Below are 288,358 nucleotides of genomic sequence, written 5' to 3'. Positions count from 1 at the left end.
GCATCTCAAGAGGCCCTGATTTAACAGAAAAAGTAATCAGTATAACATGTCGGCCATAGGGGACTTAAAATATTGATATGCTCCTTGGATGATAAATATAAACCTATTGTTTACATCTTTTGCCGGGGTTTATCTCTCCTTTATTTAAAAAGAGCATAATTAAAAGTAATATCATGAAAATGTTTCCAATTACTGCATTTATTTATTGTTATTGCTGAGAGAATTTATTATGTGAAATTTGTTGTCGGATCGGTGCAAACATTTGCCACTGCTTTAATTTTTTTACTTATAAAATGGCATGAAATTTATAGAGCGTATTGAAAGTTTTAGTTTTTTAATACCTGAATGATTTGGTGCAATAAACTAAGGAGCTTAAAATGTTACGCTTCGAACGAAAACTTATCCCGAACTTATGAAATTTCTCCGTTTCCAGCTGAGCATTTCAATTTATACCCTCTTACAATTTAATTCCATTGTTCCTTTTTCGTTTGAGGATAAGCAGATTTGATGTCGGTGAATGTCCGAAGCCTCTATAGTATTTAACCGAATTTGGATATCAGTTCAGTGTGAATCATCCATTGATGACGTAAATGGGTTAAAATGGCACGGAAAGCAAAGAGAGGGTAGCGTACGATTATCTCACGACACCTAAATTGTCTTAAGACTCAGCTTAAATAAAGAGGTCCCTTTAAGTAAACGACGCTACACAGCCCGGCGTGTAAGAGAGAAACAAACAAATTCTCGTCGGTAGAGTTTCATTCCCCCCTTAAATCTCAGTGCGACCTTCCCCACTCCACCCGCCTGACTGGAATAAATTCCCAGCCAACACCTTGACACCCACTGCCATCCACCCCCCAGGGGCTATTGGAGAGGTAAATAAGGGTTGGGTAGCAAAGGCGGAGATGTATGGGCAGGAAACGAAAGGAGGAGGGTAGGTTTAGGGGGGAGGGGCAGGAAGGGAAGCAAGAAAATTGCCTTTAGCAAGAAATACGCCTGAACAAAGCACAGGTGGGGCCTGGTGGAATTTTTGCCTGGGATATCCATGGCCGGGGGAGGTTTTGGCAAAAGGAGCTGCTGAGAGGAAGGGCAATAGATTTGCTGGGGTCGAATGGAAAAAAGGGTCCTGAGGTCGCCAAACTGCCCTCTTTTCCCTGCATTTACCATGTACTATATTTCTACACAACTCTTTTTATTGCAGTACGCCCAGCAGATTTGGTCCATTGGTGTGACAAAATTCTATCTGGCGTTTCAGCCATGGATGGTGTCACGCGTTCAACCGCAATCTTTTTTTTACCTATGTGGCTAGTAATTTTTTTTCACTCTGTAAAAAATATTTATACTAGTGATGTATCAATGCAAGACTAGACCTAGTGTTACAGTGCATGCCATAAGAGCTGGTAATATTTTTTCGAAGTGAATGTGGCAGCATTTATAGCCATTTTAAATGTAATTTTTCTGCTATGCTTCCACAGAAAATTACAACAGCTATTAAACTATTAAGTGATTTATTTATTTCCCATGTTTCATTCATTTATTTATCCCACCTCAATTTTTATTCACGTCAGCTATGACACCAGACTGGTCACATTTTTCAGAAGTATATTCCTTTATGTCATTCATTCAACTTAAATTGAATAATGGTTCATCATATATTTTTCCTCTAGTAATTAAAAATATGAAAATAATTGCCTCTAAGAAGCTTTATTTAGGGACAGTTAGCCGTAAAGATGACAATAATGAGATTTAAATCTATATCGTAATATATATTTAACGCGTTCTTAGATCATTACAAGTTTACTTTCTCCAATAGCAATATTTCTAAGTGGTTAAATATAGGAACATTAAGAATTCCATAGTTCTGAATACCTTTAAATGATAGGAATTCATTGTCCCTGAATTCAGCCATTCCAGACTAAGTAGTACTGAACAGAAATAATCTTGGAAGAATAATAATTTTTAAAAAATGATGAAATTTTAAACTTGGATGTATTTAGACAACATAAATTAATTTCAGCTCTTACAATGTACTAGTTAACACGTATAGCTTGAGTAGAAAGGTTTCATCCCTGATAGACCGATCATTATGCTGTACCTACATCCGGCAATAGTTTATTCATGTTTATAACACCTGTGAGTTAGTCCTGGATGAGTTATGCCATCAGCAAACCAATCCATCCTTTATCCTCATCTCTTCGAAGTATTTTCTAGGTATACACGCCCAGTTTGAGTTAGAAGTGAAATGAATCCTTGCAGAATGTTATTGTCTTTGAATCTTTTTATGAATCTTTTTATTCTATAACTTTTTTTAAGATGCAATCAAACTGCTGGTATATGTTACTAGGCCATTTTATTGTCTCATAGAGATCATCAAGCTGAAGTACCAACTGCTGATAATATGTGAAGATGTGTTAAGGAAAAACACTAATTGGTTGCACTTGACTATGTATCTCTTCATACTAAAATATTTGTCCATATTATGTGGGACGTTTGCAAGTAAATTCCACCCTTACCATATTCCTGAACACAAGAATGATCTGGTGCGAGCACTCCATGTCAACTGATACAATGCGCTCAAGTCTGCCAAAGGATGAGTTGCTTGATTACTGTCGACGTTTCGACTAGCAACTCGTTCACAGTAACTAAGCATAAAGCAACAGTAATCGAATAACTTACTCGGTGGAAAAACCGAAAGCATTTCATTCAATTGCAGTATTCCTGATTACAAACGACGCACGGTGCTCCAAAATCGGAACGCCGCGCCGAACAGAAGTCTAAATTGACTTTTCTTGATAAAGAGACTTAAAGCTTAATTCTTCGCTAAAACTTTCGCGGGTACTCGTCATGTTGGATAAAAACTTTTGGGCTATGTTGCCGCGTCAATTCTTGGGTGGCCCAAACGTTTCCCGGCCGATGCTGGTCGCTTTCTCAAGGGATTCTGAAGAGTTGGGAGTTTAAATTCTTATACATAGGTATCTTGTCAGGTGGTGGGGGAAGGGGAGCGGGAGGTTGGAGGAGTGGGTTGTTGATTGTTTTTTCTCCCAACAAGACTTAAAACTTATAATTTGATACTTATAAATGATAATTAATTATGGGTTTCTATGCCACTTTATATAAATTAGACTCAAGTGGTCGAAAAAACTATCTCATCCCCTTGTTCACAAACTTTTTTCCAAGACTTCTTCCTAGTATTCTTGAGAAATCTCTACTCTACACTGTGATGTAAATTTCCCATTTTGCGAAAGATAATGTCTACTTTATGCCAAATTTCACGTGGATAACGGATTCGCCATTTTGCGTTGCAAACCAGGCAGATGTGTGTGTTTTCTGATTTCGGACCACTGTGCGAGATGTCGCTGGTCGAAACGTCGACAGCAATGGACCCATTCACCCGGTGGAAGATCCAAAGAATATCATTCACCTCCTTACCACTAGCATTAGTGTAAGCAGCTTGGAGCCAACAGGCTATGCATGCTCACTATGATACACAGAGCGATGGCTCGCTCACACGCATGCCACCTGTAGTATCGCGAGATTCGGCCCGGGCAGCAGGTCACGCTCCCACGGGGTGAGGTGCAGGTGACCTTAAGGGAACTGGGGAAGGAGGCGAAGGGGGAAATGGAAGTGCGAGACCTTGTACCCTCAATCGCCGCGGCAGCAAACAGAATATCCAACGGCGGAAATTAAAGATAAATGTTGCACGGACCACTCCGTGTGTCCAAGATTGATGACGTCCTCCGAGCTTTGCCCTTTCGGAGAGTGCGGCAGATGCCGCTTCATCATTCTGACAAGCCAATACGTGATCGATGACAACTGCCGGACTCATATGCTCCCACGCCCTTGTTTGGTTTCGGCCTTGTCCTTCCCGTTCTCCGTCGGCAAAGTGCCCTTCCTGAGTTGGACGGATTTGAAGGCTTGTTGTCCAGCTGATGGCTTATTTGGGAGGAAAGTGCTTGTTTGTATTCACTATTCCCCACGTCTACATCTATCTAAAAGAAACAAGATGGTGCATTAATTTTATCGGTCTTTATTGCAACGGTTTTTCTGGTTAAAAAATTGGACAATTGTATTGATGTCTTCAGACGGTATAGCGTACACACTCAGGTTGGTACAAAAATTTATTCATGTTTGAAGTACTGATGTGAGAGTTAATGGTTTGGGAAAAGTTGGAGCTCATGTTTTAGATCTAGTATCATTAGAAAACAAACCACCGGAAAATATACTTTTGACCCTAACAAATCTTATTAAAAAAATTCGGGTGTAGTTAATTTAAAATTGCCTGATTCACAGTGGCAACCATCGGGTTTGTGTTATTTGTACGACAGACATTGTGGCTAACCGTTGCAAAAATAACTTTTCCTGATATATTTTACAGTTTTCAGTGACATGATTAAATTTGAATAGGTTGGAAATAAAATCGACTGATTTCGGCGTTACTTGGTGGAACGATGAAATGTTCATGGTGAAACAAGACACAGTACTATTCCACAAACTTTTATTGCCTGTCAACTAGTTTCGACGTTTATACCGTCATTATCAAGATTAACTGATATGCTGAACTGAAAAGATATGCTATCTGTTAGTTTTGATAATGACGGTATAAGCGTTGAAACTAGTTGACAGATAATAAAAGTTTGTGGAATAGTACTGTGTTTTGTTTCATCATGAACAGGTTGAAAATAGGTTTATAGTAATTTTAGCCACGATGCCTTTATACTTTTATGGAAATTTACCGGTACCTCTGATTAAAATTATTTTCTCACTAATTCTGTAAGATAAATATCAGATAAAATTTATGTACTTTAGGGTTAGACAAATGGTGATAAAGGTTTACTCGTTACAACGTCGGTATTTGAAAGAGGATAGGTAATTATAACCCTCGAGCAGTGGCGCCTGATATTTTTACACGACCGGGCGCGTGGCGTACTTAGTCAACAATTTATGCATTCATATTGTAGTATCCAGCAGCCATTGCTACGCGTGAGCAGGCACGTAGGCATGCTAGTCCAAAGTGCAAGTCTATGAGATGACCCGCTCGTGATCGGCGGATGTCGGTCCAGGGGTAGATAAGGGGGTTTTTTGGACCTTCCCGTGGGGAAGATTAAAAGGGTATGCCTAGCTTGGCTCGTGGCTGAGTTGTGCCGTGGCGACTGGCTGAGCTGGATCGGCCCAGAGGCTGGGGACATATTTGTTCATTCGTAAAGGGAATAAAGTCACTGTTTTTTTTTATTCAGAGTGACTCCTTTTATTTCCGGCACCTGATCCTTCCATTCGAGAGACGTTCGTACAGTCGCTAATATCTCGTTCGAAGACGAGCGGGATACGACAATATGATAATACTCGGTTCTTGTTAAAATGTATCTTTATTTGTAGAAATTAGTTCAAGCTTGTACATTTATAGGTGATACAGTTATAAAGGTTTCACGGGGTTACACGGCCGGTTGCGCGGCGTACTTTTACGCCACGGGTGTGGGTTCCTCTTCCCGATCTAAAAATAAATTAGTTACACTACTTCGAGCTTTGAAAACTCGTACTATAGACAGTCAAAGTACATTGTTCGAATACACGAGGACATTCTAGACCAGAGTGTACGTACAATATTGTAATCCTTGGTTTTTCGAAAATTGGCGTCCTATTTACGTCAGCGCGCCCGCTCGAGGGTAATACGCCGACAGCTGTGCTGTGTTTCTCTAAACGGCATATGTACGTTAGTAATTGTATACGTTTTTGCTTTTACCTAAATCGTCGTACTAACGTGTTTTAAAATACCGTTTTAATAAAAAACGAACGATTTTTAAAATAACATTTCAAGAGAGTAAAGGAGAGAAAGCAAATTTTTGTTGATCATGAGTCGGTGAGGTACCATTAAGGAGATGAAAGTCTTTAACATTATATGAATGACGTGCATCGTTCCTTGGAGCTAATGGCCATGTAAGGTTGGATTACCATGCCATGAAGCAATGAATTACCTTGGTTGTTTTTCTTTACACTCTACTCAATTTAAAGTGTCCGAAAAACCACTAGTTGGTCATTCCTCTTGAAGTCCACACACACTTATCCAGGTCAGATTTGATGACAAATATATTGGTTTTACCTCAAAATAATTCACCCAAGACCATGTCGAGGAAATAAATGCGCATCTTATTTTTTTGCATGTCTTCCTAAAAATGTGCCTTGAGTCGTGTAATTCCTTCTAACTTTCTACTAATTTGTGGCAGAGCAATGATTTATGGCTTACTTTAATAACAATTCCGCAGAAAAATGTCTAAGAAATTAACGAAATGCCTTTTCCTATTATAACTACATTTATATGTTTGAGAAGTTGTTCATTAACTTTTCTCAGCTACTTACTTCATTTTACAATTGTCCAAACATTTTATTTTATTAAGTATTTTTTACGTTACTTTTACAATATTGAAATTTAGAACTTACTTGCGAGGTAATATCATTACATATGTAAGCCTTTCCATTTCTATCCTAGACGGCGTTTCCCTCTATTAGAAATTATTTCGATAGATTTATAACACAAATATATCAATGTGATAATTGCTCCAGAATATAGGGATATGACCTAGAGTTCAATGGTAACGTATCAACGTCGCCCATATTTGTTATGCGTATTATTATCCTTTTAGCGAGCCTTAAGCGAAAGCAGAAGTAAAGATTTGTATTAGACAACCAACTGAAAGGAAATTAATTTTCATGGTCGCTCAAGGCAAGATATATAGTGGCATACAAAGATGACCTTACGTTGCGTATTATGCTCGAGATCACGTTCCCTCACACTTGCACGGAGTAACGAAAATCGTATGAAATTATGTAAAAAGATCGAGTTTATTATCGGTAAATGTTAATTTATTCGTGGCAATCATTAATAATAGTTTTCGAAAAGCACTTTCCAAAATTCTTTCTTCTGGCTCTTCTTTATTATTATAATTTATTTCCTTATGGTGAATATGGGCTAGAATTCAGAGCATAATCGCTTCTTTGCTATTTATTTGATTTCCTTTTGAATTTAACATTGAAAAAAAATAAGTACTATGTAAAAGGTTCGATGTATGAAAGGTATTGTTTGGAGTATTGGTATTTAGTCTTTCTTTCAAGGCTAGTTTTATTTATAAGTTACGCAGTCCTTGATAATTAATGTGACAGTAACTCCTTACACGATACTGCGGTATAATATTTTAAACATGGCACAATTCCAGTCGTACGTATTGATAGCAATTTAAAAAAATTCATACATGGTTAGTGTTTGATGAAAAGTAAACATGAAACTGAATTAAGTACTTAGATATTTTCAGCATAAAGAATATTTATGTCAGTGACGTTCGAATGCTTTGTAATGATTTCTAGAGGATAAAATTCCATCTGCAATGAGTATAAGCTTCATTGCTTCGTCAAAAAAATCCTCCGAGTAGTTTTTACGTTGTTTTTCACCATTTGAGGGACCCTAATTTCGACCTTTCCGTGACTCCGTGGCGTAGTTGATGAAGCCATCGAAACTTGGTAGGTTAAATCTCGCCTGACCCCCGAGAGAAGCCGATGAAAATTTTATTCACACTTCGGAACGATTATTCTCGCAAAGAAGCTTAGGGAAACATGCTTTTAGGGGATATGAATGACTTGTTACGGGGCTGAGAGGGATGACGGACGGCGAGAAGAGATAAAGCCGTGCGTGTACCGGCTGTTTATTGGTCTCGTTCGGAAAACGTGCGGAGGATGAGAGGGTAAAGTGAAAGGCGTTGGGGGGAGGGGAGGAAAGGGAGGGGGAGGTTGGGGCACGGTCGCCACCGCAACGGGCGAAGCGTTTAGCGGGAGTAATTTATCTGGCGTCGTCCACGAGAATCCGTGGTGAACCAAAAGAGAGACCTTTCATTTAATCCATAGCCTCTCTCTCCACTAAACGTCGGATGCCATTTCTTCGCCTCGGGCCGCTATTCAGAAGGCTAGGAATGCACTCCATTCCAGGGATTTTAATTGTGGTGCGGATTTCCTCATGGATTAATAAATTGATAAACCCTCAGAAAGAATGAAAGATTTTAAATTTATGAAATTGTGAATACTGTCTTATATTGCTTATATACATGCATATTAATCTGTATTTTTAACCAATTTTGAAATATCAGCACACACGCATTTATTTGCTTATTTTATTGAATTTATTTAAATGATTTACGTAAAACTTTATGGATAATTATGAAATTTGGGCTTTCACGATAAATGACACGAGGCATAAAAATTATAGTTTGGTATATTGGTATTAAGTCTTTCATTCATGGCTACTTTCAGTTTTAAGTTACGGAGGGTATGCCTCCTTACATGTCTTTACGCGGTTACTGCGCTTGAAATATTAAGAATGAATAGAGATAAATATGTATTATGAAAATTTTGCCATCGAAATATCGGCATTTTATCCTAGCTTATGCGATTACTTTAAAGTCATTCAGAGCTGTGATGTATTACGAGCATTTTTTCTTATCCAAGTTTTTAAATTCCGCATCCAAAAGCAATTCCACTATTTTACACATTCTTATTTCTTGTACTATTACACATAAAATCAAAGCTATGCATACAAGTGAGGAATGAATGAAATTTTTTTGCACTTGCGCCTACGTTGAGAATTTCCAAAAATTTAATTCCCCCTTTGAATATCGTGTACATTGTAATTAATAGAGAACAAAGATAATGAAAGAAGGATAAATAAAACATCTGTCCTTGGGAATATCTAACATATTATTGCCGTGTTCAACCATTATTTTAAAACCCATTTTTAGGGATTGGAAGAATAATTTAGGTATTTATCACTGTACCATATTTCTCTTTGGCTGGATAATATCTTCAAGTATAATTTATATTTAGCAATAAACTGGTTATTCTCGAGAAAATATATCTTTATATAAAATTTAAGCCGTCGCAGGTTATTCTGATTTATAATCTGAATCATATCCTGCTTATTCAGTCCAATACTTATCGGGGCGAAAATATGATCCCAAGGATTGAGAGGGCAAAGGTCGAATAAACGTTTTCCTTATTAGATACTGTATGCTTGCCACCCCGCTGGATTTTGACGCTATGATTTATGTTAACCCTCTAAAACGCTTTTTTATTTTGTAAAAGATGGTTCACGTGTGCCGTAACAACGGTATTTAAATCCCTTAAATGATTTCCATATTGAATTTTAGGAGAGGAATATTTATTGAATACCGCACCCTCTACTTTCTCAAAATAATAATTTATGTTTGGCAATGTAATATTTTACGAGCATGATTTTGTTATATAATTTTCAGCTCCCATAACTTGGTTGGACGAGAGATACACCTTTTAAACACCGTTAGCATTTAAGTATTAATCTTAGAGCTGACAAAAGCACCATACCTATAAAAAGAGGTTATTTATTGCGCATGACATACTCATATCCCTCTATATGTGCCTAACATATATATGCCTGGGTTAATATATAAGTGATGCTGTATATTAACCTGGGATCCTTCCCTTTTTCTTCATCAATTGCATAAATGTATTCCTACTCTCTCGGACATAATAATGCGAAAGGGTATATTATCCCTACTATTGTGTGGCGTGTATAAATGGGGAGAAAAATGCTGCATTTTTGTTTCATTCGAAATGCTAATAATCCCAAATTTTTACTGTTTACACTTTGTAAATTCTAGCGAAATTGAAACTAGGCATGTTTGAATGAAAACTAGGCATGAATATGGATGGCGTGAAGTCATTTATAGAAAAGATGTCTTTTGATTCCGTAATTAATGATGTTGGTCGTATTTATTCCGGTGACTGCTGTGATTTACACAGTCTTGCTTTACGATGTCAGTTGTGTTGTGATGAACTGCTTTATTCGCTACGAGTTGATTAAAGGGGGAAAAAATAGTAAAATATTATGTGTAAAAATGCTACCGATGGAAAACGTCTGATTGATGTCGATGACTTATAGTTGTGCTAAGTTATTCCGAAAATGTGGTTAATCGCTAATACTAATCCCTTTTGTAGAACTTTAATATTAATAGACGTACTTTTGATCCTTCAAAAATAGCTTAACTATGGATCTTCTGTTTTCCGGTTTTATTGAGAGAGTATTTTGTTTTACTACGGACTTTTTCGATGCCAAAGTCGCATTTTTAGCATTCTGTGTCCTTCTATAAATCTCATTTCTATTTATATTTATGTCTAATTGTTGAAACTATACCCTGATCCGGTAGGGTTGTAGCTAAGAAATACAAACTTTAAAGTTCCTTAATTCTCAGTTACCTCTTGCGTGTACTGCATCTGTTGTCATTTGATCCGATTTGTACCTTGGAAAGCAATGGAAAGCTGAGGGAATGGTAGATTAATTAGAAGATTTTTGGGACAGCGAAGAGAGGTTTAAATGTTGGCATAAACACTTAGAAGGCATTGGGGTTTGCGGAGAAGACATGGAAATGATTCTGGAAATAAAACCCGGAGGTCATCTGGACAGCAAATAACTTTTCTATGAGTCTTTCTTGCGTGTGAAACTTCTAATATTAGGTTTTGAATTAATGATTTCTATTATTTTTATCGTCAATTAAATAATAATAATAATTTGCAAATTAAATTAAAACAATATAATCAGGGAAAAGGCCAATTCTTGTAATTTAAAAAGTGAATTAAAATTAAAAATTAAAAAATAAATTCTTCAAAGGTCAATACATAAAAATATTAATCTGCAATTTTATACGGGCAATTTATTACATTGAAATATTTTTCACTCAAGTGTCAAATTATTAGATATTAGTTTCATTTTTTACACAAACAATGGTTTAATTCACCGACGCAAACATATGTGCCAAATATTTGATTGCAAACGCGGATCATTATGGGACTAGAAGAAATTAATGCGTCAGCTCAAATCGAAGAAAACATTGAGTTCGAAGATAACTCTGAAAAGGGATGTTTAGAGGAAAGGAGACTTCTTGATGGAAAAGCAGTGTCCCGCGGACAGACTGGAGTGGCATGGCATGTGAATGGTTTAAGAGGCCAAGACGCTCGCAGGAGATACAAGGCAATGAGGTGCTTGATCTTCGGACACCCAGCGACGAATATTTTTATCATTTTGCCCCGTACGTCAAGCCAAGCAGCTCATGTTCAGCTCACGAAGTGTGGAAGTGGCAACGCTTCAGGAATTGAGGGAGTGACAGAAATGAGTGGCGGTAGAGCTACGTCATCCCGGATTTCAAGGATCTTAGGTTTGTAATAAGTTTTGCTTACGGAAGTTGAATTGCCTTAGAAATAGCGTTGCGTTATTTTCCAAACTTCATAACCGGCTATAACCATTCACGTAGTAAGATCTTTAGATGCATGAATAAACCGTTTTAAATGTGCCATTTTATAACTATTTGTATCTTCCACATGAAATGATATGACAAATTATTTGAGTTTGCTACTGTGCTAATATTTTAATTCATTCAGCTCATTTATAATACCGATGAAGAAAAATAAATTGTTTCACGGTAATCGCCCACAATCCTTTTATGTATTTAACCTTAACGCTCTTAGTGGAAAAGAGTCAAGGAAGACACAAGCAAGAAGAAAATCAGGTACCTAATTTTCTTCTTGCTTGTGTCCTTCTCTATCCGTCATAATTACTTTCACTAAGTAAACTTTACTCCTCAGGGATATCCACAATTTTTTATAAAAATTATTTGTTCCCTTCATGATATTAAATAATCTGGGTACTTAGGTGTGCTTAAGTAATCTCAATTGAGATGTTTGTTACGAAAAATGTTCGGTTTTAATGATTCATTTCATAGCAAGACTGAGAAATGAATATTATAATCGATTACCCTGTATTTGCTACTCTTGGTTGATTTGAATGAAACAATTATCCTATTCTAAACTCGAACCTCACCCTCCTTCCTCTCTTTGGCTCGGCTTATCTAGTTAAAAATGTATCTTACCGATTTTCCTCGCTGTTATGAGATTTGACAGCAAGTTGATCGATAAAACCCCTGATCTCTCCCTACTTCCTTTCAACCTTTGCCTATTTACCCTGCTCTGTTCACTTTCCGGGAATCATCAGGGGCGGCAGGAGGAAGGAAGAGTCAGGGGTGGCAGAGTTCAGGACGAGGGCGCATCCAAACACTCTTCTCTCGAGTACCAGAGGAAAAAAGCAGTTTGTATCCCAACTCATGTTTTGTCCCTTTCCTCAACTGCCTTCTGCCAACATCCCCTCAAACATGGGGCCACCCTTATTTATTTAGCCGCTTTGGAGGGCGACGAGTTTCCTTCGTTGCACGGAGGAAGAGGTTTGTTGATGCGAGCTCGTGCCTTAACTGTTTTCCTCCCCGTATTTTTCTCTTCCTATTTGGACTAAATCCGTCTCCATCGTTAAATAGTTCCAATCTCGAAAAAAAACACCCGCCCTTTTCTCGAGAAATTCATTGCGAAACCTGTCTTCTTCCCTCGGGCCGTCAGCTCAATCCAACAAGGTTGCACTACTAGTCAGACCGAAATCTGCTATGAGTGAGTAAGGATACAGAGTTACTCTCAGGGATGGTGGAAATTCGTACGCCACTCGGAGTGTATAGTCCCCTGAGAATGGTAAAGCCTATGCAATGTGTTTTAGGACTCTAAAAAATGTCCTCTGTTGTGTACCCTTCGGGGAAACGTAAGTTATGATACGCATTATTCTTTTTGCCTCTTTGAAATGTCTCAATTTGAAGTTATAATTTCTATTTAAGGGTGATGAAAAATACTATCGATTGTTTTTTTGCGTGCTGATATTCACCAAAAATTGCGTTTTCAATAACGTAATCAACATGTTTTTTGGTAGCCATCAAATGAATGCGGTTGTAAGTTCCTCATAGACAACCTGCTGACTAAAGTGCTTCAAAGTCTATAATAAACCTAGCCTGTGAAAAATTATATACAAATAGAGGCGTTTTTAAGACTAATGAGTGAATTGATGGTTTGAGGCGTAACTTTGTGAGTGCTTGTTGGACTCAGTAGTACAATTGAAAATATGGAGCATAGTGCATAGAACCTTTGATTGCATGTTACCACTCAAAGAATGGTACGAATGTTTATTTTGTTGGTGATCAAGAATCATTGCTTGTTGTAATGCTTTCATGTGCGAAGCAAAGTTATTTCGTTCTTGTTTAAGAATGGACATTTTTTTCGGGTCATTGGCTCAAGTAGTTTTTCGATATGCGCATACCACATATGTATAGCTTCGATTACTTTATTCAAAATGACATTCATTGGAATGTTTCACTTAGTGTGCTCGTAAAAGTATGCTATGTAGTAATTCATATATGGTATGACTAACTATTTACTTTTATAATTAACGTAAAATATGATTTCATCAAAACTTCGATGCCTTCATTCTCCAGATTTGAAAAAAATCTTGTGTCCTATAATTCCTGAATGCTATTGGCAGTTTCATCTTTTGGAAAAATCCACTTTAAGAAATCCCAAATCTTCTGTCTTTGCTCTTTCTTTTCTTCGTCTTCGAGGTAAATACCTTAGTATTAACTCAACAGCCATTTTAAAGCTTGCTCAAAGGATGTATTCGTTATTTCATTAACCGTATAGACATAAAAATTTCAAGTCTCATGTGTAAGTACCCACTGTTTCAATCAGTATTATTAGAGTTCCTTAGAGCTAATAATGATACATTTTTTACTTTTTTGGATATTGATTTCAAAGTTTTGCGGAAGGTTTATAAAAAATACAGCAGGAATTGAAATCCATTTGGTCCTTAGAGGCAACAGTTAGAAATTTTATTTCTAACTGTTTGTATCTAATTATTTATGGTTTAGAAATTATTAGATACATTTAGATTGATTAGATCCATGACTATCTTTGTGATTTTCATTCTCTTAGAAATTTCGCAAATTACCAATGCTTGAACTTACCCCCTCCTCGAATACTTATTCGGAAATCTGAATCAAAGATAAAGTAATATACTGGTCTTGTGTCAAGTCTCTCGACATTGCAAAATATCATTAATGCTATGTTTTTATTAATAAATATCATATATTAGATTCGTTCATATTTCAATGCCATTTCTTGCCACAAAATAGTGCGTTCCGCTTCGTATCTTCTGGCTATTTATTTCGTTTGGAGGTATTTGTTTACCCTTTTCGTGAGTTTTTCCTTATTTTAAATTTCCAATGAGAATGTATTTTTCATCGTTTCCAAACAGTTTATGCATGAAATAGATGTAGCAAAGACTTAATTTGGAATATTTTAGACTTGGGACTTGTTTAAGTGACGTAACATTCCCAGAATGTTTCCTTCGTTCAATTTTCCCTAGGAATAATTCTACCAAGTCCTAACGAACAGGAAAATAGAATCCTGGTGTTAGGTTCCAACGGAAATAGGTCACAAATAAGCCATTTAAATTCGTTCCGGAAGATTCTGACGTACAATAAGTCTGCTATGAGAAATGAACCGTAGACGGGGTGATGCATCATTTCCTTTGTCGGATGAATGACGCCGTCTTTTCATCTTGAAAATGTTATTTCCTAGAAAAGTGTTTGCCCGCCTTTGTCAGTGAAAATAAGAATTTTGTATTTTTTTGGTTGGAGACGAATTTATGAGATACCGAAAAGGATAAATTTAGTAGTAGGAGACTTTTTTATTTTTGTACTTGTTTCAAGTTGCATGATGTATACCTACCTGGCATCTTTTTTATGGTAAACTATCTGAATCGGCGAACTTCGTACCGCCTAACAATCAATGAACTTACAGTTTAGTTGCACCATTTGTAAATCAAGAGCGGCTGCATAGTTTTTAATCACATTTTATTTGTTATAATCAAATGAGGATTCAAATTCAATAAAACTACTTAAATGAGTATCCAAATTGTTTGTCAGAAAGACATTTTATTCATTGAATCTACGTAGGGTGGATCAGAGCACGTTTACGCGGATTTTTTTCAATGAATTTTCTTAAGATTAAGCTTAAGAAATTTTGGGCATTGTGGTTTTATAAAGTAGTCAATGAAATAAAAATTATACGCATTCAGTTGTTGGCTATTTGTGTGATTAACCGCAAAAAAATGTTTTAAGGTCCAAGTCTGTTGCGTAAACTTGGCCCGTTCACGGTGCAGGTTAACACAACGCTAGACCAACGCTTGCCTGATGCTAAAAATCGTGTGACAAAAGCCCCTATGAAGCATCATTCGTATCAAATGACTTTATGCGCGCTAGTTATAGTATCTCTGTTTGGAAAAAATGCACTGCGTAAACGTGCTGTATGCGTAAACGCACCACGGTGTGCCCTACACATTAGGGTTTAATGTCTCGCGTCAAGCACCTTCTGATAAACAACAGTTTTGTTTTGTTATCAGGCGCAAGATAAAGATGATGAAGCTAAATAAATATAGCGAAGCGAAGCAGTGACTCAGCGAGGGGTGTTTTGGGGGATAAAACCTCCCCAAGAGCTCAGAGAATTTTTTATAAAATATTTTGTCACTAATACTAGAGGGACGGATGAGTAACAAACAAAACGTATTTAACTATTCACACAGCCGCAAAACCCACTATTCTGAACCATTTATCTTAAAAAATGTCTGGGGGAGGGCCCTCACGCCTCTTGCTTGCCAAAGCGAGTTTTCTATACCCTACAGACCCGTAGTATTAGCTGCGCCTAAAGAAATTTTTAGAAATTTTAGAAATTATCAATTTTTTTAATGTCCTAAATGTTGTCCGGGGCTGATATGAATCCAAATAACCTAATATCATTTAAAACGGGTGCAGCCGTTTTCGAGTTATAAGTGTTCTAACTAACACGGTTTTCGACTTTCTTTTATATATAAAGATTATGTATCTTTGTGCATAATTTTGTAATTTTTGGCTTCTTGAATCGTGATTCCCTCTGGGCCCGCGCTTGACCGCTTCTTAAGGCGATGGACGGCCATGGACAAAGGGGGCCAGCACTATGCAGGTGAAGGACTACCTAGCCAGTGGGGCAGTAAGGGGGGATTTTGGGGGATTAACCCCTCCCCAGAGCTCAGAGAAAGTTTAATGCATTTCAAATAATTAGATTTATATTACTAATAGAATAGTGTAAGTATTAATAAAATATCCCTCAAAAAGCCGTAAAACTCACCATTTTGAACCATTTATCTTAAAATTCCGCAATTTATTAATCTCGCACGTATCGCTTATCCTGATGGGTATACCATACCCCCACACACCCCTGTAGTAGTAGTTGCACCTAATCCCCCCCATCTCCCCCCCAGCCTTAATTCCTAGCTGCGCCCCTGTACCAAGGGTTCTGGGGATGATAAATAAATTTTGAAATTTTAATCCTTACGCTCATGCGATGGAATAGGGTGGTTTCCTATTTATTTTTTATTGCCTAAATCGAAAGATTATTACTCCTGGAGTACTTATTTCACGCTCTTAGAATTTCGAATTACAGTATCTATTTTTCGCGATTAAACGAAAAGTGAAAATTTTCAAGCGCGCGAAAACGCGACGGCTAAGTAGGAATGATGGGAAAAAGTCCGTGTGACGTATTTCTGTTTCCCGCTGCCGCATTGTGAGGTGACCTTGAGGCGAGGCTTGAGCACTGATACGACGCAGGCTGCTAGCAGGTAGCTGAGAACCCTTCTAGCAGGTAGCGCTTGGCTTAAATATGGATTATTATTACCTTATCAAACGAAGGAAACTTTCCGACCTAAGACAATTTTAATAAGTGATTATTAAGAGATGTTTCCCTGAGCTCTGTGACTCACGCAGGCATTGGTAATCTCAGGCGATGTAAAACTCCTATCCTCTCGTGTAGAAACTAGGTCCCTGTGACGTCACGTGGAGTGGAATCGCATGGGTGCCAATCTGGCCTTTTCAAATGAGGCTAAAATTGACTATTTCCATTCGTTTAAACTGGTATTTCTAAAACCAAATAATTTGTATATTGTGAAAACCCTAATGGAGGGTAACGAATATCAATCCTTGCATTTCGTTTTCTTTGATGAAGGAAACTACCCTATTGAATCTTACCAGATTGAATTATACTTATTTAAATTATTATTTTGTTTCCTCAAGACGGTGTTTCTTATATTGTGAAATGATACATCATTGAAATCAAATTAACTGCTCAATGTTGGTATTCTGACAGTAACGTTTTTCGTTTCCGGAACAGGAGGGCACCAAAGATATCCTTGTGCTGGAGGGCGCACCGGGATATGTACCGGTGTCCCGGGGGCCCTCCACGGGCCTGATTCCCTCTGACTTATGTATTTTTGATTAAATATTGTGGGTGAACGTATGGATAAGATATGAAGTGAAACACTTTGCACTTTCTATATACAAATTTATTAAACTAGAGTCGACATGTTTCGCTGCACTGCAGCATCATCAAGACTAAACCAAGAAATTAACCATATCAATATATATACACAAATTGAACACTCGCAAACAATTGAGAAATTGGGGGTGGAAGGTGGGGTGGAAAGGAGGGTTGGGAATTTTAGACTGACCGTTGGTCTGGGGGAGGTAGGGGAGGGGGGCTGGCTTAAATAGTCAAATAACACTTTTATCAATTTTGTTGCCTCAGAATTTCTAATATATACTTTCGTAGCCATAACAAAAAATTATTAATAAATGTAAATAACAACTTAAAATAAAAGAACATAAAGAGTAATATTTCACTTGGAAAAAATTACAGGGAAGTGCGTTCCGACACTGCTACTTTTGCCATGATGTCACTGATACATACCACTGAAAAAAAGAAACCTTTCAGGAAAATACGAGATAAATGAAATAATGTAGTCGTCAACAATGTAATATTGTAGAAAACGTTAAAATAACTCATTTTTACAATCCTTATAGGGTGAAATGGAAGTAGTATGAGCCGTATCTTATGAAGATACCGCACAAAGGAAATATATAGCGAAGTTCGGCCTTGACAAATGTAAAGAAATAAATTTAAATACTTGATTATAAATAAATATATAGCACTCCAGGTTTGAAGAATTATATTTCTATTTAAGCAAAAGTATAACCAAATGTTTGGAAAAAGGTTTCAAAATGATGATTGAGTCCAATTCTATGAAATAAAATCCAAACGACGAAGTGAAATACGTTGATTTTTTTATTATTTCATTGTCCATGCTTTATTTTCAAAGTTTGGTGCTAAAACCTGCGTTAGAGATGTATCTAGTGATAAATAAAACACTTAATGGCTTGAAATAATAGTTTTTAAACGATAATTAATGACTGATTGTGTTTAAATGTAATAAGTAAATTCATAAGTGAATAAATTTCCCACCGTAAAAACAATTCGTGGTAACGGAACCGCAGAGATTGGTGTGGATATGAACTATATCATCCTGATAACATTTTTGCTTCAGAAATTATTTTTTAAATGGCATTAGCGCATATTTCCAAGTCCTCGATATTCATTGCTGGCAGGTAGCTCCAAATATCCATCGACCTCATCGACTTGAAGAAGCAGTTGCAATGCCAGCTAAACTGTTGTCCACTAAGTTGAACACTCGTGATGAATATCCCGTAAACCTCTTCTCCGAATCTCCATCAAACTGTGAAAGCCGATACTGGGATTTGTTTGCCAGATTTTGGATGGTGAAAAAGTTCGCGAATCCATTTAAATTATGATAATCTCTCCCTGATTGGCTAGGGCTCTCTCCGTGAGCCCTTGGAAAAGCCTCGGATGGGGTTTGCTGGGGACTTTTACTCTGTCTGCCCCTCCCGGGAAGAAAGAGACATTCTCATTGGAAAATTTGCCCGTACAGAGAGGAAGCCTTACGATCTAGCTGAAGGATTAGTATGAGTGAGAACGCCTCGCGGTTTAGAGTGGTATGAAATGGAAATGGGCTGAATAATGGAAGACGGATACGCGCGGAGAATATCCTGTCTCACGCATTGCAACGAACACAGGATAGTTGGTCAGCTTTTTGTGAATGGCTGTGCTCACGAAGACTTCATGAGGTAACAATGCTAGCTAGGGGAGTCCCGCACTCAGGGATGGCAATAGAAGGTAAACGAAGGTCAAAACCATTCTTTTCTTCAGGTGGTTCCTTCGATTTATTTCAATCTGGATTATGTGTACCTTTTATTTCAATGTGAAATACATAGATTTTTTATGAAAAAAATTGTTTTCGGCATGAGAATAAATGAGAAAGAATTTTTTACAAAATTTTTAAAATTTGTTTTTTCGTAGAATATTGTTTGGAAGGTGAAAAAAGCGGTTTTTTCTCATTTATTTATTAAAGCTTAAGTTGGTTACCGCGATAATAGCTTTCGAAGTGATAACAAAGAGCGTTTTAATTGGAATTTTGGTCACACAAATGAGAATTGCAGAAATTGAAGCCATGAAATTCGTAACTTTTGCGTTAAATTTCACGGATAAATAATCAAAACAGGGATGTAAATTTTTCAGGCTGTGAAATGTGTTGGGGGTTTCCAAAAATAGCATCTTAAAAGTTTAGTGTCGGAAATAAACATGGGTCTGAGGTTACGAGAAAATGAAAAACTCTTTATAACCGGTTTCAAGAAATAGTAATGTGGTAGGCACTTGCGGATGCCCTAATGGTTGAAGCTTGTTACCAAGGTGGTAATCAAGTAGTAATCATTAATATGAATCTTTCATGATAGCTTTAGAAGGTGGTAATCATGTGGTAATAATTAATATGATTCTTTAATCTGAGTTTTAAGTGTAAGAGTTGTGCAGGTAAATATTAACTATGTTTTTGCAGTTACATAATGTCCCAAGCTCCTTTTTACCTAATGAATAATACGAACAAGTGTTCACATTATTACCCCCGGCATCATTAGTTTTTGGGTTTCACGAATACCTTTTTTATTTATTTTTTTTGAGTTCGAATAAGTTTTTCACCTTTACCTTTAAAAATGAACTTCCGCTGACAAATAAATAACGTTGCCGTTGGCAGTATGAAACTCCTAGGTAGCTGGAAAACAAAGTGTAGGCTCAATAACAACTTATTAATTACATAATGCGTGGAAGCAACGCTATTTCTTTCATATTTCAAATCAACCTTTAGTGACGTGCATAAAATTTTATGGATGAACTAAGATGCCATTATATACTGACTATATCGTCTTGAAACTATTTTTTTAAATATTTTAAATTGAATGAAATCTAATACGTCCGATGAAAGAAAGCAAAACACGTATCAATACTGTCATGATATGCCGAGACCGCTGATCATCTCTTTAAATTTGTTCCGCGAATGAGTAATATTTAGCTGACATTTCAATAGGATTTGAAACGTATGACCCCGATATGAAATATTTGTTACTTTGTTCTGCATAAAATGTGCATAAAATTCTATTTATCACTGGTACAGCACAAAATTAGCGGAGATATGACGAGGAAATGATATTATTTTCGTATTTTGTTTTATTACCCGAATTAATATTATAAATACATTTTGCGAGGATGTGATTTCTGTGGTGACTAGAGTTATAGCTTCCCATCCCATGTGCCTGGTTTATGATCCCTGCTTTGGTCCATCATATGATGGTTGGAATCCACCACTATTAAGTAGAAGAAGTCCAATAGCTTTATTGAACGATCGAGTGAAATCCTTTTTGAATATCATACGTTTCCAATTATTTTTCTCATGGATAGAGAAAAAAACTCACAGGGACATCATGAAATAACAAAATAAATATTATGCTATGATAAATAACACAAATTATCTTAGCTTAGTCTTCTTTAAATACCATCAGCATCAACTGCATTTTGTAAGTCATTCAAGTAACTCGTTAACTACCAAGTTTTCCTGTGCAGCCTCGTAATTTTTGCCTGAGGTGGTGACCTTGCTGTTAAGCCCTTCATAAATAAAACGCGACTTCATTCCCCTGGGGAAGACCGCTGGAAAAATATACGCCCGAAGCCTCGGCAAACATGCTTTCTTGCTCTCTGTGTGACGCACAAATGACAGTCGTTAAGGCCCAACGTGGAGCCACTACGCAAGGTGCCGCCTGGCAACCACGCAAGATGTCGCTCGTAATGCGTTGCGACCCTAATGTTTTTCCTCGCCTTGTGATAAATCGCAGCGAGATGAATAAAAAAGCATTATTCGCATGCGCAATTCATGACGGGAATGTTTTTTTTTTTTGGAAAGTTAGATATGGACCGTATGGAGAACTCCTTGAGGTTCACTTTCAATTTGAAATTAATTCATCTTACGTCTAATTAGATTATAAGTTGGTACTTAACAATTTAAATTAATATTTATGAAATTAATGAAAATAACATGTCATTTTATTGATGTACTATCGTTTTTATTTTTTTTTTTAACCACATCAACATGTGCGGATAACTTTTACAAAAGCACTTTTCTAACGAAAAAAATTGGAAACAAAAGTTATAATTGTATAGGCGAAAAATTAATTGCCCTATAAATGTAAATTATTATTAAATATAATTCAGTTTTTCAATTGCCATAAATCTGAAATAACCAACTAACCATTAAAAGATACTATACAATCATTGACTTCTCGTAACGATAATAGAATTCATGCACATTGGTTAAGTGTTTATTTGGAAAAAACAGTTCTGCCTTGTTCGCGAGCCGTATGTTATCTATTCCCCAAAATTTTCATTGATCCAGGCGTTTGAAGAGCACTGTTAAGTTCTCAGTTTTTTTCTTAATTTCTCGGCTAGAGAAAGTAGGTATATATAACTCCTTCATGCTTCAATGAAGTTTCTTGCAGTGCATCTTTTCATCGTCCAATAGTAGCAATGGGCTTGTTCACAATTACTTTTTATTATTGTCGGTCGCGATAGAGTTTGAAAACAGAGACCCATACTTTTTCGTTTTTCAATTGGTCACCTACTTCTTGACCTATTCTTGGCAAAATAATGACGGGCTGATCCTTTCGCTGAAAATTTCATGACGTCACTGACTCTTGATGAGTGGCCCATGCTTGCGTCGTGACCGCTTCTCTGCTACTTCTCGACCTCACCCATCCGTTACACGTGATTCGCTATCATTAAGGCTCCAAGGAGTGATTCTTCCGGTCAAATATTGAGTCTCTTCGAACGACTTAATGAAGTAGAAAGTTCATGACGTTACTAACTCATGATAACAAAGGTGGCAATTTTTGCATTTTTTTTTCATTTTAAAGTTATGAGACAATCGCTTGATGAGGAAGACGTATTTTACGTCATAACTTATTTTTCCTATTCATGCACCGAATTTGCTTAATAAATAGCAGGCCTTAGTGAACGATCTCATTTTCATATTTATCAGCATAAGGCCTACACGGGTTTTTTTAAGCATCATCGTGCATTGCATTTGAAAAGCAAAAGCATTGATACCTTTCAAACCCTTTCTCCGAATAAGACAATTTAATTTACTTCCCAAAGGGCCACTTTGGAAAAATATTTCAAAATGCATAAAAACTATTAAAAAGGTAAATCAAATAGGGGCACAGAGCTTTAAACAATTCCTAGGATGATAACACCCTGAAATGTGTGAGGGTACCAGTTTTCACATAAGTCTGAAAATTAAAATACGCCCCAGTTATTGATATTTGTAGAATAATGTAGCATAAAAAGGGACGATCGTAAAAAAGTGCTCTTTCAAATTTATTCTTCCGCGACGCTATAACTCCGTTATCTACATCTACATAATACCCTACGAGCCACCTCTAGGGTGTTTGGCAAGGGGTGATCAATCAACAGCATGCAGCATGAAATTGGACTCCCACGTGCACACCACACGGTCCAAAAAACGTCACGTACACTAACAAATTATACAACCACATGCTGTTAGAAATAATAATAAAATTCATAAACATGCATTAAGTTATACATAAGTTAGTAGGCTATACTGCAAGTCATCTAATCTATTTGTCAGTTCTAACTCTGCCGTTATAATCTCTAATTGATCGTAGAAAAAAAGACATGCTGAATTTGTCTGTTTTACAGTCCATCTCTCTTATTTTATTTATATATAGTGATCTTCCGAAGTATGTTGGCATTTGTTATCAATGCTTTTAGATGGAAACCGTCAAGGTAAGTATTAATATTGAATTGGAAATATGGTCATGGTTCAATTCTTGTGCTCCTAAGCCTGTTAAAGGAGTAGTGAGAGAAAAGTGTTTAATATTCTATAAGGCTTTGTAATCCAACTCATAATGGATTCACACCCGATAGCATCGGAGATATTTTGACGTGAGTAGTGAGGACGGTGAAGCATTGGCCATTTTGCCGTGTTTGCGCGGATGCCGTAATGGGCTCAGCTTGGATGGTGTTCACGAAAAAAAAACGAATAAGTTGGGCCACAACGGGAGGCGATGATGTGGAGCGCCTGCTCATAGCCAACGGCCGAGCGAGCAACATGTCGAGAAGCGAGAGTCAGTATCACGCGTTTACAAGCCGCGTGACAGCTGTGCATAAGAGCGTGTTATTCATGGACGAAAAACGCGGACAGTTTTAGTCAACGAGGCTTGTTCGTGAAAAGCACGTCTTCTTTTTTTTTCAGTTTAACTCGACCCGTCATTGCACAGTTTGTTAATGTCGACGGTTTAATCGGTGGTAACAGAAAACACAAAAATATATAAAAAAAACAGTGTACGTAATTTAAAATAGAAAAAAAGCCCTCACAATTCAATTTTAGCCTCATATAAATAAACTAGTATTGGGTAAGGGCCCAATACTCCCTATCCGTCGTTTAGGAAAGGTTCCAATCACCTATCCCTGATGTAGGAAGGAAAATAATGGCTTATTTGAGAGCTGTATCTAAGGCTCTTTCATATATAAGTGACCGTTCCTCGCCATATAACTAGTTCCTGTTAGCCTATAGATACCATTAATCCATATTAATCCAGTTACATCCCACCGCAAAATATCATCGAGGTACACTTTATAGGCACACTTATGTTGCTATGTTTCTCATTGAGTCCAATGATTCCCAGCCCATGTTCAATATCTCCGTTACACTTGTCTCGCATTTAAAATTTCGTATTAGAAACCTTGGAGCTAAATTCTAAGCTGTTGTAAGTTTTTTAATCTTCCCTGTCAGAGGAAGATCCCAAACTGGTAATTAGATAGGCTGAAAAAGCGTTTTTTTTTTTTTTAGTCTTTAATACTGGTGCACTCTCATAAAGAAATATGCAGCCCAAAATTTTTTGTTGAAGTCCTTTTGACCTGTGGTACCTATTGGAAATACTGGCTTAAAATCGCTCAAAGATCAATCATATATATTACCACTATTTAATTCATCAGTAACTTACCCTTGGTGTAGTAACCAATCAATATTGAACTCCTACGTTCCACAATCTAATAAGTTATGTTTTTCTTGCATTAGTGATTATTTTTTCGTTAGCCCATAAAGATACATAGAAAATTTATTTTGAAATAGCGGCGTAAACCAATAATTCCCTTTCGCCAATGTATTTAGGTTAATTAATGAAATCTTCTCGGGTTCTCCGCCAAGTTAATTATTTCATATGAGCCGACGTTTCGAGAGACGACTTGTCTCCCATCTTCAAGGACGGGTTACTCCATGGAAGTCCAATTTCACACTCAACCGATACGACCGTTAATAAGGGCAACAATACGGCTCAGGTGTCGTCCGATTGGCTGTAAGTTTTTTGAAATTCTTCACGTTCTTCCTTAATGTTTTTTATACAGTAGATTATAGGTTTCCATGTATTGCTAAGATGAAAGCCGATATCCCGATAGAAATTTTAGAGATTTAGGCGAATCTCTATTGCTTCCATAATTATTCGGTCCCAGTAACGTTGTACGTGGCAAAGGATTTTAGTATCTCCCCATCTAATAGCATGGTCTTTATTAACGCTTCATTAATGCCACGGCCGACTTTCCTTGATGCACTAATCTGAAAATCTTCGGTTTTCTTTTAGCCTCGTTCGGCCTGTCTCCACCACGTATATTTCACCGCATTCACAAGGAATTCCACAAACCTCTCGTGTCTTCAGGCCGATTGGATCTTTCGCCCTCACCAAGTGGTACTTTAATTTAGGTGGCGGCAGATGGATGGTTTTGATATTATACCGTCGTAGAATACGTTAAGGTTAGTTTATTCGATATCTTTTTTCATGCTTCTTCCCAGAAGTATCCCCTATTGGAGACGAGTATTATTTCAATAAAGCATTTTCAACTAAGAAAAAACTTCAAACGTCCAGGGGGGGTCTGTGAACAATATAAGAACGATATTTTACTCACCCTTTATTGTATGATTGCATGACCTTTGATATCGGAAAAAAATATTCTTAAAAATTAATTGAGAGAAGAACGCAAAATGCAAGTATATAATTGGATCCATTATTTAGTAATAAAATGCCGTAAAGTTGAAAATTTCTTTGCTTAACTTTTTTATGACAAAAATCAATTTAAATTCATGGGAAATATATTAGTGGGACTGTATTTGACAGTGAAATTTCATTTGTAGCCTCAGAAATGAATCACAATAAAAACATGTGAGCAAAGTAGATCTATAATTATCGTTTATATCTTTCCTGAGACCCATTTAATGAGCATATAGTCGATAGGAGTCATTTATTTCACGCATATTCGTGAGGGGTGCATTACGTGTCGTTTCTTTGCTTGTATTTTTTTTCACATCTTCTTCTGATATGGAAGCAGTGGAGGATTCTTTCTCCTTTAGGTATATTATGTTTGCATTGGTATTTTAACTATAGGCAATATTTATCCCACATATTATTCTTTTTATTCCAACTATTAACTGTATTTATTCCATTAAAAGCACGTTAGAAAAGAGTGAGGCAGAATGTTATAATAAAATATGGACAGCTTTTTTTATGTAACTTGGTTTATTGGTGCTATATGAAGATGGTATTGGGTAAGGAACCCTAATACATTAACTATCGTATACATAGGAAAATAGTTTTTTGAAAATATTTTTTCATTCCTGTCTTGAGGCGGTAGCAGGGCTTGAATATTTCATATAATAGACTCAAAAGTTGCTATGCACTCTATGGTAAGATTAGGTGCGCGACTAATTTTGTAAGTCATTTAACTCCAACGAGTTCTCGCGCATGTATATATAAAACAATGAACTTAATGCAGTGGGTTCTTAAGAAAATTATTAGTGTTACATGAAAAATTCCTTGATATTTAGGTACAATAACTGCTCCTCATAAAAATTTTTTGAAACTCTTCGAAGTCAATTTTAAAAATTTCTCAGGAAACAGGGGTTTTCCCTGCAGCCGTGTAGGAATTCCTGCATCCATCTACTAACGGCTACATGATACCATGAATCTTCTTCTTTGTTTGTTAAAACCTACCATTCACTGTCCTGAACGCTCTGTTGAATTCGAGTAATAACCGTCCCTCAGTGCTCATTCATTAATTTCAGAGAATGGACGTTCCCACTCGCCCTTGATCTTAGGATGCGCTGCAAAGAACCGGAGCAAAGTTTGGTGGGGTTAAGGCAGATTGAAGCCGAACGGATGGGGAAGTCAACGTAGTTTGGCACAAAGGGCAAAGATTCAAGGCTCGACGACGATGAACTTTGGTGTGATCTCTCTTACTTCCGGGTTTCCACAGTAGCCATTAAAGTTACTCATTTGTACTATGGTGAATGCAAGTAAGGCCCTAAAACTCAAGAAAAACATCACAGGATGCAGGATTTTTCCCCTACAACTGCGTAGGAAATCCTGCATCCACGTATCAATTTCTTGCGAAGCGTATTTCTATACAGGGAGGAACAGTGAATCATTTGGGCTCAAGTGGAGCATAAAAAGGATGAGTTGAAACTTTTTCCACCCTTTCACATATGTTGCGTCGTTTAGTTTGAGGAAAGAATAATAATAATGAAGGAAACTGTACTTTATTTTACTCTGATTTGTCTTGTTTAGTCTAAAAGCACCTGCATTTTTGAGGTAAGTCGATAATTGATTGTCAAGAAAAACATTAATGAAATAGTTTTTAATTTTTCGATTACAAGCTATGAACTTTTTTCATATTTTATTAAATTGCTACTGTAATTTATTGACATTTCTGCTGTCGTTGTATAGCATTTGCATATTTGTGTAGTTACACGTTTAGATTGCGTGAATTTCGCCCATAGTACGTGATTAAGGTATTGATTTCGAAAAAATAAGAAGTTATTATTCTACCCAAGGTTGGAGTACAATTTATTTTATAGAGTTGGTTTGCTTCAATTATTATACGCATTGAAGAAGCCTTGCTGGCAGGAGTGATAAACAACCATCACTAGTATGATACTTTGAGTATTTTCTATCCGGTTCTAATGCCCTTTTCCTGGTTATGAGTACAAGGAAGAATTCTGAAATCATTATCTTTGAGGTTTTCTAGTTTATTGGGTTTGAGTTAGGTCGAATACTCAATGAGTGGAATTTTGTTGCAAAATATCTGGCATAGGCTTTTTAAACACCGAAAAAGTTATGCATGGTCTTCATATGTTTACTAGAAATTTTTTTATAATTCTTTTCAGTTCGTGGTATTTCCTGTTCGGCAATGACCGTATTGTAGAGACAACCCCCATTGAAATGAAATTTCTTGACCTGTGGGCATAATGCCCCATTAAGGGCAACGTAATGCCTTTCCAGTTTCCTGGAAATGCTCAAATTTGGTATCCACGGAGGGTGATTTATTTATGCACCAAAGCTCCGAAATTGGGGGCTTTCTGCGTGGAATAGGCAAAGGAAAAGGTGGCGCAGTGCCTAAGTCGCTGTGCTCGTTGGAGCTTCAATAGCCAGGGAATAATGTATGGACGGGCGTTTGGTCTCGCTCTGCCAATAGCCGCTCGGCCGTCTCCGCGTAATGTTCCGAGGACAAAAGCGTCCCTTCATGCCTATTTCACTAATGACACGACCGCTGGAGCCGATAAGAACGACCTTCCGCCAATAACACGAGCCACCAATTTTCGTAGAAATTCGGTTAATTGTACATGAGCCATTCCCGCGAAACAAAGTATATTGTGAAATATTATATTTGCTCAAATTTGCATGCGTTTACTTGATAAATACACGTGACAGGTACATAATACCTTGTAAATACAGGACAGCTTTCAAATACGAATAGGTAATCATAGTGTGATGCTTTTAAATGAGTCCAATTTGTTATGATCCCCTTAAAACGAAATTAAATTTAAGTGTTTATAGCAAACAGCATGGCGAACCGGATTTGGAAACAGTAAAGTATTGGTTGTTGTAAGTTCTTCATTTTTTTATAATTTTTTACCTGGCATTTTTATCATTTTGTACCACCAAATATTACAGTTCTACAGTTATTCTCACCTTAGATGAGCTGTAGTCACATATCAATGCAATTCAATATAGATACTCACCTGCAACGGATAACCTAAGTTACCTTTAGTTTTTATTATATTCGCTATCATCCTTTTCACTTATTTTCATTTCAATTTTTATCGTAAAATACGAAGTAATATCCGGATGCTTGAGATTGGAGAAGGATTCTTTATTTTGACTTACAAACTATATATATATCATGGTTTATCAACTATTGGCTGTAGGAGCAAGCGAGTTTGCAATGACCTCATTAACAGAAATGAATGAATCAATTTACGATAAAAGAGTCATAATGACTGAGAATAATGTCAAAAATCTTGATTTTTTCATCTATTTATGGAACATGATAATGGTTTTAGCTAACATTTTGTCTATGGCAGAAAATTATCGTATTGATGAATCTTTTTACCTTACAGGGAAAAACTTACACTTTATTTATGTGGTGTACTGAGAAAAGGCTGCAACGAAGCGATTGAGAAGTTGGTGGGATATATCATCGTAAAATGAGCAGTTTACTTAATAAGCCCAGACCCACACTATGGACGTATCCCTTAAGGCAGAGCTGAGGTAAGATCTAGCATAAAATGTAAATTATATTATTCAGTGGTAGAATATTGTTATTTTATTCAGTTTTTAAGACTGTATTCAATTTTCTGGCCAATGAATTTTGTTTAGGAACTCTACCGCTTCACTGAACAAAGTTTATAATTTATTTTGAAAGCATTTGCTGTTTATGGTTCGCCGTATGTAATAAATTGATTGCGGTTGATTTTTGCCATTTAGTCTTGGCATAAGTTCGTATTCTATGCAATCAGCAGTATTTATTGGTTTTATTTCGCCGTTTAATTTTGATATAACTTCTTAGTATTTTTATTTTAACTGTAACTCCATCTTTAAGTTTCACTTTTGTATTTGGTAATTTTTGTTAACATCAAAGATGTTTTAGTTATCTTCGAGCAGCGATCGCTGCAGCTTTTTTTTAGATCTAGTACACCCAGTATTTTTAACTACCATCAAATGCGGTTAACTATTCAAACCAATTAATATATCCATTTTCAGCAATGAGAGTATACGTAACTGTCGTTTGGAATTAATTCATGCTTTAACTTTAATTAATTGAGATTTCATATGCTTATTTTTGAAAGTAGGAATGAAGGCATGATTTAAACAAATCTTAGATTCCTTAGCTATACTTTCCACTACTGCTTTCATTCTTTGCATTTTAGAAATGAAATTGAAAATCTAATTTATTTTCGTTTAAAATTTGGAATTAATCAACTGTCCCTATTGAGACAAATTTATAGAGCATCCCGATGGAGGATAGAATGGTCGCGTGGTGACTAAAATAGGAGCATGCTGGGAGCACTTAGTATGTGTCCTCGAATTGCATCCCCCTGCCCTTTCCACCCAATATATTATTTATATGTTATAATATTTCCTGGAGTTTAGGTTAACGTATTTTATGAAAACAAGTTATAGCCAACGTTTCCATTTATTTTAAATCATCATCAGGGCTATTAAAGAAAAAACATAACAACAACATAAAATACAAAGATAACAACGATATACAATATTTTTACATAAAAATGTTACATAATGTTGATGTTATGTTTTTTTTTCTTTCATAGCCCTGATGATGATTTAAAATAAATCGAAACGTTGGCTATAACTTGTTATCATAAAATACGGTGACCTAAACTCCAGAAAATATTGTAACATGTATTAAACGAGGCCAAGATAAGAAGAGAAGAATTATATTTTTTTTACATGATTTATTTTTCATTGGGGTCATTTTAGAGTAAATAGTATCTACATCCTCATGCTACCCCATAAGCCGCCTCATTAGGCGTGTTGCAGTAGATGTTAGGACATCAGCCATTATATTAAAACAGAAATAGCTCTAACGAAGTTCCTCCTAACATTCATGTCACTCTTTTATTGTTTCGGAGGATAAATAAATTCCAATATCTATGAGTTCGGAAAAATGTCTTTTAGAATAAATCCTTTCTATTCTACTTAGTAACTTTATTCTACGATATTCTCCCTTTCCCTCAGAAAGCTATTTATTCTCAATTTCTTAATCAATCGGAAGCACAAATAAGCACAGAAAGTGGTCTCCACGAGAGGCAGTATTTCGAAACCTTGAGATACTGAATAACTGCGGGATTCTCTTTGTCATAACTTCCACCCTTCATAAAATATTTTTTTGCTTTGGAGCACCCATTACAAGTGTAGGCATTTTGTTAGGAAACTTAGCTAGGAATTAAGGAAAATATATTTGGAAATTAAGTATTGTAAATTTTTGTAAATTATTGGCTAGAGTAAGCACTAAGAATGATGACGTCCTTAAAAATTGATGAGGATTGTGGAAAATTTTGACACGCATGTGCAGGAATGCTAACTTGCTGGAGTAAGTATGAAAACCTATTATGATAAAAATTGATTAGTTTCCCTAATTCGATAATTTACTACCAGCATTTCTTTCACTAATGGGAGTTTTCGTTACTTTCAATCACTTCGTTTTACAATCCTTAGATTTTGTTTATTCCCCTTTGTTAACCACAATTTGAAAGAGATTTGATTTGCATGTGACCATGAAATTGGGATATATTACACGATGATTCAAATATCATTGTATTTTATGTTAGTATTTTGTATTTTTCATTAAGGTAACTTTCATAAAATTTAATATATTTTGGTGCGAAATTGTTATAATTCTTAAAACTGTGAAGGTCAATCATTAAAAATGTTGGGCTGTTTGCAGATGCCTATTCAGTGAAACCAAGTGGGGAAATGTATGGTGCAGCCATGTACGATCATTAAGTTTGCTAAATGCAAAAATTTCGTTCACGGGACTGTGAGAGAGCTATGCTGAAAGTCACTATGTGGGACAGGTGGAACGAAACCCATAGGACGGGCTCGCGGGGTACACTCCTGGGGCAGGGACTGTAAGCGTTAGCTTTTCTCCCCTACCACCAGAAGGGGAAGGACGTGAAGGAGCAAGGAAAGGAGGCGCCGCACAGTGGGCTGAAATCGAAAAAAGCTGGACAAAACCTCGAAAATGGTTTTTTTGAGTATGGAAGTTGAAACTTTGCACAGTTGTTGCCAACACATTAGTGCATTTTTTGACGCAAAATATTTTTCATAGGCTAATTTTTTATATAAAATACATAGCCTCAAAGTTGAACAAATTTGGCGCAAATTGCCCGCTTTGAATTTTTTTCGAAATTCAGCATGTTTAAACTAATGTCACGCCTTTAGTAGTGATTCAATAGCAACAAAAATTTATAAAATTGTTAAACGGTTTGTTATCATCGATTACCATCAACTTTCACGACTTAGTTGTTGTAATTGTGACCAGTGCGTTACAAAATGGCGGACCCTGTTTTTCGTCGAATTTTTGTGTTTATGTAGGATTTTAAAAAAAGGATCATCGAGTTACCTCGAGATATTTACACCACATATACAACAAAGTATATAGATTATGATAATCGGAAGTACAGCTGCGACCACCTGCGACGCCGAAATTAAGGTCGATTTTTCGAACGTGCGGCACCGCCCGGAGCTGGCTGCTGGCCACGGGAATTGCCGTACACGACGGATGTTGGATAGTGAATCATTTTAAGCAAATTTATTGTATAAAAGCTATGATATATCATTACTACATTTATTTTCCTTTTGTTGTAACCTGATTTCTTTACTGTCTTGTAATATTTATCGTCGATGCAGTACAAAATGGCGGACGCTAATTTCAGTAACATTTTTGCCCGTGTGTGGCTGTATAAAAAGGAGGACACCGAGTTGCTCTCAGATATTTACATCGTAACTGCATCAAGCCTTTTAGAGTCTTCATCCACAGAAATAATCTGCGACCGTTCGCAAAAAACAAAATAAAATCGACGTTTTTACCGTGCCGCGCAGTCCGCGGCTGCTCCCTGGGCTCATGGAATGCCGTGACACAGCGTACATTATATAGCGCTATGAATGCAAAGCCTTTGCTGAGGATGTATTTAATGTTATTATTAACTGTATAGGCTTTTAGGCTTCTTTCTCAGTCCTTCCATTTAGATAAAAGGTTATCAATGAATATCTAAATAACTGTTGAACTTACCCTATGTACATGTGATAGCATCACTCCGAGTCGGTTGAAGAATTGTCGCTTTCACTTCCTGGCTGCAGGATTTCTGGGTCATCGTCATTTAGTAACAGTAAATTCCTCACTTCTATTGGCATTATTCGGGATTTCTTCGTAATTAGGGGTGCGGCGTTGGATATTACTGGATCCGAGGTCAGGAGGAGCCGGCGAAATAAGTCATCGTTGGTAGATATTCTTGAGTGCTTCCTGCTAAAGCTAACTCGATATTTTCTGCTATCTTTATTGCGTGCTTCAATTCCTTCTTCAGATAATTGCCCTAGAGGAATAATCATCTCTGAAGCTATACCTGCTCCGTGTATTAGGACCATATGAACGGTCGGGGGCACCATAGAACTCATAAACAAATATTCCTCCGACCTAGGCTCTTGTTGACAAACTTGCTTATACTGTGAATGCCCAGAACTGCCGTCGAAACCATATTTACAAATCAGAGTGCACTTCAATTCACTTCTGGCATCAGGAACAGTTGCCACGCAAGCTAGAATCCGTGAGGCAGTATGCGAGAGGAGACTTAGTAGATTGACTTCGCACGATATTTCTATAATCTCTATGCCATCCGGGTACGCAGCATTTTTAGCAAACCTCACTCTTTCATAGTTCGGGTATAATTTATGACCATGGCTTTCAGCTATTTTCTGAAGACCCTTGTCTTGGTTTTTTGTTAGTTGCATCGATATCATAACAGAAAGAGCCTCGTCTTCTGACATCATGGAGGAACCTGAGACGGGTGTCTTCCATTTAGCTAAGACTCTCCTTGCTCTGGTTGGAGTGGTCGTTGTAATTTCCTTCACTAATTTGAAGGCCACCTCATCTCCTTCCTCTCTTAATGTCATCGATGCTGCGAATGATAAAGTTGCCGCCGAGTGAGAAGATCTAAGACTTTCAGTCTTCCTCCTCTTAGTTCTTTCGCTAACTTTGTCAATTTTTTTCCGGGCGTCCACCAGATTATAATGGGATCAAAATGAGTAAAAAATCGCCCTTAAATCCATTGAGATAATGCAACAACTCAGGTCACTTATTTATACTTACCCGAAGAATTAGAAGCTCTTGTCAATTCTAGAACGTTTTCTGGTACATATATAGGTGCTTTCAGCCACTTAATATTTCTCCTCAAAAATCTTTCATTGTTTCTACTGCAGGCTTCCCGTTTCTTTTGGTAGCGAATCAAAAAATATCGTTTAAGAGAGTCACTAAGGCCCTTTATAGCTTCAATATTACCTTGCGCGTAAAAAAAACGAGTTACCAATAACAAGCAACATACATGAATATTAAAGAAAGGGTCAATTCTAGAGGCGTTAAGGGTAAATAAAAAAGGGAAATTGCTTATAGCACGAGGAAAATATAAAGAACTACAAATGAAAATCTCTTACCAGTATGGATGATAGATGCCTGGTGAATGAGTGAGTGACACCGCCAATGCAGTTAAAGCAGAAAACCGATGAGATTCCCCGATTCTCAATATCCAAAGAGCGTAGATCCGAGTGCTTCCAAAATCACCACAGCAAAACTAACCTCTTTCACTGTATACTCACAACTAATTATGCAAATAATATATGCATTTCTTTCTGGAAACGGAATTTCCGAAAAAGGCAAAAGGGACCGCACACGAGCAACGTGGGGTCATAAAAAGACGTTTTCGCGACTACCGCATGGGGTGGACGGGCAAATAACAACCAGCTGCGGGCTGGTCGGCTGGTTGTAAAATCTATTTTGTCTTTGAGGTTAGAAGCAGACTAATAGAGCCGTTTTACCCATTCAAGTGGTAAAATGCACGAGCGGAATTGTCAGAGTTTCAAAACCAGCTAGTTTGTATTCGGGAATTTGGTAAATAGTCACTAGTCGGTAAAAATGGATAGAAGAATAAATTCATTTACCTGAAGTGACAACAAACCAACTTGAAATGAAATAGTAATAATTATGTTGGAATGAAACATATCCACAGCAAAGACTTCATAGCCCTTTATGATGTACGCTGTGTCACGGCATTCCATGAGCCCAGGGAGCAGCCGCGGACTGCGCGGCACGGTAAAAACGTCGATTTTATTTTGTTTTTTGCGAACGGTCGCAGATTATTTCTGTGGATGAAGACTCTAAAAGGCTTGATGCAGTTACGATGTAAATATCTGAGAGCAACTCGGTGTCCTCCTTTTTATACAGCCACACACGGGCAAAAATGTTACTGAAATTAGCGTCCGCCATTTTGTACTGCATCGACGATAAATATTACAAGACAGTAAAGAAATCAGGTTACAACAAAAGGAAAATAAATGTAGTAATGATATATCATAGCTTTTATACAATAAATTTGCTTAAAATGATTCACTATCCAACATCCGTCGTGTACGGCAATTCCCGTGGCCAGCAGCCAGCTCCGGGCGGTGCCGCACGTTCGAAAAATCGACCTTAATTTCGGCGTCGCAGGTGGTCGCAGCTGTACTTCCGATTATCATAATCTATATACTTTGTTGTATATGTGGTGTAAATATCTCGAGGTAACTCGATGATCCTTTTTTTAAAATCCTACATAAACACAAAAATTCGACGAAAAACAGGGTCCGCCATTTTGTAACGCACTGGTCACAATTACAACAACTAAGTCGTGAAAGTTGATGGTAATCGATGATAACAAACCGTTTAACAATTTTATAAATTTTTGTTGCTATTGAATCACTACTAAAGGCGTGACATTAGTTTAAACATGCTGAATTTCGAAAAAAATTCAAAGCGGGCAATTTGCGCCAAATTTGTTCAACTTTGAGGCTATGTATTTTATATAAAAAATTAGCCTATGAAAAATATTTTGCGTCAAAAAATGCACTAATGTGTTGGCAACAACTGTGCAAAGTTTCAACTTCCATACTCAAAAAAACCATTTTCGAGGTTTTGTCCAGCTTTTTTCGATTTCAGCCCACTGTGCGCCGCCGCGATGAGAGCCCGACGACGCCTCCAGGAGAAGGACGGGGAAGGAAGGGAAAGGACGAGGAATCCTGCACCGTCACAAGGCGGGCAGGTCCTACTATTAGCGAAACAAAGCTTACGCAATTAATATGCTACCAATTTTAGTAGATTTTCCTATGAGGAAGAAAAATCTATCGATCAAATGCTATGCGGGACATTGATGACGGTGTGAACTGGTATTTTTTGAGGCGAGAAGTTTGTGGAGCTGTGGCTAGAAACCATTGAACAGGTTTGGAAACTTTCCCAACCTCACCTATTTTAGGGTATCTATCGTCTGATTTTCTGCAATTTCTGATTCTTTTAATTGTATTTACCCTCAAAAAGCAGCCAAAAATGTTGGATGTGGAGGAAAAACTTTTTGAACTCAACCAAGTGAGGAAAGAATTTTCCAGTCAGTTTTCATCGTATATTCTTCCTAATGACCATCGATTTAACTTACTTTTTAGTACTCACGAATCATTACAGCTACAATATAGGTTAAAATATTAGTTGTTTTCATTTCTTCATGGCAATTTAATGCCTTATTTTAGGAAGTCATATGCCATGTATAGCAGCAGCTTGCTTACTTTTATTAACCATCCAAAAAACGTTATGAAACTATTATCTTTCTTGAGTTGTCGTCAGCTTGAATAAAAAAATAATTATTTACTTCAGAACTACACCGAAGTTTCAGTGATTTTTCAGTGGAAAGAGATGTTAATTTCTTTTTGAACGAAGATATGTATGAAGTGTCTCCGTATCTATTAACTATATATTCAGTTTTTGATGCTTGATATCGACCGGGGATATAAGGTAGAATCTCGGTGTTGAGTGATATGAAGAGGTCAACGTCCATTCGAGTGTGGAACGAAAGGGAAGAAAATCAGGGGAGGCAGCCGAAAAAATTAAATTTTACTCTTTTGCGGAAGCAAAATGCTCAAGAAGTCTTTCGTAAAAGACCACTTAAATACTTGGTAAGACCCTTTACGGCGTTTCCCTCTTCTTCTTAATCTTTTTAGGTCAAGCTTGTCATTCATTCGTAACTTATTCCCTAAAGACTCTCTTTTTGAGCTCTCTTTAGTGCGTTTTGCTGGCATAATGTATCGCCATAATTTGACGCGTATTCTGTATTAAAGTAAATAATTTTATTTAAGTTTACGAATTATATTTATTTATCTTAACCATAACTATTGTTCAATGGCTACTTCTGTTTATTTTTTATATAGAGTGCTATTATAGCTATTCTTAAAATACATTTGGACCTTAAAGACTCATTCAATGCTTTGGATCAGGCATTCGTATTTTGCTTAACTGTATTTGTGTTTGGTTAACTTATTATTGTGCATGTTCTTATGCTGAATTATTGGTTCGTGTTAGATTTGTGATAAAATGAAATTTACTAACTTAATTCTAAATGGAATGAGTAAATGCAATAAAATGGTAAATTAATAACAAATAATGACGACGAGAAAGAGTTCACGCGTCAAACAAAAGTTGGATAAGGACCGATGAAGGTTATGAGTGATATTAAAATTAAATATTAAAATCATTTTAATTCATCATTTCCTTTATTACTTGGAATTGATTGTTGGGATTGGGAATATTAAATACTAAAATACTCGTGCAGAACTGACCGGGAATTTTTATTTTATTATTATGATGTATTTCATTAATATTAGTTCAGTATTGTGTAATAGCCTTATTTATGCCATGGTAATAACCGTTAGGAACAAAAAATGGTATATTCTTGTTTCGATTTTTTTCAAAACTAAGCATTCTGATTAAATTTCCAATATTGCCATGCCACTAAAATACATTTTAATTTTTAATCTTTCAACCGATTGATATCCCAAGAGTAATGAAAACACAAAAATTTATTCACCGAGCAAACGCCGTTGTGGTATTTATTCGTCGCTGATTGGTCGTTGCTCTCCCCTGAAATGCAATTTTCTCCTGTATTATTGACAACAATTTCATGATCAGAAATAGCATTCATTGCGTATGTCTCTTTTGCATGCATTATTCATTTCATCTGCATACCTAAATTTCAGTCGTAACATTCACCACCACGTCGTGAGAACTTTAATAAAAATGAATGGTGAGTATTGAAAGCTAAATTATGGTTGCTTAATTCTCTTTTTGCGTTCTAGCATAAAATTTTCGTATGTTGTGTTAAAATTACTTTCCGAACAATGATTTTCCGATTAAAACTATATTTCGTATAAACTAACTCATTCTATTGATAATATGTCAAAATAATAAAGCTGTCTATGGCGGTTTTTTCAATTAATATAGCGTTTTCAATATCCTGGAGGTTAATGAAATATCCATTTTCCAGCAGACGTTTGCCTTTGGGTATTTTATATGACGATTTTTTATTTATGTTTTACTGCGTGATCTCTAGAGCCGAACGACTTATTAGCACTAGTAATGGAGTTATTTTTAAGCATAATTGAAATAAATTGACTCCTGTTGTCCATTTATTGGTTAAAACATTAAACATTTTAATCCAGACATTAATTAAAATTCTGTAATGAAATGATTTTAAGTTTACTGATGTTGCCTGTTTCATAAAATTATATCCTTTTTTTCGCTACTGGCTATCCTCTACAATCGTCATAACAGTCACTCTTTTATTGGCAAAAACTGATTATTAGGCAATACTTGCTCCTCAAGTATTGCTGATGTGACACCTGCCCTTATACAATTATCTTGGTCAGATCACCAAGTCATATGTTTTGTCAGATTAATTTGTCGTGTTTTCTTCTTTAGGTTTTCAATACACATATGCCAAAGTTTTCATGGATTTCGCTTTGCTCACGGGTTCTGTTACCTTTATCTCATAGTTATCAATTTACAGAAAATTTTCTGTGCTTTTAGCTTTTCTGCAGCGTCGTCCATAAAAAAATCCTACAAATTAGTTCCAGCATATTGCCGCCTAAGGAGCGTTATAATTTCTGAATAAAATAGAATCCTGCAGATGTTTTTCCTCATAGTATTTTTCGTCGTGTGCACAGTTTAGATCTCTTTTGGTAAACTTAACGGTGTGCTGCATTTCTTCTTAGAAGTGTAAGCAATGTAATTGCACATCCAATTTTTATATTTTCATACATTTGTATCCTTCTTATTGGTAAAGGATAGAATGAGAGGCCCTAATGAACTTTCCGAACGTTGCACCGGCTCTAGCCCAGATTTCACCTCGGTGCTTACATGCATGCGGTGAGCCCAGATTCGCATATGAGGTGATTATCCGAGCAAGTTCTCAGTGAGATTGCGGCCGAGAGATATTTGAGGTCCCCTATGCTCACGGGTGTGAATGCATTTAAGCCATACTCTGCATTGTAACAAGAATACAATACTTACGCTTGCGTATATTCATGCTGCATGGCAATTTTTACGGGCCTCTCACAAATAAGACTAACCTTTGTTCAGTATTCACAGAAATTTACCTAACTCTCGTATGAACTTGGACGTAAAAAATGAATTTATGTGACACATTTGCTAAGTTTAACATTCATTCTGACAGTGAACTCTTACAAAGTTGAGCCTGACACCTTAAAGTTTATCAACTATCATATAATGGTACATCCGTTCGAACTCCTCGGGCTAAAAAATAAACTAGTTCGTACCCAGCATGAGGATGATGAATGATGTTACAGAATTCATAGCTGCATGATGACTAGCCTAGCCTAAGACAGGCACTAGGATTATTCAACGCGTCAGCTTTGGGCATGGTTTTACGAGTTCAATTTGAATCAAGAAATAAAACTTTAATCTCGATAAAATTTTATGCCAGAATGCTTCAATGAAACTTTTACATGAGCGTGGACGATGCTTAAAATTTCTAATGTTGCAAAGTAGCATTGACATTATTTCCGTTTACGCTCACCAGATCCGTTTTCAGCTAATTTTATTGCTATATGTGCCACTTCTTGCAATTGATTTGTAATGAGAATTATTGGCGTAGAGCTGAATAAATCCATCTAACGAATACTGCTAATATGTTTTATGCTTATGTCCAGCTTCAATTAGGAATTACATACCTCCTCTAGTATACATTTCTAGCAGTTTCTGTTTTAAAATGTTTCGTTGATGCATCTATTGATGGCATAATTCTTATGAAGATACAGTACAAAGTCATATAGCTGTGAGCCAATCGGAAGCCTGCTATTAATAATTAATGGAATGAACCTTATGAATGTTTCAGGTGCATGTAGAATCATGAATTTGCGCGGTGTTCTTATTAGTCGCAGGTAATACGACCGTAAGCAGATTACAAACGGGTGATGTTCCGAAACAAATGACGTTCCAATTAGTCTCGCGTCGCTCGCCTTGCCCGAGGATCGGGTGGGATCTCCCGTCATTCAAAGCCAGGTATTCCATCTCCCACTGAGCTCACAACAGGGATTTCGACTCATTCGTCGGTGGTTATGAATTTGGTTCTTGCGTGTCACCCATTCATGTCCCGCTTTGAACTCAGCGATACCTCATAGGCATCAGTTTGGTAGGGGTGTTATTGGAGCATTGGAGCCCGTATCGGCTACTGAGAACGTTCCATGATTCTACCGTGCTCAAACTATTAGATATTTAATAAAGGAGAGACGTAACTATGGGGCGGGGAAGAAATTCTATGGAGAATAAAAATCCCTCCCCATAATTCTCTCAGAAAGTTTCATATTGCCTATCTATAATGGTATCATTTTAGTGAAAAACTAATCACTTTTAATTTTCTGTTACAAATGTTAAATTCAGACAAACGTTTCTAATATGCATATATGTTATGATGAAAACTTTTTCTTGGATTATTTCCCGATGTAGTGCGCTGTTTAATCTGATCCTTTCCTCCACAAAGCCCAGAACTAGTCATACCACTAATATTCTGAAGTTATTGCTTATAATTTGCTATCGAAAGCAATGTGAATGCAAGTAGCCACGAATATTGCTCCTTAATTAGTAAGCTATTGAGATATATATATTTGATACTGAAAAATACTGGTAGAGTTTACTGCCTCCATAAAAATTTTCTCGATGCGGAGGTTAAAGCTACTGAGAGCGTCCACCGTTTTGCGAATAGCTGATCAACATCTATATAGAGGTTTAATGCGATATTAGCGTTTACTCGTCGAAATAGTAGCCGTGGAAAAGAAGCGACATCATTTCGTGGTGGTATTGGTCGGTCCCTGGGAAATATATGCCATCTAAAGAATTCTTAAAGCCCATGACATGATGAGAAAAGGCCTTCAAGAATATGATTCTCATCACCCGAAAGAGAGTTTACCAGTTTTAATGATATGTAATTAAGGATGTAGATCACAGTACTTAGTACAGAGACTGTCACTTCACTGCCTCGGTGATAGTGTTTACTTTAACGGCTGCAGTATTGCCATATAGGAGGCAAGGGGAAACGATCACATTATTACCCTGAGGGGTCGTACCTACTCCACCAATTATTTTAAAGACAACGGTGAAAAAATACGGGAGACAGGACATGGAATGTAAAATTGCCGAGGACCTGCGGAAGGCTACAGATATTGATGGTTGAAACGCGAAGGATTAACCTCAACCGGCAAGGAATAAGCGAAATGAAGTGGCCAGAAATGGGAGACTTTTGAAGTGGAAGCGTGTGAATAACTTCATGCAATACATTTCTCTGACTTACAATTTGTTTGAATTCAGTTAGTTTTTCTTGAAGATGGATAATTTTTTCGAAACATAGTTATTTTTACATCTTGCAATTCAGATTATAATCTATGAAAAAGAGTTTAAAATTTTTAACAGCTAATTGATTTCAATTCACTGTCAAATATTCCCTTGGGGTGTATTTGGAATAAAATTATTACAGTTCATACATTAAAAAGTATTATGTGTACGACATTGCATATAACTTTTATTTACATATTCTAATCCACTGGGCCATATGTTAATGGTTGATTGAAATGTACACTTTCCTGCAATGAAGAGAATGATTAGCAAAATACATTAATTGTCAGAAATAAGTTGTAGAACAGAAACAAAATAACAAAATTCGTGGTAATAAAAATGGCAACTTCCATATTTCACATGATTTGGCAATAATACACTCAAAACACGTAAAATCCTCGAGAAAGACATTGTGAATTGTGCCCACATTTTATAATTATCATGAAAATATATTTAAAATATTATAATTGTTTTATTTACGATTGCATTTCCTAAACAGGTATATAAATATCAATTCTATAAGGGAAGACTTAAATTCGTGAGGAAGGCCAGAAGACATATATGTGATAGTGGAAGGCCGCCTGGCAGCATAACCAATATTTGGAGGCCATTACCCTGCCTTAACCAAAGGATTTATTGATATGGCTTTGAATTTACCTCTGTTAGTGTTTATCACTTCCATGATTATCCATATATGTACCAAACTCTATGAAATCACGTTATCATTCATGAAATTTTGAAATCCATGCATACCCATATCCTAACATATATACAATTTCAAAATCAAATGCATATTGGTGTGCTGCATAGTGTCAAGGATACCAAGTAAACACTTTCCCAGAGGTGGAGGAGCACCCATATCGGAATAGTGTGAGAAATGGAAAAATCATGTAAGTTATCTCTTTATAAATTAACCGCTTATTTTTCATCAAAATTTTATGCGGGTATAAAATGGAAATATTATAGTTCGGTGTGATTAGAATGACCGGGACAACATTTTACTTGGGGACTCATGTTTTGCTTTTCGTTAAAATGCAGATGAAGGTTAATGGGAAGAATACTTGAAATATTTGCGGAGACGCCTCTTTCATGAAATCCAAATTCAATTATTTCTCGGAAAGAGCGACTGGGATTTAATAATTCATGGCAAAAATGTATATTCCGAAGGGTGGCGCAGAATACACAGAAGGAAGAAATTGCCAGTGCAAATCTCCGTGCGAAATTTAATTTAGAGGCGGCGGTTCAGCAGGACTGCACAAGTTGCGAGGAAATTTCGGCTTTGTGATCACCATTAGGGAAAATATCGAAGGGGCCCTGGGAAGTAATTCCGAAACCAAAATTTGGGTCCGCTGCTGATGCACGCTCCCATTTGGCTAGTCATTGCATTTCCACTGCGGGAATTTTAATTTTCCCCGAGGCTGAATATTCGTTTCACATCAATATTTTTTTAAGGACGTTGTATGTCTTCCTCTTCTTAATTTTTATCTTTTCTAGATCCATTAGAACATGTCTTTTTCAGAAATATTACGTTTCATCTCTAGAATATTTGGTATTTTTTTAATGCCGAATAATTCTTTAGTGATAATTAATACTTTGCGTGAATTTCGAAAATTAGTTGTGTTTACAAACTAAATGCCGTCACATTTGTATGCCTGGTGGTTTAGATTATTCAGATGCCGCTAAGGCCTCATGTACATCAATGTTTAGTATTTTGTATCCGGTATGCTATATTTCACTTTATGAATGCAGGATAAGCAGGAAAAAATAGCAAGTTAATTGTTGCAATGATGATATTTTCCTCAAAGCAACGTTAACGTATTAAAAATTCTCCCCCAATAAATTAATTAATTGCATCACTCATGTTGTACTTAAGTTACAAATATTTTTGCTTTTTATTTTTGTCATAAGGGCTATTATTTCTGTAAATATTGTTAAAATTTGTACAAATGTATTTATCCTAATTCCTGTAATTAGCTATCATTTTGAGTGTTCTAATTGCAATATTTCATAGTATTGATAATTATTTTTGTAAAATTGTTATCTTGAATTCGAAATAAATCAGTTCCTATATTGGAGATTAGCTTTACCCTATGATTAAACGGCTCAGCTTCCCAAACCCACTTTATGCTAAATTTTTTATTTGGTTCATTTTTGATTGTCATCCGCATGCATTATCGGCCTAAGGCCAAAGGTTATACTCCATTAAGCAGAGTGCTGAGTAAAAGCCCATAACATGATAGGTGAATCTGAAAATGGATTAGAGGAGATGTTTTAGTGACCGGTGTTATTAGCTCGTTCATAAAATATGCCGTTCTAATTTTCACAAAGTGGCTTGCTCTATAACGTGAGCACTATTTATTCGAATCCATTAGTATGTTTCATATGACTCCTGTACTATTTGTCAATCCTTGCTTTTTGTAGATAGTTGTAATGGAGGATGCTTGTATAAAATGATTGATTTAGAGTATGCCATTTAAACTTGTGCGAGATCGTGGAAGATATCCTATTTTTATCGATCATAAGCACTGGATTGAGTTCCTAATTATTGATTGTCTTCATTCAGAAATATTCACCATTTTCATACTTAAATAGTTTTTCCTGCAAAGAACATTTTAATTTTAGTAGCAATTATATTAATTACACTGATGATGTTAATAATAATTCATTTATCTCGAGTTAAGGTCTTAGAAGAGGAGACTATACATCAATCTTAATTTTTTTAATACCTACGCTCGAGCTAGCTGAACTGGGTCTTTAATTATCTCATGCCTTGAACCCTGTCTTTTGCAAAATGGAGCATGTTTTATAAAATTTAATCCTTTCGAGACAAGAGGACATTTCTCACTTATGATAGCGTCTTTTCTGGTAGGCATTATTGTATTTATTATTGTTGCAGTTTAATTGCAGTGTGATTCAGTCACTTTATTGACCTCATTGATTTATTAACAATATAAGGCTTTTATTTAAATTTCAACGTGATTGAGAATAATGGAAAAGGGATTAAAAAATACAATTTGTATCTTAACTCTTCAGTTCTATTCGCTACATAGATTTATACGACAGATGCTTAACTTTCTTATAGTATACTAAATCGTTATTTGAAAGATTGCCAATTACAATTCTGTTCTCCCGTATCCATAAGTCTTGTAACTAGGTTGAGCAACTGATGCTTATTTCTGCTATTTTTAAATTAATTTACTTTTGGTAGTAGTAAACTAATTTAAATTGAAGTTCAAACTTCTTCATATACCGTCATCAGGGAAATAATGACCACAGACGAATCGCATTTGTATTTACTATTTTTTTTTGAGATAATGTGTGAACTGTTGAAACCTGAGAAGTATATCATCAAAGGAATGGAAAAAAGCATATGTTTTTTAGGCTCTTTATACTGAAGATCCACTGTTTTTCGCGTGAAAATTCGGAATTATTTCTTTTCAGACTCAACATATGCGATGCGTGATGTACAATGCATGTATCTAAAATTAACTGATGAATTTTATTATGTGAGGGAAGTGCTGAAACAAGAAATAAAAAACCGTGGGAGGATACCACGTCTACGATCCATCTGGGCACAGCGTCATCAATTCATTCGTGAGTCCATGAATTTTGTAGCGTGACACCGGAAATGCTGTTTGAATGTGCTTCCTAGGTATTGCAGTGAAACACTCCTAAATTATGGTCACCTTAATGCTCCTGTCTTGTGTTCACCACTGTTGACTGGCATTTTATTCTTATGCGGTTTGCGTTGCCTCGTAAACCGATCGCGTCTAAACAGGACTTGAGGTTTACGTTCGGATCATAACTTATTCTGCGTTCATCGCCGAAACATACCATTACACCACACACAGGTACACGCAAAGTCATTGACGCCTACACCTATATATTACCCTGTCAGCCTCAATTGGTGTTTGACGGGGGGTGTTAGGACAATAGCCATCGAAAAGGAATGGGAAATGCACATTCTGAGTTCTTACTAGCATTTATCTAAGTCTTTTATTGTTCGAGGGAAAAACAAAAGTCTCTACCTACCTCTTCCCAAATTATCTCTCTTAATTTATCTTTCCTCTAGGACCTATAAATATAGTGAGGTTCTAAGATGATTTATTCCGTACGGCTGTGAAAGATGTATTTTTATTTCTCAAGGAAGACATATCTATACGCCATGTTATGCTATTCCTATGATTAATTGGCGATAAAGCACCGTACAAAATATTTCGTCTATTTTCTGCACGATTGGCCCTAAAAATGAGGCAGTTTGATGTCAGTCATGTTTCAAATAACTCACCTTACACATCTAGAAGTGTGCCAAACGTTTTCAAGAAAAGATACTTCTGTTGTCATGTGTCACTTAATGTTTCTCTTCTTCTGTGGTTGTTTTGCTGCAGAGGATTTTTTTTTCGAAAGGTTAATGTCAATAAAAATTATGACGTGTTTTATTTAACAAATAATTTCGGGAATTATATTTATTTTTTGTGTTACATAAATAAATATTCACTGCTGTATGTTCGTTTTTTTGTATCATTATATTCTGCAATGCGATAAATATTTTATACCCTTGATTGTATTTAAAAAAATAATGTGTAACTTATATTGACTGGGTAAATATTTGTACATATTTAACATTAGTTCAATGATGAAAGGTTGGATTGATAAAGAGAATGCAAGATTTCATAGTCTTAAAACCATCCTAATAAAGAAGTTTTTTTATTACTGACCAGATCGGTTATCGTGTTCCCAGACATATGATTACCATATGATTTTCCTCGTGGTTATGTGATGACCCTCGAGTGCACATACGATTTTCATCGTGGTTAAGTACTCAGAAAATAAGCTCTTATAAAAAATTTTTTTTTTAAACCAGCCTTTATATTTAGATTACAGGGGATGAGCAACGTTTATATATGACACAAAGCAAAAAAACTCAGTGACCCCGAAAAACCAAAAGTGACGTATTAAAAAAGTCACTATATTTATTAAATTTTCAGTGAATGGTAAGCCCCCTATGTTTCAAAATGCCACCCCTATGCTTTTAAATGCCTACTATGTGGATATGCCTAAAGTGGATAACTTTTACTGTGGTCGCAAAACACGAAAATCGACCATTTGGAACTTCTTAGATCAAAAACATGTTTTGGGGGGCTATAGGTTGACTGGGGGGTGGTTAAAGGGGGGTTGGAGAGAAAAAGTTATATTTTCATGTATTGTCATCGGAAATGAAGAAATGTGCAAAATTTCAGCGTTTTTGCTTCACAGGAAGTGAGTCAAATTTGAGTTACAAGATTTGTACCAGACAAACAGACACACAAACAGACAGGTTGGTGAGTTGATATAAAGGCTGGAAAAAGGAGCGATATTCATTCGGGCATTCGGGTTCTATTGTTTGAGTTGATTGAGTGCCTATGGAGGCAATGAAATATCCATCTCAGGTGATATGAGTAGTCGCGTATCCTCACATCTACTCGATTACCCTGACGAATAAATTCCTATCCGAGGATTTGTGGATCTGAGTGGGTGTGTTAATACCCTTCCAGGTACTCGAGTTAATATGCATGAGTGAATTTTCCTACTCAAAGGACCAGTCTTATATCATACCATAAATGTTCATAATTTTGGAGCCTCGCTCAGTGATTTAACCCGACGGTTGATTTGGATGGGTGTAGATAGAGCTCACCCCATACTCCCTGAATGTGTGCACAGAATTCATTAACGGCATGGGGGGGTCATTTTATTTCCTTGGTCCACCTTGCACTTCTATAATTTCATTTGGCGGTAAACAAAGGGTTCTTTGAGGATTTGAACCAATCAAGGACTCAGCAGCCGAGGATTCTACCCACTAGGCTACCCCATCCTTTTTATACTCACTTGTGAAATCAAATCAAGTATGGGTAAAATTTGAATGTTTCACATGCAAAATATCTCATAGTTACCTATCACAGAGTGATTAAACTCTAAGACGCTTAAGTTTAAAGTTAGAATTTAAAGTTAAATGAAGTATTGTACTGAAAATGAATGAAAGCGTATGTCCTATTAATAGGCTTTGGCTATTTTCTAATAAAAAGTCGCATGCGTATTTTGGCTCTGGTGTAAACAATGTATTGTAATTATTTCTGGGAGACCAAAATATGTCACCCTGTTTGCTTATATTCGGTAAATTACTCAAAATCCGCTATTGTAATTGCATAACCAAGTCAAAGTGATGTGCAATTAATCTCGTCTTTCAAATGGACTATAATTGTTATAATTTTGCCTACCTTGGTGTTCAATATCTGGCTTAATCTATTAGTCGGAGTAAGAAACAATATTAAATTCCCATTTACTCCGAGATACGTCATATTAATTGTGTATTCACAATAAATTATTTAAAGTCCGCCATTCCAAATCCATAGACAAGCCAAATTGATGCTCCCAAACATTTTATCTCTTATTATTTCGCTGCTAATTATCAAATAAATCGACCATCATTGTTTTTTTTGCCTTCACTTGTGACAAATTCGTTTAAATTGATGAATAAACAATATCAAATGTTTAATCACTCCGAGATACTTCATTGTGCTGGCTTATTCACTATACTTTACGTAAAACCCGGTATTATATATGCATAACAAAGTTAAATTCATGCTCACAAATATCACCAATTAATCTCTTTCCACTTCACTACTAACTATAAAATAAATGGACCATCATTGGTTTTTATTTTTGCATGAATTTGTACCACATTAATTTAACTTGTTGTTTAATGCCTGACCTTGTTCACACATTGGGGGTAGGAAACAGTATTAATTGTTCAGTGAGCGAATAAAGCTTTCCTTTTCGTGGTGGGTGGCGCCATTGTGAGCACCTTAGTCGGATGCAGACCCTTTTCCACATGAAAGGGCGAAGGAGGAGCGAGTACTTTGTGGAAGGGAGATTTTCCCAGAGGACTAGCGGAGAGCATGAACACATAAACACTCATCCCCTCTTGGTAAACGCGGCCAACTGACAGTGACAAACGAGGTTTTGCGTCGGATGAAGGAAGATTTTGGCGGGTGGATGGAGGAAGGGTCGTTTTAAGCCGTGGGCTGAGTGGTAGTCGGAGGGAGCCGAGGTCATGTTGTGTCGGTCGTCGAGTGATGTGGAGAAAGGCTTTCCAGTCAAAGTGGGACGAAGATGATCCGCATGGGAATCGTGCTAACGACATTGCTACGCACAAACCCGCTGCTGGCCTCCCCCAAGAATGGAACGAGTCCTTTGGGATCGCGCGGGCTGTTGGGTCGGCCGGTGAGCGCGTCGTTTGTTTCGCGGGGAAGGCTTTGGAGACCAGCCGGGGTCATTTGGGAATCTCGAGGGATATCTAGTGTGCTTTGTCTCTGCTGGGGGATTCAGCATTAGTGTCGCCGCGAGGGAGATATTTCAGTTTCCTGAGGTACCCTTATTTATGTGCGTGCGTGTGGAAAGATACATTAGCCTATTAACAAGTGATACCGATTTCCGAGACTTATTCTCGGGCTCTTTTTATATATAATTGCCGGACTCTCTTCTACGACAAAGAAAGTCAAGAAGATCCTACCTATATTAGCTTTAAATATTACAAATATTCAGTACCGGTGTGCTGTGTAACAATTCATTTCCTGTTTTAAAATACTAAAATTGCTCGGTAGGCCAAAGACCTGCGGTTAAATTCCCGGTCCAGGGAAATTTTTTCTCATGGCAATTCATGTATATTTCACCGTCGTTCACGCGGCGGGCTTCGAAATATTACGAAAAAAGGAGAATTCATAAATTTAATTTGTAACTGAAATTATTTTATCTCAAAAATCTTCCATTATCGAGTATCTGATCGCTTATGTAATCTCCCTTAATCAATTGACATCCGCGATTGTTTAAGATAAATTCGACAGTTCCTTGTAATGTAGTCAGAACTGATGGTACAGCTTTGGTGATCATGTATTAATTAAAAAATGACAAAAAAAGGAAATAAAATTGCTCATAGTTAAAACACCCACCGTTTTCATGAGGCATTCAAGTCAAATATAAAACGGATCAAATTTACCCCCCTTGCCTTTCTTGTGTTAAGTAACTGTAGAAAGTTGTGATGCCAATGAAGGCTTATCGTAATTTCCGCCCAAGTATTTACCGAGTTATAACCTTTCTACAGACGACTTATCCATCGTCTTCATTGCAATTGAATTAGTGTGATATAATGAAAGACATTGAGATGTATCTGAAAGTTGTAACAATCAGGTAACTTTTATTACTCCTTGTTGGCAAAATCTTCGAAATTTAGATAACTAGGAGGCCTTCTATTGTTTTTTATATTTTATAAAAAATGGTAATCCATACATTGCCAATGTAATAACTCGGTTCTCGAAAATTAATTTTGCTCAGTCAGATCTCAATGACCTTTTGAGTAAGCCTGTCTAAGAACTAGTTGTAGCGGCTGATTAACTATCCACTATCGCAATTTATCTTGTGATTTTTCTTTGGGTGAGCAGCAGGTAACAGAAAAAAGAAGAGTCATAACGAGTCATCAGGCTCTAGGCTATGTTAAATCAGTAATGAGCCTGAGAAGAACAACTTAGTATTTACTATACGTTTTTAATCCGTGAATCAAACGATCATTTCCACATAGGTATTATTTTACTGATGAATAGTTTTTAGAGTATCACCCTGCATGCTCAAGTGTGACACATTCATCACACGTCATGCTAAATTAACATTCCTTCTTTCTCAGAAATTTTCGAAGTTTTCATAGGCATCTAGGCATCCATATTGAATTTTTGTTTCGCACCCGTAATTATCCGTGAGTGTGCTTATTTCGACCGGGTTCAAGAATAAACTAATTAGTTGATTATGTTTTTTCAAGCTTCAACAACACATTTGAGATAATTGGACAGCAAAAAGGAACTCAGGTTTTCTTCAACAGCCTCACATGCTATGAAAGGTATTATATGGCTCCGGTGGGCGGAAATCGGTCAAATGGAGTCTAGGATAAAAAATTAATTGCATATAATGAATTAATGAAACAGAGAATAGCGGTCATGTAAAAGATATATACAGGAGCAGCACCTTATCGCACTTGATGTAAAGGTAGCCATGCGTTGAAAACTAAGGGTATTTATTGACTTTATGGAAAATACAATAATGGTGGTGTGATAAACGTGCAGAAACTTACACAATTTGGCATTCACTACCTAGTGATTTATGCTGCAATAGGGGTGACGAAACACAAACGCGAAGTGATCAATCGATCCCTCACGATTTCACACAACAAGCCGGATACCCAATATATACTCTTACAATCACATACACTCAATCAGCGGAATGACGACGGCTATCACATTCAGGGTTCAGCGGATCCCTGCTTGTATTTCCCATCAAACTGACTGATCAACGCCTCGAAAACACTCCAATCAGGCCATTGCATGAGAGGTGGGGGAGGCCTTGAAAACAAATGGTAACGGGCGAACACAAACATTCATGCCCTAGTTACTGGCTCCCGTCGAAGACGGGACTCGAACCCGCGACCATTGGCATTAAATGACTAAACTCCGCTCCGGTGGCAAATAGTTTGTACTCCGCATTCGTGAATCACAATTTTCCCTCTTGTTACCTGTACTACCATTTCCAGTGGATTACCTGTACGAAAGTTTTATATGGAAGAAGGCCGGCGGACCATGCATGGATAAACAGAACGAGGAAGTAGAAGCATCAAGGAGCATCCCTCTTGAGTGGGCTTGAAGAAAGCTTTTATCTTGTGAAAGCCTTGACCCAAAGTTATTTTGGTAAGGGAAGCGATAAAAAAGTATTGTTGCGTTGTTACAGTGTTGCACAGTTTACATAGTCCAGCAGTGGAGGCTTACGCAAGAGCAAATTGGAACAAGGTTGGTATTTAATACATATGCATACCAAATCAATACATATTTATGTACGAGACATATGAGCGTTTCTTCGTGAACGCATTTTGCGATCATGTTAATAATCTTTTACTCTTCATCATTGCGTATAAGCAGAATTGCAGTTTAGGAGTGCATCGGCCCATATTTGTGTTAAATCAGCTGAGGAGAGTGAAATATTTCCCTACTGCTTCTTAAACATGATTAATTAACCAGATAAAACGTAAGGAGATGTATCCAGTTTTTAATAATTTTATTGGGGTGTTTGCATGTGAAACATTTAAATGAGGCTTTTGTACTGAGCTAAAACCCGGTAATATATGCGATTCCAGGGTTAAATTACACTCAAGTAATCGTCCAATTTTCTGTAAACGTTGTATGTGTTGCAACAATGAATGTGAAGGATATATTTTTTCACTTTGCGTCAACAAAATGAAATTGAATCAAAACCTTTACGGAAGTAGAAACTTTAAGGACTGGAATTAGCATGTATACTGTGGTTTGCAAAAATGTTGACGAAATTGCATGAAAAAATTAAAAATGAAATTTATTTCTTTCCAATAATATTATTTAGTAAACGTTTGCGAGATAAAATTTAATGCAGATTTCATCCTGGAATATCATTTATAGCATTTGGAAAAAATTACTTTGCTCTAGAAAGGATTCTAGGCGAATGATTGGGAGGAAGTTGCAATCCATAGCTGAACTTAAAGGATATCAAGCTGCCTCGTACGCTTTATCAGACCCTGTGAAGTGTGAGAACCCTTGAGTATAAATGTTCAAAAATGCGTCACTGTATTACTCTGCTCATTCAATTTAATTTCATTCACTCTCTCTTACTTATTTCAACCACATATTAGACTTTACTGAGTGATTGCCATGCCCATTAGATCTCTCGAAAATATTAATTTACTGTCTAGTTATAGGAATTTCTAGATGCCCAAGTTCAGTGCGGTATCTTGCTCGTTTAACCATTTTTTCCAAAGACTAAAGTATAATATACATACTTAATTGGAGTTTGAGCGTTTAACTTTGAAACTACAGTAAGTTAATATAGCTCGTGTAAGATTAGTGCATGCATGATGAACGTACTTCCACTAACCTTACGATAAAAAAGTGCATGAGAATCATTAGGGTAAAAATAAGGCCGAGAATTGCGGTAACTACATATATTAATGGTAAACGTCTGGTAGAAATTTTTTGAAGACATGTTTTCGTAGGTAAATAACTCTTCTTTTGGGGCTGTCAATTTAAAATACTCCAGGATAAACACTCTCCACACATAATTTTCTTAGGTAATGCAGCGTAATACGGCTCAGGAAAATGAATTAAGACGCTATTTTGAACGCTCAGTTGACCTAGTCACTAACAAAAGAAAGTTTTTCTTGCAAATGTGACAGGCACTAGGGAACTTCTTCGCTATACAACATTATGGGATCATTGGAATGGAGGTCGACTTCACGTCCCACTAACGTTTATTCAATTACATTGAGTATGACATTTTCATAGATACCAGTCTGCTGACGTCCTATTTGATGCATTTACGTAACGTTTCGTTATAACGTCGCAAAAGGCTAAGAAATTAGGTAATATGATTAATGCTAAAAAGAAGAAAATGAACCACATTAATTTGGCAAAAGGTATCAGGGCTAAATTTTACCTAAGAATATTAAATGTTCAAAACCAAAAATGTAGCGCTTATCAATGTCAGCATCTTAAATCACGGTTATTCCCTGTAAATGTTTATTAAAATGCTGCATTGCAGTGGCGAAAGGGGATATTGAGATCCTTGAAACGATCTTATACTGTCGTCCAGTCAAGAGGTTTATCTAATAGCTTCATTACTGGACGATGTCATTTCATGAGCAATTTTTATCGAGATTTATTAGTAAAAGAAATAAACCACTTTATTCTTCCCTAGGAAATATAGAACATATTGAAAATTCAGTATTGCGTAGTCTTCCCTTTTTAAATTTTTGTCTCGGCCCATAATTTTTTATAGTGTTGTTTCCTCACAAATATTTTAAGTGCGTCACTGGAGACACCTTTTTTCTACGAGCTCTATTTTTAAATAATTGTATGCTAACAATTATTATCCTAGGAAGGCATTTCCTTCTGCAAGACCTTTTTTTAACTTGGGTACTCATAGTCAACATCAGTTCCGCACGATCGCTTCGTGGGAACACGTCAGCTTAGTCTTTTCTGGGAAAGAGCAATATTCAAAGCCAAATGAGTTCCATATCGTTTGCATGTCCATTGAGCCAAGTGATGGCCAAGTATTGCATTTGCCTCACTAATATCATTCAATCTAAAACAATGTCCAGCTAATATATTGAATTTAGGTGAAAAATACCCTCACAGGCGAGGCGATTTAATTTGAATTTTTCAAAACAGGTTTTTGGGACATATTTATACCGTGCACGTCGTTAATTACTCAATAAATTTTGTAATTTGTCTAAATTTTTCCCATTTTTTGTTTGGTATATTTACGATGCAGAAATACTAAATGATTGGCTATTGCTATCTTTTAAAAATTTATATCGATATAGTTCAATATATTTGTCGTATATTGCGGTGGCGTGATTCACTCTTTCACAATTTATACAATTGAATGCCGTTCAATACTCAACTATGACTATGGAAAATCAACTGAATGGGTTCTAGATTCTCAACTATCTACACTTTGAAGATGCCCATTAAAATAAAAGATTAAAAATTTAAAAAATTAAAAATTGAAGACGTTTTCCGGGTCGTTCACCGGGTCCGGACATCCATTTGAGCCGACTTTTCTTTCTTCAACTCGAGGATCTTTTACAAGGCGAGAGGAATACCAGCCTGGAATTCGTCCGTATACATGTGTCCCCCCGTGTCGAGTCACTCATGATGGATCAGATGATAGACGTATGTCAAGGAAGCCGAAACGCCCGACCCAAGTGATACTCCTGAAATACTCATCATTAATTTAAGTAAGCTTGAACACCTTACGTTAGAAGGTGTAACTCCGAATTTAATTCTATTATTCTGGAAGCTGAAAACGCTATCTGAAAACCAGAACCTGAAATATTTCAAGTATCTTTTTAGCGCTCTTTACTTTCTTCATGAATGGCTGCGTGAAAGCATTGTAGCCAAAGGATATACTCGGGATGAACGAGCAAAGTTTTTCCCTCATTAAGATCAGAAACTTTCGTAATCGATCATTTTCGGTCCTTTTTCTTCCTAATGGGAAGTTATGAAGCACACGCAATAAAAGAAAGTCCATCCTGAGACTTACAAGTGGATAATGATTGCCTTAGGTTCATAAATCAAAATTAAGCTCGCGTCAGGTCGTATATTACCCTTATAAAAGCCCTAAAGGTGTGCGTTTGTGTGTGAATTCCGGAAAGATGGAAAAATATTAATCTAACTCCCTCCAATGGGTGCGAAAAGAGACCCATTCCATATCGCTACGGGATGTTTAGTTGAGACGAGGTGCTTTAAAATGGCCGGGGTGATTTTTTTCCTACCTAGCTGTTTCCGTAAAAGTTGACGCGCATATTTTTATTTTGGCGATATTTATGCCCGTTATTTATGAGGTGATATCATGTTCATGTTTAATTCATTTTAAACTAACCTTAATTAACCATGCTCGAGATATTACAGTTGCACACTATTATTTGCTGATTCACGTTCGGAGAATTTTCCAGCAGGAAATGCCTAAAAGGGAGAATATTTTCGTGAAATATCATATTTAAAAAATGATTTATAGAGCTTGTCCTAACTATTACCTCTTTCCTTACGCATACCTTTCAAATGGTTCTCTTCGCATTTAATCATGATTTCAGCCAGTAGTGCTCGTCATTCCATCATTTTTTTAGTTTATTTTGTGAAGACATGTAGTGTTACATATTTCATTAAATAACAAATTATTTTATTAATTTATTTTATCTAATGTTTCATCCTTTAATTTAGCGTCTCGGATTTTAATACCGTCGCAGATTCCACAGATAAAAAAATAGACCAAGTGAATGGACCACTCTTGAAGTAGATTAGCTAAAAAACCATTTGTCGTTTGGACATCGAGACTAATGCTCAATAACGAAGGTACATGTTTTTTAACTTGGCAAAATATTTCAGTGTCTACTTTTTCCGTTAAAAATTTATGCATCCTTCTACCTCGATCCTTATAAATCCTTCGTTTCAATTGAGCTGCATTCCTTTTACAAACTTCTTTCGCAACTGCTTTTCTTTCACCTCCTCTTGAATTTCCCTCTAAGGAGCCATCAATTATATTTTCCCCGAGGGAGAGATGGGCTGGGTGGAGAAATGTGATACGACGCCGAAGTTAAGGGGGGAGGATATAAGTCTGTGGAGAGTTGTCGATGGAGGGATGTATACCGATAAGGTGCGTGATGTGTGGTGTCGTTTGTCTTCCTTCCTCTACTTTCAAGCACCCACCTGCCTACCATATTCTGGCCATACATCGGCCATTATCCTTCCTAGCGCGTGCTTATAGACCTCAGCCATGGCGTGAAAGGAAAATTATCGATGAGAGGTAGGAGTAAAGAAAATTTATGAGTGAAGATAGCGGAAGGGTGAGTAGTCAAGACTGAGATTAAAAGGAGATTTCGGAAAGACCTAGACGCCGAAGGTTCCATGCGCTGGCTGCAGACAAGGGTAGCCTCTTTGAGCAACCAGATGCTTAAGGAAGATTTCCGGGTTCAAGAGTGGTACTGGAACTATTTATTTAAAGAACGAATAATATTTATTTCAACTAAAGTTAACTTATTTAAATGGAGATCAATTTTCTAAACTCTACAAATTCATAGACCTCACATGCTGGAAATGAAAAAATTAAGAATTGAGGATAAAATTAAATAAGTCGGACGACTTCTTATTGCTTCAGGTTAAGCCTTGTTGTTTCACTTAACTCGATTTTTTTCGGCAAGTGTCATATTCCATGGAATGAATATGTGTTTTTCATCAAATTCCCACTTGTGTGGTACAGTCAACCTTTTTTCACACTTAGGCTCCAAATAGGATGTTTTCTATTTTGTTCTCACGATTTTGCCGTCGAATCTTGAATTCATGATAAAAGTATGGTGGACAGATGAGAAAATAATGAATGCGATATATTAGTTAGTTTCAAGTTTTCTGAAAACATAAGCCTCATTTCCAGACCTAATTCCTACACTGGGTCTTTACGATTCATTCGCCCTCCACCATTTCTTTGTCATTATCACACTGTTATTTGGCATAGTAGGCTTATTGAGGAAGCGGAAACAGCTACAGGCTATGAATACTAGCTTATTGCTACGGTAGAAAGGATAGACTTATGCGGCTGTTACACAAATTAGGTTGGGAAAGAGGCTACGCTTTAGAGAAAAGAAACATTATATTTGACCATCACCATATTTCCAGGGCTGACAGAAACTATAATTTATGTGAAAAATTTTGCTTCACTCATCGGAATAGGAATCCGTTGTTCTCCCGATTTTCATGAAAGCTAGACGAAATCAGAACGCGGATCTCTTTGGTTTCACTTTTTTGTAATTTTTACTTTGTTGACGGCTGGTGTCCTAACACCCCTCCATTGAAGTGACTTACGAGGTAGTTTTTGATGTAAATTATCACTCTCACACCATATTCTTCACGACTTTAGGATTCTGTACGCAATGGATTTGATAGAATTGTGTAAAAATTTATTTCCTCCAGAGGGGTCACCATTCATTCTTCCCAGAAAATTACTCTATCTTGGCCATTGAATTATTTTTATACATATATTTAGGTTGCGGTCATAATCAGCACCATTACTGGGCTCAATTTTTCAAAAATTACTCTTGTTTTTTTTTAAGAATGTGATCAATGGGAGGATTCGATAGGACTAAAAACATTGTAGTAACCTAGACCTGATTCACCTCACTCTAACAAACTTTTTAAATACATGGAAATCTTCAGCTAATTAACGTTTACGTTAAAAAATAAAGAGAATACTTTGAAGTTTCAAATGTAATTCTATTTTTTCAAAGCATTTTATGTGGAATAGAAAAGTTTTCGATCCCATTAATTTAAAATGTAAAAAAAACAATTTTAAAACCCAAACATTTTTCCTGCAATAATCAATAAGTTTAGATTGGAGTTAAAAATAATATATAAAATGAAACTAGGCGGTCTTGTGGGAAAATTTTACTTATAAAAGACTCATAAAGATATTATAGATTTATAATATCTTTATTATTTATAAAAGACTTAAGATAAAGAGATTATATAAGGAATTAATATTTTTATTTTATTGAAAATTTACTCATTCATATGGAGATTAATTTTCTTTAATTTAAAAATCGGAACGCATTCTCCATCGAACATCTTTGAAATGACAAAAGAAATTGTGCACGATTAAATATATATCTACACGCTTGTTGAGTGGGACCGGAATTCCGGCTAAGGAAAATGATTTTTCGTCGGAAATGTCATCGTTGGTGGAGATTAATACCGGCCACAATAATAATCTCTATCGGTGACGGTGATGAGGTCTTATTATAAATTCCCATAGGACCCGTTTTCAGCCAGAGAGCTATTTATTCCTTATTCGCTACTAACGTTCCTATGTGTCAAAAATCTTCCTCTTTAGGAATGATTTCCGCCTTGTAAATCTCTCTGCCGTGACCTGATATCCTAAAATAATGAGTAGTTGTGTTATGATTTCTGTGCCATAATTCCTCATCCTCGCAGCAAAAAGACGCGAAAGAATACAGTCTAAAGCCCTTTGGTGGTGATAGGCTATGATTTTATTTTCCTCCATTTATAGAGCCCTTGGAGCGCATTTCCTATTTTTACGCTTTACATATATACAGGTGCGTTCTGGATGAAAGAACGATGTATATGGACATTTTCCTCTATCCTATTTTCTTCACTCCTCTCTTACGCTTTTGTATTCTATCGCGATAGTTATGTTAAACGATTCGCTCTTTCATTTTGAATGATATCGGATCCAACCGCCATTACCTTTATCTTTCGGAGATAAAAAAGCGTCACCGTTTCCCATCTCTCTCTCCTAGGAGTTCTTTGATGGTCTATTGAAGTTTAAATAGAGATGGTATGTGTAAAATGAATGGTTTGCAGTGATTTTTATCTAACTTTTCTCTTTATATCCCAAATTTAAAATTTTTAGAATAATTTTGCTGTTTTTTTATTCAGTCATTTTCGGCATTGTACGAAATGAGGTATTCTTAAAATTATATTTAAAAAGAGGTGCACAGCACATTTAATGCTACTTAACTAGATAAAGCTTACTCCTTACTCTGTCGTTTTAACGAGCGTTGGGTATCGGTCTTCTTGGTGAACATCATTGGGATAGAGTCGAGTGGAGCCAGAGTTCCGGGTTAGGCAAATGTTTGTCGGAAATTTCATCGTTGGTGTTAATCACTTTTAATTAGTAAGTGCGTACAAAGTTACATGTTTCATGAAGCAATATTAATTTTTTATTATATAAATAGTCATGAAATTGAAGGAAAAATCAAACTGATAGGATATGAAAGGTGGGAAAGGGTAAAACAGTCACGGCGTCCTATAAGTCTTAAGATTGGTCCAACGACCCCAGATTTACTGTTTCTTTCGATATGCAGCTGAGCCTATGAGGAAGAAATAGGTACTGATAATTGACTCCTCCATATTATAGTAAGAAAATAGTTCTTTTCCGCCTCTCCATGAACGATACAGCGATACCGGATGGAAAGGCATGATAAATTATCTGCCTTCTTTCACCTTTATCTTGGCGTCGTCAAACTTAATGTCATGTCCCGGGGTCCAGGCGTGCCTCGATATGGCAGACAGCTGGAATTGCCTGTTCTTCGTTACCCTTCGGTGCTCTTGCATCCTTATCTTGAGTGAACGGCAAGTCTCACCGATGTACGCTTTTCCTTTGGTGGAGTGAGAGGTACCTTTGGTGACTTGCTGCCCACAGCCAAAGACAGACTACAGCAAGACCTTCATGAAGGTATTTACAAGGTCCCTTGCTCGTGTGGAAAAGCGTACATCGGTGAGACTTGCCGTTCACTCAAAATAAGGATGCAAGAGCACCGAAGGGCAACGAACAACAGGCAATTCCAGCTGTCTGCCATATCGGAGCACGCCTGGAACCCGAGACATGACATTAAGTTTGACGACGCCAAGATAATAGTGAAAGAAGGCAGATATTTTCCCAGACTCATCCGCGAATCCATTGAGATAGCCCGGACGGACAATTTTAACAGAGACGACGGCTACCATCTGGATGCCCATTGGAGGAGGCTCATTAGGCGGACCAATAAGAGAGCGGCAGCCACAACTGGCGGGACTGACCCCCTATATAAGGAGGACAAAAATCGTGGACCGGCATCATCTTCGACCTGAAGACGCTGGCAGCAGTGCCAGCGAAACTGTTGTCATCACCAACAAACCGACGCGGTTGCACCGGAAACATGGAGAAATTGGAACCTGAACACCGCGGAAACCTACGTAGTCACATGATAAATTATGTCGACTTTTTTTTTAGTAAGTACACAATATTGGAAGGCATTCTGATCCCACGAAATAAATGTTTTTTTCTTTCGTTACGAGTTGTGATTAAATTTTCATGATATTTTCTCTTCATTTCCTTAGGACCTAATGGCAGGTGATACTATATTTGATGAAGTATACAAAATTATATCCCGCATCATGTAAATTAGAAGCTCCACAAATGCAGAAAATGTGCTTTAAAAATAAATAAATAGGGAAATATAAGGCGGCCAAAACCCTTTCCTTAGAACATATATTTTCACCTTAGAAGGTCCTTTTTCTTAAATTTACGAATTAAATCCTCTAACACTAACAACACTCACTGAATCATTTTAGACATTAGGAAAACATTTTGTAAGGCTCGTTAACCAGAAAAAAATGTCACCCATGTTCTTAATATATCTAATTCGAATAAGACGAAATATACCTACATTATCATTACTTCGAATGGGTAAGTTTTTTCTCTTGGTGCAATATAATGATTGCGCCCCACTTCTTACTAAGGATTATTTATTCTTTTTCCTGCAATAATTTACGTAGCTAATTCCTTGCACCAGGGTATATTTTATCACCCTTCTACGTTTCCAAACTTTTCTTAAATACAAAGGAAAACCATCGAATCTAAGGACTCACCTAGCAGTAAGCGTGGAGGCACTAAAACAAAGTTTATAATGCCCATTTGAGCAGAAAAAAGAACCATCACATTCTTAAAATATCTTCGCCGGAAAAGAAGGAATACATTTACTTTAGAGTTCATGAATAAGCGATACATTTTCTTTTTTGATCTAGTTACTGATTTCACAATTTTTATGTTTTTTCTTGAGAAGTATTAGTTATTTATGCTCGTAGTAACTTATGTAACCCAATCCGTGAAGGACACCCTTATTTATCTCAGACGAAATTTTCCCACCTTTGCAGGATCTTTTTTTCTTAAAATATACAAAGGCAAACCTCTGAAGCTAACAACGCTGCTGACGCTAAACATGGAGGCATTAAGCAGAACACGGAAGCACAACCCTCCGCTCGTTGAATAAATAACAATTTGCCTCGTGGAGGAGGTTAAAATAAACGTGCTCTGGCAGAAATCTCTCGCACTTGTACATCTTCCCTTCTGAGCTCATTTTTCCTCTACCAAAAGAATCCCTTAGACTTCAACTCATAAGTGAAATGCATGGGCCACGCAGCATATTCTTTTATTCTGAGCCATCCCTGACGCTGTACTTGCTCTTCACCTCAAAGGTATTGTTTGAGACGAAAAATAAAGTCCAATGCAAATCGTTTGTTCGGCTTATAACAAGCCATTGCAGTTCAGAGCTGGAACTACAAACGTGCGATACAATCTGGATATTTTTTATCAAAAGAAACGGGTATTTTTTTTTAAATTTAGTATTCTAATAATAGCCCAGAATTCTAGCGTGCTAATTTTATAGTTTTCTCACTTCCCCAGACATCTGTTCTATTTGAAATTAATTCCTCCCAAACCCCTAAATTCACTAATGTAACCCCTCCAAAATTACGTTTCTTCAACCACTCACCGCAACATAAGGAGAATCGTTTGTAGGTGTAGAGAATCTACGAATGATTCGTTTTATTGCAAATTACTTTCCAGTGCATCAAACGTTACTTGCTCAATAAAGTAAAACGTGCAAAAAAATCAAGGCAATTACAAAATATATCAATTAGCCCGTATAATTTGCAATTGCAAGGCTTAATCAGAAAAGTAAATTTTACCAATCCATTTATATTAGTAATAACGTATTATTGAATGATGGGCATTTATTTCAGGTCACTCGTGTGAGATTCTTGAAATTTCTTGAAATAATCTTTGGATGCTCTGTGTTGTCTTTTCTCTATGAAAGAGGGGGAAGAATATTTGATAGCATTTTATTTCTGTGATACGGCCTTGACTGTTCCTTGATTGGATCTTGAAGGCCCTCACTACAAGTTATCGAGAAACAGGCACAAAATAGGGTCATGTATAAATAGATCTTGTACAATAATGCTTGTACAAAACTCTCCTATTGAATGATTGCTTTCCCGTAAAATTCACTTTGTTTCCCGTACTTTGGCAGTAGACGGATTAAATATAGAAAAGAACTTTCCTTTTTGTAATTCCCTTGTGTTCATTCACCCCTGCCCTCTCTTTATTTCCCTTCCTTCCAAACATTTAACGAGTCAGTGTATACTCATTTTGTTTTGATTCCAGATGGTAATAGCCTGTTCATAAATCCGGTAGCCATTCCTTTCCATTCCGTTTTACATGAAGTCAAAACAGCTGTTATTCCAGGAAATTTATTTTCATTGCTCAAAAATGACTCTGTTCAAGGTGATTAAAAAACTCTCCTATTTAGAACATGCAGATGCTTTGTAATGTGTCGCATCATTTGTAATGACCTGCGACTCCCTTTGTAGATGTGTCGCGAGACGTCCTAATTTATTATATCAAATAATATCAGCCAAAAGGCTTAGGATTATTCTTTTTTGATGCTTACCTCCTTGCAGATGATCTGTTGGGTTGATATTGCGTATTTCTTCCCGTGTTATTACACAATGGAAAATCTTAAATAGATTTTCTGTATTGCAGGGATTACTTTTTAACACTGTTTAAAAATGTCCTCTTTATCATTAGAGTGACATTGCGTCTTCAAACTGACAAAAGTATGACCGGATACTGACACATAGAGACTGAAGATAAAGTCAAACTACTCTTTTCACACTTATCCTAACTCCCATATATGCCAGTAATATTGAAAACGAAAAACAAAAATTAAGTTTCTGTGGCTAAAAGAGACGTTACATTACAGTTTATGAGTTAATGATGACTTATCACAATATATTTTTTTATTTTCTAAATTTGTATAATAAGAACGAGGAATAAATAGATGCTCCTGAACACCATTTAAGAATTAACTCTTGGCCGTTTCATCTTTGGAGGTTATTACCTGCCGATGTAACTTGTGAGTTCTTCTTTAGTAGGAAGAAAACGTATATTGTACGTTCAAAATCTTTAGAGGCTTAAGTGTGCAATACATTTTGCTATCATGGCTAACAGAATTCCATTTTCGTTGCTCCGAATGGAAACGGCCGTTATTTTTATTATATTTCGTGACCTTTCGAGATCTGTACTTGGGTAAAGTTTCGTGATTTTATAAATTCACCGTGATGCTCTTACACTCTCCGAAGTATATACTTACGCTTTCCTCCAATTTCATTCCTCATAATCATCAACAGTTATCCATTTTAAGATTGGATTGACGTAGCTTTCCGCATAATTCTCCGATGAACTAATATTTTAACAGCTACATGATTTTTCTGCAGTACATTCTTCATGAGCTGCCCCAGATATCTCATGCTTGGCCTACCTATATTGTTATTTCCTTCCACCTATCCTTCAACGATAGTTTTAATTAGATCATCGCCTCTCATGATTTGGCCGATTAAATTTTCCCGTCTTCTACTCAAGGTTTTAAAAGGCTCCTCATCTCTTCAACTTCTTAGAACTTCCGAATTTCTCAACAGAACCATCCATTAAATCTTCATGAAAACGCTAAATTTCAAAAACGTCTAACCTTGATTTCATACGTGTTGTCTTCGTCTATGCCACACAAAATAAAAAAGCATGCTCAAAATGGAAATCCTAATAGGTCTATGACTTAAAGTTATACGCTATTCGTGTTCCTACGAACATTTTTCATTCCTTTCGATCGATATATTACCCTCATATATTATCTATAATTTTTAACAGAAATGGATGGATCGAGCTGGGGAGTAACCAATGAAAAATTACTGGGACGCATCTCTCCCGGTGAAAGTGGAGGATAGATGGCGTAACTGCGTGAGAGATTGAGGCGGCAGCGAGCGATTATTCATCAGCAAACTACTCTCTTGATCTAACTCCATTGTTATGACTGAAGGGTCCTTGAGCAAAGATTGTTCTGGGAACAGTGTCAGCTATACTTCCTATCGTAGTATTTTATATTTCTTCTGCTGGAGCAGAAATACAGTCTCTTAAAATTAATATGGCTTCGAAAATTTCATTCTCACACAATCTAAAATTTGAATGAAAGTGCGAAAATCCCATGAAAACGTCTAACTCAAAGGAAAGCGCAAAGCCTGGAAATATAAATATTTTTAATGGTTCTGAAAGATAATTATTATCCAAACTATGTGCTCACTGGCATCTGCCAGATTACCAGCGAATGTTCTGTCAAATCTCCTTGAAAGAGACTGGTAGGACGATAGGTACCCGTCTTAAGTAGCATCGCAGGCATTTTAGACTTGGACAGACCGATAAGTTTGCTGTTACTGAACATAGCATCACTAGGTACCACAAAATAAAATGGGATAGCGCCAAATTGATCTGCAGAAGGTTCTATGATAGGCTTGCAAAGGAGATCAGGATTAGTAAAGAAACGGATTATACAATTAAATATAAATTGAATCCCGTGTTAAGGGAAATAATAGAACTATTATATTTTATCCGATGCGTTACGTGCGTTAAGTTTATGCGATGGTTACTTAAAAATTTTCAGTCGATGAGGAACGACCTGACTGTTGTGATTGTTGTTGAGATGGCTGCATCTCAACGGTTTTTTGTTCATTCGAACTTATTCATTCACCCTTAAGACGATAGACGAGCCATCGTTGAAACGTTTAAATCGAGTTGAAACGTTGGTGACACGTTGAAACGTTGTTATATACAATGATTTAAACCACAAGAAATCCTGGGAATAATTCACACAAATAATTAGCTGGGGAATAATTGCATCATAATCTACCTTCGGAATACTTCGATTGCCTCGAATTAAAGCTAAACTGACGGTTTACTTGTCACGCACGTTTTCGGGAAATATAGCAAACACTCTAGATCACTATAAGGATCGGTAAGCAGGCTTCCTTTGGCTTCATGAACTAACGCCCTCATCAGAAACCTCTGTTATCTTTAGAGCAGTGTTATGAGAAAGGACTTCAGGTTTGCTATTTACCGTTGTTGCTTTGGTATTTCCCTTGAAATCTGTATGCTGCCCCGTGAGAAGGCCTCGCAAGCAAATGGATTGCAGTGCCAATAGGAAATTGCTAGTAGTTTTGATAAATCTCACTCATTAGTTGAAATAACACTGTCACCACACGTAAGGCTAATTTGGGTGAATGAGTGTAGAGCTTACCCCGCTTTAAGTCAGTAGCGTGTTTCAATTTCCCTGCGCCAACTCTCTCATTTTTTAGCTATGAGCCGTTAGGTGTCACGCCTGATGAGAATCAGTCATATTTCCATCAGCCACCATCCAATTTTTTTATGAATGATATTTGAAAAGAATAAATGAATGAATATAGCTGTTGTAGATGTAGATAGATGTGTAAGAGTTTGTTTTGCAGTCAATTAAACTAATAATTCTTTTATTGGGTATGTAATTAGTCCCCCACTGGGACTACCTTTAGGTTTGAGCATGAATCTCCTGCCTTTTCAGACAAGTAATCTCCCAGTTTAACCACGAAGTCAATATTATGCACAGCTAACTTCGCAGTAATTCAAATCCCGGTCTGGTCAAATGATTTTTTGTTATGCAAATGTCTTTGCTCACATGTTTACATTATTGAAAAAATGATGTGGCTATGTGCCAAGTTACTCGTTTACTCAAGGTATAATATCTATTGCTAGTGTTTTTTCTACGGTTACAGGTGGTGTGTGGTTTTGCCAAAAAATTGCACTTTCTAACAAGTCAAATTACTTTAGGTTACTTCTTTGACATAATCTTATTTAAAATCTTGTATAAAATCAGTTTCAGGCAGACTTAAGCGATAAAACTTATGTGAAGTAGGATAAACGACATAGCTATCACAGTGAAATCAAGGAAGAGAACCGGAAACCCCTCCAATTGCTAACATACACGGAGCTTCTTCTTCTTCGTCAGAACCTTAACCAGTTTTATTCTCTGATTGTTAGGATTTCTAGGTCGGCGCTTTTATGGATTTCGTTTTCTCCCGAGACATTCTAAATTGAAACTTCAAGCAGCCAATGACGGTATCTACCTGCTATCACGATGGTGCTTAATTTGGCTCACAAATTTCATTTTCCCCTAGATTTTTTTCAACTCTGGGCATTATTCAATGCTTTTTAATTAAACAAATTTATGTGTGGCACATAGGGCACATTTTTAATAGTATACATATATGTAGCGTAGATATAAGCTAGCTCTTACCTAGTAGTTTTCAATCATTCCGTACAGAATTACCTAAACCAACGCTAGCCCATGAGAAGCGTAAGCACACAACAAAGGATTAAAAATAAGTCACATACGGGTGTATGCCGCGTGTCGTGATGGAGATAGCCCCGACGTTTCGCGACCGACTGCTGGTCACTTTTTCAAGGGAATAATGTTAGGATTGGGTTTTTGCTGCCTTTCTATATTTCAGGTGGGAGGGGTGAGTACACCCGTATGTGACTTATTTTTAATCATCATGAGCCGCGAAAGCTTCAATCAAGAAACACAACAAAGGAATTAGGCAGAGTGAAAATAATCTGTTAATTCGTTCGATATGCTCCCATTTAGTTGCTTTCAATAGTGACACTGGGAAATTTATTTTTTTTGTTCAGAATGTGACCAGTTCTTTATTTAACATAAGTTATCTTCGTGGTTAATTTTCTGTGTGGAGTGTAATGAAAAAATGAAAAGATGACAATATTCAATAGAACAGGATATTTCGGTCCATTTTCTACTACATAGAATTGCATATCAATGAACCACACCTAGGGGTAATTGACTTATTGAGAAACTATGAATGTTCATTTGCGCTTTCGTGCTGTAAAGGGTGAAAAATCGTTGCAAGAGTGAGGCAAAAATTTTCATTGACTTAGACTAATTTCTTTATTACATGATAACTTATTTCTGGTTCAATAACAACTTCCAGAATATTTCCTACCTCATTTTAATATTAAGTTTATCTAACTCATATAAATACAATGGAAGAGAGTTTGCAGTTTGTCTTTTAAACATTTATTCACTATTTTTAACGACGTTTTTTTACGCTTTTGCAGAATTGTCAAGCATTTTAATTTCAGACTAGGTGTTAAAGCTTCAAAACACATCGCGTAGTATGGTGAATAAAGTTGGTAAGTGAATTTTTCAAAATTTCTCCCATTTATGATGAAACGCTTTCAGCATATCCTAATGAAGATTGATCAGCTGGATTTCTAACTCTATTGGGGCTAATAACTACTGAAGAAAATTACCTTGTTTGCAGCAGAACGAGTAGCCAAAAGTTTAATTGCTTTTCGCCCACAACTGAATTTATTCGAATATTTGACCTCCTGAACTAAATAAAAGTTTATGCCCGAGATCTGCATCTTTCAAATCTGTGTGTTCCAGGTTGGTGGCCTATGGAAAGGGGATCGGTGATTTTAGACCAGGAACTGAAGTCAAGATGGGGGTGAGTTTTGCTGAGTGGGACACACTGAGGGCAGAAGTTGCAATTTACTGGGACGGAAGGCCCTCAGCGAAATGTAGCAGCTCCATCTCTCCAACTTCACGAGAAGTTGTGGAGAATTCAGGCTCTTGATTGCTTGCGGCTGGCGTGATTCAGGCGAACAAACTGTTTTTCATCGAACCTCTTCTTCATTACTTATAGGTTTAGCTCTTGGCTATGCATTCCTTCCCCAGAATTAAGTTAGATAGGTTTTAAAAATATATATTCATAATATTTTTTTATATAATTTTTAAAATATTTATTATTTGTTTTATTTGGACGTTGGCTGCTTATTTTTTTTTTTTTTTGGGTAAGTAAATCTTAATATTGCAGCTCCCCGAAAATACGTTCTAAAGCGATATGCTAAGACCTAAAATGTGTGCTTCACGCAAGTATTCCTATAAATGCTAAAAGTTAACTAATCATAAATTTCTTCAGCTAAATGAAGATCATTAATACTGTTATTGAAGAGCAAATGAAGCTTTATGTATTGCACTCATCAAATTAAAAGATTTTTAGGCCTTCCTATCTAACTAAATTTACGTATGATCTTGATGAATTCTTATTAAACTTTGGCAATCAATTAAGATGAGGTCATAAAAGGTCATAGTCATCGTCGAAAAAATGGCTGAGAATTTTAATAAGAAAATAGATCACTTTCACTGGATTATGTACTCATTAATTTAAATGCATGAAATTAATCAATATTATGATGGCTGCTTATGTAGGTAAATCACCTTGGTGTTTCTCATTATTTACGGCTGTATTTATCGGTATAAAAGTGGCCGGTCGTGGGCGTCCTGTATTCCATAGGTACATAAGCAATGGTAATTACGGTAAAGTAGGTCAGAAATGCTATTGATCAATTACAGTAATGGAATAGTACGGTAAGGCTAAGATACGATCGAGAGAATTCATCTAATTACCCCGATAATCGAAATAAAATTGGGAACAAGCCTTCGAAACTTAATTAAGACCATGATTATGGTTTTTTGTAACGCCTATGTTTTATTGGTGCTCATGAGATATTCTCATAATTATTATAGATTAATGAGTATGACCTGGAGGTAGTTATGACAACCAATTAACGGATACCCCTTATGGGGCATGGGAGGATTATAATATTATTAATAATTATAGACTTCGGAAGACTAGAGACTTCGTAAATTATCAGGATACGAAAAATTATATTTAACTACAAACCGAACTCATTAGTGTCCTCTTTTTTCTTAATTTCAGCCAGTAAATCGTATAGCATACTTCACCCTTGTTCCTAAATCGCACCGAAAATGTCATCATACTATTCGAAACTCGTCCTTTAGCTCGTAAGCAGGGGTGCTGCGTGAGGATTTAAGGCAATACCTTTATGATAAATTCCACGAATGTAAACTATAATATGCAGCGTTTTCTCCCATTATCTGAAGGAAATAGGCTGAGTATTCCGCTCATAATTCAAGTGGATCAGTGTTTATCAATATCGACAATTACCGTGTAGTAAATAGGATTAGGTACATGGAGAATATACTATTTTATCTGGTATATTAGTTATAATTTCTCTAGAAAATGCAAGTAACTTATAATGTATCATAGCACCTTTGAATATATCTGTTAGTGACTTTTGTAATGTCATTCTATCACTCTGGTGAAAAATCTCCATGTTACTCTCTTCATAGCAACATATACCACAACTCTAGGAGCAGTAAAATAGCTTCCACTGTAGGCAGCTGGCGCTGCGCCGCCCAGTGGGGCTAAACTCCACTTTAGACGACCAAAAGTTATAAACTTTTACTAACAACCTTAAAATATTCATATATATGTTTTAGAGACCACTTTAATGAAATCCAATATTAAGTTTTCAATATTTTTGATTTTTTTAAATTTTAATACTTTTAGAATTTGAAAAGTAACTTGATTAGTTTTAACTTTCAAAAATAAAATACAATAGAATATGTTTTATTGCGCGTAGAAAGTGAAAAAGTACTAAATTGGCATTTCGGAATCGAACCTCAGTTGAACGGAAATAACCTTTTCGAGCACTTCATTCACGACAGGGTGGGAGCCTCGGGAATGGCCTCTCTACATTTCAAAATCTCAGCTCTTGTGTAGAAAACTTCACCGCTTGTATCTATGAGTAGACATAATATATAATGCATGCAAATTTCATTTATTACAAAATAATAATATCTTAATGGACACTGTTTATATTATAGTTTATCCGTTGCTATGCGGCCATTACGGCCGGATGGATTCCCTTTCAGCCTGTCATGCATAGCTAATCTTTTATCATAAAACTCTTCTTGCAACTCGATGGCAGTTGATTTCTTTTACATTATTTAGCTCATTCTTTAATTAATTAAAGATCTAAAAATCACGTTACGATTCCGTCCGATTATATAACTTTTCTCTAATTATATAAAACTTTTCATCGTGAAAAATCAACTACGTTCCATTCATGATAATTAATTTCTCTAGGGCTATTTTCTCCAAAATGTAAATAGTAAAAGCAAATTTATATTTTCAATACTTATTCCAATTGATGGAAAGTTAAAAAAATAAAACCAAAGGTACCAGTGTACTGTAATCAGAGTTTAAAATCGACCGTCAATTTAAGCGTCTGTGACTCTGGGACCAGTGCTTCGCTTTTCTCTCACTTTGACACTTATTTCTACGCGAAGGGGCACACGTACCAACCCGTGAAATACACTGTTATGTAGTTCAAACATCCTATTACCCAACGTAATATTTTAAAAATCCCATTTCACACTTTCATTTTTGGAATTTTGTCCACTTAAAGTGGGGTTTGGCCCCACTGTGCGCCGCATTGAAAACAAAACTCTTTAACTTAAAATCCTGGCTTCAGGAATGTTGGGCCCACCCAAGGTTTCATTTTCAATCTATATATAGTGATCGAGTTTACGAAATTATCTTAAAAAGAACTTCAAACTGCCCAAATGTTTCGTGATTCAAATTCCATTATCATCATCAAAAGCCAATTATTCTAAGATAGGTTTGATGTAGCTCTCCATTGCCCTCTCCTCACCGTTAGCTTTTCCGTAGCGACGTATTCCTTCTCTTTTACATTCATTACTACGTGTTATATGTAACTCATTCGGGGACGTCCCTTGCCCTTCTTCCCGTCCACCTATCTTTCTACAGTTGTATTCATCAGTTCATCCCGCCTCGTGATGTGGCCAGCTAAATAGTTCCGTCTTCTCCTTTATGTTTTCAGAAGACTTATTTTTCCCCCACTCTTCATAGAATATTCTTCACTTCCTCATTACTTACACGGTCGATCCATTTTATATTCATCATTCTTCGATAGCACCACACTTCAAATGCTTCCACTATTGACTCCTCTTCACCTGTCAACGTCCAAGCCGAGTTCCCATGGAAGTTTCGATATGCAGCATCTGATTAATTGTTTCCTTTCGTATCTCCAACCAGGATATTTTGGGATAAAGTTGGAGTCAATTAGGGTGAAAATAGCGCTCATCGCACTTCACTGATTCCAGTCTTTTCTGCACTTTCCGTCATGCCCTCATGTCGTGTGTCGCGCATGTTATGTGGGCAGTAATTGATAGAGAGGGACCGATGAATAGTAAGACCTCCACTGCGAATGGTGTCGTGGTGCATACCAACAATTAAGCGCCCGGACGCGGTTGTGCTGATGTGAATTTTCATCAAAATAATATCATTATTTTCATTGGTGATTTTATCATTCAATTGTATGCAGATTTCTTTTCTGTTTTTTGGACAAAAATCTTCTAATCCCTGACTGTGTTTTGATGTTTTAATGCAGAATCCTTCAATATAATAAGAGCAGTATAATAATCATTGTAGAAAACATTTGAGCGCCCGATTTGGCTTATTTCTCCCCACTATAACTCATTGTGAGTGCGTTCTTGAAAACGGAGAGAATGAAACTTTCGTTTACAATAGGCAAAAAATAAGAACTATTACCAACCTAATTTAATAATCGGAGAGAATATCTCTAGCAGGATCATCTAATATTCCTTTTGCCTGGGTTTTATTATCCTGGCGAGTCATAATAGGAACTTATTGAAATTAACTTCTATGAATATCCCAAATATAATAATCATTTTTCAGCCGGCTTAAAGTCAATTAGTCGTCCTTTGCTAAAACCGGATGCATTTGTGACCCATTTGTATGAAAATTACCATAGAATTGATCAGTAAAGAGTAAAATTGCAAAATCCTCTAAACTTCTGCACTATCTGTTATCCTATAATAAAAATTATAATTTTAATTCATATATAATAAAACTTTTTCATTCATATTCATTATTAACCGTATAAAATATCCATAAGCTATAATAGAATGAAGTAACACACCCCATATGAGCACTCTGTCAGTGGGGTTACCAGCACATACATACGGCAACATGGACAAAAAGCATTAAGGCAAATTGATGCACAAAATAATTTCCATTATTAAAATAAACATTAATATCAGTGCAGAGTAACGGAAAAATAGAATTCATTATGGCGAAATATCCCATATAATAAAAAAAAGGAAAAAAGGCTTATCAAATCAATCTCTAGCCAAAAGCCAACACTTTTAATATAAAAGTAATGATAATATTGAAGAACATTTTATCAAGGCAACAAAAATGCAAGTATAAATCATATTTGGTGCGAACACCCCATGGCGTTGCATCTCAACCCTTTCTAACCCAGAGCTTATTCTGTAAGAAATCAATTTCCAAGATTTTTCATTTTGAAAACTTGAAAATTTTACTCTCAATTATAATTATCGTGACAGCTAAGTATTTCGCCATTACTATTGACACAACAAAATAATGGGCAGTTAAGATATTTCCTAAATGGAGCTGAAATTTTGAACATCTTTGATGTTGCTCAGAAGCAACATTGGGTTATAAAGGGTTAAAGGTTTATCCATTGCTAGTTATATCAGTGATTCCTGCACTGTTGACAAACGAGTGCACTGCTCCGTGCGTTTGCTTTTTGGGAGAAGGAAGTTGGAGGTTGAGTGCCTGAGGGACGGACGTTGAGGAGGGAAGTTGATGGTGGACGAGGAAGAGGGCGTCGAAGTTAGGCGCAGATAATCTCATTTCAGTGGAAAGCCGAGAAGGCAGAATGTCCGCTCGTCCTCTGCCTGTTTTATCCGTACCCTCGGGCCCTGCTGCTTTTCTTACCCCTCTTAAGGACTAACTCCTCAGCATTTTACGCAACCAAATCATGTACTTACCCACGCACTACAAGGCAACCTCAGCTACAGTCCGCCACCCTAAATTCCCCTTTGAAACTTTCACTCCCACACTAGCTCACCAAGTAACACGCTTGTTGATGTTCTGAGTCATTTAATCCTCTCCCGAAAATTCTATCGTTTACCCTAAAGTATAGGAAAAGTGAGCAACCATAACTTCACGTTATGGGCCAAAGGTGATTTTTAGCCAAAGTCAATGGAAATAGAGTAGTGAGAAGCCAAGGGTTAAAAAGTGATTTCTTTTTTCTAAAAAGAGTTAGGTACAGAAATTAGGCAGGGAAAACTGACGAGATCAATTAGATATTTAGTAGTGCACTTGATTTCCCCCTCGATGTCAGCGCAGAATAAAGTCTCATTCGTTTCCTTTGGCAACCAAGTTTTTGTATATTTCTTCTAACAGTAACCTGTACCTAACTCTCTTGAAAAAAAATCACTCGTAATTATCATGTTACCCTCTCAATTGAATGTTTTAGCAAATGTAGGTAACCCGGAAATCTTTAGGAAATCTTTGAGGGTTAACAGCGGATTATTCCATAGATTAGATTTACAGAATCACCCGCAAGTGCATATGAAATACGAAAGTTTCGCGTTTGAAATATCATTTGCAAAGGTCTGCATTAAAACCTAAATTTCTGCAATTCACCAGTCGTTTTCCTGAACTTCAGAGGAATCTTATTTCCCAACATTTCCATTTCATTTCAGCTTTAGAGAATGATATTGTCTCAAAGCCATTCCTTATCCTGGCATGGTAAATGATTTTTCTTCTGTGGAATTTTCGAAGCCGAAAATTAAAATGAGCTCCGATTAATTACGTCGAAATTATATCAGTATTTGTAAGTGAAATCAATAGGCTTTCATAAATATTAAAAATGTTCACTCAACTCTTCATTTTCTTATCTTCGGATAATAAATTTTCAATCTGATGGGATATATTTTGATTCAAGTTCAACTGAACGAGCTATCAATATAAAATGCCTTCAAAAGCATTTTATTCCCCCTGTAGTAAAAATAATTTGTTAGGTTATTAGAAAAATCCATACTGTGAAAAATATGTTTGCATTTAATGTCCAAATTAAACATCTTGATATGATTTCGATGAAAGGAAAACTGTAGAAAATTAAAAATAAGTAGTATTCAGTCTTTTGTTGATATCTCCATCATTATTATGTATAAATTTCTTGCCCATAAGTGAAATTCAGTATCCGATGAATGATTTATAGTGGTTAAAACAGCTATATCTACTTTCATGAACTTTGTGTAAACATTCAAAAATGGAGTCTGTGAGGCGCCGCGTGACAAATTGCGTTCCAAAATGTGACGCGACTGACGAAGGGTTAAGGACTTTTTCTACTGTCCCGTACTGTAAAAATAATAATGGAAATGTTGAAGTTTTCCCTAATGTTTTTCTTGCAATTGAAACCAAATGGAAAATTGTAATGCTCAATAGCAATGCCTTTTTTTAGCTGTATTAAGTAAATGGAAATGTGACACAATCAGCGTAGTATAAGGATTTGGAATAATAAACGAACGTGCTATACTTTTTATTTGCTTCTGCATATTATGTCACTTTTTATCGCTGAAATTCACGATGCTTGGTTTAAAATATTTACTTTAAAAATAGTTGTAAATATTCAGCACAGAAACGCGAGGCGCAGAGGGAAAAGGCTCATTAAGCACCGCACCGCACGGGGCTAAAAGTAGTTCTGCTTCGCTCAGAAACTTGGGCTAAAATTAGAAAAATTCCATTCTGCAACCTAAATGGCCATCATGAAGGCTAAATGTCGCTCCTCTTACACTAAATTATTTGGATCTATTATATAGTTTAGTGTAGTTAATTAACCTTACTACGGAAGGAAAGCAGACTTCTGCCATGCTATCAATAACGGCTTTTAATTTGTAACTGTAATTTAAACGACCTTGCATATTGGGCCGATTAGAGCTGCATTAAGTAGGCTTGTGATTGCGAGGTGATTTTGAATTGATTGAAACGGTATTTTTTAAAAGAGCTAATCTCTTTTTTATCCTAAATATCATCTTTTGGGCAAAACTATATCCTTACTTGTAGAGTCAGATTAATAAGTGCATCGAAGCTTCCACGAAGCGTACAACTTGGTTTTGATTACAATGTGTTCTGACGCCAATTTAAAAGTGGTGAATAAAAATTCTCGATTTTTGATCAAACTAGCACTTTTATACAAGTAATTTTTTTGCATTTCTGATTTTGCACTTTTATATCAATGTAAGGTTCCTTTGGCTGTCACTATGTTGCAATATCTCTATGATTAGCCACACTGAAAAGTCTTTATCGCCTAAAGATTCAATTTTAATATAATTTTCTCATTAATCATTCCTTAAAATGAATATGTAGATACTGTTATAGTGTAAGTATTTCCTTAGTATTGCATTATGCAAAGCTGTTTAAACTAAATGAAGTTCTTATTTTCTCATTGGCATCCACTTTTAGCTAGTTCATGTAGAGACTATGACACTCCAACTAATGATATGCCATAATGATAATGTCAAAATTAGTGAAAAATAACAGGAAAATAAAAGTAGATAGAACAAAAAGTTTATTGATACTTAATTTGCTCATCTAATCATTCCCTAGGCATGAGCTTTAAAATCGCTTTTAATATTCAATATCGCCACGTATTGAACCAATTGTAAAGTTATATTTATCACCACAAGTCCCTCGGCTATGATTTCTTGACGCCGTGAAGGCATGTGCATAGTGAGGGATGAATCAGTATTCCGAGCACGAATGCCTAAGGAAAGATGAGAGGCAAAATATTCTTCCGTGAGGCGATTCTGGAAGGCTTGAGGTGGTGGAGAATTTGAAGGAGCGGTGAACGGGAGGTAAGATTAAAGGCGGTGACGTCGGCGGAGGAAGTCCTTGAGAAGAACGCCTTCACAGTAATGAGGCCGAGTGGGACGGGCAAAAAATATTCTGTTTGTCTGAAGAGAGTGCGTTGACCTTTTTATTTGCTGTCTGCCTGGCTGTGGCGCCGAGACGCAGTGTCCTTTGTGAGTGTCCCTTCTACATTCCCAATCTTCCGTCTCCTACGACTCACTCCCAAATATTGCCCTCTCCTTTCCATTCTCCATAACGACTTTGTCGGCCTCAGAGGCAGTGGGGTGAGGTCATCTCCTACCAAATCGAAGGTAGCGGGTTTGAGTCCTCCTCGATAAGCAGTCCGACAGCCTGTAAATTGTAAAAATGTATATCGCCTTTGAATTGCATTTCATACATGAACATTGTATTGCCCTTATTAATCAATCCTTAACGTGAAGAGATCAATATTGCAGTAGTATTAGTATTTATTTAATATTGTATGAATAGCAGTGCCAAACTGCCTGTTCCACATCCAAGTTTACAATCACGTAAATTGTGGGAATGGAAGGTTTAGGTGTGTAACAATATGCTGTAACCCTTCCCAATCGTGGTCCAATCATGGGCCTATGGGCCTATTGCGAGAGATGGTCATAGTGGATTTGAGGGACATGAAATTAATTGCGATTCACCCCTATATTGGGTATGAATGCCCATAAGCGGACCTAGGGGGGGCACGGAGGGGTTAGTGCTGAAAGTGTTCTAGAAAGAAATCCTGGATCCGCCCCTGTGAATGTCTGTATTGTGTGCTGTTTATATGCTCTAACCTGCATGATAAATATAAACCAAGAAAGATAATTTGCCTTTTTTGGGTTATTGAAATAAATAAATAAAAAGTCAATCTGCTCTTGTTGGTGGAGAGAAGACGATTGTTGTCAAGGGTGCCACGTTTTGTCACTTCTTTAACTAAGCGAATTGTTGGTACTTGCTAAAAGTGACCCATTTGAATCGATATTGCTGATTGAATGTTTTTATTTTTTTAATAAATCATTTAAAGGTGCAACAAAACAACATTTAAAGAAAGACGAATCCTGAATACGATTATTTGTCAGTTAAAAGCTTGCACAGTCATAGGTATACCAAGTTATCCATAGCTTTAATTCCTTTTCTTCGTACGAAATGATGAAAATCGCCAAATAGCCTAATTTTAATATGCTTTTGTCGCTCACTAATTGAAATATGTGTAAATTAGCGTTGATCTTGATTAAAGGAGACACAACAGAATCTGACGCTTCGTAAGTTTTATTCAGACCTTATTCTTTTAGTTTTATAATAATTCCTAGCACCATATTATTAATTCAAAATGCTCGATATATCAAACTTTCCTCCCGTGCTGCAATCCAAAATTTAATGAGCAACATGCTGACGTAAAACACGTTTTTTATATTCTTGCTTATTGTGGCATTGGTTTTGACTGCTCAATTATTTTTTCGACTTAACTTATTCATTCCAATAAGGAATGGCTGATTACAGATTCATCTTTGGACACAATGAAACAAAAAAAAATCATGTTAGCGAATACTTCGTTCAATTGTATTAGGCTCAACTATGTGGAAGTTAATACTCGAAAATGAAAAGGAGACGTCGTTGATTTCCACTGATTTATTTCGTCCGTTTCGAACCATAGAGGTCATTATCAAGTACTTGATAATTAGCAAAATAATTAGCAGATGCGAAGATGATCCTATCGCAAAAAAAAACATTCTTATGCACTTTTGACCCGTAGCAATTGATACGAGTACGATTTGGATACTTCGTCCTAATTTAAGTATGAATGCTAATAATGAGTCATACTCACGAGCGATTAGCTTCCTTGGCATATCCCTTCAATTCCTCTCAACTCCCCTTTGGGATCTTTGTAATCGTTTTCCCGTCAAAACTCGCCGTTGCTGTACTCTTTATTGGTCCACATTGGTGGTTTAGGTATCCCTTCGCCCGGGCGGAGCCGAAGGAGCTATCTAGATTGCCGGGTAAACTTGCTCGGTGGAATCAATCTGAACACCACCTTAGCTGGTTAGAGCGGTCGCAGTGGGCGGCGTGAGATTAGTGGAAGCTGAAGGTAGTGCAGGGAGATTGGGAGGAGATTTAATGGCTTCTGAGAGACGATTGGAAGCGTTTTAGTGGCGAAATGGATAGACCTGGTCTCAGAGGCCAATTGGTGGCTGACGAAGAATTGTAGGGTTACACAGAGGTTTGACGCAAGGGTTATTCGTTTCGCTTTTTTCTTGAATCGTATTATAATAATAATTTATAATAGTGTACGTAATTTATTATGTAATGATTTATAATTTAAAAGAAGATACCAAACACAAAGCATATAGCTCGCTCGGAGTATTAGAAAACAGAATATAAACTGCACTGGGTCCAGATAATTTATGCATATAAAAAAAATAGCTGGTAACCGACCAAACTCATTTTATTTAGAGAAGAATTGAGATAAATAGCAAACGAAGTGACGTATAAGTTTTCTCCGACAAAAAGGGTAGTCTCAAATATGCCGAAAAAAGAAACAGAGAAACATCCAAAACTAGCAGCTGTGGGTTATAAACAGGATTCTTCACTAAATGAAACAGAATTGTGGAGATTCTGTGTCGAAGCATTGGAAAATAAACTTATTTTTCGCCCCGGCTTATATATTAGCGTTGCTACCCTATGTAATGGCTAACCGCAGTGTATTTAATGCTTCTATTCCGGCTACCCATGGCATAGTAATTTAATATTGTGTAAAATATACATACGTCATCGGTGGTCAACAGACAATTTAGTCTCTTTAATTTCAGCAAATGAATTTCTCTTCGACATTTTGCGGGAATGGTTCCAATGTTTGCGTTTACTTTTAGCCAAAATATCTATAGGTCATCTATTGAGATGCCATCGTAATACTAGTTGTGCACTTAATATCATTTAAATAAATGAATCTGTCATAAAGCTGAAAAAATGAACGGCATACAGTACCTGAAGTGATTAACATGTAATCAGTACTAAAAGTTAAAAAAGAAAACAATAAACTAATCTCACTAGTTTCAATTTATATAAATTTGTACTACAAAATGCCATCGAAACATAGATTTCTACCCAGGAATTGGAGGAAATCGTAACAAAAACATCCATTAAATTCCCAAGGCTATTAAAAAATATTAAGTGCGTATACCACCGGTATACGCACTTAATATTTTTCCTGGCAAATGAAATAATACATCTATAGTTTAAAGAATTCGCAAATATTTTTACTTCAGTTAATTGGATGCCACAGGTAAGTTTTGTCCCGTGGTCAGCAGTATTCAGCGAACACATTGAATTAAATAAATCATAGGTCTGAGAATTAAATTCAATAGCAGGTGCCTAATAAATGCCTCGTGCAAAATAGTGATTTAAACTCACATGAAAATGCATAGCCTAATTAAATTTAGTGTGTAATTGAAATCGATAAAATTTTTTTACGAATATAGGTATTTATTTTATGCGTATATTAAAAATATCCTGGTAGATGGCCAATTTCACTAGCAAAAAGTCAATAAAATTAATTTTTTTTGCCAGCTTTTTGGAATTCATTGAATTCCTTCCATGAAAAGAAAAGCTTCGTTGAAAGAAACATATGAGGGAATCATATACCCCTGCGTCATAGTTCATTGAAGTTCAATTTTGATATATACTCCACTAAAAGTGTTGGTGGATACATGCAGGTATGAAGTTGCAATAATAATGTACCTATGTAAAAATTGTACGATGATTATCTCTATTGAAATTGCATCAATTTAGTTAAATAAGCGATCAGATAAAGGTTTTGCACCCTCACATGGTTCTCTCTATGGATCATTGAAGACTAAATTTATTAAATTTCGAAAAGTTGATAGTAATTTTTTTTTTAATCACCGAAACCGGCGATGCACACTCGATATTTTAATTGATACCTGAACTAAAGTTCGATACGGAAGATACTCTTTCTAGGCTAAAATATTTTTTTTTTTCGTCGTATTCCAAATTTTATGACTATTTATCCGAGTAAATTTATCATATTATTGTCCCTTCAATGGCAACAAATTATTATTTGCCTCTTTATTCCAAATTACAATTGCAACTATCGTAATCAAGATTTACCTAACTCGATGTTTAGCATTGATATATGAATTAAAAAGCCGAGAGGGAATATACTGCATTTATTTTACATTAAATATTTATTTTTTTTATTGAATTCCAGATGTGATACTGCTTTTCCGAATAAATTTGGTACACTATTGTTCCTTGTCTGGCCACTGAAATTATTGTTCGCCTTGTTAAATCCATATTGAATTAACCAAGATTTGTCCAAATCATTATTTAATTTTTCGTACAATAATTCCGTCATTTGCTAGTGAGATAATTATTCGCCTCGTTCAATCCATATTGTATTTTTCATTGTCGTAATGAAGATTTGCCCAACGTTTCCCATACCCCAGTCCTCCTACCGCAGCGTTTCGGATTTGATTCCTCCTCGCCCTGTTCCGAATGCGGCGAGGCGTAATAGCGTGGGATGGTCTTCGGATGATGCAAGGAGGAGTTTACCTCGGCTCTGACCACGGGGCGTGATGAACCAAACGACGTCCGGTGGCCAACGCGGATCTCCTCGCCAAGTGGTCTCGAGTATCGCGAACCTCGCAACGCGGATAATTGAGGCACCCGCCTGGGACGACGGTGCGCCCTAAATTGTTAAGTTAATTCCCCTAATGCATGCACTGAGGCTCAGCTATCCCAATCGGTAGTGAAGTTGTGTTTACGTAGAAGAGCGTGCAGTACTCACTGGCTTGTTAATTTCATTAGTAACATCTAAAATATGGCTATAATGCATTGCCTCGAAAGAACAGAAATATAAGATTAAAAAATACTATTCCATTGAAGAGTTTTATTCGAATGTATAAAAGTTTTCGACCGCTTTCAATTTGAATATAAAGTCACTTTCCTTCTACTTTTTATGCCCACCTTGAACATCAGCATCAGGCATGGTCATATTATTAGTTACTGTTATCAATTAATAATTAGGTAAATTTAATATTGCTTAGTATTGAATTTCATAATATTTCATTGGAACTTACTGGAAGTATGGGATTAAGAGTTGTGAGATTGTTTTTAATGATTATGCTTCTATTATCTGGACAATTAGCTGGATCAATAGCATTTTGTATTCATATGACAGGGAAATTTTAATAACGGTATAATTTCTACGCAAAATCGCGGACTAAAATTTTGAAACGGTTCACATTACTTAACTAACCGGGGCAATATCCGATCAAAATTGAGTAATTTGTTTTTAGACTAGAAAAAATTTACATAACTCTTATGAATAACTAAATCTCCAAGTGAGGCAGCAGTTAACAGGTTAATAGTCTTGCATCTATTCTGACTTTGGTTTATGTACGAGATTAGGTAACAATTTTTTTGTCATTGAATATAATTTTTTTTAAATTTGCTGGATAAATTGTTGGAAAGATCTTGTCTTCAGCTATTTTTCGACGTATTCACCTTGGTGCTAAATGATTTCTCTTCCGCACGATGAACTTTTGAATACCGTCGTCAAACCAGCCTCCGTCCGCGTTGCGAAGGCCTCTTACACCTCGCCGTTCGTCGCCTAGGTTTTTCTTTAGGGCGAGCAACATGTGGAAATCACTGGATGAGTCCAAGAAATCATCTCATTCCTCTTCAAAATGGCAAAAAACATCTTCCGCACCTTACATGCGCTGCCTCTGGTAGTCTTCAATGAGCTGTTTGGGCATCAAACTGGAAGTGAACGTTTGCGCCGCTGGAAAGGAACTTGTGGCACAATTTACAAACGTTTTTAACAACCATACACTTTTCATCGTAAAATTCAACCAATTGGCTATTAATGTCGATAGTTGCCACCTTTTTCCCGATCAAAAATCGTATGATAGACCGAATTGCACATCTGGACGTAGACGTGAGGGGAAGCTCCATGGATACGGCTGCTGTGCCAATAATGAGCGGTCGACAACTTCTTCGCGGGCGGCGGTCAAGAGTGGTAGTGGTGAGGCTAATGAACACGGTGGTGTTGATGGATTGCTCCTAGAGCTTAATGCGGCGACGCAACGACTTTGGAGAGCTTATTTTTAAGTTTACCTCGTAAATTGTTTTCGTGTTTATAACAGTTACCTCTTCCTTTGTATGTCTTGAACTCTTTAAATTTATACTTTCCACATTTATTGGAATAGTTAACCAATTATAATCCAATGTTGCTTCGAAGCCAAATCAAATGTGTACAAATTTTCTGCTTTAATCAGGAAATATCTAATGTACGCATTATTTTTAGCGTAAATTGTAATAACGAAATATGTATTTGTTTGCCACGATAACTATGATTGAGTGCGAAATTGCTAAGTTTTCAAAATGAAAAATCGTGAAATTTGACTTCTCCCAGAAGCATCTTCGGGCTAGAAAGAGTTAAAAGATACATCAGCAGAGATTTGATTATGTACATATTGGTGATGAATCGTAAAAACGTGATGGTTTATACGTAAAATAGAACCAACTACCCGATACCTCCACAGCCATTTTATTCGATATGAATAACTTTACTACTACGAATTTTCAGATATAGCTGTAATTTTTTTCATACCAATCACAAAAAATAGGACTTTGCATTTCAATTGAAAGGTTAAATATTAGTCTTTTCAAATGTGGTACACAAAGCTAAAATAAATCTAATTTCATCAAAAAATTAAATTACTGCCACTCCAAATGAGAACAAATCTAGGCACGACTATGAATGCTAGCGTTCCAGCGGATAAATTTTAGATAAATACCGTTTTTACCTCTAAGCTTTTTATACATATCACACAATAGATATCAGACGATAAATAAATACTCATTTATCTACATCCTACCTTTAATACAGGCATCAAAATTCTTAATGCGCGCACCGATGAATAGCAAAACGTCGAAGTTAAAAAATAGAGTCTAGATGGTTAACGACCGGATATATCACATTTTCTGTACCATAGAATTCTCTACCACTACTATTGCAACTCTCTTTTTTCTTGTGTGGGCGTTTTCCTTGCAGTGAGTTTTTTCGCTGAAGGATACCACATCCTTATCCTCATGTTTTTTCCCACAAACAGAAATCTTTTTTTACACAAAAGTTTCATATATACTTGTTTATCTTTTTTGACATTTCACAAATATTATATAACATTGCATATCTTTTGTATTGTAAACGTTTATCTACCGTTTTTTTCATTGTGTTTCATTGTGTCATGTTTGCATTGACGCCTTCGAGGGGTTAGGTAGAAGAGGGGAGTTCTTGGTCTCAACCTCGCCCGAATAAAGGCATCTTATTATTAGTACCATATTTAATATTATTTATTGAATAGCAGAAAATATTTATAGATAGCTGGGATGACATACAGAATGTAATAAATGAGAAAAAATCATGCGTTATTACCACAATATAAGGTATTAATGTAGCTCCAGAGTTCCCCTTTCTACTCCTGCTAATTTAAAGACATATTGGTACCAATCTTCCCCAACTAAAAATGAACTCTCTCTGGATCTCAGGGATGTCAGAATCTGAGAATCTCAGGCGAAAAATGAATTAATAGAGGCTCCTTACTGGGAACAAAATCTAGGAATTTGGGGAGTTATAAAGCTTCAAGACTGCGTGAAAATCGTATAATTATAATAGGAATTTAACTGCTTGCTACGAACCGTTTGCGTAGGATGCTTTGAATTCTTCAAACCGATGAGACGAGAAGAAAATAGTGCTTGAGGAAATTAGCTGGAACAATGACCTTTGACCTGTATTTATTCACATGAATCAAAACTCAGTATCTACACCTGCCTTTTGATCTTCCGGTAATAGTCAACACGGTTGATTTACTGGATTTTTATTATTTTTGATTGTACGTTCACCTTTCTGTAGTTAACCCGGGAAATTTTCACCTCTAATTTGTTGTAACATTTTTAGCAGATGAGTCACGAAATTTTGAACACAAAAATACTCACTGGATAGAAATAATGAGAGCTCGCCTAAAACATTGAAGAGCTGGAGACAGTATGTTATTATTTGGCCACTGGAGTGAATTGATGAGAAAAACTACACAAATTTTTCGTTCCTCCCTGCCCTAGTTTTATTCCAAAATTAGTGTAGTCATCCTGAACGGTCTGCTTTACTCTTTTCAGAGCGCCAAAATATAACCTAGCAGCAATGAGGTGTTCACTAAATGATACCAAAAGAATACGAGGAGGAGCGAAGTGGAGTGAATAGTGAGAAAACGGTAATTCAGATAATCTACACGGCTTCATATCAGAAAGCTCAGCATGCTCCCTGAGGGTGATTAATCCATTCACTAACTCCTCCTAAGTGCTCTATTGTGAGACTTACCTTTGGGATTACTGAAAATTAATGCATAAAAATAAATTCTATTCCTTTTTTCTTTTCCTCCTTCTCAGGCATTCTCCATTGGTCTTTTTTTTTTATGCTAAAGCATCTCTACTACAGCATAAATGTTCCATTCATGCCTTTAGAATAGAATCATGCATGCCCCAACGGAGATAAAAAATGAAATTTGCAAATTTAATGAAATACTGCAGATAGTTAAAAAAATTATTCAGGTTCTCATGTAATCCTCTTTTCGTTGCTCGTGTTAATACTGTCTAAATTTTCGTTTTTATATACACATTTCTCTTTTTTCCCCAAGAGCTTGATGGAAAATAGGTATTTTCTATACCTTATGTGCCCTGACAGTGATAAAAGCACAGAGAAAGCAGTTTAAGGATATCATTTGAGTCATAGAACACAATAATGGAACCCATAAAGAAACTATTATTTGTATTCCAGTCGAGTAAAAAAAAAAAACTGAAATATCCAGAAGCTTCATTTTTCTTTCCTTTCTTTATGTTGCTTCAACAGTGGCGATAGATGGGTGATAGCTTATTCTCATCAATATCACAATGTTTCCTTTCACTCACGATTTCGGCAATCAAATTTTGAGAACATAATCCATCATAGAATTGGAGCAAACAAGGGAAAAAGTTATAAATAGGATATACGCGAGAGTTTCATGCTTTCTAAAATAACATAACCTAACTTCCAATCGCTCTTTCCTCCCGAAACCCGCTTCATCTTTCACCATTTATCCACCATTATTACACCTTTATTCTGCGTCGTGGAGCTTATTGAGGAAGCGGAAACATACAAAGCTGCTACAAGCTTTGAAAGTTAGTTTACCGCTACGAGCAAACATAAAGCCTTACACAGCTTTTGCGTAAATTACGCTGGGAGCCACTAAAGACTCAGAGGTCACATGCAAGGCTTAGGTATATGGCTTGAGTGACTTATAAAAGAAACCTTTGAGAGCGGCACAGAGAAATACATCGAGAGAAATGAAAACAGACACTATGAATTTAGTGAGTTATTTTTCCCAGCGCTTAAGTATAAGAAATTGTTTTCCTCCCGAACAATAAAGAACTTGAATAAATGGAATGTGGCACTCAAAACGATTATATCCTTTTCTAGAAAAGTTCTGGTTTCCTACTGCTCACTGCCACACGCACTTTGAAGTGTTTTGAGGGTATTTTGTAGATGCAATAATCTACAAATACAGCTGCTGCAATAATTTTTCTCATGATCCTTACTATGAGGTTTCCTCCTCCATAATCTTTAACACCTCAAATCATCTGGAGAACGGGAATTTCCAATGTCAAGATCGAAATTTTCGTTCACTTTCGTACGCATAGATAAGCTGCCGTAGTTGGTTCGGATAAATTTAATGCAGTATCTGCATCATCTTCATCGTCACCTTCCGACGCTGAAAAAGTATTTTCAATGTCATTCCTAGAAAATTTATTTGCTCGGTCGGAGACGGCTGTAAATAGCATGCTAAAATTATGATTTATTCCGATTAATTTAGCGCACTCGGAAATGAAACAAAATTTCTACTGAATAAAAACCTTCACTATTGCAAATTTATTTCTAATTTTCTATTTAGATTTTATGCTAGAAAAAAACAAAAGATTTTTCAAAGTTAGAACTCTCCATTATCAACCATAATCGGGAAACTACAAGTGGGAACCTTATTTTATCCACCATTAACAAATCTTTACAAGCTGCTGCAAGCGTTACATATTAGTTTACTGCTATATGCGAGCAAAAGCCTAATTTTATAATGAGAAATTATGTTAAAAAAGAACCAATAATATCCGAAGAAGAAACTCTTCATCATCAGCCATACCTTCTACAAGCGGAAACTGTTTTTTTAGAAACGGATGTATCACCATATCGCTTTAAGCAAAATGAGGCAACATGCAACGGTTGCCGTAGCGGTTGAAACGAAATGAGACAATTTTTATGCCCAGACGCCGGTTTTCAATGGGTAATCGTGGGGTCGTAATAGGTATTGCCACAGTGCAGTGTCGTTGTTTATCCTTACTTACTCCGCTTATGGCTACGGCCTTCTTTTATGCCCCATCTTTTCTTTTCATGCAACAAAATAACCATAATTCAACGCACGTTTCTCATTTCCTATTCCCTGGACATAAAACCAATTCCTGATTATATTACACTTCGCACACAAGGCTAGCTGGTTATCACCTCGAGAAGAGGAAACCTTTATGGGGCTATGATACTGCAATGGCGATGATGTAACAATGCAATAAAAATGAGCTTGTCTCTCGAAAAGGAATAAGAAATTTCAAGGTATAAGCCAGGTAACGCAGTTGAAAGATACCTTTTCCTTCGCTTCATTATAAAGTGGATCTCTTCTTCTCAGCAGGCATTCAGATATCCAGGTCATATTTTCATTCATAATTCGTCCGTTCGAAATTTTTTTATGCTAATACCTTCTATGTGACGTGCCATTTATATTTAACCCTGAGATGTCATTAGTCGTTTCTACAAATCATTGAAATAAACGTCCATCCCTATTAATAAAGTAAATTTAAATCTCATCCCTAACGTGTACAACCCAATCTGCTGAACAAAATACAATGTGAGAGCTGAATGTGTTGGTGCTCGGTAAACTCATTTCCGTCTGACGCCACGGTATGTCAAGATGGCACGGCCAAAAAATTAATCTGCCAAAACATGCCAAGATTTAAGCATTAAAGCAAAGCAAAATAATATTAAGAATAAATGTTTATGAGACTTGATAATTGTATATACTTCATGCTTTTTTTCGAATTAATCTTTTTCGTGGAAATAGTAAATTCTATAGAAGAGAAATAAGGGGAAAAGATGTTGTTATTTCATCCATTGGCAGTAGATACAAATAAATGTAAAAAAAAATATGACTTTTCACAGATAGAAAATTGAACTACAATTATTTATAAAAAATCTCTATTATAGTAATTTACACGTCTTAACCACTAATTACCACAGAGCGAATAACAATACTTGCAGTAAGAATGCAATTTTAGATTATTCCAATGCAACAAGGGATTATAAATCACCACCGAGGAGGAGCATATGAGTTCTGCAATTGTATTTCATTTACCTAAGTACTCTTGTGACAAGCCAAGTCTAACCAGCTGCCGCGTTATATCGTTGTCACATCAAACTATTGTATTAAAAAATAATATAGTGCAGTTATTATGGCTGCAATTTTGGACCCACCAAAATATTGTGGAAGAGATTTATCTAGCAACTGGAGGAGAATCATATTAATATTTAGAAGTATTTTCACTAATTTTTTAAATTCATAAGTGCATAAATGTATCATATATTTAAATTCATCACCACTCCTAATTAAACAATCCTAATTCGAAACCTAAGAATGGTTTGATATATGAGATATATGGTCTGGTCTTATCACCTTCTGTAAGTATTCCTATTCTTTCACATACTCTATTACCGATTACATGAATTTATCCTGGCACTTCTCTCTGCCGCAAAACATGGCGAATTAAGTTACTCCTCTTTTTCATTTTTTTTATAATCGAGCATTACGTACATAAAAAAATTACTCGTTGAATTTATAGCTTCTAATTGTACACACAATTTACATCCCATCAATGCAATAATAAGCTGTCACCCAAACCGTCTTCCAATCTCGCCAATAAAATTTTCCTATCAGCTGCACCCCAATTCCATCACCTAGCAACACGAGTTGACAGCATCTCCGGGACAACGGGTTTCTTTCTTTGATTCATTCCGCCTCCATTCCTTTCACTTCCCACCCCTGTTATCTTCACTCCATGGGGATGCCGCACCATAAAACGGCCTTCCATTCCATCTATCTTATCTCTGCCGACCTATTCCTCCTCCCGGACCAAGATGACCATGTTATGACCTTCTGCCGTCCTCTGAGATTAGAGGGAGGAGAGATTCAATTCCGCTCTCTTTCCCCTTTTTCGCTTCTCTCTCCCTTCTTCATCGCTCCTCTCATTGTCCTCACAGGATCCCCAGACCTCGTAGAACTCTCCCCACTGTCCCATATCTCTCTTTCAATTTCATTCCCCGGCTCAGGACCTCGTCGTCTTCGTCAAAGGCCTTTCCAGTCAGTCGTTTCTGGGAACGTTGCCTATCCCAACTTTTACGATCAGTGGCGTGGCAGGAATGTTTCATGCCCGGACAAAAGGCTCCGTCACAAAACTCACTGTGAAATTTACGAGCAAAGATTCTGGAAGTAATTAAACGAGGGGAAAATATTTCCTTCCTCGGCTAATTACTTTTAAAATTTTCCAGGCCCTTGAGCATCAAAAACTGGCCAACTAATAAAGTTGGGTTCAATAATTTCAGTGTTCAGATTTTATTGCAGTTTCCAAGTTATATTTTCAGCACCATCAGTTTTTGTAATCGCTTCCCATTAAAATGAAAATGCCCAAACAAAATTGATGGAACATTATCGTAATACGGTTATTACAGTATGCTTAATTCATAAATATGTTAGTCAGCGATGTTATTTTTTCAGTTTTCTATGCATGTATTTCTTCCAAGCAATGTGAAACTGTGAATCCAGAATGCCGATGGAGAAAATCTAATACAGAGAAAACATAACTAATGGCTGAACTACTCTACAATGGAATAACTACAGGCCTTCGTTGCGGGCAAAGGATTATAACGACAGCTTTAGAATCCTTCAAGGCTTTCTAAATTAGCTATTATGTGCCAGCGACGGTTACAAGGTTGCCTAATACCGATACTTTTAAATATTAATACAAAATATAATAAAAATTAATAATTAAACGCGAGGTGAAAAGGTCTTAGATTAAAAGTTTTTCCCCCGAAAGAGTAAAAGTACAACTGAGAGTAAAGAATCGTAAATCGTTCATACTAATTATACACATGAAAAAACCCTTGCCAATGCACCATGTTACAGGATAAACATGTAAGAAATTGGAAATGGGTGTATAAGAGACTAAACATACGTGCTAAAATATTTGTAACATATATAAAACTGGATGATAAATGCATTTTCTTACCAAAGATTGCCTCATGAACCCTGTGCCAATAGAACAGGTTTCTAGTTTTATTTACTTATCAGGGAATAACTCTTGAGGAGAGCTTAAATAATCTAAGTATCACCAGTATGTATTTATATTTTAGTCCTGTTTTCTTCAGTACTCTTAACATCTCCTTCCTGATAACACTGACTTCCTTTCCTTGGCCAATGAAGGCATTATAATTAGTTTTATATATCTGCGTTTTGGTTTCAACGAGAAGCCCCAATGCCAGAATCGCCTCTCTTGTTCCCAAGCCTCCTCTACATCTTAACTCATCTTCAACCATCATTTCCTCTACCTTTTCTTCTGTCGCGTCACGGGGCCATTCTGTCCTGCCCGAAATGCAAGTAATGCAGGGCCAGAACTAAGCCTTACGTTTACAACGGAAAAAAATAATAAAGAAAAGAAAGAATGAGGCATAGGAAACGAAATCTTGATATATTGAAAAAAGGAAGAAATGAATGGGGAGGAAAAGAAAATAAGGAAGGGAATCCCCGCCTTACCTTGGCTTCCGCCAAACTCTGCACCCCGTGTGTTGTCCGCCTTGCCGTCGTCTTGTAGTTCCTTGCCCGAGCTTCGGCGAGATGAAAAAAAACTTCCTCTTTGCCTTGACACAGGCGAACGAATGGCCTGGTTCAAGGCATGTACGATCTCTTCCAGGGCTTCTAGAGCCCTCTATAGGTGAAGAGGAACAGAAGAAACCAAAACCAAGGCAGGCGGGAAAAAGGAAGAAATGAGGGAAACTCAGCTTAAAAGAATAGAAAAACATAAGGCTGTTCCGGCCCGAGCATCTTTGTGGCCACCGCCTCTTTTTGTTTCGGAACCATGATGCACTTCTGGAAGTCGTTTGGTATCTCTCCCGTGTTGTACCTGGACCTAATCATTTTGAGAAGCATCATTTTCATATTTTCACTGGCGTTCTTGATTGCTTCTGATGGAGGTTCATCAATAACTCATCTGATGATTTGTTTTCATGCAAGTCGTTAAGGGCTGTGTCAAATTCTTATCATCTTAGTGAAAAAATAGTCTCGGGAACAAAAGAAGACAGGGGGAAAAAGATGCGGAGACGAGGTGGAAAGTGTACACTAAGGAATTTAAAAACGGGACTCCTCAATCAAAGGGTGTAATAAAAAAGGAATTGGAATTTCACCATTTATTCTCGTCAAGTATAAGTATTATTCAAGGTAACTTGTGATGGAAAGGATGGCAAAGAATTGCACCAATTAATCAGTTATTTTTCCAACAGTACTACAAACCTTTATAATACTCTCATTTTTATACTTCATCTTGAACTTCGAAGTTTCATTGTGATATTGGGTAACTCATAGGATATTTTTTGCTTAAAACTGTAGAAAGTTTACGGCGAGACCGCGGAATCAGTCAACAGAGATAACAAGCATCCTTTTGTCTTTTAAGCTGATTTCAGTGTATAAAACAGAATGTCATCATGGATTTTTAAAAATTACTCAAAATTATAGCTGAATCTGTAAGTATTCTGTGTTCAGAAATGTTTTGGGAACAAAATTGTAGAATATTTGAAGAGAGGCATGATATTGTTTCCCTTCTTTAATGAGTGGATCACTGAATGGAAATTTCGGCAGGGCAATTGAAATTTTTGCTAAATTATCTCACGAATGTGTACACTTTATGTAATGCTCGAATACCTTCAGTCGTGGAATTCCGTTGACACGGAAATTTTTTTCCTTTCGCCGGGAATCTGTTCACACATTTGCAAATTATCACCTCACCGCGTTCCGGAATTCCATTTCAAAATTAAAATCCTTCTAATTGCTTGTGTTTTTAGCGTTGGAACGCGAATTCCAAACGGTAAAAGTTCGCACAATTATCAACGTGTTTACGCTACACATCATCGCATACTCTCTGGTTTGGTGATGGATACTTTTGTGACTGAACACTTTTAGTGATTACTTTAATAACTCTACGTCGTACATCCCATTAATTAATTTAGTGCGATCTAAAATATCGTAGATATCTTTTTTTCAGATGAGAACAAAATTATCAGAGACTATGTAAAGCAAATTGGAATGCCCAATTTATCCAAGCACCCAATATCTTCTACGCTCTTTTAGCAATCCTTTCTAGTATGATGGCATTAGAAAATAATGTATGAACTTGCCATGGCGGGCCATTAATTTGGACGTACGAGTGAACATATCTCCACTCACGGCTGCTTGAAATCGTACTAACTAACTAAACTTGGTAATAAAACGTAAGGATAGCTAGTAGTTCTTCAGCTCATTATATTATGCTCTTGGGAGTCTAGGAATAAGTCCCATATAACTCTTAAGAAGAATTAAATCAATGTTAACCCCATACTGTGAATTTCTACTCTTCGGCATGAGCATCTTCCCTAAATTCATACGCTAAGCGTAGATTTCTAGGAAATTAATGAATCTAAGCTACTAAGTCTAAGCTTACTTGAATGGCGATACACTTTATGCAATGCTCGAATACCTTCAGTCGTGGAATTCCGTTGACACTGAAATTTTTTTCCTTTCGCCGGGAATCTGTTCACACTTACTCTTCTCTTTAAGTTCGCATGATTCTACATTTGTAGTGAAGGACATCGGTTAAGTCCTAATGTTAGGAGAATTTACGCTAAACCTAATTGGGAAATGTGGGGAGAGTGAAATTGTAATGCCGTTGTAAGGCTACGCAAGGCTTTGCCACTGGAATAATGGACCGTTACCTGATAGTAATGGCTGGGTAAAATATTGATCTATTCAAATAGACCGTAACAGCTTAGCGAAATGCAATATTTTCTGCTCAGAGTCTATTTCCTTACGGCTTCATTGAATGTTCTAATCCTTATAGTGTCACAAGGAGATATGTTCACTAATAGATCAATATGTTTAAATATTAAAGTCCAATTCATGAATTAGAACAAGGTTTATTTATTTTTACTGGCTAGTCCATAGGCTAAAAATGAAAGCACACATATTTAATTTAAATATTAGATTATTGGATGCATTAATAAATAAATCCACCGATATAACAACGCCTGTTGTTAATATTGCCCATGTATCAATAGGAAATTAGTTCTTTTTACACACATTTGCATTTGTCGTTAAAGCAAAACTAATACCGATGGAATTGTTTGAGAAGGAAAATCGGTGGAAGGATGAACAATATCTGTAGCAGCTAACCCTATGGTTTCTTTTTGAGATATTTTTTTGGAGGCCCGCGGCCCTGATTACGATGATTTTGCTTCCTTTGTTCTGTTTTATGCGGTGGCAGGGAACCGTATTGGGACTTTCACTAGGAGCCGTGATTCAAAAGAACGAAGCGGAATTGAGAGTCAACGAAAATACGTGAGGCATAAGGAAGAAAAAAATGACTGCAGTCAGTTCTTTGGCATATTAAATGAGGTATACGAAAAATATGTGCCGCAAAATCTGTTTAATTTTTTCTTATTCGGTTTTGAAGACCTTTTTTTAAATCTTTACAGGCGAGTAAAAAAATTAAACTCAGCTCTCTGTCTCTTAATAATTAATGCCTTTTTAAAGGTTACGTTCTATCGTAATGTGCATAACCATGTATTTTTTCAGTGTGATAATACATTTGGATTAATATTTTTTCTATAGTGCTTACTATCTGTTGTCCTTGTGTAGGCTTTCGCGGTGTGGCGAAGATTCAGGGTGGAGGTTTTCGGGGTTAGCACCGCGTAGATTGGTCTCTGCAGACAGCAGTTTCGCCGACATTGCAGCAGGCTTCTTCAGGTCAATGAAGTGGAGATCCGAGGTATCGCCCGCCTCCGACGGGGTGTATAAGAGACGGGCGATACCTCGGAAACTGTTGTCTACAGAGACCAATATACGCGGTGCTAACCCCGAAAACCTCCACCCTGAATCTTACTATCTGTTGCTTTATTCCACTGACCATTGCAACTACCGCTACAGAAACTTTCAATCATGTAATTATTTGATTGTAAGTCAGGTAAATGATTACATTATTTTAAGCGGCATCTGCGGATGAAATCAGACGTGTGTAAATCACTAACTTAAATAATTTAGTTTGAATAATGAACGGTGGCCAATGTTATATCGGTTGTTACATTAATTTATGTCTAAACAAATTTTATGTTGAAATTAAATACGCGTGTTCAAATTTCCAGCTCATAATCGAGTCAGTATAAAGTCAGTGAAAATAGTTTTGACTAATCTTTTGGTTTTAATGTTAGACTATTTTCAAAAAATAAGTAATACTATCTCCTTATGGCATATTATTGATTAAAAATATGTGAGAAAGCTTAAAAGGCAGGGAAATTTGCTGTAAATGGAGCAAAAAACGGATTCCCCTATTATTTTCAACCTAGGTAATTTTCTTTCGACAGTTTTTAATTACGTGTGAATTATTTTATTTTGTTATTTCTCAAAGTTTAATAACGGATAAATATATATAATTATATCTCCTAATGGCACATTTTGGATTTTAAAAAATGTCAGAGAGCTTAATGGTGGTGAAATTTGTTGCAAACAGAACAAATTACTTTTTTCTCTATTATTTTCCACCTACTTTTCTATCGACATTTTTTATTTACGTGTCAACTATTTCTTTGTTATTTCTCACGGACTAAATTTGGATCAATATATATATTAGCCCTTAGCCCTTACTTTTAGGCGACGGTAATTTCCTGGGTGCGTTTGCAAGGGACCCTCCTTAGTACGTGAGGGGATGGAACACCAGGAAGTGGGAGTATCCCCATGGGCTAAACTTATAACATGTAAACACTCCGCCAAGGGCGAATGCAATCAACCGGCTCAGAGGAGGAGGGTTGTACCTGTGGTGGGTCAAAGGGGTAGAGTAGGGAGGGTGTAGTGGGAAACGGGAGGAAGTTCGAGGGAGACCTGGGCATAGGGTCACGGCGTGTTGTGGGCTACGGAATTGCGGAGGGAGAGTGTGTGTTTTCAGGATGATCCGCCTGGCATTCGCGCTAACGGCGTAGCGCCCCATCAGGTTCCCACAGGAATAAAACGCTGGAACCCTTATGCGTACAAAAAAAGTCTATTCGGGCATCCGCCCGGGTTATCTTTCTTTTTGGTACTCGGCGTTTTGGAACTCGAGTCGCGTTCAACCATCAGACATCTTCAACCGTGACGCCGGGTATTCACTCAGCAATGCGTGGAAAACATTAGGAGAGTTCCGTTGGCCGACCCCCGACCAATCACGTGACACCTGACACCCGATGAACCGGACCATTAGGGGAATTAGTTTGGTGGACTCCCGGCTAACAACGTGACACCTGATACGCGATAAACAGTATATGAGTATGGCTACTTCAACCACTCATCATCATTCCCTACCGTGAACCAGTTTATCACTAAACTAGTGAACAATTGTAAGTCCAGGCTCGGGGCAACAAATAATACACTATTAAAAGACATTTGCTATAAGACCCAACGATTCCAACTACATATACTGCCTCTGTCTGCTCTATGTCTTTTCTTCTCCTAGTTTTAAGAAGTTTCAAATTTTTATTATTTTGTTGTAAAATGTCCACAAAAAATCAATGTATTCGCGTCGAGCTACAAAAAGTCGGCCAAATGGAGTGAGGTAACCCCTATAGAGGCCTCAATACCCATTTTTTTGCCGGAAAAGCAACAGATTCTACTTCCTTACGCGAGCAGTTTGTTTGAGAAAAGTTAATAGTTTACGCTGGGGTCGTTTATTCAGAACCAACATTGCAATCCTTGAAAATAATTCGGGAGATGGTCAGGGAAGATAAGTGACGATAAAAAAATCTTTGTTCATCAAGGATAACATAATTTCAGCGATAATTAATGAGGGCGGCGAAAACAGAGTTGAAGAGAAAAGAAGCCTGGTGTAAAACTTGCTATGAAGTGATATCACTCGAATCAGTTAGGTATACCTTGAGACTTAACGGGGCTTAAGGCCGGATGAAGACATTGCTATAGGTATAAGTGGTTGGTAATAATTGGAAGGAAGACCGCAAATAATATATATGGAACAAAGTCAACTTCTTTTGGAGAGGTATTGTGGAACAGCATATCAAATGATACAAAAAGATATCGTATTGTCCACATAATTTTAATGTCAGAAACTAAATAACACGCGTTTATATAGGCTTGCAATCATCAGGTACTACATGAAAACGTGTAGTTTAAATAAAATTGTGTGAATTAAAATGAATTGGACAGTACGATATGTGTATGGAACAGGTAACGAAGGCATGAGAATTAACACGTTGATGTGAAAAAATTGGCTGACAGCAGAATTGTGATGAATGACTGATTAGGGTATGTATTGCAATGATCTACGAGAGTAGGATGAGGGAAGCCGAGGAATAGCGGATAAGCGGTGAGCCGCGCGGCAGAAGTTAGTGACGTTATTAACCCACATATGGCATACCGGGAAGGCTTCAGTGACGAGGAATTTAAGTAAGAGAATATTTTATAGAACCTCGCTTTGATTCTATATAAGTTAACATGTAAATGAGAGCCAGACCATAAGCTAAAAATCCTTTGACACTAATGGGTGTAATCATAGGGTATCCGGGGCAGATGTTCTATTCCCGCTAATATTCGGGCTACAAAATATTTTCTGATGGTAAAATCACCCCTTTACTTGGCCTCTAGACATCATTTCGTGACTTCTATCGTTCGTAGGGATACCTCTGCAACGGAGAAGATTCCTGGTTTCATATATTCTTCATCTATAAGTATATAAAACTCGTTAATTTCTGTCATTAATTTACCCATTCAGAGTATTTCCAGTCATTTTCTTACGATAATCTCATTACAGTTAACTTCTTTTTTTCGGCTCTCACAATCAGTGCTGTCAGTGTTGCCAGTGTTGAGCTTTAATTGTTTAATGTGAATATTTCAGTTGAGTATAGCAGCTTACTGAGTGCTTTCACTTACCTTCTCAATGCCAATATTCTGTCCACCAACCAAGAATAAATTTACTCAGAACATGTAAATGGGCATAGCATACTCTGGTATAATGATTTAGAACTAAAAGTACCATTAATAATACTCCAAAGAAAAATATTGATGTGAGAAATGTTTTATTGGCACTATTTAATGCTCACTTATATTTATTTACAGGAAGAAAACAATCATTTTCGGCCCAATATCCTTCAATTACGACACCTTTTACACTAATACACTGTGGATTTCATTCAATTGAGTCGAAAAAAATATTTATTAGTAATTTTAGCTTCTTTGCATTTATTGTATTTTCAATGCTGTCATAGGTTGCAGTATTGGTTAATCACTTTCAATTGTATTAATGAATGAATGATACTTTTGCTTTGCTTTCTCCTAACGTCAATCAATTTTAAGTTAACAACTAAAAAAAGGTGTGAGTTTTCAGGCATGACTCATTTTATTATTTACAAAGATTTTATTGATGAACAATTTATTCAATTGGAAATACTCTTGAGAAAATACATTTGTTATAACAATGTCGAATACTGGCATTCGGTGGGCATATAAAAAGTGCCGTCTTTAGAAACTCATTGAGCCATTTTACCGTTGCTAAAGCTATTAGGTCAACTATAACTATTGCGTTTTCCTGTTTGTATGGCAACGTCATATAAATCTTACTTACTTTTTCTTTATTTCACGTATCCTCGAAAAGAGGATCTCACGATATTTTCGAGATGTTTCCCCTGCAATTGGGAGCATAAAAAAAGGCTCGTTCGAGAGATTTCAGCCAGGTTTTTCCCAATATTATCAGAAATAATTTTATTCATCTTTCATGATTTGTCATCGTTTTTAATGGTGAAGACCTTTATTATTCTACTAGTAAAATGGAAATGGTTGCGAAGGGGAAGATGATTGTACAATATGATCATTGTATAATACCTATATGTGTCACTTTTAATAAAGGAATCACTGAACGAGCATAACAAAATAGAATCACATGCTTACTTTCTTCATATTGTCAAGTTAAGATTTGTCAAGGAAATATTTTATTTACTAATTTAATGAAATTATGGAGATGAATCATAACTCCTAATACACATCCATCAGTTGCCGTTAGAAAGGTGTAAGGTGTCATTAAATTTCCGGTGCAAGCGATTTACACTGAAAAGTTTACGAAAGGTAATTTACCTTAAATAATTTGTGAAATCTGGATCCTCAAAAGTTATATATAGCTACTCGATTCACGTCAGAGGTGTCGTTTAAAAAAATGCAATTTCCAAGAAAATTGAAACTCCATTAATTATCCTCATAGATGAAATGCTTCCATAATCACAAAATAATCTTTAAAATAAATTTTTTTAAACATTTAAAAGAAATTCAGAGTTGAATTTTTCACCTTGTAATTGTCATAAATTTTGCAACCATTTTTCATGTTCCACTCTACATCATCTATCTCCATATCTAAAGAAAATGATACAATCACAATTTCACTTCAACTTTTTAAGAATATCATAACACATGGTCAGGAAGTTAAGAAGTATGTTTTTCGGCATGAATGATTAAACGTCCACGTACAAAACGCAACACTCTCCGTTCTTTCCTTCGAAGTTCATTTTTCTCCGTTAACGCATGTTTTTTTTTATCATGGAGCGATCTTCATCATCGCCTTGGCCGCACATGGTTTACACTACACGCTTTGCTAGGAAGCACTGTCGACTGTGGCATGTTAGCGTTGTGTCCCGTGGATAGGAGAAGTGTTGTGGTCGCCTTCTTCGCCTGCAGCGGCGCCGCGGCTTGAATGGTGGCGGCCAGGAGAACCATCGATGCGATCAGGGGGAGGAAGAGCATCCATGGCCGAGGTGGCACGTGCGTCGAGTGGGAAGCTGAACTGAATCTAGCAGTCGTCTCCTCCGACAGGATTACGTCAGCTGGAATAATAGGGAAAGAGTTTTAGGAGGACAAAATCAAAATATAGGTACCTTTTCCGTAACTTTAACTTTACTGGTTTAAACATATATAATCATCTTGAAATATCTGGGACCATGAGAACTTTGTCCACATTCATTTACGTCTCAAATTTGCTGAAACCACCTCCGGTTTTTGAGGAAGCTGTGGGAATATCATATATACCCATATTATACAAGCAATAATGAACCATAAAGCTTGCTAAAGTCACGTCTTAGATATTCGGACTGCGTAAACTGTGAATGAGTAGTTAATAACTTATTATTTACATAAAGACTATCAGTAGAAAGAGTTTTACATGCCATAACTCATGAACGAATTGCTTACGCTACCCTTTCCTTTTTTCTATTACTAGATAGAATTTTTACATGCATGGTAGTATTTTCGTGTCCTTAGCACTCTCCCAGTTTCTAGACTGAGCAAGTGTCGTTGCCATTGCCACGCACTTTAGTGGTGGTTCATTTACCTGCGAGGCGGCGTTCAAACCACCGTCTACCTCGTACTGACCTGCAACAGTCGTCCGCCTCTCGTCAGCGTATTTTCCGTCGACGGTATCCGGGATGATTGCAGAGCAGGTGAGGATGAGACGAACCTTAGGGACAGACGGGTCGACGTTTACATTCCCAGACTCGTCGAAATCTTTCTTTAGGTACTTCACTACCTCGTTCGTGAGCTGAAAACAATTAGAAAAAGAGTAATACTATTCAAAAAATGAAATAGAAATGAGATTTAGCGCCACGATGGATGAGTAAATTATCTTTTCAAAATGATAGGACTAGATGGTTATATTGTTTATTTTTATTCAAGGGTAAAATACGCAAAATTCAAAACACCAAAAGTCACTTTATGAAAGCTCTAACACCTTACCATTATTATCTGCTTCCTAATAGGTATCACTTAATTTTTCTTCACTTATTGGACGCATAAGTATTTATGAAAAATTGAATAAGGAAACAGGCCTGTCTCAAAAACATACACCGAACGGATCATCCCTAATTCTTACTAAGCGGACTTGCGCCCGTGTAGCATTAATAACTTCGATTTTCTTTTCTTTCATAAAAACTGAGATTTAAAACTTGTTTTAAATGGCTCAAAGCTTTAAATTAATTAAAATCATGCAAATTTTTTTATTGTGCCTAATAATTAAGGTGATTTAAAAAAATTCTCCATTAATCTTCAAATATGACATAAGTAAAATAATATAAATCCAGGTGAACCCCACGGCTTCAGCATCATTCCCTGAAGGTTAGGAAAGTGATTCACCTCCAAAAGTAAGATACAATCGAATTTCTCACTCAATTAGAAGTCCGGTAGACTTATATCCAATGGAGTAACTCCCATTAGCGCCGGTGGGATATTGTGCTGAAAGCATGGGAGAACAAAATAAAAATATTTCCCTCACCACAAATGATAGCTGAACGGTAGTGGTAGAGAGCGTGGCCGTAAGAACCTCCGTCACTTCGGGATGATCGAAGGCGTCAATTAATGTAGACCAATAGCCCGAAGGACTTGATTCGTCGGCATCTTCATCGCCGTCTCCTGGCTGCGTCCCGGCGGTTGTGGCTACGTTCGCCGCAGGTGTTGTAAGAGCCGAACCCCGCTCCCCCCCTGGGGGTTGCGACGAAGACGATGTTGCCCTGGTAGTGGGCGTGGCGACAATTGCACCCCCTTGACCGCCCCTCGGGGGCCTCGCCGTTGTAGTCCCTGGGGAGTTGAGCAGGTTGCCGAGGGCGGCGGAGGCGAGGAAGTCACTCTTGCCGCTCGGTCGAGCCTTCTCGCCCGGGAGACCTTTGGTCGTCCCGAGGGCGTTGGCACTCCAGCTGCCGGGCGGAGCCTCGGGGGATCCGTCGCTGTACACATCCTCTAGGTGGTCGTCTGAGCTGGTCCTAAATGGCCGGTTGTGGTGCTTGGTGAGCTTGTAGTGACGAGACGAACCATCCGGGAAGCGTGTTAGCAGCTGGTCGCTTACCTTTTGGATGAGAGACGAGATGGAGAATCGATTAAATATAAACATGCAATCATTTGGTACAAATTTATGGCTTATTAGATTACCCGGCGAACCTCATATCTCCGCCATCTATCTATCTACGCATACAAAAATCAATTTCAAATCTTGCCCACTTAATTAAATACCTATACAATATCCTTACTTGGAATTAACAATGGAAAAATAAAAACATGCAAGAGTCGTCCTGGTGAGTACGCCTTCAAATTTATTATTCGAGATAATACACCTTTACTATCCTTAGTAATGGGAGGAAAGACTGAAAATTTGAATTTATCTGTTTTGCAGAAGGTATATTTTCTTTTCGTGATAGAGGATTTTTTAAAAACATATCAAAGACAATAACTTTAGTCAAAGGTCACAAATTACAGCTATTTATATCAGCGGCCAATGTACTTCCCAAATGCTTGTGCAAAAACTAAAAGAAAATAGGAATTATCTGTCTACATTTGTGACTGCACCGCACCCCTTACCATACGTATGAACAACCGCTGACATACTAAAAATATCCCACCTTTCTATTAACCCATGCCACTCCATACTTCCTCCCAAAACCCATACTTCGAAAAATGCTCTTCTCTTCCTATCCTCGAAGTAACTCCAGCATTTTTCACTAGTCTTGAAGGAAATAATCTTAAATGAGCCAATATTTGGTGAGAGAAGTCACCCCAAGCTCTCGATCTAAATATTTTACGCTAAATGCCTCCACAACCACCTCCACAATCCACCGTTTACCTCTCCTCCTCCTGCAAAGAGAAAGATGGGGTAAGCGCAGTCTTGTTTCTTCTGCCGACAATGGCGGATGATAAAAACTCCCGAAACCTTCGGCATTTTCATGGGAGTGTCTCTTATTATTTGTCTGTGTCACAATAGTATTCTTAATTTGTGATTTATGTTTTTATCGCATCGCCACTATGTGGATTTTCTAGCACTGTATATAATTTAATGGAGATAAATAACAAAGCAATTATAAATACCTACTCTAAAGTGAGAAGATTGTTAAATGAGCATCAAATAAAAAAGTAGATGAGTCTAATACTTCTGGTACTTTTTTGCCAGGGTGGGTGAATATCTTTTATCTTTCGTTCTTAATAGTGTAAAATTCATCCTACCGTTAAATATGTCAATGTCAATGTATATAACCGCTTAGCTTCAAGGAAAACTTCGTCCACTATTTCACACTGAAATTTATCAAATAATCTAGACACTAATGATCATGAATATACGTATTAATCATCACTTTAACGCAATAGTTTTAATATTGCAAATAAAAAGCAATGGCTTCGTAATTCCGGGTAAATTTATTTACCCTTAACCTTAAAACTATTTTTTTAACGGAATCTACTACGAACACCTTTGAGGCCTGGGGATGGGTAAACATCTGCCTGCGAAGTCTTGTTTCAAAATCTCTGTATTCAAGAAAGATTTCTTTATCTAAATATTTTGTCTTTTTATGCTTCATTGACATCAAAGTATTTTAAATTTGAAGCATGTACCCATTTCTTGTATATTTAACTCATAAAGCTCATTGAGTTTGAGGACCGCTCATAGTTAATCGGTGCCATTAGGTTATTTAAATCTCATATTGATTATAAAACTAGGGGAACATTTCTAGTAAAATACCCTATATTCACTTAAGAGCAGACTTTGTATAAATGGTAACTAATAAAATTCTAAAATCGGTTTAGTTTTTAAAATATCGCAGTACTTGAAGTAGCTTTTAGTAAAAAATAAACCTAGATAAATTAAAAATATTAAACCTCATTTTTTCAACCGAAAAAGTTTCTTTAAGTAATGGAAAAAAGGTTTAATTTTCTTGCTGTGGAACATCTATTTGATTTCAACATACCAGTTTTCCATTCCAAAACCTTTATAATTGGATTAATTATCAGATGTTTTGAATATTTTGGTCCTAATAACCGGAAATAACTCACGTCCGAGTCACATCCGAAGCATGCTGATAAATACAGAGTTTATCGGAGAATGCATCATCACCTCACCGTGCAATGTACACTTAATATTGCAAATTAATTTATGGAGAGAATGAAAAAAAAATATTTGGGAAAAAATTCTCAAATTAACTTATCGATATCAAACTATACGCAGGATGTTTGTATTAAGAGCTAATTAACAAATTTTTTAACAAAGTTCTTCCTTATTAAAGCTGAATGATTTTATTTATGATTTCCTTACAAGGACATGCCTGGAGATATTTCTGAGATACATTATTTGGAACAACCATACCAAAGCACAACCTTGGGTATAAAATTTTGGTTGAATACAGATATAATTACAGTAATTGCATAAGTACCTGGTTTATTTCAAAATCGGTTTGAAATAGATGACTCAGCTGTAACAGTTAAATGAGAGGGCATGTTAATAGTAATTCAAAGAAAAAGGGATGTGCGAGTTTTTTTTTTGTAACCGACAGTAAAATTAAATTCTGTAAATGATTGAAGCCTTCTCGTACGATTGATTTCATAATATCTTATTTATTCTGCGTATTCTACGCATATTTATCATTTCTACAGCTCAAGAGAGGAATATTCAGCAAAAGTGATAAAAAAGACGTGGAGCACTCTAAAAAAATAATCGTATTTATAAACTTATTTTATTCTGCGAAAAAATTAATGAAACAAATTATTTTCAATTATTTTATTTATTAAATTATAACGCGATAATGCATGGTATGAGAAGTATATGCAACTAAAAATGAAAACTTTATATCAAATTTCGTAATTTCGTATTTTAAGTGATGTTTTCTCGTTCACCCATCGTAAGTATCTTCCGAGAAGTGTTATTTCTAAGCAATTGCGTACACTATTTTTTCTCCTTTTTAGTTTTTCTTGCATTCCTTGCTGCAGATGCATCTGAGCACTGTAGCTTACAATGCTGTTACTTATTACTGGGCGCTGTGCTATGCACACTCGTTCCAGAAGCTCTCGGCCTGGAAACTCACAGAGCCGCGGTTAGTGTCCCTTAGAAACCATAAACGATCACGCTCATAATGCTTACGCCCGCATTTCCTCTGCATTAATGTGCGTCTTCAGTGGCCCGCTGCACATTACCGAACTGTATGATAGTTTTACGGCCTCGGCAAACATGTAAGACGATCAGAAACACTCGCCAACAACTACCGTTCCCATCTCTCTCTATGTCCCGCACTGCCACTTTAGCTTCTATTGGATGTCTTCTCCGTTTAATTTAATCGGACTTCTCGCCATTAGTGTTCATACTCATCGCTTGTGCTGTCCTACTTGGATACTTACGCGCATTTAGCCTCGCTATGGCTTTGCACCCGCTCCCGCGCTTGCTTTGATGCCCGCTCTGCGGCGTTCTCTCAAAATTTCCATTATTTCACAAGCATTATTTTGTAATTCTTCAATTTATTTCGCTCGGACATTTCTCGTCATACAATTTAATATTTTTCTTAGTTAGCAACACCAGTTCTTACAATACTAGTGGTGAAAGAAGCGTCCCCTATGATTTTGGAACGATTATCCTCAATATAGTCAACGCCATGAACCTTTGCGTGAGAAGGAAGGGTATCATCGTAGAAATGTACCATTTCTCTACCTCTATTTCCGACAGAGATGAGAATATAAAGAATATTTTCCCCGATAGTTTTTATGATAGGAATTCATTTTTCCCTTGACTGATAAAGGACTTAAATTAATGGAATCTCGCTCAGTTGGTGTATTAACTTCTCCCTCCTTACACCTAACAAGGTAATTTTTGCGGTAGTAAGTTAAGTAGAAATTGGAGTTTTAAAAAAGTAAAAAAAATCATGTTACAAGGAGTAGTTCCTGTTCTATTGCATAATTACCATAGATATGCTGTCCATCAAGCATGTAGAGTGGAAATTGGTGTACATAGGAGTGCAAAAAGTTGTAATAAAAGTAGGAGTTCCCTTCGCGTTACCAAGTTTGCAATTGAAAATTCTGTCCACCAAGAGCCGTAGAATAAGCCAAGAGTGTAAATTGCCAAAAATATATTTTAGCTGAAATTGTTTTTCGAGAGAAACTCATACGAAAACGTCATTTGATCGATCGATTGGGGAAAAATCTATGGCATTATTACATGGCATCGTAAAAAAACGTGTAAATGATTTTCTGAATCATTCATTATTTCATCATCATTAGGTATAATTCACCCTTATTTCGATGATCGCGATAGTAGAACTTAATAAAGCCTCCCCATCCCACATAGCACAAAAAATCTTTTAGATGTCTGGAAAATATCAAGAACGTCTTCAGCTAATGTCTAAAAAATATCTTGTAATATCTTCTAGATATTATATAGATGTCTAAATGTCCACTTCTCTGATATCTACAAGATATCTTTGAGAAGATATTTTCTAGACATTCATATTCAAATTCAATCTATTGGAAAAAATCAGGATAAATGAGTAAAATACAATATTTTCCGGTATGACAACAGTTTATTTTCAACTGACTGCCTACTGGGGGGCAGGAGGTGATGATAGAGTACCTTCTGCGGATTCTTCCTGAATATTGAAAACTCTTTGGCATTCACTTCTTTCTAATGGGGGCTACCTCCTCATAGTCCAAATTTGAAGTTAGCAACACAGCTTACAATTTCCTTTTAGATTTCTCAAAGGAATCTGCAACATTATCAATGAATTCAGTGTCTTGCAGTTTAGGTCTTGAAGAATGTTTAATGCAAGTTTTTGCCAACGTATTTAAACACCTTCATCAGGGCTATGAATGAATAAATGATATTTATATGAATGAGGACATAGCTGTGATACGTAAAAGGTTATGGCAATATTTGCTACAATAGTAAAGAATTAGCTGTGGATTAATTATAAGGAGCAGAGACTAGAATTTTGACATACCTTTTATTCCATTGAATTGGATTTGTTTATTGATGGTAACTAAGCTGAGACAGTTCATAGTTACCTATCAATTTTGATTTCACTGGACATATACAAAAAGAGTCCCCGCTCAAAAAGACGTATGCTAGGCATCTAGTAGATTTTTATAATATCCACTAAATTGAAGACTTTTTCTAGACTTCTAGTAGATTTTTAAAATATCCGAGACATTGAAGATATTTTCTAGACATCTAGTAGATATTTAAAATATCCAAGACATTGAAGATATTTCCTAGACATCTAGAAGATATTTAAGATATCCAAGACATTGAAGATATTTTCTAGATATCTAGAAGATATTTTGTGCTATGTGGGATTATGCCTGTTATCTGAGAGTCCTATCCTGGCTGCGATACCGGTTGGTGGTGTCATGAGACGGGGTGAAGAGTGAAGGTGGAAGAGAGGTATCAAAGGGCACTCTCGATCCCCAAGCAGATTCCCACTTAATTTCTTTTCAAGCGAGACGCTGGAAACCAAACCACTCGGTAGGATGCGCATCTAGGATGCTGATTAAAGGATTGCTCGTTGCTCCCCGTGATTGCCACACGAGGGTGAAAAGGAGCAGATGAGGCCAAGGACGTCGTCAAAGGAGGAGGCTTCAGAACGAGAATCGCGTTTTGCACGACATCAATGGCGGCTCTAAGTGAGGGATGATTTACGAGAAAAACGAACCTTGTGATTACGAGTACCCACTACTAATGTAGAGGACGATTACTGCCGCGGCGTAGAGATAATTACGGAATTAAAAAAAAGGAGCTATTTCTGGTGACAAGGGTGGTGGGGTGATGAAACCGGTTTATGCAAACTTTTCTTGACTATTTTTTACAGTTTGTGTTGATGATCCACCGTCATCGCGTAGCATTTGCGGGAAAATCATATTTAGCGTGAATCCAGGTCGTGGTTAGTACTAACTAGTGGGATGCAAGAAATGGTAGAGGTGATTGAAATTTTTTCCTCTCGGAATTAGGTTAGCACTCTCCAATAAAAGTACTAGTTATGTTATGGAGGGAAATTGCGATTAACGGATGACCTAGTTTTCAACTACATCTGTCACGTACACAATATGATCAGGAATACTATTTGGCAGATGATAGCTGGTTTTTTTACAACGTCTACCTCGAATTCTCGTGTTTTCCTCCAATTTTATCTTAAAAAACGTATCCAAAATAGATGAACACCGAAAATGCTATTATCCACATTGCAGATAACTATCGCAAACACTTTTTTTTCTTTTGAGATTCATATCGCACCATCTAATAAAACTTTAACTATAGTTTCTCTGAACAAGAAAAGTGTTTAGGCATATCCCATGATGCAAGAGTAACAAATATCTGAAACTTTCACATTCGTTTGGTGATTCAGTGATTGTTAAAAATGTTTATATTGTAGTTCAAAAGAAACTTGAATCGTGGATCTCTGTTCAATAAAACAGTTTATCAAAAAGTATTTTTTACTTTGTTCGTTCGTCCGTAGCAATCGGAGCTTCATCAATTCTACGGGCATGTTATTGAGGATAAAAATAAATAATAACAGATATGAGTATTATTATTTGCTTAAATTTCATTTCACATTGCTAAGTACAAACTGTTTTGGTGATTGAATAGCATTTGGCTTGTACGTGGAGTATTCATTATTTGTAGGTAAAACCATGCAGAATTCTCTTGTGATTAAATTTGTTTGATTGGGTATGAACTATTGATTGATATTTATTTACCATATTTATGACAATGCCACCTGCAATTCTCCTGGTAAAGAGTATTTCAGTGAGGTTAAAAATCAAGGCAATGGTCCTCAGCATAAGGTGAGATAAAGTTATTTATATTCTCAGTTGTACATGGTACAGTTGTACATAAAGGCATGGACTGTTGCTCAGAGATTAATTGCTGACTAGCCCATTAATTCTTAGTTGTCTCTCATCTCAGAGCAATAGATTCATACGAATTTTGAGTGTGAAATTTGATTGGCTATTGGGTATTGGGCCTCCTTTCTACTATTTTGATAGAATAAGAATATATTTTTTTCTATTCTTGCATATTTCCACGCCAAAGTGCTAGAGAGTCAATACTTTCATGACCCATGAGATTAGTGAGTTCTTTTCCTAGGAACTGAGACCATGCAGCTATAGATAAAATATAACTCGGCTAGTGATTGCCCTTTTAAACTCAACTCTTTTGCAATTTACCCTTTCACCCCTGCCAATTCTGCTGTATTTCGTTGCGTCATTTATTAAACATGCAATTGTAGAGGTGCTGCTTTGTGCCTAATATGTCTCTGTAACGAATTATTACATTACTGTTTTTTATCCTATCTCATTATATGCTAAGGGTCATATTTTCAATCACTGTACTATGTTGCTCATACTATAATGCAAATAAACTTGTTTAGATATTTCAATTTTACGATCTATAAATACAATTACTGTCGAGAGTAAAATTCACAATAATTTTACTACCAACAATTTAGCTAATAAACGAATATATTTACCAGTTACGGTCCCTTTGAGCCACATGACTGTATGATTCTCCCTACATAAAATGTGAAGTGACCAAGTTCATACCTAAATGGGATAAATTTCCATTGCAATGAGATAGTGAATGGTTGTTCAACGCGGAATTTGGCTTAATTTATGAAGAAAATGTCATATTTAATTGTACTGGATAAATCTAGCACCTTCTGCGTAGTTTTAGATTTTAAATTTCACGTTTCTTTTCCCCCAAGATTAATTGCACAATTAGTATTAAAAATCATAGCTTCTTACAGCTGATGACTCACTAGCCTTTTGAACCTGATTGTTCGAAAAACTGGTCGGCCGCTCATTGTCCTTAGATGGGATAGACAACGAATGGCGAATTCATTTCAACTATCGATAATAACCACGTTGAGACGAAAGTGAATTCCTCCAATCCTATCTCATTAGATTGGCCTAAAAATCTCGTTTTAGAAGTTTGAGTGATGTTAAGGTATTTCAGATTAAATGAGCACTTTATAAAAACAAGACATGAATATATATTCATATCCATCGCCTTATCAGAATACCGTCACTTTTTTCACTCTTTTTTCGAGGGTGTTTGTCTTATCTCTCATCATTTATTTATAAGCTTACGCACCCGCAAGATCTCAGGCCGGAAGGATGTATTTTTACAGGGGGGAAAATAAATAAGAAAACTTTAATGTATTAATAAAAACCTCTTAAGGCGCCCGCATTAAAATTCAGGACCACGTCCGCTTTTCTCGGAAGCTACGTCTCCCTCCGTCCCCACTCTCCCGCTAGATGCCCTTCTTTACCTGACTTCTTGGACTCGGCTGTCCTACCGAACCCACACCACTCGGCTTTCTATGTTTATTCCTTCCAGTCTGCTAGCTTTAAAGCCAAAAAAAAAATTCAACTGATGGCGGCGGGTTTTAGACGCGAATGGGTGCAAAAGAGAATTTTTGTCACTGAGTACGAAAAAACTAGAAATTCATTTGAAGGGGCCAGGCACATCAGCTTCTGATTTTCGACCCCTTACGCATCATGAAAAACAAGTATTTAGCGTTTTCCCGGCTACTCATAGATTTCGCGCGGGTTTCAACCATTTATTCGCACTAGTTAAGTGATTTTCCGAAATATCGGATGTGTACGAAAGAGAATTTTTTGCCACCGTGTTTGAAAAAACTGGAACTTTTTTGGCGGAGGTCGTGAATATGAGATTCTGATCCCAACCCTACATGCATCATAAAAGAAAATGTAACCAGCGTTCTTTCGGAGACCTCTGGCAATCTCGCGTTTTTCGACCATACCTTTTTGCAATAGTAACATTTTTCTGGTTGGAAGGAATAAATAAAAACAACTCATCACCGATAAGAAATAACACGTATGAATAAATTTTCAGGTAATGACTTTCATAATCGTTTCATCACTTACAGCTAGATTTTCAACCTATGGTTAGCATTTCACGGAACATGTTGCGGCCGTGGCCTTAACTAGAGAGTGCTTGAAAGTTTGTGCTAAGCTGAGTAGTTCTGAATAGCATTCATTTCAACTGTCGACCATAAATGGAAGCACTCTGTCACTATGGTAGCCGCACTATTAAAGATATAAACTTTTCATTGTAAAACAGGCCCTTAGTGATTCAGCCCAGAGACTTGTTTAAGATAAGAGAAGAAGATAGATCTAACCCGCGAATAAGCTAGAGGCTGGCAAAATTCACGTAATATAGGTGGGGGAAAGGTTTTTTTCTCAGTGCCAACTCACACTGTAAGGAAAATAGTCTTGGGGTGTCCGATAACTGGGGTTTTAACTATGATTTTATTGGGAAATATTAATACTCTCAGCCTTCGCTTTTTATTACCTAGTGGTGCTCGAATCGTCACCATCGAATTGTCAGCTTTCCTTCCAAGATCCACGTGATGCAAGTGAGCTGATGTCAGTGTGGGCAATTTCAAAGTTCGGCTGGCTGCGGAGGCGATCGGATGAAGCAAAATAGTCTCGGATTTGTGTTGATGTGGCTGCACGAGCGTAGGCTTCACACACATCGTGTGACCGGATCCAATTTCCGGCGGTGATGGAGTGGTTTTCAAATACTATCAGCGCAATCAGTGCTTGAGGGGTGGAGTCGAGGGCACCTCAAGTGTGTCACTCCGTCTTTCGCAAGGGGTCATAAGCCGTATTTCCCTTAGCACCTCTATCCAATATCGACGTCAGATTTCTCTCCACCCACACATTCCCACGCCTCCATATAGCGTAAATGCCCAAAACTGTCGGACGCCTACTCTAAATGCAATGCCATGTCAAAATAGCCCAACTACTGAATCTATGTGAGAAGAGGGCAATACATATTACCGCCTGGTTATAAACTGCATCTTGTACTCATCTCCAAGGTTTTACCTACTACCTTTGTAGGGCTTATCGATAACCGGTTACACGGTCGCGAACGCGAGAGGCTGATAGAATTTTTTTTCACATTTGTATCGCCTAAATTCCACTCTAGCGATTCACTCAGCCTTTTCAAATATTGCGCCGCTTCGTGGTTAGTAAGCCTCCTCGGAGTTTTTCCATTTTTACGCTACTTTTGCTTTACTTGTTTGGTAGCGTTCCAAGACTTAAATCATGGCCTAGAAGAAAAAATAAATTTGAAGGTTTAGAACTTAATAATTATCTTCATAGGGAACACGTTCTAAAAATTCCTAGAATACGGAATATCCTGATATCACCTGATCGTCATTCCCCACTCTTTGACCTTCGGCTGTGAATATTAAACGGCGATTTTATTAAAAAAAAAATATTGTTGCAAATTTTATCCCATTTAGTTCAGCTCTCACGATGAAGAAAAGGTGTATTTATTTCAATTAAATCCATGTCTATGCGTCATAGCACTAGCTTTCTCGGAGTAGCATTTAATTTTTGGGTTTCCACGTGGTCCTCCACTTTTGCGCTCTGTTTTGTATTTATCATTGTCAGGATATGCCTGATTTTGCCACTGCAACTCGTCATTAAAATGGAGGGTTTGCTTAAAACTGTATTTTTACTGCGGGATTCCCAGTATCGGAATTCGTGCCCGCCCATCTCGCATCTACATCACTTCCTTTCACTCTGGCAGGTTTTCAACCGATGCCTTGGGTGTTTTTCTGTGTATCCGAATCAGGGATCAAATTTGGATGACGTCAAATAATATATATAACCGAACACGGGCATTTTTTGAAAGTTCAACAAGTGACCGCCTGCGGCGCGCGAGTTGCTGCTCACTTACGGGAACTGTTCATTTCCGTAGTATCATTGTTGTAGCCTCGACCAAAGAGTAACGCAATCAACGAATTATTTGAATTAGCTCTCCGAATGTGTTCATTTTCACAGGGAAATAAAGCCTATTCCCCCTGTATGGGTTGAAGGTGGTGGAGCCGCTATGGAAGAATTTTGGAGTTAAGATACATACGGAGGAGAATGATTCCAGGCACTGAGATGGGTCCTTCCCTTTGGAGCGCTCAATCTAGGTACCTATTCCGTACAGATGCGCCAGATAATGCGCTCGCGTGACGTAGATGGGAAACTAGGCCGAATATGAGCGGAAGCTAGATAATGGAGGGCATTGATGCCTCCGCTGCATTGAAATGGTGTTACTCCCATAACCTTCTCTTACGTTTTCACCCTTTGGGTGAAAGACCCGGGTGAAATAGGATGGCTTGGCTCGGAGACTAAGAAAAAAATATCGTGAAGGATCCTAAAGTGGATTGAAGGATAATATCTTCTGTAGTCTTTTTTTCTCCCGTAAAGAAAATATATGATATTAATGTAACTCTCATATCTTTCAGAATATCCGTTTTAATTCGGATGATTGTCAAACGTGACTCTTAAGTGAAATTAATTGGCAAAAGCTGAATTTTAGAATCGGTACCTAATTGATAAGACTCAATTTCAAATAATGAAAATTCAGCATAGACAACCATACTTTCACAACCACGATTTTGAAAATATAAAATTTTAGATTCAGAGGTCATCAAAAAGGAAACTGTGTTTATTTGCAAAAACAAAAATATCAGTAAAAATTTTTAGAAAAGACAATTTAAACAAATTTCATCAAGATTCAATAAATGATAAAGACATGTAACCATGCAGTGTTAAAATAACAAACAAATCATGAAAGTTGTGTGCTGACATTCTAAGTGATAGATATAATTGATTAATAAGTAATTTACTTGTAATTCAAGATAAGAATAAAACCTTTTTGCAATTTATTTCAAAGTTCGGATGGATGCTGAGAAGATTAGTTGAGTTACAATAGCCGGGGGTTTGGGTTTGAGTGGTGGCTAAAGTGTCGACTTCACACTTGGTGGTGGCTTCAAACTCAGGCGGTGGCAGATAATTTAATGGGTGGCCCGATTCACTTGGTTTATTTCTCTCCTTCCATCCCTATCCTTACTCCTGTCGCCCATTACATAAGCTAACTGTCACCAAACCCAAACACCATAACGTAATGAACAATTTTGAGTCAGAATCACCGATAATTTTACTTGCTAAAAAAGAACCAACTAAATGGCGCAAAAATGACCTCAGTAATTAAAATTGAAAAACATTATCTGAAAAATTAAAATATAGACGGCGATGGAAGAAGAACCCCGTATCAGAGTTTCTTTCCAATGCCCATAGTCAGATTTCTGCGGAAGCAGGTCACCTGGAGATTCAACTTACATTAATGATGATGTGTATGCGGTTTCAGGTCGATTGCGAATTCAATACCACAGAATAGAATTTTTATTTAAGGGTGTTTCCTTCGATACGTAATACATCCCTTTCATCAGCCAGGATACGAGGTGAGCGGTATTCAGAAACTAATCTCACCCACGCGTCAAAACACGCAACGTGGCTCAGATTACAGGAACACTCCATTTCATCCTCGACTCACTCTAGTTTCCCTTATTCGCCCTCCCTTTCCCCGCAGATATTATTTCGAATGTGTGTCTCTATCAATTCTCCAGATCAGCTGAGGAAAGAGGTATGTAGTTCAGAAAATAAAAAATCATTCACGCTGCTCCGTCTTATGCATCCGTTTTCCATCCTGGAGACAGCAGATTTCGTTAACTGTATCTGCAGAGTGCAATAAGAATGTTTTGGCTGAATGTGCAGTGTACGCGTTTATTTTAGACAAGCAACAATTTTAGAAGCTACTATTCAGATAGTTGGAAGTTGAGATGATATCATCTCCTAATTTTGAGGGCGCTTCCTGTAATCCATTTCCTGTTTAATCACTTGTCGTTGTTCAAGCACAAGGAGGCTGTCAATCGCGGGGTTTCGGATCTGAAAGATATGTAACCTCAGCTTGGGAGTAGAAGCAGTTTCAAGTGGGCGTAATTAGTCTGTTTTACGCTAACGTGAGCATCCCTACACCCATACATTTCCTTTTGAGATTTAAAGGAGCACATTACTCCGTGTGTGATAGTAAATGAGACGTTTTCCACAATTTGGCAAGTTTCAACGTTCTGGGTGTGAGCTTTTAATTCATAAAAGGGTTTAAAAGCCAAGTTGTGTGCTCCCGAGGCGTAGATGCTAATTAAGTCGTCTAAAGGCGGTGAATTTACTCGTTAGAGCAACTGAAACCCCAAGCTTTAGAAATAAAAAGTTCCTTGCGTTTGTTCCTTTCTCTATCTATTCTCTTATGTTCTAAATCAATACAGCCATCAGTTCTGGCGGAACAATTTAATTCGTCGGGTTGGTATTTGGCTCTAACTCAATAGTTGTCTCAACTCCCGCTCAAGATGCTACGTAGCAAAGTTTCACCCATGGCTTCTGCTACGACGTATGATCTCAGTCATTTTAGGATATTCCGGAAACACATTAACATGCCATAATAAGTGATTCAATTCACTTCCCGATTTTATGAAATCGCGAACGCATGAATCATTAGCACGTTCCTTATCCATAGATTTAAACATAGTTAAATCCCTCAGTTGCAACTTTCGAGTCAATATCGTATTAATCTCTATGAAATCCTTATGAAAAAGTGAAATATGGTAAATATGGATCATTGCGGCCAAAATTGTTAAAGATATTTCAGTGTTGTAAAACTGCAATTTTGCGAAAACATCTTTGCATTAGACGGCATACCTCTGGAAATAATGAATATGTAAAATAATGCAGTGCCTCACTAAAGGGCTTGAATATAAAACGGTTCACAAAGGATTTCTCTATAAAATTTAAACAAGTTAATATTTATTTTAGAAAATTAAATCTTTCTAATCTATTTTTTGAGGATATAGCTGTGCTTTCGATTCTTCCCATTTAATCGAATTTGGTGACCCTAGGGGCAAACACTTAGTTGAATTTGGGCCCATTGACCCGTATGAATTTAGGTCTATTTTTATTCCAACATGGTAACTTAAACACGAGAACGTAGTATACCAGGCAAACTTGTGTCCTCTAATTGTTTTAATACATTTTATATCAAATTAATTGACGCGTTGAGATTGGATTGATTTTTTTAAATTCGTTAAAAAAGAAGATAGCTATTTTAACGACTCATTTAACTTTTAGCCTGTTACCACCCTTATTATCTGGCTGCACAGGGAAAGGCACTGCTCCACTACTATGGATTACTGAAATATACAAGCTTGTGGATCAATAGGGATGACCAATATACTCACCTAGGCAAACCAATTCAGGATGAATCGCTGAGTGAATGAAATTTATTCTTGTTATTTGAAAGAAAATGTTTTTTACCTGTCACTGGACCATGAACTGACTGATTACAGCCAGAGCCAAGAGCCCGTACCTTGGTAATGTATTTGATCTTACTGTCGCAAGCACCCGGGTATCTAGTGAGACAAATTTTCTTTAAAGTCAAAATACTTCCAGGTTGCATTGCTCTAGTTCTTGAGAAAGTTTTGCTAAATTTAAAAGTGGTTAAAGTCTGCTACGTTTTAGGTAGACAAGAGTACAACTAAGGCGTGTTTGCTTATATATAATAAGAACTGAAAACAATGTAACTTTAAATTGTTAATTGAAATGTACTTCAACGAAAAAACAAAAAAAAAATAATCTTTACTTTTGGGGTGGAATTTGTCTTTTAAGGCCCCTTGAATACATCGCCACCGTAACCACTTCGCCCCTGGGGCGGATTGGCCAGACCGGGCGGGCGGGTATCCTCGCCGAGGCCCCATGACGAAAGCATATGGGCGGCCTCGGGGATCCCTGGTCCTTAGAGCACCTTCTACATTCCGTGAGTGCTAGTATTTTTATTGTAAAATACGACTAGACCACGTGGGACCCATGAAGTGGTATTCTTTATTTCGAACTCACCAACGCTCAAATATTGTGGTCATCAAGACTCAAGATGATTTAGGATGGGGGGCCCATTTTGCTCCTTTTTCTCCTTGATTTTCACATTTTAACATGTTTAATTTTTTATCATTAAAATTTGCTCAACTAAATGTGTCCTATCAATTTTTGAAGGTCTGGGGTTTTCTCCCGTTGTGTTAATTTTATCACGTTGCCATGGGACCCTTGGGTGACCAGCCCGCCCCTGCTTTGCCTCGGAATGGAAATAAATTTTGAGGCAGTGGTCATTAATGTTCCCCAGTGTTCCCCCTTGACTCATTATCGCTATTTCCTCCACGTGTCTTGGGGTGGGATGTCGCCAAACTGAGGAGGGGCGAGGGGCAACAGTGTCCTTTCCATTCACGGTACTTCTCCCGGCTCCCCTTCGCTCCAGCGAACGTGGTTGCGAGGGTCCTTTGGAGGCGATGGGAGAGAGACAATGGGCTGGGTGCTCGGAATATCCGGCCAACGTAATGGTTCCAAACCACAGGGGGACGGAAGAATGGCCGTGTTATTGTCTTATGCTTGTTTCCTTGTGGCTCGTTGTGGAATAAAACAAAAGATATTCCTCACGGCGGTGGAGGGGGCATGAATTCTCTCTTTGTTATTGTTTCCTCGAAGTAGAGGGTGATGGTTACTGAGATTCAGATAGCGTGATGATGGTATTGTACAAAAAAGGGTGAAATTTCTTATTTTAGGTATTATCAGAATATAAACAGAAGCTAAAAATTTCGTTATGCTCAGGCGAATGCAAACAATTTTTTAATACTCCTTTTATAAACTGAGCCTTGAGGTGCGATTCTGTTTCTTCTGAACACCGAAGTATCGTTCGATGCGGTGAAATGGTTAATTGCTCATCATCCTAGGTATTGTTTTTCAATATTTTCCTCCAGTTGTCTTTGATAATTTATCCTGTAAACGTTAATAAACATAGGAAAAAACGTATTTTATTGTTTTTTTCTGATCTGATGTGTGAGCATTGCTCAGTGATCATCTTATTTTCATGCTAAGAGCGTTTATTTTTATTAATGAGCTTTGAGTTTTTCATACAACATTAGTTATTTCGATAATTATATGCGCATGGTGATGGCCAATGGCGAGTAAAATCTATGGATTTTCATTAATTAAACTAAATATGGATAATTAATATTGGACGTGAAAAATAATTTATGACGGTGCATCCGTCTTCTGCTAATTTTTGTGCAACGTGTAAATAAGTTTATGTAAACGGAATAACTTTTTAGTAATAAAAAAAGCATTTTTTCAATAAACCACTGCTGAAGCTAACTCAAAGTTGATTTCATTGCTTAATTAGAACTATAAATTTCTTATCGTTCATATTCGTGAACACCATTCTCCTATTTTTAGCAATATTTTTCCAATATCCTCTCCGGGCTGTGATTTTACCAGTTCAGGTTCGGAAAGGCGAAAGTTAGGAAGAGAACTTGACACGTGTCTTGGACATTTCTCTTCGTTCTCAAAATATGACGTCGATCTGCGAGCCTCACCAGTGGGTGGATAAAATGAAAATTCGGGAGGTGGGAATGGGGAGAGGGGGAGGGGATCGTATGAATTTTGCTGCCTCGTGTCGCAATCGCCCCTTGAAGTGGAAAACGACTGACGGGTCACCATTCGAGTGCTTCCTGAGAAATGCTTTGAGTCATCCCGTCTCAACGAAATGTCTTGGTTGAAAATGGATTTCGGGTATTTATTCATGGGGGATGAGATGGTGTGAAACTCAGTGAAAGCGATAACCGTCAGCTCATTTACACCTACATTCCACTCTGTAAGCTGCCCCAACAGGTGAATGGCGGGGGTGTTGTTACCCGCCGTTTTCAAAGAAAAAGTGAAATGATTTGGCTGCTGAGTTCCGTCTTAGTGATGTGCACCATCAGTTACTAGCCACCTAACTTTGTAGATCTTTCTCATGGTTTCATCATTATCATTCACGTAAATCCTAATTCTGGTTTGACGCAGCTCTCCATTCCTCTCTCCTACTTTCTAATCTTTTCATATTGACGTAGGTTAGTGGGGGGCAAGAGTCCGCATGGGGCAAGATTTCTTTTCCGAAATATTTTTCTAAATGCCAGGATGAAGCCACTTGTTGTCAATCAGTTTCATTAACGAAACCGAATGTGATACAGGGTTGCGTTCAGTGGAAGACAGCGATTGACAGAGCGTGAGTTTTTTTCTTATTTTTCATTTTTACACAGCGTTTATCTAAATTGTAGGACCGCGCAATTTTAATCTGCGGTTTGGGCATAAATATAACTACTATGTTTGTCTAGCGCTCCTTTGTATTCATACTTTGCCTCAAAAATTCATGCAGTTAATTGGTTCGCAGCTCACCATGTGGTTGTGTTATGACGTATTAGGTGTAGTCATTGTCTTTGGGGTAAGAGTCCTGGGGCAAGTGCCCGCATGAGGGCTCTGACTCCAGCCCCACTTTATGCCAATGATTTTTTTTCTCATAGCTTATGCAGTAAATATCGGAAATAATTTTTTGATTATTGTATTGAAAGCAAATGTGGGACGGTAAGAGGAAAACCAATCGGAAAGCATTAGGACAACAAATTTTGGAGATTGCTGCACTGAAGAGGTGCAATGGAGAATCCATACGATCCAATTCAGCTGGCTTAGAAATTGAATTGTTTCAGCGTTATCATTGGAAAATATATCAATTAATTACCGGGAATCCGAAAAATATTACTTAATTCTAGAATTTTAGGGGTGTTTTATTCGTAGATGAGGATAATGCTGCTTGCTGTCGTCCGAACTACCCGTGTACTGGCATGAGCACAGTACATTCCCCCAGGCCTTATTTTTCCGAGAGAGCATTTAAAAAATAAGCTGGCAGGTGGAGTAACCTCCAGAACTCTTTTGCAATATTGACTGGCTGAAACGGATTTACAAAAAATGCAAATAAGTTTTACTTTGGAGTGATTTTCTGCTGAGTCCCACCAATTGTAAATTAGAGCGATTAATTGGTAGGATAATTTTAAATCCTATAACTATCCGATTGGCCAAATTACTCTCCAATTTTATCTTTTTGTCAGCATGTGATGAGGAAGAAAGACGATACCAATTCCACATCATTTTTATGTCGATGGACTTGGTTTCGATAACTACACAAGGCGTCAAAACGTAATCGTTAAACATCAAAATTGTGCTGAAATTTACTACTGCTGAGTTACTACTGTTAAGTTACTCTTAAGTTACTCCCACTCTTACGTTTGCTTCTATCGGGTATGGAAACATAGTGAGTGCCTAAAATATATTATTCTCAATCAATCTTAATCTAGGACTTTGCCTCCGCGTCTGAGATGGCTACAAGCCCAATTAATGTAAAGTATGTTTTGCGTTCCTGTTCAATCGTAGAAGTTTTTGACGATTCGTACATCTTTCGGTTTTATTTTAACTACAATTTTAAAATAACTAAAATATTTGTATCAAGTTCTTCTTGCGCGTGATGTCATGTACTCACTGCTTATTGAAGGTCAGCGTGAAGAGTGGAAATAGCACCTCTATTTCACGTTATCATTCAAAACACCTTTTCGCAATGCACTTGACGAGTGTTAGCTTCTCTTGAAAACTTCACCTGAGTGGAAAACGTTTGACGGATTGCAATTCGAGTGCTTCGCGAGTGATACTTCGGATTCATTCCCTGCGTATATACTCTTTTCAGCAAAATATGTGGTTGAAAATGGTTTTGGTGTATTTCTTCGCAGAGGCTGGGATGGTGTGAAGCTAAGCGGAAGCGATTGCCGACAGTTCGGAGACGTGGAGAAGACAGGTGAGTCTTGTGGAACCATGCGGATCGATGCATGCTATCGTTGATACCGAAGGAGAGGCTGGAAACCGTCGTGTACGGTCTGAGGTCGTATCGTCCAGGTCGAGCACCATATATGAATGTACCTACTATCTCTAGAAATTAAGAATGCTGAACAATTATGAACTATTTTTTGATACATATTTTGTTATTTTTTCGAGATTTATTTAAATGCTTCAAGCAGCTGTCTCAGTAATGTGTTGTAATTTATGAAATATTCTATAGCCCTGAACACAAAAATAAGTGTTGGGAACCGTCTAAGTATAGGTTTTTCACACAGTGATTCAATTAAATGCAACAAGAAGCGAAGCGAAAGGTAATTTTCAGAAAATGTCGAGGGTAGTCGTTCATCGCGGTCAAATTTGACATCATCATTACCACGGTCATTAGTCAACAATCCTAAGATTGGTTCGACGCAGCTCTCCATTCCTCTCTCCTAACCACTAGCCTTCCCTTAGCGATGTATTTATTCTATTTAACATCCTTTATAACCTGTCCTATGTAACTCATTTCCTTCCTTCTTCCCTTTTACCTGTCTTTCTACGATTGTTTTCATCTGGCTATCATGTCTCAAAAAGTGGCCAACGGTCTTCTGCTTAAGATTTTTAAAAGAATTCCCTTTCCTCCCACTCTTCTTAGCACTTCATCATTATTTACACGGTCGATCCATTTCATCTTCATCATTCTTCGGTAGCACAACATTTCGAATGCTTCCACTCTTGACTTCTCTGCTGCTTTCAGCGTTCAAGCCTCGCTTCTATAGAAAAACATGCTCCATATATAATATCTGATGAATTGTTTCCTTACTTCTGTGCTTGTGTACTCAGCTGTAAGAATTCTTCTTTGAGTAGAAAGTCCTCCTCGGCTGCGCTACTCTACTGACTTTTCTTTCTTGCTCCGTTCGTCGTTGTTAATTCGGTTTCTTAGGTAAGAAATCTCTCTCACCTCTTCAAGCTTGTGATTCACTTGGTTAATGTTCGTCTTAGTCTCCTCTCTTTTGTTGCATACGTTTATGACGTAATCTTAGACGTTTATGACGTAAAGATTTATCGTTAACGTTTGGGTAAGGAAAAAATCGGGTTATCGAGTAAAAAAAGTTATGTGCAATTCATTTGACAATGCTTATCTGAAGTTTCAACTTCCTTGCTCACAAAAAATGTTTACGAGATATAAAAAAAATCACATGCTCATATAATATAACTAATCCTCATTTCAAGGAAATACACAATTAGTAACTCATGAAGAGGCTTTGGTGCTAAGCCTGGGGTTCGTTTTTAATTTTAATGCTTGTACGTAGAAGTTTGTCCGTTTATTTATACTGATAAAATTTCACTATGCTTATCTGGGTATATTGATTTACGCAATTATATTGTTTTTTATTTTTCTTTCCGTTGGATAATTTCTTTCTTCTGATGAGGATACTAAGGCCAACCTCGATGCCTATCTCGTTTCTTTAATTTTTTTAGAATTTGAATTAATTATGAATTCTTGATGAATTTCTTGATGAATGATTTATTTCATTTTATTATTGAAGATGGAATTCCTCCTAGATTTCTTTGTCGTTTGTCTGATGAATCGTCATTCCTAAAATATACTTCTATCTACATAAACTGAATGCAGCTAAATCGTGATTAAATACTAAAATTGCTTATTTCACGCCATGGCATTTTATTCTATCAATTTAGATAAATGATTAAAAACTACTGCGGAAAAAACTAATGTTTTGAAGAATTAAATTAAACTCTCTATAATTAGATGAGTTAGGGACCGTTACGCAATACTAATGAGAAACATGTGAAGCTTTTTCCATTAAACGTTTTTTCATTGTTTTAACTTCCCCATTGCCACAAAGCTATATTTCCTCAAATTCAGATGAAACTGCATGCTGAATACCCAATCGCCTAATTGCCGTTATTTCCACGTTGTCTATCAAGTAGAACAAGCATCGTTTCATACTGAATTTCAATGAAGACGGGTATTCAGGTTTCTAATTTTTCACTTGATGAAAGTGTGCATTCATAAGCACGGGTAAGATGGCTAAGTTTTGAATGCAACTTGTATCTAGACATTACTATTCATTTCGTCAATTCTCCTTAATCATTGATCATGCCAATCACTGCTCTCATTGCAACTCCTGAAAAGCATCGAAGATTCCCGAAGTCGTGGTTAGTCAACCACGCTTGCGTAAGTCTTGGTAGCGTTTCATTCAACAATGTTAATGGTATTGGGAAATTTCTGTGCTCTGTGATGAGAAAGAGGATGCATGAATGCACGTCTTTATTGCTTAAAACCGCAACAGACAGGTCGATCGTATTTTCGTTTTTCACGCATCACTTCCAAAAGAATTAGGCCAATTACATGGCGAGTAAATCGCGAAGGAATAACGTGATAACAGATATTAAGTTTTTTTTCACATTCCTCGTGTCGGTTAATGAGCTCCAAATTTAGTTTGAAGGTAACATAAAGCCGAAGCAGATGGTGAAAAAAACAACTTTCATATTTTTCATACCGATAGCCATAAATGTTTCATCCAGACAAGTGAGCATGTTAACAACAATCCTCCAGAACTACCGGATGCATTTTTCCCTCGAAAAATCATCGTTCCAGTAGTATTTTGCTCCGGTGACTCCGGTATCAAATTAGTTGAGTGAATGCAAAAGGTATGATTCATTCACGCTGCAATTGCAATCAACTCCATGCACGGAAGAATTAACTGCAATGATTGAGTAGGCCATCTGAATATGGCACGTGTTAAGAGATAGAATCGTGATGGAAAAAGAAGCGCGATAGAATTCCTCCCTTGGGTTATGTGAAGGGGAAGATCTTCGATAGACTAAAGTACTTCGATCGAGTGCTATAAATTAATGGTGGTCGTTAAAAAATTATGAATGTAACCCTGAAACGTATACTCACATGTTTAGTACCAACTTCCATATTTTTGCATTAATTGCCTCAAAAATGCCATTATTTTCTCCATAAGACTGTTTTTACTTAGAATTTAATATTACACACCAATAATGAAAACTGTCGTACAAGACAGCACAGTTGTACAGATATGACGGTATCGGTGTAAAATGGTGTTGCGTCGTTACGACAAACCTTTCTTCGTCTATGGGCCATATAAAAGGACATTTATACGACATTCTCAATGTTATATATATTGAATTGCATTGATATTTATCGATGGACAGATGAATATTGCGCAACTATCATATCATTTGTGAATTTATTGACTAATACCTCATTCGCATTCTCGATTGTCTCCATAGAGGCTGAGACTGAGAGGAGTTTTCCCTGTTTTTACTGATTTAGTGGTTCAGTTATCCGAATCATATACTAGCTGCAGCCATTTCATATCACTCAGAATTAGGTTGTTTGCGTTGTTATCATTATTTTAGGGAATAATATTGAAGGAATAGGATATCGCATCAACTCATTTAAGATGTTTCAAAAATATGAATATCGGGATAATAAATAAACATGTCTGAATGATTTGGGCTTAGACATTCATGCACGAATTGCGTATGCCGTATATTGTACCGTAAGCATTTTATGAATAAATACGAGTTTTTTTTACTCATTCTTCAGAATTTTTAGTTAACATGCGAATGGAATTTTTCAGGTAAAAGAGCAAACTAAAGTTTTACTTTTAACGAGAACGAGAGTAAGCGATCCGGAAAGATGGCTCATTAAACGGATTTTGATGGTTCTATTTGGCCATTTATATGGATTTTGATATCTTTGCAACTACAGTAGTATGAATTATTCAGGTGATATGCCGCGGTGCCGATTCCTTTAACGTTTCAGTTTATATTCGTTATTACCAATCTACAAACTACTCCATCCTTTGCAGCCTTCAAGGAATGCGCCCTTACGTTTTCGTGCATATTTATTGATATTCTAAATTCCAGGAGTTTGGCGTAACTCACTCTTGTGCACATTTACCACGGAAGCAGATTTACACTGGGTATTACGCTGCGGCGGATTTGGAAATAAAAGACCTGAATAGTTTCCATAGGTAAATTTCCATCGGTATTTCGCATGTGCGTCGTTATTGGAAGGAAAACCTAATGTTTTCGGCATTCTACCTGCTCCAAGTTGTATTCGTGAGGACACAGGGATCAAATCCTAATTCTGTTATACCAACCGCAAAGTAGTAACCCAAAATATTATTCCATTCAAGCGTATCTTGCTTTCCTCGTTGTTTAATCGTATGTTGTTAAACCTGATCCACATGAATGAATCTGAAATTTCGTCCTTAAATCGTGTTTATGATATGAGTCAAAAAGCCTTAAATTGGCTTATAATTTAATTTTCATTTAGTGAACTCAATTTCCATTCACCCTTTATTATCAATATTTTATGAAATATTTTTGTGTTTTATCTTAATATTTTAGCAGATTACCGGAGATAAATTTTCCAAATTGGAAGAAATTTCAGATACGATATAAGACTCAAATTTTGCATAATCCTACGATTTTCTGGACTAGACATAGAAGGCACCTCGATGGAATGATTTTTTATACTACATTTTGTCTAGGAGCGGTCGATATGCAAAGTATTTATTTCTTGTGCTCTAAGTAGTTGGAAACGAATTAAAAACACCACCTTAGGGGGTAAAGGCACGTTTGATGTTATTTTACTTTGAGGGATTAATTATAAATTTAAGGCTAAATTACCAGGACCTCAAAAAGATATTTTTGTAGAATTTTGAGCTAATTGGTCATCTGGAAGCCATTTCATGTGTTTCGCGATAGAATTTCAAAACCTCTATCCAAGGTTATGATAAAAAATATATGTTTATGAAATTGTTGATACGAGTTAATGAGCAATCGATTTGCTATCATCACTGACATGAACTCGTCACTATGAATTTTATGTCCAAAAGTATGTATTTTATATCGTGTTAGTTGCCCAGCGTTGCTCCAAAATGGAATATATCCTTTACTGTGGCTAAGAAAAACTTGCTTCATTTGAAAATAGAGCTAATTTAGTTTTATTAATATTTCCACTGATGTTGAATTAAAACTTTTGGGCTATGTCGCCGCGTCAGATTTTGGGTGGCCCCAACGTTTCCCGACCGATGCTGGTCGCTTTCTCAAGGGAATCTGAAGAGGTGGGATTTAAATTGGTATATATAGGTATACGTGTCAGGTGGTGGGGGGAGGGGAGTGAGAGGTTGGAGGAGTAGGTTGTCGATTGTTTTTGCCGATTACGGGTTGCCAAGTGCGGCTGATTTTAAGGCCAGTGTCTCTGTTAAAGTTGTTTTTCTCCTCTTTAGATATTTCTATTGCTTCTCTTACGAGTCTCTGTTTAAAGCCTTTCACTCTCGCCACAATTTTTGCTTCCTTAAGGTCGAAAAGAAAAAAAAAAAAATTGTGGCGAGAGTGAAAGGCTTTAAACAGAGACTCGTAAGAGAAGCAATAGAAATATCTAAAGAGGAGAAAAACAACTTTAACAGAGACACTGGCCTTAAAATCAGCCGCACTTGGCAACCCGTAATCGGCAAAAACAATCGACAACCTACTCCTCCAACCTCTCACTCCCCTCCCCCCACCACCTGACACGTATACCTATATATACCAATTTAAATCCCACCTCTTCAGATTCCCTTGAGAAAGCGACCAGCATCGGTCGGGAAACGTTGGGGCCACCCAAAATCTGACGCGGCGACATAGCCCAAAAGTTTTAATTCAACATGACGAGCACCCGCGAAAGTTTTAACGAAGAATTTCCACTGATATCATACATTGAGCCTTTGAAAAAAAAAGGTCATGTCACCTTTTTATCGAAAATAAGTAAAGGAATATGTGAAATTAAGGCTAAACTTGCGCGTAAAGAATTCCATTCCAGGCATTACTGGCATAAATGTGTAATGAGAGTAATTTGATAGAATTCATTTGACTCAGCATCAACGGAAATTAGTTTTTGCTTGTAGCAACTGCGCTATTCTATTCTGCCTTTGAGATTGCACTGCTATACACACCCATTACAAACTCCGGCCTGGATAGGTGCATTTTGTAAGAGAATATTCCAAGGAAGCGGTCGTTGAACTCTAGGTAAACAGTGACAAAATGAACTGGAACAATGGCTGGAAGATGATTTCATCGCTGGGACCTTATGTTGATTAAAATCGCTGAGAGGCTTGCCTCGTCTAACGTGCCGTAACGCTGTGTATGCTTCTCGTTTACGGAAATTAATGAATACGTTCTTTAGAAGTCTTGTTTGTGTTGTTTGAGACCTCTTTAAGGGTTCTAGTTGCATTCGAATCTTGCATTACATTTCCTTCTTAGTAATCGTTCGTCCGAATTTTCAATATCATTATGAATGTCTTGATTTTAGTGGAAAAATTTCATGTCCATGATTACCTTACTACTGTAAAGCGCAATCTCAAACTAAACATTTTCGCAATTTTGAAGTTGCAATTTACTTCACTTTTTTTTACTATTCTTGAAATAGATTCATACCCCATGTTAATTAGAGCATATCCATGCACTCTTCTTTACGATTCTATTGCAGAAACATTCATATATAATGTACATGTGTAACACCGTCAAAAATGTTTGATGAAATATGAAAAGGATATAAATGGTGTAAAAACGAGTTCTGTATGTGTCTGCTTGAAAACAAGTCGTCACTTTTGTGCGCATGTTCCAACGAATGGAAGTTCCATCCATTTTTGGAGTTTGCTTCATCTTCGAGTTTAGAGCATTAGAGAAATATACTACATCCTTTGTATTTTTCAATAGACATCTTTATTTTTACTATACCTCGCCTAATCCAAATTAAATAAACAGTCAAAAATATTGAATTAATGAAATAAAAGTTCCGTTCGAAAGAAAAGTTTCTCCTGATTTTTTTCCGCCCATATTCATGGTATAATTTAGACCTCTTATCCATTGATGCCTCGCATTTAGAATATAGCTGTGGGCCTAGTGGTAGCTTTAAGTGAGAGCATAATTCACGGGGAAGCCATCCTTTTCCTTTCGGTTTAATAAAGTGTGTATCCGGAGAAAAGGGCCCGGCTCGCTCCGGAGAAATCCTCTGGGGTAACTTTTCTTCCCTCTAAATAGCGTAGCCCTTTCTTCCCATCTTTCCCTTTTTTTGGGAAACTACCCGCCCAACGACTTGAAAACCCCGGCCTCGCGCCCCTGAGGCGATTCTCGAGTCGAATAAGGAAGGACAGGGGAATACAGCGGGGAAATGAGGATAGGAGGCTGAGAGCAAGAAAGCGAGGCGAGGAGATTACCTTTAGCAAGAAATATGCCTAAACAGGACACAGGTGGGACGCGGAGGGACGGCCTTGGGAGGATAAATCGTTGAGGGAGGGATGCGAGGAGGGGCGGGTGGTAGATGGGGAAAGTGAGCAGCTGACCAATGAGGAAAAAGGACGAGCGTTGCTAGGGTCACGGGATTCGTTTCTTTTCAACACATTCCACCATCTCCCCTCTACTATCTTCAAGGTCTCTCTTATCGCGATACGCTACTACCATTTTAATAATACCATCGCAATGATCGCCATGCATTAAAAATGTGCGTGGAAAATGATTTCTTCCAAACGTTGAATCCGGTACCGTTTAAGGTCGACGGATTTACATTGTGGAGCCTCGAAATATGAAATGGAATTTTGAATTTTCCATTTCCCAATCAATCAATTAGGCAATCAATATTGACATTTTTATCCGCCTTTTAGATTACCGCAAGATAATAATATTCTATCCTATTATCGGGTAGACTGGGTACAGTTGTGCCAAGGTACGGTAGTGACAGTCGTCGCATTGGCCAAATTATAGGGAATATCGGAGTACGCAAGGGGATGGTGAAGCAGCATGCACGTCTGAACCTGTATCAGAGTATTGCGTTAGCCGCTGGACGTCATAAACGCTAGCAGAGGCTCATACTGGTTTTCAACAATCAAAAGTTGGTATTTTTGTTCGATTTAATTTGATGATTTTTGTTACATGATTATAGAGAGAATGTTGAGTATTTTCCCTTGACATAAGAAATTATTAGTTCAATAGCAGCGATGAATTTGTTAGTAAGCTATTTTGTATCGAGCTGGCATTTGTATTTTAGGGAAAGAGTGCTTTGGGTACGTTCTCTCTATTTCTCGATCTCCATATGGACTTTATATTTTGATAAAATTCCTTTATAGTGTAACTAGTGTTGGAGCACGGGACTGCATCTTAAAATGAAGTAACTCAATTTCGATGCAAGTAAATATATTAGATTCTCATGGATAAAGATTGACATGTGGGCGGTATGCTGTCAACCGGACAAGTAAGGCACGTACGCCCGGAACAACACCTCGATCAACCTTTGGCCTGCCACGGCGCCCATTATGAACCAACCTAACATCTAGAAATCTTTAATAAACTTCTCAACTAATTGTTAATGAAGGCTAATGTATAAATATATATTTGAAGACTGGAATAATAATTTTAGGTGCTATACTGCCTTATTAGTTGTAAATAATTGAAGTGTTCCCAGATTTATATTCTTACGTTATTAAGGTACAATGTTTTCAGCAAGAAGATAATGCTGTATTAAGCTATATATTTTTTGTAATTAAAATGATTTCAGGCCATTTAGAGTATTTTAGAAACCTGTGTGGTAGGGGGGCAGTTCCCATCATAGTGTTAGCTTATATTCAGCATGCGATGGATTCACCCAGATTTTAATCGGAACCCTTTTATAAGCAACCCAGCGCTTCTTCCTACCACACTCTTAAAGGCTCTTAATATATTTCTCATTCTACTCGGTCATATATATCACGACAATTTGAGAATAAGGACCTAAAAATTTCTAATACATAAAGTTGAATGAATAAATAAACTTGTCCTTACTTTGTCGTAAAAATCCTATGTAATTTTAAATGCTTCTCATCGCTTTTCTTGAATTAAAATTCAAGGATATATGAGAATTCCCGTGAAATATTTTATTTTACGTCCTTACGCCTAAAAATTCATTTTATACTATCACAAAACATTTATATTTAAGAAGACTAAATGAAATCTTAAAGGAAACCATTGCATAGAAAAAATGAAACCAATGTACGAAAGCATATTTCTCCTCATCGACAACGTACTTTTGTCAATGCTATCTCGGTCAGGAAGCATATAACACCCTTGATAATCAGTTCGGTTAAATATAAAATAAAAATTCACTCTAAGAAAAACAAAAAAGAAAGCTACTAAAGCACAGTAATGGTTAATGCAATAAGATATAATGGCTACATAACGAACGAAAGAGTCTACGATATTTCCTCTGCAGAAATGAAGTCTTATACTCAGCTATGTTACCTATTACGACTTCATTAGAATTTTAATGCCTTGAAATCATGTAATCCGAGAAATTGTGACCATACATTTCTTCATCAAGCAGCAAAGGTTACTCCTGTTATTTAGGTCGATACACCCGACTCCTGACCAACTTTTTCGGGGAGAATTAGAGGAGATTTACCTCTGCCTTTGCGTCCCAATTCCAACTGTCTCTCTCTCTCTTTCATCGTCCTCCTTGGCTGCTTTAAAATCTTTTGGAAAGCACAGATCCTCAAACTCGGAGAAAAAATTGAAAAGAGGTCGATTTTTCGGAAAGGCGCGAATGAGAATCATGGGAGAAAAGTAATTGACGGTAATGACAGGTGACAGAGAGTGGGTACCGAGCCCCCTCTATTTTCCCATCGTGTGTATCACGTGACTTGCGAAATTTAGATATCACTAAGGAGAAAAAAGTTAGGCAGATACCAAAATTAAATACAATATATATTAAAATATTTTTAACTTTACCCACCAATAATTTCATAATTGTATACTGGTCATATGGCCGTGTCACCATTGAGACGCTGTAGTTATGTTGGGAACAAACATACCCTCGTTAAGGTAATATACCTTATACAAATCCACGTTTAAATGAAATAAATCATTGTTTCAAGTCCAAGTATCTCAAATGCAGAAACTGAAGTCATCATGGACTACTGGAGTTTTTTATATCTATTGCTGCTGTTTCGTTTAATTTATAACGCTAAAAATCCGCTACGTTTCTCTTGGTCTCACGTTACATGCATTTTAATTTCTGGTAAACAGTAAACGAAATTACTTATTTATGGTATATGATAGAGAGTTATTGCTAAAATATTCCATTAAAAAAGGTTTAATAATGATTATGATAATACTAATCTAATCATTACATATTATCTTATGATGCATCCCAAGGGTCAAAAATAACCAAGAAAAAGAAATGAAAAAACTATAGCCAATTCTACTAAACATTTGATGACATATGAATACTGTCATACGTGGATGAAGATAAAATCAGCTATTTGATGGGCGGAAAATTGATTATGATATAAGTTCGCTTCTTGAGTTACCCAGGGAAATACATATCCAGCCATAACTCATTCCATTGGCGCCGTCCGGCTGTTCACTCCCTGCTGACGGCGTTCATATCCTTTCTCACTCATTCCATTAACTTTCTCAGCCCTTAAATGGCGGCGAGCACTACGTCTTCTCCGCGAGACTTGATTCCATGATTTATTCATCAACATACCACCTGTTAGTCTCGCAAGTTTCGAGAGATTTCTGACCGGGGGAAGGGCGAGGCCCGCTCTTTTGCGGAAAGGTGGATATGCCGGAAAAGATGCGCTCAGGAAACGTAGGGAGGAGGTGAAATCCAACGGTGCACTTTTCAGACGCCTCTAGATGAACGAAGAGGAAATACGACAAAGCAAATTAAGAGTAAGCATCGCTCCGCTCGGCAGGTCAGGCAGACTCAAAATCCAGGCTATTAATATTAATTGGCCATTCAGCAGCTTGAATTTCATCCATGAGAAAAGAAAAAATTTCTTCCCTGATAAAAAATATATATTATAAGACTGTGGCCGTGTTGGGAGCCGAAACGCTGTTGACCACGCAGTTGTTGACTTGACGGTTATCGGCTGAAAACTGGAAGGCAGTTCCTAAGCTGACTTAAAACTTAAGTATTTTGAAATATCCAATTGCGAAGAGAACGTGGTCAGTCGCATCAACTCGGAGTTGAAAATTATCAATGAGAATATTTTAAATGTGCAAATATCTTATTTTTGATAAAATGCAAAGCAGGATTTAAGGATGTAAATTTAAATCGTAGAATCATCGTTAAAATTCATTTTCATACTTAGAATTGGTCAAAAATACATTAAACTGTTCGTATAAAACATAACAAAATCCATAAAAAAATTAATATCAATTCAAGGTCTTTAAGTCAAGACACTTCACGTTATTATTTCTTCCAAATTTGTGAATGCATGAAGTCCTACGCGAAGGAGCTTACGTAAAATTTTAATTTTGCAATAAAGTTTATATCATTTTAACAAAATATTCAATATCAATAATTCAAATAACATAGGAAATCACGACGAGCACAAAAGAATGGGACGATTTCATAACTACATATTTAAATATTAAAGTCTCCTGCCTAACTCTGAGGAGGGTGGTAATGCGCCGCCGAAAATTTATTACTGTGAGCGTTTATTTAATATATTTTTTGTGTCCTGTGATTCTTCCCAACCTGGGGTATTTTTATATCATTTAAATATTAAAGTATTTGTAGTGAAAATAATTTAGGTACCATGGTTTTAGAAATCTTAACGAGCGCTCATAAGGAATAATCTTTTTAAAACCCCATATAAGACAAATGGTAAGCAAACTTAAATGCGTGTATTCTGATAGCAGTGTAATTTTTATTTAAAGAATCGAAGAGATTGTAATAATTTGACAGTTTTCGGTATCCAGAATCTAGAAGCTCTACGTAGGTGGAATGATATGGGTCCTCTTCAAAGGACAAAGGCTTCTATTGGGAGTTCTACCCTCTCAGCGACTTTCCTCGTCAAAGGTTGGCAAGAAAGATTATCTTTTCTGGCTGAAAGGAGCGAAGGTGGAAGCAAAGCCCATTCCCGGAATCGGTTGAACAAGTGATGGGCTCATCTTCATATTCTATCGCTCTATGGACCGGTTTCTCGTTACCACCATAATTTGTTTTTCCTTCAGGATGATACCCTTGGGAGAATATTCAAGGATGCCGCCCGTAAGAAAGAAATAACCTTTTGTCACAACCGGCAAAGGTTCTTCGAAGGTTTTAACACCAAGGCGAATTTCTTCCCAGCAGAGGAAATCTCAATATAGGACGACATTTCCGGGTCAACTTAAGGATTATTGAAAGATATTCAGATCAGTCAATTTCACCGATTTGATTTCAAGAATGCTTGGCTCTTCATATCTCAAACTAAATATTTGAATTGCCTGATTTCAATATTATAAGCGTTTCATTTATGAAAATTCCCGTAAATTTACTTGTATTCGACGGAAAGATGTAGGTACCAAGAAAACGGAAAATTAGTGAGAAATAGAGTCCACATCTTAAACAGGTGGATTGCGCAAATCTTCATCATAAATGTATCTAATATTTATAAGAAATCGTTGGAGCAATCTAATACCCCTCTATCTAATACCTCTCTCTATATATATGCTATGAAAAGCCAATTTTCACAATTCAATCATTGTTTTTAAAATTATTCATTTAAAAGAACGTGTCCTCACTGACCGATTCACTCACCCATCAATGAACAGCCCAACCTACTAAAGATACAAAGCAATTTATATGAAGCATATATTCTTTGTGTCATGTCGAAAAAATAATTTTTCATTTTTTACAATTTTTAGCCCAGTGTACGCTTGTAATCTATGTTAACGTTTAACTCCCATGAAATAACGCTAAATTCTTGGCAGCCTTTTTTCTTTTCTTTTTTTATCTACTTACAATCTAGGTATTTAGTGCAAATTTATTTCATTGCGTGGTTAATTTAGATTGTGTTTATTCTACTGTTTCAAATGTGCTCTTCCATTGATTTCAATAATCGTGTTTTACAGGTATAACGAATATTGTATATTTTATTCCGTTTGAATTAAAAAAATTAACGGCATCAATCAATTGTAAACATGCTTAAAATGTACTCATGTTAGAAAAACTGCTTTAGTCCAAAGCTATATTTGTAAGTAGTAAATTACCCCTTTATAATCTGTAAAGCAAATATTTTTTGCAATCACTTATCGTTGAAATTTAATTGGTAGCTTTTGCTCGTTTAGAAGCTAACTACCTCATTATAAACATCACGCATCAATTCGAGTTGGACCTAAGGTTTACGCGGCGTTTCTCCGTATGAGTCACGGTTTTCGGGCGTTCCTCCACCTTGAGTTGTCCATAGGTGACGACAGTTTCTCCAGGAATTCTGCTGGCGTCTTCAGGTCAGAATTAGCGATGTATTATCCCATTATTCGGGCACTCATAAAACCCATTCAAATCAACGTGAAGGAACGCCTAAAATCCGTGACTCATACGCATCAATTCGGATAGAGCTTCATTTACAATTCTGCAGGAGGAAATTTATTTGGAATACTGATATCTGGACGTAGAAGTGGAGTACTGAAAATAAAAAGAGTATGTGTATAAATGGCTTTAAAACATTCCGTGATGCCGAAAATGCTTTAGCGCGACCATATTGTACGTGATAAAACGTAAGATATATCTGTATCAGCGTGTAAAAAATGCAAAATAATCCTAATCAAGCTTTTTTTTGTCATAAAAATTCTCTGGTTAAACACCGCATTTTATATTGGCTTTAATGGGAAGTGTTTCCAGAAAATTGCAGAAAACAACAAAAATTTCATACTTTTCCATTCATTTGGAACAATATCCATGATATTACTGCGTTACCCAGCCTACATTATCAATGAATGCTCAAATAGCTCAAAATATTTCGCAGGCTTACGACGCCAGGCGCACGTATCCCAGCCTCTGTTAGACATTCAAAAATTGGCGTAACTTCGGCGCCGCTTGTGGATTTTTATTTTTCTTCATAAATGTTTCCTTATGTTTCTTTCATAATAAGTACTTCAGTAAATGCCCAAATATGAATATCTTACCGTTTATGGTTTTGTCCCACTTGTCAAAATTCAGGTAAATTTAGATTCCACCACTTTTTTATTTTGAGAGCACCCAAAATCAGTTTGAAGATAAATTTAAAACAAATATATCATGTGTTTAGTTTTTACCATTTTCTCACTTCTTTGAAATATTACAGTTGCGCCAGCAGGAACTTAATCCGTAAGAATTACAAAGGAAATAGAAAAATGTCATTCCTCATTGCGCATTTATCAAATACTTTTTTTTACCATAGAGGTGAAGTGGGTCGTACTAAAATTATCCATAAACCAATTTCTGGCCGCCAGCGAGAACATATATTTATATTTATCCTTTTCTCTTCTGTACCATGGCAAGTTAAAATCAATCATTTCTCCATTATCAGTGGGTAAGATGTTATTTTTAGCTGTATGGTTTTTTCACTTCTAGTCTTTCCGCCATATCTTTAGTTACAGGCTATGGCAAAGGTCGAATAGCAATCGATCCTGATATGGACCTTTCGGGATCTTGTGTTTTGCTCTGTGGGCCATCCAATTAGTTGAGACAGTGTTTGCTTGCTCTCCAAAGATATTCCTATAATTGGGATCAATTAAAATGGTAACGTTATCCGACGAATTGGCCGCAATAGCGTAATGAATGTGCATTGAATGAGTCGTGCGTATGCAATGATTGTACAGGTATTCAATGTTTTCGAAAGAGAATTGGTTTTATATTGGCGTGAGTTCCTAATTACTGATTTAATTGAATTCATTGCTAGATTTAGTTCCACGTTGATCCAGTCGTTTTAGAGAACATGCCAAGTTTACTTGACGATAGAAAAATCCTATTTCGAGTTTTACCTCGGTTTATATCACGCGTATAATTCAAATATTCATATATCAATAATTGCTTTGTAAAAGTATTAAAATTAACTGCAATTGCTTAAGTGGCTTTTTTAACGATTGAGCACAAATTTTAATCCGAGAATCTTGAAGATTTTCTTAGCACAGTTGAATTCCGTATCGTTGCAGATCTCTTGGTATTAGAACGGCCACATTGCTATTATTTATTCATTGCAATTCTATGTATATCTGAATTATGGTGCGTAAATTTTGGACTCCTGGCCTTTTATTCTGATAATTACTATGACTCGCCAGTACTATCTTCTTATAGCTGCCTATTATCAGCTGTAGCTAACCTTTTCTGACGGAAATACCGGAATTGGTATTCACTGAAATCGCAGGCTGTCGCATTTGTTACGTGTTTTGAATCAAGAAATATTTTTACCTTTTTCCACAGATTTTTATTCTACTTTGATCGGTTTTTTCACAAAGACAACAGCCTCAGGTCCAGTATTTAACTCATTATGTACGATTTCCACTGAGTTAATCCCTAATCCATCAACGTATGTGTTGGGAGTCATGTTACGTCATGACCTTCAGCAAGCACACTGTAAGATCTCTGCTTGGCTTCTTGTGACTGTGGACCTTGATATTATATTCAAGAAAATTTTTATAGTACAGAGCATATTTTTTCAAGGCTGGTGTGGAGCAGGTGCTATATTTTCATGTTATCGGGTTGAATCCTCATTATTAGCTCTCACTGATAAGTTTTCGTGAGTTAACATTTGTTTACCTTGGTTTTGATGACGTAATTTGCGAAACTTTTAACACTGCTGTGTTTGCTTGGATTTTTTCGTCATATACTCCTTCAGGTTATGTTAAATTTTGAACACATCTGGACCTTGAACTGATGATAATCGCCGAGGCCTATCTTTATAATTGGCAAGTTAATGCGCCGGCTCATGGAAAGGCTATAGATGAAAAAGGGAGATAATAAAATAAATTAACATGCAAAATGAACAAAGATGAAGACAAAATCACACACCCGCCTGCCTCGCAGATTTGCCCCAAAGACAGACACGTGATTAGAATTTTGTTCGGGGAGGTTGGGTTCTCGGAAGATATGCGAGTTGCCTGTGCTGATATTTTTTCAGCATCTCTGCTCGCATCGCAAACCAAATATTTCATTTAATGTACCATACATTTAGTTTATATGATGCTGAATAAAAATTCAATATTGCCAGATGTCATGAAATGTTCCTACATCGGAAAATTCCCTCAGAAATTAGATGCCCCTGGGCTAATGGTTTCCTCAGCAGGTGTATCGCGGATCGTATAAAAGCGAAACATAAAATATTTCGAGGATGGATTCACCATCATAAATAAGTCCCCTTCCTAGATACATACCTATGTGAATAATAAATTATTATTTCGCTACAGAGCTTTTATTTGCGTGGATTTTTTTTTCGGTGGTGGCCTCATTTGGCGAACATAGTTGCTTTGTAAATTGCTTCTTTTTGTTTACCACCCCGACAGTACCGCAATTAAGGTCTTTGTAGCGGGGGAAACTAACGAAGGAAGGGTATATAACAGCGTAGGATGATCACAAACACCAATTTCCTAGACGGGGGCAAACTACCCAGAGGGGACTCGAACCCGCGACATTCGGTTTGTCAGACGAGTTCTTGACTTCATCGCCACCGAGGCCGGCGATTACCTTACCTTATTTTATTTCAATCTTTTATCCTGACCCCTCTTTTTACCCACCTTCTCACTTTTCTATGAAAGAACTAGACCTTGAGGTATTACTTTCATTCAACGCATATAATTTAAGCCTGCAAGAGTGTACTTAGTAGTGTATCCGACTTATCTGTTTCAAACAAAGATAATATAAACTTACAGCATTACACTAAACCCTGTAGCTCTGCTAATGCTATAAATATCGAAACCATGGTCGGTGTCAATAAACACTCAGTGTGGAATCTACAAACTGAGTTTTATTTCCTTGGAAGAGCGTATGATGATACATATTAGAGGTTTTGGCATCTATTTCCGTACTGTAGAGTTTGGCCTCAGGAACTAATTTTTTTCGAGACGAGGCACCGTCGTAGAACTTTCATTATCGTATATATTTCTGCGAGTGTAAATCTATCCTCTCGGGGAAATTGAGTTTGGATGCACGTGACCGCAATGTCGAGTGATTATTGTGAGTCAAAATCTTGCGCTGTCGTACGAAGAGGGGGGAGATAGTTTTGATGACTTACCTCGCGTCCGTTGACTAGCCAGACGATTTGCACGGGCGGGTGCGAGGGCGAGGACGTGCAGTTGACGGCGACCTTCTCCCCGGCGAAGTAGGACGACTTCACTCCGCTCACCACCGGCTCCTCTGACTGGCGCTCTGATCGCCGAACACCCCCAAACATATGTGAAGAAGAAAAAAATAGAGGATTGTGTGATATTTGCTTATCATACAAGAACATTTTTTTGGTAATGTGCTAAGAAGCGACGGATTAAAAAATATGTCAAGTCAGCGTAATTATAGTTTTATTCTGTGATTCGTTCCCATTTCTCCAGCTATTTTAAAAACTGTTTCGCCATCTTATGAATGTGCTGAACCAGGGTAGGGCAAAAGTATTGTCTCTGTGGATTTTTCGCACAATTGTGCATTGCGGGTGACTCCCGTAAAAGTTATCACCGTGGCTAGTCCCGGTATACTTAAATTCGTGTGACCATAACCTAACTGTTAATATATACGAGAGAACTCGAGCCTGCTGAGCAGTGTTTTGCGGCTGAGGCCAACAGTGACCTTCCCGCTTCAGACTTGGTAAATCTGAAAAAAATAGCTTAGGAAATACTCATAAATAGATTTTCTTAAAATCCAGATAGTTCATCTTCGAGAAAATTAAATTTAATAAAAACTTTTTTCCGACCAATTTAAACTGCATGCAAACAAACGCTTTCGTGGTAGTTTATCTGTCAGACCAATCACTTGAAGTCCGAGTTTACTGTTTCAACCTTACCCCGACAGCACGTACGCCGAAAATCACTACCTATAATTCATAATTTTCTCAGAGTGATATCTGATGACCATGAAAAACTGTCTTTGGGTAGCGCTAGAGGTAATCCAATAAAAACAAAATCCTGTAATCCACTCCTTTATCGGTATGAACTGTTTTTTCCTGTATAGTCCACAAATTTTCGCGGGGGAAATGATATCTCGGTAATGAAAAGGACACTTCGTTGATTTCCAAAGATTTATTTCGTCCGTACGACACATTTCGAACCATAGAGGTCATTATCAAGTACTTGTGACCTCTATGGTTCGAAACACTTCATAGGGACGAAATAAATCAGTGAAAATCAACGAAGTCTCCTTTTCATTTTCGAGTGTTAACTTCCATATAGTTGAGCTTAATGCCATTTTACGATATCTCTTTAGTTTAAAGGGCTAGAGCATTCGATACGAAATCGGGAGATGCGGGTTCAAATCTCGGTAGAGGGGAATAATTTTTTCCCAGTGGTATTTTTGTAATCTTTTTGGAACTTCATTTGCCCACTGTGATGGACCACTGAAGAATCTTATAATACAACTCAAAGTCAAGATAAATGTGTTTACCAGCTGGTAGGCTGGAAAGTTCCATAAACCAAAGAAAAGTGACTTAAATTCATTAATTTTTTGGAACTTTGGCAAAAAATATAATGAAAGAAACTTTGTCATTTCCACCACCATTTATTTTCTGAATGGTCTTGATGCTACACAAATACTCTTATCTGAGATTAAGTAACATTTCAGAGGTGACGAAGTATACTCTTTTCGCAGTATGGGGACGCAAGGATGTGTGATACAGTTCCCTTCCAGAGGTGAATTTGAAACTAACCGGTTTCATTCTGCAACTAGTAAATAGTTTGCTATGTTTCACCTTGATATATTTTCATCCAGTCAAACTACTCAGAAGAGCTGTCTGGAAGAGTATTTCATCTCGAGTGTGGTCACAATGGAATATACAGAATAATTCAATGGTTTTCCGTCGTATTCACTAAGATCACGTGTCCACCGAAGCATTGAACCAGACGTAAAGAATCATCCCGCGGGGCATACAGGTAGCGTTGGCTTGGCCTTGCGCGCTCGAGTGGAAATATGTTAGGCACAACGTCATCGAGTCTTGTTCATCGTTTACGAGAAATCCTCGCTTGCTTCTGCCACAGGTACATGCTCCCTTGCCACAACGCTAACAAAGAACGCTTTGTCTGATCTGCGGGGCGTTTGAAGCAAAAGGGGAGAGAATTAACATGAACATATCAAAGGAGTATTTTTTTAAGATGCCCCATCTTCTTCCGTGACTCTAATCTCCACTTAAATATGATGGCTCTTCTAGGGGCACTTTGAAGTGCGGGACGAATTGTACATAGAGGGCGATAAGGGGATTATGGGCTCTAGAATGATTTTCAAGGATATCCTACTTATTATGTAAGTATTCCACCCAATAACCGCAGATTGACCCAAAGTCAAAGATATGTGGTTCAATTCCAGGTATATATAAATTTTTTCTAAAGGAAATTGAGGCATATTTCACCGCAGGTACTGCGGGGGGGGGGGGGGGGGGCGAAATATTCCTTATCTATACCTAGCGGCAAGTTTGAGGCTCTTAACAATTTCTGGTTTCATTGAAATACTTATTCCCTTGCGATACCATCCTTGATGTATCGAGAGGGCCTAATATCTAGTCTTGAGCCACGGTAAATCATAATGAGAATTCACAAGCCTAGATAGTGTAGTGGTCTACGCTGTGTTCCGGGAAACCAAAGGCCGAGGATAGATTCCTGTTCCGGGGTAGCCTCTCCCTCGAGGAAATTTATTTATAAAATTCCATCGCTGTTCATGCGGCAGGCACGAAATATTACATAATATAACTATAATCAAAACTAATCACACGTTATTGGCAAAGGTTTACGAAACATGTTCGATGATTGTTCTGTTTTGAGTTTACTGTCGGACCTCATAACTCAGTGCACGTGATAGAAACTTCGACTATGGATTGATGAAATATTTCTCGGGATTCCCGCCGGGTGTGGTATTGGGTTAATTCTCCCAACGTTTCAATGGCTGAGTCTGCCATCGTCTTCAGTGGTTTACTCTTAATGGTACTTTTTGCGTTTACCGGTGGGAATCCAGAGAAATTTTTCATCAATCTATACGCCGGGAAAACCTAAACTTTTACATTCAACTATGGATATTTATTATTGATGATATGTTTAAATAATAACCGCTAAATTAGTCATTTTACCAGCTTTTATAGTCACCTTCTTGTCTGTTTTTTTGTTTGTTCTCTGGGGAAAAATCCTACATTTCAAATTTAATCCGCTTTCCAATAATTACCGGCTTCATATTTTCAGTACTGGTTTGAAGCAGATGGCAATGTATTCTTACGCTATTTCTAGTCCTTCAAAGGCAGTTAAAACTTCCGGTTTGACAGTAAACATTTGTGCTAGTCACTCAGCAGCAGCAAAAGTTTTAACGATTTGATTTCCCCATGGCGCAACGGATAACACGTTTGACTAATGGTTAGAAGCTTACATATTCCAATACTGGCGGGGTCGTTGCTCTCTCTAATCTTTTTTTAAATGTTGAATTAGAGCGTCTTCCATTATTTTAGGCTTTGCTATTTGGTTTTTCTTATTTAGAATTATTTCATAGCCTCAAAGGCCTCACTTTAACGGTAAAAAATTGAGGAAATAGTATTAAATTGGATGAAAACATTAATTTAAAATTTTATTATTAAGTTATTAATTAGTTTTTATGAAAACTTAGGGAAAAATAAACCACCTTGCCATAGTACTAGGTCCCAAGCTTAAATTTGAGCGATTAAAGGGTACATGTGCAAAACGAAACACGTGATGCGTATCACTTTTCACATCTTAAATTGTTATCATTCCAGTGTCAAAAATAAAGTGAGTGCTCGCCATGAACTTTGTTTTTGAACTTTAATATGTATAATTTAACTGTGGGAACTTGAGCAAAATCAGAGTATTATATATTCTTCTCAGATAGCATAAATTTTTGCCTTTTGAATTAATTTTTTACTTCAGCGTTGTATTTAACAACGCAATTTGGCTTTGATTGCGAGTTCGCATTTGGCTGAGGAATTGGCCTCAATGATAGCCTATGTGAGATGAGTTTACAACTTTATTATGCATATCGTAAAATATTTTTCTTTCAGAAAAAACTTTTTCAAAACTCAGCGTACTGCATTGCAAGAAAATTTATAGTCTGAATGCGGAAAAAAATGAAAAATATGTTGTATTTTTATTTTTGTTATTATTTTTTCCTAATTGGCGGAATAAAATCATGATTTTCTTCATTACTGTCTCCTTTATTATTTTTTCAGAGTGATCTACCAAATATATACCATTCATTTGCCATTTTTCATCGCCTACTTATATAAAGAATTAAAAAAATATTAAAATAGGAACAATACACCTCCTTTCTGAAATCTTGGACAAATTCTAGAACTTAAAATAAAATGATTACTCGGGTATTTCCTTACGAGTGACAACTATAAACCACGTAACATGAAACTTTCTTCGGTTGGAAAAAATATGATTTATTTCTTGGCTAGTATAGACCGTTAACCCTCCTCGCGTCGTGTGAAGTGAATTAAAGAGAAAATTGCTTCCTAAAAGTACTTTAAGACGAGACCTCACGATGCCGTTTATTACCTCACGTCGCATTCATAAAAATTATGACCGAAGTTCTACAAAGTATGGGAGAGTGGATGGCCAGAAAGAATAAAAGAGTGGGTCGCTATATATATGTATATTGCTCTGAGAGGAAGGATGTGAAAATAAGGGAACCTAGACGAAAGGTCTACGAAGGGAGTTGAATAAGTAATACAAAACATTCTTTTCTGTAACAGGGTTTGTTTTCTTCAACATTCAAATACACCATGTTATTTCCCAATATTTTAGCTGCATGGAACTTCAGTTCAGCATAATCTCAATTCAGTGCTACGGCATGACGCCACCTAGAAAGTGGGGCATGCATTGGCGGATCTAGGGGGGGGGTACGTGCTCCCCCCCCAGACCCTTAAGAAAATATGCAAGATTTTTAATACTGTCCCATTATCATTGCGTTCGTTTTTTATTGAGAGGTATCCTTGTGCCCTCCCAGAACAAAATCATGTATACGGCCTTGCTTATGCACCCCCCTCCCCCCCGGAAAGAAATCCTGGAGGTATGGATCCCTTCACGGCACCATTCCACTGGTCACCGTCGGAGCCAACTTCGTACTACATCAATAACTTCTTCATCATCCCAGTAGCGCCGATGATGAAACACGCGTTTCCCAACGACTCACCGCTCATTTGTCCAATGCCAATTCACTGTAGGCATGCTGCAAGCGCCTATGAATACCTGAGAATCCCTGGTTTTGCGCTGGAAGAAACTCAATCACTGCCGGTAGTTTGGAACGCACCTCCAGTACAGACACTATTTTCACAGCTCCGTATAGTGCGGTCACGTGACGGAAGTTAACGCAATTATACGAGGCGAAGCGGAAACGTTATATAATATTCAACCAGAATTTCCAAGTTTTTACAACCAAAATTGACCGTGAAAAAATGTATTGCATCAATTATTGAACTCACCTCGTATATGCTACCTCGGAAACCGTCTCAATAGGCGTGTAGCAGGGAGTGCTGGGACGCCAGCCGTTAACGAATAAAGAGGAAATTCTCATACGAAGTGACGCCTAGATTGATGAAAGTCCTTCCTTTATTATACGGGGGAAAACGAATTCCCATACCCATCCGTTCATCAAAATATGCCTCTTAATTCATCGTTTCCGTCGAACCTGGAAATATCATCGTGTTATAATATAGTGGGGTTCCAAGTGGGATAAAATTGATTGAAATGGCTGGGATGCCATTTGGGTATTTAATGGTGAATTTAAAAATGAGGTGGTAAGGAAGTACGTTTCATATAAATATGTCACTTCATTGGTTGGAATATATCTTACATTGTTTCGAAACCTGAATTTCTGGTGGATATGGGGGAGTCTGAAAATTCTCTGCTACCGCCGGGATTTGAACCCGAGCCCGCCGGGTGGGAAGCCAACACTCTAGCCACCACACGAAGCAGTTCCACCATAATTTTCGTTTTATCAATAATGGTGTCGAGACGTCTGGCAACCGCAGAGGTTGTAAGCCGTGACGTAACAAATAATAGTTGGTGAAAACGACTTAAAGGACGCATCGAACACAACCGAAAGTAGCACTGCGGGGTTTGAGAGCATAAAATGCTTCTACTCACTAACTTTGGATTCAATCTGTGTAGCCATATGGAAACACTTAGCGGACAGACTCGTAGACATCCTCTTTTATACATATAGAAGATTTAAATCGAAATATAACTTTTGGTTCCAGAATTTCTGACCAGTATATTGAGTTATATCAGGGATATCAGCGTAAAGTACTGCGCGGAGGATTGTAATGCTCGACCACAGTGTGTTTTGGTATAAACAGCTGCTTCCTCAAATGGCATACTAGAAACTTTAAGAAGTTATAATTACGAAAATTATCGCCAACACTCTTCTCTGCACAAGTATCTGTAGAATGTATCGGCTTATACTCAGATTTATTTTCTATTTATTTTTTTAAACCCAGTTTTATACTGGAGTTTCCACTGTCATGCAATGAGTTAATTCAATGGTTGAAATAGAGTTTAATTGAATTGAATGGCTTAATTAAAAGGATTCTCGTTTCAAAATTGGTTAATTTAAAAAATACTCCAATCAATTTGGCAGGGAATGACGAGTGAACATCAATTGCAACATGACGCAGGATTTAATAACCGATTTAGTGGTAATCTAATATATGATTAAATTCTCCGTAACTATAAATTTTGGATAATTGAAATAAATTGCTCGCTACGAACAAATTACCGCCCTCACACAGGTGAGGGTGCATTTTTAACTTATTTCATGAAATGGCTAAAATTATTTAATGTGCGGCAATGAGGTCTACGCATTAGTTATGCAATAAAATACAACGTTTCATTGGGTTATTTTCATCACGAAGTGGGCTATATTTTAATTAAAATACATATTCCAAAATTTTCACCGTTCCGGATCGAAAGTACTCCTTTTTATATCATGTACTCCAGTTTAACCATAATTAGTTGGCAAGGTTAGTGTCAAATATTTTTGCACATGAGGGATGATTCTGTTGGAGTACGACCAGAAATAATTATTTCTGTATATTTGGCTCGCATATTATGAATAAATTTAGCATTTATTTGAAATTCACTCCATTAAATAAATTAGAATAGCATCGGGTGTGATTTCTGTCATTCTATGTTTCACATTGGTGGTTATTTTAAGCCACCGGAAAGGTATTCAATGTTTAATAATAAATATCTATGGTTTAACCATTTTTCAGATGCATTGAGACCATTATTGCAACGCTCGCAAATAACGAAAAATCATTTTTCAATGAAATGGGTCTGGTAAAGATAAAAAAAATACAAAACATGCCATGCCTTCGAATTTATATTGTTGAAGACTGCCTTAAATCTTTTTTGGAGAGTTAAATTCCTGAATGGTATTACTTAAACGCCAGTAGTTAAGATGATTCTTTTGATCTGGTGAATAAATGGTAGAGCCTCACCCAAAAAATGGTGGATGTAAGTGAAGTACGAAAACAGGGTGAACATCATATTTACCTCAACGAAGCGGATCTTCTCTGGTAGGTTTTAAATTTTCAATACACCCTTTCAAAATCATTTTATTTTTAACAAATAGAACTGGGTTTTGGAACTCAATTCGGTCGTTTTAGCAAGGCAGAGGACCATCAGAGTGTAAATAATAGGATTTCTTTCTTAATTCTCTTATGAAATTACTACATGTTTTCTACCGGGTAAATGACATGAATGTGGAGAGTACTTGCCGCATTGCATTTATTTTTAATGTAATTTGGGATTTATAGTCAAACAGAAGTATTTTACCGATTCTTAGGTCATTCATTAGTTCATTTAAATAAAGATAGGGCTGTTTTGATCTCTATTTCTGTGAAGTTTTGGTTGCCCTTTTCGTGGGCTTTCCTTGAGGTCTAGTTTCGGTCGTTGTTGATGCTCATCCTGCATTGTCTCCGTGCGATCGATCCCTCAAAGCCCGCATGACCTGGTTCCGATTCTGGCAGTCAAAAACCGTTTTTTGACCTAACATCCATTTCTCTGGCGGGTTTAATGTCAAACCTTAACAGAACGGCCCCTCAGGAAGAAATAAAGGACTGAATTTAAAATTTTAAACCTCCAAATAGGAGAAAGGCGTCGAAAATTTTTAATGTAGCATAATTTGATGTGATGTACCTGTCATTCCTACTCTATCCAACATGCATTTTCGCGGATTTGTTTTACCATCCTCGCACCCTTTAAAATAATAAATATTAAAGGAAATTAAGTAAAGGGTATTCGGAGTAATATGCACAAAGAGACTGGAGGAAGAGATTTAGAGGATTTTTAATTCATAACACATTTTTCACTCTCTACACTTTTCCTCCATAACTTTTCTTCGGCTCCTTAATGTTGAGTCCATTGCGGCATCTGTTTTGGTTGATTCGCAGTTAGTGTTTATGCACGTGGATTGGAATGTAGATTATAATGTAGAGTAGGGTATTAGTGTGGAGAGCAATTGGTGTTGGCATGAATTTTTCTATAGCTACTGGCTTCAGTAGGACTGATAGAGGAGGGAAATGGTCCCGTCATTTCAAGGAAAAGCGCATTTAACAATAGGGAAAACTGTGTTTAAGCCATTTTAGGACTTTATTTCCCGGTTCTGGATAATTTTTTGTATGCGTGAACTTTCCTCTGAACTCCATGGTGAACAGGAAAAATAAATTATAGTTGTACCTACTCACAATCAGCAAATATAAAATCTGACATTTACTTATTGTGCGATTCCCTAGAAGTGTGTAATTAACCTTGAATTTCGAGTTTTAGGAGAAGGCAGCTCACCTCCTAACTTGTGGTCTCATCTGAGTATGTTACCCGGGGTAAAATAATGACGCAAATATTCGTTAAATATTCATAAATTTCCCTTAAAGCCCTCTTACAATTCCTTCCTCTTCTATATTTTATTGAATCGTGAAAAGATATTATCTTCTTTGCAATGACTGAACGAATATAAAAGTAAATTGCGAGGGACCGGAGATCAGAAATCACTTTTAAATGGAGAGATAGATGTCTTTTTTATTTCCTCGATATTTCTTTTTCCTCAGTTCATAGGAGTTAAAGCTTTTAAACGAATCATTATATCCCAAATTTAACTTCAAATAATTCCACATATCATCTGCTGTTCCCTTTTCTTCCATTCTTTTATCTGTGCTTTCCTTTGAGCTGCCATGAAGTTACATTTCATTTGGAGTCAGAGGGTAACCCAGGAAAGGTGAAATGGTGCTGGAGTTTAAGGCAAGCCAACAATAAACCGGGAGAGAAAGAATCGGAGAGGGTTTCTTGATAAGGGAAAGGGTATAGGAGCATTTCCCCAAAACTTTTCCTCGCCTTCGTTTCCTGTCTGCCTTACCCGGAATATGCTTTTTGGCATTTTCTCAAGATAATTTAGGCCGGGAGTTCAGTGTTGAAGGAGGGCAGAAAAAGAGATGAAAGTCAACAAAAATTAAGGACCTTGAAAAGATGAATTAAGGCCAGGAAATCTTTAGGAAGATTATACGACCGTCATGTGGGTGACGATAGTAACCATGATAGCAGGACAGATTTTCTCTGTCGACCTTAAAGGAGAGAGAAATGAGAGGGGTTGGAAATAGGCTCAGGGTAGAATTTTAAGAATTAGAGCCTGACTTAGGCTACCCAGAATTGACGACTAACCCCTCTTTTCCAGTCCCTTCACAGATTCATCCCTCTACTCCAGTTTACACATATATCTGTTTGAGTACTGTGAAGAGCTCCTAGATTTCTAATGATTGGGTAGTAATAAAAAGTGCAGCGTTTCCTAGATGCTGGGTGAGCTGAAGTTGGAGTTTTTTCACAGACTTTGGGCAAATTTTAAGATGAATTTATCAGTTTCGGAGAACACTTCTTCTCAGCTGGTGTGAAATGTAATATATCCTACTCTCAACGTAATAATGATAGAGGGTATCGCAAGTAGATAAAATAGCTAATAGACTGATGAATAGATAGATCTAAGACGTCAAACATTCCTTAGACACTTACTGATAGTAGCAATCGCACCATTTCCGAAATTTATCACTGCAATTGTTTTCTTATTTCTCTTTTTCCATTCAAATGTCTTCTTTCTCATGGAATTTAAATGGAAAATTTCTTTGCTTGTTCTTGCACATACTTTTTTTCTTCTCGGTAAGGGTTTTGCTTAGCACTAATCTTAAATGAATATCTTTTTTATGACCTACCGATAACTAATTGTTTCTAATTCTCACAGGTTACTTTTCTTATTTTTTCCATAACCTCGACAAATGCAGATGTGGTGTTATGCTAATTTTTTACGATTTGTCATTTGATGCTGTATATTTTCCATTCTGCACATGCATATACAATGTATTTCATGCATGTGTTCCATATAACCTTTCTGAGCGGTGGATTATCATTAGCTCCACGTAGATTTATCCTCTACGCTGGCATCCTACGACTAAATAATCTACTTTTTCTTGTATTACTTTTAGCTTAAAGATATACATGTAGAGTACACATTCAATTCTTTCAATAAATTGAGAATTCAACTGGCACAGACATGCTGCTTCGTTGGGGGTGAGAATTTTATCCGGGCGTCAATTCATATTTTAAAGTAAGCTAGTTGAGGGCCGATATGTATATGAGATGTAATACGTCTGCATATTTATTAGCTTAAATCTATTTCATTAAAAGAATTGATTGATTTATTTTGCCTTGTTCTTTGAATAATTATAATGTTAAGTATAACATATTCAAAAGTTCCCTAGTAATATGCAATTGAGCATGGATGTTTATTTGTACAGTTTTACGCATTTTGTAAACTTTCCAGCTGAACTTATTTAGTTGAAATTTATATTTTCCATGTGTATTCTGAATTTTGACTTGCATACACCGAATGATCTATTTTAAAGGTTCCCAAATTTGAGACCATAAATTTTATATTTATCTACAAAAGAAGGAAATTTTTGATGGTTAGAGTCGTCTTCCTTAGTGAACTAAAAATTGAGTTGCAATATTTGACCGGAACAAGATGACAAACAGCAACGTGAGTTTATAAAAACGTAATAAAATGGTGATTTCAAAGCTTATATTTCATTAGACTGCTCTCTTTATTAAAAATTTCCCTTCAGGTCTTTATTTAGATTCCAAAAGTACCAATATTTTTCAACTCAAAAGGTGAAAAATTGTTGTTATTATGTCCCAAGTGTTTTTATGTGGATAAGGGCTAAAACTTTCAGAAGTCTCAGTGTGACTCTTTCGTTCTCCGTGCTGCATTGATGTAAGGGTCTGACTGTAAGGGTGGCCATTTCCATTTCCCATTTTCCTCCCAGTTCCCTTAGGTCTTGCTCCAAAATTTCAGCCTACTGCTCCGTGATCACCATCCGTCCAGTGTGCCGCCTCTCTGGCAGGGCGAAGGAAGTTACGAAGGCAGGGTAAGTGTGACTCTCCAAAGGTGTTTGCCCAGTTTTTCCAGCTTCAATTGGATATTTGATATTGGCAACTGCCGGAATAATGTTCCAGCGGTTACGTCTCTCCTAAATGTTCTTGGCCCCATCAGCCTGGATTACCCTGCCGATTATTATTAGTTGTAATTTATAGAGGAGTAACTGCTTTATCCCCTTGGTCTGCCGTAGTCTCCGTCCACTCCGCAAGCGTGACAGCAGCTTCCATTCCTGACAGATTCTAGGAAAAATAAAGTGGTCGATCAGGCCACACCTTTACTACCCTGTATGCAATTATCATACTAATGCTAAATCCTTACTTAAATTATATGGATTAACTATACTAATTGTAAGACTTAAAACCGTACCCTAATTTTCATCTAATCAGTCGACTTGGCCCTTATTCAAATCCCTCTTTTAATTGGAGGGAGGATTCTTTCTTTATATCATTTGCCTTTCACCCATTCGTTAGGTTCCGCGGACTAATTTCGTATTAGTCCAGTTAGTTCACATGCGTCATCACACACTTAATATGCTGGTTAGTTATCTTAATCCATGCATTTCTTAATCCTGAATCAGGACATTCATGCATCAATTCCACCTCATACATGTAGATGAGTTCTATCTTGCAAAGGTTTTTGTACCCTATCTTCCCTCTCTCTTTTTTCTGGCCTTCTTAGCCACGATAGTTTTCTTCCCTCCTCCATTTTCACCAAATAAGGCATATCTTGCAATATTTACACGGTAGATTATGAAAGTTACCAAAACAGTTATGATGAGGCACCACACAGCACCACCGCCTCTTGTTTCTTCTCCGAAATTTGAATTCATTGTAGGGATAATCGTGTCTACTACCCAATCTTTTAGAAAGTTTTTAAATTCCGGTAATGCTTCCGATTTTCTGGGATATATTATTATGGTGTCTAAAGTGGACCAAATTGCTGGTAGTACATGCGCGGTGTCGATTCTAATTTTGTTGCGCTTATTGCATGGAAAAGATGGGGAAAATCGGATATTATCCGTGATTCTAGCCTCAAATTCGCAAAGTATAGCAATTTCAAGCGCTCCTGGTCCTGTCAGGCCAGCTTGTACTTCTGATACGTTCTTATTACATTTAACCTATTGTTGTTTTTGTCTTTCCTATTTTTTATCAGAGTCAACCAGCGATAATTTTTTCTATTTTATTTTTGCTTTATTTTTCTTGTGTACCAGATCGTCCCTAGATTACCCTTTTGGCAGAAGTTTACACGCGGGGTTGTTAGCTACCTTCTTTTCAATTTTTTGTGCCTCAGATCTGTTTTATCAAAGCACTCTCTCTGTCACTCCATTTTTCCAATGGAACGGGGGAGTCAGCGGGGAAAGTCAAAAATTTTCCATCGCTTTTCCCATTTTTCGTAAGAAAAGTGGCAGTGTTCGATCGACTGAAGAGCAATCCGTCTTCTATAAAAGTAAAGAAAGGCTGTGAAAGACATTTTGGCCGAAGGCACCTGAAAAAAAATACAATGGCTACATCCTTTGGAGGGTGAAAAATAAAAAAGTTCTATAGAGACCATTATCGATAGCAAAAAATATTAGTTGAAAAGGATAAAAAAAACGCCCCTTTGTCCCTTAGGACATCTGTATTCAGGTGAGGGGATCAATACACGGGGTCAAATTTTCACAAAGCTTAATATTCACTATTTTGGCGTAAAAACAAATCAAACACTTTGGCTTATTTTGACCAATATGAGGTTATTTAAAGGAATGAATTATCATGTGGCCTATAGATATAGTTGTGGAGTATTTTTTGATGTAACTTCTTCACTTATTATCATTTTGATTTCCTTTTAATAAAGAATTATGTATGATAAAAATTTCGCAACTTTATGTTTGCATAATCCGGAGAGTTGACCGGATGAGCCGCATGAAAAACCGTTGTCCAAAGCCTTAATCCCTAATGTGTTAACCATATCTGGTAGAATCCACCGCTTTCTACGACGGTATTACTCCAAAACCATCCATCAACCACCATCTAAATTACGACACCGATTGGTGGGGGTGAAAGATCCTATCTGCCTGAAGAGACCAGGGATTTTTAAGATTCTTTGTGAATGCGGTGAAATATATGTGGGGGAGGCAGGCCGATCGATTGAGATGAGGCTGAAAGAGGACCAAAGGTATTTCAGATTAGCGCAACCAGAGAAGTCGGCCGTGCTGGAACACAGTATTAATGAATAATGGAATATGCCATAGGGTGGGGAGATGCTAAAATTCTTTGCTACGCACAACGCTTCTGGAACCGCATAATTAAGGAAGCCATGGAGATCCCCCTCGGTAGCAAAACTTTCAATCGCGATACCGGCTTTCATCTTAGCAATACACGAAGACCTGATATGAGCTGCATAAAACGCAAAACGGAAGCGCATATCGAATTTCAAAAGACCTACAGCCAATCGGACGATACCTGAGCTTTGTAGTTGCTTTTAAACTCGCTCGATTAACGGTCGATTCTGTTCAGTGTGAAATTGGACTTCCATTGAATAACTTGTCTTGAAAATGGGAGAAAAAACTTCTTCCTTAACGCCAGCCTGTACGCCTGAATTAACCTGGTTGAGAACCCGAAAATAATGCATCAATATAATTCACCAGGAAAGACTAAAATCGCTTGCATATAAAGTTATTTAAATATTTGTATGCATTCTTACTGCACTGAGGACATAATGAATCTCTTCATCCTGAATTGAACATCTAAACACAGTTTTTGCGTGAGTGTCATTCAGCGAAAATCGCGTATTGTTTACGTACGTAAGTATGAGAAATAGAAGAAATATACAGGTTTAAAAAGATAATCTCTCGAAGAATTGCATAGAAAGGTGCCTCGAACCAATCTTAATTTTTTGACCAGCGTAGTTGATATTTAATAATAAAAAATAGTGAATCAAAAAAATTTTTTAGAATAAAATAGGAATTGACGACATATGTGGCGCGTTATAAAAAAGAACATAATATACGGAAATGAATGAACGAACGAACAAAAGGAACTAAATGGCAGAGCTTTTCTCGCTCTTTCCTGTCAGTATTTCCTAAACTTATTTCTTGTGCGACTTTTCATCGGAATCACAGATTAGAACTATCCTGTTTCAGTACTTTCGAATTCTACGTATATACTCCAACCTATCTGTTTATGCGAACTCACTCACTCTTTTCACAGAATTCACTCTTTCGCTTTCCGCGAGATTTGAGGAACAATTTCACAATCCTTGCCCTTAGGGGTTTTGGCGAAGATGAGGAATGTTTGGAACTGGAGGCAAGGCCCGAGACTGATAAGGAATAGGCCGAGAGAGGAGATGGTAAAGTTGGAGGAACGCCTTCGTCCACCGGGAAACAACTTCCATTCAACTTCGTGCATAATGCGAAGAAGAGGAACGTGGGGCTTGGCTGCCCTGGTTTGCTGAAAACCGATGCCTGCAGGCGGAGAAGTTGTGATGATACGGTCAAAGAGTGACAAGGAGTGCTCATGGATAGAACAATGAAGTTCTCCATTCCAAATTTTGGATGAATGAATATTCTCGTTCATGACGGTACTCGCGGAAATATTTTGTCGTCCAGAGAGATGCTTGCCACGTAAGTACAGCCAGGTACCTACTAAACTTTTTCAGTGATGAAATCCACGTCTATCCCTATTGAGAATATCTTTGCTATAGCAGCATAGTTTATCCATAACATATTCTGCTTACTTGAAAATTGGAACCTCATTGTGGAAGCTGGTGATGCAATAAATACATAAAGTCAATTAATATCAAGTGGAAGTAAGCAACTACTAGCAATTTTGGAAGTGAATACATTAAACCGTTTACTCTGTTATTAGTGCATGTAATGAGTAGGTGCATTTTGAGATTTTATTGAAAAAATTGTATGTATCGTTTATTCAAAAATTTTTCGAATAGTTTATAGCTATGTTTAATGTATAGTGGAATCACTTGAAATCCAAGCAGGTGAAATCTCTTAAGACGCAGCGTAGGATAAATGCAGCTCCTCTCCGCTGTGGTCGAGAAACATAAATATACTAATAAAAGAAATCGGAAAATGGAGCATTTGAGGAGCCTTCTTATATTTTTCAGATATTTTTATCGAAAATTTTATTACAGTAAAAGTATGAAATTATTCTTCAGTTCAATTGGCAAAACAGTAATAGTTTTTTTTTTAATCCAATAGAAAAACGACGACTCAAAATGATGGATGTACCTATGTTGTACAGCTCAAAATCCCTTGTTGTTATGTTGACTTCATTACAGTCTCCTTTTCTCACGGATCTGATGAAAAACTGTCATTTTAAGGTTGGTTTTTTTAACGGTGAATTCCACTGCTTTCAGAGTCAACGCATGCCTAATTATTCCATTGTACCTTTTTGTGCTACTCTACCCGTTCACTAATCATTTTACCGAGTGTGCGCTGAAACATACAAATGGATCAGTGCCATAAAAACTTTCTCCCTTTATGCAGGAGTTACAGTTCTTGTAGCAGTTAGGAATTACAAAAAAGTATCGGTATTCGTGGTAGTACTGTTATAATGTAAGTAAACTGGATAATATGATATCAAAACTGTCCAAATCTAAGCACGATGAAGAGTTTTTGGGTTCCTCATCGGGGAAAAAGTTTGATTTTTACGAAGTTTCCGCGGCCGTGGTCTGCCATCGTCTTCATCACTCTAAAGACCATGGACTCAGTTAAAGGAGAAATTTTGAGATTGTTCGAATTTGAGTTGACTTCTTTGTAGAGTTGCAAAAGATTCAACAATTTGGTGGCCTGAAAATTAAAGAAAAAATAAATTCACGTGTTCTTTGTGGTGGGATATTTTCAAGGATAAGGTACCTTTGGGAAAAGGGTCGTTCCTTGTTTTCATCGTGACTGGGTTAGTTAAGGGAAATTAAGGGAAGTGGACGTGGAACAGAGAAAGAATGACGGAGGAAAAGGCTAAATCAGAGACCACGGATGGAATAAGAATGAAACGGGGTTTTTAAAAAACTTCGCCAACAAGCGCTTAAGATTAGACTTAGGAAATATAGGCGAGATACGGAGGTAATGGGGATATAGATAAAACACACGATAAAATAAAAAAGGATGCTTGGATATCCGGCATCATAGGATTTTGACACCGTTCTAACTCAATATATGCAATCGCAACTAGCTAGGCCCTTTTTGAGCAGTAGATGGTTAGCGCTGCTCCAAGCGGCGAGCGAATTAAACTTCAGTAATACGCTTGAGCGTATGCTTGAAACGATTGCAAATTTGCCTCTCAATTAGCTTCGACAGGACGTTGCTGTGTTATTATCAATGAAATTGATGGGTTACATTACCTGCTCCTGGAAAGGACACCATAAAAAACTGGGGAAATGCATGTATCCTGGGCAAACTTGTAGTTCACGTGAAAAAACGCGAGCCCTAGAATGTCAAAGGTTCGAAACCTTGTGTTGAAGTATACCAACGCTAAGTGAGTAGAATTGTTCATCCTTGAAGAGCAACCCTTTCTTCAACAGCAACCTAAGGTAAAGTTCAGAATTAATGACATCCAGTGCATTGCTCGCGAGATTTAGGATCGTTCTGCGTTCACAGTTCATCACAGGGATTAAAGAATCAGTCACTGTTTACAATTTCTTTTAGACACTGATTATTGGATAAATTCAAAAAGCAAATGACGCTTATACCGGATATGGATCGAATCGCTTTACTATCCATTTTTTTAATTATTTGATATGAATGAAGGTTCATGGCAGAAGATTCTCTTACAAAATGTGTAGTATCATCTAATGTGAATGCATATGCAATATTGCAGTGGTCTCCAAAATACGGCCCGCAGGCCGAATCCGGCCCTCGGAGGGCTGTCATCCGGCCCGCGCACTCGTTTCAAGTATCGAATATCGTATACTTCAGGAATCGGCAAAGCTATCCGGCCCGTGGGGCGATTCGGAACTTGGAATTTGGCCCTCGTGGCCTAATAAATTGGAGACCCTTGATCTAGTGTTGTAAAATTTTCTGCATTATCTACTTATTTGTCCTATCAGGAACCTGTGCAGAAGGTAGCAGAGACTACAGAAGTTGAAAGAAATGGGATAAAAGCATGGGGACGATCTCGGATGAAGGCATTCCGAAGGTTAGTCATGGAACTAGTAAGGCTTTGGGAAGACCCAGCAGGTACAGGTTGGTAAGGGAGGATTAAAAGGTTGAATGGGGGTCATGAACGCTTGAAAGGGCACTGTGGGATTTTTCTTTTTTTTTTTAGGGTGAGGAGTACGGGTGGGAGGGCAATGGGGGTAAGGCAGCTCGCGCTCCATTACCATATTAATAGCCCGAGAGTATAAAGATGCGGGTTAGGTCTTTTCCCCGTTGCCCTCGGAAAACTTTACAGCGGGTTGAATAGCTTTGCCCATTAATTACGTCAAAGTAATCCGGAACGGATTCTCTGTGCCGGCGAAGTCCCTATGATGGCATCAAACTCCAAATCTCCGTACCTTTTTCTCTTATTTTTTTTTCTTCCGATATCGAGACATGAAACTCCCGATTAATTAGCGATCTTACATTTTAATCAACGGGGAGTAACGGCGGAGATAATCTCAAAAGAATTTATACCAGCCTCTCTTACTTTGAGCTTATGAGCTATAAGCCAAGGGTAAAAAAATGTTGGTATAAGGGTGCTCGTAGGTACTAAGAAGCAAATCCAGTAAAACGCGTGGTTAATACGGTAATAATAATTTCTGACTGTGTTAAATCTCAAAATAAACCGCAAATTTTGACAAAAACCTCAAGTTTAGTATTATTTCAATTATAAAAGCATAATATTTTAAATTTAATTAGCGTTTTTAGACCTCCTTCTCTGCCAAACTTTAACATGCCCATGTTTTTGAGGGTCATACTTATTTTGCCTTGAGGAAATGAGCTGCATATCCTTATTAAAAAATTCTTTCAATTCTAATTTTTTTAACAAATTAATAGAGATAATTATACCCACTTTAGCAAGGATTTTCAGTTTCTTTGCGACTGCAATATTATGGAATGGCTTGGTTTTTAACAGTAAAAAAATGTTAAATATTTGGCTCCGTTGAGCCCAAATTAGATATTTTTACTTTGAGTAGGTAATTTTTAAAAAATCAAGTGGGGCTTTACCTTATTTTTGACACCTTCTTCGACTCATTAAAAAATTTCGATCTATGCTCTAAATGATGATTAAAAAATACAGTGCTACGATCACGTTTAAAGAAGTATTATTTGTAGAGAATTAATGTCATTCATATTTTTCACGTTTTATTCGAAAGAATTTTGATTGCATATTATGTGATGCACGTCAAGGAGAAAAAAAATTCATTTCCATTTGATCAAATATTTATTGGCACCTTCAAAAATCCAAATAGTTACTTATGAATTAATTTCCTTCTGGTCATACCTGGAATTAACACATTTTTAAAATGATCAAATTTAAATTGAGCGTGTGGCATCGCCAGTAGCAAGGTTGACTGCATTAGTTCAATATTTTTTCCCCAATATGGTTGGTATTATGAATACAGGAGATCAAATGGAGCGTCGACACTCACGTATGATGACGAGCCTCTCGTCGTTCGATGGTTTTGTGTAGATGGGCATCTCGATGGAGACCTCGCACGAGTAAACACCGCTCGACTCCAGAGACATGTTGGTCAGCCGGATTTCATGCTCATTGCTCCGACTCCACTGTAAAGATATGATAGCAAGAGAAGCAGAGTTAGAGGCCATGGAAAAATATGCATTTCAGATTTTTTTGGCTTATCTTTCACGGGTGAAAATGATGCACTACTCTAGGAGGGGCAGCACAATCTCTTAATTCAAATATCGATTAAAAAATCAAATATGGGTCTTCAGTGAGGGTGATTAAAAAACTTCATTGCATGAATATCATCTTCAGAGCTGCATAGAGAGAATCATAATGGGGTACAGAACCTCTATCTCATAGTTTATCTATTAAAATTGATGCAATTTTAAGTGGGATATATACCTTAAAATTTGCTACATGAGTTCATCATTATTGCGACTTCATAATAGAAATAATAATTTAATAATAATTGTTACTCCACACACAAATTAATTGACGATAGCAAAATTGAGTAATTTTATGTAGCCTCGAAGAATAACCTGTTTGAGGTTACCATCAAAAATAATAATATATATTAAGCTTTACATATAGTATAGCTCATTTTGTGTTACCCTGGTAATCTATGTTAACAGGGCTTAACTACGTACATGAAAAATAGCAATGAAAGTAGCATTTATAATTCATTTACATCATATTTTATAACAATATTTGTTCTACACCTTCTATAGTGAGAAGCCAAGAAAGTGCATTATGCAATGATTGCATGTATTTTTGCATGCTTGGATGAATCCTCCAACTCTTACAGTAAGTCAATTACGTAAATATAAAAATGAAACTTCAAAAACAACTGCATAATGTCTCTTTAAAAGACCTAAATGACACCTATATGAGTCAACATGTACGGCATGCAATTGTTTTTAAGATTCTTCCTTTGTAGCTCTAAAAATGGAATTACTGAAGAATGAAATTGCGATATTATGTCAAAGAAAGATATTTAATCACGAAACGGATGATCTGCACTCGATACTTTAAATGGATACACCTATGAGAAACTCACGCAGTAAGCGGAATAAGTACATTTTCTTATTGATTTTTTTTCATTCGTTGCTAGTACAGATGCTGGAACTAAATGAAAAAAAAAGAGTTTATCTTCCTGCATATGTTCGCAAAAGTGAATATCCGTGAGATTTTGGGCATGATGTTTATTGATAAATCACTGCTTTTTCTCAGTCAGGCCGCATTTTGGGATCCCGAATCTGAGCTTATTTTACTTTTTTGCCTCATAATTTGCCGTCATGTAGATTAAATTTTATGTTCTTATCTAATAGATGCAATGAGTACATACGCAAATGCGTCATAAGCAAGTCATCAAAACTAAAAGAAATAATTCACATCATATAAATACTTCTTTTATCCACAATTTTGGCTTTTTTTAAATTTTATGCATTATTTAGATAGGATATTAGGTTCTTTATACTTCTAAGTATTCCACTTTTTTTCGCCATTACAGAATGTATCCCACCTCGTAAAATTCTATTGTATGGACAAGTTGATGCTTAAACTTTAAACTATGATGCGTGTTTCTACAATCTATTTTGAAATACGGAACTATTTGGAGTGGTAATTCAAATGACTTTTTATCATATTTTTAATTAAAAAAGTCAACATATTTAGGTAAAATTACGTAAAATTTCTTCAAAATAGAACATCGGCTCAGTGCAAAACAAAATGTGAATAAAAAAGAGCCTTTCTGTATGGATACGTGTATTTCTCTTTTTAAAACACTTGATTATATTACTGATTGTTTAGTTTACACTCTTCGCCAAACAACGGGTATTAGCCAATGATGTAATATTTCAAGCCAGTCGCGTGAAGAAATAATTCTTCTGGGCAGGGAGTCAAACATCAAATCTTTGACATTTCAGGCCACTGTACAGATTACTGCACTATCCAGATTCTGGTATATCTATGGCAATTTTGTCGAGGCTCATGGTACTTGATATTAGACTGTGGCGTAACAAAGGAAGGTTCCGGGGGGTCTGGACCCCGCCCCCTTCGCCCCCCTAACCCCGAAATATGAAAGCACACTTACTCTCCATCCCAGAAGGAATCCAAATATTGAAAAACATGTACTGACAAAAAATTTCTTTGACAAATGAAGTTTTTTTGATTATGAAAAGTGTTACAATTAGTTTAAAACCCTCTAATTAGTACTCTGTTTCTCCAAAATTTTCCCCCTAGTTTTGGACGCCCTCCGAACAAAATCCCTGGCTCCGCCACTGATGTTGGGGCTTGATATTGGTTCAATTCCCTATCCACTTTTTCCTCACGGCAGTCCATAATATCACTCTCATTCACGTGATAGGTTCGAAATACTACACATTACCGCCATGCGCGGCTTTAGCGCATGCAATTGTGTCTTCAGTAAAGCCCTTTCTCTTTCACGTTTCTATTCTTGATGGTCTGCGGAAGACCCATCAGAGGACCCAACATCTAGTACCATGAGCCTCGGTACCATTGGGAATTCAGGAATCTGGATTGTGCAGTGGTCTGCGAAGTGTCCCAGAAAGCCCAAGGTCCATGGTTCGATTCCCTATCCAGAGGAATTTTTTCTCAAGAGAATCCATGTGAACAGCTAATGTTCCTGAGGATGAAGTTTTAGCTAGTTTGGAAATATTAATAGGGCCAACTATATCACAATTCTGGGCCTAGGTCATAATGTGTTTAGAGAAGCCTAAAATTTCAATTTTCCTTCCTGTCCTGACAGAGGTTGACCCCAGAATAGTATGCAATCACTCACGTCGAGCGTGGCTCCGGGGGTGGTGAAGTTCCTGAAGGGCGGGTTGCGTCCCCGGACGAACTGGAACAATTTGTGTTCCCCGTCCTTGAACCACTCCACCTTGAACAGCTGCTCCGCATCCACTCCGTGCTCACACGCGAACACGGCAGACTCTCCCGCGAACACGTAGTTGGGCGCGCGGAGCAACACCTCAAAGGCAGCCGCGCCATCTGTGGGAAGAAATATCAAGTTCAACGTTATCGAAGGTATGTATTCCTCAGTAATGAACATGTCCAAATGCAGGATTTCCAAATGATAAACTTGGGAAATATAAATGCCTCCAAAACAGATTTCTCATTGACTTCGGGAAACATCGAGGGGGAGGAGAATAGGAGGCATAGAATGAAGCCATTTAAGCAAAAATCACCTATTTGGTCCATTAAAAGCATGTGAATGAGAATAAATAACTCGTACCAGAAACATTAAAGATATTCGTCAAAACTTTCTTCACGTCAATCGGATGGAGCATGGTTTGTGGGTGTTAAAAGTTACATTTATACTTCTTTTACATTATCTTTTTTTATAATAAAACTTTCAAAAATTATAATAAGCTGGAAACAAAATTAGGCGATTCAGCATCAAACGTAGGGATGGTAGCATGACTAGGATAATTCTGTGGGTAAACACTAGTTCTCCTCCCCATAGATGATCGCTGTAGTCCATAGTAAAGCCGGTTTCGGAGGGAGTTATCTTTTCCAACTCTAATTTTTATTGGCATTTCCTGTCTTCGGAGATGACTTACTTACGCTACTCGGTAGCAACTATTAAAACTTCTGTGTGTGGACAGTGTTTACAACGACTGGGATAATTCCCTTATGCAACTATAATTCATAACAGGCTGGATGGATGACTGTAAACTACAAATCAGCGTGTTGTCCTAGTAGGTAGAGGGTTTCCCTGCTTGTCTGAGGGATCGGAGTTACTGTAATTTTACTGATGACGAAATTTCCGTACATGCTTACGGCAGGGTACCCGACCGTTTTCCCGAATCGCTTTTTCCGACGACCTTTTTCCCGAAAGAATTTTTTCCCGAATCGTAACGCGTCCTTTTTCCCGAAAGCTTTTTTCCCGAAACCCTTTTCTCCGAAACATTTTTTACCGAACACCTTATTTCCCGATTGTATAAAAATGAGTTCATATTTTTCATAACCAAATATATTCATACACAAGATACATCATTTTTTTAGAAAATTATATTGCTCGCGATAGCTCTAAGAAATTCAAGAAAATTCCTATCGTTCTTGTAATCTTCGAATTCTTCTACAACCGATTTCAGCCTCTCGTGCATGTCATACCATTTCTTTTTTGGCTCCCGGGTGGTTTTTCCCGACTAGTAACCTAAAGCGGTTATTCCAACCTTCAGATGCATTATTTGTTGTTGCATAACCTGCTTTTGTAGCTCGAAAGTTTTTTCAACGTCTTCAACTGGAACAAGCGTTAAAGCTGCCATCATATGAACTGTCGTTTTGAGGGTTCTATCTGTTGGGTCATTGTAAGGGACTTGAAGTCCCACTTGTTGAATTTTACGATAAATAGCTTGTTTTTTATACAATCGGGAAATAAGGTGTTCGGTAAAAAATGTTTCGGAGAAAAGGGTTTCAGGAAAAAAGCTTTCGGGAAAAAGGTTATTCGGGAAAAATGGATTCGGAAAAAAATTCGGGAAAAAGGTCGTCGGAAAAAACGATTCGGGAAAAAGGTAGGGAATCTTACGGCAGTGTTTTGCGATTATTGTGAGATCGACGCACTCTCTTTATTACATAATTGCCTTCGATTTTTGCACGAAAAAGTTGTCGCTAGAAAGCCGATAAAACATAAAAAAATCACAAAATAACACTCATCCTTATAGACAGTGAGAAATGTCGATAGGTTATTTTAGCCTTCTCTCTCAACCTCTCATATTAACACGCATAGAGAGTGATTTTCACCAAAATAAATGAGCAGGGCTTTTTTGAAAATAAAATGTGCCACTGGTGGCCGCGGAGAGGAAATATTTATGTCACTAAGAAACTTGCATCGATTTAATTTGCTTTACTACGTCATTTACTGGTGTACTGTTATCATCTTAGAGATATATGAGACGTAGGACGTAAAATAGTATAAAAGTGCTATGTAATTCAATCGCTTCTTATTGCTTAGCCGTGAATTGTTATTTCTGCATTTGATGATTTTTCTTTTATCTCTTAAGATAGCTATGCTTTAAGACAAAACAGCCCATGGTTTAATTAAATTAATGCATAAAAAATTGCTCGACGTATATTATTAATGTATCTATAATCCTCTAATCACGTCGTGTAATGTACATTTTTTTAATTTTCCCGATGGTATAGCCGTTGAGGAGGGCCTTATAAGTATGCGGCAATTCGTTAAAGTCCACATCTGGGTAAGGAATGTTTTGATGAATGTGAGGGAAATTAAAATACAGTGCACATTTATGGACGATAAATTCTATTTAAATTTTAAAATATTCTTTTAGTGAGCGTTTAGTGAACTAATACCGAAAAATTAATATACTTAATTAGGTACTTTTTCAAGTTAAAGAAGTATTCTTTTAGAATCGTTGAGCGGTTATTCTAACGAATAAAGAGTCATAAAATTGAGTTCCTTTTTTTGCATGCCTCCAGAGGTCCCCATTATATTATTCGACGAAAATTTTCTTAATGTAGTTCTGGGCTTGATAATAAGAAATATTTCAATATCATTGAAAGAAATCAGGAACCAGCTTAATCTCAATATTCAAGGAGTTTTTTTTAGGCCTGCTGTTTCTTTCTCTTCTCAAAGAAGCTCATTAAAATCATTTCGTCTAAACTGGGGCAAATGAAAAGAATAAATAAAATATTGGAAAGACTTCTAGATCTCAAATTATCTCCATTGAGAAATTTACCATTGCCACTTCATGAATGACCAAGTGTGAAAAATGCGTTTTGGAAAGAAAAGTAGAAGTCGCAGCGTAATTAATGGGAAACATATACTGACCTCGGAATGAACAAAGTTCACCCTGCAATAATGAAGGTTTCGGTTGCTTTATTGTGACCAAACTTTATTTAGCGGTCATTGTGAATTATAAAGCGGAACATTATATTTTGTCGGATATCTCATAAGCTCCTTAGAGTAAAAAAGAATTTGGTCGTAATTTTTTATCAAAATTATGCTAATATAATCTTGCTGAGGTATAAAAATATTTTTTTGCGGTGTATTTCCTTTTTTTCTCGTGCATAATTTGTGCCCAAAATTTATATAGTTTTATAGAAGTTGGCTCTATAGCTGTGCGGAAAATTAAACCCTAGCATCTATGGAATCCTGCCCTCAAAGTTGTGGTTGGCGAGAAGCAGAAGCACTTCCCCTACGGTTGCCGCCAACCGACATCCCAGAGAGGGGAAATGCCACCCAACTGTTGGAATTTAATTAAAGGACCTTGATATTTAAGAGAAAACAGAGGGCCAGGAACGCAAAATATTGATGCAGTGATGAGGATTTTTTGTTACCAAACAACATCCACTGGAGATGTGCTGAGGCTATTCATTATGAGGTAGAAAGAATGTGAGGACTTCTTGAGTGTTTGATTATTGATTGCTAAGGGAAAAAAATCCACGCAGTTATCATGGATAGTAAAAATCTAAATATGCAAAGGAAATTGGTTTCTGACAGATTCTAACATGTAATATAAAGTAAAGTTATCCAATCGAAAAAGTTGTTATGAAATAATTGTGATGCGCTAAATATTTTCAGCTAGTAGTAAAACACGTTGATTGAAAATTAATAAATAAATTATATAAAATTGATGTTGTTTGCGGCAGTAATAGAGACATAATCTTGATTTTCTCCGTAGTAAGCGTTATGAACACACGCAAAGTCATAAAATAACGTCATAGAAATTTGGAAGACAAAATAAATTAACAGTAGGGAATTTCACCACTAAAATCAATTCAGCTTCTTTTACTGCTGTGCATATCATCCCGATTTGCTAATTATATACATTCATCGTTATTAATATTAGCTGTTGATGTGATTTTTTTATCCTGAGAGAAAGCACCTATGAGCATTCATCATCCCCAAATGCATTCATTTTCTTTTTCAATTCAATCGTTGGTTGAATAATGAGAAAATTTAATCTCTTCCAAAGAGTCTACTTTCATAAATCATAAGTTCATCATGTCTCATTTTTCTATTGCCTTATAAGTTCTTTATTCTTTATGAATTTTTATATTAACTAAAATATTTCATATCTACTAGAGTGACTTTTGAATCACGTTTAGAGCAAAATAAGGTAAAGCTATTTTTTATATAGTTATAAGGTATACAAGCAGTCATTCGGAGCTGGTAGCATTTGTATTTGTACTTAGTGCTGCTCTGAATTATCCGAAATTACTATTAAATCTCCTGGAACTAAGAGTTTTTGGTTGATAATGTGCTCACTGAAGTTTGTAAACTTACTGGTGTATTTTTTTGCACTAGGCAAAGTACTTAAAGAGGCTATTTTATCCCTTTGTTTTGTAATGTTTATCCACTGTTTACTTTTTGCTCTGAAACAAACGAAACATTTCTGCCTTTGCATTATTTAATAATACCTCTTACTCATCTGATCCGATACCCCTCGTCCCTTAAAATGTGTAAAATTTGACGACTGTCTTCCATTGGTCGATCGCCACGTGTTTTGAAGCTCCTGCCGAAGCAGCACTCATTAAAATGTGCCGGCACCGTACAATCTACTTAAAGGTCAATGTCCAAGGAAACAAGGAAGACCAAAAATGCAGAGAGGAGGAGACTTCAGACTCTGCTGATGATAACCTTGATGTAAATGTTAACTTGTTGGAGATAACAAAAATATATCTGCGCTTAGTGTAAAGTATGATTATTTGTACAAAGTACTCTCCGTTTTAATGATGGACTCCATGACCTCAGAAAAATTAAGCATAATTTAGAAAAATGACCTTAAAAAATAATAAAGCTTTAAATTATTGGAAGAGAAATTGTGCCAAATCGAACAAAAAGAGCTGATTAATGGCAAAGACATTATGGAGCTCAAAGTACACGAAGATTATGATGAAAACAGAAAGACCTCTATGCTTGTAAAATGCTCTTTTGGTTTAGGAGTTGAGGACTGTGATTTTTGTGACCAAGTTCTTATTCCTCCCGTTTTCTTTTATAATCTCTTTTCTGCCCCCTGTAGTAGTAGGTCATTATTTGCTTCTTAGATCCATTTTATCTCTACCATTTTTTCCACAAATTGCCAATTATAAATGCGATTCCATGGACTATGAATTATATTGTGGAATAATGCATAAATGTTTCAAGTTAACCTCTGGTTTGAATCCTCTACCGTAGTCCAAAATATACACATATGCCATACTGTATGCTTCAAATAATAGCTTGCTTTCAGCAACTGATGCCAGTGTCATAGTCCTTATCTTGCTTTCATTAAAATATGGTTTGCCGAATCTTTATTTTTAGCCTTGTATAAGCTAAAACTACCATGATCTCATCCCTCTCACAATCCGTAAACTCAGCAGAATTTAGCTGAGGACTGTTGCATTAATACTACGAGGGTGGTAATTTTTTAACCTCCGATTGCTCAGCAAAAAAATCATACAAGCAACAGTCGGGTTCCGCGTGGATAGGGCAACTGCACATCCTCTGCAACACATGCCCAAGTAATTTCTGACCGTAAGTTGTTAGTTTTAGGTTGGTGGCAATCTCATTAACTGCACTTCCTCAATTGATTTTCCCGCCAAGTGTGCACCGCGGAGCGACAACCAGAAAACTCGCCGAATGGCTTCAGCATTGACATGTCTTGACCTTTATTCCGATAAAAGAGAATTGTTTTAATGCGCTGTGGCTATAGTGTGAAGCATTACGCCCATTCCCATTTAAACCAAAATAAGAGACATGTTGACTTCAGAAAGTGCTCTGATCCATGATAACGACCGTCGTGTCAGTGCTGATGCTGCCCAACTGCACCATGAGAAATTTTAATGGGACATTTTCGATCACCCACCGTGCAATGCCAACCTAGTGCCGTGTGACTTCCAGATTTACGCTGAAATGAAGATGTGGCTTGAAGGAAAGGGTTTTCAAACGGGCGACGAGCTTCAGGACTAAGGCAAAAATCATTGGAAGTAATAGGCAACAACATCCATTGAAGAAGGTATAGAAAAACTTGTCTACGCCAAAGCAAGGCCAAACAAGCACGGCCAATTCCTTAATCGCCGTGGCAATTATGTCAAAAGGTCACCACAAGTGTGCTTAATATTCAGCAATGAAATAATTTTTAATCAATCACTTCGTCTTCTATCATGATCCATCGGTGGTTGAAAAAAACCATATCATCGACCAAACGTAATAGCATGACACTAGTATTTATGAATTTTTCCATTATCAATCCCTAATCCCACCCACTATCCGCCGCTGAATGGAAGGAATAAAAAAATGACCCTAGATATGTATGTGAGGAATGCTCGGCAGAGCTCGTGAAATTTACATCACAGGGTTACACGGGTAAATATATGTTCCTGTCTGTCATCCGTCCTGTCCGCCATCACTTGCCAAAATTCCTCCGCTATTCATGAATTTAGATGCGTATCTCCCGCACGCGTGTGAGTGCCTCGGAGATGTTCCCTTTAAGAGCTTTTCCCGCTCCTTCCTCCAGCAAAACGTCCTCCGTTCACTCTCCCGTCCCTCCCTCTGCTCTCATCTCCCGGCGACTGACTCCACAAAGGCCGAGCCGCCGTAATTACGCGCCCGGTTTAATCGCCGATTGGGAGAGGTGAAGGAATCCGGTGGAAGAAAAGCCAAGAGTTTTGGTAACCAGTGTTTTAATTAGGGACTCCCGCGGGAACATATGCCGCGCGATTCGTTTTAATTTCGGCAGCGGCGAAGGGTAAAGATACTCGCTCGGTATACGAGACATGGTGTTCTCTGTGAAAGAAAAACTAAACAATGATAAAGCCGGGGTAGATTAATGAAGATATTATAGGCTAGGCGGTGTTTTTGGTTACTGAAAATGTCAATTGGCGTTAATGAGTACTATCTCTATCTGCAAGTCACCGAATTATGGCAGGAATGCCACCATAACAGACAAAAAATGCTAAATTTTCTCCGCACGTAAGAACTCTGTAATTCGTATTAATATGGCATGATGTGATGTCATACAATTTCATGTGCTGTCACTAACTCATTCATTGATTTGACTATTAAGGTTGGTTTGGATAGGTGTGGGTAGAGTGTAGAGGGTAGGAGTGTTTCCACTCTTTCTGAATGTTTCTTGGCTATAGTGCTTCTTAGAGCATCTTTTTAGCTAAATCTACATCTGTATAATAACCCGACTGAACAGGCGTGTTAGGACTGCATTAGTTCGCAAAAACTAAAAGAAAGAAGTGCACATACTGAGTCTCAGCATCATTTATTAAAGGACTTTATGTTTCGGGGGAAATCGAATTCCTATGCCTGTCTTTTCGGAAGAATGTTCCTCTTAATTTATCATTTTATTTTGACCTCGAAATATAGCCAAGTTCGTAGATGAAAGAGAAAATTTAGTACTTTTTTCCCATTATCGTGACAATTCTACTATAACTGGGTGATGTGACTCGTTCATAAGAAATTTTAAGGAGAAAATTTCAACGCAAATCTGAGCCTCGTCGCCAAGGAGAGATAGGTATCTTTCTCCGACCTGTCATTTATGGTGTCACTTTACTCACCTTAACCTAATACCAGGAGAACTGAGTGGAGAGCTGCGTCAAACCAATCCTAGGATTGTTGACCAGTGATGATGATGATGAACCTAATACCGTCATCTGAAATTTTAGGGTCTATTTCTCTACTCTTGATTGCGCTAGTAACTTTAGCCTTGGACATTCTCATACCCTCCGATTCTGTAGGTACTCTAGGGACCTAATTCATCTAGAAGCAGTGGAACTTATGAAGAAGAGCGAAAGAAAGTGTGAAAATTACAAAGATTGCGAAAAAAATGAATTCAATTACTTGTTTTTTCCTTATTTATCTTTGATATTTCCCAAAAATACTTTTCGTTGCCGTTTTGCTTTTGTGATATATTTACCTTTGAAATATCTTAGGTAATGAATCATGTGGCCAAATGATAGCAGAACTTTCACGACAGTGTTATGTGTAATACGAATGCAGACTCAGCCGTTAAAACGTTGGGAGAATTAACCCAACACCACACCCGGTGGGAACCCGAGAAATTTTTATCAAATGTGTAATGCTCTCATACGCTGTTTTTATATATTTTCAATCGAAATAAAATAATTAGCCTTCTGTTGTTTGTTACATCTTAAAATCACTCATGAACAAGCCACATTACCCAACTATGACAGAAACATCACCTCAATGGGCAAAAAGTGCTAAATTTTCTCCGCGTGTAAAAACTCTGCTAAACTTCCAACTTCTCGTAGCAATAATCTAATAAAACCCAACGAAATAGCACTCTATTAAAAGTCATCTTCCCTGCTGTTAAACCATAACCTTTTCGAAGAATTCATTAGTACCTTCCTATTGTACCCTGGCGCAGCTTTTTTGAAAACAAAAGCGTAAGGGTATGATTAGGGAAGAGGAATTCATTATGGGAGAACATGAGGGTCATTACGGAATAACAAGCCCTTCCTCTTGTTCATTCTGGTGAACAGAGCTGAAATACGTCCCCCAGTGTGGAAAGGGATAAGGTCTGCGTTTCTTCCGCGTCACAGGATTCCTCCTTTTTTGATGCTGCTCTCGTGGATTCCACGGCGGTGAGCAGTTTTATTTCTTTTCCAGGTATTTGCACACTATCTCTTCCTACGACGCCTGTAAGGCCCGTCTCAATCCCAGCATAGGAATGGTCTAGGCTCCTGGGGAAGGGATCTAGACCTAGAAGAAAGTCAGAGTCACGGAAAGGAGGAGGATAAGCCTTGTCTCAGCCTGGGCACGAAGTCCCCCATGGATCCTGTTTCTGCTTATTATCGCTCTTGGTCGTTGGATCACCCGACGAAAGGCACGGAAGGGAGATATAGGATTTCTCTTTTCCCTACGCCCCTACACTAGTCGTCAGGCGGAGAAACTATTCGAACAGATGAGTGTCAACAGCAAAAAATTCCTCCTCTGACATACCGATATGCCAATTGCTGACATTAATATAATTTGATGTAATATAATATGATATCCGATGATGCAATGAAATGTCACTCACTCAGTTAGGTATTCAACCCGAAGGTTGGTTTTGGTAGATGAGGGTAGAGCTTACCCCGAACTAAGCCAAAGACGTGCGAGTGTGATACATCCAGCGTAAAGGAGCCAATTCCTTTCCCTGGGCCTCTTCACACTTGAGTGTTTTGACTTGGGTGTGTCCGAAGGATTCACCAAGGATCTGAACCCGGGAAAAATCGACAGCCAAGTACTCTACCAAGTAGACTACCACGCTATTGGAATTTACATGCATAAATTGCATATTTATGATTACCATCTCTCAGATAAGGTAAGATGACACCCAATTACCATTATGCTCTTCAAATAGTCCATTGGTTTCATTTTTGTTATTCCACATTCGTTTATAATTGACTGAAAAATACAGATTGCAGATTGTAAATGCAGTTTAGAAATTATACTCAACTTTTCAGTTGAATGGTACCAGGTAGAAACAATTGAGAATGTGAAAGGGTCACATGTGATTTTTTTATCTCTAGAGAGCTCAAATCCCTGTGTGAATGATTGGAGAAAATAATCATTTAGAGCTACTAATACATATATCTCCTACTGATTAGTTATAAACTATGATAGCGTTTCTCAGCGCTCTCTACGATAAGAGACTTTGTAATCTTTTCCTAGAGCTGCCCCTTCAACGCGACGATATTGTAAATATTTAACATGAACTCATTTTTGTGTTTTAACCCCTCATTGGTATTGGGACCACTTACTGCTTAGAAGAATTTCAAAGCAATAGTTAGTTAGTTATCGTTTATTATATGAGTTTATAGAAGCTGAATTTTTATCAAGTCTTATGTTAGCTGAGAGCCTCAATTTCAGCAGATCGTCCGGTATATAAGGCAATATAATTGAGAGACAGGCGAACCGATAAGATCGGAAAAAACCTTGGATAAATATTATTTATTAAGTATATCGAATAGGGTTCGAGGGATGGGAAAGATTATAAATGCTTGGATGGGAAAATTTATTAATAGGAAGACAGAGTGAATAGTAGCGTCAAGCTAATCTTAGGGTTGTTTTCCAGTGGTGGTTCCGACTAATTTCTCATTTTTCGTAATGATGGTTTCTGGATGCCATCCTGACCTTCATGTGACCGATATGAGTCCTCAAATTAACAGAGAGGAAAAGAATGCCAGCTGGTGAAACAGCTGAGAGGATTTGTTAATGTTAAACTCTCCTCACATTTATGGGAATGCGGTTATGAATTTTAGACGCTATTTTGTGGATGGGTTTGGGTTTCTGAGGGAGTGGATCCGTGGGAGTTAAGCTTTAGGCGAGCTCGCATCAATGGTATTGAGGGGGAGGCACGCGTAAATGAGTGGAGACGGCGGAAAATGTGGGGGTGGAGGCTTATCCACGTTACGCAGATCGTTCTTCAAGTTTTTTTTTACTTCCGCACAGGGCGCGGCAGCGCGGTTGATCCTGCCTCGCGTTCTGTGGTGTATTTTTATCCCAGCCCTCATAAATCATCTTTAGCCTTGAATAACATGAGAGAGAAGAGAGTGAATGGAGAGGTATGCCTCAAAGCTCACCTCCGCTCTCACCCACGCTCCTTAAAAAATATCAAAATCGAGACGAAAAAACATGCGAAACATATTTATCCTCAAATGTTTTTCGGCGAATTTCAGCTGCGCCAAACTAGCTTTCTTTCTTCTTTAAGGATTACGGCAAACGCTACGATATTTTTTATTTTTGGTCCAATTTGGACTTATTTATAAAAAATTAAAAGCGAGTCTGCTGATTTTCTTGCAAATATTTGCAGTTTTACACTTTATTCAGGAGGGATAACATTTCAAAGGTTGTAAACAAAGAAGATAGATTACATATCATAGAATTCATGTGAATAGAATCGATCTTGATGCTCCTGAAAATGTTTTTTCTGTAAGAACTAAACTAAGGATTGATAGCTGCAATAATATCAACAATTACATAATATAAATCATTATAAAACAAAATATATAGGTACCTACTTAAATTTTCAATCAAATATATCCCTAGCCGAGAATATTAAAAACTCTTTCAATATGCTCTGAATGTTTAAGAGGATGGTGCGAAATTTTAAACGAGTAACGTACCACCAAAAATAGATAAAAAATCAACGATCGATTGGCTATGGTGTGCCCTCTGTTTGATTTGCTTATTTACCTATACAATATATTTGGATACGAAATATTATTTTAAAATAACTCATTCATTTGCTCAGTTGTGAAAACTGGATTTTAATTTTTATACATATTTGTGCGATTCTTCGCGTTTCTGTCGCCATCTTTAGTTAATGTTATCATCATTATTTATATTTCTTATGAATATAAAGAAATGATAATTCATTCTGTTTCTCACATAACTTCTGTGCCTCATTACGAGGTTGTGTTATTCTTTGGTATGCAGTGATACAATACTTCCTTTCTTCTCTTATTATTATGCAAATTCCTTTCCCAACCTATCCGTCTATTTAATCCTCATCAACCTCCTCCAGCACCTTTTTCCAAAGGCGTCTATTCTTTTCTAATCACTTTTTTCGATGGTGCAAGTTTCTCAACCACTGCTAAATTTGAGACTGCATCTCAAAATTTGCCTTATAAAGGTCATGGGTTATGTTGTCGGATTCAAATTGCAGTTTTTTCAAGGCTTTTACATATCCAGGATGGTGTAATTTTTATTCATGTATTAAATTAAATGAGAGCTATGAAGATTTCGGGACTTCAGTTTTTGGTTAAAGTCATAAGAAAAGTATTAAGAGAAATAAAATAAGAATTGAAGGTGTGTGATATATTGCGCAGTGTTTGATCGTGTACTCGTATTCTGCAAGAACCTCTTATTAGCAGCGTCATTATACCAGAAACTTTAGCAGTCATTATTGAGTAGTTATGTTTCCACCATAATATACTGGCGAGTCACCGAAGCACCTATGAAATTTTGATCCACAGCAACTAAGAAAATTGATTTTCCTTATTGATAATACTGCTAATCAATAATGATACTGATCATTTATGGGAAATTTACACTTGCCACCACTTAAGTTTTGCCTATTAAAGATCAATTCCATCCATTTCACCTTTGGTCTAAAAAAAATCGTATTCCAGATTTTCAATCACCTAAAAACAATGTAATTCTTAATAGTGTAGGTGGCCTAGTTGGAGCAACGTTTGGCCTACTGGTAGGAGGTTCCAGGGTTAGATTTTCGGACTGACGATTTTCGGTCCTAGTTTTACCCTTCTCCGAATGAAGTAGTTGTAGTATGGGGTGGCTTGAGGAAAGAACTAGCTCCTCAGTTCTAAATGCACGGAAATCAAATGCATATGGCTTGGTTCGGAGCTGTACCCTCATCTATTAAGTTTAAAATAAATTTCCCTTAGGGGCATGGAGTGAGGGAATAATGAGTCTACATTTCAGTAAATAAAAAATATCTTTAACTTGTTGTTTTAAGAAAATATCTGCGGACTAGTTTGTGGCATACCTTTACGGACTAACCCGCAAGTGCACAAGGTGCGAAAATCTAACCTAATTTGAGAGTCAGGAATCCCCGTTGTCAAGGTACAGAGCATATTCATGGTCACTCCCAGGATGGAATACTAAGTACTAATATTACCTCACCTGTGTTCATCCTCCGTGGGAATTACCTGAATATGCATTCCGGAATTCATCATGAAATGCAAGAGATTGATGGAAATATGCGCCTCTATAATCTGCCTACACCGCTGTCTACTATAGTTCTCAATTTTGGTTAAAAATTTTATTATAAATGACTTGATACATTACACTATGATTTTTATAACACAAAGAATGTCAATGCTTTGCGTAATACCTCGAGGCAACTTGCATGGAATATAATCTTACCTAACGATGACACGAAATACGTTGAAACTGGAATTGTTAATAAACTTTACGTGTAAACTTACTTGTCGGTTATATTTACATGATAGGATTCAACCACATAAAACCTGTAATCTCTCTTCATACATGTAAAACCATATTTTGTATTCTTTAAAAATAAAAAATATTTGATCCATTATGTCAAAAGGAATCAAAGGATAAATATAAGTTTTGTGAAAGACCATAGGCGCAGAAAACCAACCGCATTTGTCTCTGAGTACGAGAAAAGAGTTAATCGATAAGAGACAAAGTTAATAGTATCCGAGAGCTCAAAGGGCAAAAGAAAAGCGGTATCAGAGGACAGGAGGGAGTTATAAGCCCCCAAATATCGGCATCAAAAACAGTTAACTCTTTGAGCCTCTTCAATATCAACAATGTGTTCTTTACGGCTTTTTGCTTTCACGATAGGTGAAACAAATAGGTTAAACTGACCCTATTATACGCTTGACTGAGCCTGCTGCCGTTGTAGAATTTAGTAATTAACGCGGGATCGGTCGCTGAATTATAAATGCATTGGAATATACTCTCAGCCCCGCTGAGTGTCACTGCTATGCATGCAAATTAGGCCGTCGCTGTTTCCAAGGCAATGACGAAATCCCGGTGGACGTTGCATGCAGTATAGGGAGCAACAGGAATAGATGGGGTTAGTCGACTATGAGGTCTCCGTTCACAAGTGCTTCTAATTATGCTTCGCATTTGCACGTGGGGTGCATGCTAGCCAAAATAACAAGAGACGCATATTGTAATTTTCAAAATGCAGCTATTATAGTCACCCTCTCCAAATTTAAATAAGCATTCAATAGATGGTAGAAAGGTGTTTTTTCTATCGGAGTATAAATGATAGTAGTATAGATATAGGTAGTATAGATAATCTGTGAAGAGTAGCTTTTGAAAACTTAAACTTTTGTGCTGCAGTTTTGAAGGTGTAATTCATAAATACTCCCTTTTTTAAATGTATGGTAATCTTTTATGCCAAGTACAACTGCAATATTTTGTAGTTAATAGCATTTGTTCCATGAAAGAGCTCTAATATGTTTACCTAGGTAGATGTGAGCAATTAGGTTGCTCAAATTTCAAAGTGCTATGAAACCATAAACATTACATCCTTAGAATCAGTTCATTCGTTCATTGAGGACTAAACTTGCGGTGTTATATCCCCTTTAAATTTCATCGCAGGTAGCATATTTTTCACTTGAATACCTTCATTAAGGCATACGCTAGAGAATCAGCATAGTTTCAGGCATATTTTTATTATTCTCATAACTCTGATCAAAAAGTGAAATATTCCGGGTACTTCTCTGCTGAGACCACTCACTTGACAATCATGAAATAATGCAAGGGGAAGATGGATAGTTTTTTCAGGAGCACGATCGCCTGAATTCAGGAAATTTTTGCTGTTAAAATGCTGGCAAATTATGGTTTATCTTTTACGTTCTTGAAAATATAAACCATCGTGTCTGATCTGAGCAGTTTGGACGAAGGAAAAATTTTAATACGCGCACCGTGTAAATCTTCGAGAGTAATCGGTAGCATTCATGCCTTCGCTTTATTTGAAATGGAAACGACATTTGGTGCCCTGGCTGGCTTGTATTCAGTGTCAAGCGTTGATTAACAAGTAACGAGCCTGAATCACTCGATCATTTGCTCCGTCATTCTCAGTGATCACTCCAGCCATCGCTTTTCTCGATCGAAAAAGTGGTCGATGGAAACATCAGTTTTTTTAAACACACCACAATCGTTTCCGTCCCTTTTTCCATCATTATCTCTGCCCCTTTTCCGATAAACTAGATTCCCACAACCAGTTCAATTGAAAACCGACCGTGACATTACAATCGCTCAACGCTGCCGTGAGTACTGATTGGCAAAAAGTCGATGACAGCGACGGCTTCCGTGACGCAAAAAGGCAGGTGCCGAGTGATTGGAAAAGAGATAAGATCTTGCGATTCAGGATTTTAGTGATGAGTCCTCTCGAATGTAATTGAATATTTTTTTTGAACCCCGCACTACATTTAGAAATGGCGGATCATGTCTATTTGGAGGGGAGGAAGTCAAAGTGAGATACGGAGTAGCATTATGTGGGAATTATTAACTATGGAGCATTGTTTATTAAATTTGATTACATTAAGTGCCATACAAAATCATGCAGCCCTTTCTTGATTAAATTAGTCATGCATTTAGTCTAGATTCAATGCTAATGAGCCGGTATTTGCATCGATTGGTCTATCTTCATTTTTTGTATAGAAAATGCATACATTTATGTTCTAAGGCTGGGAAAAATTAATTTTAAAACAATCACTACATTTGGATTACTTTTTTTCCATATTCAACCATGCTGACGAAGCTAGGCTATTTACCAAATGATGGCACTCCAAATACAAGTCCTTCTTGGCCAGCTAAAATTCCTCGTTTTGGAAAGGTTAAAGCATGCTGAATTCGTATTCAATAGCAAATCCTATAATTACTATCCTTTGCACGAAAATTTTCCACCGTTTCACTGCCATTTGGCTTACATATTGGATGACAGTACTTATCGCGGTAGAATTGTCGTCTCAGTTTAGATATTTCCTGAGAGTTGTGCAGATAGTACCTACCGATTTTTGTACTTCTACAGATGTAAATGCTAGTTTTTGTAATTTATTCAGGGCCATAATGAAATATTTTGGTAGTTTTCAGGATATTATGAGTAGTAGCATGATTTCTGAGGTAATTTTCCACATTTATTTCAATTTTGTTCTCCATATTCTTATGTTTTCGCATTTTTTCTTGCATCTTCTGTAAATTGTGGCTGTTTGAGTCTATTTATGCTTGAATTAGGCTACAATTATTATTTTTATTATTAATTTTCCTCTTGTTCACTGTCAAAATGATTGATACCGCGTAGAGACTACAAAGGTTAGTCCATGCCTTTGAATGTAATAAAAAATGGCATACTTCCAAACTCTTGAGACAAAATCTCAGAATTCAAAGCAATTTTGTTCTTCTAAGATTGTTCTCAGGTCTCATAATACTAATAGTGGCCTATGAGTGATTTATTGCCAAAAAATGATGATGACAAAATGTATCGAACGAGTTACTAATTATAAAAAGTTGTTGCTGATATCCAAGTGACACAGTTCTCAGATAAATCTCGGGATTCGTACACCAGTAGACACTTAGCTTTAGTCTCGAGAAAATTTTAGCCCTTAGTTTTCATGAGTGTTGAAAGACTGTTTGCTTTGAAGGTGATGGGTATTAGGTATTCTTTCAGATGTCACAAGAACTGAAAACACTTACTTAGAATTGTTTGTTTTAGCCCTCCGTCAGTCGCGTCACACTTCAGAACGCAATTGGTCAGGCATATCGCAGACGCCATTAGGTAATGGTTAAGTAAAATACATGCCAGTAGAAATAACTGTTTTAACTGCAAAAAATCATTCATATAAGATTTAATTCCATGTATGGCCATCAAATATATACTCCATACGCGTCTTTTTACAGCAACAATAGTTTCATTCATGCGATGTATTGATTACAATCAATGTGTAGCAAAAAGTCGCGTACCCCATATTTAATGCTTTAAATAGTTGTTAATAATGTTTGTTTAAATCATAAACGCATTAAAAGCCTTTTCAATGAATACCGTGAAGGAATTAGCATAAAACATATCGTATCTCAAGTTGCTTGGCGTCTACCAGACTCCAAAAGCAACAAAATACTTGCATTTTAATTCCAGAAATACGAAGAAACATAAAATCATATTGGTGAATAATTCAGAAGCATAAAATAATGATTAACAAGGAAGGACAGCTTCCTAACTTTGAAAACACGATGTGGGTAAAGAAAATGAAATGACTTCGCGTCTTGTAGACGCCATGTGACCAACTGGATGGAGGGTTAATTGAATTGCTTCTTCGATGAAAATTTCGCGGATCATTACCGCTATTCGTGGCGTTTTTCCGGGTGTGCCACGCGCACTTTTTCGGTTTGTTACCCGATGTTTCGTGGCCGTTGCTGGTCACTTTTTCTTACGATTCCCTTTTCTTAGTCCACGAAAAGTCCGGCAACCAACCGAAAAAGTACGCGGGGAACACCCAAAAAGAACATTACCAGCAGCTTGAATTGCCTCGTTTACTTTGTGTATTTATTAAACAAAACTTGCCTACCAAAACGTGTGCACACACAATTGTTTTAGGAGTGATTTGCTCTTACAGGCACTTAGACCACGTTACCTTGGGTAACGATTCCGCTCTCGGTCACGTTTTTCACAGAGTGGAAGAAGTCAAAGTAAGATCGGGGGTGGAGTAGAGGGGTTGGTGGGTTGTTTGTGCAGTTCGTTGTGAGTGATGGCGAATGAGCGTGGGATGGGGGTTATGCTTCCGGGAGAACTTCACGGCCGAGGAGGCGCTTAGGGAAGGTGCGGGGAAGCCCCGCTTGAAGTTGATTGAGTGGTGTGGTGTGAGGTATGTAGAAGAGGTTAAGAAGGGTCGCTGCAGGGAAAGAAGGGGAGGATGTCGGGAAAATGCTGTCGGAGGACGGGGAGACCATGTCGTGGAATGGGCGGAGAGGGTTTGTAACAAGACGATGCCCTCATCTTCCCCATCCGTTATGATCAATCATTTCGGAGAAAAACTTCTCCTTTCTTTCTCTCTCTCTCTCTCTCGCACCCTGCAGAAACTTCTTTTTTCTTTCCTATTGCCTTACCCTCACAGCATCCACCCATATAATCACCGTGAGTGAATGCCTTTTTTTGCGGCAATTTAGCCTCCATTATTCATCCATCACAGTCAACTTCATACCCGGCTACTGGGCGAGACCTCGGTTAAAAATTCCTCTCCTCTAATCATGAAAAAGGTTACCAAAATAAAATAAAACATTTGGGAGATCTTGCTGTGATATAGGTCATATTTTACGCTAGTGATCTTGCCGCCTTTGCAATCTAAAATCGATGGTCAAGTCGGGGAGGATGAATAAGTTATGGCAGGGAGGAAGGTTGCTCGAGTCTCAAAAAACTCGCCATATCCGAGGTGATAAAAGTTTGTGCATACGCAAGTTATTGCTTCTGATTCATGTAATGTTGTTCGAAACACAATTTTTCATGCTATCAGATGCGCTTTTGTACTTTTTTTTCATCATAAAACCAGTATTTCGTTTAAAAATCATTCCATTAAAATATTTGCTCTTTTTTTACAATTTTTGATATTTCATAGCATATAAAAATTTATAAAATCACTAGCTGACCCGGCGAACTTCGTACCGCCTAACAATCAATGAACTAACAGTTTACTTACACCATTTATAAATCAAGAGCGGCTGCATCGTTTTTAATCATGTTTAATTTATTATAATAAAATAAGGATACAAATTCAATAAAACTACGTAAATGAGAACCAAAATTGCTTGTCAGAAAGACATTTTCTTTATCGAATCTACATAGGGTGAATCGGAGCACGTTTACGCGGATTTTTTTCAACAAATTTTCTTACGTTTTAGCTTAAGAAATTTTGGGCATTGTGGTTTAATAAAGCAGTTCATGAAATAAAAATTATACGCATTCAGTTGTTGGCTATTTGCGTTATTAGCTGTAAAAAAATGTTTTTAGGTCCAAGTCTGTTGCATACACTTGGCCCATTCAGGGGGCAGGTTGACACGACCCCAGACCGACGCTTGACTGATGCTCAAAATCGTGCAAGAAAAGCCCCTATGAAGCAGCATTCGCATTAAATGACTTAAGGCGCGCCAGTTTTAGTATCTCTGTTTGGAAAAAATGCACTGCGTAAACGTACTGCATGCGTAAACGTACTGCATGCGTAAACGTACTGCATGCGTAAACGCACCACGGTGAGCCCTACACATTCGGGTTTAATGTCTTGCGTCAAGCACCTTCTGAGAAACAACAGTTTTTGTTTTGTTATCAGGCGCAAGATGAAGCGGTTGAAGCTAAATAAATATAGCGAAGCAAAGCAGTGACGCAGCGAGGGGAGGTTTTGGGGGATAACCCCCCCCCCCCCCCCAAGAGCTTTAAGAATTTTTTTATGAAAGATTATGTTATTAATATTAGGGGGACGGATGACTAACAAACAAAACATATTTAACTATTCACACAGCCACAAAACCCACTATTGTGAACCATTTATCTTAAAAAATGTCTGGGGGAAGTGCCCCCACACTTCCCGCTTACCTTAGCGAGTTTTCTATACCCTACAGACCCGTGGTATTAGCTGCACCAAAAACCCCCTATCCTAGCTACGCACTTGAAGCGAAGGAAGAAATACAGAGGATGGTTTATCGACTCGTGAACATAGCACGCTAAATTGACCATGAGAAAATCATGGGTTTTCATTAGCACATGAGCACAAACAACCCAAAAACTGAAAAAATGACCATGTGATTTTTTAATTGTTATCACGAATGCAACACGAATTGTAAATTGAATACGTTTAAGCACAAAAGGGCATATGAGTTGAGATCATGGAATCTACGGAATGAGGACTTCCTAACCTTTGAATTTTCCTTTGAGTAAAGTTGCGTGAATCACATTCATCACCAATTTTTTTAATGACCAAACACGTTCCGTTGGATAGTTATGGTTGGTTTAGGCTTCGAAAGATCATGAACACAGAAACTACATTTTTCTGTAAATCGTGCCTTGGTAAGCCAGGTACGTCCAAGGACTTAAAATATTCAGATAGATAGTTGATCCATGCAGAGTACGAACTATTTGAATTTACCTCGTTTTAGTCATCCACATCTTCGTTCTTGCTCGCTAAATCAACCATCTTTGATTCTTTTGGTGATCAATCATATTCTGGAACTCTTTGTTGATGAGCTCACCTCCCGCTGAAACTAATTTGCAATCATTCCATGGAAATGAGTTAAAACTACTCGATTCCTCGACAGGAACACGGACATTACCGTTTGTCATCAATTGCTTGGAGATTTGTTTACAAACACGGTAGTGAAGTGTCAACTCGAGCTGGGCCACGGCTGGGCTTACAATCAGCTCGAATTAAATTTTTTAAATGTAATTTCAATTTAATTAATATTTTGAATATATTTAGTAATTAAAATGTTATATTACACACCTACATTTCTTAGATAACAGTGAGTGCTTGTAATTTAAAATGAACTTTATATAATAGCAATAAAGCTCAAATTGATTCTACGTTTTAGTTAGAAAACGTTTGTATGTGAAAAAGAAAAGGGCTGTTTTTAGGGTTTTCCCGGCAATTATTCGATTTTTTCTCGCCGTAAGAACCATCCTTGGACTTCAACGAACATTTTAAAAAAAGAATTGGCCAAATTGGTCCAGGCGTTGTTGAGTTATGCGCTTACCAACACATTTTGCGATTCATTTTTATATATAAGATATTTTAAATGCATGGCATGAATAATTTTCAATTTTAGAGTTGAACATGATACGAAGTGGATGTTCATACTATAGAGTTGTATGTAACGAAATGTAAATCTCTATTTCTTTAGTTGATATATTAGTAACTATGATTAATTATTGTGAATCATTGGTAAGAAATTTAACGGAAGTTAAAGTGTTTTTAGTTGCACAAAATATGCAGTCTTGTTTGTGAGTTTTTAAATATATTTTTTAAATTACATGTTTTTATGAGGCCAACAAGTCGTTAGTGTTTACAAGGCGTATGCAAAATATGGTGAAAATTAATTAACCTAATATCTTGTGCAAAATATATAAAGGAGAATAAATATTTGCAAAATAATGATCCTCCAAAAACGATTCAATACGTTTGGAGAGCGAAATATTTTTGGTTTACCAAATTATTGTCAATAGCTTAATGATGGCAAATCAATCTACCATTATCATCAATACGAAGGGATTGAATGGTTTTTGTTCTTACAATACATAGGAAAAAAATCAGCTCTGCACAAAATGTTGATTATTTTTAACATTTTACTTGTTACAATATTAAATCTACAAGATTTATTCAAGGGCTTTCCAACAGATAGGGTTTACTACTGCCGACGTTTCGATGGAAATGGATGGACCCGGTGGAAAACCAGGAGAAAAATATCTTTCCCTATTGTTTTCAAGAAAGCCTGCGATTCTTTTTCAGCGTTATCTTTATTTTGTCTGCCTTAATTCAAGTGAAAACAATAAAAATATGATAAACTCTATTATTGGAATGAAATGAAAGTATGAAATATAAGACTTCACATTTACCTTGGTTACAATACACATTGTTATTTTTAGCAGAATCCGGAGGAATATAAAGTCTGAGATGAATTTTGCACGGATGGATTGGTAGTAGATGGCGCTAAGAGTGATAGACAGGAGAAGTTGGACGGAGAGATACAGGAGCAATATGCATTCACTCAATTTGAGCGATGTCACGAACATTCCCAGGAGAGCGTAGATGTAGTACCTTAATTACCTGCAGTAGACGTATTTTCCCTGACGTGACTTTTCATTGATGTGTCTTTAGATTTTTAACAGCACGTCTATCGGTGATGGCCTTCCATTCTAAAAGTAAGCCTCTAACTGGCATAGGAGAGGTATTTCCTCATCTGTCTCTTCCTTTTTTACAACCTTAATATTGGGTTGAAATGTTATATTTTTGTACCTTAACCTCAGAGTAATAAATCTCCAAGAAAAGATACCAAGGATATTTCTGTTTATGACATTAATTCCCTCTAACTAGTGTATCCGATCAAAGTTTATCCACCTGCATTTCCGACCTTATTATTACGTCCATCAGCGATAGATAGCCTTAAATTTTAAAAGTAAGCCACGTATGGGTAGAGGATATGCATTTCTTCATTTTATGCTTACATACAATCTACGAGAGTAAAACTATGTTGAAATATTAAATGTGTGTTTTTTTTGTACTACCATGACAAAGATATCACACCTGGCTTATGTGCGACATACACTCAAATGGCGTTTAATAATGATAAATTTGAAAACGCCCTGCTGTTGTTACTTCACAGAACCTCAATACATCTCATCCTTTTCCAATCACCTTGTCTCAGGAATAGTTTACGATCAACTCAAGGGTAATACATCTCCAGAAAAAAGGTAATGGTAAAGAAAAAAAGGTAATAAAAGGTAAAACAAATGATGTTGCTGTGTATGTAATTTCCCACTGAAAGAAAACTTTATTTTTTAATTCAAGTTGCTTAGCCATGGTACTGTTGCGTACCCATAGCTTAGTCACATTTTGCATTCCTTTGATCGCCGGAATTTTGCCGTTTATTCATTTTTCATAGTATCTCAGTAAACCTTTTTAAACTTAACTTTTTTGAAGAGTACCTTAGCGTAAGTTCTCTTGCGTGCTCAAATATCTTTGATTTATCTTCTGCCTCACCGTTAGAGGAAAGCTTATTTTTAACTCCTGGATTCTGGTTGCTTTTTTCCTTTTCCATCCTTCACGAATACCCTTAATAAGCTAATTTCTTCAATTTTTAAGTCTTTGATAGTTTAATATCAGTTTGTAAGTCATCTTCGCAGTCTTCATGAATTCATTCCCTCAGTCTATGTCACGTTCCAAGACCGAGCGAGCGCGGAGGTTAGGGGATCCAAACGCTCCCCCGAAATTTGCGAGACCCCCTCCAAATGGAATTGTACGTATTGTCCAAAATACTCCTGCGATTTTTTTCTGAACTCGGCCTTAACCTACACTGTCTACTACAGAACTCGGGGAGGTTTTTATTCTTCAGAAAGGGTGTCTCCATTTACGGCGGTGAATTTTTTTGAAGGAGGTGAAGTGGATGGAGAGGAGGAGCGAATAAGTGCCGGACATGGTGGGTGAAGAATGGCAGCTTCTAGATGAGGTACGGAGGAGACAGAAGGTAAAACTGGAGCAAGTGTTGGGTGAAAGATGGAGAGGAAGGAATAAAATAAGGTTTTTAAAAAGAAGGAAAGGGACTCGACCGTATTGTGAATTTAATTTAGGGAAGTCTACGAAGAGAGGGGAAACTACCAGAATACGTCTGAAAGACACCGTGAAAACTTAACTTAATTGGTAGAGTACTTTTGTTATAATAATTCTCAATTACCTCTCATTTATCTCACGTAATCTCCTGAGAAACGTGAAACGTAGCAATAAATCTCGTATGACCACAGTGAAGTCGCCCGCACAATTACGCGGTACATTTTAGTTCTCTCATCAGTTCTCTTTATCTATCTCTCCTCCATTACCATTCCTTGGGTTTCAGTAACTAGAAGGACTCAGTTGACCACAGAGTCCATGCATCTTAGCACCCTCGCTGAGGTGAGTGAGAAACTGGATACCAACCGACGACCACAGTCGTCATTTCACTACCCTCTTACGACTAAACTTCCTAGATTACCCCCAACCACTTTGGGCCACTCATTGCTTACCACTGTTCTTTAGCTCTAAGCATGATTCTTCTAGCAACATTAGTAGTTTAAATTTATTTTAATCCTAGTTAGGAACTACCTCGTATTATTAAGATAATTTGTAGTACATAAACCACATTACTTTTGCTCGAAGGATGAGAATTTTTATGGTTTATTAGTTACATAATATTATGTCCAGTGTCTTAATATTTTTATCTTTAATTGAGTAGATCTATTCCCACATTTACCTGTATTACAAGTAAAAAATTCCTCCGAGAAGATTAACCGGGGTGACATTTATATACTTATTATACAGGGATATTCAAACCCTAATACCCAGGATATTTCAAGAATATAATATAAGTCTTAAATAAGTCATGCGTTCGGATATGATGAATGTGGTAACATATGTTCTTTCTTTCAGTGGATGTGGCTTTTTGCCTGAGATTTGATACTGCTACGCATTTAAGGGTACTAGAGAAAAATGCCTCCTTTAGTCTCTCCCACGCATGTAGGCGGGAGCCACTCGTAGGAGTATATTTTAACATGGTATTTCAAGGTTCAAGGAGGTGCAACTTCAATGAAGATACTTATAGTTGGTTTGCTTGAAATTGAGTAGATTAATACAACGCATACAACGCATCCCTGACAGATTGTACATCTCAAGCAGTTAGAAAGAAGATATTTCAAGAGAGGTTGTTATCAGCTGTTTTATCTACTATACTTCGATGCTTTGAATAGTTTTTTGGCCATACTGAGGCAAAAATTACTCTTTAAAAGGATAAAATAAGCTAAAAATAAATAGAAATGAACACTTATGTGTAAAGTCTAATGGAGTCTTTCATCGAATAAATACACTCCTCTACATTTGGTAAGAATTTGGCGAAATAAAACTTCAGGATTTCAGCCATTAAAATGTTGCCTTAAAAATAAATCAGAAAAATCCAATGTATTATATGAATTCCCCAAGATATATTTATAGAATGCATGTAGTTTTGTAGGTATATTCTTCCCGATGAGTAGAGTAACTGGTCACTGGATGAAAATCGTAAACGATAAAGTCAATGCTCTATAGTCATCCGAGAAGCAATTCTTGGAATAGTAGCATCGCTGTAGAGAAGACATTTAATGAGGATGTCATGTGATTTCAAGATGTGTCGTTGTAATTTCCTGAATCGAAGACATGATAAACAAAATATTTTATCATCAATTGCATAAAAATATAAGTACTCATTCAGAATGTGTTGTAGCGTAGTACAGCGGAGCGGAGTACGATCCTTATTTATGCCTTTATTTATTCATTTATTACACCGTGCTATTAAACTGAAACACATATGCACGTAAAAATAGCCTAAAATTGTATTTTCTAAAGCATGAAGAGCATAGATATTTGAAGGAACTAACACGAGAATAATTTTCCAAGTGGTGTCTTCCACACATCCATGTGTAAACGTGTTTTTCGTTTAGGCTTTGAAACAATTTCAACTTCTCTGAGACTTAATTTTTTTCTGTACCCTTTTCTGGACTGAAGTTCCAATTATGTGTTAGTGTTAATGAATTTTGCTGTCTTATTTGACTATAGGTAAGTTAAACTTGTTAAAAAAAAGACTTCGTGTTACTAACGATCACTAAATTTTGCCATAAAATGGAATTAAAAAATATATATTTCTTCTTTTAGACTAAGTTAGACTAGTGATTGGAATTTAAATGTGTGCCAAGAATCGCAGGCAAGTACTAGAAAGATACTGAAAATATGTGATTACCGGAACGTTTCTTGGCTTTATTATCTAGGTATAAGTGGTAGGCGGTTTAAAAAATTCCAATTCCACTACCGTAGCATTCATTATTCAAAAGTAGTGTTTCCATGGAAGTTAAAAACTAATCCGACTGCGCCCAATGAGAGGGTGGTGCTAAGCGGCCAACCTCGGATGAAACTGCGTGGGGCCCATTGAATGGTCTGAGCTCGTTAATTGCTTCGCGTTATCTTCGACAAGCGGTTGAGGCCGGAAAACGTTCATTGATGCCTGTTTCGCTAATGGACTTACCGTTCAACTATACGTGCTTCTCGTTTAGGCAGGGAAACGAATCACCCACCATGGAACGGAATTTGTGCTTGCACCTCTAATGCACTGAGGTTCCAATTAATGCGTCGCTGGAAACGACTTTTGCTGTCTGCATGCATCGACTACTCTGTGGCATTACTCCGCAAAATTTTTGAAATTTTGGAGTTCAGTCACAAATTAAATACAAGCTAATTGACCATAGGTAAGGTGGGAGCGTGGTAGCCCAGTGATTAGAGTGCTAGGCAGCCGATTGAGGGGTCCATGGTTTTAATCCCGAATGAAGGCTTTGCACAACCCACATGAAAATGTACGAGGTACATTCGAGAAAGGGACCATACCTAAGTATCTAAAGAGTGAAATTTACACGAAAAATGCCGGTGGATTCGCAGAAAAAAATTATTAGGGAAAGGAACCTTGGCTCGATCACTGGCGGATTCAGGAGGGGTCACAGGGGTTGTGAACCCCCTACCCCAAGTTTTATCAAAACATATAAATTTTATTCCTTTAATAATTTTTGTATCCTCGTAAAGGAGTTAAAGGAGTGAATATGCAAGCAAATATATGGCTACTTTCACATTCTCTGTTGTATGAATCAAAATTTTATAATTATGTTCATTTTTCCAAGTTGCTATTTATTTCCTCTATATTGTGAAACTTCTTAAATGCCTAAAATTTTTCAGTTTCAGGTCATGACCCCTCCCCCGAATTTGATGCTGAATCCACACACGGGCTCAGTATCTGAAGGAGTGAAATTCACACCCCTCTGGATGCCTGGAGTGAGGTCTACCCCAACCTGCTCATAATAACCTACAGGTTTAATTACTGAGTGAGTAATTGGCAAGCTGCCCAATTGAAGAAACTAATATTACAACTTATTACTGACTCTTGTGACTTACAATTCGCGATATCATCCCTTTCATAGCTGTATAATGCAAACATGAAGCGGAGTAATTCATTTCCTCTGGTTTAACTATTTCGTTATTTGTATTTCTATTTATGATTTATTGGATTGATATATATTACCTATGCCACTTACTTTAAGAAAAGTGGTGTAAGTAATAGATATTAATCCAAGAAATCATTGAATAGACTTAATTCTACTTTTTGAATGAAGGTGCGCTTAGGTTGGTTGAAATAAGGGTTGAGGAGCATATCAATGGCAAAGTTCTAACAACACGTATCTCAAAATTTGGCCGGTCTGAGTTAATACTGCTAATATTGTTAATGAAAAATAAAATTCAAGTAAAAAACAACTCTTTGTTTGCAAATGTATGCTTCTTTTTCCGTTTTATGTATTTTTGGTTTTTCGTTTCGTTTTAAATAATATACAATTAAAATAATAAATCGTCCCTTTGTTCTCCTGGAAAGTTACTATTTTTGAGATTCGTGTTGTTAGAACTTAGCCATCGATATACAAGTGCATATAAAGCTATAGAAAATATGAGGGACTTATTAAATGGATTAAAAATATAAATGAACGCTAGATACCTTTCGTTCCTACAACGTTTTATTTATTTGTTATTTACCAATTTTTCACAGTCCTTCAAAGCGTGGGTATCATTGTTATAGGCATAATATAGGGAGTTTTCGGAATCATGTATGACGAAAATGACTCTCAACCTATGCTGGTCTTTTCATAGCCCAATCATGAAAAGCAATATACTCGGATCGTTTTCAACGCTAGTTATTTTTGCTCTCTCATGCATGATTTTGTGTCCAAATTCCTTGATAACAGATAAAACCACTCACTATTCTCAATAATGGGGCAACTATTGTGAAATATTAAATGAGAGAGCAATGGAAAATATTCCATCTATGCCGGGCACGTAATCCAGCGCATTAAAATCGTGGCATTGAGGATGAAATAGTCACGAAAATTGAAAACACCGATGAAACTTTCCGGAATTAATGAGACGTTTGACGAGTCAACATTTGCTAACAGGAACGCCCGTAAGCGCGGGAGCGGGTAGTTTATTTACACGGAGAGAGAGCAGTGTTTTTGATCCAGCACTGAATTCTGCAGCGCGCGAGATGGAAGCTTTTGAATGGTGGTGTTAACTAAAACAAAAGAAGAAAATCGATTGACATCGGATAAATAGTCGGCATGCTGTGGTCATCACTCCGGACTAGCGCGCGCGTTTTCCGTCGGGTGATCATTTGCAATTCTAAACCCATCCCCCCCTAAAATCCCCCACTCGCCGTTCGTGTCCCGATTGGCACACAGCGTGGGTCGCTTTGTTATTCGGTTCCGGACACCGAAGAGGTTAAAAAGAGAGGCTGGGAAAAAAAGAATAAAAAATAATAAAATCCATTAGGATGGGAGGATCGCCACCATACTCCTCGTTTTCATTTCGAACGGTCATGTTCTCGCACTCGTCGTTAACGTCAAGAGCGAACGTGAATGTCCAAATCCGTCTGTATCCCATCAACAATTGATCGCTCCCAATCACTCGCACAGTCCAAAAAATTCGTAATTCGTAGTTACAGGCAGCCTTATAGTGCATTTTCGACTTAGAAATGCTGATAAAGTATGGGAAAATTACTTGATAATTATTTTTAAGACCATGGGTTGGATTCGATAATGAGAGGCTTCAAATTTACTCAGATATAATTGATTTAGATTCAGTAGAATGAGACTTTTTTATCGGAAATAATGATTTCGATAAGTGCAATTTATGACTGCGAAAAAGAAATTTTTAGATGCTAGTATATTAAAATAATAATCCATGTCCATCCACTCAATTCTCCAATTGGTTTATCCATCAATATCTACATAATTCTTGTGTTCCTTCATTATATCTGCCCCAGATATCTCATCCGTAGTCTATATCGGCATTTCTCTCCCTTCCATATGTCCTTCAACTGTAATTTTCATTAGTTTATTGTTTCTGTAAATAAATAAAGATGAATATGATGGGGAATGACGGGTTCTTTTGATATATGTATTGACGAATACTACACGTTGAAAGTGAGTAACAAGGTTACTGTTTTGCATTTCCAAATTGTACCATAGTATTTCAGTGTAATGCTTAAATCATGAGTTCTTTATGTACCCACACTATGGGAAGAGCATCATTTTTCCGAAGAGTTGAATAAATATACCCAGCTGAAAGGTACATTAAAAACTGTCTAGCCCATGATCTATTGTGATAGTAGGTACGTTAGCATTTCTTTTCTATCAATAATCTGCTAATTTAAGAACTTGTGTTAGTTTTTGTTCCAGCGTACTTTTCGCCTACTCATTGTTGGGAGTGAAAGATTTTTTGTCCAGCGAAGTAATTGAGCAATCAAAAAAAAGATAATAGTTTTGCTGTTTGAGTTATATCCCACACATTATTATGTTTACGAAGGCATCAACCAGCACGCTATAATAGTGATCAGTTTTAGGAGATTATTTAATTTCTTTACATTAGATAGCATCAGCTATATTCACGGTAACAAAATCAAACGATAAGAGTTTTTGAAAATATTCGTTTCGGCTCCGTTTATAGTGTGTCATTTTATTCTAAGAAAATTCACTAAATAGGTGCGATAAATTATATAATTATCAATTTCGTTTTGGAGATTTGTTCTGCGCTAGCTCGAGCTTGCCCCTTGATGCTAGTAACATTGTAATAATTTGGAGCTCTCTCAAATTATAAATACATTAATATTTGGGCTACTGAAAGTGGGGCTAAAGTGCTATAATTTAATGGCTAAATTATATTCATGGGAAATCTAAAATTGAAATAAATAATTTAAAAAAAGATAAAGTCAATTTTTAAGCGTGAAACTACCTCAGAATTTCCTATTTGTGAAGTATCTTTCACATTATGATGGAACAGCGTCATGTACGGCTTTTTTTAAAAGGCATGGCTTTATCTTCCTTTAAAGTTGTTAATAGTTTGAGGGTTTTTGCACGCGTCTCTCGCTTATCGAAGTGCGTCAGGTGTGCGGTCATCGCTGGGAGCAGAAGGAGCGGAAAATTGGACATCCCCACCGCCGTTGCTTCGTGGGCCGTCAACACTTCCTCCCATCTCTCGCCGATCAGTCATGCGTGTGCTGAGGGCAGATTGAGTGCGTGGGAGCGGCTGTCGATTCGGTGGACCCGTTCTCGAGTGACTGCGGCGCCATGATAGTTACGCCCCCGCTGCCCACGACCGTATTTCTGGGAAAAGGGGAAGAGTCTTTGAAGTGTGCAAGATGGAAAGGAGAGAGGGTGCTTTCCTGACAATGTTCAGGCCTTGAACGAATAGCTATGCCGGTGAAAAGAGGCGGTCTAATTAAATATATAAATTAGACTTAATAATTTTCAGTGGAAATATAGTATGCCTGAGCACTTATATATCTTAAAAGGTTTGGCAGCCATTAAGGTAAAATTTAAAGATTGGATAATTGGCTAAGTTATGTTTTTGAAACCCCTGAAATTAATGCTGCTCTATGCATGGGTGGATGGGTACGGCCGCGTTTTCCTTGTTTTACTTACACGAGCAAATAGTTAAAGGAGAAGTTTCTTTTCGACGTAATTAATCTTTTCTTTCCATATGCCGAAATGATTCTTTCAATGAATTATAGTGTATGATATGAGAAAATGACCCCATTGAGGCATTCATGTCAGAACTAATGCTTTAAAGAGGCTCACTTTATGACAAGCTTCCATTTAGTAATACTGCATCGCAGTAGAATATACAATGTCAGTGGTGCTATATGATTGTATCAGAGATTTTTATAACAGCATGTGGAAAAACGAAATATCCAAATTTTAAAATATTTAAATAATAATAATTTTTAACTTCACCCCTTGGAACGAAAAGTAAAAACACTGCATCAAATTCAATGCTGTTTTTCTATTAAAAATAAAGTCCTTCAAATGAGAACTTGTTCTTTGTATCTAACCAAGAACAATATCATTTATACTCATCATTTATCGTCTATACTTTATAACTAAACTTATTAAATTATCTTTATATTTAAAGGTTGTTCTTAAGCACACGCGGGAAAAACACAACCCGTGCCTTGTACGAAAAAAATGTTCACTAAACTGACGATAAAATATAGGACACTGTGATGCTTTTATTTCCCCCAACAATTGATTAAGGAGCAGAGTACCATAGATATGCTTTCAAAATATCCCATTGTTTCTGAATGTGAATGTTCTTTTTGCGGGTACTGCGTTTTAATGCCAGTTTGGCAACCATAGTCTGTTATTTATGTGCCTATTTGTTAGCACACTATGTGGTTTTAATTCGCTCAATCCACCTATTCATAATAACATTGATTAACACGCTACGTACTTGAGCAATTAAATGTAGAGGAACGGCGTACCTGAGCAAAGGTGTTGATAACGAAAATATGCTCCAATTTGGTCCTTTGGTTTAAACATAGATAAAAAATTGTTTAAAAAAATATAATTTCGCTTAATTGAGCATAAAGATACGTTCCTTCATAATAAGTAATGAATAAAAAATTAAAAAGTACTGGCAAAAATAACTATAGAATGCTTTGTATTTGTTTAATTTGACGAGCTTAAATAACGAAAATCTTCGTCATCCGTCCAGAACGCCCAGAAAAAAAAGAGAATTCACGCGAACCGCACGCAACGTATATAAGTATTCTCTATCGACTCCTTTCAGTGAAAAAGGAGCCAGAAAGCGAGGAAAAGAGCAGGAAAGAGAGGACTTCCGAATTCGGAAGAGGGAATAGGCGTCTAGTGGAAAGGAGGGCAGGGAGCGAATCAAGTGAGTGAGTCTGGCCGTGAGTGGGCGCTAATTGCCTGCGAGAGACGACGGTCAAGGCCCTGGGAGGTAGAAGGAGCCATTCCATTCGAAATTCAAGAGAACTGTTCTCACGGGGAACGTGCAAGACCTATTGTAACACCCGTAGCTTCTCCTCTGTACCATGGTTAACCCCTTGCGCTGTAATGACGAGTCTAGCTCGTCATAAACTAGCGATGCCAAACCGCACAATGACGAGTGTATCTCGTTATCGGATTTTCATAAATTTAGCACAATTTTGAGGAGCAATGTAATTATTTTGAAAGCTTAAAATGTTAAAAAAGTTCATAGTATACATAAATAATTCATATTTCATGAAACATGATGCATTGGAAGGATTAAAATGATTTTATTCAAGTAGCGATAGCTGTGTTCTCCATGTTTAATAATCACATTTTATATCGCGGTTCTACGTTGATTACAAATTAGAAAATATCATTTCATTACCTACGATTTAAAAGAGAACCACAGAAAAAATAAATGAAGAATAAGAGCACGGTATTCTGAACACTAATCGAAGTGGAAGGGGTTATGGTCAGGATGAGCTTTGGGGCTGATGGCATAATCATTCCACGAGAAGCTATAACACTAGATGATTCACTGGAATACATATATGATATAATTAAAGAAAGGCTAAACCTAAATGCAATTGTCACCGCTTTTATTTTGAAGATTCATTCACAATCACCAAGATGAAATTTACACTGAAAAAGTATTTGGCTTTACCGGAAAAAAAGGAAAAAAAGCGTCCGGTCCCGGTGAGCTGAATATTTTTTCATGGCGAACTTGATCCTTGGTATAAATATTATATATATTATTGATGTATATTCTGCACCTTACGTTCTTGTCATTTATTCTATGCAGTGCTTTGAAATTCGTCATAGCCCCGTAGGGTGGTTCGTAGGAGTAGAAGAAATAAAAACCTTGATAATGTTACACAATAACGAAACCATGGTCGGTCACAATAAATTAACGCGTGGAAATATCGAAGTTCTTATTTCTTCTATTCCTATGATAAAGGATTTCCAAAATGTTACGCCCGCTACTATTAATTAAAAAGTAGGGTTTATTCCTCCAACAATTGCTTAATAAGTGCGATTTCCATAACTTGTGCCACAGAGTGGACTTGTGGCGTCAACACCTTGTTCGGTAAATCCATCCTTAAGTTCGCTCTGAGAAAATGGCTTGGTGAACTGTCTAACACGCCTGACCGGCAATCGGGAGATTTGGGTTCGCATCCCGATAAAGCGTAATGTTTTTTATGGCGAATTTAATCCTTGATGTATATATAAAAATTTGTGCGTGAGTGCGGGCAAAGTCACTTGCTTCATTATGTGCTACAAGGCTTTTCTCAGATACTTTTCATCATGCACAAAACCCGGGGGTGAGGGCAATTGCGGCTTCAACTCCCCCTAAATCTTTTCACTTTAACGACTACCCACGCATAGTGAATCACCGTGGGGCAAAATTAGTCCTGGTACACCTATTCTCAGACTTACCCTTAGCTAATAAAAGTTGTGGACCAAGATCAGGGTCTCAATCATCCAAAATTTTCTCAACATTGGAATTTTCAACTGGGTACTACAGCAACTACCCTTAAGTTTAAATTAAAAATATCAGGCGGACTTCGGAAAAAAAACCAACAGCTAAAGTAAATACGGCTGTTTCAATAAACACGAACCATAGCTACAAATTTCATCCCTCTGTAAACGAAAAGTTTTGTTTGTGTAATGAAAGTTATTGTTTTCCGATGAATGGGAATTGGGAAAAAATCACCGATATCGGCAACCCGTATGCAACCCAAACATTCTCCCCCTCGCAAAGCAAACTCCTGGCAACATGCCTGCATGTCATTCTCATGACAGGTGAAAAATTGTTAGTTTGTTTGGACGCAACTGTCGCCTTCATTCTCGTAACTCAGCTTATCTTTTCATGCTTGCATAGTCATTGTCTGTTACATCCTTCATTTTCCACTTGCTCCATTTATCTCATCACAGTATTTACTTCGTTGCCGTTCAATTGTCATTCATCGATTACCTTCATCAAGCCATAATGTCTTTAACATGGTTGATTATGTTTTTTCTTACTATATTTTTAAGGTTCCAATGAAACAGCCCAGATAACTGTAGATATCGCTCTCTCAAAGGTTAGTCTCTTACAATTATTTAACTGGACGCATTTAGTTATTGAGTTTTATTTCATAAATGAAAATCCTAAATATTGCCATTTTAAAAGGTAAATTATAGAATTAGGAGGCATAAAATATCAAAAAAATTTTAGTAAGTCATTTTTATAAAATTTCTATGGGTTGAAAATTTATTTATATCGTGTATTTCACGGTGAAGCTCAAACCTGATTTTAGTTCACGGTTTATTTTTGGTCAATAATAGTATATGTATCTATACCGAAACATTATGAATGAATTTATAAGTTATATAGAACGAATAACTTTTCTTTGAAGTATAAACCATTCAATGCTTGATGAATGTTGAAATATAATACGCTATTTGTTGTTTTAATATGCTTATTTAAATAATTTGCTACAATGGAATACCTAAACTTATTTTGAAAAATCGCAATTGGGTCAGTGAAAAAGACGTAGGTAACTATTGACATTTATATGTTGAAAATGAGTAGGAAATGAGAATCGTTTATTCCCTAATTTCTTTAAAACTCTTTTTGCCTGGGTTTCTCGCATTTCATTAAAATTCTTAACTGCTTAGGGTAAGAATTCTCGGCGATCGTAAGAGGGGTGAGTTGAAAATGTTCTGAGTTTTAACAAGTGTACTGAAAGTGTCACACAACTTCTCGAGGGTTTATCAGTAGTTACTTCAATGCTATGAAAACCAGTACGTCAGCGTTTTTCAACGAATGGGAAGTAAAAGTGGGAGATGGTGGATAGATAGGTGCGGAGCGAAAGTTTTCTGAGCTCGGATTGGATTTTGGCGAGGAAATGCGGGTTTTGTTTCACGATGAAGATGGAGTTTTAAGGCAGAAGGGGCTGATAATCTGATCTTGGGGGAGGTGGATATACCCTCCCGCCCCCAGGTCGCCCTATCCCTTCATCTCCTTCCTCTCCCAAACATCCGTGCCCCAAACCGCCAGTCCTTCACTTGCTCATTCAGCCGGGAGTTCGACCCTCCTCGTCCCCACATTTCCATAACCCCTTCTCCGTTTCCCCCCCCCCCCACCCTTACCTCATCTCTGTCCCTGCAAGAGCTCCCCCGAAATTTCAGCGCTCCCTCAAAACTTTGCCTCAACGCGAACCCCTTTTCCCGCCCGCGTCCTTCCTATTAGGGGCCTGCGGGTGAAATGTCTCACTCCGCCCGTCCGTGTTCAAGGAGAAGGATCCATTAACGTCATCATCCGCTCTTTAGCTCGTCGTCGCCGCATTTCCCTTATTCTTTTTGCTCATGAGGATCTCACGCTCTTGAACTCATGATGAATGCATGGCCTGCATTTATGCTCACAGTTTTCGTGTGCATTCTCCCTTCTGCAAGCGACTTACGACATAACTTGGGTAAATTTGTATGTCTTGTGCAAATTTGCGGCTGTGATTTTACTGGTGAGCACGAGTCAATCTGAATACATAAATAAAAGAGGACAAAGAGGACGTCTGTTTATCTGTACGCTATGCGGCAGCAACCAAAGTTATTACATAGGTGTATCACATGCCACCAAATCTCGTAGGACTATTTTCGATTGCCTCCAGCACGTCCGATGCAATGTTTTCTCATTACCGCTTTTAACGTTACATGATATAATTTCTGCGGTTCGACATCCTGTCAGTTAGGGACACATCACGGCACGTTAGAATTTTCATCAAAAATCCTGCTATGCGACCACGAATTCCAACTTCCAATTTTCCCTCTTGTCTGTGTATACTAAATATTTTCTTTCCCCTTCAATTCGTTCAATACTAATTAATTTTTCTTGAATAAAATTTAAATACCATTGAAAATCAAGCCTAAAATAGTCTCAAGATAATTTTATTCAGCTGACACACAAGTTGAAAGCAGAGACCAACAATTACACTAGTTGACGGTGAAAATGCTGATTATGGAACTGAGTAAAGTGGATGAAATCTTTGCAATTATGTTCAAATCTCAAATTATTCCTTATCGGCCGCGAATCTCATATTGATGTGATTGGTTCATTTTTTCACCAACAAATATGTGACTGTTGTTACACGCTTCAACATTCTCCGTCTTCTGCGCCTTATATTTCATCCCTTCAGATACCTTTTTTGTTACTCTTCCCTTGAATCCCAGATGTTTTCATCAAATCACCTTGTCACATGACGTGGACAGCTAAGTTGTTCCGCCTATTTATTGAGGGTAGGTACGGTGGAAGGTAAATAAAGACATCTCACTTGTAATCACTCTGCTCACACTTTCTTGCTATTAAATTAGGGAACCCTTCACATTCTTCTGTAATTATAATTCGACTTGATCCCTCTAAGACTTCTATACCGAACTATTTTTTATCCTTAACTATTTCGGGGAAGCATTTAATAGATGAAAATCCTTTTCGTGACTACGCAGTCACTCGGTAATTCAACTTGAAGGCTGGTTTGAATACGAGAGGGTAGAGTTCCCCCTTACCCATTTTCAGCCACAGACGTGTGAATATCACATATTGAAGGTAGGAGGATCAGTTCCTTTCCCTGAGTTACATCGTAATTCCAGGATTTTTTTAGGGGTATCCGAATGCTTTAACTGGGATTAGAACCCGGAACCTTTTGGTCAACAGCCAAGCCATCTACTCAATAGACTTAAAGGCTTCCTTTTTGTGATCAGTAGTGAAAATAAAATTTCTTTGTTGCTGAAGAAAATTATCATTTGTTAATTTCATTGCAACTAAAGTTAGGCGATGCTGATCAGTCAGTAAGCGTTGCTCCTTGTGGCGAAATGGTGGGAAAGAGAGGGTTAAGGCCGTTTTACACGGGGAATTCCGCAGGTTAGAGCTGCATTAATTTGTAAAATGGCGTGGAATTGCGCGAATGCAAGAACGAAATTAGAATAGGGGCTATTTTGCCATCTCACGTCCACGCATTCTCGCATGTGTTCTAGCAATTCACCGCTTTACACGACGCAATTTTCACTGCGCCTTCGTACACGCGTCAGATTGTGCAAGTACGTGCCCCGCGTAAAATAGCCTTTAGAGCTGGTAACAGTTACTTAGGTTTGAAGATTTTCTTTCACAGATTTCCAACCATCTGCACAAAACCCGTGCTATCTTTTTGATACTATGAACACATGCATATTTCTTAGCTACCACTTCCATCATGTCTCCACTTTTTCAACTCTCAGAGTGATCCTTGAATGTTAGTCGAAGAGAGGAGGAGCAAATGGCGAGAAGAGGATGTGAGAATGATAAAAAGAATGCCTTATCGTAAACCCGATCTTCTTCTTCCTACGCAGCCAATTCAAGATGATGGGACATCTTGGGACGTAGATTATCATTGCCTCACCGACTCCTATTAAGGGTGGAATACGGCGGAGATATTTTTTTCCATTTAGCAGCAATGTATTCCGTTTGCAAGTAGTTTAGAAGTATGATGGTATTCGTTAGTATCCTTATGTAGTACATCCCATGCTGTTTTGGAATTTCATACGGCGATAAAAATAAAATATAGCCTCTAACGTTTCCTAAAACCTTTCTTTTAATACTACTAAGTTTTCATTTTATCCTTAATTAAGTACTAGAATTGAAACTATAATGACTGTGACCTCGTTTTAGGCTTCCATATTCATATTTTCCGGGTTCAATTAGGGAGTATCATCACGCATGCTATATGTCTCCCGGAGGCATTCAAGAGCACTATATAAATTAATTAAAAATAGAATTATTATGTAAGTGAATCCTACCCTTACACTCTAAGCGTTAAAAATTAGAATCAATCTCTCAAGGCGTTTTCTTTCCTTCCCGTTTGATAACGTAACTGCGTTCAAACAACCTTAGTAAAATTTTAAATTCATAAATTTGGTGTTATTTTTCTCGTCATCGTTTAATGACCAGTGTATACCCTAAATTTTTCTCTGCTTGCCAAGTGAAGATAGGAAACATACGAAATCATTTGGAAGCATTCAACATGGCAATAAAAAAATGTGATTTCATGGTTAAGGTAATATTTCCTTCGAAAATCACCAGGTAGAATATGTTTTTATCATATTTGGCTGAATTTATGCCTAAAACACGTATTTATATTAAAAACCCTCATTCTTACCTTTAATAAATCATACGATTTCCCTCTTGAATGGGCTAAGTAGTTCTGCACCATGGATATCATCCGTAAGTTTTGACAATTTATCTTATCTTCTAATTATTCTGGTGGTGAACGAATATATCGCGTCGTCTCTGATCAATACCGTTAGTATGAGTATTTTTCTCACGTTCTTTTCACGCAGAAAATAATTCTTTTCTATTTTTTTATGTTTTTGCCTCAAGAGACATTTTTGAAGTGGGTGCATGCATCTTTTTCACCGTGCAAGCCCCTTGCGTTTTGGCTGCCAAGTGGAGTGGAGCGTAAGAGGGAACAAGAAGGTCTCCCCCTTAGAGATCGAGTTGGTAGATCGTAATATATCACGATTTTGACTCTCAGAGAATGGAAACAATCTCGGAAGCCATGGAAAGGAAACCGCCCCAAATCTTTGTTTCGCTTAGTAACTTCCAAGATCTGGATGAAATATGGGCCACTCCAAATATCGGCAAGAGATGAAAAGCAGCGTTTTCATCCGGACTATAGATCAGCAGTGAGAGGGCGCGAAGTATTAACCGTGGCGACTACGAATTCAAGTCAAGGAAAGCGGAAACTTGCACGTGAAGCGTTGCATTGTGTCTGAAGGGAGCTGGGTGAAAAGGAGCGGACTTATAGTAACCATTTATGCATGCAGGTTCAGTAGTCTTGCAAAGAATATGATCCAGCAGTACCAATGCATATGATAAATGGGGTAGTTTGTTTACTATATTGACTCTCTGGCTTTGAATGAAAGGCACGCTGGCTTTTGAAACTTGTAGTAACTCGGGGTGAGAAAGTAAAAGAAATACGACGAATGCTAGAGTCATTTACTGGATTTTGCATGTTTAATGAATTAATTAGAGCTAATAAACCATTTAGAAATGAGTGGAAAATATTCATTATAACGAATAGGCCAGAATGAATAATAATTGGTCTATCATAAAAAGGCTGTTCCCTGCCGCTGTGTTTCCAGCCATTTTCTTCTTTCGAAAGCGGTTGTTTTCCCTTTTGCATATATTCCATGTGCATCATTGATGTTTCTTGTATTGAGGTGAACTGATGCTACTTTTTTGCCTAGTGCATCTACTCTACTCTTTGGCTATTGAACTCTTAATGCCTCGCAAGACTACCCATCAAGTTCAATTTTTACACCAAAATTTCTTGTGAAACACAGTTAGCGAATTGGGCGACCGATGAGGTTATATAAGAGTGAATGGTATGTGTCGAGTAACTTGGCGTTATTTCCACACGTTTTGGAATTAAAGACGCCGTTAGGGCCAAAGCTTGATTTCTCATGCGTTGAATCGAACTCTTTGCATGGTTTGGCTGCTCATACGCTAAATCTAAAGGCGCCGGACGTTTTTCGTAAAGTATGTGCTTGAGAGGTCATATCTCCCACTCGACCGGTCGTGTTTGACTCTTTCTGCCACTAATAAATTTTTGAAAACTTTAGCTAGTTATCATCTTAAATGTTCCAGATGTTATAGAGTAGAGTTATGCCATTGCAATTCTTTTAACTTTTTCCTGCATTTCAGGTGTAAAGAAATCATATCTGGAAAATACTGCGGAATTATGCCAAAATTTGATATTTTGTTTAAAATTCTCACTTGTTATACCCCTGAGTATGTTAAGATGATGACGCAAGATTTAAACGAGTATTTTCTCCAAATATAGACCGATTGAGCGGAAGTATTGATTTGAAGAATATCAAGAAGAGGGATTGTCTTAAGTAACGATGTGAACCCCGAACCCCCTGATAGAGAAGCATAAACTTCCCACAGCCATTACTCAAACCCTATCTCTTGTTGTCTACCTATGTCACTAATCCTAAATTGACTAAAACCTTTGTATTTGATTTTCTTAATTAGAAATTATACATTTCGATTACATATAAATGATATATCAATACACAAATGTCACGGATATTTAAGGCTTGCAAGACCAAGGCATTGCTGTGAAAGGTCTGGAGGAAGGAGAATGAAATATGTCTCCTGTGGGGAATCCAATGCGAACCTTTTTATGAGTGCGGTGATTTGAGGGGGTAGATATGGGAAGGCGGGTAAGCGCGGCGGCGAGGCGTGGGAAATCTCTTGAGTGGGAGAATTAATGGAATATTTCGTCGGAAGTGCAGAGAGGAAAGGACGGTTCTTGATGCAGGGGCGGTCTCTTGCTGGGAATGACACAGTACTATTACGGCTGAGTTTGTCCTCGCTCATGAAACCGTTTTTTTTTTAAGACGGCTTAGTAATTTGTTTTTCCCTTCTTGGTTTATCAGGGTTTTATAACTCATTGGCTTGACTCTTAGCGATTATTTGGCCAAGATATTTTGAAATTCATGGAAGATTCAAATGATGAGGGTTTTTAGTTTATTAGCTTAGTTCCATTAAACTTACTAGTAAACAAAATTACCTCACAAAAACTTCCTAATGAAGGTAATTTCGAATAAGTTGAAAAAATTGTCATCAGCCATTTTATTACGACCTAAATTCCTAATAAACAATTTATTTGTTTAAATAGTGGTCTAACAACATGTAAATTGGATGTTTTTTTATTTTTAAGTGCAATAAGTAGTCCTACAATGACTGAATAAAATCTACGAGAGGTTTGACAGGCTATCTTTTAAAAGATCACGATGTAGCTGCTATTACTATCCCAATATTCATTTTTCTCACCCAGTGTCTTCGTACACATTTTTTTCGACACTTCCCACCGATGTGGCGCATGCCGTGGATATGTTCAGGCCCGTCCATAGCTCACCCCTCGTGATCGCGAGCTTCAGTTCCGAGACTGTGATGGGCCCATAAATATCGGTATCCATCTGATAACTGTTTGGGGTATATCGTGTTGTCTCGAGTTCGAAGTTTCTTCAAGAGATTGCTCTGTTTATTTTTATCCTGACCGTTGAAAATAGAGTATGCGTCATTTAAGTAATCGCTCCAAGCTCCTCGTCTGAAGTCTCCTACAGAAGGTTCGAAGGTGGAAGATCAGTGGCGTGGTCCAGACCCCCCCCGCCCCCCGAAATATAAAATCAGAATTACTTTGCTTCAATAAAGAAAACAAATATTGAAAAATCATCCATTCATGCAAGATTTCTTTGAAGTGTGAAGATTTTTTCGATTACGAAAAGTGTTGAAGTTAGTTTAAAACCCCCTAATTAGTACCCTGTTTTTTATAACATTTTCCCCCCTCGGACACCATTTTGGACACCACGCGAACCATATATTGGCCACCCCACTTTGGGAGATCTTGGTGGGGTTGGAGATGCCTACTCTGCCAAGTGTCATGACTCAAGTAGGAGGCGGGCGGGTTACCAGCACTGGCTCGTGTCACTGCGCCGCCTGTTTGACTTTTATAAGTGGCACCTCTCCTCTGGCGGTGACATCAGCTGGATTCGCCATCCTCCTAATCCTGGTCCATCCTATAGCTGAAATTCCGACTAGCTAAGGCAGTATTAGAAATAGCCAATAACAAGTTAACTCGTTATCAAGTTAACTTCATGATATAGCACAAGCAGTAGCTTTTAAATGATATTTTATAAAATATCCCCAACTGAGGAGACATATAGGGGTCATTGCTGAGTTTTAAATTATGACCCAAGTAGCCGGCAATATCTATCCGATATCTAAATAAGGTTGGTATATCCAAAACACTATTACGCAATGGAAATTTTGAAAAGATAACATAAATATCGTATTTGTAATATCTATGATATTAAAAAATTGTTATTCCAAACAGTATCCATAGGCAGCGTATGCTGTGGATAGAATTGAAGAGCACAAAATACTCCCATTATCTGCTTATTACGTGTTGTGAAGATACCTAAGATTTTCTGAAATAAGGACCTCCATGTCAACTGTTATGCCACTTTCAGACGGGATGACTTTTCGCCAGTCGCAGTCCACGGCATGGCGCCGTGCTTTCAAATAACTAAAATAAATAGGGTCCCCTCAGCTGCTGGTATCCCGCCCGCCTACTACATGAGAGTCATAACGCTTAGCGCAGTAGGCATCTCCATCCCCACCAAGGTCTACCAATGTGGGGAGCCAGGATTATCGTTCGTGTGGTGTCCAAAACCAGGAGGGAAAATGTTCAGAAACCCGGATGCTAATTAGAGAGTTTTAAACTAATTTAAACACTTTTCATAATGGAAAAAACTTCATATTTCGAAGAAATCTTTTGTAAATTCATGATTTTTCAATTTTTTTTTCACGAAGGAAAGGACAATTATCTATGGATGCCTTCCAACGATTCGAATCGCGCAGTAGACGGCGCGGCACCGTGGATGGCCGCCGCACCGTGATCTCCACGGCACCCATTTCAATCTGGCACGGCGCTGCGCCGTATACGGTGTGAAATACACGCAAAGATATCTTGAGGCCGCTTTCAGACGAGACGACTTTTCGCCGGCCGTAGTCCACGACACGACGCCGTACTTTCAAATAACCACAGATCTCTGTGGATGCCTTCAAACAAGTCGAATCGCCGTTCACGGTACGGGCCGTGAAATTGATATCGCTTTCAGACGAGACGGCTCTTTGCATTTCACGGCGCCGTGCCGTGAACGGCGAAAAGTCTTCTTGTCTGGAATCGGCCTTAGACATCGCTGCAACGTTGTTTTGACGGTTCTTTGGATATTTGACAGATCTCCATGCAACATTAATTGTATTAACATAGATATTTTACGGATGTCTTGTGTGAACGCCGATAAAGTTGACTGGATGTCGTTGAGATATCGATTTCCACGTGGAGAGTATCGATTTTAACCACAGTACCGAAGTCATCAACTCGAAGTAAATTGGCGTATCGTAGAGAGATATCAAAGATTGTGCCCCAAGTCTTGAATGCGAGTTATTTCAAGCCTGCTGCGTGTGCGAGAAAAAAATTCCCCAGGACGGTGAATCAAAGTGCGGACCTGAGCCACTACGCGTAGGTACCTATAGGCTATCCAGATGTGTTAAATCCCTTTTTAACCGTGGTCAAATTGCCAAAGTGTTCATCCCTTCCGTGGCTGTGCGGGGTAAATCAGTTACTCCAAATTATGTTAATGTTGCATATTTTTTTTTATTTTTTCCCCTTTTATATTTATTGTATTTCATCTGTCATTATATAGGCGAAGAATTATTTTTTAATATTTGAATTGTTTTTGAAAACTTCAATTTTTATAGGTGGGGTAACTCAGTTACCCCGTTTCATAGAATTTTAGTCAATAGATATGCAATGATTAGCAAAATACAAAAGATTCCTGCCATTTCGCGCAAAACCAATGTAAAAACCTAAATTTTGCCTACAATGTATTTTTAAATTGTACAAAATAAGATATTATAACTCCAAAAAAAGAGTCATGGTGTTGAATTCCAGGATAGAGTAAAATACAACACAATAAAAAATGGGGTATCTGAGATACGCCACACATTCGTTCGCTTAAGTTGAAAAATCTTGATAGATTAGTGGTCTGCGTAATGGTCGGCGAAATTACCAGGGGAGGCTAAGGTTCGTGGTTTGATTCTCGATCCAAATGAATTTTTTTCAATGCAATTAATGTGAACTACTTCATCTAGGTAACTCAAAATCAAGATTACTTCATTTATGGCGCTTTCAATAACATCCTAAAAAGATCCGTCAATTTTCATGGAACGAAAAATAAAAAATATTTAATATGCGCATCAATTCAGCACTCAAACACCCACATTAAAGTATAAATAGAAACTATTCCAGTCAAAATTCCGGATCCGCTTTCCAGCGTATTTTTCAAATTTATTTCAACATTCTCCTTCAATCCTACCTGATATTTTCCAATCTCTGCAGCACTTGAACCCCTTTTTTTCGAAAGGGCACCTTTTTTCATTCTCTTTACCTTACACTGGCTCCCTTGACTTCTCTCTATTCGTCTTTTCCTCGTAAGAAAAGGGAACTTCTATTACTCGGAAGGGTCGGAGATGAGATCGGCTCAAAAACTCAATTCCTCCCGCTCCCCTAAAGAATTTCGTCATCCCCCATTCAACTCCACTTCCACTTCTATCATCTATAAGTGCCCCTCGCGAGTGATTTCAATACCCTCAGCATATGCATAACATTCCCAAGCCAGTTATCCGTCGGCCTCACAATAGCTATTCAACAGCAAGAAGTCAGAAAGGTGCAGTCTATTCCAAACATTCAATCAATATCGGTCCATCTGGTACGGAAAAAGGCTCAGTTTATCAAATTTAAAACGGCTATCCAAGATCCAATGCCTCCTTTTCGAATTATGTCAGAGAATATGAAATCAGGGGTAGTTCAGCTAAGAATAGCAATAGCATAAATATCGTAAATAGCATAAGTTTGTAGAATTTATTTCGTTACCGACTCATCTCGGCAATGTCTATCATGAGTAATTCACGTTAATATCCATTCATAGCCATAAAGGATATTAATATGTATATACAGCACTTATTGAATATTTATTTATTTTTGTAATCGTATACGTCTGCATTTTTGTAAACACTACCTTTGATAGCAAAAATGAAACCTTAGCTGCTCATTCAAAAATGTTATAAACCTGTGAAAATTTGCTCAAAATAAAAAGGAGAAAATAATCACTGAGCATTAAAAAAAATGCTTTGAAGGAATAAAAATTTATCACTTCGAGGATTTTTTAATTACCATTTTAGGAAGGAACATCATTAGTAATATCACAATATTGTTTTGGAGCAAAAAAGGTCTGAGACGGATATTTTGCCATTTTCTGAGAGCACTATTCACACGCGATGATTATTGATACTTTATTGCACGAGAACCTAGTAGTGCTTGTTATATTTGAGTGTTTTAGTCAACAAAAATACGTAAAGTTATTTAAATTTATAAATATATATAGTAGGTGTATACGATACTTTCAATTAAAATGTTCACATATTTTTATGCAGTAATTAATGTAGACTAGGAGTACAGGCCAGGGAAATGAAATACAAAAGCTAATTAAGTGTTTATTATACATTATTTTTATTATTATCATTTATTATTATTATGTAGTTATTTATTTTATTAATAATGATTGTAACCATTGTCCAGTGATGAAGACATAAAAAAATATAGAAACGTCGGCCATCATTTTTACATTTCATTTCCCTGACTTATTCTCTAAGACTATATTACTTACTACATAATTTAAGGCCAATATAAAAAATTTTCACATTTTTAAGACGACATATTTATAAGACGAAGAATGGAATAACTATACTCCAACTTGGGAGTAAAAGAAAGATTTCTTCCCCAAACACTGATTCATATGACACTTACTACGATGCTATTTAATGTAAAATATACAAATATGCGTAAAAATTACAATTTTGGTGAATTATGATACCTCAATGGATTAGAAATCCTTCTGGTATCCACTTACCACGGAAAGCGGTACAGAAGTTGCATGGCTCGGATCTCATCAAAGGTATTACTAAACGAGAATCCAGTCGTGCGAGGGATTATTTTTCCCAGATTAAAGTTTTGCTAAACGTGAATACGGAGCATAAGCTTAATTAAAAGAGTTAAATGTGTGAAAGCTCTGTAATGACGCGGGCTAAAACGAATTTCCAAGCTCGAAGGGATCCTTTGGCCATTAGGTAATCAAGGACGGATAAAAGCAACGGAGCACGAGACAGGACTCAAAGGCCAAACTGAAAGCTATGATTATTTAAATGAGTTTTAGTCGCCCGAAAGATTAGAAAAAACATTCAGTTTAGGAGAGGAGTGATGGCGTTTAATGAATAGTCTTAATCTAGATCGGTAGTTCACTTTTATATGGGTTCGTTAAGTAATTACAGCAACAACAACACAATACATTTTAAAATTAAATGCCAGGAGAGTGGCTTGGATACAAAAAATGGATTAAAATATACATCACATTAGGGTATGCGCATTTAAGCAATAATTAAATTCAATATGTGATAATTTTCCGTTACAATAATTTAGAAGCACATCCTCTTAAATCACCTTTAATCCTTAAAAGGTCTAAATGATAAAGCTTTCGTGTCCTCAGCGCGTGAATAGCTTTTTCTTTCCCTTTTCCATTGCTCTTTCACCATTTCAGTGCAAAAGCGATTCTCAAGAGACCACCATTACTCTGATGTAAGTAAACATTACACAAAAATTTTTAAGATATGAGGAAGAGAGAGTTGAAAGCAAAAGTAGCTACATGGACGGCAGAGTGACTCTTTTTGCCGCTAATTTATCGCATAGAATCGTTATACTCGGCATAATATGTATCTATATGACGCATTTCAATCTTTTTCCACCGAGGAAAATAATTTATCTCTCATGAATTTTGCGAATTTTTATATATTTTCAGATTTTCGTCAAAAATCAACATTAGCATTAATTTTTTTCGTTGATAGTAACGGTGATTTTTGGGTAAGAGACATCAAAACACTTTCAAAAAAATATCTTATAAACCCTTTTGTATCCGGTCAAATTTCCATTTTCAGAAGATAAGATTATTTCCCACGGTGTCCCATCTTCTTCGACAAAAATAGATGTGCCGGTAGGAGTGAATTGCTTTTTGTTAACAATAGGGGCCGTAAATCTCAATTTATCAGATCTGTCCCGTAATTCTCCTATTTTTCTATTTCATTTACAAATACACCGATTATACAACGGCGTGCTGGTTATGTAAAACTCACGAAAAATATTTTCTGGCCAATTGATTTTCATTACCTTTCCTTTTGCAACCTTACTGGCATTAAGTGAAAAAATCTCAAAATCAAGCACCATAGTTAAAAAATTCACGACCTGAACTTAACTTGGTGACAACTTAGTCTCCGAGTGTTTCTTTTTTAATTACTTCAAGTCATAACTCAGGTCATCTACCTGTGGGTCAAATATAACCTTTGAATGCCGCATTTTTCTCTGTAGACGCCGGCACAACTGTAGCCTCTTATCTGTTAACTACGAGTCCACACGTGGTTCCAAGGGTGCTGAATCTGCTCCATATCATTTCACATGTAGATATTTAAGGTAGCGGTCTAGGGTATATTCATCTTTTGTGAGACAAGTAGCACTAAATAACTTTCTATGAAGGACCCACCAGCTCGTAATACATTTTCTTAATGGCAGAAGCAGGTGCTTACATATAACCTAGAGGGAACCCAAAGATTTCCCTCAGGTGGAATAATTATAGTTGAGGTTGAAATTTTGATGAAAATACCTTTGTTGAGAGGGAAGAGGGTGTGGAAAATATTTACAGAACGTGATTGGTGGGGGAATTGCGAAAGGGCGGTGACGTAAGAAATGCTGCCCTTTGGCAGTCGAGTGGATAGCCAAGCAGGGACGAGAGGGGTTTTGCGAAAGTAGAGGACGCGAAGCAATGAAAGAGGAAGAAAAAAAACGGCGCTAGGGAATTATTTATGGGGAGAGAGTTTGAGAAAGCGAAAGGGACGGAGTTTGATGTGAAAGGCCATCTAGTGGATTCGGTGGAGGAGGTCTCCACAGGCTCTTGATGTAAAATACGGCAAAAGGGTAACATAGAATGATAGAAGGACTCTCTACTTGACAACGGCATTCTTTAAAGTAGGCAGTCAAGGATCGCTATCTACGGAACCGATCAAGTTTGCAAACAATTCTGAGAAATTTACGTGTTTTCTTGCTCTTAAATTTTTGTGGTTGTACATATTTTACTGAGTTCTTTACTTTTCGAAGGTGGATATTTCACTCACAGCCAATATTTTATGTGAAAAAAACCGTGTAATAATTTTTTGTGATGAGTGTTTCATGAACTAATAAAAATATAAATGCATGAGAAAAGTCGTCTCAAGAATTTATACTCACTGCTCAAATTTGAAGGATAGCATTAATGCAAATCTTCCCAAATAGTATACTACTTTAAGTATAAAAATACCTATTTGGGGCCAATTAATTAATTTCATATATTAAATAACTACCATATATTATAATATAACATTTAAGAATTTTCTTTTTTTCTTCGGTCTTAAAATTTGTTCGCTAGACGAAAAATTGTTTCATTTATATTTTGTGGAGAAATGAACGGTAAGGTTTCAGAATGTTTCAATTACTTCGTTCTACCCTCAAACGTTGATATGTGCATGCAGCTTTCTACATTTCACTTGCGAGATTATCTCCATGAGCAATGTTAAAAATGGAACTAGAAGTTTGAAACGCACGTATGTGAATTTCCTTCACATGCATAGTTTTCCTAAGTATATTCCACGAGAATCACCTCTCCTGGGCACTAAAATCTATTGTTTAGATTTGTAAGAGATATTTTTCTATTCAATTTTTCATTTCGAACTAAACCTGACTGTTTTTTCTTGCCGGTATGCTGAAACTTCCAGTGACAATGCGTCCAAAGGACACTCTTTGAATAATGTTTGATATTCTGGGAGGATAAGTTGAAGGCGACTGATGAAAGTTGGGGAACGCGGTCAGGGTTTGCATGAGTTCGGAAATGGCTGTGGAAGGGAATTGGTCTTCTGGGAGGTTGGCAGAAAGTTTTCTGGAGGTTTGAGAGAGAAAAAGTGTGATAAGACACTTACAAAAAGAGAGAGACGGTGGAGATGGATTTTCGCTTATTCCCTTCAAGACAGCTATCACAACTCGGAGAGAAGATCAAGCCGGAATAGAGTGATAGAGTGGGTTTATATGCACAAAGAGGAAGTAGATATTTGAACTATTGTGTATAGATACAGTGGGTACCTGGAAAAACCATATCCTCGATGATTTTTTTAAGAGGGGCTAGAGCTTTTTATAAAGGGGGAGCCCATAGAGAAAAATGCAGAAGAAAGGGGATGAAAGAAGGAGATGTACAGAAAAACAGAATGGCGAGAATAAGTGGTGTACCTTTCCTCCGATACGCAATTTACTAACGGAAAGGATGTAAAAGACTCTAGTGCTTTTCAGCCCTAAGAAACAGAAATGCCCGATATGCTGGTTAAATTTTCTTACCGAGACAAATTATTTTTGTTTTACCATCACTTCTTTTGCCTAATTATCTGCCACATCAACAGACCATGAAGTTAATTTGAAGTGAATGAGAAATGGTGAATTATATAAATTAGTACCGTACCACAAGAGTGATGATATGGCATTAAAACCTGAGCGTTAGTGTACATTCCCGCAATCTGAAATTTCCAGAACTCAATTGGCAATTTTGGGGCGTCAAAGAAATACTGATTCAATAAAGTTCGAGTGATTACGAATAGACTTAAGACAATAGTTTGCTTTGACAAGAAATACACAATTTTTATTGTTCAATACTCAATCTTACCCTGGTCACATTATAATCGTAAAAACAATAAAAGAAAGAAGTAACTGTTGATTTTTTGGGGAGCGGCATAACGTAGTACTAGAAGATAAGAGAAGCACAATGGATATTGTGAAGGAATAATGCAACTACGTTACATACGCTAAAATGCCTGCTATACCAAGTTCCTTTATAATGATTGCAACTGTATACATGATCTTTTAATGATTCTTCTGTGAATGAAAACTTCATTATTTGCTCCATTTGTAAGTATTTAGGTAAAGAGTTAGCAACTTTAAAGGATTACGCCCTCTTAGAGCCATAAGCGCTATCCTCTTTGTGGAACCTCATAGAAAAATTCACCACCTGTGTACTTTCGCAGCAAAAGGGATGACAAAATATCTCCTGGTGCTGGGCTACTGTCGAAAGATGAGTCAATTGGAGGAGAGGTGGAATTGGAAGAGGGAATAAGGAAGATGACGGGGGAAAAGAAGAGTGGACCCGTGAATGATGAAAGAGATAAAAATATCCGGTCGCTTGAATGGGATCGCCCTTGTGATGGCTCCCCAGATAGTGTTGCCTCCATGAAGAATCTTTTATGTCAATATCTTCATCCTTTGGTTCCTGAAGCTTCCCAGAGCACGTAATGCGCCAGGTATTTCCGTTTCCAACTCCATTTGGTTCAATTTATCTTTTCATTTTCAAGTGGAAGATAAAAATTGGAATGAAAATTTTTCACTTGGTAAAATTTTGTACTCTTCATCTGAGAAAGATCCTTTTCCGCGTAATCACGAGATATTCCTTCGATAATCAATGATACGATGTATAATTCGGTATTCGATTCGATATAAGCTCTGGAATATTTTCCAATGCTGACGTTTGATGGATGGAAATTACTCTCTTCCGGTAAAAATTGTATCGTACAAACATGCTCAAAAGTGTTCGCAGTCATTAGCCCTAGCCTGTTCAGCTTTCTTCATGAAGGAAATTAGCTATTTTCAGGGTACATACATGTTCATTGCCAAAAAATCGTCCAAAAGTTATGATACTTTACTTATTTAGAAAGCACATAAAATACCTACACTTCGGCAAAAAAATGAGCGATTAATTAGATCCAAATTTAAATTGCAGATTTAAAAAAATATTTCAGTAACTTGATAAGCGATAGAAAGAAATAGATACGCATTATGAATACTTACTTGCTGTACTTGAATTCAATTTGCTTGATTATTTTTCAGCAAAGTGGAAATAATACAGGAAGATAGTTTTTTCTGCAAATGCATATGGCGGCAAGAACGAGATGGTTTTGTACAAATTAATCGCCAACTTCTCTCAGTTATCATGAAAAATCGCAGATATGACACTTGGTTTGAATTTTTCTTCATCTTTTGGTTTTTGAGCACTACATTTTATATGCTTACACTTCTCAGAAGCCCTTCCGTTATTTTATCCTTTTCAGTTTGTCTTCCTGCCACTACATCTGACTTGAAGTCGTAAACACATTGTGTGTGTTTCTATAGTGAAATCGAGCATCATTTACACCACAGATGAAATTTGCAATGAAAAATGCATTTGGCTTGGGTCAAAATCGAACCAAGACGAGCCAAACCTCGACATTTCCATAATGACCGCGTTACATATTTGCGACCGTGCGATCGACCGTGTTTTACATTTGCGACGGGAGAATGGGTACAACTAAAGTAGTTAGTGATGCATGTAGTCATTAATATAAAGAGGTAAAAGAAGAATCATTGATGAGCACAATATTAATTTCACTTTTTTATTCAAACGTAGTTAGTAATATTCACTTTCGCACCCAAAAATGGCGCCAACTTAAGGATCACGCAGTATTAATGTTAATAACACATTCTAAAATAATATACCTACACAGAGGACCCTTCAACCTTCTGCATACCAATAACACACTGTTTGTTTGAGTTTCAAATGCGAATGATTGCTGTAAATGCTTCTTACTGACGGCCAATATGTTAGCTAAACAGCTTTGCAAAAGAAAAGGTTAGTAATAAGTAGTAGTAATATAGTAGTAATATAGTAAGGAGTATTTACTTTCGAAATCACAAATTTATCCGTAAGGGTGACGATATGGTAATTAAAAAAGTATTCCTAAAAAATAATTTCAAATTTATGGGGACGCTATAAGTAACTGTATTTTTGCTTAAAATATGAACGTTTCTCATTCAGAGATGATCTTAAGAATTTTACTCAGCCAGAAAATATTTCCAGTTACTAAACTAATCCTTTCTGCTACAAAGATGCCGCGAAAGTAGACCAAAAAGAGTACCACTCTATATATAAATCTCCACTTTTTCGAGGCTCTCACGTCACACCTATCCTTTCACTCATACTTCCTGCCCAATTCGTCTCGTTTTCCACCCTTTTGTTCCCACACAGGATCCCATATCCCTCCTCTTCCTCCCACGCACGCTCGCTTGTCCAGTTTTCCCCTCATTACCCCCAACTTCCTCCCCTTTAACTCAAGACTGACCGCCGCTGCCGCGTCAAGGCCTTTCCCATATCCCCCCTGGGATTGGTCTCAAAAGGGAAAAAGGGCCATTCACTTCGCCTTCATCTCTTCATCTTTCTTTCTCCTCCCTTCACTCACTCTTCGGACCTCGTTAAAGTCGGCCCTTTTCCACTTCTTCCCGCCCTTACACAGAGGGCACTTTCGTCTATTACTACGCCCTTTCCTCTTTCCCCACTCTTAATGCCTCGCCCAGAGTCCTTTTCTGCCCGTCGTTTTGCTAGCCTTTCCGCAATTTTACGACCCGTGCGGGCGACGGTAATGTTTCATGCACGGGAAAACGCTTTGTCTCTCGCGCGCTCCCACCGAAAGTGTCGGGGAAAGACGATGTGGGGAATGATGGAGGAAGATGGTCTCTCATTCTTTCCCTTACTGAATGGCACTCGAGAACGCATGTAATGAAACCATTAAATGCCTTAATTGCCTTCGATCACGCAACTATAAAATTAGATTCAACCCGTTCCATCACGATATTTGTTTTCTACAAAGTTCATTAGGCATATTAATGACGATCAAATACTTTGAGTGCCTATTAATAAGTTATTAAACGATAGTCAGAGAAAAATGGCGAAATTAATTTAAAAAAAATAAACAATCATAACCCATGACTACATTCGGTCTCCAAAAATCTCTCCTCAAATTATTTTAAGTCAAATTTTTAAAATTTTGTAAGTCAAAAGATCAAATAAATATTCATAGTTACGTCGTTAGAAATTTGAAATCAAATAATCATTTAACGTGACACGATGGTATTTATGATCGACAGACTCCATTTTTGAAGCAATCCTACTTTAGTTTAGTTTTGCATAATGTTTCCCGAGAGATTTTTCTTTTACGACGAATTTCTATTTAAACCTAAGTTAGGAATGAATGTAATAATCAACCATGACAGCAAATATGAACGCCTAACGTTACTACTAAAATGTAAGATTTCACTTTTTCCCGGCGTATGATGGCGGTGAATTCTTCTCGGGTTTCCATCCGGGTGAGCTCCATCTCCATCGCTGCCGACGTTTCGATAGAATCCTTTTCTATCGTCATCAGGGCCATATTGATTTTTACAATCATCGGCCCTGATGACGATAGAAAAGGATTGTATCGAAACGTCGGCAGCGATGGAGATGGAGCTCACCCGGATGGAAACCCGAGAAGAATTCACCGTTTCTACTAAAAGTTTATTATTTCAACATTGCCTACTCCCCAGGATAACATAAAAACCACTATTCACGAGCATAATATGCTGAATCCCTTAGATATTATTTTTATAGGAAGACAATGACAAAATTAATCGTCGTCTGCGTTGAAAAATCCACAACAACTATAGCCGACGTCAGGTGTTCTGCGTATGAAAATGCCCGTCGGCTCCACCCGACGTCCGGCATGAAACGGTTAAGCTCCGAAAGCACTTTTATAAGAATGCCCAGATTTTTACAATTGATCATTCTCGTGTGAGACGACCATAGTTGCGGAAAAAAATTGTCCATTTATTCGATAAAATTATACTTTTTGTCATTAATAAATTATCCCTGAATGTCAAGTTTTTACTTACTTTTAAATGAAAATCATTGATTCATCTCATACTTATTATAATCATTAAGGAAGATAACTTATTTTCATTGTGAAAGATCTTTTGAGGAAGTTAAAGGGTGAAAACGAAAAGAACAGGGCAACAAGAAATAAAATAGATGAGAGTGGCGTCACAGAGGGGGTGGAATTCAGGATCTAGAAGGGAAAAAGTCGAAAAATCGACTTTGGAGAGAGTAAAAACTTTTGGCTTCAATCGTATTCCAGGATAGTGGAGCCATCCCCTAGCTCCTTTAAGGACACTACTAGCTTCGGCACAGCAGCACATTTAAGGTCATCGAACGATACCCTTTCTGCCGAGACGATTCTTCGACCTTGCTCTGAGTCTTGATTACTAGAGAAGTTGGAGGCTTGCAGTTTACTGCTCAGAAAAATATACTACCTTTAAAGACTTAGATAGTTAATACCAATTAGTTTCTTCATAATTCAACCTGGCAAATATTTTATTCTCAATATTTTTTAACATATATCATAAGTACGTAGAAATAATCTTGGCAAATTTTCCTAATTTTTAGACACTTCATTTTTTAATGCATAAAAGATGTTTTGGAGACCTCAACCTAAATCACATTAAAAATTGCCATGGAGGGAAAGAATTTTTCAATAGTGTGCTGATAGAGTGATTTAATCGTGCTTGAATGCTTTTTATCCCGCAATTCTTTTCTTTCAACTGTTTTCTTTCTTGAATCATTTATAACTTGTTACGGAGCATGAGGCTTATCCATTATACCTTTTGTACGGTTCCAACTCTCCTGATAGGCATTAAAATGTTTTCATTCGTCAATTTTTACCAATCTTCTCCACTTCAGGAAAAATACATTATATTTGCTATGAATATGAGCAGCATGACTTTACAACGGCAGATTGTTGCTGGCTCTTTTGCGATCCTCACATCTATCCATCCATGAAACTCCTTTCCTCCGTGAACAAAAGTTCTTATTATTACCGCGACGTATGATGTCTATCCTGGCGAAAGGAATGATGTATTGTGAAGGGATTTACATCGCCAAATAGGGAATTGTGGACCGCTCCGTAATTAACCTTAAAGATATATTTAAGGAACCGAAATAAGAGTTTTCAATGAAAAATTACTTCTGAAAACAGAGTTAATTTCTTGGCTTTCAACTGCATCATGATAGCTATTTAGTTTAGCCTCATCTTTCACGAAACATAGAAAAACGTTTGTTGTTCCCTCTGAATTGGGCAGCACGCTTACTCATTGCCAAGAATAATTTTGGTAGAATAGGGAGCAAATAAATACAAATATGATGAAACTTTCATAATAAGGGGCCTTATTAGAAAAAAAATTTGATACGGTGCCGATGTTTTAAAGAGAAAAGATGTTTTTTTTGAGCATTTTGTCCGTTTGCTTTTCCAAACTCAGGGATGAAGTTGAAAAAAAAATTTATCCAAAGCCAAGAATTATTCATTATTAAATTTTTTCCTCCTCGCGTACTTTATTTTCTAAATTTTCAAGCAACGCCGATATTCTCATCAAAATAATAGTCGGTTCAATTTTTTCGAAGTGAATAACGCGATGACTTAGTTATAGAACTAATGCTCTTACGTTAACGCAGTGTCAAGCATCTGGGGTTATGAAAATAACATGGAACGTAAGCTAACCTACGAAGGCATAAGTTGAACCCTTCAATGCCATGTCTCTTGATTTCACAATAAAATAACACGAGAAACTCAATATTTTCCATATAAATATTTTATCGATACCTGTTATTATGAAACTCTAATTTATTTTATTTTGCCCTTACAGGAAAACTCTCCAAAGGATACAGGCCAAACATTCCCTTGGAGGTTTTATGCACTAAAGGAAATACCGTTCACTTTTATGACCTTTTCCGCTCAACCCACGCGATTTCATAAAATAAATAAGCCTACGCAAGCGTTTTTGTTGACATTTTGTTAAGTGCAAAGACCCAAATATTAAAAGGGAAGAGCGTGCAGAGAGAGAACAGTAAACAACGTATTATATACACCACACGTTATTTCACCTCTGGGGTACTTTTTAAAGAGAGGAAAATTTCATCCCTGGATTCAATAACTTTTTAAAGAGTTGGTGAAATAAGGTCTAGTCTAGTGATCGCTATTGTAGTTCTACGGCCAATTCAATTTTTCTGGAGAGCAATTGCTACATCTTAAATCAAAGTAAACAGCTTCGCAGAAAGAATCCTTTACTTTGAGAAAATCCGAACTATGGTTCCTAGAAAGAGTTTCCATGCTCATTACAAAGGGATTTTATAAGCGAATACGAGGTGACTTTGGAACTAAACTGTAAGGTGATTATTTTTAGATATCCAATACTATGTGTCAAAAAATGTATAGACTAATGTATATCCATATTGATATTGCCAAGCAATAAGAGCACTCCCAATGAATCTTTGATTATGATGTACACGTTCTTTTTTAAGACATCAAGCGCTTTTTAAATTCGACTTGGAACAAAAATAATTACACTTGCTTCACTTTCTTCCTCTTAGGAAAATTCAAGAACACATAAATTAATACAAAAAGTTAACTCTTGGTTGCTATGAAAATAAACATATCAATACTTGTACGTACCAATTTTTCATTATTTGTGACAACGCGCTTAAGCACAGGGATTCAGCTGTAATATAGTCTAACGGTAACTAGCATTCGTATTGTGAAATGTTTCCATGAACATGACCAGGTCTATGTATGGGTGAGAGAACAAAACAGCTTGTTATTCCATTGTTCTGGTACCACTCTGAACAGCTCTGGCTCAAGCAATGTACCGGAAGTAATTTTCGTATTTAACCTGGTAGATTGATTCGTTATCATGTACTTTTAGCAGATACAATGCAGTGGGTTATATGAAAAAGGACTAAATAATTAGGGCACTAAACAGAAGCAATAAGGCATGCGTAAAGGGCCTCAGCAACAGTTTACCTGAAAATACGGTTGCTTTGTATGTTATAATCAAGGGATGCACGTGTTGCCTTTGACCAGAGTACTAAATTCGACTTTCACCTGATCAATGAAAATTGTTCAACATTATTGATTTTTTAATAGAATTTTAATACTTCTTGATGTGAAAACGTTTTGTTTTGGTAGGAAATAATATTCATGCGACAAACTATTCCAATTTTTAAATTTATCTGCAAAACATGTCGTTTTGTTTTACATCATTATTTAAATATTGTGAGTAGTTTTTTCAGTCTTATTTGAGGGAGCAGGGCACAAAATGAGGAAAAAATTACTTTTTATCTGAATACTGCGTATATACTCGGTTTCTCTTACGTAAGATTTGTTAATAGTCGTCTGCACTCTTGGTAGAATGGGTGTATGTACTATACAGGTATGAATGTGTTGGATATCCTCGAAATGTTGGTATTTATTGTCGCCTCCGAGCTGCTATTTTTCGGCCAAAAGAACATGAAAACTGGCAAATGGTGTGAAGGAGACCTCTCCTCGCCGATGATAGTGCTGCCGTTGATTCCGCATAATGGGCAATGAAAATTATGGGCTATTTCGGGTAGAAGATCGTGTAACTTCGGTTTTCCGGACTACAGAATGTCGTAGACGTCGAAATTGCTAAAGGATTCTGGTTCTCAAATACAAATGTGCTCATGAAGCAAAGTAAATTTTGTAAAAAGGCGAAACGTGTTAAGGATTGAGGGAAATAAAACGTAAATGGAGGTAATGGAATGGGTGAAAAAAATGTTAGAGTAACAATTAAAATTTAAAAAATGTGCCACGTCACAAAGAGGTCTGTTAACCGGAAATGCGTGTGTTAAGTGGTGTAAAGATGTCTAGTGGATTTTAGTCATTCACCAATAATTATGGATATATTCTAATCAATTGAGCCATTCTTTATTCAATTGAACATACTTCATTTTTCTATTTTTCAAGCTATTGGTGGCGACAACAATATTACTCCTTATTCCTGGTTTTCTTTATAAAATTAGATTTATTTCCAAAATTTATTGTTCATAGTAATTTATTTCACTCATAAATTTAAAATGAAAGTCGCCCTAAGCTATCATATGCACATTTACTTAATTCTACTCATCATGAAAGACTATTTTACGTGACTCATTTTTTTTAGTTAATTTATTTCTCTGTGTAAAGTAAACAAGTGAAATTTGTACTTCATCCGTTACTTATATAGAGCAAAACCATATAAATTTTAAAAATATATGTGCAACCATAATTGAAGGAGTCATTAGAAATATTAGAATATTTTATGCGTTAGAATATCTCGTGTAATGAAATAACAGGTATGATAGCATATTTAGCCTCGGTGTACCGACATGTGGAATAGAGACAGGATATCAGTCATAGATGTGGCTCAGGATTTCCATAAATTAATGATATTATGCAATAAATGCAATCTGTCCCCCTCCAGAATAATATCGATTGATTCCGACGTGCCAGAGATTCAGTTATTCATGGAATTTGTCATCGTTTGGAATTGGATGAGCGCTAGATGATCATCTTGGCTAGGGTTACATGTTCCGATGGCTGAATCCAACCGCTAACGAAGTGATCTTGAGCAATGCCTGCTGAATGGCAATTATGGGAACCTTATTTGCAGATCGATATCCAACCAACTCCTCTCGCATTTCTGGCCTTCGTAGTCATTGGAATGTAAGCAACCACATTAGACACATAGGGTACCATTGCCTATTCAAAGATTTGCATTATAAATTAAGGTAAGTCATTGAGATGACTCAGAAATTTTAGAATTGTTAACCATCACTGAAAATGATTTACTTAGGTTGGCAAGTATATTATTCAACCAAAGAGCATTTGTAAAAGAGTGACGAAGTGATCTTGAGCAATGCCTGCTGAATGGCAATTATGGGAACCTTATTTGCAGAGCGATATCCAACCAACTCCTCTCGCATTTCTGGCCTTCCTAGTCATTGGAATGCAAGCAACCACATGAGACACATGGGTACCATTGCCTATTCAAAGATTTCCATTATTGATTAAGGTAAGTCATTGAGATGACTCAGAAATTTTAGAATTGTTAACCATCACTGAAAATGATTTACTAAGGTTGGCAAGTATATTATTCAACCAAAGAGTATTTGCAAAGGAAATAATTCCAGATCTAGAAGATTATTTTTTCACCTCCATACACGGGATTATAAATGACGACAATGGCGAATTAAAAATAGCAGTATTAGTATAAATAAATATAGCTGTATTCACGCAAAACTATGTGTTTGTTAAAGAGGTAATTAGAAATTTAGGTATTATTGAATGATTAGGGTATAAATTTATTTATTTATAAATTTATTAGTGCTGAAAAAAGTTAACTAAAAATTTAACATTAAAATAATGGAAAATAATAAATGCCGACATTATGGTGATATTTACTTGCATCCTCTTCTGCGTAGCATCGGTTATCTAATCCATTTATCGGTTTCCATGTATCTCATTTCTGATAGCTTAAACTGGTCTCTAGCGAAGTGGTCATGAGCGATGCCTACGGTCACGCAAATTATTGGAACGTAATTTGGAGACCAATATACAGCCCAAGCCTCACCCTTGGCCAACAATCGTCGTTATTGAAGTGTTTCGAACCAGAACTTAGGCGAACATTGCCGTTCCTAGCATGGCTATAAATGGAGACAAGTGATTTTGAGATGACGGAAATATTAGTAGGTTTGGTTTGCCTCGCTTCCGAATTTCTCACCTGATATCCTTAGGTGAGTTTTTCTAGCGTTAACTATTAAGTTTTTATTTTAATTCACGTTGAGCTAAATATGAAATGTTTACAATAGCAATGCCGTGTATTTATACCATATATTTACCGAACAGCCGTTACATCTTCAAGGTAAAGATTTCATAATTAGACAGTAATCGCCTACTTAACTTCACGAAATACTATGATTATGAGCAATAGTGCTACAAATAATAAGGTAGTATTGGATTAAAATTTGTCTTCTTCTTAGTTAAATATCCCTCTTAAATAGTGCAGTATTATTCAGTTTAGTAAATCAAAATATCGTTCGGAATTCATTCCGAAACGCTGACAAGGAGCAGTATTGGCAAATTTAAGCTGTATTTGTCACCATGGAAAAACTGGCAGTATTCGTCATTGAGTCACCATTCGATATAAATGTTAAGTCCGTTCGGCGAATCTCATACGCTCAAAAATGAAACTTGTCGCCCATAATATTTTTCATCCCACATTTTGGTAGCAAAATAGTATTTTAATTTACTTTCGCAAGTTTGATTACTGTCAATACATGCCTTGCTTGAATCTGCGATACCCCAACAACATTCAACTCCAAATATTTTTCATTTTACCTCTTTTTATTATGGTTGGAGAGTTGAAGCGCCTGCAGAAATTCTGTTTTTTTTGGGATCTGATTCTTTATTTTTTCTTCCTTTGTGGCCATAAAAAGGAAAAGTCAAGGGAAGTGCCGTATTCCATTCCTCGGGATGCTGGATAGATCAATAGAGTGCCCGCTCTCCCTCTGCCGGCTAAAAAATAAACTTCCTTCTTTGTACCGGAGCCATGTCATCCTCTTGCAACAGTCCCTTATAGAAGCATGCATTCATACCCTCGCGGTTCATTCGACGCTCTCACCCTCTTTTTTTTAACACCACTCTCTGCACAGCTACGAGTGGCGCCAAAGCAGAGCGTAGTGAGGAGAGAGGTGGACCTCAAGTTACGGATCAAAAAGGAATCCCACTATTATTTCTGTGGAGATGAATCCAGATTGTATTCCAATAGAAAGGCATTCAAATTAAAGGTGCGTCAGAAATAGAGCCGAACTGGTGACTTAATAAAGTGGAAGAATGTCCTATGATAACGTTTCACGACAAAATTACGAAAAAATATCTCCTTACTGGCAATATACCTACTGTTTAAATAGTTATGAAATTCATATTTTTGTGAAATTGAATGCTGCTCCGATCTATAAATCAAACACATATTTTCAGACACTTCAATAATTGCGAAAATTCTTAATATATATCCAGGAAGGTGGATGTATACCACTGAAAATTTAGTTCAGCGAGTCTTTTTTTATCTTTTTGTGCCCTGTGTTTCTGCCCAACCTGGGATATTATTATGCCCTTTAGTATTAAAATATAAAAATTATTATCGATCTATAATTGGTCTATGGCGCAAAACTCTATCACTAAGTTGGAGAACTAATGGTTTATCACCTAATTGCGGTGGCAAAAAATGGGGAATAGAAAAAATTAACTCACCGGCACATTGATAAAACAATTACTTATAAGGAAATATTTACTTTCTTCCTTAAATTGCAAAGATTAGAGCATTCTTCGTAATCTGTTCATTTTTTGTTTTTCTTAGAAATCCTTACTTCCGCTTACCACTATTACTTGCCTTATAAGTTTCGTAATTACTATTGAATTGAAAAGTTATTCACTATTTAATTTTAATTTTTAATGCAGTAGATTTGTTTGAATTGTGGAGTTAATAGCACTAAAATCCTACAAAATACCCAGTTCCCAATTAATCTTTTACGAAAAGTCGAAAAATTTATATAATAAGGAACAGTTCTCTCGTTTGTTACAATTCCATTAGGATCATAAGTAGCGACTACTTCTGGTTACCAGTTCTAAAAATGAAATTCAATGAAGCATAGCATAGCATTTTGGTGTTTCAGCCAAATAAATTGTTAGACAATGGCTCTTGAAATTCTCTGAACGGGATGATCCAACCAGCCACTCCCTATTTCCGTGTATGTGGCAACGAATCCCACCGCATCGACATAATTACCTGCTTCTTTAGCGTACACGTCAGCGCGACGCATGCGAATATTTAAATCTGGATTATAAATCGAGTTATATTGCGATTTCACGGAACAGTTTCCCGGAAACTTTGTGCAATTACTACCGGTTAAATAGAGACAGGGACGAAAGTTGGTGTAATGAGGTCGCTGTATTCGAGATAAGGGATATTAGATGTCCTCTTCAGACCGCAAAATGTGTTGCGAACGAGCAGTTTAGGGGACGTTTTATTCACTGAGTAATGCTTCTTTCAAGAGCGAAATAGCCTGCACAATCGACGAATAGTCGCTATAGATTTCATTTAAACTTGTCCTTAGGATTATATTGCCTCGTTTGCATGAATGGTTGTCCCATGTACAGGATATGGTGGGCTGTAAATTTTACCTCCCTTTTCTACTCCAAATTAAATGCCCGCAATCTCCCCGACTAAGGGGTAAGAATTCATTACAAATGAGATCTAAATGGTTTTTTATGATCTCTTTCCAGCGGAAATTTTCATACATATTTATATAGTACCTACGGGAGAGTTAGGACTAATTTAAGGATTCGATTACCCTCTCCAATAATATTTATTTGAGCAGTTTTAGAAGTATTTTCAGACCGGTACCTATCTATACAGGTATCATTAATCCCCAGTGAAAATCTATAAAAATGATGATCTCTGTTAAACTCATTTACCCATAAAGACTACCACTGTAATATTCTTAGGCTTTATTAATTAAATAACGTTCGAAAAATATTATTTACTCGTCATAACAATGTACGAATAATAGAGGAAAACCAATTCAGCACATTGCATTTGCAAGTTTTCTATCGATAATGCATGTTATAAAGTTTAAAGTGCATGTATTAAAGTTTTTTAGGCCATTAAATCAGTGAGTTGTCTTTTTCAATTTAATTTATTTTTTAATTTATTTTTAATTTTTAATACCGTACACAGGTGTTTACATATTTCAATTGTGATGATTATTTTCAATTTATTTAATATTGGATACCATTCAGGATCTTTGCGTTAATTTTATTTTCTCAAAAATTGCTGTTACATAGCGTTCTTTCTTTTACTTTATTGTTATCTAGATAATCTCTGCAGCACGAATTATACCGGTGTATTGCAATCTTAAAAATACGATAAAAAAACGTATAAAAAAACGCGATCGTAACATTTTTATGTAAATATCGTTGTCATCTTTGTATTTTGTATTGTTCATGTTTTCACTTTCATAGCCCTGAGGATGATTTTACATAAATCGAAACGTTGGCTATAACTTGGTTTAAATTGACCTAAACTCCAAGAAACATCATAAAAAGTTAATTGAACAAGGTCAAGAATAGAAGAGGAAAAATCTTAAAAATCGTTTTTTTTTGTTATACATGCATTATAGATGTTTTGTTGATGTGCAATATGAGCATTCGAATACCACTAGGTATTATAAATAAATGTTACTGTTATTTTCATTTACATATAATTTCTTACATCTCATCTTGCGCACTCATTTTAATATAAATAAAGTAGATATATGAAGCAAGATCGCATTGGCAAGAAAATTTGAATGTATATTTGATGAATAAACGGTATCATGACAGAGTACTATTCAAGTGTCAAAGAAACAAATGGGAAAATTGATTAAGCTCTTAACATAATTAAAGTTCAAATTTAATTGATAATTAAATTTCAAAGAAGTGACTTAATTACAATAATATTTTCTCTTTGAAATTACGACATCATAAAGCTTTGCTTGGTCTGTTACGAATGTGGATGTTCTGCTTTAAAAGGTAAAATGGGAGATTCGGAATTTCTTCGCTATCAAAAAAATGCCAAATTATTTATCGCTGCCTGCATTATGTTTTTTTAATAAAGGCATGTATTGTTGACTTTAGCCTGATAAAAACTTTTATATACCACCACGGGCTGCGCGCCGGTAGGATAATCCCTCGGGTATTCCTCAAAGTTTATTAGCCACCGATTGAGGTTTCAAGCTCGCGTCTACAGGGGTATTCTGGAAAAGGGGGGAAAGGTACAAAGTAAGAGGGGAAAGGTACAAACTTCTGACCCAAAGTGCACAATGAGGGCTTCATATCTCCGTTCATGACCGACTGTAGTGCTGTCATTTGCGTCCATCAAATCTCTCAGGTATATTTAAAAATCGACGGCTAATCGTTTTATGCTACTCGATCTCTTTTTATCAATACAATAGCTTTAGCATTTTATTTCGAGGTATTTTGCTGTAGACCGAGAATATTGGTCTAAAGTTTCAATTTTAAATGTAAAACTGTGAAATTCGTAGTTAGCGAGAATTGATTGATAGAATTAAATTGGAATCATTTGCATGTCAATCTTATGACAAGCATATATGTTATAGCTGTAAATATTATGTTGTACTAAATTCTTTGATTTAGTTTCCAAAATGTGATGATGAGATTTTTTTAATAATGCGAGCAAACCCGTCATGAACGTTTTCTGTCGTATCTCTGTCGGACATTTCATTAGATGTTAGTGAAAACATCATTTAAGCTATTTTTTAAAGCCACAATGCATTCCATCTAAATCTTTCCACTTCTTAAATCATTCTTCCATTATGAATCAAAGTGAGGGTGGTATTTAAAGGCCTTGTTTTTCTCTATTGTGCGGTGCTTATTCGGTGTATGAAATTCATTTTGAAAAATGGCCTTATAATTTAAATGTATGGAATTGCTTTCCGCTGACAACCTCATTTAAACCATAACATGTTCTATATATTTAAATTTACGTAACTAAATAAATTCAAACATGCTACTCTAGAGAAAGTCTTCATGAGAGGCGACAGGTGAATAAATTATCCGCGCCTGCGGAGTGGCGCCCACGTCGATTCCATGCGAGCGAGAAATGTGTTTGCGTTGCCATATTCTTCCTTCCCTTTCCAATTTGCGTCAACCATCTCTCCGTCTGCTTCCTCCCCCCCTGCCGGCAGTGACGCGAATGGCTGAATAGGAATCCAAGGCGTCGCGTCGCCTCCTCTCCTTCGACGACGACATTTTTCCCTTCTCGCACTCCTTGAACAAACAGCAGTCGAAGAAGAAGGAGACGCTTCCCTCTTATCGTCAACCCCCTGCTTTCCCCAACACCTCCACACCCCCCCCCCCCCCAACCAGTACGACTGTCGTTTCCTCCTACCCCTCGCTCCATCCGAGTGAATGCGCGCCCATTTGAAAGACGGTGAGGAAGGAGTACGTGCCCCTTATCTGACCACCTGGCTCGCGGTGATGATGACATTCCACTCCCATGCCAATCTCCTGAGAACCACGCAATAACTATTTGCAAGGAAAAAGTGTTGATGGTGCAATACACAGGATTCTGAACCTCCCTTCCCTTCGGATGTGAGGTAGTCATTGAAGCGGACAGAGCAATGTCCATGCATTCGATAGAACGGCATAATGGGTGTCAACTTGTCCTTAATGTCCCCATCCGTTATTCAGAGAAGACGGTGAGGATAGCATGAGCAGTTGAATCAGTATAATAAAGGAATTTTTATCAGCTTCTTGGTCTCAAAGCTCGTTCTAACCACCTACTAGCATTATGAATCACTTTTATAGCCCCCTGTATCAAAGTATATGAATTTGTTTGGATTTATTATTTATTTAAAAAATTATCTTGAATGCCTAACTTATTTATCATTGTTGAGAATTAGTTTTTGTCAGGCAGGAAAAGACGGGGAGGTTATCAAGCTTCAAATTTTCTAAACCCTATTTCGCTAATATTTTTATTCTTTATTGTATAAGGATTGATAAACCCTTCAAAAATTTTAATTAACCCCTCGATTACCAAGACGAGGAATGCTTACTAAATATGTCCCGACTCGGCGGGAATTAATTTCTACGAACTTGTAAAACCATTTTCCTTTGAAAAAATATCACAAAGGCTAATTAGACTTCACTAGTATCTTTTAAATTTTAACATTATCTTTGTCTTTCCTTTGGAGATATATTGCACAAAAAATGGAAAAGCAGCTCTTGAAAGTTATCTGTGGGAAATTTCAGTTTGCAGCAGTTTAATGCCGAGATATTTTATTTTTGAGAAACTCCAGGCAGTCGGTAGAGCTGAAAGAATTACCGCCTTTTTTTGAAAAGACTGACCAACTGACACATGCAATAAAAATAATTTTAGCTGACCTGAAGGCCGTCATTCTGTGAGGTTATCATTGAAGTAAAGGAAAATATCTTGCATGAATGATAAAAAATGTAACAATGAGTATACTCCTATTGGGAACGAAAATAAAGGGGTGCTTTCATTGAAAATTAAGGCTTCAGTAGGTTTTATTGTTGATTTTAAGAGTCCTTATTGATCAGAAGCGAAAGCAGATAAACCTATCCCAGCCTTGCATATTGTTAGAGCAACTGAAAACTCTAGGAAGTCGTTATAATTGAGAAATACCTCCTTTTTTCGCCTATACTGTCCAAGCCACCAACGCAGTAAAAGTAATTTTAGCTGACCTGAATGCCATAATGATGTTATGTCGGGAAAGCAAGGGAAATATATCGCATGATCGCAAAATAGATATCTATGGGAAATATATCATTGAGTATACATTTATTCCGAGCAAAAATAAAGGGCTGTTTTTTGAAAATTAAGTTTTCAGGAGATTTTATTGTTCGTTGATTAGGAGCGGAAGTATATAAGCCCACTGCCAACCTCGCAAATCGTTAGCGTGATTGTGGAGGGGGGGGGTGAAGAAAAGAGAAACGTGAGGGTGTCGGTGAGTAGAGGAGACGGGGTGAGGGTGAAGAGGGGGTGGGTGAAGGAGGAGTTTTGCGGGTGGTTAATTGCGAGTCCCGAGAGTTGGGAGGACCTTGCTCTTCAAACATCCGGAGCGAGAGAGAGAGAGCCATCGGAACAAACTCCTTTAAAAGTTCATTCGGAGTCGAGCCATGGTAGTTGCTTGAATCCAACCGACGGGGGGTGCAAGGAGGGGTATAAGGTGGAAGGCGCCGCGTCTCGTTTTATGAAGTGGTTCAGGAGCTGTAGGAGGAGGTGGGAAGGAGGATAAGGTCATCTCGACAAGCGTTTTGAATGCGGAGACGGGCTGAGAAGACCGACCCGTCGAGGATGGCATGGCCCCAGGTCCTCTCCGCATTTAAGCCGCCAACCGGACACCTGTCCTCAACGTGTGCGCGCATTTAATCTCTGCAGGCGAGCGAGCGAAGGGGAAGTGCTTTCAAGATAGTTGCGGAACAAGGTTTGAGAGGAGAGCCGGTCCGCACTCCAAATTGGATGTTTCTCTCCTCCCTTTCCGTCTTCCTGTGTGCATCCGGGAAATGGGGTTTCGCTAAGTACATTTAATGACGTCGTCGTTACTTCATTAATGGTTTCGGAGGCCTTCGTTGTCACAGTTGTCCTCGCCGGTGGGGAAGGACGTGAGACATCGCAAAAGGAAGACGAGGTATTGATTAAAATCAGGGCAACTGGTGCGGTCGGAGGTATGTCAAGACCCGTCGAGATCCACCTGGAGAATATACCGCCAAGGAGAAGCTCAACGCGACGCTCTTTTGGAGGTTAATGGAGGTGGAAGGCATCGTTTGTGCGGGACAAATGCGGGATGCAGTCCATTGTGAGATGAATGGGATCCGTTTGAATTGAAAACTAGGGAGATAAATTTTTACATATTTGTTGAATGAAAAATATAAACTGTATATTCTTCTATCATTCGGTCAAATAAAAGTTGAAGGTTCACTCTGAATTTCGTAAGAGCAGGCGTGAGCACTTAAACTCTGAATTTCTGAGCATAATGTAGACACATTGTGTGATTCGTGGTGTGATATGTGTGATAGAAATACTTATAAATATAATACTTAGCATGGGCCTGAAAGACGACTATGTAACATTTTTAAGGGACACTTATGTAAAAACTAATCGAGGTAAAAAGGTTGTGGTGTGATATGTGTGATAGAAATACCAAGATATATTACTTAGCATGGACGTAAAAGACGGAAATATCTCCATCTATATTTTTACGAAACACATATGCAAGAACTAATCTGTGTAAATCATTCATTCGAAATTGTATATCAATTCATAAAGAAAAATGTATGGATCCTCCACAGTCGTTAAACTTTTAAACAACTTAATCTCTTGCCTATATAAGGTTGTTTTTTTTAGCTTTATGGATCTTAGTAAGGAAGTCTTATCTCTTGGACATGAGGGTAGTGTTGTAACTTCGCTTTTATAAACTCTGCTTCCTTACCCAAAAACTCTTTCCATCCCATTCCAAAACACCCATTCATCAATTACATATTCCTGCATTAATTACATATTTTAAAATACAAAGGAAGGCTGCACGTTTCGTCAAAAACTGCAACGGGCGTAGTGACAGCGTTACCCTGATGTTAAGCGAATTAGGCTGGGAGCCATTGGAGACTCGGAGGCTGCGCGCCAGGCTTAGATTGCTTGAACAATTGAGAATGGATTTCTTTAAGAGCGACACAGAGAACATAATATTAGAGCCACACTATATTTCCAGGCCCGATAGAAGCGATAAATTAAGAGAAATGTTTTGCCGAACGGATAGACATAGGAATTCGTTTTTCCCCCGAACCATAAAGGACTTTAATAAACGCTAGTACCAACCTCGTTAGAGTATTTCATTTTTTTTTAAAGCCTGTAAACGGCTGGTGTCCTAACACCCCCTGCCACACGCCTTTTAGCCTTTAGGTGGCTTGCGGGGTATTATATAGATGTATATGTAGATGTATTATTATTCTCGGGTAGTCGCTGGTTGGCTTTGGAGAATTGACACGTGGATGCGCAAAATTAGCTCTCTTTTAAAGATTATTTTGGATTTTATTATCGAATCAATCATATATTTATGTAGTTGTAGGCCTACTTTAAATTTGATTTCTCAGAATACTGTGCATTTTTGAATACCTTTTTGTCTACTTGAACTCTCTCTGTCTGATTTTTTAATATTCCATGCATTTTTTTAGAAAGGCATGACTTTTGAGGTTTTTTCCTTCGTTTCCTGATGAATGCATGAAGCCAGTGATACATTTTTTCCTATGTAAACAAGTGATTTTAGGTAGATTTGATTACTACAATGTTATCCATTATCTGCTAAAGTATGTAGATCTCCATTGTATTAATTCCTTCAATCACCTTGAGACCTTGATCTCCATCACTGATAATTCGCTGGATCAAAAGGTCAAGATTTCTTAGTTCGCACTCTTTGGCGTCATTTTCTCAGTAAATAAATTACGAATAAAACTATTTTAAGGATTTAAAATGAATTCATGTTCCTACTTTATAATTTTTTATGGCAAATGAAAGACCTCAGGACGCATAACGTACAAGTCATATTTTGGCCTTTCTATTTAGCTTTTCTAAAGATTTTTTATAAACTAGAATTATTTTGCCTCCATTTGATAATAATTAGTGTAAACAATACTGAAAAGTTATGTTGACATTTAAGTACAATTGGGATTCAAAGTAAAACGTTTTAGTACTTATACCAAGAATGAAAATATTTTATCTGAAAAATAATTATAAAAAAAAGAAAATTGTGGACTCAGATATTCCATTGCATTTGTAGTATAAGAAATGGTTTTAGTTGACCGTGCGTACGTGAGGATCCTCTTCTTAAAGGTTCGATATTTAAGAAACTAAATTTTTTAAACCATTTTGCAACAATGAGTTCAGTGTTAACTTTAACTTTCCGACAACCTATTTAAATAGGATAAGGATATTTTTAATTTTAGATCGCCATGACTCCCGAAAAAATTCTTTGCTTTAAATGTTAAATTACATGTTATTATTCAATATTTTTTAGTCTTATTTATGCTTGCCAAAAGTAGAATTAGGCCTTAAATTCTAGTTGGCATCCACTACCGATGGAAAACTTTTGACTTTACTCATTTGGTAGGATTAGGTTTCATTGAAACATAAATTAAAATAAACTTCACCAATAGTCGTCAACAATCATAGCTTTCTCTCATTCATTCGCTACATTTGATATTATTTGCTTAAGTCTAACTTTTCTAAATTTTATTTTCCGTAACGTAAACTCTATCATCTCTTTTCAAATCCTGCTCTTGAAATAAATTTTATCTAGGAAGGGAGGCATAGAATTTAACCTCACATTTGCCAGTGAGCAAATTCTAATTTCTGCTTGGGATTATTTCCGCAATGAGATGCGTTATTCTGCTGGGAAATGTTTTCATTTTGGTGTGCCTCAAAATTTCATTTCACTCCTGTAAGGAGCCTATTGTCCCAAGGGAAATTTAAAACTCGATTAAACTCGGATAATGCACAGAATATAACCTTAGCGGGAAGAATCTCAGCGCATGACGAGTAATCATGCGCCTTAAATTGAAATCAGCAATGATTTAAATGGAAAAATTTCCATATTTTTTCACAATTTTCGTGAAATTGAATTGCAAGAGAGCTCTTTCACCTCCATAAAAGTTTTGACTTTACTCATGGTGATTTTTTAGGTGAATGAAAAATTTTAAGTTTTGAATTGTCCATAAATTTAATATTTTTCCCAACTTTTTAATCTTTTAATCTTACTATTTGCAATGAGGTAGGTGTATGAGCAAAATTTTTCACACTTATTAAAAATTAATTTTGCAAGGAAATTGATCGTAAGTTTTCTGTTCCCCTAATCTTGAATTTTCCAACCCGAGCCACAAAAAAACGTTTAAGAGATTGTTCATTTGATTTGATGTAACATTGACCTTGGTAAATCGTCAATCGCCAATCTTTTCATTGTATTTTTAATTTGTCATCAATTATAAGCCGCTATGAAATTATTTACCTCTGATTTATCCATCTCTTTGGAAAATGTTTTCGCAATAAATTTTCTTTCTCAGCATGAAAAATAATTTTCCTTAATTGTCAATGCTAGAGCAATAAATTAAAGCAGGTGTCAAGGGCTTTTGGGTTGCTATTTATGGCTTTTTCCCATAAAATTTCATGGTTAACAATGACGTTATCAAAATTGATGCTCAATCTGAGTCATTTCATGATTGATTCGCTGGTGTATCTTGTGGTGGCCATATTCCATCCAACATCAATCACTGTTTCTATATGCGAGGGGTGCAAAATAATTTTGATCCGCATGAGATACTTATGTAATTAGCTCGTAAATTCTCTAAAATTGACGTCGCTAATGACGTGACATTCAAACCTAATGGTTTTTTTATTTTAGGTCGTAAATGCATTCAAATCTGACATATCTTTTTCAATGTTCACACTCGCACTCGCGGAAGATCATGATTATTTGCCTTTTCTTGCTAAAATATCTTGAGTCTGAGATAAATTTTATGTGTAGGGTATAAGTCTGCATATTTTACCTTGAAATAACCAATGAAAATAAATAAACGATATGCATCACGACTATACATAGTATTTGGAACTTGCTTTCTTTTACTATGTGGCTGAATTTTGCAGCTTTTAGCTATTGCTCAGTTTCAAATAACCTCAGATATCACAAACTTAGGCATATGATATTGCATCTTTGATTAACTGCTATTAGGAATATTATAATTGATATTCTTCTCGTTACAGAATTCATTAATATCACGTGAGGAGTACTTGGCAAATCTTGGCCATTCTTTAGGGCTGAAAAAAGGAACCCACATTTGAACAAAGTTTCCACTGGTGCCTGACAAGTGAGTGCGACCAAAAGAAAGAAAAGGTGGAAAAATATTTTTGGCTTCCGACAATGATTTTTGATTCCGTTTATGTGGAATGAATTGAACGTGTCTTTGAATTGTGAGGAAATTTGGATAATATTAGGAAATACGATTTTATAGCCTGGCTAAAATGCTTCATGAATTACCCAAGAACATTCAAAAATTTCTTTTATCTTTTTAGCATGGATGTTTCATAAGGCATTTTGGTATATCTTTTAATTAAATTGATTGCTAATTATTACACATCTGTAAAGATAAATACAGGAAAAATTAATAAGGTGCTAAGTTAAACTTTCCTACAAAATTGTTCCGATTGCAATTTTAAAATCAACATCATTGCCCATTTTAAACATTTTATTCTAATGGTGATTGAGATAGCAATATCTCTACATTTTGTAGAGAAAACTATTTTTGATTCACTTTGAATTCAATTTGCAGTGTATCGAGTTCAATCTTTTTCGTTAATCAACGTTGTAACAAAGCAAAAAATTGCATTTTCATTCATTATTATATGATGGAATTGTTCTATTACATTGATTAAGGTACGGGTCAGGTCGTAACTGCAGATTTTCGTGCCTATCCACAATTATGATTCTCTCTTTCCGAAATCCGAGCTCTGTTCGAATCATATTTGGATTAGGTACAGCCTTCTCTAATGGTCTCATCCGCTCGTTCACTCAAATATTCACGATCAACACCCTCGACCTGCTGGCATGCCATTCCGTGCCACGGCTTCATCAGCATCGGCCTCCAACATTTCAATCGGCGTGTTATTTATTGACCCGCGCATTCCGAGGGGCGAAAGTGATTCCCTGAATTCGCTTCCCCCATGTATGTCTGTCGGTAGCATTTGTTTTCATTATCTCTTGCTCCATCCCCACCTGATTGCAATTAGAGATCCCTCCCTAAACCCCCTCCCAGCGCATTGTTGGAAAGGCAACCGTCAGTCAGACGCCCGCAACCCCATCACACAACCGCGCTCTTCCCATTCCGCTTTCCTCTAATCTCATCAACCAACGGGAAACCATTTTTTTTTCCTTATATTTTTAGCGATAAACTCGTGCTGATTTGGCATATCTGTCTAAATCCCACCATCCACGTGCAAGTTCTTTCAACTTTTATGCTGCAACTCCCCATACTGGATTCGAGAGCTAATCTAGTCGAAGTCATGCAGTACGGAAAAGAGAGGTGGAGTTTTCAAATATTCTTTTCGCAAAGGGTTTTCTCTGGGGTTTGTTCCGTAGCATCCCTTATGGGATTGGGCATCACCAAAAACCATTTTCAGAGTAGAATGATGGAGCCGAATGGTGTCTTTCAATTAAATTTAAGTAATCTCTGTGACTCTAATTATCTAAAATTACTTTACGACTATTAAATCTATTTTTTTATAAAAATGACTCTATATGAAAAAAGTCAACGCGTTTTTTAAATTCATATAATACGGTTTTAATACGCATTTGAAAGCAAAGTATTTATATTATTTACACGTATCATTTGAAATGTAGTTAATTTGATGGATGGGTGGTGAAGTAATGGACATTTTCCAATGGTTCTTTTCTTTCAAAAAGTATTTCTCTTATGGCTTTTTCCTCATGCTCATGTGTCTCATTGGGTGCTGAGAATAATCAAAAACCATTATTCGATCAGGTTTATTTTGCCAAAGGGTTCTGACATTCGATCAGCCTTCAATTTGCTAGCTTTCATTTATGCTTTGGAATTTTTCTGACGTCAAGTACCGCACGGAACGTAATCCCTTGGTACAAATTCCAATACCGTGTCATCTATTTTCCGTGGCTCTTTGAGCAAATTTAGCATATTGGTTAATGGATTCACTCATTTAATAGCAACAGGAAGGATAAAAATATATAATTTAGTTTATTCTCACTATATCGAATGAATGCGTTTCCCAAAGGAGTGATTTCCGGCTATTTATGACTCAATGAATCCCATATACCGATCTAATTGATAAAAATTAATAAATATTAATTAATCTTTTCACAAAGAAAAGACTGGTCAATTCTTTAGGTAAATGCCACCATAAACTACAATTTCCAATTTACTCAAAAATGGAAAATAATCGTTGATCACTGGTTTGGTAATTATTTATTTCAGAACATAGGTAGGAATTTAAGTACCTAGAATTGTATGGCAAAATGATCGATTGGAATATTTTATTTTTGAATCTTTTGCTACAGAATTTATTCGATAAACAAATGCATATTTTTGTTCACCTGCTATATTTATTCATTAAACAAATTATTTATTACAAATTAAAAATGGGTTCAGACATGACGGCAGTTCAACAAAAATACTATAAAACGAGAGGGAAATTTACCATTAGCATGTGGCGTATTGGTTTTCAGTGCCATATGCTACTGTTATGATCTAATTATTTCGTTTTTTACTGCCATCATGTCGAGTGAATATTTTGTTTTTCGTTGTGGGCATCGTGATTTCATCCAATTCTATAGTATGCATAATTAACCTAGCTAGGCAATCCTTTTTTATGAGCCTAAAGTCTGAGTAAACTAGAAAAGGCGAATTAATATTATTTATTGGGAATGAGAATAACTGGCAATGGAAGAAGGAAGAATTAATGAGTATAATTTCCCTGGTGAAGAGAGAAATCCAGCAAAAGAAAGTTCTACTCACAGAGGAAAATTTTGGCTTGAAAATTTGAACTTTTTAAATTTTGAATGGTTGACCTGCGCTTTAAGCATGAGTAAGCGTCATATTTTGCTTTATATTTTATAAATTTAAGTCCCGGAAAACCTCAATTTATTTCTTCGATTCAAAAACATCGCAACAAAAACATGGTCGCAAATCAAATATTTAAGTTTATTTAAGTTAATACTTAGTTGTTTTGATGCTATTCGGATAGTCCTAATGGAGAAAGAGTAAAACTAGATTCCCCAGCAATCAAGTTTAATTGATTTCTAATTCACTTGATGACGAAGAACAACGATCTCGTATCATTATGCATGAAATATCTAAAACGGAGGTATAAAGCTAACTCTAACCGAGTTATGAAAAACAAGCATCGAATTTACACTACCACCTGTAGATATTAGCTGCGGTATAAGTCTTCTCTTCTTCATTTGAGTGAAGGTTGAGACCATAGAAATCAGCAAGGCGACACGCATTTTACTTTAGGCGTAGTAGCATTTAATATAACGATTGCAGTAAGGCAATGTGGAATGCAAGGAGACACTATCCCAGTATCATCCCGAGAGGTTTGAGCATCTGTGATCTGAATCATTCGATTGTTGAACTTACAGAAATCTATGGATACTTGGTACTGTACTGATGCTTGTATCTATTGTCTTGTATCTATAGTCAGGTATTGAGTGATTTAGAGTTTATATTACATTTTGCTAAAAAAATATTCTCTCAGCTTGATCTGATACATGTTTCTTCTGATAAAGTAGGCTAAATCAAAATTATTTTCAATTTCACGAATATTGAATGTTGTGAATTAAAAGGGCACAGAAATCATCCAATTGTAATGGCACATTAAATTTATGATATAAAGCTCCCCATTGAGTTAGGCCGTATTTTTGCATATTACCGCTGGGCTTAAAAGGTATCCGAGGATTAAAAGCTCAGATTATGACACATTAAGTGGGCAGAAAGCCTTTTATTTTTTCAGAATCCGATTATTTTTCTGATAACCTACAATTCCTTCTAAACTCCCACACATCTGTTACCAGTATGAATGTGTCTCATGAGGACGCGAAGGGTTTGCATGAATTGTGCTTCACCGTGTTCGGGTTATTATATTTTATCATCTTACAGCTCTTTCACTCCCTCAATAACCATGAAATAATAAGCTCAAATATCGTAAACCTGGAGGCTTTAGTTCTGGATACCTGTATCCGTTCCTGTCCCCGAGAAAATTTTTAAATTGAAATACTTTTGCAAATTTGACTAATGAACTTTTTTTAAGAGCACTGCACACTCAATGCCTAATTTCTGATAATGGTGATCATCTAATTGTTAGGAGGTGCATATTTTTTTCATGGCTGGTGATTGGGGTATTTTTTTATGGTACTGGAAAATTCGTTTTCAATTTTATCTTCATAAAAAGGTGCTTGGTTTTACCCAATTGACCAAAACATTCATTTATAAAAGGCTAATGTCAATCTATATCCAAAATATGTCCTGGATCTAAAATTTCAGCTCCAAATTACCCTAATGAGTAATTCAAAGCGTAGTCGTAAAGCATATTCAATCCCAAATTATTCAGCACTAACATAAAAAATAGGTGACTATGCGAAATGAAAGTGGAGAAAAATTCCAAAATCATGAAATTTCCAGAACATAGAAATTAACAGTGGTTTTTATTTATTCATGAATGCTGGTGCTGATCAGGTGAAACGAATCCTAGAGGATATGAGTTATTTATTTAATTTTCCTTGAGGTAATGAATTGCTTGAGTGATTCATTACCTCAAGGAACCTATTTTCAAATCTGGAAAACCAAATTATTTATAAATTGAAGTAAAGTGCCTTAAACTTTGATTCAAGATTTGCATTTGTTTGTAATTCACTGGAAAACAACTTTTTAAGCTGTTCTTAATAGCCAGGCGCCATCAAAATTTCCTTTGGAGGTTATAGGGCTTTGCAGTTTTAGATCTTTTCAGTTGAGCTATTGTGATAAGTAAATACGTCCCAAAGGGTGGACAGTTCTGCTCATTATCTACCTTTGCTGCACGTTATGATACAATATTAGAGTAAGGGATGAATTTGTTCACGGTCTAATATATATATTTTCAATTGTTTTATGTAATGCTTACATCAATCACAATTTCTTTGCACTGAGCGAACAATCTCTCCAACCTGTCCTCTATCACTTTGTCTCCAGCTACATTTGGTGAAACATAATCATTAAAAATAATGGAGAGCCTTAAGTCTTAGGCTTATTATATTATTCTACTTTAATTATAATAATCTATTGTAACATCAAAGTTACTTCAGGCTAAATTCATGTCGACGGAGCTTGCTAACAGTAACTCTACCAAACTTCAAAAATAGATAATTTTAACACAATAAGGCGGCTCAGGCTCCTGCAAATGGAAATGTTTCGTGCAGAAAATAAACCGAAAACAAATATCATATTCTAAATTCCTTAAAATTTTTTGCTATGAATAACGTTTTCTGAAATTCATTAATTGCAATGAAATTTTAATATTTCTCTCTCGTTTTCAAATTCCGTCTGATATTTCTCATCATTTAAGGCATTATAAAACCCTTTTTACGTACACCTAGGGTATTATTTGTTTTTAGGATTACCGAAAAGTTCATTCTTGGATTAGACTTATTTATTACGATCCTGTGGTCATAATTTCCATGGTATTTACTCAGTTATTACCATTAGGTACGCCTTCAATATTAAGGATATATTACACAATTTTTAAAACACAAGGCAACTCTCTTGTTCATGTTTTGAAATATTAATTTTTGTAACTTTGTGGATTACGTTTTCAATTCGTAAACACCACTATTTTAAAACACACGATATAAATTTACCGGAAGATTCATAAGTGGTGATGAGCAGGAGAGCACTAGAACAAGTGTTCATCCGTCCGTCAAACGTGCATTCACTCGTGGTCCATGTCGATTTTATAGTGTAATCCAGGCTTTTATCTGCATCGGGTTTTCTTTCAGCCTACTCTCCTATTTCTCACTTTAATTGCGTAAATGAGGGTGGTTTTTTCCCTCCTCCACATCCCGAAATTATGGCGTAGTACCTAATGCATTACATGGCAGAGATGGAGCTCCATATTTAACGTTGGCCTTATTCGAATAAGCGAAATTTAAGAAATTTTCATCATGCTGGTCCATACATTTGGCCTACATACAAAAATAAATAAAATTTTAAATATTTATTGAGATAAATTGAGGAATGACAGCGTTTTCTGATGAGTATGATGATGCACATTGGAGAATAAAAATTGTGAATGGAGAAAGAAATATGCTAATGTATAAAAACCATGCAACGAAAACTTTCATAGGTCCGCTGAGTGATCAGTCAACTTTCAATCATGTTCCAAATAAAAGCGAATTACTTGATAGAAAATGAAAGAAAGAGACTTTTTTCCTTAATGCTGTCAATTTTCCCTGGCAGTTATTCTAATTGAAATTACATCTACGAAATGGCCTTTTGCTGGCTTGTAGCAATCAATTTCAATAATCATTGTGTACAAAAATTTAAAATAAGAAATAACACCTTGCTAAGCAGCACTAGTTTAATCAACTTTTAAATGAAGGTATTATAAAATTACTCTTCAAATAGCATGAAAAATTCACTGGGGCGATAAAATTCCCTTAAGTTCAAAGAAAATTTAAGATACATCAAGAAAAAGAAAGCCCCGAGTTATGAAAGGGGAGATGGTACGCATTCTGCGGAAAATTTGAAGGAACTGAAAGCGAACATTACTTCTCTTTGATGCGAAATTGATTTTCATCGTTTCAGAGGGGATGTGTAATTTTATTACTTAACTTTATTTTATTACACTTCTTGAAGAGAATAATTATTTCTCATCATTTCCCTCTCCCGTTTCTGTTGCTCGAGCTAAATGAAGCTTAAAATAGTTGTTCCTTATCTGGAACGCTATAAATATCATCAGACTTGTAACAGACCCGTGGAGTTTTAATCCCGTTGTCTTGTTATATTTACGAGGAGGTGCATTTCCTGAATCTCTTCTCATTCTTACTTATCTGGATGCAGAAAAAACTTTAGTCTTCTCTCCTACTCGCAGGGAGACAGTCCCAGAATACAGGCCGAAATTTGCCGTAGATCATATCCTCCGGGGCACGTAAAATTGGTTTTTAAAATTAATCTTGCCGTTTTAAACTTCAAAAGGTTGCTTAGAGTTACACTAGTTTAACTCCATTTCCTTTTTTCCTGATAGGTCTTTTATCATCACAAAAAAAACGTACGTTTTTTCGATTATCACTCTGAGATGTTAAGCCAAGAAGACATATTTCAGTTCAATATCGTCCAGCCAACCTATGTGTATATCCCATTCATATATAATGCTTAAAATTTAAAGATAAAATAATTCTTGGAGTATAGGTAAAATGTAATGTAATGTGTAATGTATCTTACATTTGTCCTATACTCCAAGAATTATTCTATCGTTAATTAAATGAGGTCAGGATAACAGGGAAAAAATAAAAATTAAATGAATAACTTGTGAGAATTTTTACGCTACGTCCTTGGAAAACACCACAGAGCAATTATAACGCATTTTAAATATTTATTATTTTGAATGAAAAAATGATATGACTGTACGACTATGGCACTGCTAATTTTCAAAATTTGATGAAATCCTGCAGGCGAAAGCCGTCAGCGTTCTTTGTGCCTTATTACTCATCCCGCTTTAACATAAAGCTAATTAATTATCAGAGACCATGGTATGGCATCTTGCTTAGGAATTGAATGCATTATTGTAATACCTGTTGTAGATGTTAAATATAGTGGGATTATTTACTAATATATAGTAACTATGTACAATCTTTCCTTGGAATCACTGATATGCATCACTTGCTTTCGCTTCAAAATATATTTGTATATTTCTCAGGGTTTCGCGTGAAATTTTATTATTTGCATTCCCTTTTGTTTAATTATATTGTTTATTTAAGCGTAAGCGAGTGATGAATTTTAATTCACCGAAAAAAATTTGCTTACTATTAAACCAAGCAAGCAACCAAAAAAATTTGTTTACCAACAAAATAAATTAAAATGATGGATGTGATGTATGAAATAGGATCAAATACTTAAAATACAGCACAACATAACTAAATGTATCCTTACTCTTTCAAAACCTATTTTTACTAATTCTATAACAATTTTTTGGGAAGCTGATGTTTTTAATATTCATTACGCTAACAGTAGATCTATATTTACACGGCTGCAACTACAATTTTCTCAATCATGAGTCTAATGAAATTAAAGTTCTTCATTTCAGTTAAATTAAGGTATTCAAATGGCTCAAAACATAAAATACCTTATTATTTGAACATACTACTGTAAAAAGTATGCTTAGTATAGAATCTAATAGTTTCTTGAAATATTATTGGAGAGGAAATGAGCCAAATCTATTTTTTGAGTCTATAATTTCAGAAAATATATTCAAAGAGAAAACGGGAGACATCGGATACAATCACATGTCTTTCCTAACCCTCGGGAGATGACGTATGTTTTTTTCAGTGTATATTTTAGGGGTGAGGACTCTAAGAAGAAGATTTCCGTTTTTTCTATCACCACAGGGCGGAGAAATATTCCGAACCATTCGTTCCAGCATCCACAGCAACTTGCTCAGCCTTGACAAAAGGGACGTACGTCGTTCAACCAATCGTCTTTCGTCGGGTAAATCTGTAAAGGATGTAAACGGAAGGAAGGGGAACTTCTTCTCGAGAGTTCTCGGCTTCGCAAATCTCCCATGTTCTCCCACTTTCGCCTTCCTTCCTTGTAGCCTTTCGCCCAGACTTTGTGACTTCCGAGCCCTCCTCGTGTCGCTCCCAGCATCTCCGCAACTCATCCCATTCCCTCCCTATGGACCAGACTCCGCATTCTTTGGCTCCATCATGCCTCGTCGCTTCCCCGGGAATCAACAAAAGACTCGTCATCCGCACTCCCTGAATTCATCCCTGCGGTTTCTCCCCTCTAACGAATGACTTTCTCCATATACATCGCAGAAGATTACGGCATAATAGCTCCTTGTGTATGCCCAACAGCCTAAATGTCTGGAAAATACTTCATTTCGGTTTTCTTTCACTGCCAACCGATTTTCTAGGTACTATATTAAAAGTTCCGAGGCATTTTTGCTAATTTTTCAGTAGGTTGTGGAAAAATTAGGTCTTAAAAAAACTAAAGGTACATATTCAAAAACTTTAGAAAATCCTTATTATTATCCTTCACCTTTTAAATGTATTACTTGAAAAAGTTGTAGTAGTGAGTTAATTTTTATAATTAAAAGAGAATAGTTAACGTTGAAAAATAAAAGGAATATTGACTATAGAATGGTTAGTGAACTATCAGCATCTAAGGGTGACATTGCATGAGAACTCCTGGAACTTTTCGCGAGAGATAGGAGGAGCGCGATACCTCTCCCTAGCACTCTTAAGGGTTAATTTTAGCCATCGTTTCTCACAGTAAACTGTAATGTACTTTTGATGTTCCTCGCTGCCGGAATGTCAGTATTCTTTGGAAATTCCGTTTCTTGGTCATCAGCAACATCTCAATATTTTACTAAAACAATACCGTTATTAGTCAGAGTGAAATATTTAGGCAGAAATACTTATATTCAGAATTCCCATTCCCAAATTCAATTATCAGAAGTTAGATGAAGGTTTTTCATATGCTAGAAAACACCTAAAAATTTCCTGCTTTCTGGATAGTTTCGGTGCAATGTGGTTCTTGTATCTTACCAGCCTAAGTTATATTAGTAATTTGATTTATTGCTTCTCCCAGTAATTTTGAGCCTCTGCGCTGCATAAATTATATAATTCTCTGGAAATTTATTAACCTCTTCATCAACAACGGGATACATGCTGAATGTCATATTCAAGGTAAAAATTTTTCGATATCTAGATGTTGTTAATTTCCTGTATTAATGAGTTTATGTGAAAGATATCGGCAGTTATTTAGGCTTAATGTAAATCCTGCTATATCGGTAGGAATTCATAGTTTGAAGAACTTAAGCTTTAATATTGTCATGTGATATAATTAGCAGTCACCTATTACTATCTCTTAAACTTTCTCAAGGCTAGTCTCACCCAAGCACAAGAAGACTAGAGCTATTCTTGATGTAGACTCAAATAGGTAGACCGCGGAGGCTGCTAATAAAATCTATTCAACAGTTAATTACTTTAATGGATGTTAACAATGAAAGCCATCGTATATTTTTTTAAATTTTCAAAATTTTAAAAGTTTTAAATGAGTTTTGAAAGCACATAAAACTCTATAACCGGATAAAGGTCAAATTAAATTATTGTTATTGAATGATGACGCGTCACGAAAGTAAATAAAATAATTTTGAACTCACCTTCTTTAATTCTGCAATAATACTGGTATTTATTGTTAAAATAAGGCCAAGCTCATTGCTTCAGCAGTAATATGTATTAAAATTTTAATGCTTCTGGAGAGCTAAATACTCTAACATTGTTACCTTATTTGGCTAAAATGTCTATTAACATATAGGTTGAATTTTTATTCTTCTTCTGTCCGTATTATCAATTTTAGCTTTTCATTTTACTTTTCTTTTTCACCTTTTTGTTTCAATACAATTCATAAATATTTATGTATCTGCAATATTGATATTTGTCTCTTAAACTTAGGCATTTAGTGCTATAATTAATCGCATAACTTGAATGCTAGGAATAAATGTAAAAAAGTTTAACACGGAAAGGCGCGTTGCATATTGTAAAATCCGAAAATCCAAGGGTGATGGAGTGGAATTTTTCCAATATAAAATAAACCATTGCATTTTACTACGAAATTTTCGGTAAACGTGGAGAATTGCAAGTTTTATTCATACGGAAAAATCCCACTCCATCACGCTTGGTTCTTCGGATTAAATTGGTAACGCTAGCATGGCAGTCTAGCAAAACTATTTTAAAGCAAGTGTGAAGTACCAAATAGTCTCCATCAACATTTTTTTAAATATGAAGTGTTTGAAGTCCCGTGTTACCCCGTCGTACTTCACCAACAAGTCCAAAGCTTCACCACCAGCGGCTTTCCTTGCTATCCATGCAGCGAAGACAATGTGCGTGCTTTAACTATTAATCATCGTGGAAAATAGCAAGTGTGTATTTAAATTTGTTCTTTATATTTGGATTATATAAAGGGTTCCATTCACACAAAAATTAAATACGTTATCCCGTTTCAAGGGCAATAAATATTTAGTGAAGAGTTCTCGGGATCGCCACCGGGTCAGGACCTGCATAACTGCCTTATTAACTGCCCTATATACGACAGTTATGCACTTCCTGACCCGGTGGCGATCCCGAGAACTCTTCACTTACTCTATTCGCCGGGAAAGAACGAAATCTTTCTTCACCTACCTCTACGGCGTTAAAGACTTCCGAAAATCGAAGTGCCCAATTTCGGACTCTCCTGAGGCGTAAGACGGCAATGGTGATTATTCCAATTTGATCTGAAATTGGTTAGTGTGGCAAACGTTTTCTGTATATTTATGTAAAAAAAATCGGAATCCTTATTATAGCTTTGATAAAAATATTACACTTGGCAGTTTTTAAACGAAATATTCGCCCCTCCTCGCTCTCCTGAAGACCTGACTTCTACTGACAAATACTACGAAGAATAATGTTTATTTTGAAAATATTGAAGCAAAAATATCAGAATTTTTACGACGAACAATTAATTAAATTAAAAGTCTTTTATTTTTATCCATAATCAGCCAGAAATGAAACCTAGTAAAATGCACATGGTTTGTTGATATTACTTAATGTTTAATATGACTTTAGAAAAATATTTTCTTACTACATTGTTATCTTTCTTTAATGAATCCTTGCGAAAGACTGCTCGGAATGGTAAATTATAGACGAAAAGTCACTGTATCAAAATATAGCTCGCTAGATGAGTTTTTAAATTTTCTAACTCTTTTGGCGTGTGAAATTTCACTCATGACTACGTAATAACGCATATTACCTACAATTACCATAACGCATTTATATATACATCAAAGCCTTTCAAAATTCCAACGATGGTAACTGACATATATTAGAACCTTCGTAAACAGATTTTGGCTCCTTATTTGGAAAAGAATTTACTTTTAAAGGTTTTTATATCTAGTTTAATTATGCAATCTCTTGTTTCATTTAGCAGAATACGTCCTCTGAAAACTTCATAAATAACCCAAGAAGTGTCCAAAGCACTTACTTCTGGGACTTTTATCCCTCCAAATATATCCGCTCATACGGTTTCACGTTCAGTCAGTCTTCAATCACTTCCACTCACGTTGGTGGAAAATAACTTGCCCCATATAGCATTATAGTGTAGAAGCAGGTGTGTATTTTATGTATCGAATCGTTGTCATCTTTAAGATGCTTGAGAGTGCAACAGAGTAATCAAGTATTCCCACGCATCGGTATACTGACTCTACCGCGAGTAATCGAGTTATGCACCTATGAGCCGTGTCAGCACACGTTTGAGCGAACTGAAATAGTCGAGAGGCACTCAGGACTTCCAGACTTCTTATCCTCCGTCGTTGGCTGCTGGATGAAAGAGGAGAGAATCCATAAATTTCCACGGCTGGCCAGTCTTACACAAAACAACGCCCAGGAACACGAGGAGATGTTGTTATTTTTTTAATCCAGATGAATGGAAGAAGCTGAAAGATACCATGGGGGTTGTGAGTGGAGTGTTAGGTGCAAATGAATCCGCGAGATAAAGGCTACAACGCCGCGGAAGGAAGACATTATCCACGGAATGAAAATATGAGCACGTTATCCAAGTCATTAATTCGTTTCATTTAGCGGCTGCGCAACTTGAAAAGAATGATGAATTAACTCAGACCTTTACAATAGAGAATCAACATAGGCTTAAAACTGAAGAAACAACTGAATGGATAGAATAAGTAGAAAGATTACACAGGGATTTGAGACATTCCCCATGCTCAATTTCATAGCTTTTAAAGAATTGATACAATCATATCTTTCATAACTTCCTTCCATTGACTAATTTCGATTTCACTTATTTCCAACGAGAGCTCTATGGAAACATTTGTAAAGTCGAGGTGTAAATTCTAGAACATTATGATAGATTCGAATGTTTTGACAAAAGAAAACATTTGCTACTTTTCCATGGTGACATTTTTTTACGCATACAAGCTGTATATTTTTCTTAAAAATATGGGAATCCCACTAGTTGTCATGAAATACAAGCGCGTTGCTAGATAAGTTAAAATATGTATTTGGAAATTTTATAATTTTTTTTAGTATTTCCGTATTGGTTCTTCCACGCTTTATGTGCAATTAAATTTCATGTTTAGATTATGAATTCCATTATCATACATTTTATATGACATTGCTCCAAGTCTCGTTCATTTTGATGTGCCAGTGACGGGGCAGGTATGTATTTTATGTATCGAATCGTTGTCACCTTTAAGATGCTTGAGAGTGCCACAGAGTTCTCATTATAATTAATTAATCATAATAAACGTTAAGTAAAGGCAATATAATATTTTCTTAATTAAACTGAGCATTATTACCTATTATAAAATTTAAACGCATGTTTTTTTTTTTTTTTTGTTTTTTTTTCGATAATTTATACATTATTCTCAGTCATCATGTTCTAATTTGCTTTTTCGTTATTGTTTTACGAAAGACAAATATTTTGAGTGTTGCTTCTTCGGAATAAATTCCAAGAATGGGCATATTTAAAATTTGAGAACGTTTGATCGATTAATTTGAACATCGATTGAAAACAAATTCATGAGTAACCAGATACGGGAGCGTGCGTAAATTCTACCTTTGAAAAATAAATACTATAGTGTACTCATGTATTGGCATGGGCAAGGCTGAAATATTCGTTCACTAATTTCAAGGATATCGATCTTTTAAATTTAATTTTACAGGTGAATAAATAAATAAAATGGATTCATAACTTTTGCTGATTTACTTCTGGCAGCTGGTTTTGAAGAGACTTTGCTTGGCATTGGCTGCTTAAAGATTTCTGTGAACATTGACTACTTCTCACATACAAGTAATAGACTAAATCTAAATTTTGCGATAAATAATAAAGGGAAACAGGTCAGAGGCACTTGATTAAGAATAAAAAGTAACTAAGGCGTGAAAATTGACGATAAAGGGAAGTGATGGACCTTTTTCACTGTAAATGTGTGGAAGATGTAACTGGTATTCGAGGTAGCGTAATAAATCGACTTTCATAAAGATAAGCTCCTAAAATTTGGATTGATCACTTCAAAAAAGTGCCAAATTTTTAAAATTTATAACTTTAAATTAATCATTTGTATACTACCGTTAATAAATAAGTGTTTGAACGGTCGCAGAATTAATTTATTATAAATTCAAGATTGCCACTTGGAGAAAAAAGATCTCCTCGCTGACTTTTACTCTGCAACTCGCTGACTTATACTCTATGCTACAAGTGCACGTACCTACATGATCATAAATTCGATCCAAGTTTCAACTTTAAGACGTAACCTCCATAGTATTAGGCTATTATTATATACATTACATTTGGCGCCCTTATGCAATAAAATGGAACAAAACCCTAACTAAGGAGAATAAATGTGTCTTTAGTAGGGAATTAATCTCTCCTTAGCATAAGAGTAAAGTTGATTTTATACTTCCAGCATTTCAAAGATTCTTTAGTATAGCTTGCACTTGAGTGTTTCTGCTCCGTGTTGGACGCAAGATTTTTCAATATTATTGGCAAAACTACAAATATCCCCATTTAAATCTCACGTTACAGTTTCTTTAGAGCGTTAGAAAGAACTAGGTTTCTCCGCTGAAGTGACTTTGCATGATAAAATTTTCAAATAACTTTACAATTTTATGCCTATATAATTATTTCTATATGTATTCATAAAAAACGAACTTTGCGTTTTGATTAAGATTGCTATATCTGAATAGATTAGAATCGGATTTTTATGACCTTGAAATATTTTTTTCTATTGTAAAATATATAAAATAGCGAAGGCATTAAATATTAAGCCAACTAATATTAATATTTTCCTCTTGAATATGTATAATCACGAAAATGATGAATGAATTCCTTGATTAAATTGCACTAATTGAGAAGATAGTGCCAAATTATCCATTAATTCTATTAGTTAAATACAAATTAGACCCACGACATTAATAGGGTCAGTGTGTGGCTTTGATGTAGCTGCTTACAAAGACAGTGCACATAGAAATATGACCCGAAGAAATAATAAAGGATCAAATAATGGGGATGAAATTGAACAGTAAAAAGTGTGCCGCAAAGTCAACATTAAGCTCTTGGAAAAGGGGATATGAAAAATTTGCTTCCACTTTGAGAAAAAATTTATTCAATCCCTCGCCTTTTCTGTTTTCCTTTTACGGCATAAGGAATTTAAAACGACAGCGTGGAAAATGACCTACTTAAGGACGCTTTCGGTGGGACTTAATACTTTAGATGTGCTAAATATGCCTAAATGGAAGCTAAAGTGTATTTTGGGTTAGGTGAAAGATTTTCATCTCTTTAAATGCCTTTTCATTTTTATCAACTTTAAAAATGGGTAAGAAAGTAATAGACAGATATTTTTAGAGTGGTGCGTCGGCATTACGTTTTCAAAAACGGAAAAATACATGGTCTACATTTTCAACTTTTTGCTTGAACTGCTCTGGAGAATACCAAATAATTGAAATTTTATTTAATTAAGAATTAATAATGGCTTCATTTGCGTTCTAAATATTCTATTAATTACATCTGAATACTAACGTAATCTGCATTTAAAAATTGGTCATATTTATATCACATTCGAACTTAAATGGATGGATTTTGCAAGACTTATATCGTTAACATACATTGCACTTAAACTGGCGGTGACATTTATGGAAAAAGTACGATATTAAATTAATAACATTGATTTGTACAGGCATTTTTTACTACGGCATCTGATGCCTTGATTATCTAGTCTCACGTTATATGAAATTTGTCATAAAATGTCAATGGTGTAGAATAGGTAATATAATTTGTTGTCATTTCAATCTTTCTTGGCAATTGCCGGCCTCGGTGGCGGCGGGGTAACGTCTTCGCCTGCCAAACAAGAGGTCGCGGGTTCGAGTCCCGCCTGGGTAGGTTTCCCCGGTCCAGGGCATGGTTGTTTGTGTACGTTTACTGTTACATACGTTGAACACCCCGGTGTAAAATGGCCAATGAGAGCTGTATCCGGTGGTTTTAGAATAAAATAAAATAAATAAATAAAAATAAAAAATATGGCTTGGCGTGCTTATAAGGAATAGCACAAAGAATCCCTTTAAACCTGTACTTATGTGTTACTTAATACAAAGTGAGCATACATATAAGCATATAAGCGAGCAGTTTTCTTTCTTTAGTAGAGTAAACATAAATTTGCCGTGAAGAGAGTTATATTTTTCTTAGGCTGTAACTCCATCTCAGCTTCATTGATCGATGACCTTTCATATTAGTGAGCATTTCAGATCGGTACTTTTCTTCATTTCGCACCCGCACGTCTCATAGAAATTGTAGGCCCTTCATTCGGAACTCCATTAGTTTCCAAGAGATCAGTGGAGTAGGAATCGGTAACAGGCAGCCTAACAGCTCCCGTTTTGAATAAGAGAGATGGTTGAAAGGCACAAGGCTAAAAGGTATTTTTGACGAATCCTGATGGATTTTAATAAAACCAAAATCAAATAAAAATTTAAAACGGACGCAAAACTTGCAGTGATTCCAGCTGGAATGTCAAGAACAGAAATACGTTCAGTGGCCAGCGAAGAAACGTGAATAAATTTAAATCACCTCTCTCTTTTTAAGCCTGTCTATTAATAGCATGATGTTGACAGGCAATAGGAGGAGAAAACTTAATTGATATTCTTGTTACACTGAATTCAAGGTATCCAGGAATCTAATGTGGAATTTTAGCACCTGGAATTTAAAGAAACTGTTAGATATTCCGTATGCTTTTGGCGAGTAAAATAAGGCTTGCAAGACTTAAACGTACTTGTCTATTAACCAATTAGGTACTTTATGGAGTGAAAAATTATTTAACATTCAAAAAAGCAAATTTTCGAATAAAATTTGAAGATAGTGTGTGGCAATTTAAAGTATTGATTCTGACAGCATCATAATCATACAATATAGTAAATGCGGGATCGCCTAGGTGTACTATTTCAATGCAAATATACGTAATTTTTAAAAGATATATTGTTAAACAGAGCTTAAAACGATAGACTGTAATTAATGCTATATTTTGCTCATTTTCATGTAAATCTCTGATAATACCAAAGAATATGCGAATTTCATGTTACAGAACTTAAAACTTTAAGACATTGGAAACTCAATAATACGGCTATTTCTATTTTATTCAAATGTTTTTGGAAGTTTGCAAAAAAATATTTAATTCTGTGTGTATTGCATATAACACACATGCATGTTTTTATTTTTCGTAGAAGTTTTAATTTCATCTAAAGTTGAGGTTTGCTAGGAATTGGATCTGTTTCTTTGAGGAAGCTTCGGGCCAAGTTCTGAAATCAGTAGAATTTCCGCGTGTATATAAAATTTAACCTATTGGCTAAGGGCATAATGATGGGTTTCAGTCATGTTGCAAAAACACACAAATCAACTAGGTATTAACACCCCAGGAAAATATTTATTGTATTCTTGTCCAAGAATTTAAATACAGGAATGATTTTCATGGCTAGTGTCCTTTTTAATGCCAAACTATTTCTTTTCTATATTTATGTTTAAAAATCATCGAGATCAAATAACTTCAAAATTTTTAGCCTGAGAATTTATGTGGTAAGCCATTAATTAACATCTTGTAGTAAAAGTTTCCATTCAATTACACAGTCACTTTACAAGTTAACAAAAGCTAATTTAATTAAAACATGGATAGAAATTTAAACTGAAATTGAGTTGAAATTGGATTATTTGTATCTATAATCAGTGCTTTTTCCTCGTACATCACAACGTATAGAGTCCTACTGCAAGAAAAATGAATTATGTGAATAGATAGGCATTTTATCATTGACTGAGGCTCTTCTCCCAGAGTCTAAAAAACCTTATCGTGAATTGAATGATCTACTTTAGCGTGTTTGCATGTATTTCGCTTCCTAGTACAGCTCAGATTAAGATATTAGTGTACGCAGTCATAGGATTGAATGAGTTCATTCGGTTTTTTTAAACCACTAAATCAATTTCTTTGGCAAGGTTTGCAGGCAATGGTTAATGCCCTACTCCAGTAAATACGTTGAGTATCCTTTGGGATGGGTTGAGTATCCTCCAGCGCACTAGCCGACTTTCATCAACGTAACTCTTAAGCCGGTACTTATAATAATTTTTTCTGAGAGTAGCTAAAATAATTAATGGCAATATTTGGAGAAGGTCCACCTTTAATGTGTTTTCGTGCTTTTCCTCAAAGCGCTTTCATTCATAATTTTCATTTGTGCGAAACTTGATTCAAGCGCTTTTATCAGTAGATACTATATGTTTAAAATATTTTTTTGGCTATTTTCGAAACTACGTGATGATACAATGACCCAATGTAGAAGTCAATAAGGTACTTAAATGCAACCCCAATATATTTCGAGAAGCCAAAGTAATTTATAGAAATATTATAATTTTAACGCCAAAAATTATTTATGTACGGCAAATAAACTCGGGCTGAATAATGTATTACATCTAAAATAGACGAATGGATACTTTTGGTCCCTAGGTTCTTCTTAAAGTTTCGCCATGTAAGTCAATAGACTTAAGTGAAGGGGATTTTTAACGCACAGGTTATTGCGATTGAGTAAGTACACTTTAAGAGAGAAGATAAAAAGGAAAATATAACATTTTTTATATAAATGAAGCAATAATTTTAGCCGTACATATTCGGATTGCTATGTCTCAAATTCAAAACCGGCGCGCCGCGTGGGTGACGGAGATTTTTCAGAGATTTTCGGATCTCTGCTTATGCACTTCGTGAAGGGCATTTCAAGTTAAGCACGCCGTCAGACGAACGGTACATTATGACGCGTCTTTGCGTCTTTCATTAAGAGCATACTAATGAAGCTGAGTCTCTATCCTTCTAACTTACCCTACGGAGCAAAATACCCTAGCCGTAAGTCACTTAGTAATTTAATGATCGTTTGTAAACAAATGTGCGATTGCATCAAGTTTTTTTAATATTTTATTTTTTGATATTTTTAAAATCTGAATTACCAACTGATGATAGAATTAAAAAAAGTATAATATGACCCACGACGCAATTGATAACTTATGCTTCATATATTAAAGTACAAACCGGTATGGTAGATTGCGTACTTTCAAAAACAAGATTAAGATAAATGATATCACATCCCATACTATGCACCTTTGGAATTTTTATCTATGAAATGCGTAGCTTAACTTTGAATTTGAACTTATATATTATTTTGGGAAGCTGTTTATATCCTTTATGTATTTTTTAGGCTAAAATCGGTAACATCGAGAGAATTTGTCGGAAATAAAAACTCTATAACGTGATGAAGAATATCTTCTTCACAATCATCGCTTCCATAAGTTTAGGTGTCAAGAGATAAATTGGTGTGTTTTCACTTGCCTCCGATTGCTGTAAATGCCAGCAGCGCAATGAGTTGCACACCCGCGGCGCGGAGACCGCCCGTCGCCGGATCCCACACCCGGCGCCGTGGTGCCGCTCTTCTCCTCTCGCCCGCTCCTCTTCCCACGACACCCGCCAGTTCCCGCATCCGTATCCCTTCACTCGGCATCTTCCTCACAGAGCAACCAATGTCACCGCTTCCCTTGATATAACTTTTCCTTATTTTCCCCACAGCAGCCCTTCCACTTATCCTACCGTTTTTTCCTTCCTCTTCGTTGCGGAGGAGTAAGAAAGTCTTCGAAGCACTTGGGATAAGTTTGTTTTTCCGCCAACTTCACTGTATTTATTCACTTCCTACGTTGCTTCCTCTGCCCTTTTTTGGTGACAGGTAAACGGGAGGTTAGCGATAACAGCCGTTTACGTCCAAGAAAAAATAAGAATCGAGGAATTCGAAACTTTTTTACGAGTTGTTTCCTTTTTTCAAAACTCAGTAGTTATTTATTTTTATTTTTTTTTAGCCGTGTGCTTCCTCGAATGACTCTTCCGATGGAAAGCTGTGTTTATAATCCGTTCTGAAGCGAAGTTGATGTTGTGCCAGCCGTTTACTTTCCGTGAGTTTTCACCGACCGTCCTCTACGGGACGGTGTATCGGAGCCGCAGCATCCAAGCGACGACCACATCTGACGAGCGTTGCGCGGGATACTGTGGAGACGGACGCCGTTCGCCTCCCTTAGTTGCCTCTGACTCCGTGGAGGGCGCCGTGGCGAGTGTGTGGCTCCGGCGGGGTCACGCTGATGCTGCGGAGGGGAAGGAGATGGTAGTTTAGAGAGAGGGATGCTGGAGGGAGAGAAGGCAGTGTATCCTGGGAAGGGAGATCACCCGGGAATCAAAATGCCTTAGTGTGAGGTCTACTCTCAAGGATAAAAGCAGGAAGAAGTGTCGGTGACGACAATTAAAGAATGCGGAATCGGATCTATGTGTTTTAACACAAACACTTCTCTCGAAGTTGTTTCATTTGTTTATTTTATGAAAAGATTCATTTAAAACCTCACATTTACATTGAAACATCTTGATTTATCGGGCGTGTTTTTCACATTAGCCCATGGTGATTTATTTTTAATCTTTTATCGGGTTATTTATATGGATTTCGGTTTGTTTATATGGATCTCGAGTTCTTGTTGCACTAAAATTATTTCTTCGGTTTTCTAATTATGTTTTATGTGTGCTCTCAGCCACTTTTTTAGTATGAGATTGATTGTTAGCAGCCATTCTTTTTTAGTTCGTATGTATGAGTGAGTGAGAAGCCAAGGGTTACAAGTGATTTCTTTGTTATAAACAGAGTTAGGTATAGAAATTAGGTATAGAAAACAAACGATATCAATTAGATGTTTAGTAATGCATTTGATTTTCCACTCGTCGTCAACACAGAACAAACTCAATCGTAACCCTAGGCAACCAAGTTTTTACTACGCAGTAAGTTTTTACCTACTTTTTATTTCTTCTAAAAATTAACTTTACCTAACTATGTTGAGAAAAAAATTACACGTACCCCTTGGCCTCTCAACCACTCGTATAATATAACATGCGTATAATAATATAATACCTTTTGGTGCCCTAATTTTTCTACGTTACATATTTGCTTCACTGACCATTGTACTGCTGAATGGAATTTTTTGCATGTACTATTTTGTTTACACGTCGTTCCTAAGCATGGTGTAAGGATGTCTTGTCTTGATATTGTCTATTTCTACCACTTATGGGCTTTATTTTACAGTGGCATTTTTCTTTATATTATTCATGCTCAAGATTACTACTCACAGCTCAATTGTTTTCTGCGATATTTTACGTAAGATAATATCGTTTGACGATTAACCGATTTAAAAAAATATCTTTGTAAGATAACGTTCTTTTTAGCTTAGATAGCTACCAACTCCACAGTGCGTGGAAGAGACTCTTCGCTCCATACGCCAATGCTATTGGCCGCAAGGCGACCAATCAGGGAGAACAGACACCACTGGGCTGCCCATGTAACGGCGGCCAAAACACGGCATAATCACTTCGACCTGAAGGCGCCTGCTGAAATGCAGGAGAAACTGTTGTCTCCAGCACAACCGCGACGCGGTGAAACCCGGAAACTGCAGCCTACATTACCGGCGCACCGCGGAAGCCATCGCTCCAATTCTCCTACATATTTTGAGCGTGGAGTTAGATAGATGTTACATTAAATAGCTTTTTATTTTGGTTTTTCGCGTCATTGAGATCGCGTTTTTTATTTTCTGCTATAAACAGGTATCGTTATCTGATTGCAACTTTTTGTAAACATAACTAGAAAACCATGGGAAAATTTTAATGTTGAGTATAAAGCAAATTATTAGAGGTGAGTATGTATGAAACAAATCATTTCTGTCATGAAGGTACTAGCCACATCACAAGCAGTTTGAATATTTCATTAAATTTGATAATGTTATGTATGATTTCCACCAAGCTTGTCTCAAGTCAATGATGCTCTATTCTGTTAGTAAAAATACTCGTACGAGTTACAGAGATCTGTACCGCACGTCATGTTATTTTCGTGAACGAGACACGCTTTATAATGCTACCAGATACATTTTATGGAGAGATTCAATTCTTATATTGTGATATAATGCCTGTAAATTCTAAACAAAGTTTTGATGAGAAATTAACTAAATTCAATGTTCTAGCACAGATCTTTGTGGTGATATTATTTCTAATGAAAGAAACTTCGGTTTTTATATTCAAGATTTGTTCTGGAAGTTACATTTGCTAAAATCAAATAGCCCAGAGAGTACAAAAGCATGATTTCGCCGATCCGTCAATTTACCGCTAAAAATCGATGCATACTTAAGAAAATAGCATAATTTTGTTAAAAAGTGCCAAAACAGTTTTCATGATCACACACAATTTTTTCCACTTACAAGTTCTTGAGGTTCATCTTTTGCTTTTTTGCTAACGGAACTGGTCGCATACTGCTCATTATTCGTGTTTCAGCATTAATATTTCTCCTTTAGTACCATAATTTATAGATCGTAGGGGTGCCTCCATGAAGGGCTTTTCTAATAATTTTCCTTGAAGAGAAAATATGTTTTCCCATCCATCTCTTGGCGAAGTCTTTTATCCTGCTGTCAAGCCTCCTACGCGAGATCCACTAATGATATTCACAAGGACAGCAGGTTATCGACACGTAAGATGCTTTACCCAATAATGCGCCGTAATACCGATGGATATCCACTATAAAAGTAGCGTTTATACCCTGTTCACGGCATCAAATCTTTCTTAGTTGGCAGCTTTTCGGCATTAATGACCAGATTGCTGACTCATGGGTTCAAGAATTAGGATGAAAGAGTTCTGCTATGCTCGAAACTTTTGACTACATGACTTCTATAGACTTTTAAAGTCGAAGGAAACTTTAAACAGATCACAAGGTAGGGTTTTTATCGCTAAAATCTGCATGCTAGTAATAATTCGCAGAAATCAAATGGGCAAATTGCAATCATCATAATATGTTGAATTGCATTAGTTAATTTTTTAGGGACATCTCCGCGATATTTAATAATTTGTAATCAAGATGTGTCGAAGAAATTATAATTATAGAACATGCCTGGTCATCGTACCGCTTGAGTTAACTTCGTCACAGTTTCTCTCCGTTAAAATGGTTTTGAGTAAAAAAATATATTATTCGAACTGCATAACTTACTTTCTCTCATACGCTGCGTCATTCTCGCATAAAATGATTTGATTAACTACATTTTGACATTTAGAAGATCATGACTTCTTATTTTTATCACATTACGATAAGGAAGGTAATCTGTTTCACTTGCCTCTATTTTTCCATCCTGCAATTGTTAAGAAACTTTTAAATTATAAATCTACGCATTTTATTTCACTGGCAGGATTTAATACCGATGTGAAAATATTTAGGTTTAATAATATTTCGAATCCATAGTGGTTCTGGATCTACTCTAATATAGGTACATTTCAGGCTAATACTTAAAGCTTAAGATTCTCATTTCTTTTGATGCTTGTTCATTTACTTTTTAGGCTCGACTGAGTTATAGGTGTTCCGTTTTCATGTGTGTATGATCGTCGGAAGATTAATCGAAATCCTTTGAAAGTATGCCATAATTTTTCGAAACCTCGAAAATTCAATTTTACATGTTATTTCAAGTGATTTCCAGAAACGGTTAGTGCTATAGAATCAAAACTATTAGCTGGTGTTCATTAAGAAATTGGCTTGAGCTACTAAGTAAATATTGCGACACCATTTCAGTTAACTAAAATACGGTTAGACACATCATCTTAAGGCTTGGCAGTAAGACGTGATTAGATAAGCAAGATTGTGTCACCAGATGAGTTATCATTCTTGAATTTTGCATTATGGACGCCTTTAACAATCTTACAGCAAACAAACTAAGGAACGGTGGCTCGGATTAAATACCGCAAATACATGTTCATACTCATATTGACACATTGAGTTACTTATTGATACTCCGAATTTTAACTAATGATATTATACTTAGGTGCGGATATAGATTTTGGTGTCAAAATTTAGTGAAACATGAATGAGTAGATGGTGTGAGAGAAATAACTTTGTTTCCTAATGCTATCTGGTCAACTGATAATGCTGTACGAAGTGTAGGTATATTTCCACAACAATCAATTTAAATTTGAAGCCTGCACGTAGAAGAAATCGAAAACCTTCCTACGGAAAATCTGCTTGATGAGTAAGTGAGTTGTACAGATTTATCAGTTCTTCTGTTTTATAGTCCAATTACGCTTTATTTTCGCAAAACCCTTTCTTCCATATTCCTTAATTTTCCCGGTAAAAGTACAACCATGCAATTTTTTTCTTTCATAAATTTTAAGGCAGATATTAAGAGAGTACCTTTATATTTCCAGATTAGGGACCCTCAATATATGCTCAAAAAAGCTGTGGTATAGGGGTCAAAAAATGTATTTTCTCCTGAGGATGGCATGATTCGTCGTCAATTAATATTTTACGGCGAAATATGTGTAATTTATCGTCGATATTCAGGAAAACGTTTTCTGAAGTTCCCTGTTACCATTCGTATTGTTAAAACGTTATAAGATCTATGGCGGATACCATTTATCCTCATTAACCGGAGAAAATTCGGTAATTATTTTCCGAGGCGAAACCGCATTTCCCTCTTGCCTTCGTTAAGTATGAATGCACCTTATCGCAGACGGGAAAGTGACCTTCGAATGCTTCAGAGGCGTTATTTATTTGGCCGAATAATAATTGTTTTCTCCCCACCCTTATGTGCCCTAAATCAACGGCTTACGATACGGGGCGGTCGACACGAGAATCAAGACCGGAAAGAGCTGCGGTTATTTACGGGGCGTGGTCCACTGGGGTCATCTAAGGGGAGTAAGGGGCTGGAATGTGGAAGGGAAGGGGTTTGAAACTTTCCCCGATATTTCCAAACGGACGTACTCGCCCCCATAAATCCCGATCCTGAGAGGCGCATATCTCTCTTCCTCTCTTAGGGGCTTCCCTGGCGACCACTGATTGGTGGATTTCCGTTCGAGATGCCATCGATTTCCACCCTTTACCTTTTACCGTTTGCTCCTCCCCTTCATCCTTTAAACCATGCCACCGCCCCTGCCTTTTGACGGCCGTGGTCAGTTACACAAAAGGGCGGTCGCTAAGAATTGGTGGGGATGTCGCAGGAGGCAGATTAATATGTCTCGCTTGGGGTGGGGCGGAGCAAGTGTGGTCAAAGGGGAAATTGGACGCCATAAATAGTTGGTAGGAATTGGAAAGATTTTCCACACATCTGCATATTTATCCGCAGCAAGTCTTTAGGTAAAGGGTGTTGGATACCGTCAGCTGCCTGGCGGAAAAGTGGGCTCTGAAGTGAAAGCAGAATGAATTGTTGGGGTGGAGATTGAGGAGGAAGCGAAGTTAAACATCATCCATTTGTTTGATCTCCTAAGTGGGTTCCAATTATGCATATTTAGTGCCCTACCTTTTTTTCCATACGATACTTAAATATAATAATTATGTTGTATCTTAAAATAACGTGTTACTTCATAGTGAAAGGACAAAACTTTGGTAACACATATTTTTCAATAATTCTTTGACATTTTTTTGTAATTAGTCAAAGAATATGTCGAAATCATACATGCATTTGCATTGAGGGTGAAATTTGCAATTCTCAAGTCATTGGATTAGCCGGGATTCGTACACAGATCCCCCTGTTTCCGGTCAGGTATATTACGTGTTACATCAAGTTGTGACACCAAATTTCTACCCGGAAATTTCTACCCGTACATTCACCTTTTACCAGTGGTTCACAAATTCACTTGTTACCACTACTTTTCATTTGCAAAATATTCTTGGATCATGCTGGGTTGTCCTTTTTTGGTAAAGAATTTCTACTATAGTAAATCAGGGACAAAAAATTCTGTTTACGTTAAAAATATCATTTTGTGATAGTGCACTCATTTATGTCCTTTTCTACGTAAAAATATATTCTATACCTTCATTCTTCGACGCATTATGTAATTTTAACTCATAAGAAATGAAAAAATATTTTAAACTTAGGAAAGAATAGGAAAAACAGTCTCTCGCTGAAGCAATTCCTTAAAGTGACCCACTTTTCGGCTCAAACATTTTCAATATTTTTATGCTCACTTTCCAATGCAGTTACACGTAAATTTCTCCAAATATGAGAAACAGCGTAACCTATGGCTTCTCTCAGTCATTCTTATTTTCCATCTGAAGCTTAAGTTAGGTATCAGTTGAGGAGTTACCAGACCCTTTAGGCAAGAAAAAATCTTTTGGTATTTTACTGCTGCAGATGTGGTGTATGTAATTCTGTCTGTTTAAATACAGCCCAAAGCATGACTGTGGAAAGTATGACGCATAAATATCTGTTTCCGAGTTTTATTCTGAAATATCCAGCGGGTGGATACACTAAACTTACTCATGGGATATGAGGTCAAGAAACAGACCATCCAATGAAATGTATTCGAAAGGTCTTTCGTATAACTCTCCTTCGGTCCCTTTCTATGACCCTTAAGTGCCCGCAAACTTGTATCGTAAATTTCGCCTTTATGAGAGTTCAAGATCTTTCAGTTTAAAAGGGGTTATGTTTCTTTACGTAGCGTGGGTACAAAGACCACGTCTGTGAAAGATATTAGTATCCCTAAACTTTGCTCAAAAATGTTTAAATATTCGCCCCGTTGGACTGAATGTTGTGACTTCACAATGGAATATTTCCTCAGCTTTCCAAGATGTTCTATTTCCAACTAAAACAACATTTCTTTTTCATAGATAAGGAATTCCACAAATTTGACGCTGACTACGCTTTCAGTTCTTAGTTATTTAAACAAAAAAGGCCGATACGTTTGAAAGTCACACATTCACCTGTCGGAATAAACCGTCAAATTAAGTCGATACTTATTGTGAATTCCAGGTCAGTTAATTTGAATCATAGGTTATGAAAAATGATAAGCAAATAAAGGCACAAGCTCACTGAATTTCATTTGAAAGTTACATAGTCTGTGGTTTATTCAGGTTATAAACTAAGTCCAGTGCTATTATTATTGATACCTATTCATTTAGCATAGAGCTTTAGAAAAGAAACCCCAACAAGGGGGGTATCGATTTTTCCAGGTGGAGTGAGACTGAATGGAGCAATGAAGTTTTTTTTACTTGGGATGAATGTGAAAGATTTTTTTTATTTAATTAAAAGATTAAAGAATTTTGTTTACAAAGCTTTTCTCTTAGTTAAATACAAAATTTCACTTCGACCATCACAAAGAGAAATAGGTTGGAAAAATAAATGAATACGGGAGGATAAGTTTTTGCTAAAGTTACGCTACCGTTAGTTATTCATTCTATACGCAGCGTCCACTTTTTTCTTCTATCTCAGCAACATGCGCCGATTTACAGGTTTATTCTAATTAAATTTCTCTTATTAAATTAAGTTATTATTTTTAAAAATTGTGAGATATTTTCCTAAAGCTTTTTATTCGAATGCGAACGTTGAACACCAAGGAAGAGTGGAATACTTTTTGCAATTGTGGCAAAGTCTTTGTAATTAGTAGTTTAGTTCTAAGATAACATGTAAAACTTAGTTGTACCTGCAGATAAGGAAGGTAGTTTGTTCTAAATAATGTCAAAATAGAAATATTCACTTTTTATAGCTCATAAGTTTTCCATCTTGACAACGACAATTTGTTAGGGAATGAATTTTAAAGTAAAAATTCCCTGCTAAATAGTATTAATTCAGAGAATCAGCAAGTTTAATAAAAACTCCCCGTTTATAAGCCCATGATATGGAAGTGCGGTCTATGTATTTCTTTAGCTCATTTGGAGAGAAGCACGAGCTGAAAGCAAGAACGGTTTTGAGTCACAAATTCACCTATCGGGATAAACCGACAAAATAATTCGATACTTACTGTGGATTCCAAATCAATTAATTCGAATCATAGATTATGAAAAATACTGAGTGTATAAAAGAAAATTTACAACTACTTAGCGATTGCGTTTACTGTTATCATTATCTGGCAGGCATTCTGTGGAAGGGCCCGTTGAAAGCCTCGTAATGCCCAAGTTCCTTTTTTGCACGCTTTGGCCCCGCTTCTGAAACTCACATTTCTTGCCCGCATTAGTCGGCGGCAGACATTTCCTTCCCTCTCCGGAGAAAGAGGATCACTCAAATGGAACATGTTAATTAGTGCCTGATGATTCGTTTGTCATCTTAGGGAAAAAGCAGCCATTTCTCCATTTAGACTCAGACCACAGCATTCCTCTCTGACCTTCACAAAGAGAAATAGCTGGGGAAAAGAAATGGACTTGATAGAATAAAGAACCTATTCCCATTTTTTTTTGTCCACCTTTCGTGTTTTTTCTAAAACTTACGCTACCTTACACTTATTTCTTATTCTGTATATCCCTCAATACTTCTATTTTTTGCTCTAGTTCAGCAATATGCGCCAAATTAGAGGTTCATTGATATTTATCTGAATACATTTCTCCCTGCTATCGTTACGTCTCAACGAGAATTATAATAGAAAACGTTACTGCTTTACTTGCTAAATGGTGAGTTAGCGCAACTTATAATTTTTTCCTCTTCCTTGGAAATAAAGTCCATATCAAATAATCGATTTGATTGCCATCTTTAAAAGTAAGTTATTTAATTCCATAGTAGCACATTTTACTCCTCGTTTAACAGAGGTATATATACCTCTACAGTCTGTTGAGGCATACGTACTGTAGATACCATATCTTATAATGAATGAATATGCCATATCATATATACCTTTACGTATATATAAGAAGTATATCTGGTATGCTAAGCAAAATTCTCACCATGGGCTTAGGATTTTCCCAATGGGAACTTATGATTTGAGGTATGAGGTAGGCATGACTTCGCTAATTTCACGACATTTAGAAAACTGAAAATTAAAACTTCAATTAATACCGGCACCTTTATCCCAATGCAAGAGAAAAAGGAAATCAGTTTTACTGTAACTATCACACGGCATAGATTGTTGCCATTCTCCATTGAATATTATGCATCAGTAGCGCTTTTGATCATTTTAATGATGTTTTGAGCAAATTTCTATGAGCTTTTTTTCCCATATCTTTGGTAAAATAAGCAAAAATTACTCATTCATCAATCTTCACTCTCTTATTCTCCACTCATCGTAGATAAAAACTGATTTTTTTCTCATTTTACTTATAAAGTAAAGTATTTGGTCTTATAGGTTATGAGGATGTGACTCTAAAAATCTGAAGAATTTTACTTTACTGAACTTCTGAAACACTGAATTACTGCAGCAAGAGAAAAATCGAAAACCTTGGTAAATGATTTGAAGGCTTCCAGAATCCAATTTTTCTCTTCAATACGATCTTACAATTGCTAAGTGAAGAAAATGATATTGCTTCCTTGTCACGAAAAAATGTGAAAAAGATACAAAGTTTCACCGAAGATTTATCATTAAAGATTTGAAAGCTTCCAGGCTCTCCTATTTGCCCATGCGATGGTCAAGTAAGGAAAATGATATTGCTTCCCCGTCACATAAAAAAATGTGCAAAAGAAAATGAAGCTTCATAGAGGATGGGGAATGGATCTAAGCAGCGCCTCAATATCTGCGAAAAAATCAGCGATTGCTTCAATTTTTCATTTCATTTCCAATAAATTGGAGGCCATCAATCAAGCCCCGCGAATTTTAGCCGTTCACCAGCTCTCGGAGGGGATTTCTTCTGCCTGACAGATGAGGCGATGTCATGAAGGTGCCTCTGAAATTTTTATCAATCCGACGTCTGCGCATTCGTCACGAATGTTTCGGCGGAGGTGTGGATGGGACCCAAAAGACAATCGAAATGCGAGTGAGGCGGCGAGAAAAGGTGGTTGAAATTTACGAGTGAAATCCGTTAGTGGAGTGACGAGCATCGAAATTTGAAAAAAAACGTGAAATTGGACCTCGGTAATCGCAATTTCTCTCGCATCCTTTACAGCCACATCGCGTCAGTGAATCGGAGGCGGAACGACAGGTTTCCAACAGAACGTAATGCGGCGCACGGCTGTCATGGCGACTTTGATAAAGGAATTGGTCGAACGTGGTCAAATAATTCCTGAATCTTGTGTCAATTACAATTTAAAATAAATTTAGGATCGTTAAATTTGCTAATTTAATCCTTTACAAAGACATCAGGCGGAGAAACTGTGTTATAGTATTTAATTAGTTCTTTTTTTCTCAGCTTCTATTGGCACTGCTAGCCTTAAACAACGGAAATAATTTATACGCTAAACTTATAGTTCGTGTTCATAATTAATGTTATGTATTGGGGTAAAAGCATGTGGTCCTGATGGTTTAAATGACCACGATGCTTTGTGAAGGGCTCGTCAAAAAAAGTCTTTCTGAATGGTAACCTTGTATGCTACGGTAAAGGCATAATTAGAGGCATCAATAGATGCCAGGTTTTCAGTGTTGATTGGCTGGCAAAATAATACAGTAGTAAATGAATGAATTTCAATCTTAATCATTTCTTATAATATCTATTCTGTGGCTGCAATCATCCCTAGAAGCTTAAAAGATATATTCCCATGGTAGGTGAATGAGTTTCAAAGAACTAATGTTCATATGTGATCTCTTTTTGATCTAGAATTTTTTTATCCCATAGTGTCCTGAAATTGTAATTAAAGTACGTTTTTGATGATGTATTAAGAAGTCGAATGATGAATTAATCTAGACAATTTTACTAGAAATTATCTTACTAGATTGGCATCTCATTAGTGTTTTTTGTGTTATAGAGCGTTACATTTTTGTGATATAAGGTTTCTTATGTAATACTGATGTGGTAGCCACCAGCAGTATACTCGGCGTTACTCTGGTATGTTGGAATACACTATTTTCAATGCTATAAAGAGGAAAATATTGATATATCAACAGGCAATGAATACCCCAACTCCTATCAAGTTACTCAAGACCCGGTAGCATCTAATTAAAAACTTTCCCGAATAGCATCGGACCCACGTTTCTGCGTATTATTTCTGCATACTGATGCATAATGAGTTTAGGCAAGATGCTCCGCTCGTACGTTTTTTGTAAACCCATTTAGGATCGCAATACCCGTGAAATGGTATAAATATACATAATAAAAATGCTAATGTTTTTAGCATTCAAGAATCAAGACTCTTAAGCCTCAGAAATCCCTAATCTCATTGAACGTCACACTTGCCAAAATTGCACCGCTATAAATCAAATAAATAATATTTTTGCCAACCTTCCAGGCAGAAATTACACGAAAAATTCACCGATTAAAATAAAAGAATCTCTCCACTAAAAGTTGAATCTGAATACCTTCCATGTTTTTCTTGATGCCACCTTATCCTCTTAGAACCAATAAAACTCGCACTGTTCAAACGCACCGATGAACAAATAAAAATTCTCAGCAAAGGTTACAGAAGAAGACGGTGACAAATCAATATCCAAACTTTTTCTCGAAATTCTTTACAGCTTATTTCGGTGTACGGCTTTCACACCCTCTTGCCTCACAGGAAATAGAATCGCATTCTGATAGTTGTGAGAAAAAAAAAAACTTGCCGCGAAAGTTTGACTGTCACGATCTCCCGTTTTTCCCTTTATGGCGATTGCATAAAGCTCTGGATGTGTACGTATATATGTTTTCATCTCGCTCCCAAGTTTCATTCTCCTGCGGGAAAAAAAGTTTCAAGCGTGGGAAGGTGTGGTAAAAGATGCGGAGGAAGTTTCTCCGTTTGCTCGAATGGATTCTTCCACCTTATGTAGCTATGTTTGAGGAGGCCCCCGCTGTGTTGGTTTGTAGGTCGCTTTGAGCGTGCCCCGTGTATCTGTGTGAGGAGCGTGTTCCATAGAGGATGAGGCAACATAAAAGAAACTTGGAACGTATTCAGATTCATTTTTAGGAGAAGAATTCTTTCTCGAAAGCGGTGGCCCCCGAGTAATTGCAACCTATAAGGTTGGGAAAAAATATTCTTTATTTTTCCTTAGCGGTGCAATTTTGGCTTAAGTACGAGGTGGGATGAGATTTGGGACTCCTTACGTATAAAAATCTTTATTCTTAATTTCTATTTAATAGTTATTCAATATCAAAGTGCGGGTGCAATACAGTCAAAACTCACCGCCTAGTTTTTTTTCTCAGAATATAAAATGAAATGCAGAGAAATAAAAGGCAAGACTGAGGATGTAACATTTTAGTTATGATATAATGGGAATTGATTTTTTTGTTACGTTTTATATTTATAAATACTAAAAATGTCAACTTTTAGTTTTTCCCTTTCAAATTTAGAATATTTGATACCTATTTTTAAGTATTTTCAAATAATTTGACTTAAGTAAATATTTGCTATTATCATTGGAGCGCTGTAAAAAAACAAAGATGAGTATTCGTGAATGTCCAGCTGTTTTTCTGCAATCGCCGCGTACTTCCATATCACTCGCAACATATGACCAATGACCACCCCACTTTGTGATGTACCTGCTCTTCATTGAAATTTCCTGGTAGTAACTGAGGTTAAGCAGCCTACGAAAAAAGCTGATACGGAAACATAGGCTCTTCAGCAGTCCCCGTGGGAATAGGTCATATTCAGTGACCCCATTAGTATGAAACGAGTATAAATCTTCCATTGAGGATTAGGTAGTGTGTAGGAAAGTATTCAGATTCAACTTTTAGGGGAACAATTCTTTCTAGGAATCGGGGACCGCCGAGTAATTGCTTCCTGAAACAGAGGTACTACTCTCTATTTTTCTTTAGAGGTGAAATTCTGGCTCAAATATGAGGTGAAATGGAATTTTGGATTCCCGGGACACCTGAGTCTTGATTCTTAAATTCTGAAAAAGTTGAATTCCATATAGCATAATAGGGATCACGTAGTAATTACCCTTTAGTTATTTTTTTCATGAAAATAATTGCTGTTGATGGCAATCAATAACAAAGCTATGACGCGCTACTTATATTCATTTTAGCACTTCGGTTATTTTATTTTATTATTCGTTTTCTCTCAAGTACAATTAGCGCATGATGTCAATGTTAAATTATTTAAAAAATGGATTTAAGCGTCACTTTATTTCTACGTGAATAAATAAAAATAGGAATCAATATTGCTCATATCTAATATTGACTTTTTACTATCAAGTGAGGGTTAATATTAGGAAAATATTTTAGTTTTTCAACTTTGTAGAAATGAATTGCTATGTTGCCAAATTTATTCTCTCTCTACCATAAATTAGTGTACAGACGAACTGAATTTAGCGGAAAACCAATACGCTGGCCTAAAAGTGTAACGGGAAAAAGATTCAAGAATGAAACTTGTAGAAACGTTCAAGTGGGATTGTTTCGGTGGAATTTCTATTATCGATTTATATAAAAATATCAAATGATTGGAATTTTTTTCTTTTTCAAGATGAATATTTCTACTCCCTTTTTACAAAGATTGTTTACTTAATTTTTACTCATCAAAATTTGCAGAATTTACCATTACGAAGCTTAAAGAAGCATAGCTGAGAACTCGTTAAGGAATTGCGCCTTTCCTGCAATATGACCTTCACACTTTGTTCCGCACTCTTCATAGAAGCTTCCTGATATTGACTAAAGTATTAGAACTTAGGAAAATAACTAATATGGTAACATATTTAGCCAGCCTCATGTTAAATGTCGAATTAAGTGATCTTTGTTTCCTGGAAAGTATGCAAGTCTTCTCTTTTTGGTAGCATCAATAAAAATGACGAATCAAATTCAACTTTCAGGAAAAAAATATTCTCTGGTAAGTCGTGTCCCGGAGTGATTAAGGCTTGTAAGGGCGGTACAAATACCTTCATTTTTTTCAGCTGTGCAATTTGGGCCAGGATATAAGTTGCGACGATTTTTTGGCAGTTAAGGCGTAAAAGACATGAATAGTCATTCCCTAGCACATGCTGGGGATCACTTAGTAAAAACTCACCCACTAGCTGTTTTTAAGTTAAGTGACGTATTCTAAAACATTGTAGGCCATAGGTATATCCAAACGTTGACTCCCAGGTTATTTTATTTTGCCTTGTTCCTTGCTTTAAACTCAAGCTTATTTGAGTAGCGCTAATAATATTCATATATTAATATCTAAGATTTAGGTTTAAGTGTCTTTAAGGCTTTATTACGAAACTAATTGCTCAAAGCAGGAATGAGTAAACATTAGAGCCCAAAATTTATTGTTTAATGATACCTATACAAGAGTTAGTAATAGGAAAACATTGCACACTTTTCCCACTGTATAGAAGACTTAATGTTGCCATGATACGCTTCATTCTGCTATCCATCGTCATAAAAACGGAATCGACCAAGAAACTAATTCGTCAGATCTAAAGCTAGAGGGATAAAAGATAATACTCCGGATGAAACCTTTTTGATAAGGCCAAATGAGTTTATTATGATTTCATTTTCGAGATAGACTATGCTGAAAAATCAAATTGTCGTTATTTTTATGTCATTATTATTACATGAACTACCTTTTGTGCAAGGATTCTTTAATTAGGTTTAGCAAAAACATATTCATGACGATTGTGATTTGAACGCTGATGGAAGTAACTAAATATTCGAGAAAGAGCCGCTCATATTCTTCAATGATCTAAAAATCTATGGCCCTCCCACTTTGTAATGATGATATCGAAACTTCGTGATAGTTGCTCAGGTCAGGAAATTTGGGAATGTAGCTGTTGCGGTAATATGGTTGAGAAACCGCAATCGCAGTAAGTCGCTTTGAGCGACTTCTGCGTTATGGGGGGTTGTAGAACATCCATAGAGACTGATGCAGCAGAAAAAATGCGTTGAATGTATACATATTCAACTTTTAGAGGAAAGATTCTATCTTGGGATATTGCCTAAGAAATTGCTTTCTGTAAGGTTTGAAATAATTTCCTTTATATTTATTATTTCCTTTATATTAATTCAGTGGTGCAATTTTGGTTAAAGCATGAAGGACGAAGTGATTTAACACAGTTGAGGTGTGAAAGGCTACAAGCGTTATTATGCAGCGCATCTTGGGAATCACATATTACAACCTCAGTATATCTCTTATCTTCAGTAAAATGGATTCAAATATATCGGGCGTAATATAACCACATTTAAACTCCAGGCTATTTACTTTGCTGTCTCTTTTATTTTTTAAATAGGACATTTTGGAATAACTGGAATTATGCCAGTACTAAACTTGATTCAGAGAAGTAATAATAGACTCATAATCTCTGATAAAAAACTATTTTTTATTTAAGTGCCCGATTTTGGGGAACTATCGTTTTTGTTTTCGCAATTTACACATGCAGTTTGAAATTAAATAAGTCATCATTCATGGCATTAAAAAAGTTCAAAATCAAACAATACTGATAGGAATTTAGAGCACTTTTTATAGCCTGCAGAAGAATTCGCTCAGAATAAGAGTTTGAAGAATTTTAATGTGCAGCTACGATCATATTCTACTCAGTAATTTCCCACATTACGGATAGATATGGTTTTCTATAACTCTCCATGATGTGGTCACCCTTCGAAAATTTTGGACCGGAAAAAACTCTCAGAAGTTCGAATATTTTTGTTCAAAACAATTTATCATAACACAAAATTAGCTCCAAATGAAGTAGGCGTATTTCCCGGGGAGCTAAAGTTTGTAACGGAAATTATGTATACAATGTTGCAATTTTTCATTTACGTATAAATTAATTTTTATGAACAAAATTATGCTGAAAAAGGGGAATCGTTAAAACTAAGTCCATATAATTAATATTGTTTTGCCTAATAATGGAAGTACAAATTTACAATTGGAAATATCAAATTATACTATAAAAATCAATTTGAACGATTTGGCCAAAGAACTTCACCATTTTTTTGCTTGAATCTTAACACTATGGTTTGTACTTTAATCATGCCTCAGTGTCTTCTTCACGGAAATTATCAATTGACCATTCCCCAGTTGGATACGGTTAAAATGGATCCATCATTGATACGCTATAGCATCGCAATGGAGGGTAGTATTCCAGCTTTGTGACTACCAGGACATATGTTTATAAGATAAGCTAATTGTAATTCTATATTCTACACTCTTGTCATCCAAATTGAATCAGTCCGTATGTTTTTCTTATGGCCGACGTTAACGCAGGTACCTATGTGCCTACCTGTACGTGTAGCAGAAGTGCAAATGACATTTGTATCATTGGATAAATATAATTAACCTTTCCCCAATTCTAATCAGGGTTTCCTAATTCCTATCATGGGATTACTATTTTGATTACCTTCCCCAAAAATTGCTTTTTTACTCAGTAATTGGAATTGAATATTAACCGAGTGAGCTATCGTCATCTATTGATTCAAAGCAATAATTCAATGGGTGATTGCATTAGTCAGGCAGCAGTGGGATGCATTATCTCATTCTGTAATTTCCGAAACATTATTATCTATATGTTCTTATCAAAGTCAAATTATTAGGCAGGATAGCCACTTTCATATAAAAGCAGAGCAAATTAGCTGTCGATAGAGTTGGGACTCTTTTTAACATCAGAATTATTAACAAGGATGTTAAATTATAATTACATTCATAATTAATGAAAGGTCATTATGCATCGAATGTTAATGAAAGGAAAATAATCTACAAATATTAAAGGAAGAGATTAGGCAAATCAGTGATTAATCTTCCTCGTATGCTATCATTACTGAGCTATACTACTAATTTAATGGCCAAAAATAACTGAATGTTCTTCAGTTATTACTTTTATCTTTTTGATCTTTTACGGAGAAATTTTTGGGTCTAAAAATTCCATAATTCTTGCGAAAAGTCTCACGAAATATGATTGAAAATTCGTTTTTGCCTTCCCAGTCTAATAAATTGTCGCATGCCATCAAGGAACGTGGGTGCTACTCGGAAGATGCCTCCTCAATATGGCCAATATGTAGCTACTTCCAATTATTCACCATTCTTCCTTATTCAAGTACTCTGGTGGAGGTCTAAATAGCTATACTTTTTTAATCGAGCCCTTTTTCAATGATTACGTCAGGTATATTGATATAATTAAGTTTTATATTAAATCATGTTTCTTACTTTCAACGATGTATCTGTAACTTATGGTCATTCACTATTTTTCATATCGAAGAAAAACGGCAAAGAGTGATATTTTAAGGTACTCGTTTTGCTATCAGAATTCCGTAGTCATCGAGAATGCAATAATCCCCACACTCCTCTTCCTCAGGCCCCGCTGCAGGGCTGTGGGGTTAATGGAAAATTCGAACCGAAGAGAAAAAAAAGGGTCGGCGGGGCATCCATCTGCGAAGCTTTCCGATCTTTGGGAGCATCGCCGCAAAATGGAGGTGCTACAGTCAAGGAATGGGAAACGCCGCTTCCGACTTTTATTCCCCGGACAAGTTGGGAAAGTGTTCTGGACGGAAAAAAACCTCTTCCAGCCCTCCCACGAAATGCACCAAAGTTTACGACAGGTGTTGCAGTTTTCTAGGTCAGTGGATGTTTCGGTCTGTTGAGAAATTCGGAACAGAGTAATTCTTGTCTGGCCTAAATTAACGTAGATATTTGTGTTTTTCAATCTTGCGATCGAAAGTTTGATTTTTGGCTTAAATTATTTCGTTATAATTCAATTTTTATTATTTTTATCGTATATCATCATAGGATTAGCCGATATTCGATTAAAATACATTAATTATTCTCTTTTTATGGCAGAAACCTCTTCTTTTAGGAATATACAAGGAAAAAGGCATTTTTACTTATAACCCATGCTTGATGAACCCATGATCTAGGAATCAAATATATTATAAATATATAATACAAAGGATCAGGATATTGGGAGGTACGTTCTCTCTTTTCTGAAGAACAGATATGGCCGATATTAAAATCATATTCATGCTATTCTGAGTAATTGTTACGAAATTTTGCTGTAGCAAGATTCAAGACACCAAATCACTTCATTTTCTGAAAATTTAGTGCCTAATGTACTGTCTAAAACTATATTTCTCACGAATAGTGAAGGCATAAAATACGCCATGCTTTCTTTCTTGAGTCTCTGCCTACGTATATGTACTCTAGCGCACATCCTTTTTTATCTTTCGAGTCGATTCGCTCGTACCCATTTACCATCCATTGCCATTTTGTCTCTTTATGTTGGCTCTTTGTTTCACACCCCTTATTTTCTTACGAAAGAGCATTTTAGAGGGATTGACGAGGGGTGTTAGAAAAAGGATAAAACGAAATGAGGCGGAAATAACGGTAATGGGCGGGTGAGAATTGGCAGAAAATCAAGAATTTCCCTTCACTTTCTATTTCGTTGCAAATTCCATCTCGCCGATGGAAACGAAAATCGGTGTCTCCCGTTGTATTCTGACTGTATTCTATGTGGCAATTCTTTTCGTCCTTTTCCCCTCCAGAATTTTATTTTCAAGCTATTTCAACTGAAGTTTCTTGGGCTTTTCACGGTGCCCCATGTAAATTTGGGTTCTGGGGAGGTCAGACATAGTAGTGGGAAATCTTTGTTAAAAGTTATGCTGCAATTACTAAGGTTAAATTAATTAGTTTATCCATATATTTAATTATCTATTTTATTTTTTTAAATTATTATTTTTGGCTAATATATAATATGAATATATACTCTTTTATGCATTTCGATTTTCACTTAGAAAGTAACGTTAATGTCTTTAAACCCAATGAACTCTTAATTATTTAATTACCTGTAATGTTATCTGTTAGTTTTAAGAGAAATGTTTGTTTTAGTGGCTACGCCATTCATTAACAACCATCCAATCTGCTTTATTCCGTTCATTCAGAGCATGCAAGCATGCTACCGTAATGATACTCGGCTAAATATACCAATAGAAGTGATTCATGAGCTACATGAAACCTTCTAATCAGCAATCTGATCATTCCCATTTAAATCTATTGTGACAGAGAAGTAATGAAAAACAGCATAGGTATAAAATTATCCTAATGATGAAGTACGATGATGATCGTATATTTACATATAAAGGAAGCCAGCAACCAAACTGTTGCTCGCAATACTGAAGTATGCAAATATCTACGCTAATTTAGTCCAGGAGAGACTTACTTCATTCCAAAATATCTCAAAATACTGAGACGTCCATTCGAATCATTGGCCCAGAAATTGTATTTGCTGACACAGCTCCAAACAATTTCTGTATAGTTTACACTGTCTTTAAAAAAATTTTCTTGACCAGGATCTCGCATGCTGCGTACTTAGAAAAAGGAAAAATATGAAAATCATCTACAAAGATCGTTTGTTGCAAAAGACATGCCTATTACAGTCACAATAAGATAAAAATACCATTTATTATGCAATAAAATCATAAAAAATTTAACATAGCTATATTTTTTGAGGATGACACGAAGTGAAAAATGAAAAGGATTGTTACGACGTTATTGAAGATGCACCTCAGTAAGTGAAGAATGATAGAAAGGGATCATAACATTTCTTCCACAACATTTATTTATTTGAAAAACATATCTCTCGTTCATGCCCTATTTAAATTCTAAATTTTATTTTTCCCGGAGCCCTTTCTTAGATACTCGATATTCTTTTTCTTGGATTCTTTTGCGGTCTTTTATGCGTGAGATATAATCTTAACAATGTTGAGGAAGCTAGAGGCAACGTTGGACCGTATCAGTGGCGACTATAGAATTTTGGCGGAGATTGCGTAGACCTGAGGGCGGAGATGAATGGGGAAAGAATGTTAACATGACGCCTACCTATTCGCATACAATTTCTTAGCTCCATATGTTTTCATGTTTGTTGCTTTGTAAAGCTAGAGCCTAAATATAAATGAACAGAGAGAGGTTTATTTGTGTTCTTCCGAAAATTTAATTCTCACCTAATCTCAGACACGTTCATCTTGGAATTCCTCCAAGAATTCCTTCTCTCCATCTCTTTCCGCTCCCCTCTATCACTCATAAAAATTGCTAATAATATATTTTTTTTCATTTGGGAAGGCGTGATGTTATTTGTTTAAGGCACATATCTTCTGGAAGAGATACTGAAGGGGTAGAGTTAATGGAGCATGGTAGAGGGTGAGCTACTGTGATGGATGGGTTGCTGATGTTAGTATTAAAAGCAGGTTTCTTGAGAATCCGGATCAAAAAAGGAGATGGAACGTATTCCATATTAAACGACAAGATTAATAAGCATTTTTCACATGAAGAACGTTTTGCTTTTTTATTATTTATTATTTGTAATCGGGGATACTTGGAAAACCAGAGTTGCGCAGAAAATTCATTTACTCATGATTAACTTTGAGGTATTCCATTGTAAGTTTTCTTGGATATTACACAATTACTTATACCACTTCTATTTTACAGAGCGCAACCCGAGTTTCAATGAATTATCATCATCTTCAGATGCAAATTATTAATTAAAATTAATTAAAAAAAACAAAAATTCACCGAAAATCCATCTGTTTTAAAATATAATGTTCTAAAGATTAATATTATCTGTATGCAAAATAGGAAAAGTGGAAGCTTGAAATTTTTATTTTCATTTCAGCACACACTAGTCATTAACTCATGATGAAATCCCACGAGTTAAGAATGGTTGGGGAAGTCTCAGTGAATTTTGTATCTGACAGGGAGGTCATCGAGAACTCTGAATGTATTCTCGTGGTACGTTTCTCAATCAAATATATTCTAAGGTTATTTATTTTATAGATTGAAGGGAGTGGTCGAAGATGCTGGTGGCACGAGAAATTTTTTTCGCTGACTCAGGCGTTATCGAGGGCCCTGAAGCAATTTTGGCACAAGTTTTCATACAAATCTGTCTTTGTGGTGGGTATTACAATCACTATGAGTGTTGGCGTTCGTGAGAGGACGAAGCATGTGTAAGATGGCATGTAACGGGTTTTATGTAGGGCCAGGGCATAGAAAAAACAGCAAAAAATGGCCGAAATCGTATATCCTAATTCACTAGCCAAAAGGTACCTAAAAACACCACGGAAAACATTTTTCCTTTTGTCTCTCTCAAACATATTTTACAAAAACACGTTAGAACATTTCAAATCGTTGCCTTTTCTCCTTGTTTCGCTGAAAATTCTTGAAAACAAATTTACATCTTTTCTATTAAAAAAGCTTTCAAATGCCGCAAACCACATTAAAAATTGTGCTTTCTAGTCCGAGATATCTAAAAAAAGGTAAAAACCGTATTTTGAGCTAGCCGGCCATGGTGGGCCTCAGGCGGGCTGGAAGTGTGGGGAAGTTAGTCCTATTTGATCCCAAATTATATGCCCTTAATACGGGGAAAATCCCGGATGGGGACTTTTCATCCCCTTATTCATTTACTATCTCGATTTTTTATTAAATAATCACATTAAGCTACTATGGATTAGTAGTATGGATTTCATATTTCATACTTTCCTGTTGGAAAAATGACCGGTAATATATTAGGTTGTGTTTTTGTTCTTACTGTATGTTGTCCTGATCATGAGATCCATGCCAGAGGTAATTAAAACGGTCCTCTCCAGTACCTTGGGTAGTATTCCAGGGATCCTCGGGAGAAGGTATTCACAGCGTGAGGTTCCTCTTGTGGACATGACCAGTCCTAGTACATATATAACTAATGCGGATAATTAGACGTGAATAAACACACCAGTAATTCTCCTAAAGATGGGGAGATTAAGTACGTCCTCATTTAAAATAAAATATTTTCTTTGGTTTGAGAGTGACAGACCCTCCCACCTCATTTTTATACTGAAATTTCTCGTACTCATATCCTTTGTTCAGCCGTAACAAATCTCTAAGCGGTAGAAAGACTTGAATGTTAGCAAAATCAGTTGCGTTTTTCGAGGACATTTTCTTTGTGAAAAACTGGCGTATTTTTTCTCTTGCCTTACTTTACTTAGGATCCCAAAGAACCTTGGGAGTGAAGGAACAATCTCCAAAGTCATTATCCGTGGGATTTAATCAACTTGCTAACTTCTTAGCTTGTGTACGCTCTCTCTTGGCAGTTGATGGAACCGCCTTAATGGGCCAAACAAGCTTAGTTCATGCTTAAACGCAATTTTAAAGGAGTTCATGTCCTTAAATCGATGTCTAAGCATATCGGATGATGGCGTTCTTCACCAAAACATCAGAGTAGGATGAAGCTCTCAGTAGCAATTTCCCTGGTAACGCATCCAAAGACCAAAACCATAGAATATATAATTTAAAAACTAATTTTTAAAAGAAAATCATTACAAAGAATAAAGACAAACTATAATCAGAGCCCTACAAAAAATTTGATAAATTATAGCTCATTTTACGCTGGAATATAAAACAAACCACCCAAATTAAAGACCGAAAAGATTATTACAAATCACTGAATAAATAGCCACAATACTGCCTTCTCCCATTCATTCTGCCTAAAAATCCTCTTATCTTCCTTCCTCTCCCACGTTTGTACAACATTCCATCGATTGCATCCTCCAACACCGTTATTAACATCTCCTTCTCGCTCAACATTCACTGCATCTATTCCTTCTTTCCCCTCCGTACCTCATCAGGAATCTGCCTCCCCTCATCCATCCACCGGCCGTGGCCAGCACGTCGTTCCTCGTCCTCCCCGTCTACTTCATCTTCTCTATTTTCTTTCACACCCTAACCCAGAACGCCTCCAATCTCTCGTCCTACTTCCTTTACGTTTATAAACCTTTTAATGATGAAGTGAAATCAGTCGGATCTTTTACGAACTTTTATTAAAACGCGTGCTTTAACCATGACTTTCAATTCATCTTGATGTTTTTTCCTCTTAATATTTTCTTTTTCTTTATCAAAGGTAAATGAGGACCTTAGTTCGCTGTACCCAAATTTCTTAAGAATTATTTAGGCAGAGGGCATAAGTGATAGACAGTAGTAGTCACGAGACCAGGTGCAGTTTAAATTGATGCCTGCGTATCCTAGCGAGCAAACATCTTTATCGATTCCTTTCCGGAATATTTGGATGCTAATAAAATCAAATATATTTTTTAAATGATGACTCTAAATTTTTACTCGCCTTCTTGCTTCTTTTACATGGTCAAGGTTTTTTTAGTTTATTTTTGTGAACATTAATTTCCACCCCCAAATGAACATTTTTTCCAATTCCGCTACCGTGAATTTATTACTCATTTGAAAACCTTCCCCTTATCAAATCGAATCATTTAGATGCATTATCTTGATGAAATTGTTTCATATTTGCGTGGATAACTTTTGCATTTAAGTGTGAGTGGCTCCTAAGCCGGAATATTGATCATACTTTTTGGATTCATTATTTTTTTTAGATTATTTTGTCTTAAAGCATTAGCCATTGTCATGAGATACACTGAATTTTTCATATCAGGAGATCCACAGCGTCCGAAATATCAACAATCTCACAGTGCACAGCTGTGAGGGGTTATTGGATGACTATGTAATTTACTACTCAAACATTCCATCATTATTGATGTTTTTCCATCAACTTCGCACGCACAAAAAATATCGTTTTATGCACTTTGGGTCATCGATGTCAGAGCTGGTCCTAGGAGGAAAAAGCGTTGGGCGCAGAGTTTGCTTAACTGGGAGACATATTTACATAAGATTTGAGGAAATAATAATGATGAGGCGGCGTTTAAGAGAATAGTGGACAGACGGTGTCTTATCAGAAAGTCAATTAGATTTAAAGGTCATCGAATCTTTGCACACGACGATTTCATATTTCAAGGTTTCACGTTTCTCATCCTCTCGATTCTAGCCAAATTTAATTTGCAATCCATGCATGCATGCAAAAAATGCAAGCTTTATCCATGTCAAAACAAAGATCATATCCAATTAAATCGATACTAATTTATTTAAATCGGAAATTTGTAATAAGACGCTTCTAAAAATTAAAAACATTTTTCTACTTAAGTGTTAATTTAGAGTGACACTTAAGTCGTGAGTCATATTTCATGGTACGTACCCATGGTATTCAGTATGTTTTACCTGGAATAATTAGTTACCGCACATCATGGTCAAGAGGTGTATTGTACTTGAACTATCACGAAATGCATATCGCTTTTTTATCTCTTGAGGATAATAGACAATACTTAATATTTCATTATTTCATGACTTTGCATTCCGGTGAGCAAACATTACATCATTATTTATGCATTTCCAGAATATACCATTTTTTCATCACTTATCTAACAAAGTATGATATATTTTAACCTTACTTTTATCAGACTATTCTGAATGAGTTTTCCATTTAAGTGTTATTTATTGATTCGTGTAATCAGCAATATCCATTCAGTCTTCTATTAGCGACACGTGTTTTGCCCATTTAAGTTGTGAGCATTGCCCATTAGCTATCATTATCACTTGAGACACATCTACTATTTTTTATATCAAGAGATGCACTCCGTATATGTGTCACGGGAAAATGAAATACTATAGGTTTTATTTGGTATTCTCTTATCTCATTGTGCAAATATTCTATCGTTATCAAAGCTTTTTCAGGAAATTCATTTTACGAAAACATCATCCTATTCATTAGCATTTTTGTTAGCTTAGATTATCGAACCTGTGAAGTCTTGTTAAATTTGTATTAGATAACGTGGATATTTTTAGGATGTTATTCAGTTAGTTTACGGTATCATAACTTTTTCCATATTTTTTCGAAATAATTATTCATCGCCAATAATGATCAAGAAAAATAAAGCATTTTAAGCTTCACGTTTTTTTATATACCATGGCCACCATGGACGATTTATTTCATTCGATGTGCTATCTTCTATCTTAGTTCGTTAGTATTCACTCGTTATCGATGCTGTTGCAGAAAATGCCTCTTGCAAAAGAAAAAAAACAACCCTTTGTCCGTGTTTTGAATGTATATCAAGGGTTCTTTACTCATGGTGCTTACATACATTTATCTTCCTGGTATTTTCTGTCTAAAAAAATATGAACTTAATTTGGTGAACAGAGTTGGAAATTTTAATTTCCATATCATATCCATTGTGGCCGATTTCTGTGTAACAAAGCATTCAACCTCTTATCAAACCAATATTTAAGTCTATATGAGTGAAAATATTAATATTCTACGGTGCCATATCGTTTTTGCATATTTTTCCCGAAATCATTGGACATCGCCTGTCATGGTTAAGAGATATTTAAAAAAAGGAGATTTACTCAGTTTTATTATGCCCCATGGCCTGGATAGACGATACATATTTCATTTTATGATCTCGTAACCTAGTCAACAAGCATTCCACCGTTAACGATCCTTTATCATAAAACACGTCTTACAAAAACAGTTTTCTGTTCCGCTTTGGACATGAATCATCGCACCTTTGCTTACAAAGATTGTGTTGACTAAACCGTCTAGAGTTATTCTCTCCTCCTATATCCATCATTGTCAAACTAAATTTATACGCCCTAGTGGAAGTTTCTACTATTTCAATATCTATATACCTATCCATCCATCCAACGGTAACTTTCTTTATTTCAATCGGAAAGTTCACCATATAACATTTCAAGTCCTATAAATGTCATCCCGAGGCCTTTGAAAGATTTTTGCGTTTCAGTGATACTTAGAGAGATCTCAACACCGTAAAAAGACCCTAATTGACCATAGCATAACATTTTTAGCACATATTGCCTGAGATCATTAGCCACCGTCTATCATGGTGCATAAATCTTTTTTATTTCGAGTTGCAAACAGTTTTTTAAATATGTTTTGACCATGAAATACGATAGACTTTATTTGATGGCCTTGTATCATAGCGTGCAAATATCCCAGCGTAATCGAAGCTTTCCCAGAAATAGTTCTTGTAAAAAAATTGAACAAAATTTTTTTCTGTGTTTTCATTCACATAGATCATCGAATCTTTACTCACGTTGCTTGCGTTCATTCTACCGTCACGGATACCTCCTCACACCATTTTGGCCGCGTATCTCCATAAATCACGCGTGATCGCTCGCCGCTCACACGTGCGTCCAGGCATCTGAACCCATGAACCTTCGCTCGTTTTCTACCGTCCGTTCATTCCACCCGCTTGAGTGCTGCGGTGAATCAAACCAGCACTGCTTCTCCCTAGAATTCCTACGGCTCGCGCTCTTCATATGTCCTCGGGAACGTGAAATAGTGTGAGAACCGTGAAACTTGCCTTTTGTGGCAAACTCATGCGGCGCTGCTGTCATCGCACGGAATAGGGTCGTGAGTTTTTGGGCGAATCGGGTTGGGGTGAGAAATACATATCTCTCTTAGCCAACGTGTCCCACTCGAACCCTTGCGACCCCAACGCAAAAGAAAAACTTATTCCGCGCGAGGAATTCTTCCTGGCAGGTTTACGGTGGCGTGGAAGCTGGCTTTTTCGTAAACAGGAAGAAGTAGAGTATCTATATTTTTTCTCGGGAAGGTGGTACGGTATGGGAAAATGCGGTTTTTTTGGCGCTGGGCTTTAGTAGAAAAAATTCCGTGGAAGTTTTAGGCATCGAGGGTTACAGTGAGGTTGGGTATTGTGGCGAGAATGGCTTTAGCCCGAGAGAAAAAATAAAAACTCGCCATTTGAGGGGCGGTAACTACGGCCGACGCTGGCGATAAAGACTTTCCCTAAGAGGAGGTGCCGTGAAAATGTCGCAGCCAACCTTGACCTGTAGCCTACTGTTTTGTGGGTGAAATTTGGGGAAAGCCGGCTTTTGCGGCTTGCTATTATTACTTATTGTGATTAAAATGTTCATTTTCGTTAGTGATTAAAAAAAGAGATGTACATTTTTCGGAAAGAAGAATTTTTAAAATAGTTATTAGGTAGCTATTAATTTTATATTATTTTTTCAGATTATTCTCAACAATGAAGGAATGAATTATTACTTTTTCCCCAATTAAACGTCATCAAGCACGAATATAGAGTAAATTCATAGATAGAGTATGAAGTAAAGCGTTAAAAATTATCATATAAAAATGCTCAGAGGTAACACTTTGAAAATCGATTTGGCAATTTTGTTGCCCAATAAATCCCACTTATACGGTGAATCGGGAATATATTCACTCCCTGCTTTTAATTTTCGTCTCGGAGCGCATAATACAATAATTTTAATGTTCCTTACCATCATGATGACTTGTAGAATTTTCGCTAATTATATTAAATTTGCACCTATACGCATTCAATCTCGAGTAGAAAACTTTCTGAAGTAGCTATGAGCTTTAGAAATATCTTTGAGGGTAAAAAAATTTGTTTTGAAGTATTTATTATATGTAAATCAAAACGATTGGCGTCATTTAAAAAAATTTCTAGGCTCACAATGGCAAAATAAATTTTTTCTTCCAATACCGTTAAATTTGGTATAAAATATCTAATTTTTGGTAGAATAAGATTGAGGTTCGTGATTTACAACGCTGAACACAGCTCGCTGTCTAGCTCGTATTTTCATCAATGAAGTATTGGTTGAGGCAAAAGTCCTGGGAGAGGCGCCCCCTGGCTCATGAAAATTTTGAATAAGAATTGTACCAACTACTTTTGTAATGAATAGGAGCGGTGTATTAGTAGATTAGTAGTATTAGAATAGTAGCGGCCTATTAAAAAAAACTCCATCGTTATTCCTCGCAGCATAACGCCTAGTGGGTGGCGTTGAATACACCCCCTGACAATTTTCTACCAGCACGCCTCTAGTGGATATTTACGATATCGTATGTGATGAATGATAAATTCTATGTTGCTTTTTCCTGGCTTTCATCCATAAATTTTTTAAGCCTTGCAGTATCTCTGAATTTTGATTGACATACTAAATTGATCAAATACTCCCATTTGTTTTGCTGAAGTATATTTTATCAGGTAATAGACAGTCTCAGTAGACAGCGAATCAACCAACTAAGTTAAATTGAAATTTTGTAATCTGCTTATAATTTTTCCGCCATTTGTTTCTCAAAATTATATTTAAGATTACCAATGACCACTCCAAAGTATGAATTTCTTATGGAAACCGGAAAAGTCTTTGGTATTTTGGCACCAGAGTGCGGCGCTCATGGCAATAGGTTATCGTCTAGTCATGAAGTCTCTACGCTTCAGTGCTTCTCTCTATCCCAAATTTCGGTCATTTTCTTCCTCTTATTTGCCATAAAACTTGCTTCGCTCATAATGAAAATCAACCGAGTTGGGAGGTGATGAGGAAAGAATTTTATTTGATGAAGAAAGAACAATGGAGATCGCGTGGGAGCTTTCTTCCTGCTTCGCGTTGCACAACAGAATTCCATTCGCTCCGGAAATACGATGGGGAAAGTATAAATTCCCTCGAGTGGGCCGTAGTTAGCAAAAGATAACGCCTGCATCTTCGCCGTCTTCTTCCTTCGCCGAACGATTCGAAGGCTTTGGTATTATAAAAAAAGAAAAGGTCAGGTATGCATGGGAATGTTTAAGTTTATTTCTGTATATTTTTATCTCGCGCCGGATTTTCTCGACTTCCTCACCGTCTTCCGTTGTAGAGGGCCGGGAATATAATTCCCTCCGCTTCGGGACCAGCGGAACTTAAAAAAGAAGAGGTTGGAGAACGTCGGGCGGAAGAGAAATAAAATACCTCGTGCGGGGTTGGAATTCAACCGCGCACGAAGCGAGGATTCCTCAGACGTGCAACGCGAAGGAATTGTGGGATTTAATCCCTGAGAGCTCAAATCCCTCTTCCATCGCCGAACCGGAGTCAAAATCCCTAATTGCTATCTAGCACCTTCAGTCTTTCTCCCTCCCTCCCCTTTACCATTCTGCTCCGAAGAATTTTTTCAAGAGCCTGAGGCATCCACTGGGCATTAGCGCAAATGGATCCTTTTAAGTTCTCGGGAATTAAAAAAAAAAAACAATCAAGTCTGTGTGATGGTTGGATTACTTTTCAATCAGTGGAGTAGATTTGGAGAGGAAGATAAAGGTCAGATTAGGGATAATAAAGAACCTCAGGTGCTTTGATTTTTTTCCGCCCTTTCAAATGGTGCACCTTTTTTTCTTACAACTTCACCCCAACCGTCTCCCTCTGTTGATGTGCAAAGAAACGAAGCGTGTATTTTTCCCGGGGTCCTAATTAAAACTCACAAGCCTTTAACCGCATTCTCTTGATTTTTCTCCTGGTTTCCCCACCTTTCTTTTGCATCCCTTGCCAGCACCTTGACCCATTTCGATCAGCGGTGGAGCCTGTCACGCAATTACGGTGAAAGATTAAACTCGGTACGGGAGTGGAACAATGAGGGTTACTATTCCAGAACTGCAATTCGAGCTAAAAATTAACAGTCTGTTCAATTTCATTACCCCGAGACAAACATATTGGATCTCTCATCAATGCAAATTACAGCGCCAAGGAAAAATATGAAATTTGGAAAATAACCGATGGGAAACATTCGAATTCGAATCTACTTTTGCGTGCTCTAGAAATATGAAGGCCAAATATAGACGTCTGAAGTAAGAGGAAATAGTATGGACACGATTTCGTCATTTTTGTTGACCTCGCACAGCCGATCAAGTCTTTTGTTGTATAGGCTCGAGTTTTCACTTGACGTTCTTTTTTGACTCCGTATTGATATCCCGGATGTCATAACAAGCCATAAGCCATCTGCGTCACAAAAATATGTCTCAAACCTGGTGTAGTCTGGTATGTATATACGAAACAATATTCCTAACACTTCAGTTCCCAGTGTTTGATGATTGAAAGTGACGGTTGCAATTTTTAATTTAACAGTTTTAAGTGAGAGTCTAGTATTAATTAATATAGGTACTATAGAGATGATTAGAGTCGGGTGGACTTTCTTTCAGACCTAAATAATCGTTGGCTGCCATATTTGGGAACTGTTTCCGAAGAGTGCTGATACTGAACTCAATATTCCTGTATCAAAACTCTTTATGAAACGTAGAGTATTTCCGAGTACCTCAATATTTATAGATTTTTTGGATTTCAAATTTTAATGATGTTAAATAAATAATTCTGATAAGTACGTACATTCAATTCCTTGATAAATAAATTTTCCATCGGGAGCTCTACTTCGGTCCTTGGAAGTGGAGAAGAAATTTCAGTGTGCAGAGGCAAACTCTTCGGAAACTGAAAAATCGTGGTTTGGTTCCAGACACATGCGTGCTAGGAGTATACCGGGAATAGCAACGTGAAATTTTTGCACTAGCGTACTTGTACTGCTTCGTTTTTTTCAACCATGATGGTATATTCAGAAATATATAGGGAGATTGAACGTAGGAATAAAAATTGTTACTCCTAATACTCGCTCTGTTTTAACAACCTTATAGTACTGTACCACTTTTTTTCCTATTTCTCTAAAATCAAGTACAAGTCGAAGAAAATGCTGCCAACTAGACTTTCTTCATATTTTATCCTCCCTTTAATTGCTGCGGTTTCATTTTGTTGCTGGATTCTTTTTTAGGGCTTCGCGAGATACATGATTTCAAAGAATTTAATGATAAAAGGGTGTGGCACTACTTCTACCTTTCGGTACTATGCCCTCTTCTTTAGGACATAATGGAATAGGAGAAGTGGAACTAAAAATTGTGTTGTGGTTATAGCTAAGAGCGCGACCAACATTGATTTTAATCAATTACAAGTATGAGTTCTGCATTGTGTACCAGAGTTAATTTGTGAACTGGATAGAAACCCACAAGTGTCGGAAAATATTTATACTTATTTAAAAATTTTCAGGATAATGGTAAATATTGTAAATATAAAGTCAATTGAGAACGGTTCTCATGGTTGCAGAAACTGTTCCCATTTTGTTTCATTGAATCGATGATGTTACTCTTAGTGTCACCCACCAAAATCTGAAATGTATTGAGGTAGTATTGGCAATAACCTTTGGTCGTGGTGACCCTTGCATATTGGAGGAATTACTTCTTACCCTCGGTTGTAGTTTATGTATCATTCTGCAATCTTATCATCCTGCTAAGTTGTACTCTTCATAGCATGAGTATGGAGGGAAAATTGAGTGAAATTCTTTTTCAATTTTGGCTTCAGTTCGTTTTAATGTCTATACTCTAATTTTTCGACCTTTTTGAGCAATAAAATTTATAAAATGGTGATAAAGTCGCGTCTACAATCGGTGATATTCAAAGAGCCTTCAAAGCAGCCTTAACATTCAAGCAAACTAGAATGAAAGATAAACATAAATCCTTAAAAAAAAACTGGAAAATAATTGGGCAAAAGCTAAATTTTCAGACCAACCTCTTAATTTCTGTCAGCAACGCAAACTGCAGAATAGCAAAGGGAAAAATTTATCTTTATAAATTATATATTTCATACAAATTAAGAACTTAGTATCAAAATCATTCATAGAGATGTCTAAATTTATGGGAGAGTGGACACAGAAACCTCGCGCTTAAATCCTAAACTAGTGCGTGCATGCTGGGGAAATATAATGGATTTGCATTTTATAGCTGGTATCATTGTGTTTGATATTCTGTATTATTCTTATTATTTAAGGAATATTTCCTCCATATATATTGAGCTATTTTAGAAATTCATTGGGAAAACCAAGAATTTATTTATGGTCAAAAATTTTACTAATTACTTTTCATCCATTTCTCTTTTCCCTCAGGCTGAATTTTACAGCCCAAATTACCACTGTGCTCATTCCACAATGCCGCTCCGCAATTTGAGAAATTGAGCAAAATTCAAAGCGTAGGAGGCCACGTAGGAACTGGAGAGCATGAACGCAAATGGCTGTGTTAGTATTTGGACGGATGACAGAAAAATATTAGTCGGCTCCCTGATGAGAGGCGGAGGCGGTATGTACCAGGTGTAATTTTAGGGAATGTGCCCTTTTTATGTAAGCTAAGTGCCATGGCCCTATACAAGCCTGGGTGTCGGATCATTTTAGGGGAGTAAAGAAGTGGAGAGGGCTTTGGATACAGGCTAGGGGAAGCTTAACCGCGAAGCACTCATCTTCTTTTTGTGTTTTTCATCGCATCCCCATGGGGGCGATAGAGGTTGATCCTGTTTCGCGGCCACCTTTATTTTTACTCCGGTCTCCATAAATCATTGTTAGCCTCGGAAAGCATGAAATGAGAAAGATGAAGAGCGATGGAGGATATTGTGACGTGGCTCACGTGTGCTATTTTTTCTCTCTTTTTACTTATTCCTGCCCTGGGCGTACAAAACTCCAAAGAGGAAATTGGCTGGTCGAACGAATTTGCTGGCGAGAATGTGCTTTTTTCCTTGCGTGAATGAATGCTCCACGAGTCATGATTCTCATTAACTTCCCTTTTATATGCGTTGTTCTCTTTCACTCCTATCAATATAGTCCCTTAAGAAATGACACTCGTGAATTTTCTATCGCTCATAGACACTTTGGTGAGAAAATAGCCACAAGTGGGTTTCACATTTGTATGCTTGAGTTTCTATCTTGTTATGGATTTGTGATACATCTTTAGAACATATAAGGCCAGTGGGCTAGCAATCAAAGTCGTTTCGTTAATGTTAGCGCATCAGAGCAGATATTTGGAAAGGCAATACCCATTTCTTTCTAAGGCACATGGAGAAATAAATAAAGAAATTTTTGTAGAGTTAGTTAAATACTCTTTAATACTTATCCAACTTTACTTTTACTAATAATTTGCTTCTGTAGTTTACTTTTCGGCTAAAAAATCTCGTTATCAATCACCCTTTGAGGTATCATAAAAACTTTACAAACTAAATTTTCCACAAACAAGCCATTTTCCAAGAAAATGTAATTAGTTATAATAATTATCCAGCTAAATAAAGTATACCTGGACTAACCACGGTTATAACTTTTGCAGAGTCAACCGTAATGCGCAAGCTGTAATAAAAATCCACAGAAGAAAAATCTGTGAATTTTTTCTCAGTGGATTTTTTGCATAACTCTTCGGAATTCAGACATATTTATGTGATGATTTAAAAGCAAAATTTCAAAGGATCTATTTAAATATTTCGGTATTGTACACTTAGAACTGCTGGGAAGCACAATGATTTGCGTAAATTACTGATAACCTTGAAGAATTATGTCTGGATAAATTATTTATCTTTGGTTTACTCCCTTTGCTTTTACTATTCTTGAATTTTTAAAAATACAGTTTGAATTTAATCTCTCTTAATAAATTACCCATAACCATAATACAATTTATCATATTCTACGGTCTAAATTGACACATCGCAAACTTGAATGAACGAGGAGATTTTTATCACGGAATACCTAGTATTTTATTTGCTTTAAAAAGCCTTATTAATCATTTTTAATGATTTAACTGCACCCAGGTATACTTTAATGCGAAACTAGTTGAAAAATGCACATAGGAGACGTAAATTCCGTTTCGTAAGCATAATCCGTCAGTTTAATCTTTATGTCTTCTTTTCAATGGGTTGGGAGTTTGCGATTAGATCGCAGATCCCTAAAATCGCTGGAATATTTAAATGACTGCATTAATCTCCTTTTCAGTCGGCTGAGGAAAGGGAACAGGGCTCTCTTAAATGCTGTGCTCGCATTTGTTCGGACAGCATAACAATGAGATTCTTGATTAAACACGAGGATACGAGATTTAAGCCTTTGAAACAAACGAGTAAATTTATGCGCCGAGCTTCGAGGGAGACAATCCATTCAATAAATTATCCGCTTCGAGAACTTCACATCCTATCCTTGGCTTCTTACACCGCTTGGCTGTACGCCACGTGCCTCGGCAGTACCTGAATAATCGTCGAGTCTTTTGCTCGAATATCCTTCTTTGAATACCCTTCACGTCAGCGCCGAACGAGTTTATCATGTGACTAAATCTTGTGCGAATTTAGCGAGCACAAAAAATGCCATTCAAGGAGCAAAAAGCTGTTGAATTTAATTATATCAGGGAAGAATTTTCAACTCATGAATAAAATACGTGATAACTGAGAGGATCTTATTGTATGCAATGGTGCATGGAACGACAAAAAGACATTGTATATTTGTTCAGCTATTGGAGACGAGTTTTTTGTCGAGTGAATTGTCGTTAAATTTTATCCTGCTCAGCTCAAAAATTTTCCGTTCTCAAAATATCATTGTTTACGGTGAAATATGAAACAGTCATTTTAATATTCTCTCTTTGGATTTTAAAAATTAAAAAAAAAGTTTCACTATGTATAGCTTGTGACTATTGAAGCAAAGTTCAAGCCGTTTCCACGTTGTATCTCAATTTTTCATGCTTTCACAATGATGTAAATTTGTGCACGTGCTCTTTGTCATTACACTCAGGTGAACACACACCGGTTTGCTTGAATTAGATTTTGACGGTAGAGTTACATGAGAACCAAGGTTACAACTATCTGGTCTGATAAATGCGTAGGTATATTTGTTTCAAATTTGACAATTATATATTTTATGAATTCATTCGGATTGAAATTCAACTCGCGATCTGATAGTCACTTGACAATTATTAGAACAAAACTGAGTTTTGTTTACTCTTTTGGTAGCACCTTGATGAAAATTGCTTCATGATAGCTGGAACCAGAATATTCAGTATCAAAGTATATGAAATGTATAATTCTAGAGTTATGTTTTTAGAGCTACACTAAAATTTAATAACTTTCAATAAACAACGTAATTCACTTATTCATCGAAACAAATTTTAGCTTATGTCTGGGGAAAAAATTCAAATTAAGGACAGAGATTCAATTACTTTCCATTCTCTTGAATTGGAGTTGCTATCCCAGCAATGATCTAACCAAGTAAATTCTATTTTTATCTACGAATTCATTCGAGGAATCAGGCGAAATACGTAGCGATTCCGGTGATTCAACCTACTTCTTGCTAATTGAATCTATCCAATCGATAGAGCTGAATATTCTTGTCTATTTCCTCTTTCTGTGTTTATCGATCACTATCTGGCAACGTATCCGGTTGAATGATGACCACCAGCTCAGACTTCTAGTTATTACTCTCTCGCATAGTTCCTCTCATCTTATCTCCTATACCTTTAAAGTACTTTGTGTAATAAACAGCTTGGAAAATATTTATCTCAACCGTGGCCAAATTGAAAATACTTCATAACTCCGTGTGTTCCGGAGTCCAAATTCTCATTTCTGGACGCCTAAATCAACCAAAACTGTAGTTTTGAAGATTATTATATTTGGTTGAGCTACAAAATGAAATTTAGGGCACATTTGCCTATCATAAGAAACTTTTACTTCCACCAAAGTGTGCATTCTTTCATTTAATATCGGGTAATTCTATAATGTTAAATATTGAAAAGATTGTTATGATTTTAACAGACGTCTTGGTCAAGTAGATGTGCGTTTGGTAAGCATATGTCTAATTATATTTCGTCACTTTGGTATATCCAAAATTTAAGCTCTCATACCCGAGTATTGAAAAAAAAGGGTATGTTTTGCTGACATGGCATATTTTCCGCAAAGACTAACGTTCCTAAAGTACGGAGTTCAATCTAACTCTACATAGTCTACCTCCGTTTACACAGTACGGCGTGTAAAGGATAATTAGGGATATTTTTGAGAGATTGAATATTAGTTTGCGAATGCAAAAAAAACGTATTATTATGAAAATAGCTGCATCATTTACCCCTTGAGTTAAAAATAATTACTGACTTGTAATTAGTCCTTTCGATAAGCAAATAAAAATGTGTATGTCATTCAGAGTTATTTAGGCCTATATATTTTTGGATTTCATAGGAATTTTAGGGCTTGAATATAATATGAGACTTCTCCACTTATACTCAAAAATTATTTTTACTCTTTCAGAATCATTGCTAAGATGAAACGCCGATGATGAAATCATATTCGTAATTAATTTAAGTATAATTATATTATTAATATACAACGGAAATTTTCTTTCAGTTTGTAAACATTGCTTAAAGACTAAAATTCATGCAACATTAATTCACTAAAATATTAAGGTAAAGTTCAAATATAGAGTTCCATTTAAATTTCATCCTTCTGGTATTTGGATGTTTTTCAGCTCATATTATTTTATTTTACATTCTCCGTACCAAGGCCTGGGCCTATGAGGATATGCATATTGCATAGAGAAAGAAACTTCTGAGAAATTCTTAAGTGGTGCTTATTTTCAAGAAAATATCACGTGGCAGTACAAAATGCCGCTCCTTCCACGCTCCGTTCGCTTGAAAAGGAAGCTTCGTTTGCTTCCCCTGCGTTCCACTTCATGCTCCCCTGATTCCCAAGTCGCTCACCCTTGGCGCCACCGACGAAAGTTTCTCTTGCACTCCAATCGGCACCCTCTTCACGCAAACCTTGCATTTTATTGAGGCCGGGAAATAACTGTAGCATTGGGTTCTAAACTACTTCTAACCACCTGTGATCTTATTGCTCCCTGTATTAGTAAGTGACCGCATTTAATCTTAGTTCACTTAAGAATGTAAATTGATAAGCCTACATCAAATCTGCAATTAGTGTACAGTGTACCTCACCCAAATTCTCTGCAAAGATTGTGGATTGTGGAAGATGTTTTTTTTGTACGTTTCGTCTTTACTCCGTATGGATTGCACTGCTATATTCAAAGAGCAACCACACCTTCAGTCAATATATTAAAAGATTAAATAAATTTATCAAGATACAATATCTTCATCGTGAAGTAAACCGCTATGTAGTGATACTAATTTTATGACCAGTAAAAATATGAGTAGAACCATGATCATTGTAAGTTTTAATATGAGTCTAAGATTGAAAAAAATCTAAGCCTCTGTCTTGAATGATGCTGAATGAGCTGCTCATTAGCATTTAGAACTTTCCACCGTGAGCTTCTTTATTTTGCATTAATCTCTTTGTCTAATAAAGGCCTCCATTTTGGGGCAGAGTGAATGTGAAATGATTTTAAACATTAATCTCACTATCTGATATCCAAAATGCTCAGCCTTCGTAGCTTCATAGAGCGCCCATTTACACTCATGTCTTTAATTCTTAACTGCATTTGATAGCCGCTCGCTCATTTTAATTCACATCACGTTTTCATGCACTTATATTCGCACTCGATTGGATACATTAACCGGCAGAATATATACCTTGAGCGGAGCATTTCCCAACTTGTGTTTACACATACGAAGTACCCCACAAAATAATCGTCCAAAAAAAAAACGCCGTGTACTAACATGAAAACCATGTCCAATTTGAAGTACACTTTAATATTTAATGGATACTTTTGGCCAGCAAATATAATCCAGGCCAATTTTTCCAGAATTTGGGTTCTAACGGAGTGGAAACTTGAGCTTTCTTGGTGGAAACAGATTTAAGAATGGCTTACAGATTGCCTCAGGCCTAACAGTACAACGTCGTCGCGTGGGTAAAGGAGTCTTGAAGAGGGTCCACCGTAACTGGAGTAGCGACCGTGGGTGGCGCAGCAAGTGAAGAAGCGACCGAGGTCACTTGATCTGGGTGCTAGGGAACGGACTTGGAGTGAAAAGGGCTTAGGGTGATGGAAGGAAATATTTTCATCTACTCAGTTGGGAAGTGAGTGCCCTAAGGCGGCCAAGTAGAATTTCCATTTGTTCTTGCAAGACCGGTTGGCCTCTTACCTCCCAATTAGTAAGTTTATGGCCGTAGGCTGCGACTTGGAGAGCTAGCGTCGCCAAACGACGGAGCTGGAAATGGAAACAGAACTTCTTTGTACGAAAAAAAAACTTCTTTTCCTTTATTTACATCCATCTTGTGCTTACAAATCCGGTTAATTTGGTGGGACGAATCTCATTTATTTTTTTACTTGAATCCCTCATTCTCGAATTCTTAAATTTTTTCGCCTTTGGCACTTTCTTTCGTGATTGAGCTACTACTAAGTTTATACATTAAAATATTTTTCTTGACTGATAACAAACGGTACCCGTTTAGAATTCGACGCCGATTATTTTGAAAGTAATTATAATCCGATAAGTATACCCTTTTAGGAGGAAAACTAATGAGTATAAGTAATAAAAAATGTTTTGATATTCATAGATGAATCTAGATATAGACACTGTTTACGAGATTAACGACATCAATAAAAATATAACATAGATATTATGAAATTATAAAACTGATAAGAATGCGTAAACATGGAAAGGTTTGCTAATAGGAGATCGGAGTGAAGATTTGCGTTGAACCAATATTTGGATTCTTTGTATTTGGTAATGAAGATGTTTGTTTCGAAGAGGAAACCATTTCCCAATGTAACTGTAGCCAATTTTCTACCGAGAACGAAAATGTACGTCTTAAAGCCGCATCTATCTATCGATTGGTATTAAAATCATTTTATAATTCGAGCATCCAGGAGCTATTTGGCCATGAGGCGTTCATGCGATTTCCCTGGCGTTCCTTGGAAAATCTCGGCCTAACACTATACATTTTGAAATGCATGTTCAGACATGTGGAATGTAGCTTGCATTGATCCATTCAATCTACTTACCATAGTCTTACTGTGATAACATTCAAAATGTAGATTAACATGAGAAATATGTCTTTGGATTTTTGGAACTTATCATGAAAGTAATTATATAAAATGCAATAGAAATTAAAAGCTTGGCAAATCTATTTCGCCGCTCTAAAAGATATTAATACTTCTACCATCCTTACAGATTTATAGCGGTAGTTTTCCTAAACATATTCCTGAAAAGGAATCAAAAATATGAAAGCACTGAGTGGTTGAATAAATTTACTATAGATACTACACACTTTAACTCTAATTTTTTTATGAAAAGGAAAGCGAGCTATCCAATAGTGTGTAAGATCCTTTTTCTGTTTAATGTTTCCAACTTAACTTTGTGGAACCACGATGCCAAATATTTTACACAAAAAATAATTTCCTCTTTTCCGCCTTTTTTTCTGTTTCATTCTATTCAAATTTTACTGTAAAAATGTCAGTCATTAAGAGTTATTTTCCATGTATCTGCGCTTTATCTCCTACTAATTATGATCCTTGGTAGTTAACGCCAAAATACACTTACCTAGGCTACGGCTTTAAGTTGGAAGAAAATTTCTACCGCTAACGGTGAAATAAAGCTAGAATATTGTATTAAGGTGGTCATAAAAATATACATGTTAAAATAATCATCATTTAAATTTTGGGCAAATATAATAAATGCAAGAAAATAGATTCCTGGAAAATATATTGAAACATGAGGAAGTTGGTACAAATCTATGTAGGTAACTATCAATTTATTGCAGATGAACTTTGTCTAAAAGATTTTAATAAGTTTTATATCGCTCCTCCAGTCTGCATTTTAGATGAAAATAATATTCAGAAACAATATTCATATCATGATGGATTTGGTTTCCAGGGTTTGAGACGAAACAACCATTCGGAGGTTAGAGACCGCCGGAATTAAAAATCACTAAATACTACTGGTACTAAAAAAATGTGAGTGGAAAATTATTTTTAAACACCATTTAGTTCACTTTTTATAATCCATTAAAATATTTGAAGGCAAAAAGTTTCGAGATAGCAGTTGAAATCGCAGTTGAGATGATTTTTTTGTCCAAGAATTTTTTGCATATCATCCTGGATGGCATACAACTTATATACCATGCTGGTAGAATACTCATTGAAGCCAAATATATTAGTTTGATCAAAAATGTACTTCGAATAAAATTGAAAGTAAATAAAATTTCATGTAAAATAAGATAATAGTTAAGTGTGTACGACTCATTATTTCAGTTTATGAAGGAACAACTTCGAGGAAAAACCTTTTAACTAAATACCATAATATTTATAGATTTCCAAGGCCAGGTAAGACATTAATTGGTTTTAAAAATTTCCAATATTATTTTTAGACCAGTTAGAAACTTGAAGATGGTCTTCTGATACATTTAAGGAAGAAATTATTTTCCAGTGCACCATTTGACCACTTGTGTTCGCTGCGAACATTTTCCTTATGACCTCGGCAATCAGTATAAAAGGTAAATAAAGGTTTGAAATACCACCCGAACCGCGAAAATCTCCTCTTTGCTTTAGAGTCTCGCGTATAGCTGGGACATTCATGTCCAAGGAGACTTCGCGGACACTTTGGTTAGTGCGGAATGCACGACAGTGAGCATTCCTCAGCGCTAGTCGGAAGACTGCGGTCACGGGTCACGTTTGTACGGGAGAGAGAGGGCTTCGTGAGCCAGCATGGAGGAAAGGAGGACTTGTTTGTTTCCGACTTTGAATGGCGAGCAAAGAGATTGAGATAGCTAAGAGCGCTTCCCTAGAAAGGGTTCTGAGTTACTCACGGGAACTTCAGGGTGCACGATGCTTCTAGAAACTTTCAGAACTTTAAGAACTAGGTGGGTGTACTATTAAAGGAAGGAGACGTAAATTTTATTGGAGGGCAGACGCACCCGGAAAACTTGTGCAATAACTCTGGGATTTTGGAACATTTAGAACGTCTGAGCGTTTGGTCGAAGGCACGATGGTATTGTGCAATGCCATCCTTGTACTTGATTGTAATCCTTATACATCAGTGGCATTGCTGAATTATTTGTCCCTTCTATCACATTCAGACTGCTCCATTAATTGATAGTCTCATGTTTTCTGGCTTTCCATTGCGTTGATTTATGTTTGGTGAAATATTTAATGGCATATTTTGAATCGTGTCTGATCAAATCAATGATTTGGATATGGTTCACTATGAGGAATGATGACGTGATATATTAAAATGTAACCTTTGTTGTGCTCCACACAGTATTTAATTTAAAAAACTCAAACAGTTTGACTTTTTGATAATGATCTGAAAAATATTCGAAAATTCGAGTTGAGTCTTTTTTTAAATAAATACTGTGTACAATACAACAAGGTTTACTTTTTAACCTATCACGTCTGATTTAATCAATTTGGTGGAAACTCGGAAACCATAAGAGCATCTACTACTCATCGAAGAAGACTTCCCAAGAGCTCTCCCATGAGTAGCAAGGTAGCTTAGCATGAGAACTTTGTCTTTGGATTTTAGTAGCTTATCATAAATATAATTATATAAATTGAAATAGAAATTAAAAATTTGGTAAACCTCTTTCGCATCTCTAAGAGATATTAATAATTTCTAGCAATTTTTTCGTTGCAAAGGTCGGCTCTCTCGGGCGAGAGATCCGCCACGATAGCCAGAAGTGGAATTGGGAGATTGATAGAAAGTGGAGGAGAGGCGACGACACCTGGGGGTGGAGTAAAGCACATAAGCGACTCTTGGATTTCACTGCTGCGTGAGTCGGCGGCGAAAAAACAATCCCTCCTATTGATCGATTGTGGTATTTACTGTCGATCTATAAAGTTAGAAAAAAGAACAATAGCTGTAAAAAGCCGTTGAGTGTAAGGTATACGTTGAGCACTTAATCGCGCACTACTTTGCTCACACCTCGGACCGGGCCAGTGGATGTCAAAGTGGATATTACTCTTTGTACTGAGGGAGCAATTTCGCAAAGTGTTTGATGCGTTCCCCTCGATTAAAAGTGAACCCTTCTCCTACCGATACACTTAAAGTCCTTAACTTTGTGGGATTTTGATAAAATTTGCTACGCACATACGAAAGAAAATGTATTTTTAGTTTAATGAAAACCAAATTTAATAATTTTGGCCTTATTAACTTATTATGTGGGTTACACGCGGTCTACACGCTAACTTTTATTTCGCCTTTTGGTGTTCCAATATTAAAATTTCGTGATTGAAAAAAATCTGAATTCCTGGGTTATAATACCATTTCCCAGGTTTCTTAGCATAAGAAAAACTATTAAATACTTTTATTTGCAAACATTTCAACTGTGATTCTTCTGGAATCGCAGAGGCGGTCACCACACCTATATATG

At 36.7% G+C, this 288,358-nt stretch overlaps 1 protein-coding gene across 1 annotated transcript; it reads right to left on the bottom strand.

Moving 5' to 3' along the window:
• Nucleotides 1–95,476: 95,476 nt before the first annotated feature.
• On the bottom strand, nucleotides 95,477–246,925 carry LOC124157143. The gene is made up of 7 exons (XM_046531642.1): nucleotides 246,171–246,925; nucleotides 156,657–156,865; nucleotides 153,822–153,957; nucleotides 134,881–135,014; nucleotides 98,724–99,290; nucleotides 97,829–97,994; nucleotides 95,477–97,284 (listed from the first exon to the last, which is right to left on the bottom strand). The coding sequence occupies exons 1-7, from the start codon at nucleotides 246,337–246,339 to the stop codon at nucleotides 97,016–97,018; spliced, it is 1,650 nt and encodes a 549-aa protein (XP_046387598.1). The 5' UTR covers nucleotides 246,340–246,925; the 3' UTR covers nucleotides 95,477–97,015.
• Nucleotides 246,926–288,358: the final 41,433 nt, after the last annotated feature.

This window comes from Ischnura elegans, chromosome 4, assembly GCF_921293095.1.
Source record: "Ischnura elegans chromosome 4, ioIscEleg1.1, whole genome shotgun sequence".
Taxonomy (NCBI): domain Eukaryota; kingdom Metazoa; phylum Arthropoda; class Insecta; order Odonata; family Coenagrionidae; genus Ischnura; species Ischnura elegans.
Note: the sequence above shows the minus strand (reverse complement) of the source record. Positions and strands in the feature narration are given on the sequence as shown.

What these genes read in the sequence shown, in the direction of transcription:
- LOC124157143 (XM_046531642.1), bottom strand. Translation starts at nt 246,339, where the DNA reads ATGCCGAGTGAAGGGATACGGATGCGGGAACTGGCGGGTGTCGTGGGA. An exon ending in CGAGAGGCTCGTCATCATAC is followed by an intron (nt 135,015 to 153,821) that starts GTGAGTGTCGAC and finishes TTCGGCGATCAG; the next exon opens with AGCGCCAGTCAGAGGAGCCG. An exon ending in GGCTAGTCAACGGACGCGAG is followed by an intron (nt 99,291 to 134,880) that starts GTAAGTCATCAA and finishes CTCATCCAAAAG; the next exon opens with GTAAGCGACCAGCTGCTAAC.